The following is a 243,793-nucleotide window of genomic DNA, read 5'->3' as shown; positions in this document are numbered from 1 at the left end:
CCATGGACTAGGAGCCCCGACTCAGACTCGGCCCGGCCGGGCTCCGGGCCTCGCTCCGGAGGCGGTGAGGGTGGGAGCGGGGCGGGAGCGAGCCGGCGGGGCGCCGCGGCCGGCGCAGCCCCGAGGGCCCGCGTCGCTCTCCCGAGCCAAGGTTCTCGGGAGCGGGGCGCGGAAGAGACGTTAGCGGAGGCGCAGCGGCGTCCGGGACGCTTCACGGAGACAGCCCTCCCCAAGCCAGAGCCACCCGGGGCGGGGCCGCCTGCCTCCCTCCAGGCCCCGGCGCCGCCCTCCGGGGCGCAGTGCGCACAGCGACCGCCCACTAGGCGGGCCGGGCCGCGCCCGCCCGGGAGCCGGAGCCGCCGCCCCGCCCGGCCTTGAGCGCCCAGGGGCGGCCTGGCCTCGGAGCCAGCGGTGAGGCGCCCGGGGGGTGGCGGGCCGCGGCGGTTGGCGCGGAGGCGCCCGCGAGGCCCGGCGGCGCCGCTGATTGGCCGGTCAGCCGACGGGGCGGGGCGGCGCGGCGGTGAAGGCGAAGCCCACGGGCGCTGAGGGCCGGGCGGGCCCGGTGTGGGCGGCTCCGCCGGAACCCGGCTGCCCCTCGCCCCGCCCACCGCCCCCTCGGCGGCCCCGCCCCCAGGCCCCACTGCACTGGAGACGCACATGTCCGGCCGGGAGGAGCGGGGCCGCCGTGGGCCTCCTGTCCGGAGGTCGGAGGCAGGAGACCGTGTTCTGGCCGCGGTGCGGCGTCCTCGGTCTCTGCCGGCCGGGGGGCGGGGGTCAGCCGCAGCGGAGGCGGACCGGCCCGGTTAGACCCCCAGGAACCGGGAGCCCTGGCTCCCGGCTGGGAGGTGTCAGGAGCTCCCTCCTTCGGCCGCCCCAGGCCTGGGGGGAAAGCCTCAGCGGATGCCCGGCGCTGCCTCGGCCCAGAGCAGCTTTGACAGCTCACGCCGCGGCCCGCGCCCTCCCAGCCCTCACACCGCAGGGGCGGCCGTGGTCCCGGGGCTGCCTCGCGGAGGGCGCCGCGGCCCGGGAGCCCTGCCGGAGGCTGACTAGGGCCGTCTGTTTCCCCTCCCGAGGCAGCAGCCTGCGGACACCGCGGGGATGCAGCTCAGCAGCTCCCAGGGCAGAGTAGTCCTGGCTCCAGTGTCCCGAGGTTCTGATGTCCGTCCGAGGCCCAGGGCTCAGCCGGGCCAGGCTCCCCCGCAGAGGACAGTGCTCGGGGTGCTAACCGAGAACGGACAGCACCGGAAGCCCTGCGACCAGGTACTGACCGGGACGCGCCGGGGAAGGGCTCCCCTGGCACGGCGGGAGGTGGGCTCTCTCCTGCGGCTTTACTTACAAACTCTCCTTGAGTATTTCAGCCCTGGAACCTGGATTATTGGGACATTGGCTATTTTAAGATCATCCTATTGGGCCCTTTTTACACCTAGAAATAGAAAATAATTCTTTCCCTTCCAAAATCGAGGAAATAGGTCTAGGAACTATTTGGATTAAGTATATGTAAAGTCATTTACATGCTGGCTAAAAGGAAATGTGAATACCCCCAAAGAAATGATAGAACTGGGGTTACTCCGGGTCAGAGTGGTGTGCAGACTGATCTAGACGGTGCCTGAAGCAATCCTGGATAATCTTCGCCTTGTTCATTGGAGAGTGTTTAAAATTAGGATTGGATCAGGCTAGACTAGATTATTTCAAAAAGTGATTTGAAAGCAGACATCTCCCCAGTACTGATAAAGGGCAGTTGGCCATTAGATATTGCTTAACTGATTCCTTAGAATTAGATTGAAAACTAATTCAGACATTTAAATACAAATGAGGGGTTTGGATTCTTAAGAATGGATTTTCAGGCTTAAAAAACACACAAAAAAGCTTTCCCAAGTCTGTTATTAGGCAAAATCCTGATAACCGTGCTTTTGAAAGCCTGTTTGCACACTTGTAGTGGAATAGTGCTGGCATTAGTCAGTGAGGTAGGCAGGCTAGATATCATTTCCATTTTAAAAAATATATTTTTTTACTTACTGCTTTTAAAGAGAGAGAAAGGGGAAGAGAGAGGAGGGAGAGGGAGAACGAGAGAAAGAGAAAGAGACATTGACTTGTTCCGTTTATTTATATATTCATTGGTTGCTTCCTGTGTGTGCCCTGACTGGACATCAAACACACAACGTTGGCATATTGGGATGATGCGCTAACCCACTGAGCTATCAGGCCAGGGCTATCCTTTCCACGTTACAGGTGAAAAAATTTAGAAGGGAAGGAAAGGCCAAGGGTGAAGCAGTGGGAGAAGGCATAGTAGAGGAGACCAGATTAGAAACCTCTCATCTACTGACCTGACCATTCAAGCATTTTTGTGGCATCATATTAGTCAGAGAAAAATACCCAAAGTGATCTGTTTAAAGCTTTGGAAAAAATTCAGAAGTTGTTTTTAACAAACTTAATTTGTTTAGCAATGTTTGCTTCTTTAAACTTAAAGTCTAAAACCTGGTTATTATGAATTGGCAGTACGCCTTTGCTGACAGGTCTAACCTCTTACATTGCCTGATCAACCTCTACATGTCCCTGCTTGATTCTTCTATAACCTTCTTAGAAATCTATTTTACATATCTGCTTCTCTCTTTAATGCTTCACAACCTCCACCTCAGTTAATGGCTTTGTATACTATTTTCCTAAAAATATGAAAGTAACCAGAAGAGAATTTTCATATACTTTCATGTGCCATATACTCAGTCATCCAGATCCTGCTACATGACTCACGTCCCTGCTCATATGCAAGATGAACGCCTATTTGTGCAGTATACCTTACTCTTTTTTTTTTTCTTCTTTTCGGTTTTCTTTTCTCTACTGCATCAAATGTATAAGCAAATATAATTTTTCCATCTTAAATATCTTTCATCTACAAAGCTCTTTGCAGTGTCTGTCTCATTTATAGAAATATTTCTTAAGAGTTTGTTTATCCCATCCTCCATTAGGATGAGAATTTGGGATGTCAGGTTCACTGCTGTATTCTTGGTGGTTGGAACAGTGCCTAGCCAGGGTAGCATGCTAGTGTTTGTTAAATGAATGCTGTCTGTCTATATTTCTTCTCTTGTTCACTTTTCACTCAATTTTTAGTCCTTTACACTTAACTGATCATTCTTTATTTCTAGAAATAATTTTATTCTCACTCGGCCTAGAGAAGGCTACTCTATCCTGGATTTTCACCTAGCTCCTTGGCTACTCAGTATTCTGGTTCTTTCTTATCCTGTCTCTCAAAATTAGAGTGCTCCAGGACTTAGTATTTGATCTGAGTTTGCACTCAGTCCCTTACACTCTTTTTATTTATTTATTTTATTGTTTAAAGTATTACAAATAGTAGTACATACGTCTTCTTTTTTCCCCATTGACTTCCCCCCAGCCTCCCCCACTCCCCGGCACATGCCCTCACCGTGCCCCGCCCCCCCAAATGTCTTGCGTCCATTGGTTATGCTTATATGCATGCATGCAAGTCCTTCAGTTGATCTTTTAACTCCCCCCCCCCGCACCCCTCCCGAGCCTTCCACTGTAATTTGACAGTCTGTTCCATGCTTCTCTGCCTCTGTATCTATCTTTTTGTTCATCAGATTATAATGTTCTTTATTATCCATAAATGAGTGAGATCATGTGGTATTTATCTTTCACTGACTGGCTTATTTCACTTAGCATGAAGCTCTCCAGTTCCATCCACGCTGCTGCAAATGGTAAGAATTCCTTCTTTTTTATAGCAGCGTAGTATTCCATTGTGTAGATGTACCACAGGTTTTTAATCCACTCATCTGCTGATGGGCATTTAGGCTGTTTCCAAATCTTAGTGATGGTGAATTGTGCTGCTATGAACATAGGGGTGTATATATTGCTTCTGATTGGTGTTTCTGTTTTCTTGGGATATATTCCTACTAGTGGTATTACTGGGTCAAATAGCAGTTCCATTTTTAATTTTTTAAGGAAACACCATACTGTTTTACACAATGGCTGCACCAGTCTGCATTCCTACCAACAGTGAAGGAGGGTTCCTTTTTCTCCGCATCCTCTCCAGCACTTGTCATTTGTTGACTTGTTAAAGATAGCCATTCTAACAAGCGTGAGGTGTACCTCATTGTTGTTTTGATTTGCATCTCTCAGATGATTAGTGACTTTGAGCATGTTTTCATATGTCTCTTGGCTTTCTTAATGTCATCTTTCGAAAAGTGTCTATTTAGATCCTTTGCCAAATTTTTTTATTGAATTGTTTATCTTCCTTTTGTTAAGTTGTATAAGTTCCTTGTGAATGTTGGAGATTAAACCCTTATCGGAGATAACATTGGCAAATATGTTCTCCCATGCAGTGGGTTTTCTTGTTGTTTTGTTGATGGTTTCCTTTGCTGTGAAGAAGTTTTTTATGTAAATGTAATCCCATTTGTTTATTTTCTCCTTAGTCTCTCTTGCCCTAGGATCTGTGTCTGTAAAGATATTGCTATGACTTATGTCTGCAATTTTGCTGCCTATGGAGTCTTGTAGGGTTTTTATGGTTTCCCTTATTACAATAAAGTCCTTTAGCCATTTTGAGTTTGTTTTTGTGTATGGTGTAAGTTGGTAATCTAGTTTCATTTTTTTTTGCATGTATCTGACGAGTTTTTCCAGCACCATTTATTAAAGAGACTGTTTTGACTCCATTGTATGCTCTTACCTCCTTTGTCAAATATTACTTGAGTATAATGGCTTGGGGCAACTTCTGGGTTCTCTATTCTGTTCCATTGGTCTATATGTCTGTTCTTGTGCCAGTACCAGGCAGTTTTGAGAACTGTGGCTTGGTAATATAGCTTGATGTCTGGTATTGTGATCCCTCCAACTTTGTTCTTCTTTCTCAGGATAGCTGTGGCTATTCAGGGTCTGTCTTTTTATTCCTGATGAATTTTTGGAGAGTTTGTTTTAGATCTTTGAAATATGCCATTGATATTTTAATAGGTATTGCATTGAATCTATAGATTGCTTTAGGTAGTATGGACATTTTAATGATGTTGATTCTACCAATCCATGAACATGGTATTTTCTTCCATTTGTTTATGTCTTTTTCCTCTCTCTTTTTTTCCAATGTCCTGTAGTTTTCAGAGTACAGGTCTTTTACATCCTTAGTTAAGTTTATTCCTAGGTATCTTAATTTTTTTGGTGCAATGGTAAATGGGATTGTTTTTTTCTTTTCATTTTTCTGTGAGGTCATTATTGATGTATGAAAAGGCTGTAGATTTCTGGGTGTTAATTTTGTATCCTGCTACATTGCCAAATTCATTTATTAGGTATAGTAGTTTTTTGATGGAGTCTTTGCAGTTTTCTATGTATAGTATAATGTCATCTGCAAATAAGGACAGTTTTACTTCTTTTCCAATTTGGATGCCTTTTATTTCTTTTTCTTGTCTGATCACTATGGCTAGTACTTCAAGTACTATGTCGAACAGGAGTGGTGAAAGTGGGCATCCTTGTCTTGTTCCTGTTCTTAGGGGAAATGGGTTTAGTTTTTGCCCATTGAGTATGATGTTGGCTGTAGGTTTGTCATATAGGGCTTGTATTATGTTGAGGTATAATCCCTCTATTCCCACTTTGCTGAGAGTTTTTAGAAAGGGTGTTGGGCTTTGTAAATGCTTTTTCTGCATCAATTGATATGATTATGTGATTTTTGTCCCTCAGTTTGTTTATGTGATGTATCACATTTATTGATTTGCGAATATTGTACCATCCTTGCATCCCCAGAATAAATCCCACTTGGTCATGGTGTGTGATCTTTCTAATGTATTGCTGAATCCGATATGCTAGAGTTTTGTTGAGGATTTTAGCATCTATGTTCATCAAGAATATTGGCCTGTAGTTCTTTTTTTGTGTGTGTGGTGTCTTTATCTGCTTTTGGGATTAGGGTAATGTTGGCTTCATAGGAAGAGCTTGGAAGTATGCCTTTCTCTTGAAAAATTTGGGGTGGTCTGAGGATGACAGGTTTTAGTTCTTCTTTAAATGCTTGGTAGAACTCCCATGTAAAGCCATCCTGATAAGGGCTTTTGTTTTCTGGAAGATTTTTAATTGCTGCTTCAATTTCTTCAGTCATTATTGGCTATTCAGGTTTTTTGATTCTTCTTGGTTCAGTCTTGGGAGCTTGTATTTTTCTAACAATATGTCCATTTCCTCCAGGTTGTCCATTTTGTTGCAATAGAGTTGTTCATAGTATTTTTTCATAATCGTTTGTATTTCTGTGGGATTGGTTGTTACTTCACCTTTTCATTTCTGATTTTGCTTATTTGGGTCCTCACTCTTCGCTTCTTTGTGAGCCTGGCTAGAGGTTCATCAATCTTGTTTATCCTCTCAAAGAACCATCTCTTGGTTTTGTTGATCTTTTGTATTTTTTTTTTGGACTCTATGTTGTTTATCTCTGCTCTGATCTTTATTATTGCCTTCCTTCTGCTTATGCTGTTGCTTTCTTTCTAACTCTTTGAGTTGTGTGGTTAGATAATTTTTTACCATTGTTTCTTGTTTTTTTGAGGTAGACCTGTAGAGCTATGAACTTCCCTCTCTAGACTGCATTCTGAGATTCTGAAGATGGCGACTGGCAGGAAGGTAGGAATGAAGAGAGTGTGAGAGAGTGAGGGAGTGATAGAGGAGTGTTTGGACATGTGTGGTGTGTGTGTGTGTGTGTGTGTATGAGCTATGTACAGTTAGATCCTGCCCAGTTTGGCAGGTTTTCCTAGTGGCTGCCAAACTGGGCAGTCTTAGACAGCGGAGCCATGCTGCCACCGTGGACACTCCAGGGACGGCCAGCGCGGGCAGGGAGAACACGCCATCTTGAAAAACGGAGCTGCTTGAGACTAGGATCCTGACCTCAGCAACACAGTCTGATGCTCTGGGCAGGAGAGAGGCAGCACTGAGCTCCAGTGACTTGACTCTGTTTCTCATTGCAAGTGCCTGGGATCCCTGATTCCCAGTGCCTTCGTACTAAGAGCCAGTAACTCCAATTCTTGGTGCATGCACACACAGGGACCCTGATTCTTGGTGTGAGGACGCACCAACCAACAGAGACTGTGATACTCGATTCTTGGCACAGGCACTAAGGGACTCTGACTCCTGGCATGTGCTAGAGGACTCTGATTTTAGGCACCAGCCAGCAGGGTCTCTGTTTCTGCATGGCACAGGGGGGTCCCTGATTCTGTGTGCACGCATGAAGCCATAGTGACTGCCGGTGACTCTGATCTTGGGTGAGCATGGCTCCCACCAACCCATGGCAGCCACATGTCCAGGTGTTGGAGATCTGCAGGTACAGTCACGTGGTGAGAAACTCATACTGCACATGGCCCAGGTCCACACAACTCGACGTTTGAACCTTCTGGTGATAGTCAAAATGGGGAGACTATACAATCACCAGAGGAAAGAAAATGAGGAATCACCAAGAAAGAAAATTAGTGAAATAGAAGTATGCAACATGACAGAAAAAGAATTCAGAGTAACGGAGATACACCAGATGGATGAGAAAATCAACAACCTATGCAAAAATCAGGAAGAAATCAAAAGTGATATAGCTACAATCAAAAACACCATGGAAAGTTTCAACAGTAGACTAGAAGAAGCAGAGGACTGAATCAGTGAGTTAGAAGATAAGGTAGAGAAACAAGTTCAATCTGAACAACAACTGGAGAAAACTATTAAAAAGCAGGAGGAGACCTAAGGGAGCTTTGGGACAACATGAATGAAGTAACATACATATAATAGGGCTTCCAGAAGGACAAGAAGAGCAGCAAGGATTAGAAAATCTATTTGAAGAAATAATGACAGAAAACTTCCCGGATATGGGGAAGAAAAAAGTTACACAAGTACAGAGAGTCCCACGCAAGATGAATCCCAAAAGCCCCACACCAAGACACATCATAATTACAATGGCAAATGTTAACGACAAAGAGAGAATCTTTTTTTTTAATATATTTTATTGATTTTTTACAGAGAGGAAGAGAGAGGGATAGAGAGTTAGAAACATTGATGAGAGAGAATCATTGATCAGCTGCCTCTTGCACACCCCCTACTGGGGATGTACCCGCAACCAAGGTACATGCCCTTGACCGGAATTGAACCTGGGACCTTTCAGTCCACAGGCCGACGCTCTATCCACTGAGCCAAACCGGTTTTGGCAAGAGAGAATCTTAAAGGCTGCAAGAGAGAGACAGAGAGTTACCTACAAAGGATCCCCCATCAGATTATCAAATGATTTCTCAACAGAAACACATCAAGCTAGAAGGGAATGGAAGGAGGTATACAAAGTGATGCAAAGCAAAAGACTGAATCCCAGAACTCTATCCAGCAAGAGTATCAATTAATATTGAAGGGGAAATCAGGAGCTTTGCAGACAAAAAAAGGCTAAGGGGATTTATCTCTATGAAGCCAGCAATACAAGAAATGCTAACGGGAATGCTGTAAAAAGAAGAAATAGAAAGGGTGGGACACAGGCCTAAAGTACAGAAATGGCTACAAACAAGTACCTATCAATAATAACATTAAACTTAAATGGATTAAATACTCCAATCAAAAGACATCGAGTGAGTGAATGGATAAGAAAACATGACCCCTATATATGCTGTCTACAGGTGACCCACCTCAGAACAAGGGACTCACACAGACTGAAAGTGAAGCGATGGAAAAATATCTATCAGGCAAATGGAAACGAAAAAAAAAAAACACACAAAAAACTGGGGTAGCAATACTTATATCTGACAAAATAGATGTCAAAGTAAAGACCATAACAAGAGACAATAAAGGCCACATCATAATTCAAAAGGGATCGATACAACAAGAAGATATAACTCTGATAAACATTAATGCACCCAATGCAGGAGCACCAAAATACGTTAAAAAACAACAACAACACTTTTGGAACATATCAGGGAAGAGATTGACAGCAACACAATCGTAGTAGGAGACTTGAATACCCCATTAACATCACTGGATAAATCCTCTAGACAAAAAATTAGCAAAGAAACATCAATTATAAATGACTCACTAGATCAGATGTACTTAATAGACATCTTTAGAACATTCAACCCCAAAACTACAGAATATACATTCTTCTCAAGCACACATTGGACATTTTCAAAGATAGACCACATATTGGGACATGGCAAAGTTTCTCCAAATTCCAGAGGATTGAAATCATATCAAGCATATTCTCACATTACAATGGCATAAAATTAGAAATCAGTTACAGTAAAAACAATCACAAAAATTCAAACACTTGGAGGCTGAATAGCACATTATTAAACAATGAGTGGGTTACCAAAGAGATCAAAGAAGAAATAAAACACAACCTGGAACTAACAACAATGAAAACACAATATTCCAAAATTTTTGGAACACAGTGAAAGCAGTCCTGAGAGGGAAGTTTATAGCATTACAGGCCTACCTCAAAAAACAAAACAAAAACAAAACAAAAAAAAACAAGAAAAACTGGTAATAAACCATCTGACTCTGCAACTTGAAGAATTAGAAAGAGAGCAACAATAAAAGCCCAGTGTGAACAGAAGGGAGGAAATAATAAAGATCAAAGAGGAAATAAATGACCTAGAGACCAATACATAAGGTCAATGAAACCAAGAGATGGTTCTTTGAAAGGATAAACAGGATTGATGAACCTCTAGCCAGGCTCACCAAGAAGCAAAGAGAGAGGATCCAAATAAACAAAACAGAAACGAAAGAGGTGAAATAACAACAGACCCCACAGAAATATGAAGAAATGTAAAAAAAATACTATGAGCAACTCTACTCCAACAAACTGATAAACCTAGAAGAAATTGACATATTCCTAAAAAATACGACCTTCCAAAACTCAACCAGGAGGAATAAAAAAATCTGAATAGGCCAATGACTATGGAGGAAATTGAAGCATTAAAAAAAATAAAAACTTCCTACAAACAAAAGCCCTGGACCATACGGCTTCACAGGGGAGTTTTAGCAAACATTTAAAGAAGAAATAAAACCTATCTTCCTCAGACTATTCAAAAAAATTCAAGAGGAAGGAGCACTTCCAAGCTCTTTCTACAAAGCCAGCATTACCCTAATCCCAAAACCAGATAAAGACAATACAAAGAAAGAGAATACAGGCCAATGTCTCTCATGAACATAGATACCAAAATCCTCAACAAAGTTCTAGCAAAATGAATCTAGCATTACATTAGAAAGATTATACACCATGACCAAGTGAGATTTATCCTGGGGATGCAAGTATGGTACATCCGCAAATCAATAAATGTGATACATCACATAAACAGACTGAGAGAAAAAAACCATGTTATCATATCCATTGATGCAGAAAAAGCATTTGACAAAATCCAACACCCTTTCTTGATAAAAACTCTCAGTAAAGTGGGAATGAACGGATTATATCGCAACATAATAAAAGCCATAAATGACACATCCACAGTCAACATCATACTCAATGGGCAAAAACTAAAACCATTTCCCCTAATAACAGGAACACGACAGGGATGACCACTCTCACCACTCCTGTTCGACATAGTACTGGAAGTACTCGCCATTGCGAACAGACAAGAAGAAGAAATAAAAGGCATCCAAACTGGAAAAGAAGAAGTAAAACTGTCCTTATTCACAGATGACATGATATTGTACATAGAAAATCCCAAAGACACCATGTATAAACTACTAGACTTAATAAATGAATTCAGCAATGTAGCAGGATACAAAATTAACACCCGGAAGTCTATTGCTTTTCTGTACAGTAATAATGAACTCACAGAAAGAGAATTTAAAAAAGCAATCCCATTTATCATTGCAACTAAAAATTAAGATACCTAGGAATAAACTTAACCAAGGAAACAAAGGACCTGTCCTCAGAAATTTCAGGACGCTAAAAAAAAGAGATAGTGGAAGACATGAACAATTGGAAGATTATGCCATGTTCATGCATTGGTAGAATCAACATTAAAATGTCCATAGTACCCAAAGCAATCTATAAATTCAATGCAATCCCCATTAAAATACCAACGGCATACTTCAAAGACCTAGAACAAATTCTCCAAAAATTCATCTGGAATAAAAAAGACCCAGAATAGCTGTAGCAATCTTGAGAAATAAGAATAATGTTGGAGGGATCACAAAACTAGATATCAAGCTATACTACAAAGCAACTGTTCTCAAAACTGTCTGGTACTGGCACAAGAACAGAAATATAGACCAGTGGAAGAGACAGAAAACCCAGAGATAGACACAAACCAGTATGCTCAATTTATATTTGGCAAGGAGGCAAGAGCATACAATGGAGACATGACAGTCTCTTCAATAAATGGTGTTGGGAAAACTGGACAGATACTTGCAAAAAAATGAAACTAGACCACCAACTTACTCCATACACAACAATAAACTCAAAATGGCTAAAGGACTTAAACGTAAGATGGGAAACCAAAAAAATCTTAGAAGTAGCCATAGGCAACAAACTAGCAGACATATGTCATAGCAATATCTATACCAATACAGCTCCTAGAGCAATGGAAACTAAAGTGAAAATAAACAAATGGGACTACATCAAAATGCAATGCTTCTGCACAGCAAAAGAAACCATCAACAAAACAACAAGAAAGCTCACTGCATGGGAGAACATATTTGCCAATGTTATCTCCAATAAGGGTTTAATATCCAATATTTACAAGGAACTCATACAACTTAACAAAAGGAAGATAAACAACCCAATAAAAAAAATGGCAAAGGAACTAAATAGACACTTTTCAAAAGATGACATTCAAAAAGCCAAGAGACATATAAAAACATGCTCAAACTCACTAATGGTCTGAGAGATGCAAATCAAAACAACGATGAGGTACCATCTCACACCTGTCAAAATGGCTATCATCAACAAATCAACAAATGACAAGTGCTGGAGAGAATGTGGAGAAAAATTAGCTCTTCTTCACTGCTGGTGAGAATATAGACTGGTGCAGCCATTGTAGAAAACAATAGGGCGTTTCCTAAAAAAATTAAAAATGGAACTGCCATTTGACCTAGTAATACCACTAGTAGGAATATATCGCAAGAAAACAGAAACACCAATCAGAAAAGATATATGCAGCTTATGTTCATAGCAGAGGAGTTTACAATAGCTAAGATTTGGAAACAGCCTAAATGCCCATCAGCAGATGAATGAATTAGAAAACTGTGGTACATCTACACAATGGAATACTCTGCTGCTGTAAAAAAAGAAGGAATTCTTACCATTTGCAACTGCATGGATGTTATCTGGAGAGCATCATGCTAAGTGAAATAAGCCAGTCAGTGAAAGATAAATACCACATGGTCTCACTCATTTATGGATAACAAAGAACATTACAAACTGTTGAACAAAAATAGTCAGAGGCAAAGAAGCATTGAACAGACTGTCAAACTACAGTGGGAAGGTAGGGGAAGGTTTGGTGGGGGGGTGGTAAGAAATCAACCGAAGGACTTGTATGCTTGCATATAAGCACAACCAACAAACGCAAGAAACTGAGGGCGGGGGGACGTAGGCATGTGCTGGGGGTAGGGGAGATGTGGGGGGGAGGTCAGTGGGGAATAAAAAGAGATATATGTCTTTATATTTTTAATACCTTAAACAATAAAATTTTAAAAAATGTTACAAATAAAAGACTGCTTTCACTGTGTCCCATAAATTTTGGATTGTTGTGTCTTCATTGGTATTTGTTGCCATGATGCTTTTTATTTCATCTTTTATCTCTCTGGTAACCCAGTCCTTGTTTAATAGCATGCTCTTTAGCCTCCAGGTGTTTGATTTTTTCATTGTAATTGCTTTCTAGTTTTATGCCATTGTGATCTGAGAAGATGCTTGATATGAGTTCTATCTTCTTGAATTTGAAGAGACTTTGCCTGTGTCCCAATATATGTCTATCTTTGAAAATGAACCATGTGCACTTGAGAAGAATGTATATTCTGTGGCTTTGGGGTGAAATGTTCTGAAAATGTCAATTCCCTCTGGTCTAGTGTGTCATTTAGAATTGATGTTTCTTTGCTGATTTTTTTGTTTAGAGGATTTGTCCAATGGTGATAGTGGGGTATTAAAGTCTCCTACTATGATTGTATTGCTGTCAATCTCTCATTTGATATCTTCCAGAATTTTTTTATGTATTTGGCTGCTCCTGTATTGGGTGCGTATATGTTTACCAGAGTTATATCTTCTTGTTGATTGCTCCCTTTAGGATTATGAAGTGGCCTTCCTTATCTCTTATTATATCCTTCACTTTGAGATCTAATTTGACAATATAAGTATTGCTAACCTGTTTTGTGTTTTTTTTCATTTCCATTTGCCTGAAATACCTTTTTCCATCCTTTCACCATCAGTCTGTGTTAGTCCTTTTTTTCTGAGGTGGGTTTTCTGTAGAAAGCAGATACATGGGTCTTGTTTTCTTATCCACTCAGCTGGATTGAGGCATTTAATCCATTTACATTTAAAGTTATTGATAGTTACTTGTTTGTCACTATTTTATTTTTTATGCTTGTGTTCCTTCTTCACTTACTATTTCTTCTTTTTATAGCAGATGCTTTAGCATTTCTTGCATTGCTGATTTGGTGTTGATAAACTCTCTTAGTCCTTATTTGTCTGTGAAGCTCTGATTTCACCCTCAATTTTCATTGATAACCTTGTTGGGTACAGTATTCTTGGATTCAGACCCTTCCTTTGCATGACTTTGAATATTTTATTCCATTCCCTTCTGGCCTGATGTGTTTCTGTTGAGAAAACAGTCTCTAGTCTGATGGGGGATCCTTTGTAGGTAACTTTCTGTTTCTCTCTGGCCGCTTTTAAGATTCTTACTTTGTCGTTGGTGTTTGCCAATTTAATCATAATGTGCCTTGGCGTCGATCTTTTGGGGTTCATTTTGTTTGGGACTCGGTGAGCTTCTTGGGCTTGTGTGAGTTTTTTCTTCCTCATATCAGGGAAGTTTTCTGTCATTATTTCTTCAAACAGGTTTTCTATTCCTTGCTCAGTTTACTTTCCTTCTGGCACCCCTATTATGTGGATATTGTTTCGTTTCATGTTGTCCCAGAGTTCCCTTAGGCTCTTCTCTTGTTTTTTAAGGTTTTTTTTTCTAGATGCTGCTCTGCTTGGGTATTTTTCTTACCTTGTTTTTTAGCTCACTGATGCGGTCCTCTGCTTCTTCTGGATGCTTCTGTCTACTCTTGATGCTTTCTGTTGAGTTCTTTATTGCAGTGATGTAATTTTTCATTTTTTCTTGGTTCTTACACATATTGTTGAATTTGTCTTTCAACCTTTTCAGTGACCTTATAACCATTTCTCTGAATTCTTTCTCTCACATATTGCTTGCCTCCATTTCTTTTACTTCCTTTTCTGGTGATGCCTTTTTCCTTTAGTATGCGGGATGTTTCTTTGTCTCCCCGTGATCTCTACTCTCCGGGTGTCTGGTTATGTAGCTCTTTCTCTCCTGTGTTTAGTTAAAGGCACAAAATACAATACAACAAGGCCCAACACACAAGGCACTGAACATAAATGTATTCACAATACTAATAACCCCAAATAAAGGTGACCACCAGAGAAAAGAGAATTAGGGGATAAAAAAAGTCCAAAAATGATATTGAGAAAAGGAAAAAAGTAAGAGAGAAAAGAAAGAGAATAAAAAAGAAGGGGGAAAAACTATTTATATGGGGAGAAAACTCCAATAGAACAACAACTAATTCAAAAAAGTACAAACAACTAACACGCAGATATGAATGCAAACTACAAAAAAACAACTAACAACAAGCGAGGAGAGAAAAAACAAAAGAAAAAAAAAGGGAAACAATCACACAAACAAACAAACAAAACCCATCAATCTAATCAACAATCCAACTAACAACAACAATAGAACAGAGAGAAAGAAGGGCAAATCAAAACAAAATAAAACAAAAAACATTAATTTAAAAAACAACAAAAAACAAACAAAATAAAGGGAAGAGATAAAAAAATTAGATAGTGAAGAAAGAGGAGAGAGAAGTATGTATGAACTTCTAGCAGGGTATTGGAAATTAGATATATAAGTATGATCAATTTTTAACTGGGTAAAAGGAAGGAATAGGGAAAATCTAAATCAGGAATATGGTAAGAGAAACAGGACAACAAAAGGGAAAAGTGAGGAAGAGAGTGTTGGCATAAAGGTAAAGTTGAGATAGAGTAAAATGATGCTAAACGAAAAATGAAAATAGAATGTAGAACACTAATCCCAAAATAAAATAAAATAAAGAGAAAATAAAATGAAACTTTAGAAAAGGTAAAATAATAGTGGTAATAATACTGAATAAAAGTAAAAATATAATAATTAAAAAGGTAAAATCAGAGGAGACGGAGAAAATGGTGGCAGAATAGAGACGTGTTCTGAGCCTGGTCCCGGAACAGAAAGTAAGAAAACAGCTGAGGTTCGCACGGGGAGTGTTTGTTAGCAAGCTAAGGGACAGCTGAACTCCAGGAGAAGGTGGGGGAGTGCTAGGTAGGGTTCCTCTGACTGTGTAGCACCCATAGCGGCTGGGTCCCCTCCCGGAGCTGCAGGCTCAGAGGGGGAAACCTCGCCATCTTGCAAGGGAAAGAGGATTTTATTGGAAACCTGACTTTCCACAACAATGGCAAACACTGAACAGCTGTGAGCACCAGAACTCCAGTCCCCAATCAGCACAAACATGCGGATTCAAAGGAACTCTTCACTGCACCAAGGAAAGGTCAGATTTAGCCAGGATAGGAGAGAACTACATAACCAGACATCCAGAGAAGAGAGACCATGGGGAGACAAAGAAACAGTCCCCATAGGAAAGAAAAGCAGGCATCACCAGAAAAGGAAGTAAACGAATTAGAGGCAAGCAAGCTATCAGAGAAAGAATTCAGAGAAATGGTCATAAGGTGGCTAAAAAGAATGGAAGACAAATTTGACAATATGAGTAAGAACCAAGACGAAATGAAGAAGAACCAAGAAGAAATAAAAAATGACATTACTGCTGTAAAGAACTCAATAGAAAGCTTCAAGAGTAGACTAGAAGAAGCAGAAGACCGCATCAGTGAGCTAGAAGACAAGATGGAAAAAAATACCCAAGTAGAGCACCTTCTAGAAAAAAAAAATTAGAAAGCAGGAGGAGAGCCTAAGGGAACTTTGGGACAACACGATACAAAACAACATCCGAATAATAGGGGTTCCATAAGGAAAGGAAACTAAGCAAGGAATAGAAAACCTATTTGAAGAAATAATGACAGAAAACTTCCCTGATATAGGGAAGAAAAAACCCACACAAATCCAAGAAGCTCACAGAGTCCCAAGCAAAATGAACCCCAAAAGACCGACGCCAAGGAGGTATCGGATTCTTCCCAATTGAAGGTAAGGCTAGGCTTCAGATCACAGCCACTTTCCCCTTCAAGATGGTGTGGTGTCTGCGGCAGTGCCAGTCACTCCGAGAGAGATTTCAGCAGCAGTGGGAGCACGGTCTGGCAGTCCCCAACAGTCCCTTTGAATATAGCTGTCCCTCATTCACAAATAGACACTCCCCATACGTCCACACACTCACCTTTTGTTCTATCACTCACACACTATCTTGCAGCCTGCCTTCCCATCAGCAGCCATCTTCAATATCTTAGTCCCTTACACTCTTCAAGTCTTTTAACATTAAATGCCATGACTCATACTTTTTTCTTCTGTCTTGACCTCTCAGCTATGTTGCAGGTTCACATATTCAGCTGCCTACTTGACTGCTCCATTTGGATCCTTTTATCATACAATAGGCACCTCAAACATGTGCAAAACCAACCCTACCCCCAACCTGCTCTTCTCAAATCTTATCATCTCAGTAAATGCGATATCCATCCTTCCTGTTATTCAGCCTAAAAAACTTTGTCATCCTTGACTCTTGTTTTCCTCCTACCCCACATCTATTTTGCTGAAAAATACAATTGGCTTTACTTTTAAAAGTATCTATAATATCTTTATTTCTCATCTTTTACTAATACTACACTGGTTCAAAATCCTGTTGTATCTTACCTGGAATTTGCAAGTTTCACAGCTGGTCATCTTACTCACCTTACTTGCTCTCTATGCCTCTGCATAGCCAGGGTGAGCCTTTTAAAACATAAATCAGATCATCCTTTGCCCAAAACTCCTCAGTGGCTGTCCATCTCAGAATAGAAGATAATCCTTAAATGACCTTTTGTAAGGCCTACATGATCTGGCTTCTCTTTTCCTTCTAGTTTCTCTTTTCTCTCATGACCTACATACACTACTCTCTTTCTCACTCTGCCCCGTTTGTTTCTTAATGTGTGTCTGATGACACACTTCAACATCAGGGCATGTACATAGGCTGTTCCCTCTGCCCAGAATGCTTTTCTATTTTTTATCTGTGTAACTTACTCTTAGCTTGTTCATACCTTTGTCCACCTATTATCTTCATAGGGGATTTCCCGGCCACATTGTTTAAAATGGCAATGACTCTCTTTTCTCTCTGTTCTTCTTCTTCAAAGCACTTATCATTTGATCTACTATGTCTTTTCTTATTTGTCTTTCTCCTGTCCTCCCAACTAGATATAAACTCCATGAGGGCAGTTCATTTTGAACGTTTGATTCATTGCTAAATTCTGGGCACCTAGAACAATGTCTGGCACATAGTGGATGCTCAGTAAATGTGTAATGAATGTATGTCTTGATCCATTTACATATATATATGTAGCAAAAGTCAAACATGGTAGTAATTTGGAATTATGATTATCTGGTTATAGTAACTTGTGTTTTTGGTCCTTTATAGTTCATGTGATTTTACCAGAATTACCATAAATAATTTTTTTCTTGCCTTGGCCAGGTGGCTCAGTTAGTTGGAGAGTCATCCCATACACCTAAAAGGTTACAGGTACTGTACCTGGTCACAGTACATACCTAGATTGTGGGTTCAATTCTGTAGGGGAGGCAGCCGATTGATGTTTCTTCCTCTCTCTCTCTCCCTTCCACTTTCTCTCTGAAAACCAATAAACATATCCTCAAGTGAGGATTAAAAAATATTTTTTTCTTACTAGAGTAGACATAAACTACATATTTAATTTACTAGATGGAAGGGAAGTATGGAAACACATAAATTGAAAGGAGTCTCAACAGTAAACACCAAGATTAATTATCCTATATAATAAAGAGGTAATATGCAAATTGACCCTCACGCCCTTGCACAAGATGGCCACCCCATGTGGTCAGAGATGGCCGCCACAAGAAAGCCGGCAGGGGAGGGCATTGGGGGGGACCAGGCCTGCAGAGGAGGGCAGTTAGGGGCAACCAGGCCAGCAGGAGAGGGCAGTTGGGGGCAACCGGGCCATCAGTGGAGGGCAGTTGGGTCAACCGGGCCGGCGGGATAGGGCAGTTGGGGGTTAGCATGCCAGCAGGGGAGGGCAGTTGGGGGCAACCAGGCCTGCAGGGGAGGGCACTGGGGGGGACCAGGCCTGCAGAGGAGGGCAGTTAGGGGCAACCAGGCCTGCAGGGGAGGGCAGTTGGGGGGGACCAGGCCTGCAGAGGAGGGAAGTTGGGGGTGACCAGGCTGGCAGTGGAAGGCAGTTGGGGATTACCAGGCCTGCAAGGAAGGGCAGTTAGGGGCGACCAGGCTGGCAGGGGAGGGCAGTTGGGGATTACCAGGCCTGCAAGGAAGGGCAGTTAGGGGCGACCAGGCTGGCAGGGGAGGGCAGTTGGGGGTGACAGGGTCAGCAGGGGAGGGCTGTTGGGGGCAGTCAGGCCTGCAGGGGAGGGCACTTGGGGGCAATCGGGCTGGCAGGGGAGCAGTTAGGTATCAATCAGGCTGGCAGGGGAGTGGTTAGGGGGTGATCAGGCTGGCAGGCAGGCGAGCGGTTGGGAGCCAGCAGTCCCAGATTGTGAGAGGGATGTCCTACTGCTGGTTTAGGTCCGATCCCTGTGGGGATCCCAGAGTGGAGAGGGTGCAGGCTGGGCTGAGGGACACCCCCCGCATTGCATGAATTTCATGCACCAGGCCTCTAGTAAATGATAAAATGTTAATGCAGTAGCTAGACCTAGCATTTGTAAAAATATAACTTAGATTCATAAAGCTTGCCCACCTGTCCTGGTTCAGCTGACCTTCAGGTCATCCAGCATGACTCATCTTAATGTGCACTAATATGTAATGCATTACAGTTGTTTACAGAGGGGACACACACAGTTTTTTCCATCATTAATGTTATAGGAATAAAGAAAAGGGAGAAGCATTTGATTGACTATTAGATTTCTCTATCATGTCATACAAAAAGATTCTATGTTAAGAGAATTTAGTAGTATGTGTTTCTAATATCATCATATTTCTAATTAACTGGGTATAAAATGGGAACTTTATAGGGGCCTGCTGACTTAAAGTTAACTGTTTAAGGGGGAGGACTGTAGGAACTCAGAAACTATGCATCAAGAACTGTGCTGGGTACTTATAAAATCCTGTAATGCTATATAAGCATGAGAGCCAATGTACAATCCCCTCTTCCCCCTTTCAGTTTGAAGAAGAGTTTTAGTTTCATTTGAAGAAGTGTTATAGTTTCTTTTTTCTAGGATTTTTAATTCCCTTTGATAAATATGTGAGGAAGATGAAAAATTTTAGATAGCTCTTTTACCAAATGTCAAATGTAGAAAGAGATAAGGGAGAAGTCATACTTTGGAAGCTTCATTTTCTGAAATTATATTGCAGAAATAGATATTTCAATTTAAGATTCCTCTTATTTTCCCATCCTGCTGGCTTGAGTCACACAGGTTCACATCACCTATTAGTCTTTGGGGTGGCCTTTAACAAAAAATCCTTTTCTAGGGGATCACAACAGTTAGGTGTTTCTCTGGATCAGAAAATGTCTTCCCTCAAGCTGGAAAGAAAGCACTCTCTGACTGTGGGGTCAACGTGCCAGCCAAGCAAGGATTTGATATCTACATGGATGAACCTGAACAAGAGGACAAAAACAGCTGCAGTGGGAAAGAGGGGATGGCATTTGAGGATATGTATGAAGTAGACACTAGCACACTCAAGTCAGACCTTCACTTCCTGCTGGATTTTAGCACAGGTAATCTGACTTCCCTATGGTGGATGATAGGCACCCTGTATTCATAATCACCTGCAGTATTCAATAGCATGTTACTAGCAAGAGAAACCGTGGAGGGTTAGTGGATAGAATGACTTTTTAAATTAAATGTCTTACCTAATAATGTTGAATCACTGCAGTTTCCCCTATGCTGGTAGAGTCATCTCTTCATGCTCAGTCTGAAGATACATCAGATTTTGGTACAGACATGATAAATGTGACTGAATATGCTGAAGAAATTCATCAGTACCTTAGAGAAGCTGAAGTAAGTTTTCCCAAATTCTACTTCAATTGCCATCACCCAAAGCACTTAATATTAAGATAGTTATAAACTCTTGGCCATAACCATTAGTGAATGGCATTCTTATGACATCTAAATATAAGAATATCTATGAAAAACAATAGTTGCGAGGTGAGTAACAATTACTTGGACTATTCCTCTATGACACAAATGGTTTATATATTAAGCATTTCACTGTTAGAAATAGTCCATGTTGCCATTTCCCTCCCTCCTTTATTTGTTACCTAATTGCATTACAGAACCAGAATCTCACACTTTCTTTTGTGTCATAGTAAAGATTTATTTGTGTTTTGATCAGTTTCCTTCTAACCTTTGCTCATGAGATTTTTAAAATAGCAGCTATACTGTGGCATGATCTTTCTGATACAGCAAGTATTTAAATATCAAAACTGTTTCCCCAAACAGATGCGATACAGGCCCAAAGCCCACTACCTGAGGAAACAACCAGACATCACAGAAGGCATGCGAAGGATTCTGGTGGACTGGCTGGTTGAGGTTGGAGAAGAATATAAGCTTCGAGCTGAGACTCTCTACTTGGCTGTCAACTTCCTGGACAGGTTTCTTTCATGCATGTCTGTTTTGAGAGGGAAATTGCAGCTTGTAGGAACAGCAGCTATTCTTCTGGCTTCGTAAGTGTTCTTCAGCTTAAATAATGTGAAACTACAGTCTCTCAAAACACATGATTTATTCTTCATTTATTGAAGAAATGCAGTACTTAAAATTTATTCATGCCTTCTTTGATAAAATACCATAATTTTTATAGTATTTACTGAGAAACTGAACCTTACCACATGTTCACTCTTCAATTCAGATGTTTATGATACAGTTTCATGACCAAGGTGGCCATCAGCTCAAATTCAGGATGCATTTTAACTATTTTGTGGTATAATCTTTGGCTGTATTCTAGTACAAGTAAAAGTCCTATTTAAGGAGATTTTCTTTATATGGAAGTCATCTTCATGATCTGTTAAATGATCTGTAATACCACAATTTATGTGGTTACAGTGAATAAATTATTCACTGTTCCTGTTACTATCAACCATTGATAACAATATCTAATTATGTGGAGAAGAGCTGGGTTGTTGCTGCGTTTAATTAGGGTGAGTAGTAGTTTTCCTTTCCATTCTTCTAGTCTCAGATATTCTAGTTATTAATGCCTAAAAACTTGCCAAAATTTCCCTACATAAAAGAAAATAAAAGCAAAGAATTGACAGCAGTGAAACTATCATTATCATTCTCTTGGATATATAGCATCATTTGCTAATTCTATAGAGAAAGCTAAACATAATGTTTTTAAAAATCTAAGACTTAACACATTCTCTTTCTACTATGTGTTCAACATAACATTCTTTCCCACAAGAAGATTTTAATTAAGAGGAGTTTACATGTATGTCTGTCATTCAGAATCTTTCAGTATATCAGAGGCCAAAACTAAAATTCTTACTGGAAAATGTTTCTGTTACTACCTAGCAGTCAATACAACATGTTTTTGTAATATTCATGTTCTTGTTCTGGAAACAAATTACTATTATCTTCACAGCCCTATACCATTTAGTGATTTTTTTTTTTAAGTCTGCAAGGGTCATGTGAGAGGCAGGGTTTTGATAGCACAGGAAGGAGAGCCACAGGTTCCAAGCATTATTTCCAAAGATTCTTTACCTTTCATAGGAAATATGAAGAAATATACCCACCTGAAGTAGACGAGTTTGTCTATATAACTGATGATACTTATACAAAACGACAACTGTTAAGAATGGAACACCTACTCCTGAAAGTCCTAGCTTTTGATCTGACAGTGCCAACTACCAATCAGTTTCTCCTTCAGTACTTAAGGAGACAAGGAGTGTGCATCATAACTGAGAACCTGGCCAAGGTATGCCATGTAACTACCAAGAACTTTGGTGCCAAATTGGGTAAAAAGTAGCCTTTCCAATCATCCTTTAGTTCTTTCCTTTTTAGTTTATTGTTGTTTGTTTGTTTTGTTTGTTTGTTTTTGTCTTGGGCCCAGAAAAACTTTTAGCAATGGAAGAGAGCTAATTTTAAGAACCCAACTTCTGGTTAGGAGACATTACTGTTGATCATGTTTGGTAGGCATGGGTTGTCTAATGACTCAACTCTTAAAGAACTGTTTCCTTGTTGGATACAGACCACATGAAAGCAATATTCTTAGGTGTACAGAATAGGAACAAAGTAAATGTGATTTGATTTGACTCTAATCTCCTCCAAACATATTAAGTAATGAAGCATTATTTAGTCATTTGGAGTTAAAGAACTTAGTTGAAGGCACTAAAGTGCATATTGGTTTGGAAAACTTGGTTTCCAACCACTATGATTTAGTATATCTGGTATTTATGTGCTATGCAAACAGTGATAAGAAAATCTATGTAAATTTCCAAATATGTTTCTTCTAATCTGATAGATTCCCACTGGTTCTAGCTCTGAACTGCATGATTTTGCCTGATATAAATAGCTTTAATATGCTCATAGTTTGCCTTTGGCTTAAGTTCTACTCCAGTGGCCAGAGCAATGCTACTTTATCTGACCAGCATAAACCTATACTACTAGTATAAGATAAGTAACCCATCACATATACTGTGTGCATAGACCAAATACTTGTGTATTGAAATTTATTACAACATAAATATTATTCTGTTTGTGGACAGGCATGGTAGTTATTAACCTAGGTGCAATTGATGCAGGTTGAATAAAATTAAGACACAATTGTTTCCCCTGACTTTTTTTTGAGAGAGAGAGAGGAAGGGAGAGACAGAGAGAGAGAGAGAGAGAGAGAGAGAGAGAGAGAGAGAGAGAGAAAGGAAGAAACATCAGCTGCCTTCTGCAGGCCCCGTACCAGGAATTGAGCTCACAACCTGGGCATATGCCCTGACTGCATGAATGGAACTGGCAATATCTTGGTGCCAGGATGACCCCCGACCAACTGAGCCACCCCAGCCAGGGCAATTCCCCTAACATTTTTAACTTTACTTGTAACTTGAGTCGAATTCCTAATTCCAATGAGCTTTTTCTTTCTTGTTTTTAGTATGTAGCGGAACTGAGTCTACTTGAAGCTGACCCATTCTTGAAATATCTTCCTTCATTGATAGCTGCAGCAGCTTATTGCCTGGCAAACTATACCGTGAACAGGCATTTATGGGTAAGATTATAATTACTTTTTTTTTTAGATGAAATTCAAGGCCTCTCTAAAATTTGTTCAGCAACTCTTAAGGCTTAGAATAGGCTGGCCTCTTATGAGTCTTACCAGCAGACTATAACAGCCTTTGTGGCTTTGACTCAACGGCTTTGCTCTATGGAGACTAGAGATTGCAGGAAGTCAAGAAGATAGTGTTGACATGCTCATTTAACAGAAGCAGGCCTGGAAACCTCAATGCCTGCTCTTGTAGTATAGGCATTGACCACTTCAAGAAAAGTTGTTGACTTTTCCCCTAAAAGTCGTTCACAACCTGGGTCCAATTAAGATGGTCAAAAGGTTGGATCATGCTTTCAAGGGAACAGGGAATTTAATGTTGCCTCTTGGCCCAAGAAGGTAGTAAGAAAGGAAATGGGCCCCTAGGTTTGATTCTGAAGGCTCACTTGTGTGCTGAAAGAAGTGGGGTATCTACTTTTATTTTTTTGTCTGTGTTTGGCTAAGAATCTTTTATATTCTATATACACCGTGAGTTTAGTTAAGTACATTATAAATGTACAATATGAGCAAATTTAGAACTGGTTATTATTTCTAATATTTTTGTCTAAAGTCTCTAAAGAAGGATTATGTTGTCTTTTGAAGTAAATATCTATACCAAGTGATTAATTTCCTTTATTTCATAGCTTTAGCTTCAGATTTCTCATATCTTAAAAGGTTATCTGATGCAATTTTTATTTTGTCTTGATTAGCCAGAAACCCTTGCTGCATTTACAGGCTATTCATTAGGTGAAATTGTGCCTTGCCTGAGTGAGCTACATAAAGCATGCCTTGATATACCCCACCGACCTCAGCAAGCAATTAGGGAGAAGTACAAGACTTCAAAGTAAGTTCTTGAAATTTTCTTATCTAGACTTACTCTTTAAAGCTTCAATAAGTCATAGTAATGAACAAACTGTATATCTGGTGCTGGATTGGAAAAACAAGGTTGTATGTTGAATCAAGAAAATCAGTTGAAAACAAACAAAAGAAAACAAGCAAAAAAGAAAATCTATTCAGAGAGATATCCTAATATATAAAAACCCAGGTCCTTAATGACCGACTGAAGCCTTGACTGAACACCGGAAGTCAGTCCTGCAGTCAGTGCTGGGTTGCTGTGGCGACCCAGCACTGACTGCCACCAGTGCGGGCACAGCGACCCAGCACTGACTGCCAAGGGGACTGCGGATCAGGCCCGGAGAGAGAGGCAGGGTCTGATCCACAGCCTCCGTGGCAGCTGTTGATCAGCTGTTGCCTCTCTCTTTCTCGGCTTTGCCAGCAGCTGCGCCTGTTTCTCTCAGTGCCTCCGTGGGGGCTGCTGATCAGCCCTGCCTGTCTGATCAGGCCTGGAGACAGGCCCGGGGATGCTGACTGGCATAGAAACTGACCAATCAGAACCAAATCTGGGTGAACTGTGAGGAACCAATGGCTGCCTAGGAGGCGGAGCTTTTGATGCTGACTGGCATAGAAACTGACCAATCAGAACCAAATTGGCCTGCAGGGGAGGGCAGTTGGGGGCGAGATCAGGCCATCAGGGGAGGGCAGTTAGGGGCAATCAGGCAGGCAGAAGCAGTTAGGGGCAACCAGGCCGGCAAGGGAGGGCAGTTGGGGGCAATCAGGCTGGCAGGGGAGAGCAGTTAGGGGTGATCAGGCTGGCAGGCAGAGAGGTTAGGGGCAATCAGGCAGGCAGGCAGAGGGGTTAGGGGCAATCAGGCAGGCAGGCAGAGGCAGTTAGGGGCGATCAGGCAGGCAGGCAGGTGAGTGGTTAGGAGCCATTGGTCCCAGATTGTGAGAGGGATGTCTAACTGCTGGTTTAGGCCCGATCCCACAGAGATTGGGCCTAAACCGGCGGTTGGACATCCCCCATGGGGTCCCTGATTGGAAAGGGTGCAGGTTGGGTTGAGGGAACCCTCCCCTCTGTGCACGAATTTCATGCACTGGGCCACTAGTAGATTTATAATTAGCTTGTAGTACATAGAGTCACCTAGCTTCCTTCCTTTCTGCTAAAACTACTGGAGAGTTTTCTGTGGCCTGAGATTTTACAAAACTGAAGTCTTTGCCTTGTGCTGAACTTGCTTTGGGTCTCATTTCAGGTACATGCATGTGTCTCTCATGGAACCACCTGCAGTTCTTCCTCTGCAATAAGTTTCAGAACTGAAGCACTTTCAGAACTTAACCTCCAGATCAACAGGATTGATCCTAATTTTTATAGGTTTCTGCAGGTTGAATCAACTAGTGTTGGTACAATATAGATGACATATTTTTTTAAAAATATGAATGTATTTAGGTTCTCTTAGATTTAGTAGTTTGTAAAATAGTCTTAACATTTTAAAAGAATAAACAACTTGCCTTATGGCCATGTGTCAGGTTTATTTACTAATTATCGTGGCCAACACACTTGCCTGAATTTTAGATGAGAGTATTAAAAAATGTCATCTCAATTTTAAGAATTCTTCTAAGTTGGTTTTCTAGTAAAAATTTGGCATGTGTTAAGGTTTGGCCGATGACATGGGCTGTGAAAAAATTCACAATTGAGAGAAGAGATAGATGCAAGGAGGATATTTCGTTTACTTTCCAAGGGAGGAGAGAAAGAGTGGCTTGCTCATAATGGTTGCTGTTGCTAAGTGCCAAAGGAAGGGAGGGAGATTGTGTTGAAGTTGAGCAGATACCAGGGGAGTTGTCTTGAAAAGTTTCCATTTGTTTGCTTTCCAGCATATAGCCTAAGGAGGTGTCTTATCAGTATTTTTCCCAAGCCTGTGAAACAAACTTAGACCAAAAGTTACGAATAGCTCAAAAGAGGCTTGTTGGGGGGCAGAGCCGGGGAGGGAGAGAAGAAGAGACCTTTCTACTAACTAGAGACTTTGTGGTACAAATTATCCCTGAGGGAGGAGGTGGATGCAAAAATACAGCCTTGAGAGTGGTTTACCTTGTCTTGCACTTTGAATAGAGGGGTTGTTTAAATCAGAGGAGCTAACACTCTTGGGGTTTAATTACCAAGTGGTTCTCATAAGTTGCGGAAGGTTATAGCAAGGAAAAGGAAAGTCCTGTTTTCTATCCTTTCAACAGGCTATTAGGTTTGTGTTCTGAGGAACCCAGAGGTTTTCATGTTTGGTAAGCGGCTGTCCTGAGGTTTTATTCTCCTATCTCTTCATGTAACTCTCCATAAATTAGCAAAGGAAGGAACTCCAAGCTTAGTCAGATTAGTGAAGGGATGTAAACGAGCACTGTCTATTATAGCTTCCTCCTGGGACCCGAGGGAGGAAAGGCAATGGGCTGAGGACTAAATGTGCTCAGGTAGAAATGAGAGCTGACATACTTAATGTTAATCCAGGAGGTGATGCTCATTTGGTAAAGGGATACCATTATGGCAATGTTCTTTTTTCTTCTTTTTTTGTTTTGTTGTGTTGTATTTCTCTTTTATTTTATTTTTTAATGTTTTTGTTGATTTTAGCGAGAGAGGAAGGGATAGATAGAAAAATCAATGATGAGAGAGGATCATCAAGTGGCTGCTCCCTGCATGTCCCCGACTGGGGATAGAGCCAGCAACCCAGGCATGTGCCTTGACTGGGAATTGAACCAAGACCTCCTGGTTCATGGGTCGATGCTCAACCATTAAGCCACATCAGCCAGGCTTTTTTTTTTGAATCTTATTTTTTTTAGTGCTCATTTGTTTTCAATGATCAGTTTTGATTTAGTCACCCATCAAGCATTTTCAAGTATTTCACTCTTAGAATATGCTCAGAGAAGTAGAAAAAGCATATTTCACCATAGGATGGGACTTCAGAATAATTAAGCTAACCTTTTATGTTTATGTCTTGGGAGATAACCATGCTAAAGTTTGCTCTTGCTCACATTATTTATGATTCTACATTTCACCTCACTACATATTTATCTAAGGCTTCTGCCAACAGCACTTAAGTACAGTATAAGATGGGGAACATTCAAAAATTAAACACTTAATTTTCTTTTAAAGATTAGAAGGAAAATCAAGAGTAGACTTGGCCTTAAGGGAAGGTGTTGCTTAGTGGCGATATATAAATTTTGTTAATCTCAAGATCAGTAGTCCTGGACCAGTAAGCCTTGGAGGCACTGGGCCTCCTATGTGTATTCTGTCTCCAGGCCTGCCCAGGGCTCTGCGGAGATAAGAACAATAGGAAGTGTTTTCTAGGTTCCTTATCATTGAAAAAATTAAACCCAGGTAGGTTTTGGTAACATGGAAGTAGATGAACTCCAAATTTTATGTTAGTTACAAGCTCTAATGAAATTATAAATATAAAAATACAATCATATATTACATATTTTGTGAAGACTTTTTAAAAAGTACCCATAAGCTCTTACAAGGTTTTAGCATTGCCTTTTTTCCCCACCTTTCCGATTAATATTGTCACGGTGTCTCCATTTTGGTTCCATTGAATAAGTCAACATTTCACTAAGTGTTGTGTGTGCCATTACCCAAGTTTCACAAAGGAAATACAGGACCTGTATCAGTGTTATTATGTTATATAAAGCAATTTATAATCTAGCATTCTAACTTACGAGTGGTTTGTTTCTGTTCACTGCATGTATGTGATTACCTTTCCAACTATCCTTTTCACTTAGAAATGTAACAGACATACTATATATTCTCCATCAAATCACCCCCTCCTGAGGGGACGGAGGCAGAGGCCAGTTGTGGTTGAGACTTCAGTGGTAGAAGTGCTGGGTCTGTCCCTTTTGAGCTTCAAAGACTTGAGGGATTGGCTAGGGAAGCTTCCTCTCATTTTATGCCAGTTTACCCTGGCCGACCACCTTCCTGTGAAAAGTGCATGTCTCCAACAGTGGCAATTTGGATCTTGACACAGTAGAGTACATTTTCTTTCACTAGTAATATTCTTGTTTTATGATGTTTGCTTCAGTTAGAAGGGACCCTGTAGAAATCGGTACTTTATTGTGAGTTATTTTGCAAAGGAAGCACTTATCTCTAAATACCTATCCAAAATTTAACCTTGACATCAGGGCACGAACCCTCACTACAGTTGTCCCTTAGTATCTGCAGGAGGACCCCTGTGCATACTAAAGTCCTTGGATGCTCAAGTCCCTTATAGACAATGGTGGATGTATTTGCATATAACTTGTATTTGCACATAGGCCACACCAGGTCCTACACATCATTTCATTTGTATGAATTGAGCATAGTACTTGGCACATGGCAAATTCAAATTTTGATTTTTTGAGATTTCTGGGATTTTTTTTCAAATATTTTTGATCTACAGTTTGTTGAATTTGCCCATGTGAAACCTGTGGACATGGTGCCAACTGGACCAGGTACAGAGGTCCAAACTCATAACTCTTAAGTTCTTTGCTGCCAGTGATTTGCACACATCTCATTCCCACCCCCAAATACACCCCACCTGATTGTAAAGAACTGGGCTTCAGCTTTTATTTACTTTTCTTATTATATTTTTGTGTCCTTGTAATACTTAAAAGTAAAAATATAACTGTTACCTATGCATCTCCCACCAGTTTAAGAGAAACAGCCTTCAGTGTGTCCCTCCTTTTATCTCATTATTTTTCTTTCCTGTATTGGTGTTGATTGTGAGTGTGAGGACAGGAAAAGGGCCTATTTTTTCTTGCTGTAGCCTCCCACAATTTATGAGAAGCCCTAATAATTAAACTCCAAGATTGTTAGCTCCTTTTATTCAAACAACATCCCTGTTCAAACTGCAAGACAAGTTAAGCTACTTTCAAGGATACATTCTTGTATACCCCTCCTCCCTGCTATTTTCACAACTTGGGAATAATTTGCATCAAGAAATTTCTAGTTAGTAGAAAGTTCCCTTCCTCCCTCCTCTTCAAACAAGCCTCTTTGGAACATTTCATAACTTTTACTCTAAGTCTGTTTTACAGGCTTGGGAAAAATACTGATAAGACACCTCCCTAGGACATCTGACAGACTGTCTCAGCCCCATATCCCCCTCCCTTTCTTGTCACCTAGCAACAGCAGCTATTGTGGCTCCAGACACCCACTGAGCAACTGGTAAAAATAGCTTTCAGTGTTTTTAACAACCGAGGCAGGACAGAGAAAGAGCAAGAAAGCCATTCCATAGAAACAAGCAGTTCAGTTTAAAGCCATATGTCACCTCAAGGTTCTGTGTCCCCTCTATTGCAAGTTCAACCACTGGAAGAGGGACTGTCTCAGGGGCTGGAAGGTCCCAGGACCAGAACCTAACCACACAGTGGCCTTGAACTGACAGAGACCAATGCTCCAGTCAGCCCCAACTAAGAGCATCACCTATGAAGGGATGGAGCCAATGAGGGGCTACTTGCTCTGCTCTGGCTCTCTTACCAAGGCCTCTTTCTTCCATAACTGTTTGATCACCGGGGTGAATGGACATCCTCAATGTTACCCCTTCACTCTACCCCTTCAACTACAACCTTGGGAATCTCACTTTTAGTCACGTCCTTCAGAGGCTCTAGGGAGGAATACAGCCCCTCCCATTGTAAAGGAAAGAATGTGGCACTTTGAATTCAAGCAGCTGGAGGCCTGGGAGCTGCAATCCTGGGAACAAGCTGCAGGGCCTGGCCCCTCCTCCCTCAGCCTTTTCTCCAGTCTCCTAAAACTTGTCAAGGTCATGTTATCCCTGTTACAAAATTTATTAAGAAAATGACTTGAATAAGGATTGACTTTAAAATCTCACAGAATTTTTAAGATAATAAATAAATATAAATAAAATGAAGGGTTTTTGATAAAGCTTTTCAGTAATAATTATATATGCCTAAACATAGTTTTCCAAGGTCCTTAGTAACTTAAAAGTTTGAAGCATTGCTAGGTTAAATGGTACTGTAAGGGTTGCCAAAGGAGGAACACACAAGGCCAAAAGTGGTAAAGAATTATAAATTTATTAGGTCATCTGGAAAACCAGATGGATTGAGCCCCAAAATGGCATGGCACCCTGGGGAGTCAGAGATTTTAATATATATATATACATACACACACATACATATATATATATACATATATATATACACACACACACACATATATATATATATATACATATATATATATATACACACACACACATATATATATATATACACACATGTATATACATATGTGTGTATATATATATATATATATTTATATATATATATTTCAGAGAGGAAGGGAGAGGGAGAGAGAGAGATAGAAACATCAGAGATGAGAGAGAATCATTGATTGGCTGCCTCCTACATCCTCCACAATGGGGATCCAGCCCAAAACCCAGGCATATGCCCTGACCAAGAATTGAACCATGACTTCCTGGTTCATAGGTTGATGCACAACCACTGAGCCACACCAGTAGAGTGGGAGTCAGAATCCTAGGAAGGTCCAGAGGAGAAGAATAATGGTCTTAGCAAGTGAAACGTGGTCTTAAGTGAAAGAGAATGTCAGTTGTGAAGTGGTCTAAAGGTCAGTTGCCCGGGGAGGAGTGGTTGATTTAATTATTTGATCAAACCTAACAGATACAAGTTATTAAACTCTAGATATTTTTAAATAACATGAAATACTGAAACATTAATTGCTAGACAAGTTTTAAGTTTGCCTGCTTTTTAGCTTTTATTGCAGAAAGTCTATAAAGTGTACTTGGGACTATTAATATAATGTCTGGTGCTTTGTTGAAGGTGTGTTTTTTTAAAGTAAGGGTATGTTTAAAGTGCATTAAAACACTAAGGAATTCTGGTCATTTAATTTTGGATTATCATTGAAAAGTTGAAATTTCTAAGAGTTAAAAATTCAAATTAAATTGGAAAAATAATATGGTTGTGATAATAGAAGGCATAAAGTATAGAGATATATTTTTGCAGGACAAGGATTGAAATTGAATTATTTTAATGATGGTTATTTCTAAATAGCTTAAAAGGTTTGTGAAAATTGTAGAAAAGTTTGTAAAAGTTTTAAGTTTGTAGAAAAGAAAACAAACACAGGCTCCAGTCCCCTTCCTCCACCTAATTTCTCCCTAAGGACCTAGAAATGCTTTCATTATACTTTGTCATGCCTTTGTTGGTGTGGGGGAATCTACCTGTCAGCTGCTGTGGAGTAAGTCCTTTCTCAACGCAGGGCAATGCTGAGATGGAAGGATATGGAGTCACTTGCCCACACAACAGTCCCCAGGTGACACCTGTGAGTCAGGACCTGACCACCCCAGATGGCTGAAAGTACTCCTTCTCTCCTAGTATTTCTAACAACCCCACTTTTTTAAAGAGGCGATAAATTTATTTTTTTAATTAAATCTTTATTGTTGAAAATATTACATATATCCCATTTTCTTCCCCATTGACTCCTCATAGCAGGCCCTGCTCCCCACCCCAGGCCTTCACCACCCTATTGTCTGTGTCTGGGTTATGCATATATACATACAGGGTCTTTGGTTGATCACCTCCCACCCACCCACCCTCCTCTGCCTTCCCTCCACTATTCCCCACTCTGTTCCATGCTTCCATGTCTCTTGATCTACTCCATTCATCAGTTTATTTTGTTAATTAAATTCCACATAATGACAATCCCACTCTTGTCATGTCCCCGGGTTTCTAACTTTTCAGAGAGCCAAAGCAGCCCTGCCCAAGCTCTTTCCTGTTGCTTCAGTCCTTAGACTGGAGCCTAGACTTTCTTTGTTTCCACCACAGCCCTTAACACTTTCATTGAAAATCTCAACAGGTCTTCCTGCTTGGTATCTGGGAACTTCTCTTCCCTTTCCTAGCCTTCTTAAAAGTCATCAAAAGCAAATGAAAAATCTTATGTCCTCTCTTTAAAATTAGTAATTTGAATCATGTCTTTATGTATTTATCTATATATCATACTAGTATGTGGTGTATTTTCTGCCACTGGATGGCACTACTAGGATATATCTTGTTGGCCTATAATCCTATGGTCTAGACATAATATTTAATATTAAACCCAGTTTAATTAATATATTTTAAAAGTTATTACCATAAAACTATACATTTATTTTACCTAGATTTACAAAAGACTTATAATCTTTTGGTTAAGTATATTTCCCAAAGTTTACATTTCAAAAGACTTTTTTTAACAGAGAAATGACTGAGTTATTACAATGGGCCCTGAAATACCGCAAGGATTTATTTTTATAACCGGACAACCAAGGGGTCCTGGCTGCCTGTCACTACTTCAGCCAATTGGGCAGAGACAGGATTGAATCATATATGAGTGTTTATTCCAATAATGCCTGCGATATGGAGAGCAGCAGGTCATCCACAAAAATCTGCTCTGCACCCCACCATAAGCCAACTGCTTATATTGGGTAGAAGGATGAAGATTACATGGGGAAGTAGGAATTACAGGCATGGGAAAGTAGGCACGGGATAATTATTACAGGTTACAAGATATGCAGACTGGAGGAAAGGGGGGTCGCAGGAGGGTGGGAGCCTCTGGGACCAAATTGCAGGTAATAGGGGCTGGGGGTTGTAAAGAGCAGGTGCCTCCTGGACTAGATTATTTCGTCCACAAGGTTGTAAATCTTCCCATAATGAGAGGCAGTTCTCAGAAGGAGGATGGACTGCATTCCGATGTTAGCTCCCATGTCCCAGGGTGTACAACTCTTGGCGAGGTTAGAATGTGCTTTCTCTAATCAGAACAGAACCATCATGGTTAACAGAACATGATTAATATTTCTTATAGTTAGTTTCCAATGTTCTATTTCTATCCCAAACATTTCCAACTGCTTTTTCTATCATCTCATATCTATGAGATTAGTTTTAGATGAAAAAAATCTCATCCTGTTGGACTGCGTTTGCTTCTGCCTTGACAGCAGTTCCCAGGGATGGAATACTGGAATACAGTGAATGCAGGATCTTGGGAGATGGTTTCGCAAGTTTGTTGAATGTTGTTTTCTGTTAATTGAGAATTGTCAGAAAGATTACAACAGTACATTCCTTAAAATTCCTCACAACCATGGTTGTGCCACAACAACAAATAATCTATTGTTGCCCCATTCTGTAGAACTGTCTCCCTGACCTGATTTAGCTCTTGATTTATCCCATGTATAGCCTTGGAAGTGGCATTCAGGGCTTTTACCATGCTACAAGCCAGCCGGGCCATGGCTACATTAAGGGAGCCTACCATTGCCTGCATAACAAAAATGGTTAAAGGAATATATTCAGCAGGGCTCCACAGGCGATCATTGTTGCAGTCGGCATGAGAAGGTCTCCTTTGGTTCAGATCTTGTGATGTTTCTGAAGCATAAAGACAGTCAGTCATCCTAAGGAACAAGGCCCCCTGGTGCTGTTGGCAGGGATATATGAATATGCAGTTACCCCACATATCAGAAATCAACCAGCCGGCAGCTTAGTATGTCCATTACTATAAGGGAGGATAAAATTATCAGAACAATTCATATTATAGTTATTAGATACTGAAAGACAATATCTAGAACACCCAGTAAAAGACATTTGCTACAGGGAATGACTGCAGCAACCTTTAGAGAAAACATCCCTACATCCTTTTCCCAGACAGTGGGTCCCAACGTATAAAGGTCCCGGTATGTGACTTCCCAAAATGAATGGAATAATTCTATGTATTAGCAATAGGTGTCTCAGCTCCTGCTAGGCAAAATGTGAAGGTCCATTCTGCACAGGTTCCTCCACTGCCCGCTTCAGAGCAGTTGGAGTGGTGAGGGGCACGTCTCAGTCCCGTCCACTTCTCCTCCGGTTGGCCCATTGTCCTTGCTCTGCTCATGTCTGTCTAACTGCCTGCCACATTCCCCCTCAAGGATCTTGGCTCTAAACTCTTTCAGAGAAAAGGGGCATAGGGTCACTTCTGTAGTTGCTTCAAGCTGAAGAGGGTTGAAGATTTCTTTCAGAGCTAAGAGATCCTTGCTCTCTGTCAGAGGGACGATAGGCCCGAGTATGAAAAGTGTCTAGAGGGGGTATTCCCTGAAAACAAGGAATCTAGTAATCTGGTGGAGATAAACTGTGTTATAAATTTTAATATTATTGGGATAAGAGCTAGAGATAAATTCAGGATCCAGTTCATAGGTGAAAAAATATAAAATAAAGTTTTGTGTTATAGAGCCTACTAAAACACAATTTTCCCCCTAAAATCTCCCTCATCTTTATTAAGGATCCAAATTAAGACCAATTTACTTACTGTATTAAGTCTAGTTTCACTTTGTCCTGATTGTTTGCATGAATACAATAAGAATAGCATCATATAGGCTTTTTAAAAAAAAATCTGCTTTGCTGTAAGCTCATGATTGAGCTTTAATTGGCCCATCAGGGCAAAGAAGCTGAGCCACCTAGCTGCCACCAGGTTTGTCTGCAATACCTGTAGACTTGGGCGAATTCCCCACCTTCTTAAAGTTTCCAAAATGCCCTGAGGTTCTTTCCATGCCATCTTTCAGGAAAGCAACCTACATTCCTTACCTGGAAAGACTGCCATGAATCATGTGACCAAGCAAGGTACCAGGCTATTTCTCCAAGGCACTCACAATGGCTTCAAAATCAGTCTTCATTTCTTAAAGCTTTCTGGTGATATCCAGAGACTGGGCATAACCCTTTCAGACATGACCTTCCAGTCAAAGTCTTGGTTAATATAACCACAATTAGAAACTGGTTTTATTGAATTCATGCAAAGAATCCTGTTGCCATGCCTTACTTATTAAGAACTAGAGGCCCAGTGCATGAAATTAATGCACTTGGGGAAGTCCCTCAGCCCAGCCTGCACCCTCTCACAGTCCGGGAGCCCTTGAGGGATGTCTGACTGCTGGCTTAGGCCTATCAGTCGGACATCTCTAGCCCTGCCATGGAGGCAGGAAAGGCTTCCGCCACTGCCACTGCATTCGCCAGCTGTGAGCTCAGCTTCCTGCTGACCAGTGCTCTCCCTGTGGGAGGGCAATGACCATCAGGGGGCAGCTCCTGCATTGAGCCTCTGCGCCCTGGTGGTCAGTGCATATCATAGCAAGTGGTTGAGTGGCCTTAGCATATCATTAGCATATTATACTTTAATTGGTTGAATGGATGACCGGACACTTAGCATATTAGGCTTTTATTATATAGGACTGCCAAATTCTGGAGGGATCAGGTAGGGAGTAAAATATATATAATTTACCAAATTGCTTTAAGAAAAGAAACAAGTTTCCTTATGTCTGAAAAATAAAAGGATTAAAAATTACCAAATGCTTCCAAAAAAGGTTATAAAATCTATATAATTATTTTCAGTTCATTCAGTCCCACAATCAATTTTTTTTGTTTCTCCTGATTTTTCCTTCCAGTACTTCTATAAATTCAGATACTCTATAGAGTTCTAATAATTTTCATCCAGTTCAATGGAGATGATCTGAAAATGTCAGAGTCTTTTCCATGGATCCCTCAGAAGATGTAACATTTTTCTAAATGCATTATAATAAAACTTCTAAATGACAAGAAGAAATTTAAAATGACATGGTTATGAATTTGATTATAATGCAAATGACATGGAATCTTGTCCTTTCTGCAAAACACAATATTCCAGAATAACAATTAGAGTTATAAGTGAAAGTATATCAGAGTTATTATTTCTTTTATTTGACAAAGCTTCCCAGGTACCCTAAGTATAAAATTTTTCCTTCATAAGGAGAGAAAATAAATCCTTAAGGCATTCCAGGACCTATTGGAATAACCTAAAGCCAATTCTAGGTAAAAAAATGTTTCTTAAAATTCAAACCCTAGGAAGGTTGTCAAATTTATTTACCAAAAGATTATATATCATCCTTATTATTATGAAACAGTATTAGATTATTCATTCATTCAAAGTGACAAAAGGGTATTAAACACAAACATAGGCTAGCAAAACTTCAGTTCTTACATTTAAGATAACCTTTTTAAAACATGTACCTTATTAATATATAACAATTTCAATAATTTATAGAACTTTTGCTTCCTGGGCAAAATCAGGAAAGACTTTTTTCCCCTTTTAACAAACTAGAAAAGACTAAATAAAGTCTGCATTAGCTTGCTTTAGATTCATTTACTTAATTAAATCTATTATTCAGATTACCTATAATTTCCTTTTTAAGATTTCTCTTCACAACTCTTCCATAACTTTCACAAAGCTTTCTACAACATTCACAAACCGTCTTACTCATTTAGAAACAACCAGCTTGAAACTCACTTTTTTTTCCTTCAAAAATGCATCTCCATGCCTCATGTCTTCTATTACCAAAACTATATAATTTCTTTCCAATGAGTTAGAAATCTTAACTCTTAGGAACCTTAATTTTTAGGTGACCAACAAAAAGTCAGAAGTTAGCATTCTTTAGATTGGCAAATACATTCACTAACAGTATTAGGTGTATTTTCTAGCTTTTCTGTAATAAAAGGTCAAAAGTAGGCAAACAAATTAATATTTCAGTATCCATTTATTTCAAAAAATCTAATAATTTCTACTATTTAAATCAGAACTCCAAAGTTTTACGTTACCAAGGACTTTACTTTTTTTTCTTTACAGTGTGGGAGTGGCCCCTGCCAAAGGTCACTTCTATAGCTCAAGCCCTTCTAGGAGAAAAACTTGGGAGTTTTAAAAGGTTTACCTATATAATAAAAGCATAATATGTAAATTGACTAAATGGCCAAACAGCGGAATGACCATCTGGATGACCATCCGGGACCAAACTATGACACCCAATGGCACCAGGCCAGCCAAGGCGGGAGGGATGCAATTGTTCGGGGCCCGACCATTGCCCCATGATCGCCCCGCAGAGGGAGGCCCAGGCCACCAGCCAGCAGGGCTATCAATTGGGGGGCTCCATGATCGCCCCACAGAAGGAGGCCCAGGCCACCAGCAAGCTGTGGTGGGTGGGCGGGGCCTCCCTCTGCGAGGGAAGCCCAAGGCCCAGGTGCCGGAGGGAAGCCGGTACCAGCAGCCAGGGGAGGAAAGGCCTACTCTTGCACAACCCACACAAGAGCTTCACACCATGTGTTCCCTAACACTAATCTCCTCTTGTTCCCAGTTAAGAGGATATTTAATAGTGAGGCCAAGTAGTATTTCAGTAAAATACCCTTTTTCTTTTTCTTCATTGGCAGGTAAGTGTAAGTAGTCCAATACCCCAAGATCCATCCCAATAGAGTATTTTTGGGGGGATTGAGCCACCAGCACCCATCATTGAACAATTTAAGCAAGATTAGAGGCAAAGTTACACCAGGCAAAAACCACCCTAATATACAATATTTACAAGTGCACACAACCCACAGACAAGAACCTCACACCATACTCCTTGTCTTTCCAGCCACAGAAACCTCAGAATGCCCTGCATTCACACACACACACACACACACACACACACATACACACACACACACACGTAGAGCAATGTCTCTTGTCCCAGAGTGGATCAGATTGAGGGCTTGGAGACCAGGCAAGGACCACTGGAGGTCCCTTGCCACCCTGACCTGATCATGCTCACCCAGCAAATGCATATCTTTAACCCAGACGAGAGCAGCCAGTGCTTCTCATGCCATACAAACATGCTTGATTTCTCCTTCTGTCATATAGAAATGATAGATTCAACTTACATTTTAGGTGAGATGATGGGGATTGCTGAGGCTGTAACAGGGACTCAAAACAGGAAAATTCCTGGCAGTGTTGCAAATGTAAGAGTCCAGGCCTCAGCCCCAGGAATCTTCAGTCCAGGCAGCAAGTGGGATCCCTGGTACTCACCCCAGAGGAGTCCCTTGCTTATGTCTCACCAGAGTTGCCAGATTATGTAAATGGACAACCAAGGGGTCTGAGCTGCCTGTCACTACTTCAACCAATTATGCAGAGACAGGGTTGTATCATATACGAAGGTTTGTTCCAATACTGCCGGCAGTATGGGAGAGCAGAACGTCATCCACAAAAATCTGCTCTGCACCCCACCATAAGCCAGCTGCTTATATTGGGTATAAGGACAAAGATTACATGGGTAAGTAGGAATTATAGGCATGGGAAAGTAGACATGGGATAATCATTATGGGTTACAAGACATGCAGGCTGCAGGGGCGGGGGAGGAGGGGCGCAGGAGGGTGGGAGCCTCTGGGACCAAATTACAGGTAATAGGGGCTGGGAGTTGTAGATTATTTCGTCCACAAGGTTGTAAATCTTTCCATAATGATAGGCAGTTCTCAGAAGGAGGATGGACTGCATTCCGATGTTAGCTCCCATGTCCCAGGGTGTACAACTCTTGGTGAGGTTAGAATGTGCTTTTTCTCATCAGAACAGAACCATCAAGAGTTAACAGTATGATTAATATTTCTTATAATTAGTTCCCAATATTCTATTTCTGCCCCTAACATTTTCTCTTCTAAGTTTTAAAATTAATTAGGTGTGTTTATTATGCTTGAAAAATTACCGGGGAAGCTCTGCCAAATAAGAATTAATAATAATAACTATTTTTAATATATATATATATATATATATATATATATTTGTATTAAAATGGATAATCTGGAAATTTCAGTGTGCTCTAGAAAGGAACTTGCAAAGATTCAGAGTTGAGTTCAAATAGGAAATTCTTAAGGGTAGCAAGTGTCCTTCTGTGACACCAGGCAAGCCTAGGGTAATAGTTGCCTATGGGAATCCTCTGGCAATAGTACTCCAGATGTTTGTGATTCACACATTGGGACATTTATGAATTGTTTACAGTTCATAAATTGTTCTTTGGGCATTGTGATTTTTATTGAAACAGAATTTCTCTCCCTAGAAATCACCCATTGTTTTGAAGCCCATTGTTTCTAAGTTTGTTCTTTATATATTAAAACTATATTATGTACCCACTTCCACTCAGTACCCACTTCCAATGAGCTATGTGCATGAAAATCTTGCATATTGTTTGTTCTTTATATATTAAAACTATATTAAATCTAAGAATATAAACTTTTATGTCATTTCATAACAATTATTATTTGCCAAGAAATATTACCTTAGAATATTATATCTTACTTAAAAGTAAGGTTCTTTGTCATTTGTTTTATGGTCAAGTCTATAACCATGTCATTTTAAGTTTGTCATTTTTCATTCTTATGACTTTGTTCAAAATATTACTAATTTTTTAAATGTTTGTTTCTATTTTATTTGTGTATTTTAATTCTTTATTGTTTAAAGTGTTACATAAGTCTCCTTTTTCACCCATTGACCTCTCCCTGGTCGCCCCCACCTCCCTCAAAATATTACTAATTTTTAAGAAATCTCTCTGTTTTTCAGATATAAGGAAGCTTATTTTTATTTCCCTATAATGATTTGGTAAATTATATTTTTATAAGCAATATGGAAGCATTTATATTTTTCTCCCTACCTTATTCCTTCAGAATATGATAACCCTCAATGAGTATTACTTCATAGCAATATATTTATTTGAATAAAACCAATAAGAATCTATTTTCTTTATAAAACTAGGTTCCAATTATTAACTAAGACTTTTACTAGAATGTCATATCTGAGAGAGACATGCCAAGCCTCTAGATGTCACTAAAAGTCTTAAGGAATAAAAGTTGACTTTGCCGAAACCGGTTTGGCTCAGTGGATAGAGCGTCGGCCTGCGGACTGAAGGGTCCCAGGTTCGATTCCGGTCAAGGGCATGTACCTTGGTTGCGGGCACATTCCCAGTAGGGGGTGTGCAAGAGGCAGCTGCTGATCGATGTTTCTAACTCTCTATCCCTCTCTCTTCCTCTCTGTAAAAAATCAATAAAATATATTTTAAAAAAAAAAGTTGACTTTAAAGCCAGTAAGAATACCTTGAAGAAATGGCTTGGTTCCTTGCTTGTTCACTTGATTCACAGCAATCTTTTCAGATAAGGAATGAAGGTTGCTTTCCTGGGAGATGGCAGAGAGAATCTCAAGACATTTTGGGGACCTCAATAACTTGAGGAATCCACCCAAACCCTTGCAGGCAAAGCCAGATGGCAGCTGTGTGACTTGCCTTCTGTGCCCTGAGAGGCTGACTGAAACTCAATCTGAATATTCATCTTATAAGTAAAATTCCAGCAAAGTAAGTCTGGAAAAGCCTATATAATCAATTACTATTCTTATTGTGTTTATACAAATAATCAGCTCAAGTTAAAACCTAATACAGTGTCTTTAATAAAAATGAGGGTGATTTCTAGGGAGAGAAATTCTGTTTCAATAAAAATCACAATGCCCAATTATAGGCATTAAACCCCAGTGCAGTTAACTGTCTTCAAACCTCAGCACCTAACAACATCACCAGAGATATTCTACCTATAGACAGTCTGTCAAGTTGTCACTGCTTGCTTTCTTTCCAGCAAAAGCCTTACATTTAGAAATCTTCTCAACTGATTTATAATTTACTATATTGATTAATCTTAGTGTTCTTTCTGTTTTCATAGGATATATGCCTATGATCCTATTAAATACCTAATTACTTATTTATCTTGAATTAAATCTATTTTTTATAAGTCCCCACAAGAACCTCATCCTGATACTCTTATAAGTCCATTGAGGACCTCAAACTCTTCTTCAAGAAACAAAAACCAATTACGAATAAGTAATGTAATAAGTAAACATTAATATAATTGTCCTACACTCCTTATAGCATAGCCACCCTCACACCACCACACTAGCCTTCAGGACTGTCCATTACAAGCCCTTCTCTCTAGGTAACTCTCATTCAGATTCTCAGGTAGGGGCATTCTGATAACCTTGAAAGCCAGCCTGAAGCAATTATAGAAGATGTACCTTTGCCCATGTTCCACAGTTTCGAGTCCATTATTAAGAATAATATCATTGCCCAGCCAGCGTGGCTTAGTAGTTGAGCATCAATCTGTGAACCAGAAGATCATGGTTTGATTCCCGGTTGGGACACATGCCCAGGTTACGGGCTCTATCCCAGTGTGGGACATGCGGGAGGTGGCTGATCAATAATTCTCTCTCATCATTGATGTTTATGTCTCTCTTCCCCTTTCTGAAATCAATTAAAAAATATTTTTTAAAAATAATATCATTAAAAATTAGAAGGGGGAAGTTGAATATATCCAAAGTGTTCTGTTTTTCTTCACCACCAGGGCGTTAAAACATCTGGACCTGTTTACCCACTAGAACCTTGAAATTGAAGCCCATACTATTTGGCTGAAAGTGCCTTTGCCTATGCTACTGTCAGTCTTTCTGTTCCATGTGTCTAGATTGGGGTGGATGGGATGCACTCCTCAAGACTTATGAGTTTAAGGCAAAGCCCAGCATGCAAAACTCTAGGTCCACGATAATGTTTTTTTACCTCAGGGAGGACTTCTCTTTAATCTCATTGTGTGTATATGAACTTATTTTAGGCAGAAAATTGTTTATTTCTAATATACTTTTTGTTAGTGATTGCTGGACTTGATGGTATTCTTTAAACCCAGCGTCCTCAAACCACATGCGGGTGTTTTTGCCATTTTGTTTTTTTACTTCAAAACAAGATCTGTGCAGTGTGCATAGGAATTTGTTCATAGTTTTTTTTAAACTATAGTCCGGCCCTCCAACGGTCTGAGGGACAGTGAACTGGCCCCCTGTTTAAAAAGTTTGAAGACCCCTGCTAAACGGATGGCCATTGCTCAATTAGCTAGTGATGGGGAGGGAGGCACTAGTGGAAATGCACAAAGGAAAGGGCATATGGAAAAGAGGTCATGGGTAACCCAGACCAGTTACAGTGAGTCAAAGCAAGGTCTGCAGATGGACTGTATTATGAAATTTTCTGAGTCAAGTAAGTTGACTGACTGAGCCTGTAGGTCCCCTTCACCTTCCAGGGTGGGTACTTGCCTGGGCTGCGTGGTCTCAGTTCTCTCCTCCCCTTCACTCTGACTGGCTTTCCTGCTGAGCACCTCGATGTGTTTACTTACATCCATCAAGATATTTTTCACATAATTTATTTGTTACCTATAAACTTTATTGAATAGATACCTGGTAGAATGTTGCTGGTTATTAAGTAGTTTCAGCCACACACTGAAAATACATAAATATTCTCAACTGATTCATAATCATTAAATTTTTATCCTAAATGTCCTCTGGCCTCCCCCATGTTTGACCTTCACATTTGCTGCCTTTTCCTGCATCAACAAGAATTACCTATAGGAGTATTAGAGCCTTGTATTTACTGCTGACACCCCATCTTTATGCTCAGTGTATGGGCTGTCATATTCAAAGACAAACCAGTTTTTTTCTCCCAGGCTTGTAAGCAAAAGGTCAAAGAGGATACCAAAAGCCACAACCCCAGCAGGGTATCAGCTATTGGGCTGTGGTTGCTTATATAGATATATCTATGGAAATCTATTATATATCTCCCAGGTAATATCTCCCTGACTGTTAGAATCGAATAGAATTGCCAAATAGAATTCCTTTTAATTGCATGGACAATTGCTCAGTACATAAGACTAAGTAGACAGCGGATCCTAACTCTTTGTCAAGCTCAGACTCAGCTCATGGAGGCAGTGGGTCAGGACATGCTTGTTATGACATTCATATTCCACAGTGGAAGCCTGGATTCTGCAGCTACAAGCTACAGGAGCTGTACTTATGTACCCATACCCCCTTGTCTATACTAGTGCTGATGCTGGAGTTACAGACACAAGGATAAAAGGAAAGTACTATCAAGTTCCTGCTCTGCTGCCCCAGCCTCAAAATGAACTGGAGATGAGAGGTCCAGTACACATCTGGATCAGGTGCTAAGGGGAGGGAATGGAGTCAACTTGGGCTCATCTAAGCTCAACACTACTGAAAGTTATTCTTTCAATCTTCAAAGTACTGTTTCAAAAATGAATAATTAAAAATGTGCTTTCTGAAATTTTGATGACTCAGTTCATTTTTTATTGGAATTGAAACTAAGAGGCCAGTACTGACTTTCTCTTTGGCACAGGAATTTTTCATTAATAAAGACCATTAGGAAACCAGGTCCAAATTCCATTTGGCTATTAATAGAGTGAGACTCCTTTCATTCAAGGAAGCTAATGGCTTTAACCACCCCAAGTCTCTGTAGGTGTTCACATTAAAGATTTATGTCTCTTCAGAAAGGATATATGCACCCCTATGTTCATATCAGCACAATTTGCAATAGCTAAGATTTGGAAACAGCCTAAGTGCCCATCAGCAGATGAGTGGGCTAAAAAACATTGGTACATCTACACAATGGAATACTATGCTGCTATAAAAAAGAAGGAACTCTTACCATTTGCAGCAGCATGGATGGACCTGGAGAGAATTCTGCTGAAGCATGGTAGCAATCATCTTGGGTAAAAACTGCTGTTTAATTTTTCACCCTGCTGTTCTGGCTTCTGTAATTGTTTGCTTGCTAAAATAATAGAGAAGTTATTTTGATTTCCTGAACTTATATAAATCACCCTATTCAAGTATATACCCCATTGATTGTGGTTTTGCTGCTCTTTCAAAATCCATTCCTCTGCACCTGGAGACCAGGACAGCACAATTGCTTTAATTGCTTCAGTGGCTCCAGGGAATGTATTTTCTGTTGACTCAGTGACTCCAAGACCTAAAACTATAATTAATCCTTGTAAATAACTAACTGGCTCAATTTAGCTTCTGTAACTGCTTTTTGAAAACCAGGTTCCTCATTCCAAACCTAAAGATGTAATCTATACCTTTGTGATATTTGCCTATATAAGCCTGATGGTACTACCATTTGTGGCTGTGAGATTTGGAGTGCTATTGCACCCTTGTAGCTGCCGGCTTATGAAATAAATGTGGCTCCTTAATTCAACTTCTTGAGGCATCATTGTGTGATTCGCAGGGTACATTACAACAATGCTAAGTGAAATAAGCCAGTTGGAGAAAAATAAATATCACATGATCTCACTCATATGTGAAATATAATGAACAACATAAACTGATGAACCAAAATAGATCCAGAGACAAAGAAACACTGAACAGACCACCCAACCTCAGAGGGACGGCAGGGGAGGTGCGGGTGGGGGTTAGAGATCAACCAAAGGACTTGTATGCATGCATATTAGAATAACCAATGGACACAAACACTGGGGTGGTGGGGGCTTGTCCTAGAGGGTGGGAGTGGCTGGGGAGGGGTCAATTCGGGAAAAAGGAGATATATGTAATACTTTAAACAATAATTAAAAAAAGATTTATAGACAAAGGAGAGGTTCTACAAGATGGTGACTGGCAGGAAGGTAGGGAGGGAGAGAGTGTGAAAAAGTGAGGGAGTGATAGAGGAGTGTATGGATGTGTGTGGTGTGTGTGTGTATGAGCTAAAGATAGCTAAATCCTGCAGGTCGTGCAAGGGGCTGCAAACCGGGCTGTCTTAGACGGTGGAACCCTGCTGCCACCGTGGACACTCCGGGGGTGGCCAGCACGGGCACAGAGACCACGCCATCTTGAAAAACAGAGCTGCTTAAGACTAGGCTCCTGGCCTCAGCACCACCCAGGCTGATCTCAGACACAAACTGGGACCCTGCTGCCACTGGGGACAGAGATTTGTGACCACAGCTGCAGACCCACAGACACCAAGAATCCAGACATCCTGCCCGCAGATTCTGTGAGTCACAGAGCCCATCCCCTCCCCCACAGGCTTGTGACAGTGCCATAGGAACTGCTAGACCCACCCCTCGCACAGGGCCGCAGCGCAGCTATAGGAATTTGAGCCTGGGAGTGCTCTGACACTGGAAATCTATTCCCCACAACTCAATTGGGCGACCAAACCCCATGCCCACGCAGGGAGGCAGTGCCACCTGACTTCGATTCTGGGCAAGCACAAGAAGTCTGTTTTCACAGCACAGGAGTGGACCTCCTGCCAACACAGTGCTACTGTGCAACGTGGTCCCCCAAGCTGACCGGGACTCTGATTCTCCAGGCAAGAGGCAGCACTGGGCAGCAGTGACTTGACTCTGTTTCTCATCGCATGTGTCTGGGATCCCTGATTCCCAGTGCATTCACACTAAGAGCCAGTAACTCCAATTCTTGGTGCATGCACACACACGGACCCTGATTCTCAGCACGAGGCTACACCAAGCAACAGAGACTCTGACACTCAATTTTTGGTGTGGAAAAAGGGAATGCTGACTCCTGGCATGTGCTAGGGGACTTTGATTTTTGGCACACGCCAGCAGGGTCTCTGTTTCAGTGAGGCACAGGAGGGGTCCCTGTTTCACAAGGCCACACTGAGCGCTGGTGACTCTGATCCTGGGCGAGCACGGCTCTCACCAACCCATGGCAGCCACATGTCTTAGTGTCGGAGCTCTTCAATGACACTTGGGTGGTGTGAAGCTCCCACTGCAAATGGCCCAGGCCCATGCAACTTGACCTTTGAACCTTCTGGTGATAGTCAAAATGGAGAGACTACACAATCACCAGAGGAAAGAAAATGAGGAATCACCAAGAAAGAAAATTAGTGAAATGGAAGCATGCAACATGACAGAAAGAATTCAGAGTAACAGAGATACAGCAGATGGATGAGAAAATCAACAACCTATGCAAAAATCAGGAAGAAATCAAAAGTGATATAGCTATAATCAAAAACACCATGGAAAGTTTCAACAGTAGGCTAGAAGAAGCAGAGGACCAAATCAGTGAGTTAGAAGATAAGGTAGAGAAACAAGCTCAATCTGAACAGCAACTGGAGAAAAATATTAAAAAGCAGGAGGAGAGCCTAAGGGAAGCTTTGGGACAACACGAAATGAAGTAACATACATATAATAGGGCTTCCAGAAGGACAAGAAGAGCAGCAGGGATTAGAAAAACTATTTGAAGAAATAATGACAGAAAACTTCCTGGATATGGGGAAGAAAAAAGTTACACAAGTACAGAGAGTCCCAAGCAAGATGAATCCCAAAAGACCCACACCAAGACACATCATAATTACAATAGCAAATGTTAATGAGAAAGAGAGAATCTTAAAGGCTGCAAGAGAGAGACAGAGAGTTACCTACAAAGGATCCCCCATCAGATTATCAAATGATTTCTCAACAGAAACACATCAAGCTAGAAGAGAATGGAAGGTGGTATACAAAGTGATGCAAAGCAAAGGGCTGAATCCAAGAATTCTCTATCCAGCATGATTATCAATCAAAATTGAAGGGGAAATAAGGAGCTTTGCAGACAAAAAAGGCTAAGGGAGTTTATCACTATGAAGACAGCAATGCAAGAAATGCTAAAGGAATGCTGTAAAAAGAAGAAATAGAAAGGGAGGAAGGAACACGGGCATAAAGTACAGAAATAGCTACAAACAAGTACATATCAATAATAATATTAAACCTAAATGGATTAAATGCTCCAATCAAAAGACATCCAGTGAGTGAATGGATAAGAAAACATAACCCCTATATATATTGTCTACAGGAGACCCACCTCAGAACAAGGGACTCACACAGACTGAAAGTGAAGGGATGGAAAAATACCTACCAGGCAAATAGAAATGAAAAAAAAAAAAAAAAAAAAAAAGCTCGGGTAACAATACTTATATCTGACAAAATAGATGTCTAAATGAAGACCATAACAAGAGAAAATAAAGGCCACATCATAATTCTAAAGGGATCGATACAACAAGAGGATATAACTCTGGTAAATATTTATGCACCCAATGCAGGAGCACCAAAATACATAAAAAAACTTCTGGAACATATCAGGGAAGAGATTGACAGCAACACAATCATAGTAGGAGACTTGAATACCCCATTAACATCACTGGATAAATCCTCTAGACAATAAATTAGCAAAGAAACATCAATCATAAACGCCTCACTAGATCAGATGTACTTAATTGACATCTTTAGAACATTCGACCCCAAAACTACAGAATATACATTCTTCTCAAGCGCACATGGGACATTTTCAAAGACAGACCACATATTGGGACACAGGCAAAGTCTCTCCAAATTCAAAAGGATTGAAATCATATCAAGCATCTTCTCACATCACAATGGCATAAAATTAGAAATCAATTACAGTAAAAACAATCACAAAAATTCAAACACTTGGAGGCTGAATAACACATTATTAAACAATGAGTGGGTTACCAAAGAGATCAAAGAAGAAATAAAACACATCCTGGAAACAAACAACAATGAAAACACAACAATTCAAAATCTTTGGGACACAATGAAAGCAGTCCTGAGAGGGAAGTTCATAACATTACAGGCCTACCTCAAAAAAAACAAGAAAATTGGTAATAAACCATCTGACTCTGCAACTTGAAGAATTAGAAAGAGAGCAACAGTAAAAGTCCAGTGTGATCAGAAGAAAGGAAATAATAAAGATCAAAGAGGAAATAAATGACCTAGAGACCAATACATAAGATCAATGAAACCAAGAGATGGTTCTTTGAAAGGACAAACAAGATTGATGAACCTCTAGCCAGGCTCACCAAGAAGCAAAGAGAGAGGATCCAAGTAAACAAAACAGAAACAAAAGAGGTGAAATAACAACAGACCCCACAGAAATATGAAGAAACGTAAAAAAAAAAATACTATGAGCAACTCTACTCCAACAAACTGGTAAACCTAGAAGAAATTGACATATTCCTAAAAAATACGACCTTCCAGAACTCAACCAGGAGGAATTAAAAAATCTGAATATGCTGATAACTATGGAGGAAATTGAAGCATTAAAAAAAAAAAAAAAAACCTTCCTACAAACAAAAGTCCTGTACCAGATGGCTTCACAGGGGAGTTTTAGCAAACATTCAAAGAAGAAATAAAACCTATCTTCCTCAGACTATTCAAAAAAATTCAAGAGGAAGGAACACTTCCAAGCTCTTTCTACAAAGCCATTTGGGATTACCCTAATCCCAAAACCAGATAAAGACAATACAAAGAACGAGAATACAGGCCAATGTCTCTCATGAACATAGACGCCAAAATCCTCAACAAAATTCTAGCAAATCTAATACAGCATTACATTAGAAAGATTATACACCATGACCAAGTGGGATTTATCCTCGGGATGAAGGATGGTACAACATCCGCAAATCAATAAATGTGATACACCACATAAACAAACTGAGAGATAAAAACCATATTATCGTATCCATTGATGCAGAAAAAGCATTTGACAAAATCCAACACCCTTTCTTGATAAAAACTCTCAGCAAGGTGGGAATAGAAGGATTATATCTCAACATAATAAAAGCCATATATGACAAACCCACAGTCAACATCATACTCAATGGGCAAAAACTAAAACCATTTCCCCTAAGAACAGGAACAAGACAGGGATGACCACTCTCCCCACTCCTCTTTGACATAGTACTGGAAGTACTAGCCATTGCGATCAGACAAGAAGAAGAAATAAAAGGCATCCAAACTGGAAAAGAAGTAAAACTGTCCTTATTCACGGATGACATGATATTGTACATAGAAAATCCCAAAGACACCATGAATAAACTACTAGACTTAATAAATGAATTCAGCAATGTAGCAGGATACAAAATTAACACCCGGAAGTCTATGGCTTCTCTGTAAACCAATAATGAACTCCCAGAAAGAGAATTTTAAAAGCAATCCCATTTACCATTGCACCAAAAAAAAAATTAAGATACTTAGCAATCAACTAAGGTGGTAAAAGACCTGTGTGCTGCGCCAGCATGGCCAAGGGTGAACCTGAGGAGGGGCAGTGAAGGATTGAAGAAAAGACAGATAAGAGAATACATCTGGGGCTCGGTGGATCTCCTGTGCCTGGATGAGGACACAAAAGACCCAGCCTGCAAGCCAATGCTTCATTTTATAGTCTGATTAAAACAAGAGTAGATTAACATGTATACAAGTGTTCTTGTTTTGGCAACACTTGCTGCACCTCCCACAGTCCATTAGCTACTTAGGAGGAAATTAGGGAGGGCTACAAAGTCAGGCTTAATTATGCTGGGAGAGCTTTGCCCTCCCGGCTGGGATTTGTTTGTGGCCCTGCCACAGGTCAGCCTGAGGCTTGACCCTAGAGCCACTCCCTACAGACCTGTACTCAGAAAATAATGGGATGTTGAAAAAAGAGATAGAGAAAGATATAAACAAATGGAAGAACATACCATGTTCATTGATTGGTAGAATCAACATCATTAAAATATCCATACTGCTCAAAGCAATCTACAGATTCAATGCACTCCCCATTAAAATACCGACAGAATATTTCAGAGACCTAGAACAAACACTCCAAAAATTCATCTGAAATAAAAAAAAGACTCTGAATAGCCACAGCAATCCCAAGAAAGAAGAACAAAGTTGGAGGGATCACAATACCAGATATCAAGCTATATTACAAAGCCACAGTTCTCATATCTGCCTGGTACTTGCACAAGAACAGACATATAGACCAATGGGACAGAACAGAGAACCCAGAGATCAACACTAGCCACTATGCTCAATTAATATTTGACAAAGGAGGCAAGACAGTCTCTTCAATAAATGGTGCTGGGAAAACTGGTCAGATACATGCAAAAATATGAAACTAAATCGCCAGCTTACACCATACACAAAAACAAACTCAAAATGGCTAACTGTCTTAAACATAAGACGGGAAACAATGAAAATCCTACAAGACTCCATAGGCAACAAAATAGCAGACATATGACATAGCAATACCTTTACTGACACATTTCCTAGGGCAATGAAAACTAAAGAAAAAATAAACAAATGAAACTACATCAAAATAAAGAGCTTCTGCACAGCAAAAGAAACCATCCACAAAACAAGTAAGCCCACTGCATGGGAGAACATATTTGCCAATGATATTTCAGATAAGGGTTTAATCTCCAAAATTTACAGAGAACTCATACAACTTAACAAAAGGAAGATAAACAATCCAATCAAAAAATGGGCAAAGGATCTAAATAGACACTTTTTGAAAGAGGACATACAGAAGGCCTAGAAACATATGAAAACATGCTCAGTCACGAATCATCTGAGAGATGCAAATCAAAACAACAATGAGGTACCATCTCACACCTGTCAGAATGGCTATCATCAACAAGTAAGCAAATGACAAGTGCTGGCGAGGATGTGGAGAAAAAGGAACCCTTCTGTGCTGGGGGCTAATTCCAGCAAGTCATAAATGCAAGAAGTTCATCCAAAGGTTGGTGAACATTGAGGCTTCATAGGGCTGAGTCATATTACCTGCTTCTGGAAAAGCCGAAAACATTTCCCCAAACCTGAAGACACATATCATTGCCTGCTGCCAGACAGCTGAGGGCATTTCCCCAAATCCTGAAAATCTACATGTTATTACCTGCCACTGGCCAAACAGCTGAACAGCTGAAGGCAGTTCCCCAAACCTGATACTTTACTACTTACCAAACTTTACCTTTTATATGTGTGTTTGCTTTGCTTTAGGACAAAAATGTGTGAATAAAAAGCTCTGGGTCTGGAGATCCAAGGAGAATTTACTTACTAAAACTAAGCCTTCCCTGGCTCCCCCATGTATTCCAATTTTATCTTTCATGTATAGTCTCTTTATTAATTTACTCACAGCCATTCTCCAGATTCCTGAACCCTTCTAGATACTGAGAAACACCCTGGTACTCCTGCACTGCTGGTGGGAATGCAGCCTGGTGCAGCCACTGTGGAAAACAGTATGGAGTTTCCTCAAAATACTAAAAATGAAACTCCCACTTGACCCAGTGATCCCACTTCTAAGAATATATCCCAAGAAACTAGAAACACCAATCAGAAAGGATATATGTACCCCTATGTTCATAGCAGCACAATTTACCATAGCTAAGATTTGGAAACAGCCTAAGTGCCCATCAGAAGATGAGTGGATTAAAAAACTGTGGTACATCTACACAATGGAATACAATGCTGCTGTAAAAAAAGAAGTAATTCTTACCATTTGCAACAGCATGGACGGAACTGGAGAGCATTATGCTAAGTGAAATAAGCTAATCAGAGAAAGATAAATATCACATAATCTCACAGATTTGTGGAATATAATGAACAACTTACACTGATGAACAAAAACAGGTCCAGAGACAGAGAAGCATCGATCAGACCGTCAAACCTCAGAGGGAAGGTAGGGGGAGAGATGAACCAAAGGACTTGTATGCATGCATATAAGCCTAACCAATGGACACAGACAACATGGGGTGAGGGCATGAGGAGGGGCAATGGAGGGATAAGGACACATATGTAATACTTTATTCAATAAAGAAAAAATAAAAAGAAAAAATATTCAGTGCTTAAAGAATACCGTTTTTGTCTTAATTGCAGTTTAGGAAGCATGGTTTTTCTTCCCTATTTCTATTCCCAATTTAATTCCTAACTCTCAAATTCAACATAGAATCTACAGAGAGATGTTAACTGTTTCAGCACATGATATGTATTCATCTAACCATTTCTTTTCCCTGGCCAAAAAGTTAAGCTACTTTTCCTAGCCCATATGTAAGCAGAATTATGTGTATTTCCAGCCTGAGGAAGTTAAATTCCAGTTTGCTTTCTCCAGGTTCTCTTATCCATTAATACATCTGAAAACATAGATTTCTAAGTTGGCAGAGTTGAAAAATGTTAAGTAGCCTGGGGCCACTATTTAAAGGCAAGCTGGCCAACTTACTTTAAGCCGCTGGAATTTGGACCTTGTTACTGCAGCATAGTCTAGCCTAAGCTGACCAACATTACAATCCATACAATACAGGATCTATAAGATGTGAATTCTGCAAAGCTTGTTTCAGAATCCTAAAAGTTTAGCTCTATATTGTTATGATCAAAATGCCTCTTTTCATCTCCTTGAATTTAGGGAATAAAGAAATGTCTTCTATGCTCAATGAGCCCTAGAAGAGTGTTCTCTGCAATATTTCCTGCCCACCCCACCCTAAATCACTGTCCTTGCCACCATTGGCCCATGGACTGAGCTTATTCTGATTGCTTTGGCCTCTGCCATTTAACTGCTCCATAAGCACAAATAACTTTGCATTAGTCATTCTGTTGCTGGTGGACCTTGATGAAGGTATCTCCCTACCATTCTACCACAAAGGCAAAGATTTGGGCCTTTATGTCATCATGAGATGATATTTTTTAACAATCAAAGAATAAATCATTCAGTTAAAAAGCTTTTATTTATGCATTTGAAAAGCAAGAGTGATTTATGATACATCAGAGCTCATGCAAAAGAAAGTTGTTGTTGCTCATTAAATGACAGCTCAGGACTTCCTTTTTTTTTTCTTTTATTCTAACCCAAAACATGTTTTATTGATCTGGGTGTGTGTGTGTTTGTGTGTGTTGTGTGTGTGTGTGTGTGTGTGTGTGTGTGTGTGTAACATCCATGTGAGAAACAAACATTGATCGGTTGCCTCCCATTCATGCCCCAACTGGGCATCGAACCCACCACCTAGGTATGTGTCATAACTGGGACTCAAACCTATAGCCTATTGGTGTATGGGATGATGCTCCAACCAACTGAGCTACCTAGCCAGGGCTCTTCTCTTTTGAAGACAAATATCTTTCCTTTAAGGCAGATGGAGAAATGTAAAGGCCAAAAAGACAGCAAAATCCTGGATCTGTCTCTCAAAAACCCATTAATATTCCCAATTCCAATCTAAGAAATTCTATTATTTCAAAATTCTAATGAAAGTTTTCCCTTATCGCTAGCTTATTACTATAAATGTATGATTTATGAAGTGAATGAACTTTGTACAATACATAGATACTATATGCACTGACCTTAAAGTGTAAGTTTTCTTTTTAACTTCATTTTATCCAAATATGCTCTGTAAAGTTTATACTTCCCAGTGATATCACCTTATAATTGACTATATCCAGGGCCAAGATTGCCTATAAAAAGTATAATCCATTCATTTATTTAATAATTTTTTTAATTTAATAAATCTTTATTGTTCAGATTATTACAATTGTTTCTCCTTTTTCCCCCCATAGCTCCCTTCCACCCAGTTCCCACCCCACCCTCTGCCCTTACCTCCCCCCCCCCCACTGTCCTCATCCATAGGTGTATGATTTTTGTCCAGTCTCTTCTGGCATCCCCCATACCTCTTTCCCCCCGAGAATTGTCAGTCCACTCCCTTTCTATGCCTCTGATTCTATTATATTCACCAGTTTATTCTGTTCCTCAGATTTTTAATTAACTTGATTTTTAGGTTCACTTGTTGATAGGTATGTATTTGTTGTTCATAATTTTTATCTTTACTTTTTTCTTCTTCTTCCTCTTCTTAAAGAATACCTTTCAGCATTTCATATAATACTAGCTTGGTGGTGATGAACTCCTTTAGCTTTTTTCTTATCTGTGAAGCTCTTTATCTGACCTTCCATTCTGAATGATAACTTTGCTGGGTAGGGTAATCTTGGTTGTAGGTTCTTGCTATTCATCACTTTGAATATTTCTTGCCACTCCCATGTGGCCTGCATAGTTTCTGTTGAGAAATCAGCTGACAGTCGTATGGGTGCTCCCTTGTAGGTAATTAACTGTTTTTCTCTTGCTGCTTTTAATATTCTCTCTTTGTCTTTTGCCCTTGACATTTTAATTATGATGTGTCTTGGTGTGGTCCTCTTTGGATTCCTTTTGTTCGGGGTTCTCTGCGCTTCCTGGACTTGTAAGTCTATTTCTTTCACCAGGTGGGGGAAATTTTCAGTCATTATTTCTTCAAATAGGTTTTCAGTATCTTGCTCTCTCTCTTCTTCTGGCAACCCTATAATTCTGATGTTGTTATGCTTGAAGTTGTCCCAGAGGCTTCTTACACTATCTTCAACTTTTTTGATTCTTTTCTTTTTTCTTTTCCAGTTGAGTGTTTTTTGCTTCTTTGTATTTCAAATCTTTGACTTGATTCTTGCATTCCTCTAGTCTGCTGTTGGGTCTCTGTATAATATTTTTTATTTCAGTCAGTGTATGTTTAATTTCTAGTTGGTCCTTTTTCATATCCTTGAGGGTCTCATTAAATTTATCGGCCTTAAGGCCTAGGAAATTCTTGAAAAACCTTATAACCGTGGTTTTGAATTCTATATCCAGTCGTTTGTTCTCCTCCATTTCTTTCATTTGTGATCTGTTTCTTTGCCTCCGCATTTTCGCTGCTTCCCTGAGTTGGTAGGATAGCTTTGTGTGCTAGGTTTCCTATATGGCCTAGTGGGTTGGCCTCCCCAGTTACCTGAGGTGAACACTCTTGGTGCACCCCTTTGTGGACTGTTTGTACAGCCTTGTTGTAGTTAAGTCTTGATTGTTGTTAGTATCACTGCAAGGAATTGACCTCCAGGCCAATTGGCTGTGAGTGTCAGCTATGTCTACACCAGGAGACCTTTTGTGCTGGAGACAGCCTTATAGGACCAGACTTGCAAAATTGCAAAAGCCTCTGTGCTCAGCTTGGATGGGGCGGAGTCTCAGGGCTGAGCAGACAGTCTTGGCTTCTTGTCAGCCCTGCCCTTGTGCACGCACCTCCAGACCTCTGCCTCCCGTGGCTCCCCTGAGTTTCCACCTGACAGTCCAGATTCCCCCTGTAAGAGTGTGAGTCCCCCAGGGGCTCGCCTGGAACTGGGTTTCAGTGCAGTCGGAACTGGGGTTCAGCGCAGTCAGGAGCTTCTGACTCCCTTCCACTAGGGAAAGCCTGCAGCAATCTCCACAGTCAGTCTTCTCTGCGCAAATGGGCATGCACGCACACGCGCCTCCAGACCCCTGCCTGCTGTAGCTCCCCCGAGTCTCCGAGTCTCTGTGTGCCTTTCTCTCTACCTGACAGTCCAGACTCCCCCCTGTATGAGCCTGGGTCCACGGGGTTTCAGCCAGAACTGGGGTTCAGTGCAGTCGGAACTGGGGTTCAGTGCAGTCGGGGGCTTCCTTTCCCCTCCTGCCAGAGAAAGCCAGCCAGGCCTTCTTCCTTCCCTTCCTCTTTGCTCGTGTGTCTCCGTACCTCAGCCCTTTGCAGCTCCTCTGATTCTCCGTGAGCTTTTCTCTTTCCTTCTAATTGTAGAATTTCCACTCAGCCAGCTTTCTTGTGGTTCTGGATGATGTCCTCCTGTCTTTTAGTTGTTGTTTTGAAATTATTGTACGAGGCAGCAGTTTAGGTGCTTACCTATGCCACCATCTTTGTTTCTCCTTAATAAAATATTTTGAATCTCTAACATGAAGCCAGGTGTCAAAAGTACAGGAACAAAATGTGGACTCTGGGAGGGGAGCAGCAAGCAGCAGCCGGTTGTAGTGAGTGACACACCCTGAGGCTGATGGGGGATATGAAGCCAAAAGCAGGCCTGAAGAATCACCTCAGAGTTAGCCCAATGGTACAGGGAAGTGGGAACTGTTTTTCAAAGAAAGAGTAGTATGTAAGAGAGAATAAGGGAAGGGGCAAGGTCACTCAGGGAACTATGGGTAACTTGGCAAGGTAATTAAAGCAGGAGCTGTCAGTTAGGGGTAGGCAGACTCTGGCCAATGAAGGGTCTGCATACCCCCTATTTTCTCCCAGTGGTTATGAGATATTGAAGAATTAGATGCAGGAATGTGATATCATCAATTTTATTTCAGAAAACTTTGGAAACAAGGAAAAGAAAACAAGCACTACAGTGATTGTTGCATATGAGAAATGACAGGGGGCTAAGGCAGTGATAGCAGCAGCATGAGGACAGAGATGGATTCAGGCATCAGGCAAATAAACCCTATTATGTTTTATTTATGTGATAAATTCTAGTTTGATGTATCATTTCAACTTTAGGTACCTTTTCTAGCCATTTTTTGCCCTTTTGTAAGAACTGCCATATCAAATTGTCCATTCCAAACAAATATGCAAATTTTCCCACTTCCCTGGGTCTTCCTATTAGTGCTTGAGGAGGAGAGATAGAAGGGGAGGAGAAATAAGTCAGAAATGAGACTCTATATCATTATTTTAAATACCTAAATCCATATCACCCCTTCTCAATAGAGAATGCAATTCATGACTAACCTTCAAACTTCTTGTTAAGTACCCTCAAGTTTAGGACACATAAAAAAAGTGAATTCTTGCCCTAGCTGGTTTGGCTCAGTGGCTAGAGCGTCAGCCTGCGGACTGAAGGGTCCCAGGTTTGATTCTGGTCAAGGGCATGTGCCTTGGTTATGGGCACATCCCCAGTGGGGAGTGTGCAGGAGGCAGCTGATCGATGTTTCTCTCTCATCAATGTTTCTAACTCTCTATCTCTCTCCCTTCCTCTCTGTAAAAAATCAATAAAATATATATATTTTTTAAAAGTGAATTCTTGCCCTAGCCAGAGTGTTGGCCCAAGACTGCACTATCTTCTAATTCACTGATCCAATCATTGGCTTCCCCTAATCTGTGGTGTATTCCTTCCTCTGTGTTCTTTATTAATTCTGTCATTCTTCATAGTTACTATACCTTTTCTCATGCTATTGAGCATCTTTGCCATCATTATTCTGAACTCTATGTCTGATAAATTTCTTATCTCCATTTCATTTAGCTCTTCTTCTGGAGAATTCTCTTGTTCTTTTATTTGGGGGTTGTTTCTTTGTCACCCCATTTTGGCTGCCTGTTTGGGTTTGTGACTATGTATTAGGTAGATCTGCTATGACTCCCAATCTCTAGTGCAGCACATTGTCAAATGCTGTTACTGACTAATTAGATCAGGCAAAGACTCAAAGCCTCCAGAGACCCATCTCTGCCTGAAAACTGATTGAATTTGGTCATGAGTAGCCTCAAACAATCATCCACAGGTAGGGTGAGAGGTTTTCCAACAGGGTGGGGCAATTGCTTCTTCCTGGAGGCTAATTGTTATTCTCAGTCTCTTATTGGGCCTCAGAAACTCCACTGGGGGAGACAAAGGGTTTTTTATAGGGTGGGGCAACTGTCCTCCCCCAGGCAAAAACCATCTGGATAGTAAAGATCTGCCTGAGAAAGATATCATCCCAAGTATGAAGGAATGACTCAACAAGGAAACTGGGGTTTCTATCTTCTGAGCTCTAAACCCAGAACCCCCAACTCTGGCTTATGCTCACACAGCTCCAGTCCACTCTGCCCTCCCTCTGCAAGAGTCCAAGGTGAATGGCTGCACACAAAATTTTGTGTATTGAACCTTTAAGAGGGTGCCTGGACTTCCAGACATCTTTCCATGGCAGACAGCAACCCTGTTGTTGTTGTTTTTCACACCAGATGTTATGTGTGCACCTTTCTCAGTTCTGATGCTCTGGGATAGGGGGCCCAGCTTGAGGTTTAAACCCCAGAGTTCTCAGTGGCAACCCTCCACAGCTGAAATATCTCTCTGGAACTCCAGCAGCCGTCTGTGGTAACCTATCTATCCGCTTCACACCTCTGCCCTTCCCACCACTCTCTATGTGGTCTCCACTTTCTGTCCTTGGTTATCAGGGTTCTCTCTAGCTAGTCTTCAGTTGGTTATTCAGGATTGGGTTTTGTTTTTGTTTTTGTATTTTAATTGTAATTCCAGTTTTGTCCTGGAACATGTCTGTGTAGCATCCACTTACTCTGACACCATTTTTAATCTCCTTGGCTCCAGACTGAAGGGTCCCAGGTTTGATTCCAGTCAAGGGCACATTCCTTGGTTGCAGGCTCGATCCCTGGTCGGGGCAGAGAGGCAAACATCTTTCACATTGATGTTTCTCCCTCTCTGTCTCTCTTCCTCCATTCCACTCTCTATAAAAATTAATGGGAAAATATCCTTAGGTGAGGATTAACAACAACAGAAGTGAATTCTTGTAACCATTTACTTTTTGAAGCATTATAAATTGTCTACAGAATTGGAATGTGGTGTTTCCCAAGGGGTAACACACATACCCAATGGAGTACAGAATTTTAAGTGAGTCACATTCAGTAGTTATATATATTTAATGTGTATTAAAAATATGTAACTAGCATATCATATAATTATTAAAGGAATATTACTGTTCAGAAGAGGTTGGGTTTAAAAAATTAGCCATTTAAAGGAACTACCTAGATATGACAGAAATAGTAAAAAAAAATAAGTGACTTAAAATTGACAAACCCATAATTCATGATCAGATTGAAGTTCGGGACACTGAGATGCCCACTGGCAAAGTCTGTTTATCCACACTGAATCCCCCTCTCCTCCCAGGGCTTATAGCTAAATTACATTTCCCAGCCCCTTGCAGTAAAAATGGTTGTGCTTTTTCCATGTTATTTCTCTTTTCTCTACTGCTGACAATAAGAGTTCAGTGGGGTACTCCTACAAAAGGAAGTCATGTGGAAACAAAAGCTCCCTTTTTCTAACACAACTAGTGTCCCTGCACACGAATCCATGTGTGAGTTGAGTAGCTCGCTGCTGCTTGCCTCAGCTGGCCACCTGGCCCATAGCCTCTGTCGCACGTAGCTCGCTGCCCTGCTTTCCTGCTGATCGGTCGTTAAGTGATGGCATCCTGACCAATTTGCATATTACCCTATTATAGGTATAGATGGGGTGGGGCAACATGAGACATAAATCTTTTTTTTAAATTCACCATTGTATTCTCCTTTGTGTTTTTTGTTGGTTTATTTTTTAAATTTTACTGTTTAAGGTATTACAAATAGTAGTACATGTCTTTTTTTTTCTCCCACTGACCTCCCCCCAGCCTCTACTACCCCTCGGCACTTTCCCTCGTCCCCCTGCCCCCAGAGTCTTGAATCTGTTGGTTGTGCTTATATGCATGCATACAAGTACTTCGGTTTATCTCTTACCCCCCACAACAATCCCCTACCTTCCTGCTGTAGTTTGACAGTCTGTTCAATGTTTCTTTGCCTCTATTTTTGTTCAACAGTTTGTAATGTTCTTTATTATCCATAAATGAGTGAGATCATGTGGTATTTATCTTTCACTGACTGGCTTATTTCACTTAGCACAATTCTCTCCAGATCCATCCATGCTGTTGCAAATGGTAAGAATTCCTTCTTTTTTACAGCAGCATAGTATTCCACTGTGTAGATGTACCACAGTTTCCTAATCCATTCATCTGCTGATGGGCACTTAGACTGTTTCCAAATCTTAGCTATTGTAAGTTGTGCTGCTATGAACATAGGGGTGCATATGTCCTTTCTGATTGGTGTTTCTGTTTCTTGGGATATATTCCTACTAGTGGTATTACTGGGTCAAATAGCAGTTCCATTTTTAATTTTTTGAGGAAACTCCATACTGTTCTCCACAGTGGCTGCACCAGTCTGCATTCCCACCAGCAGTGAAGGAGGGTTCCTGTTTCTCCGCATCCTCACCAGCACTTGTCATTTGTTGATTTGTTGATGATAGCCGTTCTGACAGGTGTGAGGTGGTACCTCATTGTTGTTTTGATTTGCATCTCTCAGATGATTAGTGACTTTGAGCATGTTTTCATATGTCTCTTGGCTATCTGAATGTCCTCTTTCAAAAAGTGTCTATTTAGGTCCTTTGCCCATTTTTTCATTGGGTTATCTTCCTTTTGTTAAGTTGTATGAGTTCCTTGTTAATGTTGGAGATTAAACCCTTATCAGAGATAACATTGGCAAATATGTTCTCCCATGCATCGGGCTTTCTTGTTGTTTTGTTGATGGTTTCTTTTGCTGTGCAGAATCTCTTTATTTTTATGTAGAACCATTTGTTTATTTTCTCCTTAGTCTCCACTACCCAAGGAATTGTGTCAGTAAAGATATTGCTACAACATATGTCTGCTATTTTGCTGCCTATGGAGGCTTTTGTTTGCTGGAAGCTTTTTGATGACTGCTTCAATTTCCTCCATAGTTTCAACCTACTGAGATTTTTAGATTCTTCCTGATTGAGTTTTGGAAGGTTGTATTTTTCTAGGAATATGTCCATTTCCTCTAGGTTGTCTAGTTTGTTGGAATAGAGTTGTTCATAGTATTTTTTTTAACAATCCCTTGTATTTCTGTGGGGTCTGTTGTTATTTCACTTCTTTCATTTCTGATTTTGTTTATTTGGGTCCTCTCTCTTTGCTTCTTGGTGAGCCTGACTAGAGGTTCATCAATCTTGTTTATCCTTTCAAAGAACCATCTCTTGGTTTCATTGATCTTTTGTATTGTTTTTTTTTTTATCTCTATGTCATTTATTTCTGCTCTAATCATTATTATTTCCTTCCTTCTGCTCACTCTGGTCTTTTCTTGTTGCTTTCTTTCTAATTCTTTAAGTTGTAGAGTTAAATGATTTATTATCACTTTTTCTTGTTTTTTTGAGGTAGGCCTGTAATGCTATAAACTTCCCTCTCATGGATGCTTTCACTGTGTCCCATACATTTTCAATTGTTTTGTTTTCATTGTCATTCGTTTCCAAGATGTTTTTAACTTCTTCTTTCATCTCTTTGGTAACCCAATCATTATTTAATAGCATGCTATTCAGATTTCAAGTGCTTGAATTTTTTATTGTTTTTATTGTAGTTTATTTCTAATATTATGCCATTGTTGTCTGAGAGGATTGCTTAATATGATTCAGTCTTCTTGAATTTGGAGAGACTTTGCCTGTGACCCAATATGTGGTCTATATTTGAAAATGTCCCATGTGCACTTGAGAAAAATGTATATTCTGTAGCTTTGGGGTGAAATGTTCTGTAGATGTCAGTTAATTCATCTGATCTAGTGAGTCATTTAGGATTGCTGTTTCTTTGCTTATTTTTTGTCTAGAGCTGTGGTCGGCAAACTGCAGCTCATGAGCCACATGCGGCTCTTTGGCCCCTTGTGTGTGGCTCTTCCACAACATACCATGGCCTGGGCGAGTCTATTTTGAAGAAGTGGCGTTAGAAGAAGTTTAAGTTTAAAAATTTTGGCTCTCAAAAGAAATTTCAATCATTGTACTGTTGATATTTGGCTCTGTTGACTAATGAGTTTGCCAACCACTGGTCTAGAGGATTTATCCAGTGATGTCAATGTGGTATTAAAGTCCCCTACTATGATGGTATTGTTGTCGATCTCTCCCTTGATATCTTCCAGGAGTTTTTTAATGTATTTGGGTGCATATATGTTTAACAATGTTATATCCTCTTGTTGTATTGATCCCTTTAGTATTATGAAGTGGCCTTCCTTATCTCTTGTTATGGCCTTCACTTTGAGGTCTATTTTGTCAGATATAAGTATTGCTACCCCAGCTTGTTTTTTTTTTCATTTCCATTTGACTGAAAGATATTTTCCCAATCCCTTCACTTTCAATCTGTGTGAGTCCCTTGTTCTAAGGTGGGTCTCTTATAGACAGCATATACACTGAGTGGCCAGATTATTATGACCACCCCATCAGTACTTCGTTGGGCCACCTTTTGCCTTCAATATTGCGGCGATTCTTCTTGGCATTAACTCCACGAGATGTTGAAAGGTGATGCGAGGAATCTGACACCATGCCTGATGAATAGCACTGTCCATTTATGTGAGATTTGATGGTTGTGGAACCAGCTGTCTGATGGCTCTTTTAACTTCATCCCACAAATGCTCAATTGGATTGAGATCTGGTGATTGTGGGGGCCACCTAAGCAAGGTAAAGTCTCCCTCATGTTCTTGAAACCACTCCTGCACAATACGAGCACCGTGGCATGGCACATTGTCTTGTTGGAAGAAGCCATCTCCATTGGGATATGCCATCAACATGATAGGATGAACTTGATCAGCAATGATACTTAGGTATGTTGTGCTATTCAGACATTGTTCCACACAAATTAAAGAGCCCAAATCATGCCAGGAAAACATGCCCCAAACCATAACACTGCCCCCACCAGCTTGAAGGGTTGTACTAATGCATGTGGGGTGCATGCTTTCATGCTGTTTTTGCCAAATTCTCACTCTGCCATCTGCATGATGCAACTGGAAATGTGATTCATCAGACCACATGACTTTTTTCCAATGCTCAACTGTCCAATCCTTGTGTTCCTGTGTGAATTGGAGACGTTTTATCTTGGTAACTTCAGACAGCAAAGGTGTTCGAACAGGTCTTTGGCTTCCATATCCCATATGATGCAGTGTATGGCTAATTTGCCTACAAACATCAGGTGGTCATAATAATCTGGCCACTCAGTGTATATGGGTCATGTTTTTTTTGTTTTTTTTTTTTTATCCATTCAGCCACTTGGTGTCTTTTGATTGGAGCATTTAGTCCATTTACATTTAAACTTATTATTGATAAATACTTGTTTGTAGCCATTTTTATTTTTTGTGCCTATGTTCCTTCTTCCCTTTTTATTTCTTCTTTTTACACTAGTCCCTTTAGCATTTCTTGAATTGTTGGCTTGGTAGTGATAAACTCCCTTAGCCTTTTTTGTTTGTTTGTTTGTTTGTTTTTGTCTGTGAAGCTCCTTATTTCCCCTTCAATTTTGAATGATAGCCTTGCTGGATAGAGTATTCTTAATTCAATCCCTTGCTTTGCATCACTTTGTAAATTTCCTTCCATTCCTTTCTGTCCTGATGTGTTTCTGTTGAGAAGTCATTTGATAATCTATTGGGAGATCCCTTGTACGTAACTTTCTGTTTCTCTCTTGCAGCTTTTAAGATTCTCTCTTTGTCCTGAACATTTGCCATTGTAATTATGACATGTCTTGGTGTGGGTCTTTCAGGGTTCATTTTGTTTGGGACTCTCTGCAAGCACTGGATTTTGAACAATTGCAGACAGGGACGGCAGGCAAGAAAGTTAAAAGAATCAGAACAAGAAAGTAGTCACTACCCTGGTGCAGTGTTTCCCAGTCTGTGTTCTGAGGGACCTTAGTGCTACTGAAATGCTGAGAAATGCTCTATTGTGGAGGCTCTGGGTGGGAAACTTGTGTATGTGTATAGCGTGAGGCATTTTGTGGTCCAGTTAGCCTGGGTTAAACAGGTTAAATGATTTCTCTATTATTGGAATTCTTACTATCTAACAAGATGTGATGGCCATGATAATGCACCCTGCAGATGTTCTGGTGAGGAGAATATAAGTGACCCAGGGCCCAGCTGTTATGCTGTAAAATTTCTTCTGTGTTTGCATGGAGGAAGCTGTACTTCTTTCTGGCTGTTCCTAAGGACTTGGCACAGCAGTGAGGACCATTCCAAAGAAATGTGAGGTTCTTCTGACTGGTGACTTTGGTTGGAGGACTCCTGTGTAGTCATCTGAATACTTCTTAGCATTGTACCATAGTCTGAAATTTTTCATTTCCAACTGTCCTTGCTCGCTTCTCTCCTTCACAGAGTTCAGACCTGTATTGTGGTCTGAAGACTCCCTCTGCCTACTCCAGCTCCCTCCCCTTTTTATTGGAAGTTTCCCCAGCAAATCTCTTGCACATATACTCCTGTCTTGGTGTCTGATTTTGGCAGGCCACAAGCTAGCACAGAAGTCTTGTAAACCCTAAGAGAAGTGAATAAACAATGTTTTCCAAATGTACCCAACCTGAGAAAATCGTCTTTATACCATTCTGGCAATGTTTAAAAGGGCACTGATATTTCATGGAACACAGATTGGAAATAGTGCCCTAGGAAAAATGGATTAACTAATAATTACCTAAGCTGACCTATACTTTAATTTCTATGTTATTTATAATGTGACTAGAGGCCTGGTGCATGAAAATTCATGCACTGGAGAGGGGTCCCTCAGCCCGGCCTGCCCCCCTCACAGTCTGGGAGCCCTTAGGGGCAGGAGGCGACCCAGCAATGAGGGGAAGGCGATGCACCCATCACATCTCTGCTGCTGCCACTGCTGGCAGCACAAGCCTTGGCCATCCCTGGTTACCTGAGCCTCAGGTGGCCCTGGATGGCGGGGCAGCCACCATCCGAGGCTTGCCTGCACCTCGGGTCAGCCCTGGGCGACTGAGGGGACTGCAGAGGCAGGCACACGGAGTGGCCAGACCTGTTTGGGGGCAGGCCAAGCTGAGCCATGCCCCTGCTGCCCTAGCGGGGCTCAAGGGACTGGGCACCGCCATCTCGTGGCTGTGGGCGCTGCCATCTTTGAGGGCTTGGCAGTCAATTAGCATATTCCCTCCTTATTTGCTGTGGGTGCCTCCATCTTTGTGAGGGCATGATGGTTAATTAGCATATTCCCTCTTTATTAAATAGGATTTGTGCACATATGTTTAAACTCTTATGAAATGTTGTGTTAGTCTTTCATAGTCGGATCTAATTATTTCAGTGTTCTGGAATTAAAAGATTCTTTCAGATGTTATTAAGGACCCAACTGATGTAGTTATTGCCCAGATTCCCAGGGTTGGGGGAGGAGGCAATCTAGGAAAGCAGTAACCTTCTTCCTCATGTCTCTTGGGAGAAATCTGTTGAATACTGTTTATGGAAATCACCAAGTTAGTGACTGACTATATTAAATACTGATGCAAGAGGGATTTCTGAAATGCTTTAAAATGTCTAACATTTTATTAGGCATTTAGTGATGTTATTACATTGTCACACTTTGAAGAAACTGAAGTTTTGGTTCCTGACATCTGACAGTATGAAATGGTAAAAATTTATAACTCTAAGACATTGCTTTAGAAAAGAATTGAGCTCCCATGGCACACTAAGATTACATACAGGAGATTTGGGTGTTATGTTTTCAAAATTATTTAAGATTCTTAAAATTATCTGAAAAGATGCTTCCTGAAAAAAATATTTGTACATCCATGTTGATAATAGCATTAGTCATAATAGCTAAGAGATGGAAGCAATTCAAATGTCCATCAACAGATAAACAAAATGTGATGTATACATACAATGGAATATTATTCAGTCTTAAAAAGAATGAAAATTATTATGCATACTACATGGATTAAACTTGAGGACATTATGCTAAGTGAAAGAAATCAGTCACAAGAAAAAAAATACTGTATGATCACCAAAATCATAGAAACAAAAAATATAACAGGAGATGCCAGGTCCTGAGGGAAAGGGAAATGGGAAGTTGTTTAATGGATACAGAGTTTCAGTCTTATAAAATAAAAAGTTCCAGAGATTGGTTGCACAACAATGTGAATATACTTAACAGTACACTTAAAAATGATTAAGATTATGAACTTTATGTTATGTATAATTTTCCACAATATAAAGTTATATGAGAAACTTCACACTGGCACTTTTAACTAATATTATAAGACTAGAGGCCCAGTGCATGAAATTCGTACATGTGTGTGTTGTGGGGAGGTGACCCTCAGCCCGGCCTGCACCCTCTTGCAATCTGGGACCCTCAGGGGATGTCCCACTGCTGGTTTATTGCACCTAAACCAGCAGTCAGACATCCCTCTCACAATCCAGAACTGCTGGCTCCTAACCATTTGCCTGCCTGCCTACCTGATTTCCCCTAACCACTCACCTGCCTGCCTGGTTGCCCCTAACTGCTCACCTACCTGCCTGCCTGATCACCCCTAACTGCCTCTGCCTCAGCCCACGCCACAGTGGCATCATGTGGAAGGACATCTGGAATGATGTCTGGAAGGTCATTCAGCTGCCTAGTCTAATTAGCATATTACACTTTTATTATTATAGATGAACCCATTTTGTGACCAATTATAAACTTATTCAGAGCAGAAGTACTATTTTATTTATTTTTATATCCCCTATAGTTTTGGTGCTCAAAGTGTGGTCCATGGGTGAGCAATAGCAGTATTGTCTGGGAGTTCATTAGAAATATACAATCTTGGGCTCAATCCCAGATTTACTGAATCTTAACGTGCCTTTTAACACTTAACTCAGAAATGTCAGAGATAAATAAAGTTTAGCTATTGTTTGCAGACTAAAATCTTGAAGAATTGATAGCTGCATTCAACTTTCTTTCTCTAAAGATGGCTGTGAATGGTAGACTCCACCATTACATATCTGCTAGAAGTAAACAATGAGCCAAGATTTAAATAAATTTAAAGTGGGATTTTAAAAAGTAATATTCTATTTGAGTCTCCATTCTGTGTTTGGAATAAATATTGAACTTGAAGATGGAGCCATCTCTGTCATTCTCTCACTTTCTTTTGACCACTTAATTACTTCTATGTGGGAGGATAACTGAGAAATGTGCCAAAACCCAGCACTTAGTGTCTAGTTACCACTTTGTCTGATCAGAGATGTTGGTTCCACAATCACGTTGGGGGAAGACAACAAGGTGAGGTCTCTGCTTACAGTGAGGCCTTCAAGCTTTTCTTTCCTCCTTTCCTTCCTTTCCTGTTAAATTCAAGATCTGGCTATATCACAGTATTATATATTCAACTGCCCCTCTACTCAACTGCTCTTCTACCTCAACTATACTTACCTAGAAAGGTACCCTAGAGACTTTAGGTCAAGTTCAGCATGTATGAGAACTCATAGTTCCTCCTTCTAGAGCAGCACCTGGGACTAGTGGATGATCAGGCCTCAGATGAAATCCTCCAGTAAGGCTTCTCTATGAACAACACTCTCCAAGTATAAAAATATTTGCAGTCTTAAGTGTGGAGGATATAGAACACTGTGTGGGTGACATCAGTGGAATGGCACAGTGAGAGGGCATCTTTTCCTCTCCCCCTGATATTTCATAAAATTAACCAACCATAATTCAACAAAGAATTCCTGCTCAACACAGACACATGCCAGAGAAACCCATGCACTGAAACATTTGAAGGTGGGCAACTGGGAATAAGTAAGGAGATAAGAAGGGAGGAAAGTGCAGACAGCCCTCAGATGAAGCCCTGCACCCTGAAGAGGGAAGGAAACCAGTGGTAACAGGCACTTCCTTCAGGAGGAACAGAGAGCTGTGGGAACAGCACAGGAGGGCAAGCACCAAGAAGCAATAGAGTGAAAAGTGTCTGCATCAGGAGACGTCTTGCAGAGCATGGGATTCTGCCATATGGCTCCCCACTGTCAGGCCAAAAGGTGGTGTTTCAGACAAATAAATGGAACCACAGATCCCTGCCACTGCTTGGGCTCCCAAAACTCACCTCCCATTGCTCCTAGAGTCAGGTCCAGGCACATAATATCTGTAAACCAAAAGCTGTTGCAGTAGAACCTCTGTTCCTTCTGTGACTGATCCCCCAGGTCAGGTTCTTGGGGCAGGACCCCATTAAGGTCAGGGGTCGCCATTAGTGTGAGGAAAAAACAAACCCCACCCCCAAGCTGTATGGCTTTAATGTCTTAGGTAAGCCTAAGAGGTTCAAGACTGGGAGACCACAGAGGTAAAAATCTTCTGATTCAGCACCATCTACTGGAAAATAGTAGAAAAACCTTTACTGAGATAAATGTGTAAGCAAAGGAGGACAGCAAATACCATAAAGAACCACAGTAATGACAATGACCAGAAAGAAAATGAAAATTCCCCAGGAAGCAGACTGGATATAAATGACACAGATTTCAAGATTGAAGTTCTGAAAGTAACAAGGTGCAAGAAAAAACTGCCTGGAAATTCAGTACACTCAGAGAACAAATCAATGAACAAAATGAGTATTTTAACAAGGAGATTGAAACTTTAAAAAAGAACCTGCAGGAATTGAAGCTTGCAATTAAAGAGATTAAGAATAAACTACTGAGCATAGAAAATAGAACCAACCAGATAGAGGAAAGAATTAGTGATATAACAGATAGGAATCAAGAAATTATGCAAAGGGAAGTAGAGAGAGCATAAAGAAAAAATGAAAGAGTTCTATGAGATCTATCTGACTCCATCAGAAAAAAAGCAATATTAGAATTATAGGCATTGTGGAGGAGGAAGAGAGAGAGCATGGAATGAAGAATCTATTAAAACAAATAGTGGATGAGAACTTCCCAAATCTATGGAAAGAACTAGATTCTCAAATTTAAGATGCAAACAGAACACCTAGTTATCTCAATCAAAGAGGCCCTCTCCAATGCACTTGGTATTGAAGCTGTCAAAAATTAATGACAATGAAAAAATTCTCAAAGCATCTAGAGAAAAGAAGGGAGTGACCTACAAAGGAAAACCCATCAAAATTACATCTGACTTCTCAGCAGAAATTCTATAAGCCAGAAGAGAGTGGAAGCAAACATAAAAATATCTACAAGAGAGAAATTACCAGCCATGAATAATACATCCAGCAAAAATATACTTTAAACTAGAGGCCCGGTGCATGAAATTCGTGCACAGGGGGTCCCTCAGCCCAACCTGCACCCTCTACAATCCAGGAGCTCTCAGGGGATGTCCTACTGATGGCTTAGGCCCACTCCCCATGGTTCTCTGCTCTCTGCAGGGCCTGGAGGTTTCCCTGAAGCCATGGAGATGAAGCCCCCATGCCGTGCTGTCCACTCTCTGCCTGCTGCTGCCATGCGCCATGCGAAGGAAGCCCCAATGCCCTGCAGTGTGCTCTGTCTGCCAGGCCTGGGGGCTTCGCCGACAGGGACACACTAAGGAAGCCCCTATGCCCTGTTGTCCAGGCTCTGTCTGCAGGGTCTGGGGGTGTTCCCACCACCACCTTGCTAAGGAAGCCCCCAAGCCCTGCTGTCTGGGCTCTGTTTGCAGGGCCTGGGGTTTCCCCACTTCCGCAGAAGCCTCCATGCCCTGCTCTCTGGGCTCTGTTTGCAGGGCCTGGGGTTTCCCCAATGCCACGCTTAGGAAGCCAACATGCCCTGCTGTCCTGGCTCTGTTTTCAGGGCCTGGGGCTTCCCCGCTGCCGCACTGAGGAAGCCGCCATGCCCTGCTCTCTGGGCTCTGTTTGCAGGACCTGGGGCTTCCCCGCTGCCGTGCTGAGGAAGCCTCCATGCCCTGCTCTCTGGGCTCTGTAAAGCCGCTGCCCCACTGAGGAAGCTGCCATGCCCTGCTCTCCGGCCTCTGTCTGCAGGGCCTGGGGCTTCCCCGCTGCCACGCTGAGGAAGCCGCCATGCCCTGCTCTCCGGCCTCCGTTTGTTGGTTGGAGAGGCCAGACACTCCAGCAGCGGGGCTGAGGTGACTGGGCACCACCATCTTGTGGCTATGGGGGCCGCGGAGGTACGGTTAATTTGCATATTACTCTATTATTATATAGGATATGAAAGAGAAATAAAGATGTTCCCAGACAAACAAACACCAAGGGATTTTATCACTAGAAAATCTCCATTGCAGGAAAAATTTAAGGGAGTTATTCTACCTGAAACAAAGAACATAAGGTCACAACACTACGAGTAAGATCACCAAAAAACATACAGCATAAACAGGGATAATTTGTGACAACAAAAACAAAAAAGGGGAGGGGATAAAGTTCTGAACTGGCAAAGGAAGATGAAGATCAAATGCACTCAAAAGGAAAAAAAAACCCTACAGTATACTTACAACTTCATTTTTTATAAACCCAATGGTAAACACACAAAAATCCCCAAACTAGGACATATAGCTTACAAAAAGAAGAAATATGTATGGAATACCATCAAACAAAAAACAGCAGACAGAAAAATAAAGGAAAAGAACCAATAGAGGAACAGTTACCAAAAATATATGTATAAAATGGCTATAGTAAATCCTCAAACATCAATAATTTCCCTAAATGTAGATGATCTGAATTCACCAATAAAGAGGCACAGAGTAGCAGAGTGGATAAAAACAAACAAACCATATGCTGCCTGCAAGAGACACATCTATGCTGCAAAGACAAAGGTAGATTCAAAATGAAAGGGTGGAAAATGATTCTCCACACAATAACACCCACAGAAAAGCAGATGTAGCCATACTTATATTTGACAAAATAGATTTCAAGGTAACAAAGATAATAAGAGAAAAAGATAGACACTTTATAATGATAAAGGGAACACTACATCAAGAAAACATAACACTTCTTAATACTTATACATCCAACCAGGGAGCACCAAAATATATAAAACAACCACTCATAGAACTAAAAGGAGAAACAGATAAAAACATAATCATAGTTGGGGATCTTAATACTCCATTGACAGCTCTAGACAGATCAACCAAACAGAAAATCAATAAAGAAATATCATCCTTAAATGGAACACTAGACCAAATGGACATAATTGGCATTTACAGAACCTTTCATCCCAGAACATCAGATTATACATTCATCTCCAGTGCACATGGAACATTCTCAAGGATGATCCATATGTTGGGTCACAAAACTGGCATCAACAAATTCAAGAAGATTGAAATTATGCCAAGCATATTCTCTGACCATGATGCCTTGAAATTAGAAATCAACTGCAAAAAGGAAGTAAAGAAACCCACAAATATGTGGAGACTAGAGGCCCAGTGCACAGATTCGTGCACCAATGGGGTCCCTCAGCCTGGCCTGTGCCCTCTCACAATCTGGGACCCCTCAGGGATATTGGAGAGCCAGTTTTGGCCTGATCCCCGCAGGCCAGGCCCAGGGATGTGCACTGGGCCTAGTATGCATATAAGATCTTTGGTTAATCTCTTTCCACCCTGCCCTCTTCCCCCTTCCCTCTGAGATTTATCAGTCTGTTCCATGTTTCCATGCCTGTGCATTGAGCATCTGTCCCCTGGTGGTCATTGTGTGTCATAGCTACTGGCCAGTAGGCTGGTTGGCAGGTTGCTTAGGCTTTTATATATATATATAGATTAGACACACACTACTAAAAAATGATGGGGTAAAAGAAAAATAAAAGATGAGATCAAAAGATATATAGAGACAAATGAGAATGACAATACAACATATCAAAACCTCTGGGATGCAGCGAAATCAGTACTAAGAGGGAAGTTTATATTGTTAGAGGCCTATATTAAGAAATAAGAGAAATACCAAGTAAACAATCTCACATCACATTTTACAGTACTAGAAAAAGAAGAACAAAAGCAATCCAAAGTCAGCAAAAAGAAATCTACATATATAAAAGCCTAAGCAACCATTCCATCATTTGACTGGTAGCTATGATGTGCACTGACCACCAGGGGGAAGATGCTCAACACACAGGCATAGAAACATGGAACAGACTGATGAATCTCAGAGGGAGCAGGGGGAAGAGATTAACCCCTTGTGGGGACCAGGCCAAAACCGGCAGTCCAACATCCCCCGAGAGGTCCCAGATAGTGAGAGGGTGCAGGCCAGGTTGAGGGACCCCACCAGTGCACGAATCTGTGTACTGGGCCTCTAGTGAAATAATAAAAATTAGAGCAGAATCTATAATAATAAAAGCATAATATGCTAATTAGACTGGACGTCCTTCCGGATGCCCTTTCGTCCTTCTGGACGAAGCTGGGGATAAGAGGAAAGCTAAGCCCTGGGTGCCTGCTGGTGGCCAGAGGGAGGCCCGGGTCCTGGGTGCCTGCTGGTGGCCAGAGGGAGGCCCGGGTCCTGGGTGCCTGCTGGCAGCCGGAGGGAGGCCCAGGTCCTGGGTGCCAGAGGGAAGCTGGTGCCAGCAGCCGGGCGAAATTTATTGCACAAATTTTGTGCATTGGGCCTCTAGTTAAATAAAATAGAGAACAAAAGACTATACAAAGACTATTGCTGCCAAATTCAATAACCTGGGAGAAATGGATAAGTTCCTAGAAATATATAATCTTCCTAGACTAAATCATGAAGAGTTGGAAAATCTAAATAGACCAATCAGCAGTGAAGAAATTGAAACAACCATAAAAAACCTCCTAAAAAATAAAAGTCCAGGACCAGATGGCTTCACCAGTGAATTCTACCAAACATTCAAGGAAGAATTAAAGCCTACTCTTCCAAAAAATTGAAGAAGAGGCAATACTTCCTAACACATTCTATGAGGCCAATATAACCCTAATACCAAAACCTGGCAAAGATAACAGAAAAAAAGAAAACTACAGACCAATATCCCTAATGAATATAGATGCAAAAACCCTAACCAAAATACTAGCTAATCAAATACAACAGTACATCCAAAAAAATAATACATCACTATCAAGTGGTATTCATTCCAGGGGCACAGGGATGGTTCAACATTTGCAAATCAATTAACATAATACACCACATTAACAAAAGAAGGATAAAAATCATATGATCTTGTCAATAGATGCAGAAAAGGCATTTGATAAGATACAACATCCATTAATAATTAAAATGCTCAATAAAATAGGAATAGAAGGAAAGTAACTCAACTTAATAAAGGCCATATACGATAATCTCTCAGCCAATATCATATCTAATGGTGAAAAACTGAAAGCTTTCCCCCTAAGATCAGGAACAAGACAAGGATGTCCACAATCACCACTCTAATTCAACACTAGGGGCCCAGTGCACGAATTCGTGCACCTTGAAAGGAACTGTGGGCCATGAGGCTGCGGTGGGCACAGGGGCAGGTCTCGGCCCATCTTCTGTGCCCCTGCCTGGCCCCTCCTGCCATGGATCTGGTCCCCTGTCTTCCAGCAGCCCCACTCCTGCTGCTGCAACTCCCACGTGCTGACAGCTCCATCAGTGCCAGCAGCAGGTGCGAGCGGGGCCAGCACCGCCAGTGGATGTGAGTGGTGGCTGCTGTCCCGATTGACCCTCAGGAGCAGGGGAAGGTGGAGTAGCCCTGAGGGGTGATCAGGGCTGGCAGCCACCACTCGCACCCGCTGACAGCACCAAGTGATCGGGGCCGGTAACAGACGCTGGCAGCGGTTGCGAGCAGCGGCTCCAGCACTGGCAGCAGATGCAAGTGGGGCTGGAGCCAGCAGCAGGTGCAAGCACTGGGCAGAACTGCGGCACACAGGAGCAAAGAATATTCTGTAACCACCAGAGGCTCACCCCAATGACAGTGACCAGCGCCCCGCCTTGATCTGGCACTCCCGCTCACCTGCTCCACCATCCCACCACAGCTGATCCCTGCCATGTTCCATACTCTGCCACCTGCTGCCGATGCCTGCCATATTCCGCAAGCGCCCCCTGGTGGTCAGCACATGTCATAGAGACCAGTTGTTTGGTTGTTCTGTTGTTCGGTCTATTTGCATATTAGGGTTATATATATATAGATAGTACTGGAAGTACTAGCCAGAGCAACAGGCAAGAGAAAGAAATAAAAGGCATCCAAATAGGGAAGGAAGAAGTCAAATTGTCACTTTTTATGGATGACATGATGCTGTATATAGAAAATCCTAAAGACTCTACCAAAAAACTACTGGAAACAATAAACAAATACAGTCAAGGTTCAGGATAAAAAATCAATGTACAAAAATCCATTGCTTTCCTGTATACCAACAACAAAACTTCAGAAAAATAAATGGAGAAAACAATTCCTTTTGCAATCACAACCAAAAGAATAAAATACCTAGGAATAAACTTAACAAAGAATGTGAAAGATATATGTATTGAAAATTACAAAACATTATTAAAAGAGATTGAAAAAGACACAACGAGGGAATCCAAGGTGGCGGCCGACAGGATGGCAGTGAGAAAGAGTGTGAGTGAGAGAGCAAAAGGGGAGTGCATGGACGTGTGGGGCACGTATATGTGTGTCTGTGAGTGAGGGACAGTTATATTCCACAGGACTGTTGGGGACTGGCAGACCAGGCTCCCCTAGCCAGGCAGCCTCTACTATCATGAAATCTCTCCTGGGGCAGCTGGCTCTGCTGCAGAGACCCTGCCATCTTGAAGGGGAGAGTGGCTGTGACTGGCAACCCAGCCTCACCTCCACCTGGGGAAACCTCGGATGCCACACAGGACCCTACAGCCACACCAGCCAGGGACCAACTGCCCCGGCTGAAAACCCACAAACACCAAGACACCAGCCTCCTTGGCCACGGGCTCCTGAAAAGTTTGTCCAGGGGAAGACAAATAGGTAGCTGAATAGGTGGACGGGTCTGGCGCCTTCTTACAGAGCAGATAGAAGAAACAGCTGAATCAAATAACATCCACCCAGAATTAGTGAATTAAACACGGCTGGAGAGACAATTCATGGACAGAAAGGTCAGAGATAGCCGGGAGACTGGTGGGATCAGGGATCTGGGCTGGAGGGAGAAATGCGTGCAGCTGGGACTAGAATGTCAGAAGAAGACTGCGCTGCACCAAGTCCTCGTACATTGGAGACACATGTAGTGCTCGACTATGGAAGGGTGTCCACAGGGCTGCTGGCAGCAGGGGACTATAGATCTAAGCCCACAGCCATGGGAGGCTGTGCCTAGAAAGGCAGCCTGAATTTTGCACTGGCTGCGCAGTGCCGGGGGGTGGGAGAAAGATGCGCAGTGGCGCAGTTGCTCTGTCTTTCTAATTTTCTTGCTTTTACCCACTAAAGCCAGGATCTTTCAATCGCAAATACTCACCTAGGCCGCAGTGCAGGGGAAGGTGGTTTTGTGGAAGCTGGGGAACAAAATAGGGAGAGGCGACCAGGAAGCCAGCTCTGGGACAGTCTGATCCCTCCAACCCTGAACAGACATTTTCTCCTGAAGACCAGGCCCCTCCTAGCAGTGCAGGTGCACCCAGCCTTGAGCTCAGCAGGGAAACAAAGATTCAAAATACCCCCAGGGAGCCCTCGGGGGGGGGGACTGGGTGGAGGGGCCCTTTGGTCCTGGAAACTAATACAGAAACACTGTCACCTAGAGGCGTGTCAAAATAGACACTTGTGTAAATATGACTGAAAGCAGGCAAAAAACAAAGTGTTCAGATTGGTCCCGGCTGGCTGAAACCAAGGCAGTGGCATCTGACACAGAGGAGCAGTAGATCTCTGGGAGCTTCAACACGGTGCTGACTATATAACAGGAAGCTGAGATGTGGCAGACAGAAGAGTGGAGAGGGGTCTTAAACCAGCCCCATGGGACATTAAATACTCAGCTGAAGAAAATGAACTTCACTACTTGATTATCTTTTACTTAAGAAACTAAATTTTTTTTATTTTCTTTATTTTTTAAATTATTTTTATTTATTATTATTATTACTAGAGGCCCAGTGCACAGATTTGTACACCGGTGGGGTCCCTCGGTTTGGCCTGCAGGGATCAGGCCGAGGCCAGCAGTCTGACACCCCACAACAGGTCCCGGAGTGCGAGAGGGGCCTCTGCAAAGTTGCTGTCGCTCAGCAGCTCCTGCATTGAGTGTCTGCCCCCTGGTGGTTTGTGCATGTCATAACTACCGAATAGTCGGATGGTCAGATGGTTGGATGGTCTCTTAGGCTTTTATATATAGAGACTAGAGGCCCGGTGCATGAAATTTGTGCATGGGGGGGGGGGTGTCCCTCAGCCCAGCCTCCACCCTCTCCAATCTGGGACCCCTTGGGGGATGTCTGACTGCCAGTTTAGGCCTGATCCTGGGGATTGAGCCTAAACGGGCAGTCGGACATCTCTCTCACAATCCTGGACCACTGGCTCCTAATTGCTCACCTGCCTGCCTGCCTGCCTGCCTGGTCGCCTCTAACTGCCCCCACTGCTGGCCTGATCACCCCTCACTGCCTCTGTGTGCCGGCCTGGTCTCTCCTAACTGCCCCACTGCTGGCCTGGTCACCCCCAACTTCCCCTCTGCCAGCCTGGTCACCCTAATTTCTCCCCATACTGGCCTGGTCACCTCTTACTGCCCCCCCTGCTGGCCTGGTCTCCCCCAATTGCCCCCCTCTGTCAGCCTGGTTGCCCCTAACTGCTCCACCTTGCCACCAGTTCAGTTGTTTGGTTGTCCCTCACTGACCCCCCTGCTGGCCTGGTCGCACCACGCAGCCTGCTTGTTCAGTTGTTTGCTTATCCCTCACTAAACCCCTGCCAGCCTGGTCATAGGCAGCTATCTTTGTGAGGGCATGAGGGTCAATTTGCATATTACCTCTTTATTATATAGGAGGATTTGTTTTAAAGTCTATTCTGTCTGATATAAGTATTGCTATACCAGCTTTTTAAAATTTTTCATTTGCATGAAATATCTTTTTCCATCATTTTATTTTTAATCTATATGTCTTTTGTTCTGAGGAGTATCTTTTGCAGACAATATACAGCAAGTTTACAGTTGTGAGTACACTAAACACAGAGTTGATTCTTATGTATTAACTAGAGGCCCAGTGCATGAAATTCGTGCATGGGGATGTGTGTCCCTCTTCCCAGACTGCACCCTCTCCAATCTGGGACCCCCTCAGGGATGTCCGACTGCCCGTTTAGGCCCGATCCAGATAGGATCGGGCCTAAACGGGCAGTCAGACATCCCTCTCACAATCCAGGACTGCTGGCTCCCAACTGCTCACCTGCCTGCCTTCCTGATTGCCCCTAACCGCTTCTGCCTGCCAGCCTGATCACCCCTAAACACTCCCCTGCCAGCCCGATTGATGCCTAACTGCTCCCCTGCCAGCCTGATTGATGCCTAACTGCCCTCCCCTACAGGCCTGGTCACCCCTAACTGCCCTCCCCTGCAGGCCTGGGTCTGCCCCAACTGCCCTCCCCTGCAGGCCTGATCCCCCCCAACTGCTCTCCCCTGCAGGACTGGGTCCACCCCAACTGCCCTTCCCTGCAGGCCCAGTCGCCCCCAACTTCCCTCCTCTGCCAGCCTGGTCACCCCTAACTGCCCTCCCCTGCTGGCCTGATTGCCCACAACTGCCCTCCCTTGTAGGCCTGGTCCCTCCCAACTGCCCTCCCCTGCTGGCCATCTTGTGGCGGCCATCTTGTGTCCACATAGGGGCAGCCATCTTTGACCACATGGGGGCAGCCATCTTGTGTATTGGAGTGACTGTCAATTTGCATATTACTCTTTTATTAGAGAGGATTACTAGTGGCCCGGTGCATGAAATTCATGCACAGGGGGAAGGGGGTGTCCCTCAGCCCGGCCTGCACCCTCTCCAATCTGGGACCCCTCGAAGAATGTCCTACTGCCAGTTTACAGGGATCGGGCCTAAACTGGCAGTTGGACATCCCTCTTGCAATCTGGGACTGCTGGCTCCTAACCACTCATCTGCTTGCCTGATTGCCCCTAACCACTCTGCCTGCTGGCCTGCTCGCCCCCAAATGCCGCCCCCGCCAGCCTGATCACCCCCAACTGCCCCCTGTGCCAGTGTGCTCACCCCCAACTGCCCCCACTGCTGGCCTCTTTGCCCCCACCTGCCCTCCCCACTGCCTGCTTGCCCCCAACTGCTCCCCTGCTGGTCTGCTCACCCCCAACTGCCCCCTGTCGCTGGCCTGATCACCCCCAATGGCCCTCCCCACCAGCCTTATCACCCACAACTGCCATCCCATCCAGGCCTGATCACCCACAACTGCCTTCCCCTCTTGGCTTCTAACTGCCTCTACCTCGGCCCCACTACCATGGCTTTGTCCAGAAGAACATCCAGAAGGACTCCTGGAAAGCCTCCCGGTCTAATTATCATATTACCCTTTTCTTAGTATAGATAGAAGCCTGGTGCATGGGTGGGGGTTGGCTGGTTTGCCCTGAAGGGTGTCCTGGATCAGGGTGGGGGTTCCCTTGGGGCGTGAGGCACCCTGGTCAAGGGACTTGTGGTGGTTTTCAGGCTGGCCACACCCCCATGGGGTGAGGGTCCCCGCTGGGGGGCTTGGCCAGCCTGGGTGAGGGGCTGAGGGCTGTTTTCAAGCTGGCCACACCCCCTTCAGGGTGGGGGTTCCTGCTGGAGTGCCTGGCCAGCCTGAGTGAGGGGCTGATGGCTGTTTGCAGGCTGGCCAGGCCCCCCAGTGGGGACTCTTACTCCATGGGGGCGTGGCCAGCCTGGGTAAGGGGCCGAGGGCCGTTTTCAGGCTAGCCACACCCCCTTCAGGGTGGAGGGCTAAGGGCTGTTTTCAGGCTGGCCATGCCCCCCCGGCAATCCAGGTCCCCAGCCCCTCCTTGAGCGGAGGCCAGGAGGGGCAGGAAGCTTGGCTTCCTCCGTTGCCGGGGGCAATCCAAGCCTCCTGCTCACTTCAGCTCCATGGCCACCGCATCTTTGTTGGGTTAATTTGCATACTCACTCCTGATTGGCTGGTGGGCATAGTGGAGGGACGGTCAATTTGCATGTTTCTCTTTTATTAGTGTAGATTGTGTTATTTTCCATACAAACAACTATTTTGCTGCTTTTAAGAGTCTCTCTTTGTCTTCAACTTTGCCATTTTAGTTATGATGTGTCTTATTCTGGGCCTCTTTGAGTTTATCTTGTTTGGGACTCTGTGTCTTTTTTCTTCACCAGGTTAGGAAAGCTTTCAGTCATTATTTCTTTAAGTAGGTTCTCAATTCCTTGCTTTCCCTCTTCTTCTTCTGGTTACCCTATGATGCAGATATTGTTACAGTTCATGTTGTCCCAAAGATTCCATAAAGTATCCTCACTTTTTAATTCTTTTTTGTTATTGCTGCTCTGATTAGGTATTTTCTCCTACCTTGTCTTCCAAATCACTGATTTGATCTTCACTTCATTTAAACTACTGGTGATTTCTTCTAATGCAGCAATTTTCAACTGGTGTGCTACAATAATTTTTAAAACATGCAATATCTGATTATTTAGTCAGGGGCACTGACCTCTTTTTCCTTAGATTGTCAAATAAAAAAAAATGGCAACAGCCAACACAATAGCCATTCTGTGTGAATGAATAAAAATTATACATATTTTTGTCAGATCAGTAAACAATGTAATTTTTGGTGTGCCACAGAATTTTAGTAGTTTATGTGTGCAATGAGATGAAAAATGTTTGAAAATAGCTGTTTAGTGTATTTTTTATTACAGATATTGCATTCTTCATTGCTGACTGGCTTTTTTATGGCTTCACTGTCCTTTTTGATGTTCTTGAAGTTCTCACTAATTTCCTTAAGCATCCTTATAACCATAGTTTTGAACTCTATATCTGGTAGATTGCTTGCCTCTTTTTCATTTAGTTCTTTTTCTGAAGATTTTGCCTGCTCTTTCATTTGGGACATGTTTCTTTGTCTCTTCATATTGGCTGCCTCTCTCTGTTTGTTTCTATATATTAGATAGATCTGCTATGTCTCTCAGTCTTGATAGATAGCCTGCTGTAGTTAGTATCCTGTGGGACCCAGTAGCACATTCTTTCTGATAACCTGAGCTGGATGCTTCAGGATTTTCCTCTGTGTGGTTTATGTGAGCCCTCCTATTGTAGTTGAGTCTTGTTTGCTGTCAGCCCATCTGTGCATGGGTTGACTCTCAGGCTGGCTGACAGTGAGGAGTGACCCCAACCACACTGTACGAGCTGCTTTGCGGATGCTGGCCACACAAAGCAGAATTCTCCTCAGCAGATTCTGGTGTCTGCTGAGATCTCCATTTGAATGTGCTGCTTATGGACCTAATTGGATCTTATTCTGATGTTGGCCATTGTGTGTGTCTGTTCTGGGGAATTTTGGAAGGAACTCTGTTGCAGGTCAATATCAGATGATGCCTGTGACTAACCCTGGGCAACCTGTTTGGTGCTACAAAGCAATTCATTGTTTGTGGCTGCTTCTGCCAGGCCTAGGTGTGTATGAGGAGGTCCAAGCTGTGTATCAAGGCCATAGGCAGGTCACATAAAGGCCCAAGGCACCCTAAAATCCACCTCCATTGGCCCCCAGCTGACAAATGCCTTTTAGGCTCAGTTACTGAAAGAGCCTCTGGTGATACATGAGTTGGATGAGGTAGGTTCTCGTGAGTAGCCAGGTATGTATGAGTGGTGTGCACCAGATTAATAAAGGTTCAAACTTAGTGCCAGTGCTGGGTCTGAGGCCACTCAGCAAAAGTTCTATGGTACACCAAGGCCAGCTGCCACCTGCAGCTGTGTTTGAAGATCTTTGTGTCTCAGGAAGCCATTAGGGTATGGCCAGCAGAGTTTATCAGACTCAAACTAAACAAGGTTTGGCCATGTTAAGGGAGGTCTCTGCACAGGTATGATGTGTGAGGGAAAATGGTCTCTGCCCTAGAACTATACAACTCAGTCTGTCCCTGATTCTGGCCAGACCTCCCTGAGAGTCCTAGCTCAGCAGCATGGGGCCAGCCCTTTTAGTGTCTCTGCCCTTCCTACCAGTCTTGATGCAGCTTCCTCTGTAAATCCTTAGTGGTGAGACTTCTGTTCAGCTAGCTGTCAGTTCATTATTCAGGTTGATTGTTTCATATTTTAGTTGTAACTCCAGTCTTCCTCTAACTTTTTTTAGGATAATATTTTATTTTATTTTATTTTATTTTATTTTATTTTATTTTATTTTATTTTATTTTATTTTATATTTTTCCCATCACCATTTATCTCCTCTATACCCTCTCCCACCCCCAACCCCTCACCACAGTCACCACTGTTGTCCATGTCCATAAGTTCTTTCTCTTTTTTGCTCAATCCAAACACCCGCACCCACACCAGAGCTATCTGCCTGCTCTCTATCTATACTAATAATAGAAGAACATGCACATTGTCCAGTAACAGTAACAACTGAACAGCAGGCTGCGTAGGGTGATCAGGTCAGCAGGGGGGGTTAGTGAGGACAACCAAAAGACTGAACAACAGGCTGCATGGGGAAACCAAGCCAGCTGGCAGCGGGGGGAGTTGGGAGTGACCAGTCCAGCAGGGCAACCAGGCCAGCACAGGGCGCAGTTGGGGATGACCAGGCTGGTGGTGGTGGTGGTGGGGGGTAGTTGGGGGCGATCAGGCTTGCAGGGGGGGGCAGTTACAGGCAACCAGGCCAGCAAAGGGGAGGCAGTTGGGGGCAACCAGGCCGGCTGGGGGGTAGTAAGGGGCAACCAGGCTGGTGGGGGGGGGGGGGAGTAGAGGGCAACCAGGCCAGTTGGGAGGGCAGTTAGGGGCAACCAGGCCGGCAGAAGGGGGTAGTTGGGGGCGACCAGGCCAGCTGGGTAGGGGCAGTTGGGGGCAACCAGGCTGGCAGGGGAGGCAGTTAGGGGTGACCATGCCAGCAGGCAGAGGTGGTTAGGGGTGATCAGGCTGGTGGGGGGGGCAGTTAGGGGTGATCAGGCAGGCAGGCAGGCGAGCAGTTAGGAGCCAGCAGTCCCGGATTGCGAGAGGGATGTCCAATTGCTGGTTCAGGCTCTATCCCCAGGATTGGGCCTAAACCAGCAGTCAGACATCCCCTGAGGGGTCCTGGATTGGAGAGGGTGCAGGCTGGGCTGAGGGGATCCCCCCAATGCATGAATTTCATGCACCAGGCCTCTAGTCTATGAATATGTTTCTATTGTACTTGTTAGTTCAGTTTGTTTATTACATTCCAGAGTATTTTCCTTTCTCTAACTGGCTTATTTCACTTAGCATAATGTTCTCCAGGTCTATCCATGCTGTTGCAAATGGTAATTTATTTTTATTTTTTTAAATATATTTTTCTTGATTTCAGAGAGGAATAGAGAAGGAGAGAGAAATAGAACTAACAATGATGTTGAGGATAGAGCCTGCAATCCAGGCATGTACCCTAAGGATCAAACTGTGACTTCCTGGATCATAGGGTGACACTCAAGCACTGAGCCCCATTGGCCAGGCAGGATAATTATTTTTAAAGATCTAGTTAAAATTATGTAAATATTAACATGGAGGGTTTGCCCAAAGAGTGTAGATAACCTCCCTCTTCTTTTATTGTTTAAAATATTACATATGTCTCCTTTTTCCCTGATTGACTCCCTCATGCCCCCAGCCACTCTCATCCCCCAGGACAAGCCCCCACCACCCTAGTGTCTGTTTCCATTGGTTATGCTAATATTCATGCATACAAGTCCTTGGGTTGATCTCTAATCCTCTCTCCCCTGCCTTCTTTCTGAGGTTGGATGGTCTCATCAATGCTTCTCTGTCTCTGCATCTATTTTTGTTCATCAGTTTATGTTGTTCATTATATCCCACATATGAGTGAGATCATGTGATATTTATCTTTCTCTGACTGGCTTATTTCACTTAGCATAATGCTCTCCAGGTCCATCCATGCTGTTGCAAATGGTAAAAATTCCTTCTTTTTTATAGCACCATAGTATTCCATTGTGTAGATGTATCACAGTTTTATAATCCACTCATCTGCTGATGGGCACTTAGGCTGTTTCCAAATCTTAGCTATTGTAAATTGTGCTGCTATGAACATAGGGGTGCATATATCCTTTCTGATTGGTGTTTCTGTTTTCTTGGGATATATTCCTAGAAGTGGGATTATTGGATCAAATGTATTTATGCTCAATTAATATTTGACAAAGGAGGCAAGAGCATACAATGGAGTCAAGACAGTCTCTTCAATAAATGATATTGGGAAAATTGGACAGATACATGCAAAAAAATGAAACTAGACCACCAACTTACACCATACACAAAAATAAAATCAAAATGGATAAAGGACTTAAATGTAAGATGGGAAACCATAAAAATGTTAGAAGAATCCACAGGCAGCAAAATATCAGACATGTGTCCTAGCAATATCTTTACCGATACCGCTCCTAGGATAATGGAAACTAAGGAGAAAATGAACAAATGGGACTACATCAAAATAAAAAGCTTCTGCACAGCAAAAGAAACCATCAACAAAACAACAAGGAAGCCCACTGCATGGGAGAACATATTTGCCAATGTTATCTCCAATAAGGGTTGAATCTCCAACATTTACAGGGAACTCATACAACTTAACAAAAGGAAGATAAACAATCCAATAAAAAAATGGGCAACGGCCAAAACCGGTTTGGCTCAGTGGATAGAGCGTCGGCCTGTGGACTCAAGGGTCCCGGGTTCGATTCCGGTCAGGGGCATGTACCTTGGTTGCGGGCACATCCCCAGTAGGGGGTGTGCAAGAGGCAGCTGATCGATGTTTCTCTCTCAGGGATGTTTCTAACTCTCTATCCCTCTCTCTTCCTCTCTGTAAAAAATCAATAAAATATCTTAAAAAAAAAAAAATGAGCAACGGACCTAAATAGACACTTTTTAAAAAAGGACACACAGTGCGAGTACCCTATGTTGGGCTGCCAGTTGCAAGTGCCCCACGTTGGGCTGCCAGTTGTGAGTGTCCCTCCCATGTCCCACATGGTTCAGGGTTCAGGTTCAGGGTTTGGGCTCTGGAGGAGGCCGCACACAAATGAAAGAGACTAGACAAGAAAATATTAATTTGGGAATTGGGGGCCAGGCAGAAGCCTAGGAGAGGACTCCGCTTTGCTCTGGCCTTCGATCCCTTTCATTCAGGTTTGGGATCCTTAGGCAGGCAATTTCCAATAACAGGCAAACTAACTATCTTATCAGTAAGGATTTACATAAGACTAAAAGGTGAAAGTTGCTTCAGCTACCATTGTCTCGACTAAACAGTGGGTGTATGGCTCTGACCCTTGCCAGAGCCTCAAGGTTGACCAGCCTTCTGGGTTCCTTGTCCACCTCCTTCTGCTAGTGGAGGCAATGGGCAGCTTCCAACAACACAGAAGGCCGAGAGACATATGGAAACATGCTCAAAGTCAGTAATCATCTGAGAGATGCATATCAAAATGACAATGAGTTACCATGTCACACTGTCAGAATGGCTGTCATCAACAAATCAACAAACAACAAGTGCTGGAGAGGATGCAGAGAAACAGGAACCCTCCTGAACTGCTGGTGGGAATGCAGACTGGTGCAGCCACTGTGGAAAACAGTATGGAGTTTCCTCAAAAATTAAAAATGGAACTTCCATCTGACTAAGGTTCATAATTCCTAAACAACGGTGGCTCTATTCTTATTATGTGTCATTCCCCACTATCATAACGTTTTAGGGGGAGGGAACCCATTTGTGTCAGACTGGACCAGGGTTCAGCAACCTTGGTACTTGAATTTTGGCTAGGAAAGAATTAAGAGCCAAGACCAAATCTCTAAGAAAATATTTATTTGGCTAATCACAGAGGCAAAAAAGTAATTTCTAGAAGAAATGGGCTTAGGAAACAAGTTATAGAGGTAAAAGAAGCTTGGGAGTGAGGACGCTAGTAGTAAGGTGCCTGGGGGGAGGTTTAGGGAAGGGGAGGAGGAAATGAAGGCATAGGGGTGTTCCTGGGAGGGAGAGGTCACTGGGTCCTTCTTCCTAAGGGTTATTGAAGGGCGGAGCTTTTAGGGGAAGATCTAAATAGAATATTCAGCAGTTTTCCAGGTGAGCCCTTTCAGGGTTGTGGTCTCCACTGATTGATTGGCCAGCACCAGGGCAGGGGTCATTATTCAGTGCAGCTGGTACTTAAGTCAGCTGTGGCTGTTTTATTGCTTATGTGGGCCTACAGCTGAAAAAACTGAGGCCTAGATGTTACCTTTAGGGAGGAAAGGTCAGGGGTCCAAACCACAGTATCAGGGATACGTAGGGGTGGAAAGGTCACTCTGGGAGTGAGATCCCACCCTACAATTGCCCTTTGCTAGGCATCTGGGGCTTTCTGTCCTGGTGACCTTCTGTACCAGGCCCATTGTCTTTGCTCTGCTCATGTCTACCACAGTATTAACAATTAAAGAAATAAGTTCCAAGGGAGAAAAACAAATTTATCAAGAGTAAATCATTTAGCCCTAGCTGGTTTGGCTCAGTGGATAGAGCAGCATCAGACTGAAGGGTCCTGGGTTCAATTCCAGTCAATGGCATATACCTGGATTGCAGGCTCATCCCCAATAGGGGGCATGCAGGAGGCAGCAGATCAGTGATTCTCTCTCCTCATTGATGCTTCTCTCTCTCCCTCTCCCTTCCTCTCCGAAATCCATAAACATATGTTTTGTTTTGTTTTTAAAAAGGGGTAAATCATTTAGCCCTGGCCAGCTGCTGCGGCAGGGGAGCACATCCCCAGTGCCCAGTGGTTAGAGTGCAGGCCTGCACACCAAAGCTTCGGGGTTGGATTCCTGGTCAACAACGTGTATACTTTGGGTTGCAGGTTTGGTCCCTTGGCGTGAGGCAACCAATCATGTGTCTCTCCCACATCAATGCTGCCCTCCCCCCACCCTCTCACCTTCTTTCCTCTAAAACAGTGGTCGGGAAACCTCGGCTTGTGAGCCGCATGCGGCTCTTTGGCCCCTTGAGTGTGGCTCAGTGTTAGAACCACTTCTTCAAAATAGACTCGCCCAGGCCGAAAACCAACTTCTGCGCATGGGCCACGAAGTTTCAATCGCACTGTACGTGCGCGCCTGCACGTGGTATTTTGTGGAAGAGCCACACTCAGGGGCCAAAGAGCCGCATGTGGCTCTCGAGCTGCGGTTTGCCAACCACTGCTCTAAAATATCAATGGAAAAAACATCCTCTGGTGAAGACTAACAAGAGTATGCATGTAAGCTTAACCAATGGACACAGACAACAGGGGGGTGAGGGCATGAGGGGGGGGGTTGGGGGAGTAATGGGGAGATGAGGACACATATGTAATACCTTAATCAATAAAGAAGTTTAAAAAAAAGAGTAAACCATTTAGCTCCCAACACAAGTACAGCTTGGCCCCGGGTCTGGCCCACTCCCTCTCCACGATACCAGTTTCAGGTAGGTCGTCTCTGCCTTCACCCACGGCTGTCTGGTGGTGCCACTCAGCTTCACACCTCCACTTCAGGCCGCGTGCGCAGAGCATCTTTCACAATCAGCGTCCTAACGCCACAAATCATGAGGTTGCTCAGGATCAATCTTAATGGACTTAGGACAAAAGTTCTTTGAAACGTTTTAAACAGTGTGGGTTTCAGGTTTTTGTTTTTTTTTTTAAAAAAAAGCACTGAATTGCCTTCTGCCACCAGAATTCTGCACAGGCCACCCAAGAAGTAGCGGTGCTGGCCGCCTCCACAGGCCGCTGGACCAGCACCTGCGCAGTCGGTTCTGCCCGCAGCGCTCAGCCCCGCCCCTAAGAGACGCCCCGCCCCGTTCCCTGGTCAGCTCCAGGGAAAACGCCGTAACCATTGGTCTGCGCAGCCGCGCAGGCGCAGTTCGGGCACCACCGCGGGCCCGCCCCTTTTCCTGTCGCCGGCCTTCGGAGCGGGTTTGCGAGGTGACGTTGGGAGCCAGGTGCGGCGAGGCTGGGTGGTGCCCTCCCGCCAGGCCTCAGCACCACGGAGGGGCCGGGTGTCGCCGAGGGCGCGGGGCCGGCTGCCGCCTGTGGTGCGCTCCGCCCCGGGGCCCCAGCCGCTGTGCTGGGCCCGGCCCCGGCCCCGGCTCCCGCCCCAGGCCAGGCGGGGGCCTCGCGGCTCACCTTCCTGGTGATGCGTCCCTGCGGAAGGCCGGAGGCCGCCGCGGCCGAGGGCGCCCGGAGGCCGGCTCCTGCGCTGGGGGGCAGTGCCGGGGCGGGCCCGCCCATGAGGTGTCCTGGTGAAGGGGCGGGGGATGGAGAGGAGGAAGCGGGGGAGGACGAAGCCGACCTGCTGGACACGTCGGACCCTCCGGCGGGAGGCGAGAGCGCGGCTAGTTTGGAGGACCTGGAGGACGAAGAGACCCACTCCGGGGGCGAGGGCGGCGGCGGGGGCGCCCAGCGGCGGGCCGGCGGCGGGGGCAGCGTGTGCAAGACCTGCACTTACGAGGGCTGCAGCGAAACCACGAGCCAGGTGGCCAAGCAACGCAAGCCGTGGATGTGCAAGAAACACCGCAACAAGATGTACAAGGACAAGTACAAGAAGAAGAAAAGTGACCAGGCCCTGACCTGCGGCGGGGCCGCCCCGGCCGGCGGTGCGGGGAGCGTCAAACTGGAGGTATTGGACTTTAGCTAGGGTCCGGGGGCGGGGCGGGGGCGGGGGGAGCAACCCGCTCTTGTGCAGACCTCATTCCCTGCCCCTGCCCCTGCCCACTGGCCCGCTGTGGACCCTGTTGCTTGGCTGGACTGGAGGCTGGAGAGTGAGTGAGTGCTTGCCTTAAAGTTCATACAAACGTGTGCAAAGCCTTAATAGTTCTGTTGCATCCTTGTGATAGATGAATAAATTTCAATGACAGTGATGTTGCACTTCAGAAAAGATGTAATTTCTAAGGTCTGGGATATGAACTGGAAGGACAGATAGTAAATGACTGATCCGGTTCATCACCAAAGGAGCAGGCAAAGAGACAGGAGCCCAGAAGAATTGGTACTTTGGAGACGGTAATCTCACTGTTTTCACTACCCTGTCTGTTGTCAGCTTCCTGTCTTGAGTATCACGGTGCTTAGCACTCTGCTCCCTGTACCCCTGTACTTAATACCCTGTTCTCAGTGACCCAGGCTTAGTCCCCTGTTCTCACTACTACTTTTTTTTTAGTACCTCTGGAGAAAAGTAATTGAATAATAATGGGGTATGTGCCTCAGAAGGTTTTTAGATTGTTTGAATTGAACTGTGTTGGCAGTTAAAGTCATAGGCTGGTGTTGGACATCCCCCGAGGGGTCCTTAGCACTGACGTGGAGGCAGGAAAAGCTCCCTCCACTGCCGCTGCTCTCGCCAGCCATCAGCCTGGCTTCTGGCTGAGCCCAGCGCCCCCTGTGGGAGTGTACTGACCACCAGGGGGCAGCTCCTGTGTTCTGCATCTGCCCCCTGGTGGTGAGTGCGCATCATAGCAACTGGTCATTCCGCCGTTTGGTCGATTTGCATATTAAGGTTTTATTATATAGGATGATTAACCAATCTTTTCCCAATAAGTTTAATTTTAAAAAATTAGCCCCATAGATAAAGTTAACCCTTTAAGGAAAGAGGAAGGGAGAAATTACTTTGGCTTTTCCTGGGTATTAGAATACTCTTTATATAGTTGTTATATTTTTGTTTTTACATTTTGAAGCCTAAATTGTTTAGGGATTGAACATTTTTTTTTTAAATCCAAAATGTGTTTATTGGGGTGGTAACCCACTCATCTTGATTTGAGGTGCTTTTAGTGCTGCTTCCCTCTGAAGGAGCATCCTCCTGTCAGCCTTGCTTTTCTTATAATGAAAAAAGTAAAGGGATATTCTAATAGACAATTCAGAGGCCAGTAGAGTGAAGCCCAAGAGGAAAAAACAGTTTTGGTAATAACCAAAATGAAGAGCAAAGAGATGGGTAAACTCACAGTAGGCATGACTATAAAGTAAGACATTTCCAGTTTTATATTTGTTTAGTCAGAACTTTTGGATGTGGTCCATACTGTATCATGTATTGAGAATGTTGGAGCCAACTAGAACAACACACCGTGTTTTGTTAGGCCAGGAAATGTAACTGTTTAAGATTCTATCAGATAACTAGGGGGTACATATTTGGTAGGAAGTGCTACTGATTTTGTTTGGGTAATGATGTCATAATGTCATTTCAGGACTCACCTATTTTGTTTATGCTAGTGTTTTCCATTCTTTTTCAAAACCAGTTTGTCATTTTTCTCCTTAAAACTTTCAAATTTTGAAAGCTTTGTCTTGTCAGTTGTTGCCTTAAGCAATATTTTACTGCCTCCCCCCTTATTTTTTTGTTGTTATTTGGACAAAAAAGTGCCAGTTAGAACATCTAATATGTAAGTTGCCTTTGAGTTCATATATTCAACCAAAGGCAGGCAGACTTTGTTTTGGCCTGGATAGCTTTTATGAAGAGAATATTCAATTTCTACTAGGCGTTTTTTATAAGATTGACAATAGCTCACAAGTAACTCTTTGTACCCCTCCCCACCACTACTTCTGCCCCACTATTAATTTTAAGACCCTTAAAGATACTGAAGATCCCAGGTTTGAAATCCTAGAGCCGTGGTTGGCAAACTGCGGCTCGCGAGCCACATGCGGCTCTTTGGCCCCTTGAGTGTGGCTCTTCCACAAAATACCACTGCCTGAGCGAGTCTATTTTGAAGAAGTGGCGTTAGAAGAAGTTTAAGTTTAAAAAATTTGGCTCTCAAAAGAAATTTCAATTGTTGTACTGTTGATATTTGGCTCTGTGGACTAATGAGTTTGCCGACCACTGTCCTAGAGGGAGAGGGAGTGAGGAGTGTTACATCAACTTAATTGTCAACATTTTGCCTATTACTTGTCCAGGGACTGGACAAAAAGGAAGAGAATCAAAGACCTATTTACGTCATCATTGAAATGGCTGTAATCATGAATTACTTTGTTAAATGTTGATCCTATTTGCATTTTTATAATTTATTCCAGGAAAGCGCAGATAGCATTCTCTCAATTGTTAAACAAAGAACAGGAGCTTTGGGGGACCGTCCTGCAAGACCTACACTTTTAGAGCAAGTGTTAAATCAAAAAAGACTGGTAAGTATCTGTTTTTTAAGTAGTTACAAGTCTGTTAACAAAAGTTGTTTGTTATAAATGGAAAGTTTAGATTTAAAAAATTGTTAGACTGCTCATCAGAATTGTGCCTCTACCTGAATGCTCATAATGCTCTTCCCAAGAGTGTATGAGCAGGAATTTTTTTTAAAGTTTTTATATTTTTGTTTTTGTTTGTTTGTTTGTTTTAGAGAGAGACAGACAAAGGAAGGGAGCTGTGGGGGAGAGAGAAACATCAAAATATCGATTGGCCCACTCCTGCACACCCTCTACTGGGAATGGAGCCTGAAATCCAGTCATGTGCCCTGACTGGGAATGGAACCCATGACCTCTCAGTGCATGGCTGAGCAGGAATACTTTTAATCCTATATCTTCATTGCCTAAGCCTGGATATCTGAGCAAGCTGGGATTTTAAAATAGACTTCTTATACTGAATTCTGGAGTTTGTGGAATAGTGCTTTAATGGTGTTGAAATATAATTATACCAATATTTAATAAGGATCTCTATTATATATTTGATAGAAGATATCAGAACTCAGGAGAGATTACTCAATAAATACAGGAATAATTGGAAAATAACTTGAGGACAAAAAGAAAGGACACTATAAATGGAAATAAATTCCTGATAAAGATTTTTTTTTAATTAAAAAAATAGAATTAGGACTTTATCTCAAAAATCTGGAATGGAAGCCCTGGCCCTTGTGGGCATTGTCCCGTGCACAGAAAGATTGCCAGTTTGATTTCCTGTTAGGACACATGCCTGGGTTGTGGGCTCAATCCCCAGTATTCGGCATGCAGGAGGCAGCCTATCTATGTTCTGTTCTCACATAGATGTTTCTCTCTCCCTCTCCCTTCCTCTCTCAAAAAAGACTAGTAATGATTTGTTTTTAAATAGTTATAAAAATTAATAAAAATGTTTTTTAAAAATCTGGAATGGGAATTTTTTAGTTTAAAAGAGATAGACAAAATTTCAAAGAGAAGATTATGAATGTGACTACGTAAAAAATGCTAAAGTAAAAAATGGTGATAAAAATAACAATGCACTAAAGTAAAAAATGGTAAAAAGTAAAAACGCATACTTAAATAACAGGAAAAATATTTGTAGCAAATATTAAAAAACTATGGTTAACATTTTTGTTATGTAAAATATGAGTTGTTGAGGAAAAAATTTGGCTTTGGTACATTGCAAAAGATATAACAAGGAGGAAACAGCAGAATTTCTACCATTAAATTATATACAAAGGTATACAGTAATGCAATATTGATAATACAATAAACAATAACCATAAGTGGAAACAATTTAAATAACACAGTGATATTGAGGGTTCCATGAAATGGACACTCTAATTTTGTTCTGTTGGTGGCATCATATATTGGCATAATGCTTCTAGAAAGCACTTGAACACTTTCAAGCATCCCCTTTGACTCAGAAATCATATTTACTGTAAAGATGTTTACAGAAAATAAACCCTAAATATGAATAATGTTAAGCATAAAGATAGTGTCAGAAATGAATTTATCATAAATAGTAAAATAGTAGTATAAACAACCTAAACGCTCAACAGTTTCATAACAATTAAGAAGACTGTTATACATTTATTTAATAAAATGTTGGATAGTTTATACAACTAAATTTTATATAAAACTAATAAATAGAAAATGTACTGTGCTATAATGTTAAATTTTAAAATTAGTGTTTAATGATAGTATTTCTATTTCTTCTTTTCAGTTTATCTTTTTTAATTTATTGGAGACAGAGTTTTATTTTTCATCAATTTTATATCTATTTTATTATAGCAAAAACATATTAACCATAGTCTATTATATTTGTTATATGATTACAACTGTATTTTAAAATGAAACATGTACAAAAAGTATTGGCTATTTTAAAGCAGTTGTATTCTTTCTTTTCAGAAACTTTGGTAATGTACCTATCAATGCACACATACCTATGTTTAAACACACACACACACACCAAATAAACACACAATTTTTTATTTCTTCAGAAAGACTTAGTAGGTTCATGGAGAAATTTGAGTTCTAATACCAATCTTAAATGTATTTTCAAAGTGTCATTTAACTGCCATTTTCACATGTGGCCTCTTTTCATTTTCCTGCTCTAATCCTGGGTCAGTGCTATTGGCTATTTACTCTTATGTTTTATAGAGAATATATATGCTGGCATCTATAATAATAAAAGAGTAATATGCAAATCAACCCAACGGCCACCTGGATGACCATCCGGACGACCTTCCAGGCGACCTTCCAGACAAAGCCAGGGCTTCGAGAGCCTACTCTTGCACGAATTTCATGCATCGGGCCTCTATATCATATAAAACATTTCCTTTGTGTACGAAGTCACCAATAAGATCGGTTTTTACCCACTGTTTTTAGATTTTAGTATTTTGATGTATGACGTCAAATTTTATTACTTTACTTGAGGCCCGGTGCACGAAATTCATGCATGGGGGGGGAGGGTGTCCCTTAGCCCAGCCTGCACCCTCTCCAATCTGGGATCCCTCTCACAATCCAGGACTGCTGGCTCCCAACCGCTCGCCTGCCTGCCTTCCTGATTGCCCCTAACCGCTTCTGCCTGCCAGCCTGATTGATGCCTAACTGCTCCCCTGCCAGCCTGTTTGCCTCTAACTGCCCTCCCCTGCAGGCCTGGTCACCCCTAACTGCCCTCCCTGCAGGCCTGGTCACCCCTAACTGCCCTCCCCTGCAGGCCATCTTGTCACAGCCATCTTGTGTCCACATGGGGACAGCCATCTTTGACCACATGGGGATAGCCATCTTGTGTGTTGGAGTGATTGTCAATTTGCATATTATTCTTTTATTAGATAGGATAGAGGCCTGCTGCACGGATGGGGGCCGACTGTTTTGCCCTGAAGGGTGTCCCAGATCAGGGTGGGGGTTCCTTGGGGCATGGGGCAGCCTGGGTGAGGGGCCTGTGGTGGTTTGCAGGCTGGCCACGCCCCCCGGTGACCCAAGTGGAGGCCCTGGGATCTGGGATTTATTTATCTTCGATAATTGAAACTTTGTAGCCTTGAGCAGAGACCAAGGCAGGCCAGGGCTGTGGGAAGCTTGGCTTCCTCCATCGCCGGGGGCAACTCAATCCTCCTGCTCTCTCCAGCTTTGTGGCTGCTGCCATTTTTGTTGGGATTTATTTATCTTCTATAATTTAAACTTTGTAGCCTTGAGTGGAGGCCTGGGCCAACCAGGCAGGGTGTGTGGAAAGTTTGGCTTCCTCCATTGCCAGGGAAACCCAAGCCTCCTGCTCGCTCCATGGCCGCAGCCATCTTGGTTGGGTTAATTTGCATACTCGCTCCTCATTGGCTGGTGGGCATGGCTTGTGGGTGTAGCAGAGTGATGGTTAATTTGCATATCACTCTTTTATTAGATAGGATACATTCATTTTGGGAAGAAAGTCACATATGGGGACCTTTATGCATTGGGACCCACTGTCTGGGAAAAGGATGCAGGGATATTTTCTCTAAAGGTTGCTGAAGTAGCTCCCTGTTGCTAATGTCTGACTTTTACTGGGTGTTCTAGTTATTGTCTTCCAGTATCTAATAAATACATTATGAATTGTTCTGATAATTTCACTTCCCTTATATTAATGGAACATGCCAAGCTGCTGGCTGGTCGGTTCCCAATTCTGTAAGAATAATTACTAACAAACAGAAATAGGAGAGAAATGTTAGGACTACAGGGCATTTGTAAGCTTCCCACCACAGAACAAAGGCCAGGGGAAAAAAACTTGCGGGACACCAAGAAGCATACCATATAAAGAATTGAACAGTCAATTTGCATATTACTCTTTTATTAGATAGGACAGTTTAAATGCAGTGTATAAGATGAAAACAGTAATTTAGGCATGTTTTGTTTTCTAAGCATATTGTATCTTGTGTAGGGACATAGCAGTAATGTCGTATCAAGTTTACAATCTAATCCCATAAAAATAATGCTATTAATAAATATGTTTTTTTGTTTTTTCTTTTTAAGTCATTATTAAGAAGCCCAGAAGTGGTGCAGTTTTTACAGAAACAACAACAGCTATTAAATCAGCAAGTTTTGGAGCAAAAACAGCAGCAGTTTTCAGGAACATCAGTGTGAGGGAATTTATTAAGAAGGTCTACATGTTTTTTTATCTTATTGTAGTAGACAAAAATATTTTTATACTAAGATAGGTGGGATAAGATATGCCAGTAGAACATAAGGAGTTATTTTCCTGTAAATATATGTGTGCATTTGGGGATAAATAGGGATTGCACTTTATGTAACTGATCCTTTCAGATCATCATAAGTTTAAAGAAATCAGCTTATCTTTTTAAAATAACATTTAATTATAATGTGTTTTTAACAAAATGTTCTTCTGTCATTGTTACTGAAGATTCTGAAGCAGTTACTTTCTGTGAAAGTTATGAAATTACTTGACATTAATCTTGGGTCTAACTCAGTGGTTCTCATCCAAGGGGCAGTTGGAAATGTGGCATGTTTCACAGTGACTGTGAAACCTGCAGGCTTTTAGTGAATGAGCCAGGAATGCTACATGTTCTGCAGTATTTGGAATGGCCCCAAACAAGTAAGAATTTCTTATTCACAATGCTAGTCATATTCCTGTTAAGAAACACTGATAGCTACCTGTGATGAAAAAATGTGTTGGGAGACTTTTTACAATTCAGACTGGAGCTGTTAAAGAGGTAAGCATACTTTATATCTGTAGGGAAAGTTAAATTGTTAAATATCTGTGAAATTAGGGTATGTATCTGTTTTTAGGAATGTGCTAGTGAAACCCGAGAAGGATTAATAGTGCACTGGAATGAATGCACCTCCACAAGTTCGCTTCTCTTCTTCATGTTACCTGTTAGTGTTGATCTCTTTTAAAGCAGACACTGTTGTGTGTTGATTTTGTGAACAGTATAGATGTAAGTTCATCCCACCAGTGCCAGGACAAAATTATTTTTTTAATACTCATGTATTTTTCAATAAGAGATCCTGAAAATAAGAATAACATTCCAGCATTTTGTCAATGTTTTTAAAAATTGAGCTATACTTAAGACTGTGTTATCCCTAAATAATGTTTGAAGAATGATGCTAATATATATAGTTACTTTTTTCTTATATTTTTTTCCTAGGAAAACTTTTAAAAGGCAAACCTATCAATAAGAGTAACAAATTACAGTATGTCCAGTGTTAGAACAATAAATGTAGGTGTCTCAAGTTTAACTGCAAAACTGTGTCAGCTTCTTGTTTTTAAACTCTGAAATATGTAAGTTAAACTGAGTCATAGCTGTACTAAGAAGTACTTAAGGAGGGAAAGAATCTTTTTGTTCATTTTTATATGCTTTAGACTTGCATATCTGTGCAAAAACACTTTTACCAAAATTATTCATTAAAGTTCACTTGTTGACCTTTGAGTTGTCTGATTCACTTACTCTATTCTGTAGTTGCTTCAGACTGGATACAGAAGAATTGATTTGCATTTGTAATTAACTGTTACTTGTTCTCTAGCTTATGGTGTTGGGAGCTTTATTGAATCCCTATAGTGTAAGTTAAATTTTTATGTGGGAAAAAAGTCAACTGTGCTTTTACAAATAGAATAGGAAGAATAGGAAAGGATGGAACTAGGCCAGTGAGAGCTGAATTAAAACAAAAGGGATTTCATGTAATACTGAGAGGAGTGAGAAGCAGAATTAGGTAGATAGGGTACAGGGTGGAAGGAGGAGGAATCTTGGAGCTAGTTGAAACTACAAAATGTTTTGTAGAATAACAGGATAGCAGAAAAATAGGATGTTTTGAGGCAAGGATGTTTTTCTTACAAGTGCGAAATAAAATGTTGCAAAATGGCCAGGAACCAATCAGAGAGCGGCACAGATAGACAAAGAATGGGCCGTTAGCAAATACAAGGGGAAGAGCAGAATGTTTTGACATCAACCCACTTGGACTCCCACCCTGAGCAGGGAGCCTTTGTTTGCTTGCAATAAACTCCTGCCTTGTTTGAACTCCTCTCCTCCATGGCTTCATTCTTCGATTCTGTGAAACATGACCCTGGGAAGAATTCCTGCTCTCCGGTTCCGGTATCCATATCACATGATCTCATTTACACATAAAATCTAATGAACAGAATAAACTGACGAACAAAATAGGTCTAGAGACATGGATTCATGTAGCACACTGACAGATCTCAGAGGGAAGGGGGTAGGAAGAGATTAAATAAAGAATTATATGCATATATACATAGCCTATGAACACAGTAATGCAATGAGGACCTGAGTTGGAGTGGGCAGGGTTGGGTGGAGGAGGAGAGTTGGGGGACATCTTTAATACTGTCCACAATAAAGTTAAATTTAAAAATTTATATAGATTTCCATCTTAAAGGGATTGAACTTTTATAGGTCAATGAAACAATTAGGTTTTTATTTATTTGTGTTAGATTTATTGTATTATGCCCCCAATTTTTTAACCCTCCATGTTTTCATGACTTTTGCGATGTAATTTTGCTGCTTTTCCCACCAGGAGGTTGAGTTTCTTTACCTACCTCTTAAATATGGAGGACTGAACTTGTGGCTTGTTTTGGTTAATAGAATGCAGAGGAAATAATATGATGCCAGTCTGAGTAGACTTTCTTCCAAAGGTTTTGAAAACTTCTGCTTGTTCTTTTAGAACCCTACCCAACTACCATGGTAACAAGCCTAGCCCCGCCTAGCCTGCTGGATAATGAGACACATGGCCCAGTCACCTGTTTACCAGCCAATAACTGGTAAACAGCCAGATATGTGAGTGAAGCTATGCTAGATGAGCTATCCCCAGCCAGCCTGCCAGCTGACTGCAGGTACGTTGGCTACCAACTGAAATCAGCCAGGCCTACCCCAGATTGGCAGAACCACCCAGCTGACCTATAGACTTGTGAGCAATAATAAATGCTGATGATTATAAGCCACAGAGTTTTGGAGTGGTTTGTTATGCAGCATTCTGAGACAATAGATAACTGATACAAAATGTAGTGGCTTAAAACAATTTATTCTAACAGTTTTGAAAGTGACATATTATTGGTTCTGTAAATGCTTTCAAGTTTGGTGTGGTAGACTGCACTTTACAAAGATGGTCACAACAAAATCTCCTACCCCACATGCTCCTATGCAATGTGGTCCATTAAGAACTGGATTTTAGAGGACAGAGAAAATGGCGGCTGAATAGAGATGTGTTCTGAGCCTGGTCCTGGGGCGGAGAGTAAGAACAGCTGAGATTTGCATTGGGGAGTGTCTCTTGGCAAGCTAAGGGACAGCTAAACTCCAGGAGAAGGTGGGGGAGTGCTAGGCAGGGTTCCCCTGACCATGCAGCACCCACAGCGGCTGGGTCCCCTCCCAGGGCTGCGGGCTCAGAGGGGGAAACCTCGCCATCTTGCAAGGGAAGGAGGATTTTATCGGAGCCTGACTTTCCACAACAACGGCAAACATTGAACAGCTGTGAGCACCAGAGTACCTGCCCCCAATCGGCGCAAACACGCGGATTCAAAGGAACTCTTCACTGCACCAAGGAAAGGTCAGATTTCGCCTGGGATAAGGTGAGGTTTCTCGTCCCAGCGGCAGGAGAGGGAAACGCGGATCGATGGGAACTGCAGGACTGGGGAAGTCTGTGCCTAGAAAAATCCGCAGCTGTTGGAGCTGCCATGATCTGTGAATGTGGAAGGGGGTCCTCTGAGCTGCTAACAGAAGGGATCTCTAAAAAACAACTCATTTTGATCTGACGAGGAGAGTCAGACTAAGAATGTTCAAAGGAGTGCAGGCTGCTTAGTCTTGCGTGCAGACCCAATGTCCGCACACTTGGGCTTGTTCCGATTCTGATTGCTAAGCCCAATACATAGGAAAACCCAGTTGGGGACACCCTGAGAGACTGCAGGGGGAAGTTGTTTCTCCGGAACCTGGGGAGCGGAGCTGGGAGTGACCATCGGAGAGGCAGCTCTGAGGTGCACACCTCCACAAACCGGTAGTGAGTGCCATCGGGACAAAATAAAAAAGCTAGAGAGGCCTGGAAGTCAATCCAGAAACACTGCCACCCAGGGGCTGAAACACAAATTGTCTCTGGTGCAATAAAAAATAAATATAAGAAATTAAGACACTGCAGGCTTAAAAATCAGGACTGGCTTATAACACTGAGGAGCAGTGGAATGAAGGGAACTGCAATACTGTCCGGACTGGGAAACAGGCGTACCAAACAGAACAATAGAGGAAGTGAATGACCGCCACTACTGCACATTTTATTCTTCTTATTTTTTATTTTAATTTTTTATTTTAATGTTTTATTTTTTATTTTCATTTTTTGCATCTTTTACTTAAGAAACTAAATTTTTTCCTTTTTCCTCACTCGATTTTCACCTTTTTAATTATTACATTTTTATTTTCAATCGGCATTTTATTACTATTATTTTACTTTTTTTTTTAAGTGTCATTTGATTTTCTCTTTGTTTTATTTTGGGATTAGTGTTCTACATTCTATTTGCATCTTTCCTTTAGCTTCATTTTACCCTATCTCAGTGCTAACTTTATGCCATCACTCTCTTCCTAACCTTTCCCCTTTTGGTCTCCTGTTTATCTTAACCATTTCTGGCTTTAGATTTTCCCTACTCTTTCGGTCTACCCTCTACTAAAATTTCACCCTACTTATATATCTAATTTCCAAACCCCTGCTACAAGTCCATACACAACTCTCTCTACACTACCTTAATTTTTTTAAAAAATTGTTTTCCTCTCTGGCCTTTTGTTGTTGTTTGCTTGAATGTTGATTAGATTGAATTTTTATGCTTTTTTATGAGATTGTTTTGTTTATTCTTTTTGCTTGTTTGTTTGGTTCTTTGGTTTGCTTTGGTTTTGTTTGTTTTTTACTTCTGTTTTCCCTTGCTTCACTTGATATTAGTTGGTGTTGTAGTTTGTATTAATCTCCAGGTTCGTGTTGCTGGCATTTGCTGGGATTAGTAATTGTTCTATTGGAGTTTACTCCCCATATATATAGTTTGTTCCCCTTTTCTATCTTAGTATTATTCTTCTCTCTTACTTTTTTTCTTCCTCTTTTCTTTTTTCTTCTCTTTTCCCAAGTTCATTTTCATACTCCTTGTTTTGTTCTTTCTTTTTACTCTTCCTCTTCCTCTCCTATCCCCTAATTTGTCTTTCTCTGGTGGTCACCTTTATTGGAGGTTATTAACCTTTTGCACTCGGATGTCGAGTGTGACTCGACACGGTTAGCATCAGTAGCAGCTCGAGAAAAAAGCAAGCGAGTGCAAAGGGTTAATATCGTGAATACAATTCTGTTCAGTGCCTTGTGTGTTGTACCTGGTTGTGTTGTATTTTTTACCTTTAAATAAACGCAGGAGAGAGAGAACTATATAACCAGACATCTGGAAAAGATAGACCATGGGGAGACAAAGAAACAGCCCCCATAGGAGATAAAAGCAGGCATCACCAGAAAAGGAAGTAAATGAATTAGAGGCAAGCAACCTATCAGAGAAAGAATTCAGAGAAATGATCATAATGTGGCTGAAAAGTATGGAAGACAAATTTGACAATATGAGTAAGAACCAAGGGGAAATGAAAAATGACATTGCTGCTGTAAAAAACTCAATAGAAAGCATCAAGAGTAGACTAGAAGAAGCAGAGGACCGCATAAGTGAGCTAGAAGACAAGATGGAAAAAAAAATACCCAAATAGAACAGCTTCTAGAAAAAAAATTAGAAAGCATGAGGAGAGCCTAAGGGAACTTCAGGACAACACGAAACAAAACAACATCCGAATAATAGGGGTACCAGAAGGAAAGGAAACTGAGCAAGGAATAGAAAACCTGTTTGAAGAAATGATAACAGAAAACTTCCCTGATGTAGGGAAGAAAAAACCCACACAAATCCAAGAAAATCACAGAGTCCCAAGCAAAGTGAACCCCAAAAATCGACTCCAAGGCACATTACAATTAAATTGGCAAACACCAACAATAAAGTAAGAATCTTAAAAGTGGCCAGAGAGAAACAGAAAGTTATATACAAAGAACCCCCATCAGACTAGCAACTGATTTCTCAACAGAAACTCATCAGGCCAGAAGGGAATGGAATGAAATATACAAAATCATGCAAATGAAGGGTCTGAATCCAAGAATACTGTACCCAGCAAGGCTATCAATCAAAATTGAAGGTGAAATCAGGAGCTTCACAGACAAAAAAGGACTAAGGGAGTTTATCACCACCAAACCAGCAATGCAATAAATGCTAAAGGGTCTGCTGTAAAAAAAAGAAATAGGAAGCAGAGAAGGAGCACAGGGGTAAAGAATAAAAATGGTGACAAATAAGTACCTATCAATAATAACTTTAAATGTAAATGGATTTAATGCCCCAATCAAAAGACACAGGGTAACAAATTGGATAAGAAAACAAAACCCATATATCTGCTGTCTACAGGAAACCCACCTCAGAAAAAAAGATGCATACAGACTGAGAGTGAAGGGATGGAAAAAGGTTTTCCAAGAGAATGGAAATGAAAAAAAAGCTGGGGTAGCAATACTTACATCTGACAAATTAGATCTCAAAGTGAAGGACATAACAAGAGATAACGAAGGCCACTTCATAATACTAAAGGGAGCAATCCAACAAGAAGAAATAACTCTGGTAAACATATATGCACCCAATACAGGAGCACCAAAATACATAAAAAAAAAAAACTCCTGGAAGATATCAAAGGAGATATTAACAGCAATACAATCATAGTAGGAGACTTTAATACCCCACTATCACCACTGGACAAATCCTCTAAACAAAAAATCAGCAAAGAAACAGCAATCCTAAATGAATCACTAGACCAGATGGAATTAATTGACATCTTCAGAACATTTCACCCCAAAGCCACAGAATATACATTCTTCTCAAGTGCACATGGGTCATTTTCAAAGATAAACCATATGTTAGGATATAGGCAAAGTCTCTCCAAATTTAAGAAGATAGAAATCATATCAAGCATCTTCTCAGATCACAGTGGCATAAAACTGGAAATCAACTACAATAAAAACAATCCAAAGAAATCAAACACATGGAGACTAAACAGCATGCTATTAAACAATGACTGGGTTACCAGAGACATCAAGGAAGAAATAAAAAACATCATGGCAACAAATGACAATGAAAACACAACAATCCAAAATCTATGAGACACAGCGAAAGCAGTCTTGAGAGGGAAGTTTATAACTCTACAAGCCTACTGCAAAAAAACAAGAAACAATGGTAATAAATTACCTAACCCAACAACTCAAAGAGTTAGAGAGAGAGCAACAAGAAAAGCCCAGTGTAAGCAGAAGGAAAAGATCAGAGTGGAGATAAACGACATAGAGACCAAAGAAACAATACAAAAGATCAACAAAACCAAGAGCTGGTTCTTTGAAAGGATAAACAAGATTGATGAACCTGTAGCAAGGCTCACCAAGAAGCAAAGAGAGAGGACCCAAATAAACAAAATCAGAAATGAAAGAGGTGAAATAACAACAGAACCCGCCGAAATACAAAGGATTGTTACAAAATACTATGAACAACTCTATTCCAACAAACTGGACAACCTGCAGGAAATGGACATATTCCTATAAAAATATAACCTTCCAAAACTCAATCAGGAAGAATCTAAACAGCTCAACAGGCCAGTAACTATGGAAGAAATTGAAGCAGTCATCAAAAAGCTTCCAGCAAACAAAAGCCTGGAGCCAGATGGCTTCACAGGAGAGTTTTACCAATCATTCAAGGAAGAACTAAAACCTATCCTCCTCAGACTATTCCAAAAACTTTAAGAGGAAGGAACATTTCCAGGCTCCTTATATGAAGCCAGCATCACCCTAATACCAAAACCAGATAAAGACAACACAATGAAAGAGAATTACAGACCAATATCCCTCATGAACATAGATGCCAAAATCCTCAACAAAATTCTAGCAAATCGGCTCCAGCAGTACATCAGAAAGATCATACACCATGACCAAGTAGGATTTATCCCAGGAATGCAAGGATGGTACAATATCCGCAAATCAATAAATGTGATACATCACATAAACAAATTGAGAGATAAAAATCACAGTCATATCAATAGATGCAGAAAAAGCATTTGACAAAATCCAACAACCTTTCTTGATAAAAACTCACAAGAAGGTGGGAATAGAAGGATCATACCTCAACATAATAAAAGCTATATGTGATAAACCCACAGCAAACATCATACTCAATGGGCAAAAACTAAAACCATTTCCCCTAAGAACAGAAACAAGACAGGGATGCCCACTCTCACCACTCTTGTTTGACATAGTACTGGAAGTATTAGCTATTGCAATTAGACTAGAAGAAGAAATAAGTGGCATCCAAATTCAAAAAGAAGAAGTAAAGCTGTCCTTATTTGCAGATTACATGATATTGTACATAAAAAACCCAAAGACTCCATCAAAAAACTAATAGACTTAATAAATGAATTCGGCAATGTAGCAGGATACAAAATTAACGCCAAGAAATCTTTGGCATTTCTATACACCAATAGTGAACTTACAGAAAGAGAGACTAAAAAAGCAATCCCATTTACCATCACACCAAAAAAACTAAGGTACCTAGGAATAAACTTAACTAAGGAGGTAAAAGACCTATACACGGAAAACTACAGGACACTGAAAAAAGAGATAGAGGAAGATGTAAAGATATGGAAGAACATACCATGTTCATGGATTGGTAGAATCAACATCATTAAAATGTCCATACTACCCAAAGCAATCTACAGATTCAATGCACTCCCCATCAAAATACCAACAGCATATTTCACAGACCTAGAAAGAACTCTCCAAAAATTCATCTGGAATAAAAAAAGACCCTGAATAGCCACAGCAATCCTGAGAAAGAAGAATAAAGTAGGTGGAATCTCAATACCAGTTTTCAAGCTGTATTACAAAGCCACTGTTCTCAAAACAGCATCGTACTGGCACAAGAACAGAAATATAGACCAATGGAACAGAATAGAGAATCCAGATATCGACCCAAACCACTATGCTCAATTAATATTTGACAAAGGAGGCATGAACATACAATGGAGTCAAGACAGTCTTTTCAATAAATGGTGTTGGGAAAATTGGACAGATACATGCAAAAAATGAAACTAGATCACCAACTTACACCATACACAAAAATAAACTCAAAATGGATACAGGACTGAAACATAAGACGGGAAACCATAAAAATACTAGAGGAATCCACAGGCAACAAAATCTCAGACATATGCCAAAAGAACTTCTTCACTGACACTGCCCCTAGGGCAATGGAAGCTAAAGAGAAAATTAACAAAGGGGACTACATCAAAATAAAAAGCTTTTTTTCAGCAAAAGAAACCATCAACAAAACAACAAGAAAGCCCACTCTATGGGAGAACATATTTGCAAATGCTATCACTGATAAAGGTTTAATCTCCAACATCTACAGGCAGCTTATGCAACTTAATAAAAGGAAGATAAATCATCCAATAAAAAAATGGGCAACGGACCTAAATAGAATCTTTTCAAAAGAAGACAGAAGTAAGGCCAAGAGACACATGAAAACATGTTCAAAGTCATTAATTACCTGAGAGATGCAGTTTTAGACTATTGCAAAAACTTGCTAAAAATGATAATGAAAGGGAAAGGAAAGAAATAAAAGTATAAAAGATGTTATGCTATACAAGTAGTTCATCTAAACTACCAATGGAGAAAAAGGAGACAACCAACTAGTTGGTCCTCAAATGAAGTATCTGACAAAGGCATTTTGGCCAAAAATTATAACTATAGATTAAGACTTACTTTATGACTAGGCAAATACAGTTAAACCTCAGTTCTTAAATGTCTCCCATCTAGAATAATTCATTTCTCAACCAAGTTCATGCAACAATGTCAGTTGTCGAAAAAACTGATTCTCCAGCTGACAACCCTTTCATGCTGATACCTGTATGATCAGTCACATGTCTCTCAGGTGACAAAGGACAGAATGCATGAGTATGAGTCAGTTTACCACTACACCTCGTGTTGTTAACATCTGAGGAAATTGTGCTGTGAATATTTTCTGCTTTTGTTACCACTTATTATTAAATATGTACAGTGAGTCATCATGTGTCCTAAGAGGGTTAGTTATAGCAGCAAAGTGAAAAGGAAAGTTGTGCGAACAATGATAGAGTTTAAGAAGGAAATAATTGCAAAGTATGTTAGAGGTATTTGCGTGTCTGACCTGGCTACCCAATATGGCATGGTAAAATTGATGATTAGCACAATTTTAAAATATAAAAGGCCATCAAGAGTGTTCATGTTGCTAACAGTGTGAAAGTGCTCATGAAACAATAATCACAGGCAATTCAGAAAAGTTAAAATTTAATCATTTGGCGGTCTTGAATGAATTAATTCAATTTACATTTTTTCTAACTAGAGGCTTGGTGCACAAAATTTGTACACGGCAGGGGAGGGGTCCCTCAGCCCGGCCTGCACCCTGTCCAATCTGGGACCCCTCGGGGGATGTCTGACTGCTGGTTTAGGCCCCATCCCACAGGACCGCTGGCTCCTAACTGCTCATCTGCCTGCCTGCCTGATCGCCTCTAACTGCTCTCCCCTGCCGGCCTGATTGCCCCTAACCACCTTGGCCCCCGCCACCATGACTTTGTCCAGAAGAACTTCCAGAAGGATGTCTGGAAGACATCTGGTCTATCCAGTCTAATGAGCATATTAAACTTTTATTAGTATAGATGGGAAAAATGATTCCTTTTTCGAACAAATTGCTTCTCAAACAGACTTCTAGAACAAATTGTTAGAGGACCAAGGTTCCACTGTACAAAGAATCATAACTAATGTTACCAAAAATTATACATGAAGTACATACATGCACACATACAAAATTGGTAGTTGCTTCCATACAGGAAAATTGGGGCACTGGTGTTCTGGGTTAGGGGAATGGGGAGCTCAGTGGTTGGGAGACCATCTTTTGCAAAAATAATCCTTTGTATTCATTGAAGTTCTATCATGCATATATGATGTTTTCAAAAATGTTTGCTTATTACAAACTGAAATTTTGTTACAAATTGAGAAGTGTATACAGTTTATGCTTTTTCCTTTGCTTTCTATTTCATTTATGGGAAGAAATATGTTTTTACTAGTGAATCTTTCTTTCCATATACTGTATGTAGCACTTATTTATAGTGTTATTGCCTTCCTGCCATTTCTTACCATCTTTTCTAAGGCCCAAAATGTATACCCTACTGGAGGTGCATGAAAAAAAGCATAAGCTAAGACAACATGACAAAATTATACCAATTTTCTAGCCCTTTATAAATTACAAAATAGTTCTGCATACATACTTGTTCTTCACAACAATCCCATAGTGTATGCACAACAATTAATTATTATCTACTAGGGACCCAGTGCATGAAACTCGTGCACGGGGGAGGGGGGGTCTCTTAGCCAAGCCTGCCCCCTCTCACAGACTGGGAGCCCTCAGGGGATGTCCTAAGCTGCAGTCTGGCCTCCCGCTGCGGGAGGCGACCGGGCTGATCAGGGGAAGGCACCAGCCCCATCACCCCTGCTGCTGCAGCCACTGCCAGCCACCGCAGCCGCCAAGTTGTTTTCATCAACATGGACTCCAGTCCCTTCACCATGAAAAAAATGACAACTTTCTTTAGGCATTTTCAAAATGTGTCTTTCATAGGATATGACATTTCTTTCTTTTTTTTTTTATCCTCACCTAAGCATATGTTTCCATTAATTTTTAGAGAGTGTGGAAGAGAGAGAGAGAGACAGAGAGAAACATCAATGTGAGAGGGACACCTCGATTGGTTGCCTCCTGCATGAGCCCTGACCTGGGCCCTGGCCAGGGAGGAGCCTGTAACCTAGGTACATGCCCTTGATCAGATCAAACCCAGACCCTGCGGTCGGCAGGCCGAGGCTCTATCCACTGAGCCAAACCGGCTAGGGCAGGATATGACATTTCTTAGCCCCTCCAGCAGCAGACCTTCGTTTTTTTCCTCCAGGAGTGAGATGGAAAAACCCTAGATCACCTTCTTGGACTCTTATTACCCAAGTTACCAAGAACACTGCGAGTGGCAGCGTACAGGGAGTGTAGCAAATGAGTGGTCAAAAAGGTGTTTATGCTCGAACTGGTTTTGCTCAGTGGATAGAGCATTGGCCTGCAGACTGAAGGGTCCCAGGTTTGATTCCTGTTAAGGGCATGAACCTTGGTTGGGGGCACATCCCCAGTGGGGAGTGTGCAGGAGGCAGCTGATCGATGTTTCTCTCTCATTGATGTTTCTGACAGTCTATCCCTCTCCCCTCTTCTCTGTAAAAAATCAATAAAATATATTTTAAAAAAGAAAAGGTGTTTCCTCTGCAGCCCATGTGCAGAGGATCCGTGTGTTGTGTCCACTGGGCTAGGGACATGTCCCCAGCCGCCAGGGGCATGCCCCCAAGCCCAGCGTCCCCACGTTCGCTGTGTCCACTGGGCTGCAGGGCGTGGACCTGGGCCACTTGGCGCAGGCACACACACACAAGCGGCCATGGGGCAGGAACTCCTGCCATGTTGCCATGGTGACAGTTCCTGCCTCACCCCGCAGCCGCTTGCACTTGGCAGCCCTGGCCACTTGTCCCGGGACCCAGCCCACTTGGCATCCCCAGCTGCTTGTCCCGGGACCCAGCCCGCTTGGTGCCCCTGGCTGCTCCTCCCAGGACCCAGGCTGCTTGGTGCTGGCGCCTGTAGGCCACTCCTGGCCGGGGGCATTCTGGGACCCTGGCCGCTCAGGGCCTATGCACTGGCCTACAGGCTTGGAGCGGCCTGGGTCCTGAGGATGTTCCTGGGACCCAGGCTGCTTGGTGCCTGTGTATGCAAATTAACCCTCCATCTTTGTTGGGTTAATTTGCATACTCACTCCTGATTGGCTTGTTCACGTCACGGAGGTATGGTTGATTTGCATTTTTCTCTTTTGTTAGTGTAGATAATAATAAAAGTGTAATATGCTAATTAGACCAGACAGCTGAACAACATTCTGGATGTCATTCCAGATGTCCTTCCTGATGAAGCCGTGGCAGTGGGGGCCGAGGTAGAGGCGTTAGGGGTGATGAGGCAGGCAGGCAGAGGGATTAGGGGCGATGAGTCAGGCAGGCGAGTAGTTAGGGGTGATGAGGCAGGCTGGTGAGTGGTTAGGGGCCATTAGGCAGGCAGGCAGAAGCAGTTAGGGGCAATCAGACAGGCACGTGAGTGGTTAGGAGCTCTTAGGCAGGGGAGCATGGTTAGGGGTGATCAGGCAGGCAGGCAGAGGGTTAGGGGCGATCAGGCAGGCAGGCAGGTGAACAGTTAAGAGCCAGTAGTCACGGATTGTGAGAGGGATGTCCCGGAATGCGAGAGCATGCAGGCCGGGCTGAGGGACCTCTCCCCCCCATGCACGAATTTCATGCACCAGGCCTCTAGTATGTATAATATACAGGGTGTCCCAAAAATGTATATAAAAGTTGAATGATTATGAAGTCAGTGTTTATTAACATTTTCAACATTTAAAAGAATCTACAGAAATGAATAAATTTTTTGTCAATGTCTGTTTTCAAACTGGTAATCATTCTGGTCCAGGCACTGCTGATAACATGAAGCAATAGAATCGCAAACATCAAGAATCATTTAGTTTGGTATTTGTGCACCTTCAATTCATCAACTATTGTGTGTTTTGTACCATATACTTTCTTTTATGTATCTCCATAAAAAAAGTCTAGTCGCATTTTAGGATAAATTTTCTTTGTTCAAAGGTTAGTCTGGCTTCACATTTTTTCAAATCAGTTAAACCTTAGAAGGAGTGAAAATTGAGTTATCACCTGTAAATTGAGTATACATTTTTGGGGGACACCCTATAGCTGCAGATACAGTCTTGCAGAGGTTAAATTGCTTGCTCAAAGATCACACAGCTACTGAACTTAAATCCAGGCCTTCTGATATCAAATTACTTATTGCACATGGTTTTACGCAGTGTGATACATGTAGATAATTATGGTGAGGCCAGTACAATTTGAACAGGTACTTTGCATTTGATAGTAAATGCAACATCCTGGGGACATAAGAATAAAGCCTTTGTGTATTAATCCTTGAATTTTGGAATGTTTTTAAGGACAAATTTTATTTAAACCAACCATAATTATGTTACTTTAGAACCGTGGTCGGCAAACTGTGGCTCGCAAGCCACAGATGGCTCTTTGACCCCTTGAGTGTGGCTCTTCCACAAAATACCACGGCCTGGGCAAGTCTATTTTGAAGAAGTGGTGTTAGAAGAAGTTTAAGTTTAAAAAATTTGGCTCTCAAAAGAAATTTCAATTGTTGTACTGTTGATATTTGGTTCTGTTGACTGAGTTTGCCGACCACTGCTTTAGAAAGTACTTTTATATGTGCTAATTCATTTGAACCTCAAAATATGGCAAATATTGTCCTTAATTTGGGATTAGATGAAGAAAGGTTAAGTGACTTATAAAACAAGTGTTAACTGCTAGAGGCAGAGCCAAGATTTGAAACTAAATCTTCTATCTCCATAAATGATGCTTTTTCCACAGAAGAATGTTGTTGCCAAAGTAGGAGCTAACACTTTTAAAAGTATAGGTTTTGAGCACAGTAGGCACTTCAATAAATGCTAACTTTTTAAAAACTTTCTGTATGCACACATGTAAATAATTTTATATAAATATACCAATACTAGAGGCCCAGTGCACAAAATTTGTGCACGGGTAGAGTCCCTAGCAACTGTCAGCTACCGGCTGGGGCGCCTCCCTTCCCCGGGCCACCTGTTGCCACAACTGGCCCCGCCCCCTGGTCAAACTTCTGGTCGAACTCCCCGTCGAGGGGATAATTTACATATTAGGCTTTCATTATATAAGATAATCATATTATATATACTGAGGGTTATTTTATTTAGCTTCCCTCTTTTGTTCCTTTTTTTGTTTTTTTTTCCCATCTTTTCTCTTCTACATACTGTCCAACCTCCATGTTGTCAGCAATCCAACATGTATTCTTCCTTATTTTTCCATACTTATGTACTTTTATATAAACACAAACATATACACATTTTGCAACTGCCATTTTTATGTAAAAATGTGGGCATGTTATACCATATGTCAATATATTGCTTTTTTATACACCAGTACTGTATAGAAGCCCCTTAATCACATAACTAATTCATTCCTAAATGTGATTGCAAAGCCTCTTATGATGTGAATGCATCATCCTAGTCAGTATTCCACCATTGATGGACATTCATTTGGTGTCCAATTCTCAGCCACTTTGTACAATGCTACAGCAAACATGCTTGATCTATGTCCTTGTGTACCAGTGTGTACTGGTGGTTCTGTAGCCTTTTGATAGATTCTCAGAAATGAGGATTGCTGGGTGGAGGAGGATAATCCTATCTAAAAAGAGTAATATTCAAATTGACCATCACTCCAACACACAAGATGGCTGCCCCCATGTGGTCAAAGATGGCTGCCCCCATGTGAACACTAGATGGCCGTCACAAGATGGCCTGCAGGGGAGGTAAGTTGAGAGGGACCAGGCGTGCAGGGGAGGGCAGTTGGGATGACCAGGCCTGCAGGAGAGGACAGTTGGGGGAGACCAGGCCTGCAGGGGAGGACAGTTGGGGGTGACCAGGCTTGCAGGGGAGGACAGTTAGGGGTGACCAGGCCTGCAGGTGAAGGCAGTTGGGGGCATCCAGGCCAGCAGGGGAGGGCAGTTAGGGGCGACCAGGCTGGCAAGGGAGGGCAGTTAGGGGTTATGGGACCAGCAGGGGAGGGAAGTTGGGGGTGAACAGGCCTGCAGGGGAGGACAGTTAGGGGCGACCAGTCTAGCAGGGGAGGGCAGTTAGGGACAATCGGGCTGGCAGGGGAGCAGTTAGGCATCGATCAGGCTAGCAGGGGAATGGTTAGGGGGTGATCAGGCTGGCAGGCAGAAGTGGTTAGGGCCAATCAGGCAGGCAGGCAGGTGAGTGGTTGGGAGCCAGCAGTCCTGGATTGTGAGATGGATATGAGACTGCCTGTTTAGTCCCGATCCCAGTGGGACATCCATCAAGGGTGCACCCTGCCCCCCGTGCACGAATTTTGTGCACCATGCCTTTAGTAAATCATAAGAAATCAGAAACACTCATCAGAAAGGACATATGCACCCCTATGTTCATAGCAGGATTGAATAACTTATTTTCTAAGTGATGCAAGTCTGCTAAACAAATGACTGTTCAGCTCATTTTCAAAAAATTGCTATCTGAACACAGGTCCTAATGAATGTACAAATCAACAGCATCTGTTGTTATAATTACAATACTAATTTTTAAAGCTAAGGAAAGTTAGGAGGAGTAAATGATTTAAAAAAGAATATGATATTTATCATGTTGATTAGTTGCACAAAAGAAATTAAGACTATTTGACAATATTAGTATTATATTTTCAAATTTTGGGGGAAAATAGGAAATTATCCTATATAATAAAAGCCCAGCAACCATAATGGCTTAATGACCAGAACAGCCGCTCGACAAGCTGGATGGCAGGACTGGGGACTGGGAAGTGGGCACAAGATAGTCCTGATCGCAGGCTAGGCCTACGGACACTACCTGTGCATGATTTCATGTGCTGGGCCTCTAGTAAGTTAATAATCACTGGAAAGATCCCACATTGAGACCTTTTAACCAACACTGGAAACCCAGAAATCATAAAATAAATGTCAGATATTAAAATATACAAAAATTAAATACTTGTATGGCAAAAAATACCATGAAAAAAATAAGCAAATTTTTTATTTTTTTTTAATTTTTTTTTTCAATTTTTTTTATTAAGGTATTATATGTATACATATCTTACCATTGCCACCCCCACCCCACTCCCATATATGCCCTCACCCCCCAGAGTTTTGCATCCGTTGGTTATGCTTATATGCATGCATACAAGTCCTTTGATTGATCTCTTATCTCCCCCACCTCTCCCTAACTTTCCCCCTGTAATTTGACAGTCTGTTTGATGCTTTACTGTCTCTGTATCTATCTTTTTGTTCAAGTTTATAATGTTCTTTATTACCCATAAATGAGTGAGATCATGTGGTATTTTTCTTTCAATGACTGGCTTAAAATAAGCAAATTTTAGATTTGGAAAAAAATGAACACAAATAACATAGGGTTAATTTTTATAATATTCACCAGACTTTTGCACATTGCATAGCAATGGGAGCCTAATGAAAAAAATAAAAGACATAACAAGGCAATTCACAGAAGAGCAAATCTAAATAACCAACAAACACATAAAAAGGTGTTTGGATTTAGCAATATTCAGGGAAGTGTTAATAAATGTAACAATTAGCATTACATATCTAGCAAAAAGGCAAGAGTTTAAAAAGAACGATAACTCCTACTGCTGGAGAAGATGTGAGGAAAAGAAATTCTTCCTTAATGCTGATGGGCATGTGAAGTGGTGCAGCATTTGGGGAGAAAAGGAATATAACTGTCTATTTAAAGGAAACATATATCTATACTAGAGTCCCAGTGCATGAAATTCGTGCATTGGGGGGGGGGGTGTCCCTCAGCCCAGCCTGCACCCTCTCCAATCTGGGACCCCTTGACGGATGTCCGACTGCCTGTCTGTGGGATTGGGCCTAAACGGGCAGTCGGACATCCCTTTCACAATTCAGGACTGCTGGCTCACAACTGCTCACCTGCCTACCTGCCTGATTGTCCCTAACCGCATCTGCCTGCCAGCCTGATCACCCCCTAAACCACTCCACTGTCAGTCTGATCAACGCCTAACTGCTCTCCTGCCAGCCTGATTGCCCCTAACTGTCCTTGCCTGCCAGGCTGATCACCCCCAACTGTCTTCCTCTGCAGGCCTGGTCACCCCTAACTGGTCACCCCTAACTGCCCTCCCCTGCTGACCTGATTGCCCACAACAGCCCTCCCCTATAGGCCTGATACCCCCTCAACTGCCCTCCCTTGCAGGCCTGGGTCTCCCCCAACTGCCCTCCTCTGACAGCCTGGTCTCCCCCAACTGCCCTCCTCTGACAGCCTGGTCTCCCCCAACTGCCCTCCCAACTGCCCTCCTCTGACAGCCTGGTCTCCCCCAACTGCCCTCCTCTGACAGCCTGGTCTCCCCAACTGCCCTCCTCTACCAGCCTGGTCACCCCTAACTGCCCTCCTCTGCCGGCATGGTCTCCCCCAACTGCCCTCCTCTGACAGCCTGTTCCCCCCAACTGACCTACCCTGCCAGCCTGATCTCCCCAAACTGCCCTCATCTGCCAGTCTGGTTCCTCCCAACTGAACTACTCTGCCGGCCTGGTCCCCCCCAACTGCCCTCCTCTTCCAGCCTGGTCACCCCTAACTGCCTCTGCCAGCCTGGTCTCTCCCAACTGCCCTCCTCTGACAGCCTGGTCACCCCTAACTGCCCTCCTCTGACAGCCTGGTCTCCTCCAACTGACCTCCTCTGCCGGACTGGTCTCCCCCAACTGACCTCTTCTGCCAGCCTGGTCACCCCTAACTGCCCTCCTCTGCTGGCATGGTCTCCCCCAACTGCCCTCCTCTGACAGCCTGGTCTCCCCCAACTTCCCTCCTCTACAGGCCTGATCACCCCTAACTGCCCTCCTCTGCTCACCTGGTTGCCCCCAACTGACCTCCCCTCTAGGCCTGATCTCCCTCAACTGACCTCCCCTGCTGACCTGGTCTCCCCCAACTGCTCTCCTGTGCAGGCCTGATCTCCCCCAACTGCCTTCCTCTGCCAGCCTGTTCACCCCTAACTGCCCTCCCCTGATGGCCATCTTGTGGCAGCCTTCTTTGACCACATGGGGGTGGCCATCTTGTGTTGGAGTGACGGTCAATTTGTATATTACTATTTTATTAGATAGGATTTCTAGAAGTGGGATCACCGGTCAAATGGGAGTTCCATTTAAATTTTTTGAAGAAACTCCATACTGTTTTCTACAATGGCTGCACCAGTCTGCATTCCCATCAGCAGTGTAAAAGGGTTCCCTTTACTCCACATCCTCTCCAGCACTTGTTATTTGTTGATTTGTTGATGATAGCTATTCGGACATGTGTGAGGTGGTACCTCATTTTTCTTTTGAATTTCATTTCTTGGATAGTTAGTGACTTTGAAGACTTTTTCATATGACTCTTGGCCTTCTGTATGTCCCGTTGGAGAAGTGTCTATTTAGGTCATTTGCCCATTTTAATTAGATTGTTTACCTTCCTTTTGTTAGGTTGTATGAGTTCTCTATAAATTTTGGAGGTTAACCCCTTAATGGATGTATCATTGACAAATATGTTCTCCCATGCAGTGGGCTTTCTTGTTGTTTTGTTGATGGTTTCTTTTGCTGTGAAGAAGCTCTTTATTTTGATATAGTCCCTTTTGGTTATTTTCTTCTTAGTTTCCCTTGTCCTAGGAGATGTATCTATAAACATATTGCTACGAGAATGTCTAAGACTTTGCTGCCAATGATTTCTTCTAGGACTTTTATGGTTTCACGTCTTACATTTAAGTCTTTTATCCATTTTGAGTTTATTTTTTGTGTATGGTGTAAGTTGATGATCTAGTTTCATTTTTTTGCATGTAACATTCCAATTTTCCCAATACCATTTATTGAAGAGATTGTGTTGACTCCATTGTATGCTTTTGCCTCCTCTGTTAAATATTAATTGAGCATAATGGCTTGGGTTGATTTTTGGGTACTCTGGTCTGTTCCACTGGTATACATATCTGTTCTTGTGCCAGAACAAGGCTGTTTTGAGAACAGTGGCTTTGTACTATAACTTGTCCAGTTTGTTGGAATAGAGATGTTCATAGTAATTTTTAACAATCCTTTGTATTTTGGTGCGGTCTGTTGTTATTTCACCTCTTTCATTTCTGATTTTGTTTATTTGGGTCCTCTCTCTTTGCTTCTTGGTGAGCCTGGCTGGAAGTTCATCAATCTTGTTTATCCTTTCAAAGAACCAGCTCTTGGTTTTGTTGATCTTTTGTATTGTTTCTTTGGTCTCTATGTCGTTTATCTCCACTCTGATTTTATTATTTCCTTCCTTCTGCTTACATTTGGCTTCTCTTGTTGCTCTCTTTCTAACTCTTTGAGTTGTAGGGTTAGGTAATTTATTAGCATTGTTTCTTGTTTTTTGCAGTAGGCTTGTAGGGCTATGAACTTCCCTCTCAAGACTGCTTTTTTTTAAAATTTATTTTATTGATATTTTACAGAGAGGAAGAGAGAGGGATAGACAGTTAGAAACATCGATGATAGAGAAACATCAATCAGCTGCCTCCTGCACACCCCCTACTGGCGATGTGCCCGCAACCAAGGTACATGCCCTTGACCTGGAATCGAACCCGGGACCTTTCAGTCCACAGGCCGACGCTCTATCCACTGAGCCAAACCGGTTTCGGCTCAAGACTGCTTTTGCTGAGTCCCATAGATTTTGGATTGTTGTGTTTTCATTGTCATTTGTTGCCTTGATTTTTTTATTTCTTCCTTGATCTTGCTGGTAACCCATTCATTGTTTAATAGCATGCTGTTTAGTCTCCATGTGTTTGATTTTTTTGGATTGTTTTTATTGTAGTTGATTTCCAGTTTTATGCCACTGTGGTCTGAGAAGATACTTGGTATGATTTCTATCTTTTTCAATTTGAAGAGACTTTGCCTATGACCCAGCATATGGTCTATCTTTGAAAATGACCCATGTGCACTTGAGAAGAATGTATATGCTGTGGCTTTGGGGTGAAATGTTCTGAAGATGTCAATTAATTCCATCTGGTCTAGTGAGTCATTTAGGGTTGATGTTTCTTTGCTGATTTTTTGTTTAGAGGATTTGTCCAGTGGTGATAGTGGGGTATTAAAGTCTCCTACTATGATTGTATTGCTGTCAATATCTCCCTTGATATCCTCCAGTAGTTTTCTTATGTATTTTGGTGCTCCTGTATTGGGTGCATATATGTTTACCAGAGTTATTTCTTCTTGTTGGATTGCTCCCTTTAGTATTATGAAGTGGCCTTCCTTATCTCTTGGTATGTCCTTCTTTATGAGATCTAATTTGTCAGATATAAGTATTGCCACCCAAGCTTTTTTTTTTTCATTTCCATTCACCTGAAAAACCTTTTTCCATCCCTTCACCCTCAGTCTGTGTGCGTCTTTTTTTCTGAGGTGGGTTTCTTGTAGACAGAAGATATATGGGTCTTGTTTTCTTATCCAATCCATTACCCTATGTCTTTTGATTGGGGCATTTAATCCATTTACATTTAAAGTTATTATTGATAGTTACTTATTTGTCGCCATTTTTATTCTTTACCCCTGTGTTTCTTCTTCGTTTCCTATTTCTTTTTTTTTACAGCAGACCCTTTAGCATTTCTTGCATTACTGGTTTGGTGGTAATAAATTCCCTTAGTCTTTTTTTGTCAGTGAAGCTCCTGATTTCTCCTTCTATTTTGATTGATAGCTTTGCTGGGTACAGTATTCTTGGATTGAGACCCTTCCTTTGCATGACTTTGTATATTTCATTCCAGTCCCTTCTGGCCTGATGAGTTTCTGCTGAGAAATCAGTTGCTAGTCTGATGGGGGTTCCTTTGTATGTAACTTTCTGTCTCTCTCTGGCTGCTTTTAAGATTCTTACTTTATCGTTGGTGTTTGCCAATTTAATTATAATGTGCCTTGGTGTCTTTCTTTTGGGGTTCATTTTGCTTGGGACTCTGTGATTTTCTTGGATTTGTGTGGGTTTTTTCTTCCCTATATCAGAGAAGTTTTCTGTCATTATTTCTTCAAACAGGTTTTCTATTCCTTGCTCAGTTTCCTCTCCTTCTGGATCCCCTATTATGCGGATGTTGTTTTGTTTTGTGTTGTCCCAAAGTTCCCTTAGGCTCTCCTCCTGCTTTTTAATATTTTTTTTTCTAGAAGGTGCTCTACTTGGGTATTTTCCCCACCTTGTCTTCTAGCTAACTGATGCGGTCCTCTGCTTCTTCTAGTCTACTCTTGATGCTTTCTATTGAGTTCTTTACAGCAGCAATGTCATTTTTCATTTCTCCTTGGTTCTTCTTCATTTCTTCTTGGTTCTTACTCATATTGTTGAATTTGTCTTCCATTCTTTTCAGCCACCTTATGACCATTTCTATGAATTCTTTGTCTGACAGGTTGCTTGCCTCCATTTTGTTTACTTCCTTTTCTGGTGATGACTGCTTTTCTTTCATATGTGGGCTGTTTCTTTGTCTCCCCATGGTCTCTCTTCTCTGGATGTCTGGTTATGTAGTTCTCTCTCTCCTTATCCCAGGTGAAATATGACCTTTCCGTGGTGGAGTGTAGAGCACCTCTGAATCCGCGTGTTTGCGACAGTTGGGGACCGGTGTTCTGGGGTTCGCAGCTGTTTGGTGGGTGCCGCTGTTGGTCTGATCTGTGGGCATGGTCTTTTTGGTAAAATCTCTACAATACACCAGCTATGTGACCTTTGGTAAGTCATTTAACTGCCATTTCCCATGTTCTCTACAGCCCACCGGCATCCTCTGTATTTGGTTCTTGAATGTTGTCCCATTCATGGATGGAGTCTCCTCACAGTTTGTCTGAGTATGTGACTCACCCCCATCCTCATAGTGCAAGTTGTTGTGGATGTGCTCAGGGTCCTGGTTCCTGTGGCAAGGTGTGTCTGGGGACTCACTGATGTGGGAGTCACTGCACAATTCTTCCAGAGTGGCATGCTACTCCAGGACTCACTGCAGGGTCTAGAGTCCATGGCTGGGTGACACTTAACTCTGCGTCTCAATGCAGGGGTCCAGGGTGGTGTCCAAGTCCAGTCTGGGTGTTGGTAAGGCTGTCCTCCTAATCCCAGCTGCTCTTCCCTTCAAGATGGTGTGGTTCCCGTGTCAGAACCTTACAGTCTAGGGAATGCCCCCAGCAAAAGCAAGGGCTCCCCACCCAGGAGTGCCTGATATGCCAGCCCCTGGGACTCCTGTGAGATCTATCTCTCTCTCTCTCTCTCTCTCTCTCTCTCTCTGTCTCTGTCTCTCACCCCACATCCCCACACTCTCCTCTCACTTCCCTACTCATTCACTCTCTCCATCACTCCAATCCTGCCAGCTGCCATGTTCTTGTTTTTTCTTTACCAAATTATTTTAAAATATTTTAGTGAAAATATTTGGCATGCCTAATATTTAGGTTAGTTGATTTCATCTTCCAGTCAGGACATGGGCTACTTCCTCTATTATCTTTGACATACTAGTATATTACTCTACCCTCCTAATAATCATTTTTGTTATTCTAAAGCATTGGAAATGAACTTTGTTTATCATTTATTGCAGCAATATAAATAAATGTTTCCTCTTTATAGCTTTATCCCAGTAATATAGAAATGCATGAAGCCTGTCTTAAGCTGTATTAACTAAGCACAAGATACTGATTTTCATGAGCTATTTGTAGTTTGGGCTAAAGAGGACCAAAGAGTATATGCAGCAGGAAAACAAAAATAGAGGGCTGATGAAAATAACAGAAGGAGGTTATGACTAGTGATATTTTTCTGTCTGTTTTCCTCTCTAATATTTGCACCTTGTATCATTCACAGTCCTCATATTGGAGACCACTGTCAGCACTAATAAGATTTTATACCAGTTGCCTTTGAAAATCTAATAAGAATGAAGATATGTTATTAGTATTATATTAATTATTAAATATTTGCATGAATTTACTATTATAGTAATATAATGATATTATAATATACATACTTGCACTTCAACATCATGTTGATTAGAATTATCTGTGGGGTGGTTGAGGGTAACTGTGACAGAATTATTTCCTTTCACAAAATGAGTCTTAGATCAATATTTTCCTAAGATCACAAAGTGTTTTTGCTAGGATGGAAATTCCAGTGTGCTTTTAGCAGAATAGAGCTCAGAAACTCTTATTTTTAGTCTCTTACTATATTTTCAAAGTCTCATGACATGTATACCTGACTTCTGTGCTTAGTAAGTGGACTCGTATAGCCAGGGATATGGGGTCAGAGAAGAGCCAGTCATTTCTCTTACTGGCTACCATTTTCCTTATGTTATTTATTTTCCTCTGTCTTTCCTCTTTTTTTTAATGAATTTTATTTATTTTTTATTTTTTTAATATTATTATAATATATATATATATTTAATTTCTTTATTGATTAAGGTGTCACATATTTGTCCTCATCCCCCCATTCCCATCCCCCACCCCTCCCCACGGATGCCCCCACACCCCTGTTGTCCTTAACCATTGGTTAGGCTCGTATGCATGCACACAAGTCCCTTGGTTGATCTCTCCCCCCGACCCCCACCCTCTCCTACCCTCCCTCTGAGGCCCGACATGAGCGATATCATGTGTCACTAGGAATACACTTATAAGAACCGAATGTGAGACGAGCAATAATAGTTATGCTGACAGGCAAATGAATCAGTCTGTAGTAAGTTTCTTTCTGGACCAACAGTTCTTTTGAGACCCAATTTCAATGTCCACCAGTTCCTTATGTGTACATGTCAGCACTGACTTTTCAGCTCTGGATGGTGGACAAATGGTGGCAATGCAGGTCCGACTCCCTCTGGTTTGGTCTCGCCTGGATGCAGGGGCGCGGCTTCACCCGGACCTGGGACCCAGCATCACCCAGGCCCCGGGGCGCGTGGCCTCACCTGGACCCAGGTGTGTGCGGCCTCACCCAGTCCCGGGATCCAGCCTCACCCGGACCCAGGGGCGCGTGCCTCTCCCAGACCCAGGGGTGCGGCCTCGCCCAGACCTGGGACCCAGCCTCACCCAGATCCAGGGGCGCATGGCCTCACCCGGACCCTGGGATCCAGCTTCACCCAGACCCGGGACCAGCCTCATCCGGATCCAGGGGCGCACAGCCTCACCTGGACCCAGGACCCAGCCTCACCCGGATCCAGGGGCGCACGGCCTCACCCAGACCCAGGTGTGTGCAGCCTCACCCGGTCCCGGGATCCAACCTCACCCAGACCCAGGGGTGCATGGCCTCATCTGGACCCAGGGGCGCGGCCTCACCCAGACCCGGGACCCGGCCTCACCCTGATCCAGGGGCATTCGACCTTACCCGGATCCAGGGGCACACAGCCTCACCCGGACCCAGGATCTAGCTTCACCCGGACCCAGGGACGCGCGGCCTCGCTCGGACCCGGGATCCAGCTACACCTGGACCCAGGGACGCACGGCCTCACCCGGATCCAGGGGCACACGGCTTCACCCGGTCCCAGGATTCAGCCTCACTCGGACCCAGGGATGCGGCCTCACCCAGACCCGGGACCCGGCCTCACCCGGATCCAGGGGCATACGGCCTCACCCGAACCTGGGATCCAGCTACACCCGGACCCAGAGGCACGTGGCCTCTCCCTGACCCAGGGGTGCACGGCCTCACCCAGACCCGGGATCCAGCTTCGCCCGGACCCAGGGGCGCGCGGCCTCACCCGGACCCGGGGGCGTGCGGCCTCACCCGGACCCGGGACCCAGCCTCACCCAGATCCAGGGGCACACGGCCTCACCCGGACCCGGGATCCAGCTACACCCGGACCCAGGGGCACGTGGCCTCACCTGGACCCAGGGGCGTGCGGCCTCACCCGGACCCGGGACCCAGCCTCACCTGGATCCAGGGGCACACGGCCTCACCCAGACCCGGGATCCAGCTACAACCGGACCCAGGGGCGCGTGGCCTCACCCGGACCCAGGGGCGCGGCCTCACCTGGACCCGGGACCCAGCCTCACCCGGATCCAGGGGTGCACGGCCTCACCCAGACCCGGGATCCAGCTACAACCGGACCCAGGGGCGCGGCCTCACCCGGACCCGGGACCCAACCTCACCCGGATCCAGGGGTGCACGGCCTCACCCGGACCCGGGATCCAGCTTCACCCGGACCCAGGGGTGTGTGGCCTCACCTGGACCCGGGACCCGGCTTCACCTGAACCCAGGGGCATGTGGCCTTGCCCGGACCCGGGATCCAGCTTCACCTGAACCCAGGGGCGTGTGGCCTCACCCGGACCCAGGGGCGCACGGCCTCACCCGGACCCGGGATCCAGCCACACCCTGACCCAGGGGCGTGTGGCCTCACCCGGACCCAGGGGCGCATGGCCTCGCCCGGACCCAGGAGTGCAGCCTCACCCAGACCCGGGACCCAGCGGGGCCTCGTCTTCCCGATCCCAATTCCGGTCGGTCAATTCCCCCTCAGCAATTTCCTCGGCCATTTTCTCAAAGCTCCAGGGCGGCTGCCTCGGAACTTGCTGGGCGGAGGGCTCGGCGAAGCTCCAGTGTGCCCGGTGTGCGGCGGCAGGCTGGTCCAAGGTCACTGCGGCGGCACTCGGGTCTGCAGCAGCGACCAGTCGCCGGGTGAGCGCACCTGGATCCGGGACCCAGTGGGGCCTCGTCTTCCCGATCCCAACCCCCATCGGCCAGCTTCTTCCCAGCAATTCCTCCGGCCATTGTTCTGGATGGTGTCTGCTCTGCTTTCCAGCTGTAGCCTCAAAATTGTTGTGGTAGGCAACAATCAGGTATCTGCCCTATGCCGCCATCCTGGTCCTCCAGTAGATTCTCAAGTAACCTTATAAATGTGGTTCTGAACACTGTGTCGTCCATTAGTTTACCTTCCTTCATCCCTTCTATTCGTGACCTGCTTCGGTGTCTTCACCTTTTGGCTGCCTCCCTATCGCTCAGCTTCCCCAATCTCCCTAGGTAGTCGCTCTTGATACCCCCCTTTGTGGGCTGAGTGCAAAGTCTTGGTGTTGTTAAGCCTTGATTGCTGTTGGTACACTGGGAGGATTTGACCTCCAGTCCAATTGGCTGTGAGGATCAGGTGTGTCTATGCCAGGAGACAGCCTTATTCAACTAGACTTGTAAAATTGTAAAAGCCTCTGTGCTCAGCTTGGATGGGGCGGAGTTACAGGGTGGAGCCTACAGCCTTGGCTTCCCATCAGCCCCGCCCTATGAGGTTCCTGTGTCTCAGTGTCCCTCTGTACTCCCTGCAAACACCTCTGAGAGAAAAGCACCCTGGAGTTTCGCCCGTTGCCAAACAGTCTAGTCTCTCCCCTAATGAATCTGGATTCCCAGATTCTCGCCCGGAACTGGGTTTCAGTGTAGTCGGAACTGGGTCTCAGAGCAGTCTGGTGCTTTTGTCTCCTTCCCACCAGGGCAATTCAGCGGCACAGGCAACAGTCCCTCCTCTGCGTGCATTCCCGTGCGCGCCTCTGGAGCTCTGCCTTTCGCCACTCCTCTGTGCCTCCGTCCCACAGCCCAGATTCATTCCCCCAGCATGCGCCTGGCTTCCCAGGGTTTCGCCCGGAACTGGGGTTCAGTGTAGTCGGAACTGGGGCTCAGTGTAGTATGGTGCTTTTGTCTCCTTCCCACCAGGGCAATTCAGCGGCACAGGCAACAGTCCCTCCTCTGCGCACCTTCCCGTGCGCGCCTCTGGAGCTCTGCCTTTCGCCACTCCTCTGTGCCTCCGCCCCACAGCCCAGATTCATTTCCCCAGCTTGCGCCTGGCTTCCCAGGGTTTCACCTGGAACTGGGGTTCAGTGCAGTCAGCTGGGGTTCAGCGCAATCTGGAGCTTTTATCTCCTTCCTGCTAGAGAACGCCGGCCAGGCCGACAGCCACCCCTTCCTCTCTGGCTCTGTCCTCCCCGCATGCGCGCGTGCTCGTGTCTCCGCCCGTGTCTCCATACCTCAGGCTTTTACGGCTCCTCTGATTTTCCTTGTGGTTTTCTCTTTCCTTCTAGTTGTGGGCATTTCAGTCCGCCAGCTTTCCTGTGGTTCTGGATGATGTCCGTTTTGACTTTTAGTTGTATTTTTGAAATTGTTGTGCCAGGCTGTAGGTTAGGTGTTTAACCTATGCCGCCATCTTGGTTTCTCTGTCTTTCCTATTTTTTATTCACTTCTTTAATGCCCTATTCTCATTGGTCTGCAACATTTGCTACCTTTAAATGAGGCATAAAGTACATCTAACATTTCACTTTCTTGAACACTTCCTGCTTTGTTAGCCATTGGAAAGTGACTACAGCCCCTGCACATTCTGAAGGCAATGAGAACTTAAAACTGAGACACACAGGGAAACTCTCAGATGCTCAGTTTGGAGGGGAGGACTGACTAGGTGCCTTCTGACCAGCAGAGTACCAGGTCCTGAACTATTCTCTAGCTGAAAGCTGAAGGTCAGATGCTAGGATCACTTCAGTGATGGTGCCAGGAGCAGCAGTGGCTGGTCTTGGCATATCCCTCAGAGACCTTATTGCTTTACTGCCTCCACTATAACCTTGCTGGGAAATGTAAAAATAATAGGAGGTGGTAATTGATTGTTTTATTTCTAGCAATTAAAATGGCAAGCCTTTCTACATAGTCTGGGAGAGGCAAGTACGTATGTTGTACAGAGATCTCTTAAATAGCTGACATACTGGCAAATTAAATTGAGTCAGGATACTAATAAAAACCAGAGTAGCAACCATATAATAAGTTGTAAGTGCTTTTTCATCGATGTTCATGAACTTTGTGACAAGAAGCTACATGCACCAGAGGCCTCTTGATGAAAGAAAGGCAAAGTTTCATCAACATTCCAAACATGGGAATGAGGTTATGACTACTGTTTCAGTTATCTAACACCGTACCCCAAAACATAGTGGCTTAAAAAGACAAACTTTTTTTTTTTTCTTTTCTTTTTTTTTACTCACAATCTTGTGGTTGGCTGAGCTGTTCAGGTGTTCAGGCTTGGGGTATTTCATGAGGAGCATGGCTGAGATTAGAATATTCAAGATGGCCTCTCTGCCCCTAGAGTTAGGACTTTGAAAGCAAGCTCTAACACCACTCCCCAGGCCAGATGCCAAAGGCTAAGAATCATTTTACATTTTTAGATAGTTGGGAGGAAAAAAGCAAAAAAATTACATATATATATATAATTTCATGTCACACACAAACTTGTGTGTGACATGAAACTTATAGGAAATTCAAGTTTTGATGTCCAAAAACTTTTATTAGCACACAGCTATGCTCATATGCTTACATACTGTGTGTGGCGGCTTTTGCACCACAGTGGCATAGCTGAGTAGTCACAACAGTCCATAGCGACCACAGAGCTTGCAAAGATGAAAATATTTACTATCTGGCCCTTCATAGAAAATGTCTTCTGACCCCTGCTCCTGAGCCTCTCTACACAGATATCTCTTCATTAAATATCAGTGGGTTATTTTTAGAATTCTTAGGGTTTTATTTCTTTCTAACTGATGAGACTAGAGATAAGTTAACTTGTCATTTGCAAGCATTGTATGCAAATAACATTGCAGTTGTGAATAATTTTTGGCTTAAAAGTCAAACTGAATGTAATTTTCATTATGTTTACTCTATTTAATATCATTTTTTAGCCCACTCGAGTAATTCTGAGGCCATGCCTAACATTTTTATCAGATACATGCAAATAATTGCGCCGCGCCAGCACAGCCAAGGGTTCGGCGAGCCTGAGGGAGGGCCGGTGAAGAATGAAGAAAAGACAGACAGAGAATAAGCTTGGCTGAGGCCACAGACAGATCCAGACTGCAAAGCTGAGGCTTTATTTATAGTCAGGGGCAAACAAGGTAATTTACAATGTTCTTGTAAGTTTCTCTTGTTTTGGCAGCACTTGCTGCCCCTCCCACAGCCCATTAGCTACACAGGAAAGATCTAGGGAGCAGTCACAAGATCAAGCTTAATTATGCTTAGAGGGCTGTGCCCTCCAAGCTGGGACTTGTTTGCGACTTTGCCAGCAGGTCGTTCCGAGGCTTACCCCTATAACTGCTCCCTACAAATAATGGAATCATTAATGATCATACAGAGATAAAGGTGCAGAATTGGTGAGTTTTTTAAATACTCTTTGTTAACTTGGTGTTGCAACATCATAATTCCTTATCCTTCTTGTCTTTACTAAAATACATATTTTGAAAATAACTAAGTGCTTAAAATAAAACAATTTTAACTGTTTAACTATCAAAGCTACATTTACTACTGCTGTGCAACTGAATATGTACTATTGACCCTTCAATAACATAGGTTTGAATTGTGTGGATCCACTTACATGTGGATTTTTCCCCAATACATATATATATATATATATATATATATGATTTCAGAGAGGAAGGGAGATGGAAAGAGAGATAGAAACATCAATGATGAGAGAGAATCATAGATTGACTGCCTCCTGCATGCCTCCTACTGGGGATCAAGCCCACAACCCTAGCTTGTGACTTTGACTGGTATCAAACCCAGGACCCTTAAGTCTACAGGCCGACAGTCTATTCACTGAGCCAAACCAGCTAGGGCTATATAGGACTTTAAATGTATTTTCTCTTACGGTTTTTTCTTTTTTGCTAGAAATTAAAAAAAAATATTGGTATAACATTGGTTAATAACGTTATATAAATTTCACGGGTATACTTTTTATAATACAACATCTGTATACTCTATTGTATACTCATCACTCAAAGTCTAATCTCCTTCTGTCACCATGTATTTGACTGTTTTCTCTCTATTCCCCTTCCCTTTGGTGAGCATAATTCTGTTGTTTGTATCTATGAGTTTATTTTTGTTGTCATTTAGCTTGTTAGTTTGTTACTTTCTGTTTATATATCCCATATATAAATAAAATAAAACAGTTCTGTCATTTTGTGTGTGACTTATTTCATTTAGCATGATTCTCTCAAGATGTATTCATGTTGGAAATATTTCATCTTTTTTATGGCCAAGCAATATTCCATTGTATAGTATGTTCCACATCTTCTTTATCCAATCAACCTGTCAAAGGACACTTGGATTGTTTCCATGTCTTGAGCTGTTTAAATAATGCTCCAATGAACACAAGGTACATATATCTTTACAAATAAATGTTTTCAAAATTTTCAGGTAGATACCCAGAAGAGAGATTGATGGTTCTAGTCTTAATTTTTTGAGGCACCTCCATACTGTTTTCCAATTTGTATTCCCACCAGAAGTGTACTGGGGATCACTTTTCTCCACATCCTCTCCATTTGCTATTTTTGTCTTATTGATAACTAGAGGCCTGGTGCACAAAATTCGTGCAAGGGGAGGGGGGTGTCCCTCAGCCCAGCCTGCACCCTCTCCAATCTGGGATCCCTCTCACAATCCAGGACTACTGGCTCCCAACTGCTCGCCTGCCTGCCTTCCTGATTGCCCCTAACCGCTTCTGCCTGCCAGCCTGATCACCCCCTAACCACTCTCCTGCCAGCCTGATTGATACCTAACGGCTCCCCTGCCAGCCTGTTTGCCCCTAACTGCCCTTCCTTGTAGGCCTGGTCACCCCTAACTGCCCTTCCCTGCAGGCCTGGTCCCCCCCAACTGCTCTCCCCTGCAGGCCTGGGTCCCCCCCCCCCCAACTGCCCTTCCTTGCAGGCCCAGTAGCCCCCAACTTCCCTCCTATGCTGGCCTGGTCACCCCTAACTGCCCTCCTCTGCAGGCTTGATCACCCCCAACTGCTCTCCCTTGCAGGCCTGGTCCCTCCCAACTGCCCTCCCCTGCTGTCCTGATCACCCACAACTGCCCTCCCTTGAAGACCTGGTCCCTCCCAACTGCCCTCCCCTGTTGGCCATCTTGTGGTGGCCATCTTGTGTCCACATGGGTTCAGTCATCTTTGACCACATGTAGGCAGCCATCTTGTGTGTTGGAGTGATGGTAAATTTGCATAGTATTCTTTTATTAGATAGGAGGATTAGATAGGATAGAGGCCTGGTGCACGGGTGGGGGCTGGCTGGTTTGCCCTGAAGGGTGTCCCAGATCAGGGTGGGGGTTCCCTTGGGGCATAGGGTGGCCTGGGTGAGGTGGCTGTGGTGGTTTGCAGGCCGGCCACGCCCCCCAGCGACCCAAGCAGAGGCCCTGGTATCTGGGATTTATTTTATTTCTATAATTGAAACTTTGTAGCCTTGAGCGGAGCCAAGCCTCCTGCTCGCTATGTGGCTGCAGCCATTTTTGTTGGGATTTATTTATCTTCTATAATTGAAACTTTGTAGCCTTAAGTGGAGGCCAAGGCAGGCCAGGGCTGCGGAAACTTGACTTCCTCCATTGCTGGGGGCAACCGAAGCCTCCTGCTCTCTCAGTGGCTGCCGCCATTTTTGTTGGGATTTATTTATCTTCTATAATTAAAACTTTGTAGCCTTAACCTTTTGCACTCGGATGTCGAGTGTGACTCAACACGGTTAGCATCGGTAGCAGCTCTTTTTATACTCTTTGAATGTATCAATAATTTGAAATATAAAAAAATCCAAATAAATAAGTTTGTATGAAAAGAAACTCCAGTTTTTTATTCTATTGCCGCACTTTGTAAAATCTGGGGTATTTAAAAAATTAAATCCTGAGTAGAATAAAGGAATCAAGAAAAAAGCAAGCGAGTGCAAAGGGTTAAGTGGGGGCCAAGGCAGGCCAGGGCAGGCGGGAAGCTTGGTTTCCTCCATTGCCGGGGAAACCCAAGCCTGCTCTCTCCGTGGCTGCAGCCATCTTGGTTGGGTTAATTTGCATACTTCATCCTGATTGGCTGGTGGGCGTGGCTTGTGAGTGTAGCGGAGGTATGGTCAATTTGCGTATTACTCCTTTATTAGATAGGATAGCCATTCTAGCAGTTGTGAGGTGGTATCTTATTGTAGTTTTGATATGCATTTCCCTTATAACTTGTGATATTGAGCATCTTCTCATATGTCTTTGACCATCTCTAGCTTTGTTAGAAAAGTGTGTATTCATGTACTCTGTTCATTTTTAATTGGATTGTTGTTTAGTTGTATGAGCTGTATTATAATACAAATAAATAATATAAAAATAAAATAATAAAAAATGTTGAGTTGTATAGATAATAGTTGTATTATCTAGTTTGGATAATAGTCCCTTCTCAGAGGTTTCATTTGCAAATATCTTCTCCCATTTGGTTGGTTGTCGTTTTGTTTTCTTAATGGTTTCTCTTTGCTGTGCATATGCTTTTTAGTTTACTGTAATCCCATTCATTTATTTTTTATTTTAATTCTCTTGCCTTTACTGTCAATTTCACAAAAAAACCCTCTGAGACCGAGGTTCTTAAGTTTAATGCCTGTTTTCTTCTATATATCTTATTGTTTCCAGGCTTATATTCAAGTCTTTAATACATTTTGAGTTAATTTTTGTATATGCCGTCAGACAGCAGTCTAGTTTCATTCTTTTGAATGAGGCTTTCCAGTTTTCCGAGCACCATTTATTAGTTTTTCCTTTCTCAGTTTCTATTCTTGATTCCTTCATTGAAAATTATTTGCCCGTGTGTGTGGGTTTATTTCCGGGCTCTCAATTCTGTTCCATTGGTCTTATGTCTGTTTTTCTGCCAATACCATTCTGGTTTTATTACTGTAGCTTTGAAATATAGTTTGACCTCAGCTTTGTTCTTTTGTCTCAGAATTGCTTTGGCTATTCCAAGTCTTTTGTGGTTCCATACAAATTGGAGGATTCTTTTGTTTGTTCTATTTCTGTAAGAAATGCTACTGATATTTTGATGTGGGTTGTATTAAATCTGTATATAGCTAGGTAATATGGAAATTTTAACAATGTGAATTCTTCCAATCCATGAACAGTGAATATCTTTCCATTTCTTTGTCTTCTTCATATCTTTCAACGTTTTGTAGTTTTCAGTGTATAGGTCCTTCACTTCCTTTGTTAAGTCTATTCCTAGTTATTTTATTCTTTTAATTTAAAAAAAATATGTTTTTATTGATTTTAGAGAGAAAGGAAGGGAGATACATCAATGAATCTATTGGCTGCCTCCTGCACACCCCCTACTGGGAATTGAGCCTGCAACCTGGGCATGCCCCCTGACCATCAATCCAATTGGTGATCTCTCGGTGTGTGGACTGAGCCACCAACCAGGGCTGGTATTTTATTCTTTTTATTTGATTGTAAATGAGATTGTTTCCTTCATTTCTCTTTCTGATATTTGGTTGTTAGTATATAGAAATGTATCTGATTTTTATATTTATTGTTTTTAATATTTTTGTGGGATCTTTTTTAGGGTTTTCTCTATATAGAATAATTTCATCTGAAAATAATAACAGTTTATTTCTTCATTCCCAATTTGGATGTGGGACATTGGGTCCCCTACTATAAGTATTTTTTATTAGCTTCTACCTTTAGGTCTATTAGTATTTCCTTTATATATGTTGGGGCTCTCAGGTTGGGTGCATATATATTGATATCTTCTTGATGCATTATCCCCATCATCATTATAAAATGTCCATCTTTGTTTCTTGTTAGCCTTGTTATCTTGAAATGTATTTTTTCAGATGTAAGTACTGCTACATTTCCTTGGAGTATCATCTTCCATCCCTTCACTTTGAGCTTACGTTGTCTTTGCAGCTGAGATGAGTCTGCATTGATTTTTAGAGAGAGTGGAAGGGCAGGGGAGAGACAGAGAGACACATTGATTGGTTGTTTCCCACTGTTGCCCTGACTAGGGTTGGGGATCAAGCTTGCAACCTAGGTATGGCCCTTGACCAGAATCGAACCTGGGACTCTTCAATCTGTGGGCCAATGCTCTATCCACTGAGCCAAACTGGCTAGGGCTCCATTGTTTCTTTTCCCCTATGTTTATGCCTGCTATTTTAATTTGGTGGTTTTCTATAAAGTTTATTTTCATTTTCTCTTTTTATATGTTTCATGTCTCAGGTCTGGGTTTTTGTTTTGTGGTTACCATTAGGTAACAATAATAGTCCTTTATCTTCTGATTGCCTCTTATGTACAATTATCTGTACACATTCAGTCTTTTTACTCCTCCCATTTTATGTTTTTGTTGTCACAAATTATCCCTTTTTATGTTGTTTTTTTTTTTTTTACAAAGTTGCAGTAGTTACAGTTGTTTTTTTAAATATATTTTTATTGATTTCAGAGAGAAAGGGAGAGAGAGAGAGAAACATCAATGATGAGATAGAATCATTGTTTGGCTGCCTCCTGCATGCACTACACTGGGGATTAAGTCGACATCCAGGCATGTGTCCTGACTGGAAGTGGAACCGTGACCTCCTGGTTCATATGTCGACGCTCAACCACTGAGCCATGCTGGACAGCCTATAGTTATTTTAAATGTATTTTCCTCCCTTTAACTTTTGTTATAATTAACCTTTTGCACTCGGATGTCGAGTGTGACTCGACACGGTTAGCATTAGAATAAAGGAATCGAGAAAAAAGCAAGCGAGTGCAAAGGGTTAAGTGTTTAACATCCTCTTATGAAGTACAGTTGCAATAATTACTTCTGTCTGTTAGTCATCGTAAAGGTTTTAAATTTTTGTCTTTTTGTTTATGTTAAAAGACCTCCCTCCACTTTCTTGTAATGCAGATCTTGTGGTGGTAAATTATTTCAGCATTTGTTTTTTGGGAAAAGCCTTTATTTTTCCTTCATATCTAATAGATAGTTTTGCTGGATATATTAGCCTTCTTTAGCATCTTTCTTATAGGTTATGCATAGCAATATACAGATATTTACAACTAGAGGCCTGGTGCATGAAATTCATGCACTGGGGGGGTGTCCCTCAGCCCATCCTGTACCCTCTACAATCTGGGACCCCTTGGGGGATGTCCGACTGCCAGTTTAAACCGGCAGTCGGACATCCCTCTCACAATCTGGGACTGCTGGCTCCCTACTGCTTACCTGCCTGCCTGCCTGATAGCTCCTAGCCACTCTGCCTGCTAGCAGGGGAGGGCAGTTGGGGGTGGCCAGGCCCACAGGGGAGGGCAGTTAGGGGCAACCAGGCTGGCAGGGGAGGGCAGTTGCAGGGGGACAAGGCCTGCAGGGGAGGGCAGTTGGGGGCTACCAGGTCAGCAGGGGAGGGCTGTTAGGGGTGACTGGGCTGGCAGGGGAGGGCAGTTGGGGGTGACCGGCTGTTAGGGGAGGGCAGTTGGGGGTGATCAGGCCGGCAGGGGAGGAGTTAGGCATCGATTAGGCTACAGGGGAATGGTTAGGGGGTGATCAGGCTGGCAGGCAGGAGAGCAGTTGGGAGCCAGCAGTCCCAGATATCCGACTGCCTGTGAGATCAGGCCTAAACCAGCAGTCAGACATCCCCCGAGGGGTCCCAGATTGGAGATGGTGCAGGCTGGGCTGAGGGACACCCCCCACCCCGAGTGCATGAATTTTGTGAACTGGGCCTCTAGTTCTTTATTATAAACAATAAAATCAATACAGCTGTGCATTTGAAGGATAGTTGAAACCTAGATATTATAATTAAAAACATGACTTAAACAGAAGTAGTTTTTTTGTTGTGTTTTTCATTAATTTGAGCTCATCCTTAACATACGCCAGGATCATCTAATCTTGAATGCTGTTAAATCATAACAGGGAAATACAAAATTTGGAATGCATGTTATATTTTGCTGTAATTACTAAATATACATAACAAATATTAAAGGCCTATTAAAAATTAAGCAGGAGCTTAAAGTCTAGCAAGTGATATTTATAAAATGCTTGTGTTTTTGTTATGGGGTATTCAGTTCCTTAGAAGACGATGTAAAGGGAATTTAAATGTTACAGTGTATCCCAACTTTTCCTGACTTATACAGAATGTGAAAAAAATAAAACATACAGTCAATGTGTTGAACAGTGACATTGTTATAGTTCCAAAGCACAGGCAGATATTATTATTTTTTTAGTTATCTTCTTTATCATTACAACTGAAGGTAAAGCACACTTATTTGGTATAGGTCTTCAATGTTTTAAATGGGTTGAATTCTTCACTCTGCATGCTTTTATGGTTGCAATGTACCCCTCAATAAAACAAGTGAAGTAGGCATGACTTCTGGTACTCTGACATTTTGAATCTAGTTTAATATCTATTAAAATATCACCTAACTAACACTTTTTGTCAGGGCCAGCCTGATGGTTGAACCGGGCTGAGGTAGGGAGGTGGGAATTGAGAAAAAAAGAAAGACAGGACAGCGGGATCGGGAGGACTACGAGTGACTGTAGTGAGTTTATTAACCGCGTAATGCCTTTTATACACAAATACTGAGTAGGAGGTCTGTGAAGAGGAATGTACTCTTTGTTCCTCTTAATCTCTATGGGAGAGACAGAGCAGAAGGACAAATTCTCGGTACAGTAAATCAGGCAGATTCTCAGTAAATAGTTACAGACTTCTTGGCAAGCCATGAAAGGGTTGCTCTCATTCTACTGATAACCGCCATCCAAACAAGCCTGGGAAAACTGTGTGGGTAGGGGGCCAGCCTTGCTAGCCCATTCAGGTGCAAGGACTGTGTCAGCTTACACCCGTTCTCCAACAGCTTTTCACATCTCAATTTTTTTTTAAAATATATTTTTATTGATTTCAGAGAGGAAGGAAGAGGGAGAGAGAGATAGAAACATCAATGATGAGAGAGAATCATTGATCGACTGCCTCCTGCATGCACCCCACTGGGGAGATCGAGCCTGCAACCAGGCTTGTGCCCTTTACCGGAATCAAACCTGGGACCCTTCAGTCCACAGGCCGACATTCCATCCACTGAGCCAAACCGGCTAGGGCCACATATCAGTTTTTTTAATAAGAAAAAAAAATACCAAAAAACAAAACAGGCTTAAACACATGATAAAATTCTGTGTCTTGTGACATAGAGAATGTTATTCTTTATGTATAACCCTTGTCCATGGCAATGTTGAACATGTTTAGCATCCCTGATGCATTTACTGGCTTAGCATGTCCACTTTGCTACTTAACCTATAAAAGAAAACTATTACTTTTTTTGTATTGTCTACTTCAAGAAATGAATGCAATGAACACATTTGTAATCCTACATAATAAAAGCCTAATATGCTAAGTGTCCAGTCAACCGGTTGGCTGTTCAACCAATCAAAGCGTAATATGTTAATGATATGCTAAGGCTGCTCAACTGCTCGCTATGATATGCACTGACCACCAGGGGGCAGATGCTCCGACCGGTAGGTTAGCTTGCTGCTGGGGTCTGGCTGATTGGGACTGAGCTAGATGGGCCCCAATTGTGCACCTGAGGGGTCTCTTGACCTGGCCTGCACCCTCTTGCAATCTGGGCCCCCTCAGAGGATACCAGAGAGCTGGTTTGAGCCCTATCCGACAGGCCAGGCCGAAGGACCCCACTGGTGCACAAATTTGGGCACTGGGCTTCTAATTCTAAAATAAACTACATTATAGCTTTGGGTAACTTTTCCAGCAAAAATTTTTAAAGACTGATTAAAATGTGACTATGTTACAATAACAGAAGGGTTCACCTCTCATCAATTCTAAATACTCTGAATTTCACACATATCCAAATAAAGGCTTTTAATAAGACATGACTGATGATGTTTATGTACCATTTTAATTATTTATTTTCAAATAAATAATTCTGGAATATTTTGTCCTGGTTTCTAAAAGTTGTATACAAATCCAAGTTTTTTAAATGTCATTTACAAATAATCAGTTTTGACTAATTCTGTAAAGGTATAAGATTATCAGAGGATAATTTTTAAATATATTTTTATTGATTTCAGAAAGGAAGGGAGAGGGAGAGATAGAAACATCAATGATGAGAGAACCATTGATTGGTTGCCTCCTGCACGCCCCCTACTGGGGATCGAGCCTATAACCAGGGCATGTGCCCTTGACTGGAATCGAACATGGGACCCTTCAGTCTGAAGGCTGACACTCTATCCACTGACCAAACCGGTTAGGGCTCAGAGGATAATTTTGATCGAGAAAGTTATGTTTGATCTCTGGATCAAAAACCACGTGGTGTACTTGCTGTTCTCTCATGGAATGATACTTGTATGAGAAAGATTCACCATATTAATGCCCTTTCCAGGGAAAAGGGGAGTTGGAAAATTATTAGAAAATAGAAGGAACAGGAGGAGAAAACCTACATTTTTAGACAGAAGAAAAGTAGCATTTACCCAAGGAAGCCTTCATCCATTACCTAAATGCTCAGAAGAGAAGGCAAATGATTTAAAGGAGATAATTAAGAAACCAATACATTTTTTTAACTCAAGAAAGATGGTATGTTCTGTTTTGTTTTGCAAGTTTTGAAATATAAGGATGTCTACACAAACATATATAGTATTAGACTCTCAGCCCAAGGGCTGGGCTGTCTCTTGTTTACATTTGATTCTACATCACCTAACATTGTACCTGGAACATACAGGTGCACAATACGTAGTTGATGAACCAATGAACTACAGGGTTTTCTAAACACTAAATGGGTTATCTAGTCTTCATGTAAAATGTAATATTTACTTTCTATTGTACATATGAAAGTTTCTATTATATAACACTAGTCATAAGAGGTGACAGTAGTAACTCACTCATCTTTTTCACATCATCATTTCTACCTTGAATACAATTTAATGAGAAATAACTACTGTGTTCACTAAGCTACAAAGAGTTGAGATAGAATGTATAAATGAAGAAACCTCTTGGATTACTGAAGTACAAGCATAATTGCCTCCTTAAATTATACATTTTTAAGAGGGTGTGATATACTTTTTCAAGCAACGCAGTGTTTAGTGGGTGGGACTTATATATACATATATAAGAGTACCTAGAAATTTGGGGGATTTTCCTCTTTATTATCCAAGGGTAAATAAGAACAGGTTTTTTTAAATATTGTGGTTTTTTTTAATGTCCTATTATTCGATACTACTGTTCCCCAGAAAATGAAATTATTATCACTTTACTTGGGAAGTTATTTCCAGGTGTGAGAATTTAGCTTTATAAGAGCCTACCAGATTTGACCAGTAGATAATTTATTCAATAGAGACACTAAGTTAAATAACTCATAAATTGATCTCAGTAATGTGTCTTGATTTTCTCAAAAGTCTTCACCATTGTTTTAGTAACCTATAAATAGTTAATATTTGCCAACAGGTGAGGAAAATAAGGCAAAAGAAGGGCCGTCGCCCAGAGACTTTTAATGTAGGAATGTGAGAAGGTGTAAGTAAACATACAATGCTTTTGTCCAACCCTCCTGTTATTACCTGCTTCTTCTTCATACAGGACCTACACACATGGTCTTAGAGCTCCCTGTGCAGATTCAAAAGTCTGAAGGATTGTCTGTATGAACAGCCAGCAAAACAGGAGCCTCATTTCCTATTTGGAAAGCAGGAATCTCCTTGGGTGATTCTGGAACTAAGTTCTGGTCTTACAATTTGGGAATATAGCTCATTTCATGCTATTTTCATATTTATCTTGCCATATTAGACTCATTTTTTTTTACAGTAGTAGATTATGAGGGAACATGACTTCAGCTTCACAGTTTCTTTTCCAATCACAGTTTAAATTTGTTTAAAATGAACCATTAATATGAGCACAACTGTCCAGGTATAAGTATTTCAACTTCAGAAATAAAGTTTATGTGTCTTATCTTACATAATTGATTGTATAAGCTTGATTTTTTTTCTTGCCAATAGCACTAAAAGTGAAATCATTTAAATTAAATGAGTTTGATTGCTACATTTTGTCTAAAAGTGTTATTTACTCTAGTGCTGCTAGTACCCGACTTTTGCTATATAAACAGTTTTAGTATTTTTCTGGTAGGCCACCAACCTGCCTTATATTGACATGGCTGACTAAAGCTGCCTTTTGTTATGCCAAAAACCTTTAGATACTATTGACAGAGTTGTCTTTCTTTGTTTCCTCCCACAAATGGAGCTGCTGCTTCTTACATCATAGGTGCAAAAAACCTGCTTTTCCATGGCATCAGCTTAACTAGAAAGCAGAAAACAAATGGTGATAAAACAGATGAACAGTATATATTATATGTATTTACACATATACTTAGACACTTTAGTTGCAAATCTGAAATGATATAAGCCACTGCCTGCAACAGCATCTGCTCTTTAGAAATGGGGATTAAGACTTAACTATTAAGACACGGAAGAAATCGGGCTATGTGGAGAGCCCATTTGAGTCAGAACTTTGTCCAACCACTGCAGTGGCCCGTGAAGATGAATCTCAATCCAGCAGGGGGTGCTCGTGACATCCTGGCGATGGTACTCAGCTCCCCAACCCTGGAAAGCAAGAGTGGAGCCAAGAGTGATTGTGTCAGACTTTGCAGTCAGCCTCCAGAGGCACACGACAGAGCTCAGTGGACACCTAACCAAGGCAACAGAGTAGCTCTCAAGAATATAAACTACACCTTCCTGTGAGTACAGGATAAGTTTTGCATCAACCAGACATCCTAAGACGAGTCCAAATCAATGCTTTTCTTTGGGTCACAACTAAATGCATGAAACTAGACATGGTTGGGCTCTAGTCATGTCAGAAACACTGGCAAATCATTTTCTCTCCCACAAGGGAAGAAACTTGAACTTATGTTCACCCCCTTCAGGCTGAAGACAGTGTTTTGCAAAAAATGGTAACTGTAGACCAAAGATAGATCTGAAACTTATAAAGAAAGCACTAGAGGATGCTCTTGATTTTTCAGGGTTGATTAACAAAGCTTATTCCTCCTGTTTCTCTGGCTCACTTTTGGCAATTTCCTATTTATTACCTTCATAGGAGAGACAGCAAATAACTAACTAAATAAATAAGTCTGTATATTTTTCTCTGTATAAAAAGTTATTTTTAAAACGAGGACAGATCCAGTTAAGCAAATTAGTTTTGTTATTGGGAAAATTGATTCTCTGTAAAGTTATTTAAAAGTTGGATTTCAGGAGTTGGGAATTGAGGTCCGAGTCCAAGCATATAGAATTTAAACCTTCTCTCGAAGTGTGTAGTAGAGCTAAAGAAGACAACCAACCAGGGGTCATCCATCTGAAATTGTAATTGGCTCACTAATCGAGGACAAAGTTAGAGATCACAACTCAAGCATAAGTCCCTTTTCCTAACACTGCTACAAAGATGTTTGACATAAAGGCTTGGGCTGAGTATGTTGTGGAATGGGCTATTTTGGCCCTTACTCCATTGTTTCTAGCAAGCGCTGTACTGTCCTGGAAATTGGCCAAGAAGATTGAGACCAGGGAAAAGGAGCAAAAGAAAAAACAAAAACACCAAGAAAATATTGCAAAAGCTAAAAGACTGAGAAATGACTGTGGGAATGAACAGGCTCCGTAACCAGAGGAAACTCATTTGGGAAATTATGCAGCTTTGGAAGGACCCTGTAAGGTTTCTTTTCTGGATTTATGACAGTATATCATAAACAAAGCCTGAGCATATGGAAGAATCATGTTATTTCTGACCACTATTGTAGCAACTTTTAGGCTTCTGTATAGAAGTCTATTGACAGTTATTGTAAATTGACATTTATTATGCTAAAAATGCTTTATAACTGACTTAGTCATTTGCCATTTTGCAACTTAAAACATACTGTGGAGTACAATTAATTTTTCTAGAATATTCGCTTGTTTCAACTAGCCAATTTAAATTTGCCTGAAAACTTGACTACTATTTTACTGTCAAATTTATTACTCTAACAACAATCTTATTTCACCCTGTAAATATTAGTGGAAGGGATTATTTGCCTTCTTGCGTAGGTCCTGAGCATTCCTGGTGATAGGCTGGATTTAGATATCGTAAACCCACTTCCCCACACCATGGGTACAAGACAGCTCAAACAATTCTTGTTGGAGTAAGAGGGCAGCTGCTGTCGGCCAAGTCTCTGTCGGTCACCTGGGTCCAGATCTGAGCTGGGCATGGGAAGCACGAAGCAGCCATGGGGGCAGGAGACCTCCCTCAGAAAGGGCTAGTGTTTCAGGCCCCTGCAATGTTGGGGGGGTGTTCCTAAAGTGTTAACTAAAATTTTTATTGGTACTTCATCTCATGATAAAATTGTGCACCATGTAATGAACCTAAAACAGTAATATTATAGTGCAAAAAAATAAAATTTAAAAGCCATCAAGACTACATTATAAAATTTTCAAAAGCCTCCTAACATTTAAATCGAAAAAGGAGGGGATAGTAGAAGAATATCATGTAAGGAAAAATATCCTGTAAGTAAATTACATCTAGAAAATTAATACTTTAGAAAATTAATTGTAAGGCTAAAAGCAAGACACCCATGAAAAACACACAAGGTGTCAAAACAAGCCAGAGGAAAATCATTTGGGCAAAAAATGAAATAGGATCCCAAGTCAAATTTATAGAAAATATTCCTTTATTAAGTTTTGGTCGAGAATATGTTTGTTTATTTTTAGAAAACAACTCTGAGACCATGTGGATTCCAGCAACAGAGAGGAATCGACAGGACTACTCCAGCCATGAAGACAGAAGAGAAGCAGTCCAGAGATGGAAGACACTGATGTGGCCTTCCCATACTAGCAGTTAGCAGCTGTGCATCACTGCAGGTTTCCCAGGACCAAACCAGAGAGAGTCGGACCAGCATTACCACCATTTGTCCATCATCCAGAACTGTAATATCAGTGCTGACATGTACACATAAGGAACTGTTTGACATTGAAATTGGGTCTCAAAAGAACTGCTGGCCCAGAAAGAAACTCACTACAGACTGATTCATTTGCCTGTCAGCATAACCATTATTGCTTGTCTCATTTTCGGTTCTTATAAGTGTATTTCTAATAGCACATGATCTCACTCATCTAGGGGAAATAATGAACAACATAGACTGATGAACAAGAACAGACCCAGAAACAAGGAGGCATGGATCAGACTGTCGGGCCTCAGAGGGAGTGTAGGGGAGGGTGGGGGTAAAGAGGAGAGATCAACCAAAGGACTTGTGTGCAAGCATATGAGCCTAACCAGCAGTTAAGGACAACAGGGGGCATGTGTGGGGAGGGGTGTGGGATGGGAGGATGAGGACAAATATGTGATACCTTAATCAATAAAGAAATTAAAAAAAAAAGAAGTTAAAAAAAAATCCTGTGGCGCCAATACCGGTTTGGCTCAGTGGATAGAGCATCGGCCTGCGGACTCAAGGGTCCCAGGTTCGATTCTGGTCAAGGGCATGTACCTTGGTTGCGGGCACATTCCCAGTAGGGGGTGTGCAAGAGGCAGCTGATCGATGTTTCTCTCTCATCGATGTTTCTAACTCTCTATCTCTCTCTCTTCCTCTCTGTAGAAAATCAATAAAATATATTTAAAAAAAAAATCCTGTGGAGAAAAAATGACTTTCGATTATGAACTCTATTCAAATACTGACTCAAAAAAAGTTCCTGTTCTGGACAAAAGAGACTAAGAATGTAAAAATGAGAACTGTCCTGAGGTGAAAAGTATTCTTTGGCTTAAAAAGAGATACAGCATATTAATTACATCTTTTATCATTATTGCTTATGTCTTAGAATCATTTCTGGCTTTCTCAAAGCAAAATATTATTAATCAGTGAGTATTTCATTTTCTACATTTTTCTCATTCTAGCCTTTGAGAAACTGATAATTATCAGACATTCTGCCTTTTTTTAAAATCTAATTTTATTGAAAGTTCTCTCATCTTGATTGTATAGAGTACCACCTACCAACAATTTGTACTTATGAACACCGCCATGTACTTAGAGATGCTTTATTGAGTAGTGTAACACTGTGATTTAAAGCTTGCAGTAAAAATGCCAACCCTCGTAGAACTTTGGAACCAGTTTATTCTTACTCGTGCTAAGAAGAAATGTGAAGTAGTTAAAATGTCTTATCTGATAATTTGCTGATGATATAGATACCACTTTTAATTTTTATTCCATTTTTTGAACTCATGTAGTTGATGTCCTATAATTTTTGATCCAACAAGTTCACAGTGAAAATTAAAATTTCAATTTTTTTCCTAAGGAACTCTAAAAGAGTAAATCATATTTCATAAATGGTAAAGAAAGGCTTAACATTTGGAAAATTTTGTTTGATATAATTGGTTGAAAAAGATAAATTATGTCAAAATAAGAATGTGTTGTAATCCTATATAATAAAAGCCTAATATGCTAAGTGTCTGTTCAACCAATCAAAATGTAATATGCTAATGCTAATAAGGCCACTCAACTGCTTGCTATGATATGCACTGACCACCAGGGTCAGGTGCTTCAACAGGTAGGTTAGCTTGCTGCTGGAGTCTGGCCAATCGAAATTGAGAGAGGAGTGGGCCTAAGCCATCAGTTGGACATCCCCTGAGGACTCCTGGACTGCGAGAGGGTGCAAGGCTGGGCTGAGGGACCCCTCCACACACACACCACCACCACCCCCACCGCCGAGTGCATGTATTTTGTGCACCAGGCCTCTAGTTAGAAATAAAAAGCTAAAAGGTATTTCCTTCAGTTAAATATAATTGGAACTTTTTACTATGTAACATGGCTTTTATAAATGCATGGTCCAATAATTTTACTCACGGTCAGTATTTAATAGCTCATTAATATTTTCCTCATCTCTGGCAATTAATTCTAAATTACAGAAATTATCCAACAGCTTTAATTTAAAAATGAAAGTAGATATTGATATAAAATTGGTGCTTTTTTATTTTAACAAAGTTGGATTTCAAGCACCATGCTGCCCGATCACACTTTACATTTGTGACTAGAAATTTCAAGTGGACTTTTGATGCCATAGCATTCTCTCCCAGCCCACTCACTCATTTCTCCTACCCCTCCACCTACTCCTCCAGCCTGCTTACAACAGATTTTTTTCCCCTATTTTAATGAGAGAAATGAAGCAATCAGAAGAGAATTTTCACAGCACTGCACCCACCGACTTGACCTTTCTACCTTTTACTATAGATTATCTGTGTTTCCAAATAAGCTATCCACTTGTGCATAAGACTCACTCACCTCTGGGAACAGCATTCCAGAAACTCTCCCCATTCTCTCCTTTTTCTTTCCATCAGATCATTCCCATAAATGTATAAACATGCTGAAATGTCTTCCATCTTCAAAATACTTCTCTTGGCACTACAACCACCACAGATTACCGTCCTATGTCTTTGACTCCCTTTGTAGCAAAACGCCTCAAAAACAGGCATCTACACTGGCTGTCTCAATTCCTCTTCATCCATTCTCTCTTAAATCCATTCTAATCAACATTTCACCCCAGCCTTCAACAATATTGTTCTTATCAAGATCAAAAAGACCTTCATATTGCTCAAATTAATGATCAGCTTTCAGTCTTTGTGTCACATGGGCAGTATTTGCTTTAGTTCATCCCCTCTCCTCCACAATGTATTTTCTTTTTTGACTTAGAAAGGACCTTCCTTTCTTGGTTTTACTACTATTTTGGTGGTGGCACATTCTCAGTTTTCTTTGCTGGTTCTTTCTCTTCTCCACTATCTTTTCTTTTTAAAAAAAATCTTTATTGTTTGTCTCCATAGGTAATGCATATTCTATATAATAAAGAGATAATATGCAAAAGGACTATCACGCCCTCGCACAAGATGGCCGCCCCCATGTGGTCACAAGATGGCCGTCACAAGATGGCCGGCAGGGGAGGGCAGTTGGGGGCAACCAAGCTGGAAGGGGAGGGCAGTTGGAGGTAATCAAGCCGGCAGGGAGGGCAGTTATGGGGGGACCAGGCCTGCAGGGGAGGGCAGTTGGGGGCAATTAGGCTGGCAGGGGAGCAGTTAAGTGTGGATCAGGCTAGCAGGGTAGTGGTTAGGGGTGATCAGGCTGGCAGGCAGAAGCAGTTAAGAGCAATCAGGCAGGCAGGCAGGCGAGCAGTCGGGAGCCAGCAGTCCTGGATTGTAAGAGGGATGTCCAACTGCCAGTTTAGGCCCGATCCCTGTGGGTCCCAGATTGGAGAGGGTGCAGGTTGGGCTGAGGCAACCCCCCTCCCCCAGTGCATGAATTTCATGCACCGGGCCTCTAGTATGCATATAAGATCTTTGTTTAATCTCTTCCCACCGCTTCCCTCTGAAAATTGTCAGTTTATTCCATTTCCATGCCTCTGACTATATTTTATTCACCAGTTTATTTTATTCATTTAATTTCTTATTCGTTTATTTTTACTTTTGTTGTTAGGTATGTATTTGTTGCCATTTTGTTGTTCATATTTTTTATCTTTTTCTTTTTCTTCTTCTTCCTCTTCTTAAAGAATGCCCTTCAACATTTCATATAATACTGGTTTGGTGGTGATGAACTCCTTTAGCTTCTTCTTATCTGTGAAGCTCTCTCTGACCTTCAATTCTAAATGATAGTTTTTCTGGGTAGAGTAATCTTGGTTGTAGTCCTTGCTATTCATCACTTTCAATATTTCTTGCCTGCCACTCTCATCTGGCTTGCATAGTTTCTGTTGAGAAATCAGCTGACAGTCATATGGGCATTCCCATGTAGGTAACTAACTGCTTTTCTCTTGCTGCTTTTAAGATTCTCTCTTTGTCTTTAGCCCTTGGCATTTTAATTATTATGTGTCTTGGTGTGGTCCTCTTTGGGTTCCTCTTGTTTGGGACTTTCTGTGCTTCCTGGGCTTGTGTGTCTATTTCTTTCACCAGATAGGAGAAGTTTTCTGTCATTATTTCTTTAAGTAGGTTTTTAATATCTTGCTCTCCCTCTTCATCTGGCACTTCCATAATGTGAATGTTGGTACACTTGAAGTTGTCTTAGAGGCTCCTTACACTATATTTTTGGATTCTTTTTTTCTTTTTGCTCTTCTGATTGGGTGGTTTTGTTTCCTCATATTTCAAATCATTGATTTGATTTTCAGAATCCTCTACTCTACTGTTGAATCCATGTATATTATTCTTTATTTCAGTTAGTGTATGCTTAATTTCTGAATGGTCCTTTTCCATTTTTTGCAGGTTTCTAGAAGATTCTTGAGTAACCTTATAACCATGGTTTTGAACTCTATATCCAGTAGTTTGCTTTCTTTCATTTCTTTTATTTGTGACATGTTTCTTTGTCTCTGCATTTTGGTTGCTTCCCTATGTTTGTTTCTATGTATTGGGTAGAGCTGCTATGTCTCCTTGAGTTGGTAGAGTGCCCTTGTGTAGTAAGTATTCTATAAGATCCAGTGGCTCAGCCTCCCCAGTCACCTGATCTGGGAACTCTAGGTGCACCCCTTTGTGGGCTGTGAGCACAGTCTTGTTGTAGCTGAGACTTGATTGCTATTGGTGTCACTGGCAGGAATTGACTTCCAAGCCAATTAGCTGTGATAACCAGCAGTGACTACAGTGGGAGAGCTGCTATGTAGGAGACACCCCTCTGGAGCAGGACTTTGGTGCTCACTGAGTCTTCCCCTTGAGTGTGTTGCTTACGGATGAGTATAATTGTAATCTGGATGGTCTCACACTGACCACTGGGTACACTGGTCTTGGGTCTCCAAGAAAATGTGAAGTCAGCCACTGCCTGGGCTACCCAGCAGGAGCTACAAAGAGATCTGCAGATTCCTCCTCTTTGTATCAGGTTTGGAAGTTCCCAGATGAGGCCCAGCTATGAAGCAAGGCAGGCTGGTGCTGGTGCCAGGTCTTGAGCCTTTTATTGATAAGTTTGGGGCTCCCTGACCCAGCTGCAGCTTGTTTGAGACACTTTAGCCTGAGCAAGGGCAGGCCATTCATATGCAAAATACACTGCACACAGCTTGGGTGGAGTTGTAAATTGGATGAGGCGGTGTCTTAGAGAATCACCAGGGCAGAGCAAACAGAAATGGTTGCCAGTCAGCCCTGTGACCTAGGAGGTCCCATCATAGGAACAATGATCCCTGTGAGCACCTCTGTCTGGGAGAAAGCCGCCTTGAGTTTCTGTCATGATGCCAGACAATCCAGTTTCTCCTCGTATGTGTCTGTGTCCCCCAGAGCCTTGCCCTGTGCTGGAGCTTAGAGGAATCAGGATCATGTAAGTTCAGTTTGTGGTGCTGGCCTTTTAAGAGGAACAGATGGGTCTCCAGCAGCCTCTGTGTCACTGAGCCCCAATCCACACTGGTTTTTACAGCCTGTATTTCTTATTGCCCATAGGGATTTCTTTTCCCAGCTCTGGGGCCCTGGGCTGGTTATCTGGTGTGGGTCTGGGACCCCTTGCTCCTTCTGGCAGCCTCCACAGAGATGATCTCCCTCCCGATTAAAAAAGCAGCACACATGGGTGCTGGACCAGCCCATTCCATGCCTCTGCACCTCCTACCAGTCTCAGTGTGCTTCCTTCTTTACTTCTTTAGTTAAAGGACTTCCATGCAGCCAGCTTTCCAACAGTTCTGGATGAAGGTTGCTCTGTGTTTTAGTTGTAATTTTGATGTGGTTGTGGGAGGTGGCGAGTACAGGCATTTACCTATGCCACCATCTTCCCCCTGTCTCCCTTCTCCACTACCTTTTAAAGTTGAAACATCCCAGGACTCCATCCTGGAACCCCTTCTCTGTTGGTCATCTCATCCAGGCTCATGGAGTTCAATGCTGTCCATAACCTGACAATTTCTAAATTTACATTCCCAACCCAGCTTTCTCTCTCCAAGTGCAAACTAACTTGTACATCCAACTGCCTACTCAGTACTTCACTGGATGTATGACAAACACCTCCAAGTTATTCTCACTAAAACTGAACTCTCTGTCTTGTATCCAAACCTGAGCCATCTGCATCTTCTCCATCTTGATTGAAGGAAAATTCGTCTAACTCCTCTCTTTTTCTCATACCCCACATCAAATTAACCTTCCCATTCAGATCCTTCCACTTCTCACAACTTCTATTAGAACTCTCCTACTGGGAGCACCCATCATCTCTCATCTGAATATTGCTGTAGCCTCCTAACTGGTCCCCCTACTTTCAACCCTGCCTGCATCCACACAACAGCCAGAGTGATCCTTTAAAAGCCTAAGTCAGATCATGAAAGTCTTCTGCTCAAATCCCTGCCATGGCTCCCCTTCTCTTTAGAGTAAAAGCCAAAACCCTTGCCCTGGCGTATCAAACACTGATCTGATTCCCTGTCACAGTTCTGATCTCCATCACCCTCACTCATTATGCTCCCGTCACACCAGCCTCCTGGCTACTACAAATGCCCAGCCGTGCTCTTGCTTCTTGCGGTAGTGCTTGCCCTTCCCTGTGTGTCGACTGCTCTTCCCCCAGACATCCTCATGGCTATCTTTCTTGTGTCATTCAAGTCTTTGCTTGTGTTCTGCCTCTTCAATGCGGCTTCCCCTGACCACCTCATTCAAACCTGTATCTACCTCTTCCCCAGCACTCCAATTTCCTTTACTCTGCTCTACATTTTTTTCTTTACATTCAAATTCTTTATTATAGCTGTTGTTTATTGTGTCTCTCTTTCCTATTATATTGATTTTATGAGAGCAGAGATCTTTGCGTAATCATTGATGTATTCCAGTTCCTAGAATGGTGCCTGGCCTGGCACATGATAGGTGCTCAAAAATATTTGTTGACTGATGAAATGAGCCCTAGAATTAGTAAAAATTAGAGCTGAAAGAGTCTTTAAAGATGATCTAGTTTATCATCCCCCAATAATAGCCACTAGTGTTTAGTCATCTGTAATTTATTTCATTTTTATTTTTTTAATCTAATAATGTTTTTCTCAATCCAATATATCCAAAATATTATCATATCAATATATAATCAGTATGAAATTATTAATGAAATATTTTATGTTCTTTTAATTTGTACTGTCTCCCTCCCCTCCATTTTCATTGAGATATACTTGATACATATATTGCAAAATGATTACTGTAAGTTTAGTTAAGATCCATCCCCTCCCATAGTTACACATTTCTTCAATGTGATGAGAGCTTTTAAATTTCTTTTAAACTGATCATCTGTAGTTATATTTGCTAAGGATTTTTTTTAAGTCCCTGAAATATTAGTAATAGATTGTTTTCTGTGAATTGTGCAACTTTATGATTTAAATGTTGTATGTCTATTAAATACATCTAGTTGATTTTAGGAAAATCAGATTTCTATGCAAGTATATTTTATAGTGAAATAATTACCTCTGAGATATTGGTATTTCATCCTAATTTTAAAAACAAAAACCTGTAAAAATAACCATACAATTCAAATAATTGTTCATTAATGGCAATTTAATTCCCTCTGCTGAATCTAAAGCATCAGAAATTGGAAAAAATTTCCAGGAATTAGTGAATTGTTTTACAATGTAAAAATGCCTTTTACAGCTTACCAGTAAAACTGAATAAAACTGCTTTGTCATCACAAAACAGAAATAGTTTCAAGAAGTCATTTTTAAAATTGTATTTGTATTCTTGATTTTTTTAAATTACTAAAATTAAAAATATAATAAAAACATATGAGTACAGAAAAACAGGACAATTATTTCTCATGGTAATTTTAAAAGACTAATAAATTTTATTTGAAAAACACCTAGAACAAGACATACTGATTCTTTGGATGGATATGTGACAATGTGAAAATTGTGTCAATACACGTAGGTAGTTTGATAAATAAGCTGAGACTTTGAAATATGAAAATTATTTGCAATCGCTTTGCAAGAGATGAAACAGCAGATGTTGAAACTGAGGCCTTTAACTTCAATGTGCAAATCCAGTTGTAACTTCCTCAGTTTTCCAACCTTCACATCAACTTTAATAAGATCTAATTTGATAAATTTCATAAATATTCATACTCAGAACATTATTACTCTCTCAAAATTAATCATACTAACCATAATGTTTCTATCTCCATTTGTTTATGCTTTTATGAATGCACTTAATTTACAATATCTTGTATTATAGTCACTTCTGTTTTGTAGCTTATATATAAACTAGGGGCCCAATGCATGAATTTGTGCACCTTGAAAGGAACTGTGGGCCACGAGGCTGTGGTGGGCACAGGGGCAGGTCTCAGCCCATCCTCCCTGCCCCCGCCCAGCCCCTCCCACCATGACCTCCTGGTCCCCTGTCTGCTGGAAGCCCCATTCCTGCTGCCGCTCCCACCCACTGATGGCACCGGCTCTGCTCACACCTGCTGACGGTGTGGAGCCATTGGAGCCGGCGCCAGCAGCAGGTGAGAGCAGGGCCGGCGCCGTCAGTGGGTGTGAGCAGTGGCTGATGCCCCGATGACCCCTCAGGAGCAGGGGAGGTGGAGAAGCCCTGAGAGGTGGAGAAGCAATCAGGGCTGGCAGTTACTGCTTGCACCCACTGACTGTGCCGAGTGATCGGGGCTAGCACTGGGCACTGGCAGCGGGTGTGAGTGTGGCTCTGGCGCCAGCAGCAGGTATGAGCAGGGCCAATGCTGGCAGCAGGTGCGAGGCTGGGTGGGACTACAGCGTGTGGGAGCAAAGAATTTTCAGTAACCACCAGAGGCTCAACCCAATGTCAGCTACCAACGCCGCCCCGCCTTGGTCTGGCACCCCCACTCACCTGCTCCACCATCCCGCTGCTGCCAATGCCCACCATGTTCCATGCTCTGCCACCTGCTGCCAACCCCCGCCATGGTCCATGAGTGCCCCCTGGTGGTCAGCACACGTCATAGCGATGGTTGTTTGGTTGTTCGGTTGTTCCGCCATTCAGTCTATTTGCATATTAGTGTTTTTTATATATAGACTAGAGGCCTGTTGCATGGAAATTCATGCACTCGGGGGAGGGGGGTCTCCCTCAGCCCGGCTTGCACCCTCTCACAATCCGGGACCCCTGGGTAGGGTCCCTCGAGTCCCTAAGCCTAGCCTGAGATCAGGGCCTATTGGGGCTTTCCTTCCCGCAGCTGCAGACAGCTGGCCTCACCCCCGCTGATGCCCCTGCTTGCCATGTGTGCAGCGCTGTCCCCCCTCCCCAGTAGCCTCCCTCTGCAGGCGACAGGCTGGGGTGATGGCTTGGTTGGCCTGGGCCTCCCTCTTTCTTTGCTAGGGGGTGGGGCCAGCCCTGCGAGGAGCCGTCTGACTACCTGATCGCCCCTCACCACTGGCCTGCCTACCTGATCGTCCCTAATCATTTGCCTGCCTACCTAATCGCCCCTAACCGCTGGTCTGCCTACCTGATCACACCAAAACACTCTGCCTGCCTGCCTGATTGCCCCTAACCACTTGCTTGGGGGTGGGGCCAGCTCGCGAGGGGCCATTGTGGTCTGGTCTCTGGTCGTTTCAGTCGTGATGCCTCTGGCCTTTTATTATATAGAATATTACCTCCTCTATTTGCCTGTATGCTAAGAGTTAGAGGAGTCTCTAATTTCATTCAGGAAAATTCATCAACATTTATTAAGTTATAATCATGCTTGGCAATTTGAGAGTTGGAAAAATCTCTATAGCCTTGCGTCTTATAAAAATATTACTGTCACTTTATCTTCTGCATTAAACATCAGATAACTACTGTAAGTTGTTTCTCCTTCAAAAGTGTTATGCTTAAGAATTTTCTTATAATTGCTAAACAAGAGAGATCATAATCATAGAAGAGATCTTCCTACAAACAATGGAATAAACTTCAAAAAAACCACCTTGCTATCTACTAGAACTGACTGTGTAAGTGCCACATCAACCAAAGAATGCCTTTTTTGTTTTTCAGTTTCCATCTTCAATGTGGAAGCAAGCACTCCTTACCTTAACGAAACTCATCCGGATAGTGCACATCTTAGTTAACTCATAGACGACTTCAAATCCATGGTGAACTGACTGAGCAAGCAGCTGAGCAAAGAGCTGGTTGTTGAAGATCTTGAGGCTACAACCACTGGGGATCTTGCAGACAGAGGCTGGGTGGAAACCGTGCTGATAGTTGCAGTTTCGACTCTGGACAAAGATGCTGCTGTCGCTCACACACTCAGCATAGACCTCTCCCCCGACGTAATATAAATGCACACCTATGAGGCAAAAACAGTCTTCAAATACCTGCACCACCTTTAGCTTAGCTGTACCACCATTCTCTTCTCACTGACATTTGTAACCTGAAGAAATGTGACTATCTACTGTGAAATTAATTTTCATATCACCAATTACAGATTAGTAAGATATGTGACCTAAATGCCAACTTGTTTTAATTCTAATTTGTGCTTTTTCCATGAGTCCATTTAAAATAAAAGTGGATTGCAACCCATGTTTACCATTACTTTACAGAACAGGTAAATCAGCTCCTTCCATCATTTTCTCAATCTCACATTCATTCACTCTAAGAGTAAGATCACCCAGCAGGTATGGCTCAGAGGTTGAGTGTTGACCCTTGAATCAGGAGGTCACAGTTTGATTTCTGGTCAGGGCACATGCCCGAGTTGCAGGCCTGATTCCCCCCTAGGGGGCGTGCAGGAGGCAGCTGATCAATAATGTTTCTCTCTTATCGATGTTTCCATCTCTCTATCCCACTCCCTTCCTCTCTCTCTAAAAATCAATAAAAACATATTTAAAAGAATAAATAAAAGTAAGCTCATAATATTTAATACAAAAAGAAAACTTAATGCATAAAATATCAAATAGCCCTTCTGGTACATATATAAGTAAAAAAATTAAAACTGGACACAGTAATATGAAAAATATTACTTAAGTGTATACACTAAACCCACTTCAGAGGAAACAATAAATGAAGTTTAAATTTTATTTTACCAACAATTATAAATCCATTTCTCTTCATAAATATCTAAAAGAGACCTAATTCATTTTAAAGCTTATCAACTTATAATATAGAACATAGAAATAATGCCTATTTTTTACTTATAAACAAAGAAATGCCACATTTTCAGATATAGACAATCAAAACATAGTTTATGTTACTTTCTCCCACATTATTGGAATTAAAAGGCACTGCTCACATTAATTTTTACTCCAAATTAAATGTGCGTTATTTCCCTTCAAATTTCTGGTTTTGGAATTCAACATAAATTTATAGCAAGTTCCTGGGGTTAGATAAAATGAAGAATGTCTAGTCTGTAGATATTAAATACCAGAACAAATTTTCTCCAACCTTTTAACGGAAATAAAATTCTCTACCACTACTACATGATTGTAAATTCAATCATCCTGCAGTTATAGGATATTCCTAGAAATGAACTAGAATATACTTACAGTGCTATATTTTAGATTGCCTCAAAATAAAGAAAATTTTTAAATAGAATTTATAGCCCATCAGGGGTTCTCAGATCCAAATTTGCATAACTTTGCATTTAGGAAACTTTACTGAGACAGTTGCTGAATTTCTTTGTCAGGTTCTAAGTAGCACTTGAGGGCATTTGTATGTGAATACCTCCCAACATATCTATTGTCTCCTTTTCCCATCTTCTTTCCCTTAATACAATTTTAGAAAATAATGGTTTTCAGGATTATGTATTCCAACCATATCACTCAGAAGAAACTGATCCAGGGTCACACAGATAAAGCACAGCTGTTGATATTCAGGCTAAGGTTCCCCTCTCCCTACACAGATCAAACCGCTCCTCTCTTCTCTCAGCCTTCCTCTCCCTTTTCTTTCTCATATCCATTATTCATTCTCCCTGAATGGCTTGGGGTCTGACACCCATGGCCCAGCCCTGAGGTGTAGGCAGAAGTATGTTCCTAATTGGCTAGGATATAGTTACTTGGTTGGACTGACATGTTGGAGATTATGGAAAGGCACCTCCAAACCCTGACTTCCTTGAACAACTCTGAACTCCAGGTGGCAGGCCTGCCTCTGGGGTGCTTGTGGTGTTTCATAAAAAAAAGAAAGAAAGTAAGTTAGTGAGAGAGGTGTTAGGTAGGAGTTAGACATGAGCAGCTGGGGTGGGGCCTGCCCTGGGGTCCTGAACAGGGGTCAGACTAACATTGCCTTCAGATCATTTCTCTATGGACAGCCAGCATCCAGTAGAACACCAGCGGGTAGGTTTGGAACCAGTGGGTTTTTGGCGCAAGCTCAGAAGAAAATGACATGACCTCAATGTGACCTTACTAGGGTCCTGGACCAATTATAATAAAATTGGCATTGTGGTTTTGGACACACACACACCTCTTAATACATTTTTCTGTATGCATTATGGGTAAGAGAATGTGTGGGAAAAATATAGTTATATAACTCTTTTTTGTCAATCATCCCTGAATGCAAATGAAAGTCTCCACCCAGAAAATCCCTCATTTAAACCATATAACCCAGGAGTTCAAGGTCATTGTCTCTCTTGACTGGCCCACTACTCATTTATCTTCAATAAGCCCCACTTTGCTTTACTTTCATTTTCGTTGACCTTAAAATATTTTCTGCATTGACAAGAAGAACCGGACTCCCAACCAATAACCCTAATTGGTAATATCTTTTTGGCACCACAACTTGGATTTCACAAACTGTAAGTCCTCTGGCCACGAGGCTGGAGAAAAGACTACTCTTCCTTCTTGTCCAGGATTGGGAGGTCAAGGCAGTAATTCTAGTTAAAAAGGGATAACTGCCTGCCAGTGGAAAACTAAAATAACTATGAGCACCTGGAGATGAATTGACACCAAAGATATGAGGCACATCTTCCTTCCAGTCTGTGTAAGCAGACACTCTCAGTGACTGAGGGTCCTTGTGGAGGTGTCAGAGGATCTCCCTGGTGACATGCAGGAGCCTCAAAGGGACTCAACAATACAATTGTAATTAAACTTTGACCCATATGAGCAGTGCATATAAGGTTTGGTCACCCAGCACTCCAAGTCCTCATGGTGGTTTTAGACAGCCGTGAGAGAAACTGAGACACGTAAAAGGAGAGAGGATGACCATCAGGCTTTACTGCCTCTTGGAGCCACCTCCAAAAGCACCACACCCTGACCCACCACATTGATACCCAAGAATTCTGCTCGCAGTCATGACTCCAACTCATCTACATTCTTGGCATATAATTCTCATCATTCATGCATTGTTAGAATTTAATACACCTCTCCTGCCCAACCAGACTCTCTTTACCTACACTCTAGCTTGCCTCTTGGCTACTACTGTTTCTAGGAAATCTATCTGTCCTCTTCCAGGTAGGCCTATGGGTAAATCTTTCTGTCTATCACCTAGAAAATCTCTCAGGGTTTAACAGGGTCAAGTCTCTATAGCATTTGGCGGGAAGTGCCATGGTAAATTTCTACAGTATCATGGGTTATGACAGGCACAGAGTTCTCACAATTTGGACAATGTAAGAACTCTCAGAGTATGGTGTAGACATCATCAAAGGAATAGGAGAGACACAGACTATAAGATATGATGCAGAAGTCCAAGGTACAAAACAAGTAAAAGGTAAAGGACACCATAAATTTACCTCAAACTGTTAGGTAGAAAGTTAGACATGAGCAGCTAGGGTGGGGCCTGCCCTGGATCCTGTAAAGGGGTCAGACCAACATTGCCTTCAGCTCATTTCTCTATGGGCAGCCCAGCATCCAGTAGAACACCAGTGGGCAGATTCAGAACCAGCGGGTTCTTGGCGCAAGCTCAGAAGAAAATGACATGACCTCATTGCAACCTTACTAGGGTCCTGGACTAATTATAATAAAATTTGCACTGTGGTTTTGACTCTCCTCGCCCCCCCGCCCCTGCCACCTAGGGTCTTTCTGTGTGCATTATGGTAAGGACATGTGCAGAAAAATATAATTATATAAACCTTTTCTGTCAATCATCCCTGAATGCAAATTAAAGTTTCCACCCAGAAAATCCCTCATTTAAACCATATAATCCAGCAGTTCAGGTCCATTCTCTCTCTCTCTCTCTCTCTCTCTCTCTCTCTCTCTCTCTCTCTCTCTGAACAACATGATGAACAAGCCAGTTTGGGTCCAACCGAGCTACATGGAATGCCCCACTTTGCCACTCACAACTCAGTGACTCTTGCCTGGCTGGGCTGCATGCAAAGCTTCTCTCTCACCACGGCTGCTGGGATCCTGGCACGCCCTCACACACTTCCTCCCAGCCCATTCTCACCTGAACAAGAAAGCCCACTAGAGAAAATTTAGAAAATGCAGAGACACCGAAAATAAAAATCAGCCACAAATCTACAGCCCAGAAATAACAAAAGCTAAATATGTATTATATATCTTTCAGTCTTTTACGTGCATTTTAAAAGCAAAATTAGAATCATACTCTATAGGATTTTTCTAACTTTTTTCATTTATTAGTATATTGTGAACACTTTCTTATGATATTAAGTATTTTGCAACATCAAGTTTAATAACTGCAATAGTATGACATTCTATGTTAATTTTTATTTTATTTTTAGGATTTGCTTTTGAATGAGAAGTCTTACCCATGTTCAAAGGCAGAATGGAAAGGGCATTTTAAGAAAGGAAAAAAAAGTCTTTTGGAAAAGGAAGCAATCCAAAAATCACCTTGAAGTGCAAATCCTCTTTCTAAAGAATTGAGAAACCAAAATCTGGTCCCAGGATAATTCCTTTCATAAAACAGGAAGAATTACTGGAATTCTACAGAACTTGAGCTAGAAGGTAAAAAACTAGCTCTAAGAACAATTCACTGATTTGGTACACATGATGATTTTCAGGAAAGTTTTGATTTGCCCCAAAAGTTCAAGAATTGGGGTTAATGCCTCAAGAATTATCATAACTACCGACTCCTTCCCCCCACTAACTAGGGGAAGAACAAACATCTGACAGGACAAATGCAACATGTCTATACATGCAAAAGTGAAATGTGCTTGTCTTGTTCAAGTGTCATTTTCATGCCAAGAACCTAGTACAGGCTCATTATGAAGAGTTAACTTCAGTTTAGCACAAATCCTAAGTGCTCATAGATGACTGTACTATTGATTATGATTATCTTAAGTCATGCTTTCTCAGTATATATAACCCTACCTCAATTATCTTAAGAGCATATCTCTGCTCATGCAGTTAATTCAAAATGTGGTTTTCCTAATTATTTGGAAATAGGGGTCATCCTAAAAGCCACTGTAAAAAAGCAGGCAAGTATTATACTCCAATGACCTAGACTGGCTATTCATTCCATCATTACCAAATTGCAGGAAATGGCCTTTGCTTTATTTTGGGCAGTCACATATAGGTATTGTATGTCAGTAGTTCTTTTTTCTATAAAGATCCTTATTATTCTCCCATGGGCCTCTGTGTAACCCTCCGTGCAGTACTCCTTTTCTAGAATATTTTTTGAAGGAAAACATAAAATCTTCTCTAATTAACATTTTAAAAGTAAATCACTATGAAATGCAAGTGTTTATTGTTAGTAGAGCCTTATTTCAATATCTCTGACTTGACTATGAGGTACCACTGCTGTGGCATATACTACGTATTTGCATTACATATTGAAAGGCTCAGTTCATCAAACAATGCATTATGAGGGGTATCAAGATAAAAAAGCAGGAGGGGTCCCTCCCTTCCAGAGTGGGGAGCAACTGGGCCTGGAAAAGAGAGCCAGGGGTGCAAATCTCTGGCATCACTCGTGTGACATGTGTAAGCTACTGAACTCTGAGCTTCAGTTGTCTCATCTGTGAAATGGGACTAAGAAAATCTAATGTGCAGGGTTACTATAAAAATAATACACGCAAGTATTAGTAATCAGTGGGGGTAGGTATTAGTCATTTGAAAGAGTTCAAGTGGTTTGCCTAGTTTTCAGGGAAGAATATGGATAGACTTTATACTAGAATACATTGTTCCAGGTTCTTTTTTTTTTTTTTAACATGTTTTATTGCCTTTTTACAGAGAGGAAGGGAGAGAGATAGAGTTAGAAACATCGATGAGAGAGAAACATTGATCAGCTGCCTCCTGCATACCCCCTACTGGGGATGTGCCCGCAACCAAGGTACATGCCCTTGACCAGAATTGAACCTGGGACCCTTGAGTCCGCAGGCCGACGCTCTATCCACTGAGCCAAACCGGTTAGGGCTGTTCCAGGTTCTTCAGGGTATTGCCTCTGATATTTAATTGGTAGTCTCTGGTATGCTAGCACCAATTTGCTAATGACAATTTAAATCGTTTTGCTAGCAAGGTCAGAGTAATAGGTTCTATTCTTTTTGCACCAGCTAACTGTTGCAAGGCCATAAATAAATAGTTGGTACTTGTCCTACCATCTAACAGACTTGTCCTACTGTCTCACAGTGTGTTCTATTAGACAGAAAGCAGGGTGAAAGAGCATGGGTGAGTGAATCAGCATAGTGGTGATGGCCACCAGAGAGAACAACTTGAAGTACATGCTCTGCTGAGAGGGTGGTAGCATTAACGTCCTTAGGAGGGTCAGCCATCTGAGCTAACTTAAGTGGCAAGGAACACAGCCCGGAAGTGGTCTCTAAGCTAACTGATAACTATTGAGGGAAGAAATGGCTGGGGTAGAAACCTTCCACCTTGCCCCTCTTCTACAGTTTAACATTACCATAGCACTCATGTGATCCTTTTAAAGTGAAAACTAAGATCAGTGAACTCAATTTAAATCTATTTTCCCATTTCTCACAGAGTCACAGAAGAAACATTCAAAGCAGACAGGATCTGGTTCTGCTTCTTCTATGACTTCCCCACCTGCTTACTCACTCTGTTCCACTCACCCTGGCTTCCCACCTGTTTCGATAGTATGCCAGGGCCTTTGCAACTGCTGTTCCCTTTGCTTGGAAAGCATTCCCCAGATATTCACACTGCTAATTTCCTCTTTAGCTCCCTGCCCCAATGTCACCTTCTTAGGAAGGACTTCCCTGGCTACCCTGTTGTAAATTATAACATGCTCTCCCCTACTCACTTCCCCTCCTTTGTTTAACTCTAAACACTTATCATTGGACATATTATATATGTTACTAGTAGCTCTGTGCATGAATCCGTGTGCCAGTAGCTCTCTGCAGGGCCTGGCTGCACCGTGCCCACTGCCCAGAGGCTCTCTGCGGCCCAGAGGCCCATCCGTTTTATCTGTTATACAGTCTTGGTTCTGGCATTTGCATGCTTGGTGTAGCAGGAATGGGAAGAAAACACCCCATTCATTTGTGAAGTGCCCAGAGCCATGTCTTTCAGATTTCCCCAAGTGGAATTCTGCACATCTCCTTGGGCCTCCAGCACTGCTAGCTTGCACACCTCTTTCCCTCCAATTAAAATGAGTAAGTCACAGGGATGACATGCTCCTGTCAGCACTCACTCAGGTAAATTGAGTGAGTTCTGACAGGGGCCCATCCATGGCTGGGCACAGAACGCTTGCCTCATCGCCATGGCGACGAAGCAAGCATTCCGCCAGGCCACTCACACTGCCTGTTCTCAGTGACCACCCCCTGGGACTGGGGGACGCCGGCGCGGCTGAGAGGATTGGGTGCCACCATCTTTGTGATGGAGTGACAGTTAATTTGCATATTACCCTTTTATTAGATAGGATTTCTTGTCTGTCTTTCCTTAGTAATACGTGATTCACAAGGCAGGAATTTTTCATCCTTTTTGTTTGTTAGGTTTTGGTTTGTTTCCCACTGATGCATCCCTAGGAGCAGAATAATCTGGCTAAGAGCAGATGCTCAATAAATTTTGGGGAGATGAATGAGTATCTCTGAAATCTAAGTGTCTCTATTAATTAACTCATAGAACAAGTTGATTTATTCTCTAATTAAGGAGTGCATTGTATTGCAAATTTATTCAGGCTGGTTCTCCAGGAAGCCCTGATACTCTGAACCAAATAATCCACAAGAGTACCTAAAAAAAATCCCCTGACCTCATAGAAGACTGGTAACTCTTGCTTTAAAAATATTCCAAGCCAGACCTGGCCTGTGTGGCTCAGTTGGTTGGGTGTCATCCATGCACCATGTGAGGGTGGACTGCCCTTCCATCCAAGTAAGCACTTAGTTAAGCTTTCTAAAGCTCTCCCTCCTATGGTTCCTTATCCCTATGGATCAGGTCTCAGCCAACAACACAGAACACCAACTCTTCATGTCCATATCAGCAGCACTTTGAACAAGCTGCTTACAGAAAGATTCCCAGAATGCACTCAATACTTCTTCAATATTTTAACTCTATCTTTGGATCAAGTGGCATCAAGTAGAAGTCTAATATGTAGACCAATCTGAAAAGTCCCTCAGCAAACAGCTCTACAATATTACATTTTAATGTTCTGCCTTTAGATTTCACTTGCAGATTCCTATAAAAAACATTTGAAAGTAAAACCATACCTGAGAAATTTGTTTAAAAATTCAGTCAAAAGAAAAGTATTATTTCCTTTGAGGAGCTGTTATGTTTCCCCCTTTGTAATAAAAATTACATTATAGGAGAAGAACCAAGATGGCGGCATAGGTAAACACCTGAATTTGCTGTCTCGCACAACCACATCCAAACTACAACTAAAAGGAAAAACGGATTTCATCCAGAACCACGGGAAGGCTGGCTGAGAGGAAGTTCTACAACAAGAGGGAAAGAGAAAAGTGCATCTAGACTGGTAGGTGCAGAGGTGTGGAAGAGCGAAGGTACGAAGGCGTGTGTGGAAATAGGCTGGCAACTGAGTACGCTGTGTTCTTTTTCAATTGGGAGGGAGATACAAACTCCTGACTGCTCTGCACTCCAGTACCGGGTGAGACTCTGGAGACCCAGACTCATATGGGGAGAAACTGGGCTGTCTGGCATTGGGCTGGAACACAAGGGTGGCTTTCTCTCAGAGGTGGTCTCAGTGTTCATTGTTCCTGCATGGGGCCATGGGACACAGAGACCCAGGGACCTATTGGGGCAGGGCCATTGGGCAACCATTGCTGTTTGCACTGCCCCATGATTCCCTGAGGCCACCCCCACCCAATTTACAACCCCACCCAAGCTGTGCACAGAGGCGTTTGCATATGAATGACCTGGCCTTTTGCAACCTAACCTAACAAACTGCAGCTGAGTCAAAGAACCCCAGAGCTTCCAAAAGAAGGCCTAAGGCTCGTCAGCAGCCTGCAATGCTTCACAGCTGTGCCTCATTTGGGCATCTCCAAACCTCAAACTAAGAGGAGGAATCTGCAGATCTCTCTGTAGCTCCTATTGGGTGGCCTCAGACAGTGGTTGATTTTGCACCTCCTTGGAGATCGAAGAGCCAGTGCACCCAGTGGTCAAAGTGAGACCATCCAGATTACAACTCTTCAGATCCATAAGCGACACACTCAGCGGGGAGACTCAGTGAACACCAAAGCCCCACTGAAGCAAGTCCTGCCCCATAAGGGTATTTCCAGCTCAGCAGTTCTCCCATTGTAGACACAACTGGTCCTCACAGCCAATTGGTCTGGAAGTCAATTCCACCCAGTGATACCAACAGCAATCAAGGCTTATCTACAACAAGACTGTGCACACAGCCCACAAAGGGGTGCACCAAGAGCGTCCACCTCAGGTAACTGGGGAGGCTGAGCCACTGGGCCCTATAGAACACCTAGCACACAAAGCCACTCTATCAACAGAGGGAAGCAGCCAAAATGCGAAAACAAAGAAACAGGTCACAAATGAAAGAAATGAAGGAAATCAAACTACTGGATATAGAGTTCAAAAGCACAGTTATAAGGTTACTCAATAATCTTCTAGAAACCTCTGAGAAATATAGTGAGACCCTCAAGGATATGAAAAAGGACCAACTAGAAATTAAGCATACACTGACTGAAATAAAGAATAATATACAGAGACCCAAAAGCAGACTAGAGAATCCCAAGAATCAAGTCAAAGATTTGAAATATGAAGAAGCAACAAACACCCAACTGGAAAAGCAAAAAGAAAAATAATCCAAAAATATGAAGATAATGTAAGGAGCCTCTGGAACAACTTAAAGCATACCAACATCTGAATTATGGGGGTGCCAGAAGAAGAGAGAGAGTAAGATACTGAAAACCTATTTGAAGAAATGACGACAGAAAACTTCCCCACCTGGTGAAAGAAATAGACTTACAAGTCCAGGAAGTGCACAGAATCCCAAACAAAAGGAATCTAAAGAGGATCACACCAAGACATATCATAATTAAAATGCCAAGAGCAAAAGACAGAGAGAGAATCTTACAAGCAGCAAGAGAAAAACAGTTAGTTACTTACAAGGGAGTACCCATACGATTGTCAGCTGATTTCTCAACAGAAACTATGCAGGCCAGATGGGAGTGGCAAGAAATATTCAAAGTGATGAATAGCAAGAACCTACAACCAAGACTGCTCTACCCAGCAAAGTTATCATTCAGAATTGAAGGTCAGGTAAAGAGCTTCACAGATAAGAAAAAGCTAAAGGAGTTCATCATCACCAAACCAGTATTATATGAAATGCTGAAAGGTATTCTTTAAGAAGAGGAAGAAGAAGAAAAAAGGTAAAGATAAAAATTATAAACAACAAATACATATTATCAACAAGTGAATCTAAAAATGAAGCTAATAAAAAATATGATGAACAGAATAAACTGGTGAATATAATAGAATCAGGGGCATAGAAAGGGAGTGGACTGACAATTCTCGAAGGGAAAAGGGTGTGGGGGGTGAGGGAAGAGACTGGACAAAAATCGAACACCTATGATCCCCAGTAGGTGGCATGCAGGAAGCAGCTTATCCATGTTTCTCTCTCATCATTTATGTTTCTATCTCTCTCCCTTCCTCTCTCTGAAATTAATAAAAACTCTTTTAAACATTATATTATAGATTGAGGTCCCTTTTCTGATCTCCCTGTCAAGAAACCTATAGTGAAATTTTAATTATAATCACAATGCTAACCCTAAGGATGACATGCTTGTATTTTTCTCTGTCTCCTTTACCCCCAGTTTCTGATTTTCTAATTTTCAGTTATCATTTCATTGCAAAGGTTTCTTGGAAGCCACTTCAAAACTACATGGGAAAATACAGAATATGAATAAAAATAAAGTAATTGTCACCATTAAGAGTCAACATCAATGAATGAATTAAATGAATGCTTTTAATCAATGGCTTGTACATTTCCTACAACAGGAGGCACTCAGGAGGCATGTTAGGAAGAATATTAGAATGCATCGCCACATGAAATAATGAAAGAAAAGGCTCCTGTGGCTCCTTTCCAAAGGTGGTCTGAGTGCTGGATGGGAAGAGAAAAGATCAATTGGCTCTCAAGTTTCTTTACACCTGTGATTCCAGAACAGTCTGACATGATAGTGGACAGGGAGGTATCACTGAGACACTACCAACTATTCTAAAATAAAAGAAAATGATTTAAAGATCCTCAACCAGGCCTGCCACTTAACCATTGACTCTGCCAATAAAGGAAGCTTCAAAAACATCATTGGCCAGACCCCATAGAGGCTTGTGCCATGGGCTGTTGTAACAATGCCTGGACACAGGAGAGCCCCAGTCATTCCCAAAAATAAATAACTCAGGATGTTTAACTCCCTAGCTTCTAAGTCTCCAAAGGTAACTTTACCTGATATAAATAATCAGCCAGCCAGAATTATTCTTCTTCAGAAGTTATCTAGCCTCTTTGGGCAACTCAAAAATAATCCACAATCCTTTTATTTAATAACTAGAGGCTTGGTGCATGAAAATTCATGCACTAAAAGGGAGGGGGGTCCCTCAGCCCAGCCTGCCCCCTCTCACAGTCTGGGAGTCCTCAGGGGCAAGAGGCGACCTGGCAATCAAGGGAAGGTGACGCCCACATCACACCTCTACTGCTGCCACTGCCAACAGTGCAAGCCTCAACCGGCCCTGGTTACCTGAGCCTTGGGTGGCCCTGGGCGGCTGGGCAGCCGCCATCCAAGGCTTGCCTGTGCCTCAGGCCGGCCCTGGGCAGCTGGGAGACTGAGGGTGGGTCTGGCCACACCACGTGCCTGGCCCCCTGCCCCCCAAGCGGGGCTGAAAGGACTGGGGGACTCTGGCAGGGCTGAGGGAACTGAGTGCCTCCATCTTTGTGATGGTGTGATGGTCAATTTGCATATTCACTCTTAATTAGATAGGATTTCATCCTGTATTCCCATTTATCATCTTGTTTGTTTTCATAATATGCACACTATGCCACCCCGCAAAAGATGTCATGCCCACTTTATAGGCAGAGAAACCCAGCCCTGTGCCATCCCAATAGGTTACATGGCCAATGAACCGCTTGTTTCTGTTTCCATGTTTTAGCTCAGAAGAACAGAAAAAGAAATTACATATTTCTTTTACCCTTTCCTATGTGTCTCCTGGTATTTTCTATTGTTGAGTTTCTGTTTACATTAGAAAGAAGTCCAAGACAGAATCTGTTCCTGTTATTTGAAGGGTCTGTGAATCCATCTATAAGTACACTTCGGGAGGAAGCCTGGAACGTCTCACCAATTCGGTGGTTCAGTTCATAGTAGGCAACTGAGCACCAGTGCTGGGGCTCCTCATAGCAAACTGGCCGAAAGTCTGAAAGAAAGCAAACCAGATAGCACATTACTACCATAGTGCTTGGGCTTCCCATGTCCTGATTTCATCAGGAGATTTACATTAATGCTGCTAAGCAGAAAGTTGGCTGCAAGACCAAGTAAGCTGCCTTACAATCATTTCAAATCTATCACTTTAATGAAAACTGTGGTGAGCTTATCTGATTAATGTATCTATGGCCAAGGTCACTGACCTAGTGACTCTCCCATACTTACAGTATTTGTACACATATCTATGAGTATTGAGGGGGCCAAGCAAACAAGAATATGAGTGGATCCATGTAAAGTTCATCACCTCTAGAAGAAACACAGATCAAAGGAAACTGGCAGGTCACTTCATTTCCGCATGAGAAAGATAGCGTATTACTCTTACTGTATGCCACACTGAGTCCCTGTGGCAAAGAGTACCATTTCCTAACAAATGACAGATGAAATATAATAGTTTGGATATGACAAAACCAAATCAGAAACATTGGATAGCACTTTAAATTATTTAAGAAAGAAAATAAAATTCTATCTAAATAAACTCACATTCTCTTTAATGTACAAATGGAATACTTAATTACTTATGACATAAAGATATTTTAAAGAGAGCTATATATTTCATTAGGAAATCCATGAATGTTATATTTTCACCCCAAATTTTTCAGTTAAGTGACCAATAAAAGTTCAGAGTTCTTGGTCACCGACACTTTTTCTCTACCCTTCTATGGATTGTATAACCTTTCTTTTCTTTGAATATCCTTGTAATTCTTGTACCTAAAGTGTGTTCCATTATGCACTAAATATATATTTTTAAAACAGATAAATTAGGGGGTTACCTGATTTACAAAAGGTCCTTAACTTATAAAAGAATTGGGATACTTTAAGTAGTACACTCCTTTGGACCCTCCCCACTCAGTGTGGTTCATGGAACTGCAGGCCTGCATCACCTGGGAACTTGTTAGGTATGCAGATTCTTTCCCCAACTCATATCCAGGGTATCAAAATGGTATTTATACAAAATCACTACATGCTCTATATGAACACTGAAGTAGACCAACATTTTTCTAGTCTATTGTAAGACACAACATTTTGTAAAAATGCTATTTACATCTATTTCTAAGAGCACCTCTCTAAGCCTCAATGAAAGACACCATTCTAAATCTATAGTAAAAACAGAAATGGGAAAAAATTGTTAACTTCTTAAATATCCAATTCCATAGTAAACATCAAGAACTACAAATGTTAAGTTAAAATAAAAGGTTAAAGTATTCTAGTAAACAGGATGCTAAACAAATGTCCACTCTATGGTACTGAGAAAGCCAAAGTTAAAATGCAAAGAAAGCCATACTACCTGCCCCTTAAAACACTTGGGAAATAGAAGGCAAGAACATTTGGTTTTGTTTGGATTTTTATTTGTTTTATTTGGGGGTAACAGAAAACACTTCTGCAAAATAGATACATTTAGCTGTTCATCTGCAAATTTATCTCCATTAGGCATTGATAGCACTAAATGACTATCAGTTGTGGCATCTACAGGTCAGCCATTCTGGTTCTCTGGGGTTTCTGTGGCATAATAAAACAGAGGTGGTGTGTTGAATATAAGAAAGAAGTAAAACAAAGGAATGTCAAACTGATAAACTACACAAAGACAACCTGACCCAACCTTTTTGGCTGTTAAACTCCTTGGTGGACAGTGTTTTTGCTAGAAACCAGTAACATAATAAGTGATACTGTGAGTGTCCTACAGGGGAAGTGGGTTGTCCTAAGCTCCTCACTAAAGGGTTGAATAGTTTTCCCTCTGACTTATGACTTATCATTGAGTTTAAATGCTTTCATAAGACTTTCAAACTGAGGAGCTATTCTCCTAGCTTTTCTCAGTAACAGAAGAGCCTGTTATCTGGCTTTTATAACAGAGAAAGCTAACCCTTTGAAATTAGCTTAATTTTCAGCTCCTCTGTTGTCATGGTCTGTACAATGGCCACAGCAATGTTCTGTCTCTGAGATAGTTCAAATATGCCCCCAAATACAGGATAGCTGAAACCTGATTATAACCTTGAGCCCAAGGCACACTGAGAAGGGTTCTTCTCCCCAAATACCAGTCCTACTAGAGGCCTGGTGCATGAATTCGTGCACAGGTGGGGTCCAGCCAGCCCACCCCAATGGGGCCCCATTGGGCCAGGCCAGTGGGGGGAGGGGCCATGGCAGTTGGCCAGCCAGTCCCGCCCCTGATCGGGGTATTGGGGGCCAATCAGGGCCCAGATCAGGCTGGTTGGCTGCTGCAGTGCGCATCATAGCCACTGGTCATTCTGGTCATTCCGCCATTCCGGTCGCTGGGCTTTTATATATATAGATGATTGGAAAGTGAACATGGTTAAGAAAATGATGTGCAATCAAGTAGATACTATCTTATCAGAAATTAATTCATTACACAATAAAAAATCCTGAGGCAGAAGAAAAACTCTTTAAAGAGAACCTCAGAATAACTGATTCCTTCTGTATGCATTCCTAATGTCAGTTTGTTATATAAATGTTAGAGTTCAACAGCTTAAAAGTTTGAATCAGTCTGCCTTTGTTGAATTGTCCATTCAAGTAGTTCTCACACTTAAGTGTGCATGAAAATCACCAGTGAAACTTGTTAAAAATGCAGAGTCTGGCCTGGCCTATGTGGCTCAGGTCATAAGGGTTGGTCCATGCACCATAAGGTCACTGGCTTGATTCTAGGTCAGGGCACATGCCCAGGGATTGAGTTCAATCCTCAGTCAGAGCATTTACAGGAGACAGCTGATCAATGTTTCTCTCTCAGATCAATGTTTCTCTGTCTCTCTCTCCCTCCCTCACTTCTTCTCAAAAATTAATAAAAACATCCTATATAATAAATAGGCAATATGCAAATTGACCATCACTCCAACACACAAGATGGTCACCCCCATGTGGTCAAATATGGCAGCCACAAGATGGCCAGCAGGGAAGGGCAGTTGGCGGGGGCCCAGGCCAGCAGGGGAGGGCAGTTGGGGGGGACCCAGGCCTGCAGGGCATGGAAGTTGGGGGTACCAGGCCAGCAGGGGAGGGCAGTGGGGGGACCAGGCCAGTAGGGGAGGCAGTCAGGGGCAATTGGGCTGGCAGGGGAGGGCAGTTAGGATCAATCAGACTGGCAAGGCAGGGAAGTTAGGGGTGACTGGGCCAGCAGGGGAGGGCATTTAGGGGTGACCAGGCCTGCAGGGGAGGTAAGTTAGGGGAGACCAGGCCTGCAGGGGAGGGCAGTTAGGGGAGACCAGGCCTGCAGGGGAGGTTAGTTGGGTGCGACCAGGTTGGCAGGGGAGGGCAGTTAGGGATGACAAGGCTTGCAGAGGAGGGCAGTTAGGGGCAAATGGGCCAGCAGGGGAGCAGTTAGGCATTGAACAGGCTGGCAGGGGAGTAGTTAGGGGGTGATCAGGCTGGTAGGCAGAAGCGGTTAGGGGCAATCAGGCATGCAGGCAGGTGAGAGGTTGGGAGCCAGCAGTCCTGGATTGTGAATGGGATGTCCGACTGTCTGGATCGGGACTAAAAGGGCAGTCGGACATCCCTTGAGGAAGTCCCAGTTTGGAGAGGGTGTAGGCTGGGCTGAGGGACACACACACACACACACACACACACACACACACACACACACGCCGTGCAAGAAATTCATGCACTGGGCCTCTAGTATTTAAATAAAAGTAATAAATGAATGAATGAATGGGTAAATAAATGCAGGTTCCTGGCCAAACCCCCAGAAATTCTGAGTCTATAGATCAGTGGTTGAATGCAGCCATGTATGCTTTAACAGGCACTGCAGGTGGTCATCTGACCATACCGAATAACCATGAATAAGGTATTTCCCTTTGAGAAAATGAACTGTAACACTGGTGAAAAAGTTATAAAACAAGATGGCCCTTCAGCAGGTCCTGGAGTAAATCTGTCTATAAAATTAAGGGGCTTAATATAAAGAGTTACTGTATGACCCAGCTGTTGTACTCCTCAGTATATTCCCACAGGAATTAAAAGCAGTGACTCAAACAGATACTTGCACATCAATGTTCATATCAGCATTAGTCACAATAGCCTAAAGATGGAAAAAAACACACAAATATCCATAGACAAATAAATGAATTTTTTTAAATGTGATATACCTATATAATGGAATATTGTAGATGTGATGAATTTAAATAGTAGATGTACTGCTTGAGGGGGTACATCTACTAAAAGGAAGAAAGGAATAACTCTAAGGGGAAGAGGCAACTTCTTTACCTTCCCACATTTCATGAATTTTTTGAGGATGGGGATAATTTTTATTAATCTTTTAATTTTACTTTTGGCACCCTAAGGCAATGCTTGCATATAGTATGAGTTCCATAAATATCTGTTAAATAAATGAATATATGAAGAAATGAATGAGGCAGATCACAACATCTGGCACCAAATGCATTTATGCATGCTTATAGGAACTTGTTAGCTCAGGATATTTTCTCACACTCCTGAGGTACATAAAATCTTTTTTTCATTGTCTAAGTTAAAACTACTTTATAGGTATGATAGTACATGCAATTATCGCTATGGGCTTGGTTCTCCCTCTCCCTTCTACATGTTTTTTAAATTCAGCAAATATCGATTGACTAGGTCAGTGCTTCAGATGCTGTGCTTACTTCCCATAGCAAAAAGGGAGAATGCACTGCCTGGAACTGGGCCTCCTTCTGCCCTACACATCTTTTGTAGGAGAGTCTCCCTTTGATTGCTGAAAGAGGCACTCATTGCTTGCCCTCCGGTCAGCTCTTTTTGCTCAGCTTAGAAAACCTTATTATAAGCTTATTGCTACTGGCTTTAGAAAACAAAAACCAACCAAACAAAAAAACACCTCAAAATTCCAAAGGATGCTATTCAAGTCCATTTAATTTCTGAGAGCTTCCAAAGGATTGGGACCAAAAACCAGAGCAAAGGCATGTTGTAGCTCCAGGATAACTGCTCCAAAATGGATATAGTACTGATCATCTTAGAGGCTGGGCAGGGTCCAAGAGCACAAAAGAGATGGCCATGTGAACTGTAAAGCTCCACATGAACATGAGTTACAGTGATTAAAAATTATGAAGTTCACACCATAATTGGGTTGCATTGTATACCACATAGACCAGCAGCTTTTACTGACCTGAGTGTTGATAGGGGCTTTCTGGCTCTGAAGGGCTTCCTGGGGAGTGAGAGTGGCTGGCTGTGCACAGGGACTGTGAGAATGCTTGCCCTGACGAGGGAGGGAATGCAGAGCATGGAGGCTGCTGGAAAGAGTCAGGATAGGTGGCGTTGTGCGGCAAGAGTGGCTCACTGTGGAGGGAGGCGCTGCAGAACTTGGCCAGAAGGCTCAGCTGGGGGTTATATTCACTGTGTCTCGGCACCAATACAGGCGGCAGCACTAGCATGAGAAAGAAACCAGTGGGTTAGAATTGACATTGGCTCATCGGCACAAAACAGAGTTTACACTTGCTGTTTTTGTCCATTCTTTTTTATGATAAAGCTGTTTTTCCTTTGGGAAGTACTGTTTCACCGTTCTTAGTGTTCATTGTGAATTGTCAATTGTAGTCCCATCTTTTCCCAAAAAGTGAGCTTGTGAATAAAGCTAAACCAATGGTTTCTCTCCTTAAAGCATGAATCTGTTTAAGAATGTAACAATTTGCCGAAACCGGTTTGGCTCAGTGGATAGAGCGTTGGCCTGCGGACTCAAGGGTCCCAGGTTCGGTTCCGGTCAAGGGCATGTGCCTTGGTTGCGGGCACATCCCCAGTGGGGGGTGTGCAGGAGGCAGCTGATCGATGTTTCTCTCTCATCGATGTTTCTAGCTCTCTATCCCTCTCTCTTCCTCTCTGTAAAAAATCAATAAAATATATTAAAAAAAAAAAGAATGTAACAATTAACAAAAAGTGTAGAGGAGAATCATTGTGAGGTCAGCATTCTAAATAGAAACTGCCTATTTATTCCTACCAGAGAAATTAGCAAACCTGTCCTACTACTTGGTCTTCTGAAGATTTAATTGTTCATGTCTTCTTTTTATTCTGCCAATAAAGTTTTGTTTGTTTGTTTGTCTGTTTAAGGCAAAATAGGTTTTCATTGCTTGCTATAAAATAATAAGTGACGTACAAAGTATTTTTCCCTCAGAGACCATGCTGAATTATTTAGATGACCAACCTAAATTTTAGCTCAGTAGTGCTGCTAAAGTAAAAACATTCTACCTGGTCTTACCAGAAAGATATAAAGGCAACTAAAAGTTATTTTGTAAAAGATAAACAGTGAGTAATAATAATACAAGTGAATAAGTAAAAGGTAATAGAGAACTTATAAATAAAGCCTGTTCATTTAGCATTTCCCTTCTGGGTTACACACTTTAAGAAGAACATGAGTTTTCTTGATCCTGATTCTGTACAAAAACTTAGGAAATGATACAATTCTCTAGGGCAAGCACTGTCCAGGCATTCATGACTCCTATTGACTTCTAAAGTGTCACAATGCCCAACAGAAAGAAGATATTCCATAAGTGTTATTGAGCTACAACCTATGACCAATGTAAATGCAGACAGAGAAGCAGAGAAAATAGAAAAAAAAAAGATTCAAGAAATAGCCAAAGAAAAATTTTCAGAACTATAGAAGAATCCATGTCATCAGATTGAAGAGAACCAGAGTGCACATCCCAATGAATAAAAACAGATCCAAATCTAGTCATACCATATTGAATTTCAAACATCTAGACAAGTGGAATATTCTAAAAGCTCCCAGAGGATCACCTCAAAGTCACCTACAAAGAAATGAAACTAAGACTGACTTATGACTTCCCATCACCAATGCTGGATGGTAGAAGGCAATGGACCAGGCTTTTCTAAGGAAAACTAATTCTTTTTTTTTCTTTTTGCTATCTAAACTTTGATTTTAATGCAAAATGTATTAGCAACAGACACAACTCCAGAGCACTTTCATCACAAAACAACATAATTATTGGGTTCCCCCAGATTGCCCTCTCAGATAGGGGATATCATCTGCTTAATCTTTACATCTATTGGCCTAGGAACTTATGAGGAGAATACTTATTTATAACAAGAGGCCCAGTGCATGAAATTTGTGCATGGGGGTGGGGGGTTCCCTCAGCCTAGCATGCACCCTCTCCAATCTGGGACCTCTTGAGGGATGTCCAACTGCCGGTTTAGGGCCAATCCCCTAAACTGGCAGTCGGACATCCCTCTCACAATCCGGGACTGCTGACTCCTAAACACTCGCCTGCCTGCCTGCCTGCCTGATTGCCCTAACCGCTTCTGCCTGCCAGCCTGATCGCCCCCACTGCCCTACCCTGCTGGCCCAATCGCCCCAGCTGCCCTCCCCTGCAGGCCTGGTCCCCCCCACCAACTGCCCTCCCCAGCAGGTCTGGCCCCCCAAACTGCCCTCCCCTGCAGGCCCAGTCGCCCCCAACTGCCCTCCCCTGCCAGCCTGATCGCCCACAACTGCCCTACCCTGCCAGCCTGATTGCCCACAACTGCCCTATCCTGCTGGCCATCTTGTAGTGGCCATCTTGTGATGCCATGGGGGCAGCTATCTTATGACAATGTGGGGGTGGCCATCTTGTGATGACGTGAGGGCATCATGGAAGGGCGCAAGGGCCACTTAGGCTTTTATTAGTATAGACTAGTGCCCTGGTGCATGAAATTTGTGTATGGAGGGGGGGTTCCCTTAACCCAACCTGCACCCTCTCTAATCAGGGACCCCTTAGGGGATGTCTGACTGCTGGTTTAGGCCCAATCCCTGTGGGCAGTCAGACATCCCTCTTGCTATCTGGGACCACTGGCTCCTAACTGCTCACCTGCTTGCCTGCCTGATCACCCCTAACTGCCTCTGCCTGCCTCTCTGATCACCCCTAACAGCCCTCCCTTGCTGGCCTGATCTCGCCCCCAACTGCCCTTCCCTGCCAGCCTGATTGCCCCTAACTGCCTCTGCCTGCCTGATCTCACCCCCAACTGCCCTCCCCTGCAGGCCTGATCTTGCCCCTAACTGCCCTCCTCTGCCATCCAATTTGGTTCTGATTGGTCGGTTTCTATGCCAGTCAGCATCAAAAGCTCTGCCTCCTAGGCAGCCATTGGCTCCTCACACTTCACCCAGATTTGGTTCTGATTGGTCGGTTTTTATGACAGTGTCTCTGGGCCTATCAATGGGGCCTGATCAGAAAGGAGGGGCTGATAAGCAGCCCCAGTGTAGGTCTGGAGAGAAATGGAGGCATGGCTGCTGACTCCACCCAGAGGGAAAGAGACAGGCAAGTGCTGATCAACAGCTGCCACACAGGCTATGGATCAGACCCTGCTTCTCTCTTTAGGCCTCTCTCTGGGCCTGATTCGCAGCCCCATCAGCAGTCAGTGCTGGGTCACCACACCTGCAGCCCCAGCAGTCAGTGCTGGCTTGCCATGGCAACCCAGCGTTAACTGCAGGACTAACTTCTGGTTGGCCGAGCCTCCAGTCATGATGGACCCAGAGATTTTATATATTAGAGTAACAGTGGGCTGAAGCAAGCAAAACACACTGTCTTCACCACTATGATGAAACTGTCCATTAATAATGGTTTTCCTCCAAGGTACAAGTCAGCTTTTCTATTTGGAATTGTTATCAACATCAGCAATAATTCTTTGGAATAGCTCATTAGTTTAGGGAGTTACAATGCCACACTGAGTATGTGGCTGTTTTGAAGAAGAATGGATAGTGAGGATGCTCTGTGAATTTCAAATATAAGTCATCAGGCTTCTGGCAGCTTCTATTGTTTAATTCCATATTATAAAGGTGCCATGATGGACTATGATTGGTTAAAATCCTCTGTTTACTGTCTGACTTTAGAGTGGTATCTTTTTTTTTTTTACTAGAGTCAATTTGGTTATCTATACAGGAAACATGCCCATGTACTGGGAAGACTTGCTTCATGTTGTGATTATCAACATCAGTTTTGCAAAAGCATCCAACAAAAGGCTCCATGCATATAATATCAGATACTAGAAACTATAACTAAAAAACAAAATAAAAAATCTGGTAAATTTATCAACCTATGTGCATCCGACTTCCGATTTCTCTCTCTCTCTCTCTCTCTCTCTCTCTCTCTCTCTCTCTCTCTCTCTCTCTCTCTCTCTCACACACACACACACACACACACACACACACACACACACACACTGGCATAACCTTCAATAAAAATAAAAGGGATGAGATCCAGTTAGAGATCTTCCTTGAGAGAAAACACAACAAATGCATGTTCTGGATAAAGCCTCAGCAAGATCAGGTGGAAACTCAAGCATCTTGGCTTCTCCTGAGTTCTGGAGAAGCCTATCCAGGCAAACCAAGCCACTGAGGTTAGCTGGGGGTTCACAGCTCTTACCAAGCTTGAGATCAGATCTGGCCACCAGCCTTACTCCAGACAACAAGACACCAAAATTATCCCTATTCTACTGATGCTTGGTTTTGTGGGCCTTTCCAGATAAAACTGGCAGCCACATTTAGATAAGGAATCTCTATTTAGAAGCTTTGGGAGAAGTGTGGGGGTTCTTTGTGGCCTCACTAAGACTTAGTTTTATGGAGACTTGTGAAAATAATTCTGATCCCCAAATCCCACAATGGAAACCAATAGGATTGCCAAAAAAATAACATAACTATAAACTAAAATATAAATATTGAGAATCAAGAAGAGGGAGAAAGAAAGAAGGTAATGTAAATTAACTAAATTCTCATCTTTCATATTAAAATCAATGAAATTATCTTAAGGTGATAAATTTTGGAAACCAATGTATAAGCACATTATATAGAGTTATCTCTATAATTTTTAGTAATAATACATGGAAGTAGAATAGGAACTAAGCAAGAATGATTAAAAGAGGTTGTTCCTGGAGATGGATGGGGTAGCTCTTGTTTTTAATCACACTATCAATTTCTTACCACCTGCAAGTATTGATACAAACTTTCATGAAAAGCAAATATTTGCAAGTAAACAGACAACAATAATATCAATTACAAAATCTACAGATTACCTACAATAATACATTTATCTCTTTCTTAACAAATAATAATTCTCACTTCTACATGTAGAATACAAACTCAAACAGGTGAATGAAAAGTTGGAAACTAAATCACAACAGGTAAGAGTATCAGAGAAACAAATGATTCCTTCCCCTTTTAAAAGCCATATTTGTATATACTATCTATGACATTAAAAAATAAACACTCAACATCACCATGAAAAAGTGACCTGCACAATAAGCCTCTGAATTTCCCTTTATGTATTCTATGACTATGCAGGAATAAAAAGATGACTTGCCTCATGAATAGTCTGAAAGTGAGGGGCTGCAAAGTAGTAAATGACATATGGCTTATTTTCAATGATGCTTCTTCATCACAATGTTAACAAATTTCAAATAAACACGCATTTTCCTTTTTTAATGAAGAGAAATTTGAATAATTTCTGTGACTTCAGTTTTCATGTGAGATATCTACAGTGTATTCCTACCATTAATAAACAAAATGACTCGTAGACTCCTGAATGGATATACTTCTATTCTTCTTGGCATGTAGATCGAGGCATCAAAAGAAAAGAAAGAATATGTTTTTCTTTACTGAGACAAATATCTTGATAATAAACTTTTACTATCTGGGTAAAACCAAAAGCAGTGAATATTGGTATAGAAAACTGATAGTATAACCCTGGTTATTTGGTCAGAGGGGCTCAGTTACCTTAAGTCTGCACTGATCATATTTTTAAATACTTTTATTAAAAACTTAGCTGTCTTAGTCCATTTGGGTTGCCATAACAGAAATACCACAGACCAGGTGGCTTATAAACAACAGAAATTTATTTCTCACAGTTCTGGGAGCTCGGAAGTCTGAGATCAGGGTGCAGCATGGTTGGGTCCTGGTGAGAGCCCTCTTCCTGGCTGCAGAGGGCCATCTTCTCACTGTGTCCATACATGGTAGAAGGGGCCAGGGACCTCTCTCAAGCCTCTTTATAAGGACGCTAATCCTATACATTAGGCTCTGCCCCCATTACCTAATCACCTCCAAGAGGCCCTTCCTGTTAATACCATCACCTCATGCATTAGGCATTAGGTTTTCAACATAAGTATTTTGAGGGAACACAAACATTCAATCCATAGCAATAGCTATTCCTAAATAGCAAATTCCATTTCCACATTTCAACTGCTACTTGCAAATATGACATAGTGAATTTTCAGACATTTGTTTCAATATTATGCCACCCTTTAAATACCACACTATCTTAATATTTAAGTGTTACACAAAGGAAAATAGTGGAAGGAGTTACTGTATATATGGGGGTTAAATACGGAGATGAAAACAGCTTTTGTATCTTTTTCAGAAATCATGTGGTTTTGAAACAGGATGAGTATTTTATGTAAAGGAGAAATTACAGGATAGATTCCAAGATGGCTGCAGAGTAGCTGGAAGCTGTGCCCACTTGCTCCCAGCCCCAAATCAGATTTACAACTAAATTACAGAGCAACCAACCTGAAAAACCAATTGAAATATTATAACTAAGGATTTATAAGAGAAGCCACGTAGAGACAGATAAGAAGGGTGGAGAAGTGAAAAGGGAATAAAATATAATAAAATCAGAGGCATGGAAATGGAATAGATTGATGATTTTCAGAGGAAAGAGGGTGGGGGAGTGGGAAGAGATTAAACAAAGATTTTATATGCATACTAGAGGCCCGATGCACGAAGATTAATGCAAGAATGGGCCTTCCTTCCCCTGGCTGCCAGCACTGCCTTCGCTCCAGCTGGAGCCACCTTTCTGCCTTCCCACGCTGCCCAGAGGACTGGAGCGGCTGAGGTGGAGTGGAACGCCTGCATTGTTGTCCCACCCCTGGCCGCTCAGCACCTGCATATGCAAATTAACCTGCAATCTTTGTTGGGTTAATTTGCATACTCACTCCTGATTGGCTGGTGGGTGTCATGAAGGTACAGTCAATTTACATCTTCCTCTTTTATTAGTGTAGATATACATTACCTCTAGACTCAGACAATAGGGTGGCGAAGGCCTGGGGTGGGGCAGGAACCGGGTGGAGGGGGGCAAATGAGGGGGAAAAAGAGGGACATTTGCAATACTCTCAACAATAAAGTTTTTTTTTAAATATAAAAAGAAGCAGTCAGAAATAAAGAATACATCTGATATCAAGAATACACTAGAAGGAATAAAATAAAAAGTAGGCTGGCCATGGCCTGTGTTGCTCAGTGATTAGGGAATTGGACTGTGCACCAAAGGGTTGAGGGTTCGACTCCCAGTTAAGGGCACTATGTGGGTTGTGTGATCACTCCCCATCCCCAGTCAGGGGGGAGGGCAGGAGGCAGCCAATCAATGTGTCTCTCCCAACTTGATGTTTCTCTCTCGCTCTCTTCCCTTCCTTCCCACCCTCCCACTCCTTCTAAACAGCAAAGGAAAACGTATCCTCAGGTGAAGATTAACAACAACAACAACAACAAAGTAGGTTGAATGAAGCAGAGAATTGAATCAGTGATTTGGAAGACAACGTAGAAAAAAACACAAGCAATCAGAGCAGCTAAATTTAGAAGAATGTGCATCTTCTTTTAGCTGCTCTGATTGCTTGTTTTTTTAAGGGAACTTTGGGACAATGTGAATCATAACAACATCCAAATCATAGTAATATCAGAAAGTGAGCAAGGAAGGGATAGAGAAACTGTTTGAAGAAATAATGGCAGGAAACTGCTGAAGGAAAAACAAGATGAACCCAAAGAGGCCCACACCAAGACACATTGTAATTAAAAAGGCAAAGTTTACAGAGAGAATCTTAAAAGCAGCAAGAGGGGCACAGTTAGTTACTTACAAGGGAGTTCCAAAAGGCTGTCAGCTGATTTCTCAACAGAAATACTTCGGCCAGAGGAATTGGATGAAGTAATGAAAAACAAGAACGTGAAACCAAGACCACTCTATCCAGCAATCCTATCATTTAAAATTGAAGGAAAATTAAAGAACTTCCCAGACCAAAAAAAAAAAAGGCTAAAGGAGCTCATTATCACCAAATCAGTATTGAACCAATATTGCAAATAATGTTCAAGGGACTGTTTTATGAAGAAGAAGAAATATACATAGAGAGAGGAACATAGGTATATAGGGGAAAAAAAGGCAATAACCTTAAATGTAAATTGATTAAATGCTCCAATTAAAAGACATAGAGTATGGACCTGGGAGTATTATGCTAAATGAAATAAGCCAGTCAGAGAAATAAGTATGACATAATATCACTTATATGTGAAATCTCATGAACAAAATAAACTGATAAAAAAATAGGTCCAGAGACATAGAAGCATAGGAAGGCAGTGTGTGTGTGTGTGTGGGGGGGAGGGGGCAGTGATTAGCCGGGGAATTTATAGGCATATATGCATAACCCATGGACAGAGACAATAGTGTGGTGAAGGCCTGGGAGGGGTGGGTGTGGGGTGGAGGGGGTCAATGGGGAAGAAAAAACACGAAGGGGATAGCTGTAATACTTTCAACAATAAATATTTTAAAAACATAAAAATAAAATAAAAGACATAGGGTAGGTAATGGATAAGAAAACATGACTATATATATGCTCTCTACAAGAGACTCCCCTCAGAACAAAAGATTCACACAGAATGAAAGTGAATGGATGAAAAAAATATATATATAAAATGGAAATGAAAAACAAAAACGGGGATAGCAATATTTATATCTGACAAAATAGACTTAAAACAAAGGACATAAGAAGAGAAAAAGAAGATCACTTCATAATACTAAAGGGATCAATCCAACAAGAAAATTTAACCCCTGTAAACATATATGTACCCAATAGAGGAGCACCTAAATAAATTAATAAAATATCAGTGGATTTTAAGGGAGAGATCAACAGCATTACAATCATAGTAGGGGTTATTAATTCCCTATTGTCATCAATGGATACATCTTCCAGATTTAAAAAAATTAACAAGGAAACAGTGACCTTAATAGCTAATATCTGAAAACAGCCGAAGTGCCCATCAGTAGATGAGTGGATAAAAAAAAAAAAAGTTGTGGTATATTTACACAATAGAATACTGGTACAATGGGGCAATAAAAAAATGAGGAAATCTTACCTTTAGCAACAGCATGGATGGATCTGGTAATTATTATACTAAGTGAAATAAGCCAGCCAGAGAAAGACAAATAGCATGTATGAGTTCTTTGTATGAGTTCTTTGTATATTTTGGAAGTTGACTTCTTATCAAAATAAACTAACGAACAGACTGACAGCTGTCAGAGGGGAAGGAAATGGGAGGGACTGGATGCAAGAAGGTGTGGGGTGGAAGGGGTCAATGGGGTGTGGGGTGGAGGGGGTCAATGGGGAAGAAAAAACATGAAGGGGATAGCTGTAAGAGATTAGCCAAAGATAACCCATAGACACAGCGAACGGTTAGGTGATGGCCAGGGGGAAGGGGAGAGCAGGGGCTTGGTGGAGGTGGGAAAAGGGGGGGAAATGGGGACATCTGTAATATTGTCAACAATAAAAATAAAGTGGGGGAAAAAGAAATCAGAAATTGATAGAGAATATCATTAAAAAAAAAAAGAAATTACACTCCTGAAATAACCTCAGTCATATAGAATAAAACCATTGTGTGCCACAAAAACATTTTGCACATTTTCTCCCAGATATGAGCAACACATAGTGGCCTGAAGACAGGTGGCACCTCACCAACTGTTGGGTGCCATCCATAAAGGCAGAAGTATTGATAATGAAAATTAATGGTTAGAAACTTTAATAGCTATTCAACAGAATAATGTTGTTATTGGTGGGGTGCCCTCCGCATTCCCACCTGTTACTGGTGGAGGTGGAGTTCTTTCCCAAGGCCTCCACAGGAGGATGGGGTTTCGTGGAAAGCTTTATTGATCACATAAAAGTAAGGGAATTCCCTTCCAAGGTCCCAGCTCCCTCTGTCTTACCATGGAAAAGGTCCAATCTTGTCTTCAGCAGGGTTTAGGATTAAGTCCACTGCCCAGAGTCTCTGCTCAGTATTAAAGAACAGCCCAGTCTAGCATCTGGCTAACTTAGCTTATGTTTCAAGCTGCAGGCCATTGAGGGTGGGAACCACATGGCAGGCGAGTATGAGTCACAGAATAAGAGAATGCAAGAGAGAAAACTCTTTGGGGATTATAATGAGGAGTTTAACCAATTAACCCTTCAAGATTTCATATGCTTACAGTTGCTCTATCCCCCTAGCCAATTATCTTTTTCCCAGGTTAGACTGACACACAAGCACCTTACCTATATCACCCAAAAGTCACTACACATGTGCACATCTCCCCTTTTGCTGGACCCCCTTCTCCCAGTGATTTGCATAGAATGGACTGAGGAGTGTAAAGTTGCAGCTTCCTGGTGAAGCTGCCCAGATGACCATGCTTATAATGTCTGACTTACCCTTTGCTGTCTATTACTAATATTAATAATTAGCTAAATATGATAACAATTTTATAACTTTGAAAACGAATAATACAAAATGGGCTTGTATTTTGTAAGTCTTTTCAAAATTTCATTTGCCTAGTAAATGTATCATTTTTGAAGGATGGAAGATATAAAAAAGAAAAATTGGTTCTTCAATACAGATAATATGAGAAACATTGAAATAGAGTACTTAAGTGGCTGTGTGAGTAAAAAGTAAAGCAAAATTTTAGCTTCCTAAAAGGAGAGGTCAAAAAATGAGAGATTTCAAAGGGAAAACATAAGCTTTGTAATAATTAAGAGTCCCAGAAAACTTGCTTAACATTAGTATCTTTATTGTTCTCAAAATATTAACATTAAATATGGCCAGAAATTTAGATATAAAATATCCTTTTTATATTAAAAAATCAAGTTAGGAAAGTTAAAAACCTTAAAATTTAATACAATCTTTACCCATCTTTCATTTTGGAAACTCAAACCTAAAATATGATTATGAAATCTACCTGTCATATGTGAAAACATTCACACTACCATTCCTAAAAGAACCTTACATAATATGAAAAACTAAAATATGAAACAATCCTCTAAAATTAGGTTTTTGAGTATGTAAAACAGGTACATTTTACAAGATATTTTTTCCACTCTATTACTCAAAAAAAAGATGATTTCTTAATGAACATTTTTTTCCATTGGGTATATTTTGAATGCTTAATACAACTCAAATATATATAATTGATTTCAGAGAGGAAAGGAGAAGGAGAGAGAGATAGAAATATCAATGATGAGAGAGAATCGTTGATTGGCTTGGGATTGAGCCCACAACCTGGGCATATGCCCTGACCTGGAATAAAACTGTGACCTCCTGATTCATAGGTCGACGCTTAACCACTGAGTTACTCAGGCTGGGCATAACTCAAATCTTTGAAACAAAAAAGAATCGAGTTCTTTCTGTCATGCACTCAGACACTAATGACTTTTTAAGTATGCAAAGAAAGCCCAGAGGGAAACAAGAAAGAAGGGAAGAAAGCAAAAACCTATATGAATTAGGGAAAACGCATTAGATTCACCAGGAGAGTGGGACTTTCTCATCACAGTTTCATACAGGGACTGAATCCTGGGATGAAGTGACTGTGAGAAGTATTCACACCCAGACAGGTGACTTTCTTGACTAATGTTTTACAACATCATGGCATGATTTAGGAGTCTGAGAGGTTGCCTAGCTAAGCCTGTGTAGGCTGGGCACAAAGCATTTTATCATTTCTGCTGTAAGGTTAACTAAACCCTTTACCAACAGACAGGCTGCACTCCAACCATGGCCTGTCTACCTCAACAGAACTTTCTCCTCAGGGACATGGTCATTTCCCTGAGCTCATGTGCCAGTCCTTAGGTCTCCTGGAAAGAGGCAGATGGTCAATCAGGGACAGGAAGCTCTCATAAAAACGTATCCCCATAGCCACAGGAACATGCAATCCAGAGGGGGAAAAAACAGTCAAACGGTTATAGCCAGTGTGAAGGAACAAAGATCAACACTAGACTTCTCCAAAAGGGAGGTGAACTGTATATACACATACAAACACATCCAGATGTGTAAAGAATTTAGGGCAATATTTTCCTATATTTAAAGCCATATTAAGAACAACTCCCAAACTCCCCAACCCTCCCCCCCCCCCTTTTTTTTCAGTCCTAGAAGGATTCCAAAAAACTTTCATTGGCTGTTTTCAGACCCAAAAACTGAGATACCTACACTTACCTGAGCCTGGGGAAAGTGACAGTGAAGAGACTTCTTTAGTTTACTTTAGTTCACTTCAGTTGAGGGAGAGGGGTTGGAGAGGAGGATGTTTATTTTTTAGTTAATCATATAAAATCCATATTAAGACCCTCAAATGCCCCAAGAGTGGGAAGAACATGATGATGATGACTCCAAAACACATAAAACTGCATTTTCAAAATCACAGAGTTTACATATATGCTGAAATGGAAATTCTAGGTTTTTCTGACTACAAAATTGTGGATTATTTCCTCAAAGTTGAACCTCCCCCATCTCTCTTTTTTGGTGATTGTGGTGGTCCTTGTATTGCTTATGCCCCAGAACTCTCCATCAACTGGGACATACCTCTTTAACTTTTAAAATACACCATGATATCGTGAAGAAAACTGACCTGATGTCTCCACACGGCAGTAGTGATAGGGGTTAATGCACACCTCTTTCTGCTTGGAGCCAAATGGGAACTCACAGCATTCCAGGGGCTTCAGCTCATGGTGAGATTGCAGATCAGGCCATCGCCACACTCGGCAATAAATAACGTGAGGCAACCCCTTGCGATGGGACACCTGCAGCCGCCCGTCCAAGGATCGAGGAATCGTCACACATTTGCTGGGCTGCCCTGGACAGCTCAGAGCCCTCTCCAGCTCATCCATGGCTCCTTTCTTCTTCTTTAGCTTCTTCACTAAAGAGTCTACTGCCTTCTCTGCCCACTTTTCCTCTTCATCGCCTTGCTTCCAGCCTAGCAGTCTCTTCACTGCTGGGCTGGTGAACGAGAAGAGAGAGCTGATGGGGGTGCTGGAGTGCATAAGAGGTTGACTGCAGGTGTCCAGTGAAAACAGGAACTGGCCAGATAGCCCTTCACTGCCTGCAGGGCTTAAGAAAAGTAAGCAGCAAGTAACTCTCCAGAGATGTCATAGATCTTCCTTTTCTTCTGGTAGTCACTGTGACAGATACAGGTTGGGAAGCATGTTGACATTCTCCTAGCCCTAGAATGGACTGACAAACTCTGAAAAATAAGACAAGACTTCAGTTAACTTAATAAGAATAATTTTCAGAAAAGGTTAAAGTTGAAAATAAGGGAGAAATTCTTCAAATGTTTTAGACTTGGAAACTCTTAGTCATCTTAACTCCCTCCTCTCCTTTATTCCCTACTAGAGGCCTGGTGCACAAAATTTGTACATAGGTAGGGTCCCTAGGCCTGGCCAGTGATCAGGGCTGATCGGGGCCTTCCGGCTGCTGGCCAGGGCCTTCCTTCCCCAGCTGCTGGCTGCTGGCTGGGGCCTGCGCCAGGTGCTGGCAGTGGGTATGAGCGGTGGCTTTGGCGCCGGCAGCAGGTGCAAGTGGCGGCTCTGGCGCTGGCAGTGGGTGTGAGTGGGGCCAGCACCGGCAGCAGGTGTGAGCGCCTGGCAGGACCGCAGTGCATGGGAGCAAAGAGTTTTCAGTAACCACTAGAGGCTTGCCCCGATGACAGTGACCAGCGCTCCGTCTTGGTCTGGCGCCCCCACTCACCTGCTCCACCATCCCACCAAGGCCTATGCCCGACATGTTCTGCGCTCTGCTGCCTGCTGCTGATGCATGCCATTTCCGCGCGCATCCCCTGGTGGTCAGCGCACGTCATAGCAACCGGTTGTTTGGTTGTTCCACCGTTCGGTCTATTTGCATATTAGGGTTTTATATAGAGAGAGGCCCGGTGCACGAAATTCGTGAATGGGGGCGGGGGGTGTCCCTCAGCCCAGCCTGCACCCTCTCCAATCTGGGACCCAACTGCTGACTCCCAACTGCTTGCCTGCCTGCCTTCCTGATTGCCCCTAACCGCTTCTGCCTGCCAGCCTGATCACCCCCTAACCACTCCGCTGCCAGCCTGATTGATGTCTAACTGCTCCCCTGCCAGCCTGTTTGCCCCCAACTTCCCTCCTCTGCCGGTCTGGTCACCTCTAACTGCCCTCCCCTGCAGGATTGATCACCTCCAACTGCCCTCCCTTGCAGGCCTGGTCCCTCTCAACTGCCCTCCCTTGCAGGCTTGGTGCCTCCCAACTGCCCTCCCCTGCTGGCCATCTTGTGGTGGCCATCTTGTGTCCACATGGGGGCAGGATCTTTGACCACATGGGGGCAGCTATATTGTGTGTTGCAGTGATGGTCAATCTGTATATTACTCTTTTATTAGATAGGATAGAGGCCTGGTGCACGGGTGGGGGCAGGCTGGTTTGCCCTGAAGGGTGTCCCGGATCAGGGTGGGGGTTCTCTTGGGGCGTGGGGTGGCCTGAGCGAGGGGCCTGTGGTGGTTTGCAGGCCAGCCACGCCCCCTGGCAACCCAAACGCAGGCCCTGGTATCTGGAATTTATTTACCTTCTGCAATTGAAACTTTGTAGCCTGGAGCAGAGCCAAGCCTCCTGCTCGCTCTGTGGCCAGCAGACATTTCTGTTGGGGTTTGTGTATATCTTCTATAATTGAAACTTTGTAGTCTTAAGCGAAGGCCTGGGCCGGCCAGGGTGTTCGGAAAGCTTTGCTTCTTCCATTGCTGGGGGAAACCCCTTCCGCTCTTTCCAGCTCTGTGGCTGCCGCCATTTCTGTTTGGATTTGTTTACCTTCTATGATTGAAACTTTGTAGCCTTGAGTGGAGGCTTAGGCCGCCAAGGGCAGGTGGAAAGCTTGGCTTCCTCTGTTGCCTGGGAAACCCAAGCCTCCCTCCTTCTCTCTGTGGCTCTAGCCATCTTGGTTGGGTTTATTTGCATACTCGCTCTGATTGGCTGGTGGGTGTGGCTGGTGGGTGTAGCGGAGTGATGGTTAATTTGCATATTACTATTTTATTAGGTAGGATACCCAAGTTTTGGTATTTCTGCATTAAAAATTTCTATGAAAATTTTTTTTGTGGCATTGTACATTTTATTAATTCTTTTTTCCCCATTTAGTATTCTATTTATTATTTTTTCTTTATTGATTAAGGTATTACATATGTGTCTTTATCCCCCCAATGCCCCTCCCCAACCCCTCGCTCATGGCCTCACGCCCCTAGTATCTGTGTCTATTGGTTATGCTTATATGCATGCACACAAGTCCTTTGGTGGATCTCTCCCCCTTACCCCCACCCTCCCCTGCTTTCCCTCTGAAGTTTGATGGTCTGATAGATGCTTCTCTGTCTCTGGATCAGTTTTTGCAAATTTTGAAAAATTATCTCCATTTCCACCAATATCTGAGGCATAGTCCACCTCATTATTCACCTATATTACTGAGACAACTATAAAGTAGCTTCTCTCTTCTAATTCCAGCCATTTTTTCCCAAATACAATTTTTAATCCTCACCTGAGGATATGTTTATTGATTTTTAGAGAGAGGAAGGGAAAGAGAGGGAAACACATACACACACATCAATGTAAGAGAGAAAGAAACATGGATTGGCTGCCTCCCGTATGTGCCCCGGCCAGGGATTGAACCTAACCTGGAATGGAACTTGCAATCTTTTGGTGTACAGGACAATGCTCCAAGAACTGAGCCACCCAGCCAGGGCTAAATACAATTTTAATAGGTCATTTGCCTGCTTAAAAAATTACAGTTGCTCTTTGGTTTCCAAAATATAAACTATTCTGCCTTGATCTCTAGAGCCTCCAAAATCTTTCATCAACATACTCATGCTTCTTCCTTTCTCATTTATAATTTGAACAAGTAATCCATCTCTGTTGTGGAATATATAAATGAAAAAGGTAACAAGTAGGATCACTAATAATCTCACCACTCATATGTTCTTCCAAACTACTTTATAGGAAAGTGGTTCTCAAAGTGTGACCCAAGAACCCCTGGAGTCCCAGAGAACCTTTCATGGGAGTTATAAGTTCCTCTCTTTTTCAACTACATATCTGAGTCATTAGATTTTTCTCATGTACTTCAACTCAAACAACATATCACAACAGACTGTATGCAAAAGTGAGTATGAGAATCCAAGTGTTATCCATCAAATCAGCCATTAAAGAGATTTTCAAAGATAGAAAACAATAACATTTTTCTCACTATTTTTTTCAAAAAACATCATTTTTTGACAAAAAAAATATGTTGATGTTACTATATGATATGATATGAAAATAAAATTCAAAAGATACTATATGAAATGGGTATGTTGTTGGCTGCTCAGTGACCATGCCTAAGCACTGGACAGTTAGAACCTTTGAATGATCGATGAGTACTGCTTCTTGGTCAATGTGGCTAAGAAAAGCATACATCACCTATCAAACTGTACACAACCATTAGTCCAGGGGCCAGGTAGCACTCATCCACTCTGGAAGGTCCCATTCCAGAAACATTCACCTTGACAGAACATAATTGTTTCATTATTGTTTTGTTTTTAAATTTTCAACTTTATCAGTTTTGACCCTCTAATCCATGAGCAGCATAAATATACCTTGTTGTCCCTTCTTTACGAGTTTACTAACCAAATTTAGAACTTAAACACACTTGCCAATGGAATACTTAATTTCCTTAAAAGAATACTGCTTTCTTGATGACTTTTATAAAAAGAGATAGACAAAATTTCAAAGAGAAGATTATAAATGTGACTACGTAAAAAATGCTAAAGTAAAAAATGGTGATAAAAATAACAATGCACTAAAGTAAAAAATGGTAAAAAGTAAAAACGCATACTTAAATAACAGGAAAGTATTTGTAGCAAATATTTAAAAACTATGGTTAACATTTTTGTTATGTAAAATATGAGTTGCTGAGGAAAAATTTGGCTTCGGTACATTGCAAAAGATATAACAAGGAGGAAACAGCAGAATTTCTACTATTAAATTATATACAAAGGTATACAGTAATGCAATATTGATAATACAATAAACAATAACCATAAGTGGAAACAATTTAAATAACACAGTGATATTGAGGGTTCCATGAAATGGACACTCTAATTTTGTTCTGTTGGTGGCATCATATATTGGCATAATGCTTCTAGAAAGCACTTGAACACTTTCAAGCATCCCCTTTGACTCAGAAATCATATTTACTGTAAAGATGTTTGCAGAAAATAAACCCTAAATATGAATAATGTTAAGCATAAAGATATTGTCAGAAATGAATTTATCATAAATAGTAAAATAGTAGTATAAACAACCTAAATGCTCAACAGTTTCATAACAACTAAGAAGACTGTTATACATTTATTTAATAAAATGTTGGATAGTTTATACAACTAAATTTTAAATAAAACTAATAAATAGAAAATGTACTGTGCTATAATGTTAAATTTTTAAATTAGTGTTTAATGATAGTATTTCTATTTCATCTTTTCAGTTTATCTTTTTTAATTTATTGGAGCCAGAGTTTTATTTTTCATCAATTTTATATCTATTTTATTATAGCAAAAACATATTAACCATAGTCTATTATATTTGTTATATGATTACAACTGTATTTTAAAATGAAACATGTACAAAAAGTATTGGCTATTTTAAAGCAGTTGTATTCTTTCTTTTCAGAAATTTTGGTAATGTACCTATCAATGCACAGATACCTATGTTTAAACACACACACACCAAATAAACACACAATTTTTTATTTCTTCAGAAAGACTTAGTAGGTTCATGGAGAAATTTGAGTTCTAATACCAATCTTAAATGTATTTTCTTTTTTTTTTCTTTTTTTTTTTAAATATATTTTATTGATTTTTACAGGGAGGAAGGGAGAGGGATAGAGAGCTAGAAACGTCGATGAGAGAGAAACATCGACCAGCTGCCTCCTGCACACCCCCCACTGGGGATGTGCCTGCAACCAAGGTATATGCCCTTGACCGGAATCGAACCCGGGACCTTCCAGTCCGCAGGCCGACGCTCTATCCACTGAGCCAAACCGGTTTCGGCTTAAATGTATTTTCAAAGTGTCATTTAACTGCCATTTTCACATGTGGCCTCTTTTCATTTTCCTTGCTCTAATCCTGGGTCAGTGCTATTGGCTATTTACTCTTATGTTTTATAGAGAATATATATGCTGGCATCTATAATAATAAAAGAGTAATATGCAAATCAACTTAACGGCTGCCTGGATGACCATCCGGTCAAACTTCTAGGCGACCTTCCAAACAAAGCCAGGGCTTCGAGAGCCTACTCTTGCACGAATTTCATGCATCGGGCCTCTATATCATATAAAACATTTCCTTTGTGTACGAAGTCTCCAATAAGATCAGTTTTTACCCACTGTTTTTAGATTTTAGTATTTTGATGTATGACATCAAATTTTATTACTTTATTTGAGGCCCGGTGCACGAAATTCGTGCATGGGGGTGTGTGTCCCTCAGCCCAGCCTGCACCCTCTCCAATCTGGGATCCCTCTCACAATCCAGGACTGCTGGCTCCCAACCGCTCGCCTGCCTGCCTTCCTGATTGCCCCTAACCGCTTCTGCCTGCCAGCCTGTTTGCCTCTAACTGCCCTCCCCTGCCAGCCTGTTTGCCTCTAACTGCCCTCCCCTGCAGGCCTGGTCACCCCTAATTGCCCTCCCCTGCAGGCCTGGTCACCCCTAACTGCCCTCCCCTGCAGGCCTGGTCACCCCTAACTGCCCTCCCCTGCAGGCCATCTTGTCGCAGCCATCTTGTGTCCACATGGGGACAGCCATCTTTGACCACATGGGGATAGCCATCTTGTGTGTTGGAGTGATGGTCAATTTGCATATTATTCTTTTATTAGATAGGATAGAGGCCTGCTGCACGGATGGGGGCCGACTGTTTTGCCCTGAAGGGTGTCCCAGATCAGGGTGGAGGTTCCCTTGGGGTGTGGGGCAGCCTGGGTGAGGGGCCTGTGGTGGTTTGCAGGCTGGCCATGCCCCCCGGTGACCCAAGTGGAGACCCTGGGATCTGGGATTTATTTATCTTCTATAATTGAAACTGTAGCCTTGAGCAGAGACCAAGGCAGGCCAGGGCTGTGGGAAGCTTGGCTTCCTCCATCGCCGGGGGCAACTCAATCCTCCTGCTCTCTCCAGCTCCGTGGCTGCTGCCATTTTTGTTGGGATTTATTTATCTTCTATAATTAAAACTTTGTAGCCTTGAGTGGAGGCCTGGGCCAACCAGGCAGGGTGTGTGGAAAGTTTGGCTTCCTCCATTGCCAGGGAAACCCAAGCCTCCTGCTCGCTCCATGGCCGTAGCCATCTTGGTTGGGTTAATTTGCATACTCACTCCTCATTGGCTGGTGGGCATGGCTTGTGGTGTAGCAGAGTGATGGTTAATTTGCATATCACTCTTTTATTAGATAGGATACATTCATTTTGGGAAGAAAGTCACATATGGGGACCTTTATGCATTGGGACCCACTGTCTGGGAAAAGGATGCAGGGATATTTTCTCTAAAGGTTGCTGAAGTAGCTCCCTGTTGCTAATGTCTGACTTTTACTGGGTGTTCTAGTTATTGTCTTCCAGTATCTAATAAATACATTATGAATTGTTCTGATAATTTCACCTTCCCTTATATTAATGGAACATGTCAAGCTGCTGGCTGGTCAGTTTCCAATTCTGTAAGAATAATTACTAACAAACAGAAAGAGGAGAGAAATGTTAGGACTAAAGGGCATTTGTAAGCTTCCCACCACAGAACAAAGGCCAGGGGGAAAAAACTTGCAGGACACCAAGAAGCATACCATATAAAGAACTGAAACTATCCTAAAGACTCCTGATTGCATACCTGCATTCCAAGACCACTACCTCAGCCCCCAGACCCATTGACAACCAGAGCTTCCTATCAGTGAGTACCTACAAGGATGAAACTCAAGATTCTGGGTGCTGCCATCATCAACTCAATGTCCCCTTGACTCGGTGCTATGCAGCCCTTCCCTTTGGATATCCCATACTCCATTCCCTTTCCTTAAATAAATTCAATTTTCTTTAGCCACAGTTTGAGATGGCTATTTAGCCTGCTTGGGTATCACCATGTTAATCTTTCATGAAGTATATAAACTGTCACTAAAATTGCATTGCTCTGGGGTTTGCCAGGTGCTAATCACTGTACTCAAGCCTCAGGAAAATGTACTATTGTGCCGAGCAGTCATTTCAGGTTTATTTATAATTTGGGAGTTTTATTCCCTGGGCAGAGGAGACAGCCTGGAGAGAGCTTTGCCTCAATTTGGTCTTCAACTCAGCCACTAAAAGACCATGGGCAATTCACCAACTCAAATGAAAAATCCACTCCAGGAGGCAAACTGCTATTCATCCTTCAAATCCAGCTCAGGTATCACAGGTCTCTGTGACTTCCTCAGATGAAATTCTCTTCTCAATCAGTACCTTATATACATTATTATTTTCATTTTGGTTCACAATTAATTTGTTCATATGTCTCTCCTCTTTAAGGACAATGACTCTTATTCATCTATGTAGCTTTAATCCCTCACATAAAATAGGCATTTAATACATATTTATTATTATTTACTAGAGGCCCAGTGCATGAAATTCATGCACTCCGGAGGGTCCCTTAGCCCGGCCTGTGCCCTCTCACAGTCCAGGAGCCCTCGGGGGATATCTGACTGCCGTGAAGGCGGGAGAGGTTCCCACCACCACCACTGCGCTCGCCAGCCGTGAGCCGGCTTCTGGCTGAATGACGCTCCCCCTGCAGGAGCGCACTGACCACCAGGGGGCAGATCCTGCTTTGAGCATCTGCCCCCTGGTGGTCAGTGTGCGTCATAGTGACCAGTCGTTCCACCATTCGGTTGATTTGCATATTAGCCTTTTATTATATAGGATTTTAAATGACTATGTCACCTCGTGCTGGTGCCTTGGAAACATAGATGCCTAATAAATATTATCAGAAACTTTATTCCTTTCTTTTACTCAAAACTTCACTTGTTTGCATCTTTTTATCACCATTCTTCTGTTAGAGTTCAGCTCAGCCTCTTATCAGCCTAGACCAGTGGGTCTCAGTGAGGAAAGAGGGAGTGATTTTGCCCCACCCCTGACAGGTCCTTTGGCAATGTTTAAAGACATTTTTGGCTGCCACAAATGGGTTGGAGGGAGTGTGCGTCACTGGCATCTAGTGGGTAGAGGCCAAGGATGCTACTAAATATCTTATAACACAGAGGAGGACCCCATGACAAAGAATTATCTGGCCCCCAATGCCAGCAGAGTTGAGGTTTAGAAACCCAGACCTAGATTTTCATTTCTTAAAACAGAAGAATGAACTCCTGTTCATTCTACTCTATTCCTACTCTTACTCTCCTCTACTTTTCTTTCAAAAAATATTTTTGTAGGTATAATAGACATATAACATTATATTACTTTCAGGTGTACAACATAATGATTCAATATCCTATACAATAAAAGCGTAATATGCTAAGTGTCTGGTCATCCAGTTATCCATTCAACCAATCAAAGCATAATCCTATATAATAAAGAGGTAATATGCAAATTGACCCTCACGCCCTTGCACAAGATGGCCACCCCCATGTGGTCAAAGATGGCCACCACAAGATGGCTGGCAGGGGAGGGTAGTTTTGGGGGACCAGGCCTGCAGGAGAGAGAGGGCAGTTGGGGGGGGACCAGCCTGCAGGGGAGGGAGGGCAGTTAGGGGTGACCAGGCCTTTAGGTGAGGGCAGTTGGGGGCAACCGGGCCTACAGGGGAGGGCAGTTGGGGGGGACCAGGCCAGCAAGGGAGGGCAGTTGGGGGCTATCAGGGCAGCAGGGGAGGGCAGTTGGGGGTAATCGGGCCAGAAGGGGAGCAGTTAGGCATTGATCAGGCTGGCAGGGAAGTGGTTAGGGGGTGATCAGGAAGGCAGGCAGGCGAGCAGTTGGGAGCCAGCAGTCCCAGATTGTGAGAGGGATGTCCAGCAGTCGGACATCCCCTGAGGGGTTCCCAGATTGGAGAGGGTGCAGGCTGGGCTGAAGGACACCCCCCCCCTCCGTGCACAAATTTAGTGCACTGGGCCTCTACTATGCTAATGATATGCTAATATGCTAAGGTTGCTCAACCGCTCTCTATGATGTGCACTGACCACCAGGGGGCAGACAGTCAACCAGTTGACCAGTCGCTATGACATGCACTGACCAACAGGGGGTAGACAGGTCGGTTAGCTTGCTGCTGGGGTCTAGCCGATAGGGACTGAGCGAGATGGGCCAGACATGCCCTCCCGTGGTTCCTCCCCAGCTGGCCAACTTCCCATGTCCCTCCCCAGCCCCAATCATGCACCAGTGGGGTCCCTCAGCACCCTCTCGCAATCCAGGACCCCTGGAGGGATGTTGGAGAGCTGGTTTGGGCCCGATCCCGCAGGCCAGGCCAAGGAACTCCACTGGTGCACGAATTCATGCACTAGACCTCTAGTTCGTATATATTGGGAAATGGTCACCACAATAAGTCTAGTTAAACATCTGTCACCCTGCATAGCTACAACATTTTTTTTCTTGTGATGAGAACTTTTAAATATGTAGCAACTTTCAAAAATGAAATATAGGATTAGTAACTATAATTGCTATGACTTATTTATTTCTTAACTAGAAGTTTGTATCTTTTGACCCCCTTCATCCATTTTGCCTACATGCCACCCCTCTCCACCACCAATCTGTTCTCTGTATGTATGAGTGTGTGTTTTTTGTTGCCCTCCTAAGATACCACATATAAATGAAACTAAACATCTTTATCATCCTTCTTCTGTTCAAAACACATTTTAAAGAATATCTGCTGCTGAATTTTTAATAACACTATCAATATATAAACATGTCAAGAGCAAAACTGGAACAAAATAATCTTTTTTATTTATAATCTACCTGCTTTATCACTCTCAGCTCAAAGGAAAGCTTTTAAATGAGGAGGACACTGAGGGGCAAAAATAGACACTGGGGAATGAGAGCAAATTTTCTTCAATGATTCAAATTTGTAGAACTATGAAAGACAAATGGACCTTCTAATTTCATTTGCAGAATAAAAGCTGTGTCACTGAGTGTTATATCACCCAGTGGACTAGTATCTCTTATGCTAGCTAGTTAGCCTCTAATATAAACATGATTATTTAAAATTAATGTGACCTAAGATTGGTGCTTTTAGAAACAAGGAATTTTTAAAAATATTTTTATTTCTTTTATTTACATGATCATATGATATGTAACAAAATTAATTCTTAGATGTAAAAAGCCATATAAACAAATAGGCAGAAAATATATAAAATAGTTTTTAGAAACTTTCTATTAAAAATTACACTCCATGCAAATCATATATCTGTTAAGAGATTCAAATTCAGAATATATAAAGAACTCCTACAATTCAACAATAAGACAAACAACCGAATTCAAAAGTGGGCAAAGCACTTCAATAGACATTTCTCCAAAGAAGATATGCAAATGGCCAATAAGTACATGATAAGATGCTAACCAACCTTGGTCATTAGGAAAATGCAAATAAAACCACAGTGAGATACCACTTCACATCCATTAGGATGGTTATTATCAATAAAACAGAAACTAATAAGAGTTGGCAAAGATGTGAAAAAATTAAAACCTTTGTGCGCTGTTGGTAGGAACGTAAAATAGCTGAATTTGGCAACTCCTCAAAAATTAAATGTAGAATTACTATAGGACCCAGTAATTGCACTTCTGGGTATAGATACTAAGGAACTAAAAACTCAGATACCTGTACACCAATATTCATAGCATTATTCACAACAGCCAAAAAGTGGAAACAACTTAAGCATCCATCAACAGATAAATGTATAAACAAAATGTCATATGTAAAAACTATAGAATATTCATCCTCTAAAAGGAAGGAACTTCTGCCTGGTTGGGGTGGCTCATTGACCTATGAACCAGGCAGGAGGTCATGGTTTGATGCCCAGACAGCTGATCAATGATTCTCATCATTGATGTTTATATCTATCTCCCTCTCCCTTCTTCTCTGAAATTAATAAAAATATATTTAAAAATAAAAATAAAAGGAACTTCTGACACATGCTACAACATGGATAAAACTTGAAGACATTAAGTTAATGAAATAACCTAGACACAAGCAAATTTTATGTGATTCCACTTATATGAGGTAACTAGAATAAGCAAATTCATAAAGACAGAAAGAATAAAGATTACCAGGGTCTGGAAGAAAGTTGAATAGGGAGTTTTTGTTTAATGGGTACAGAGGTACAGTTTGAAAGGATAAAAAAGTTCTGGAGATGGATAGAGGGTTATGGCTGCACAACAATGTGAAGATGCAACTAAATTATACACTTTAAAAGGATTAAAATGGTAAATTTTATGTATGTTTTACAACAATAAAGAAATATCTCACCTGGCTTGTGTCGCTCAGTGGTTCGAGTGTTGGCTCTAGGCCCACAGGATCGCTGGTTTGATTCCCAGTCAAGGGCATGTGCACGAGGCAACCAATCAATATGTCTCTCTCACGGCGATGTTTCTCTCTCCCCCACCCCCCGCACCCACCACCACCACTTCCCTCCCTTCCATTCTCTCTAAAAAAGAATCAGTGGAAAAAATACCTTCAGATGAGGACTAAGCAAAAAAACACATACAAATAAAAATATCTCATACTAATGTTATCATAATTTTCTTTATCACCACAGTCCAGGGATTTTACAAATAAAGTCTGCCTTTGACAAAAGTAGAGGCTTTTCTAAAATTCTAATTTAGAGATGTAAAATAATGGGCCATTGGTACCTAGAAGGTTTGAAAGAAATTAGAATCCCTGATAACAAAATGCTGCTAAATCTTCACATACACCCCATTCCAAGCCCTATTTTATAGGTCATCGATTTTCAACCTTTTTCACCTCATGGAACACATAAACTCATTACAAAAATTCTGTGGCACATCAAAAAATATATTTTTTGCCAACCTGACCAAAAAAAATTGGTATAATTTGATTCATTCACATTGGATGGCTAGTATTGGCTGCTGTCATTTTTTTTATTTATTTGACAATCTAAAGGAAAAGAGGTCAGTGCCACACCAGTAGGTGGCAGCACATGGGTTGAAAATCGCTGATACAGGTTAATCTCTTCTTAACACCCACACTCACTGAAGGACAGCTTAAGCAGGCTTTGTGCAATTTCTAGCATCCTGAAGATCTTCTCAGATTGCTTCTTCCACTTAATTCTGACTCATGGAAACATATCAATTTTCTCTAACAGTGGTAGTTTGGTGGGAGTAGGGAAGTACTTTTTTTAAAATAACACTTCTACACTAAGGAAAAGAGAAAATATGAAACTATCTCTAGATTATTTATAATAAGACCTATTTTCTATTTCAGAACCAAGAGCAATTTTACATACCATTAGTCACTATTATTGAGCTTTATTTTCTTGGAATCAATTATTCTTAAAATAGAAATTACAAAACTCCTTCAAAGCAAATAATTCAATTCAGCAAACATCCATAGGTTCAGCAACTGTGAGCATTCTGAAAGAAGAAATACAAATTTCTTTTCATGCACTAACACAGTTGATATTTAAAGTTTTGTGAAAACCTACTGAATACTCCAGAATCTCTATGACTTCAAATCCATTGGAAGGTACACACAACTTAAAATTCATTCTTTCATAAAATTAATTTTACAGTCCCTCCCTGGAATAGGGATACAATAGAATCGACTGCATAAAAATAGTATCAAGTTAAATAAATTTACCTTATAACACAACTAAATATAAGAATATTTGAAGTTCATTTTAAAATATAGTTTTTTGTCATAATTCCTGGATTTGTATACACTGTGGCCCAGAGTAAGTGCCATAATAATTGCTTAATTCTGGTCTGATAAATGCCACAAATATATCAAAACCCTCACAGTGCATAAAGCACACAACCTCACTTTAAAATAGAACTCCTCCAATAAACAACCCAATCAAAAAATGGGCAACAGACCTAAATAGATACTTTTCGAAAGAAGATAGAAGGAAGGCCAAGAGAAATATGAAAACATGCTCAAAATCACTAATCATCCAAGAGATGCAAATCAAAACGACAATGTAATACCATCTCATACCTGTCAGAATGGCTATCATCAACAAATCAACAAACAACAAGTGCTGGCAAAGATGCAGAGAAAAAGGAACCCTCGTGCACTGCTGATGGGAATGCAGACTGGTGCAGCCACTGTGGAGAACAGTATGGAGTTTCCTCAAAAAATTAAAAATGGAACTCCCATTTGACCCAGTGATCCCACTTCTAGTAATATATCCCAAGAAACTAGAAACACCAATCAGAAAGGATATATGTACCCCTATGTTCATAGTAGCACAATTTACCACAGCTAAGATCTGGAAACAGCCTAAGTGCCCATCAGCAGATGAGTGGATTAAAAACCTGTGGTACCTCTACACAATGGACTACTACGCTGCTATAAGAAAGAATGAACTTTTACCATTTGCAGCAGCATGGATGGAACTGGAGAGCATTATGCTAAGTGAAATAAGTCAGTCAGTGAAAGAAAAATACCACATGATGTCACTCATTTATTGATAATAAAGAACATTACAACCTGATCAACAAAAACAGATCCAGAGACAGAGAAACATTGATCAGACCGTCAAACCTCAGAGGGAAGGTAGGGGAGGGTGAGGGTAAGGGGGAGAGATCAACCAAAGGACTTGTATGCATGCATATAAGCCTAACCAATGGACACAGACAACAGGGGGGTAAGGGTATGAGTGGGGGGTTGGGGGAGAAATGGGGGGATAAGGATACAAATGTAATACCTAAATCAATAAAGAAAATAAAATACTTTTTCTGTTCTCAAAAAAAAAAAAAATAGAACTCCTCCAACAACAACTTAATTTGTTTTATATATTAACTAGAGGCCCGGTACATGAAATTCGTGCACAGGGGGGGTCCCTCAGCCTGACCTGCACCTTCTCCAATCCAGGAGCCCTCAGGGGATGTCCTACTGACGGCTTAGGCCCACACTCTTAAGCCACAGTCTGGCCTCCCTCTGCAGGAGGCAACCAGGCTGATCAGATGAAGGTGCCGCCCTCATCACCCTGCCGCTGCTGCCACTGCCGGCCGCTGTAGCTGCCAAGGTGTTTTCATCAACACAGACTTCAATCCCTTCACCACAAAAAAATGACAACTTTCTTTAGGCATTTTCAAGATGTCTCTTTAATAGGATATGACCTTTCTTCCTTCCTTCCTCCCTCCCTTCATTCCTTCCTTCCTTTTATATCCTCACCTGAGGATATTTTTCCACTGATTTTTAGAGAGCGTGGAAGATAGAGGGTAAGACAGAGAGAAACATCAGTGTGAGAGGGACACTTTGATTGGTTGCCTCCTGCATGAGTCCTGATGTAGGCCCCGGCCAGGGAGGAGCCTGCAACCTAAGTACATGCCCTTGATCAGAATGGAATCTGGACCCTGCAGTCAGCAGGCTGAGGCTCTATCCACTGAGCCAAACCGGCCAGGGCAGGATATGACATTTCTTAGCCCCTCCAGCAGCGGCCCTTCATTTTTTCCTCCAGGAGTGAGGTGCAAAAACCCTAGATCACCTTCTTGGATTCTTATAACCCAAGTTACCAAGAACACTGCGTGTGACGCACCAGGATCTTAGCCAATGAGTGGTCAGGAAAGGTGTTTCCTCTGCAGCTCACGCGCAGAGGCGGGACTGCTGGTGCGCCCTGGCTGGCAGGCCCTGTTCTCTGCGGGCAGGCCCTGTTCTGTGCTCTCTGCAGGCCTGTCTTCTCGCTGCCGCCATGGCTGGCAGGCAGGTCTAGCGCCCTGCTCTCTGCTCTCTGCGGGCCTGCTCGCTGCTGGCCTGCTCACCACCACAGTGGCTGGCAGGCTCTGCTCTCTGCAGGCCTGCATCATCTGTGGCTTGCCTCACCAAGCAGCAGTACCCTCCCACCCACCTGTGCACGCAGCCTCCTCCTGAGCTGTCGTGAATGTTACAGCGTCCTGGCTAATTTACATATTACCTCTTTATATATATATATATATATAGATACTGAATTTCACATAAGACAAAAGGCCCTGAACAAAAGTGATATATTTTGCCCAATCCAAGACTTAGACTAGGCAGCTAGTGCTCATAACATACAGTGCTAAGGTAAGCTCATGTCACTGGAATGTATTCTTAACTAGTGGCCCTGCACATGAATCCGTGAGTGAGTAGCTCGCTGCCTCTTGCCTCAGCTGGCTGGCCCGCCCACCACCACTAGTAGCTCTCTGCCGCTCATAGCTCGCTGCCCCGCCCTCCTGTAGCTCTCCACTGCTTGTAGCTCGCTGCCCCGCCCTCCTGCTGATCGGTTGTTCTGCACCACAGCATAACGACCATTTGCATATTACCTCTTTATTATATAGGATATATAGGATAAACCTTTGGGGAGTCCTGATCTGTGTTAACTTAAATCCCTGAGATATAGTTCCTTGGCCACTCTTACAATTTGAGTTTGATTTTTTTCAGCTAGAATGCCAATGTTGATTAGACATCATTTTTTAAGTTTCAGTGGAAATCTAGAATTATTTTCTTAAATAAAGAGATGAGATATATATTTTTATTTCTACTCAGTGCTACTTCTTTTGGAGACAGAATTGCCATTCCATTGCCTGTTTGATACTTTATTTATGCCAAATGTAGTAGTGAAAGGGAAGTAGAATAGGCATTAGAGCAGTGAAGATGGAACCTAAAGAATATGCCTCATTATTTGGGTCTTGTTTAAAATAGACTAAGAATGCTATATTTTTCCATATAGTATTCTGAATATTAACAGCATGACTGAACATTTTAAGGATAAGCAACTTATAATACTGTTATAAGAGAATGCCTTTGAGCATTTTTTCATATGTCTCTTGGCTTTCTGTATGAAAAAATGCTCAAAGTCACTAATCATCCAAGAGATGCAAATAAAAATGATAAGATTTCACCTCACATTTGTCAGAATGGCTATCATCAACAAACAAGTGTTGGTGAGGATGTAGAGAAAAGCGGACCCTAGTACATAACTAGGTGGGAATGCAAACTGGTGCAGTCATATAGAAAGCAGTATGGAGTTTTCTCAAAAAATTAAAAATGGAACTCTCATTTAACCCAGTCATCCCACTTCTAGGCACATATAAGAAACCTGAAACACTCATCAGAAAGAATATATGCAGCCCTATGATCATAGCAGCGCAATTTACAATAGCTAAGTCTTGGAAATAGCCTAAGTACCCATCAGCAGATAATTGGATAAAAAAACTATGGTTCAATTAGACAATGGAATACTACGTGGCAATAAAAAAGAAAGAACTCTGTCCAGCCAGCACAGCTCAGTAGTTGAGTATTGACTTATGAACCAGGAGGTCAGGGTTTGGTTTCCAGTCAGGGCACATGCCCAGGTTGCAGGTTTGATCCCCAGTGTTAGGAGGTAGCTGATCAATGACTGTCTCTCATCACTGATGTTTCTATCTCTCTCTCCCTCTCCGTTCCTCTCTGAAATCAATAAAAATATATTATAAAAAGAGAAAGAAAAAAAAAGATCTTACCATTTGCATGTCAATCTCAAAGGCTAACATGGGCCAAATAAACAAGGTTTAAGTTTATGTGGGCAGCAAAAAAACAAAAGCTTAAATTTTCATAGAAAAGTAGGTTTATTTCAATAGAGACATGCTGAATACAAAGGGCTGAAATAAATGAGTAATCTTTAACATAAAATAATAGAACGTTTTAATAAAAATTAACATTTTTTCTTGAACATTAACTTACCAGATACTGAATAACTGCACAAATTAATAAGCGTAACACAATAAACCTATTTTTCTTGTTCTCCAAAAGTGAAATATTTCCTGTTGCGCACACCAAACAACTCAGTCCAAGACTAATGACATGGCAATGGGCTGCTAAAATATTCACTGCTATTATTAGTGGAGAGAAATGGTGCGCCTGCGCATAAGGCGTGTAAGGGAAATGAATGCAACAATATTATAGTAATTAATCATTAGTGAATGTTGTAGTCCGTTATTAATAATCATGTATAACAGGATATTGTAAAAATTAAGTGAAACTAAATGCCAGGTTAAAACAGATGGTGTGCTCTGGCAGGCTAAATAGCCATCTCAGACGGTGGATAAAGGAAAAACTGAATTTATTTAAGGAAAGGGGATGGAGGATGGGATATCCAAAGGGAAGGACTGCACCACACTGAGCCAAGGGGACATTGGGTTGATGATGTCAGGACCCAGGAGCTGGAGTTTCATCCCTATATGCAGTCACTGGCGGGGAAATTTTAATGTCAGTGGGTTTGGGGGCTGAGGTGGTAGGCTTGGAATGCGGATGGAATAGAGGTGTGTGGACGAAAATGTGGCCACATGCTAACCTGACTATCTCAGGGAAGGCCTGCATGGTGGCCTTGAAAACTCATAGACCTAAAGTAACCACAAAGGATGGTCTGAAATTAAAGCCTTTTCATTGAAAAGCAGTTTATAATAGGCAGTCATGTCCTACACCAGTATCTTTTCCCTGACAAAAATCAATTTTCAACCTTTACTAAGCCTATTGTCTTTTTGCATCTAAGATAACATACCTGTGGAATGTCTGGATAACTTGTAACTTCCCTACTTCCGGACTCCTCAGAGCACAACAAATGGTGCCAGGGTGCAGACCACAAATTCCCTCATTGTTATTGTTATCATGTTAATTGTTAACTATCCTGTATCCACCTATATAAAAGAAGTATGTGTCTATTATTTTACTTTATATCCAATCCCAGAGGACTTCCTGCTTTGCTTTATCCCAACTCCCTAATCTATCCCCAATGGATTTCATATAACGCTCTTAGGTCTCCTCCTTTGATTGTAATGTATAAAACAAGGTGAAAGACAGCCATTTTCTGGAGCATTACTCCAGTATGTTGAGATTCTGCTTCCCAGCAACTGTCGACAGTTTGACTCAAACTCACAAAAATTCTTTACAAGTTTAAATGTTTCTTATTGACAATAGTTGGTGTAGTCAGCAGGATTCCAAAGAAGCTCACCCAGGACCATCCCTATAACCCTGACCTGGTGATAGGATCAAGCAAAGGGCCCACTGATCCTGCCACTTCACCACTTATTGGGTGAACTTGGGTGAGTTATCAGCAGGATTCCAAAGAAGTTCACCCAGGACCTTCTCTTGCTTTTTGGTAGAGTGTCTGACTTTATATGGACTATATATATATTTTTTAAATATGTTTTATTGATTTTTCACAGAGAGGAAGGGAGAGGGACAGAGAGCTAGAAACATCGATGAGAGAGAAACATCGACCAGCTGCCTCCCGCACACCCCCCATGGGGGATGTGCCTGCAACCAATGTACATGCCCTTGACTGGAATCGAACCTGGGACCCTCCAGTCCACAGACCGACGCTCTATTCACTGAGCCAAACCGGTCTCGGCAATATGGACTATATTTTATTATTTTTTAAAATCTGTATTGTTGAGAGTATTACAGATGTCCCTCTTTTTTCTCCCATTATCACCCTCCACCTGGTTCCTATCCCATACCAGGCCTTCGCCACCCTATTGTCTGTGTCCATAGGTAATGCATATCCTATATAATAAAAGGCTAATATGCAAATTGACCGAACGGCAAAACAATTGGTTGCTATGACAGGGGGGCATATGCTCAATGCAGGAAATGCCCCCTGTGGTCAGGGTGCTCCCACAGGGGGAGTGCTGCTCAGCCAGAAGCTCTGAACTGGACTCACGGCTGGTGAGTGCAGCGGCAGTGGCTGGATCCTCTCCCGCCTCCATGGCAGTGCTAAGGATGTCCAACTGCCGGCCATCCCCTGAGGGCTCCCAGACTGTGAGAGGGTGCAGGCCAGGCTTAGGACGCCCCCTCACCCCTCCAGTGCACAAATTTTGTGCACCAGGCCTCTAGTATACATATAAGATCTTTGTTTAATCTCTTCCCACCACCTCTTCCTCCTTGAGAATCATCAATCTGTTCCATTTCCATGCCTCTAATTCTTTTTTTTTTCATCAGTTTATTCTGTTCATTAGATTTCTTATTCATTTATTTTGATTTTTAGATTCAATTTATAGATATGTATTTATTGCCTTTTTATTATTCATATTTTTTATCCTTTTCTTTTTCTTCTTCTTCTTTCTCTTCTTAAAGAATACTCTTCAACATTTCATATGATACTGATTTGGTGGTGATGAACTCCTTTAGCTCTTTCTTGTCTGTGAAGCTCTTTATCTGACCTTCAATTCTAAATGATAGCTTTGCTGGGTAGAGTAATCTTGATTGTAGGTCCTTGCTATTCATCACTTTCAATATTTCTGCCACTCCCTTCTGGACTGCATAGTTTCTGTTGAGAAATCAGCTGTCAGCTGTATGGGCACTCCCTTGTAGGTAACGAACTGCTTTTCTCTTGCTGCTTTTAAGATTCTCTCTTTGTCTTTAGTCCTTAGCATTTTAATTATTATGTGTCTTGGTGTAATCCTCTTTGGGTTCCTCTTGTTTGGTACTCTCTGTGCTTCTTGGACTTGTAAATTTTTTTCTTTCACCAGGTAGGGCAAGTTTGCTGTCATTATTTCTTCAAATAGGTGTTCAATATCTTGCTCTCCTCTTCACCTGGCACCCCTATTATATGAATTTCAGCATGCTTGAAGTTGTCTCAGAAGCTCCTTACATTATCTTCATATGTTTGGATTCTTTTTTCTTTTTGCTCTTCTGATTGTGTGTGTTTTGCTTCCTCATATTTCAAATTGTTGACTTGAGTATCAGAATCCTCTACTATACTGTTGAATCCTTGAATATTATTCTTTATTTCAGTCAGTATATGCTTAATTTCTGACTGGTCCTTTTCCAATTTTTTCTAATTTTTTATTTTATTTTATTTTTTGGCATTCTTGCTAAGATTCTTGAAAGTCTCAACAAGTCCCTTGGAGGTCTCATGAAGATTCTTGATTAACCTTATAACAATGGTTTTGAACTCTATATCCAGTAGTTTGCTTTCTTCCATTTCTTTCAATTGTGACATGTTTCTTTGTTTCCACATTTGACTGCTTCCCTGTGTTTGTTTCTATGTATTGGGTAGAGCTGCTATGTCTTCTTGAGTTGGTAGGGTGGTCTTGTGTAGTAGGTGTCCAATAGGGCCCAGTGGCTTAGCCTCCCCAATTACCTAAGCTAGGTACTCTAGGTGCACCCTTTATGGGCTGTGTTGTAGTCGAGACATGACATTGCTGTTGGTGTCACTGGGAGGAAATAACCTCAGGGCCAATTGGCTGTGAGGACCAGCTGCAACTACAGTGGGAAATGTGCTGTGCAGGACTTGCTTCAGTGGGGCTTTGGTGCTCACTGAGTCTTCTCCTTGAGTTTGTTGCTTATGGATGTGTAGAGTTGTAATCTGGTATGGTCTGATGCTGACCACTGGGTGCAATGGCTGTTGGGTCTCCAGGGAGATGCAAAGTTAGCTACTGACTTGGGCCACTTAGCAGGAGCTACAGAGAGATATGCAGATTCCTCCTATTTGTCTTGGCTTTGGAAGTACCCAGATGAGGCCCAGCTGTGAAGCAAGACAGGTTGGTGCTAATGGCATGTCTTTGGACTTTTATTGACAAGTTTGGGAATTCCTGACCCAGCTGCAGCTTGTTTGAGAGATTTTTGCAAAGTCTGAAGCCTAAGGAAGGACAGGCCATTCACATGCAAAATATGCTACACACAGGTTGGGTGGGACTATAAATTGGATGGGGTGGGGGCTCAGGGAATCAACAGGGTAGAGCAAACAGAAATGGCTGCCAGTCAGCCCTGCCACCAGGGAGATCCCAACATTGAGCCCCAATCCACGCTGATTTTTACAGCCCGTGGTTGTGGAGACTTCTCTCCACAGCTCTGAGCACCTGGGCCGAGGCTCTGGTCTGGGACTGGAACCCCTTGCACTTCAAAGGGTCCTCCGCAGAGATGAGCTCCCTCCCAATTAAAAAAGCAGTACACTGGGGTGCCTTATTGGCAGACAGAAGAGTGGATCCTAAGATAGCTCCCATGGATATTAAAACTTAGCTGAAGTGAATGAGACTTCAGTTTTTTTAAGTACTATTTTTACACCCTTTTCTTCCTCTTTTCTTTTTTCCTCCCATTTTTCTTCTTTTTCCTTTTTAGTTTTTCACTTTCCCTTTTCCCCTTTTTAAAAAATTGATCTTTATCTATCTGCTTTATTCATTTGTTATTATTCTAGTATCTGTTCATATTATCTAATTTCCACTTCTTTGGTCCTAATCAATTTTCATTTCTCTTTTTTTTTTCACTACTCAACTTTTTCCCTCCCTCTCTTCTATTTCTCATTTGGTCTCCTCCTAATTTCTTAACTTGTTTCACTTCCTAAATTTAGGCCTATCTGCTCTGTCTCCTATTCTCCTTTTGCAAATTTTTGTTCCTTGCTTTCTCATCTTTTTTGTCCCTACTTTATTCTAAACTGTGGTCCTTCTCCAATTCCTCTAACTCTTTAACCTTATTTTCTTTATTTAAGCTCTGCATCTACAGATTCTGCCCCCACCCCATTTCTGGGTGTTTCTGTTTGTACTTTTTGGTTTATTTGTTTGTTTTGTTGTGTTTTCTCCGCATATTTTTTCTTTCTTTTTTTTTCCATCATTCTTTCTCTCTTTTCTCTCTCCTAATTCTCTTTTTCTCTGGTTGCCACTTTTGTTGTGGCTATAGGTGTCTTGTGTACATTCTTTTTCCATTCCTTCTGTGTCATGATTTTTTGTGTGTATTTTCTGCTGTTCAGTCAGCACCTCCATAATGACTAGCACAATGTGGTAGAGAGTGAGCCACATAATCAGACACCCTGAGAGCAGACTCCATCCATTAATTGGACAATAACATTCAAGACCCAACTACAACAGGAGAACCCAAATATCTCAAGTAGGAGCCCATCCTAGAACACCAAGCCCAGAATACCTGAGAGACTGCAGCACTGATTCCTACAAGACATCTACTATATTAGACCAACCTAAAAATTCTGGGTGGCATAGCAGTTTGATCTCATACATATAAACAAATACATAGGAAAGCAAAAATGGGTAGAAAAAAACACACAACAATTGAAATAAAGGAGGAGTCACCAGAAAAGAGCTAAATGAGATGGAGGCAAGTAATCTGTCAGAGAAAGAATTCAGAGCAATGGTTATAAGGATTCTCAAACATCTGAATGAAAATTACAAGCAACTCAATGAGAATTATAAGAACTGGAATGAGAAATACACCAACTTGAGTAAGAATCAAGAAGAGATGAAGATTGATGTAGCTGCAATAAAAAACACCATGGACAGTTTCAACAGTAAACTAGAAGCTGAGGACCAAATCAGTGAATTAGAAGACAAGATGGAAAAAAAACATCCAAGCTGAGTAGCAACCAAAAAAAAATTTAAAAAGCAGGAGGAGAGTTTAAGGGAGATTTAGGACAACATGAAACAATATCTGCATAATGGGAATGCCAGAAGAAGAGGAAGCTCAGCAAGGAATAGAAAAACTGCTTGAAGAAATAATATCAGAAAACTTCCCTGACTTTGGGAAGAAAAAAGTATCACAAGTTCAGAAAGCACAGAGAGTACCAAACAAGATGAACCAAAAAAGACTGACATCAAGAAACATTGTAATAAAACTAGAGGCCCAGTGCACAAATTCATGCACGGGAGGGGTCTGGGTGGCCCAGCACCAATCAGGGCAGATCAGGGCTGGGCCTGTCAGAAGGAAGAGATGGTGGGAGGTTGGCCAGCCAGCCCACTCCAATCAGGACCTAATCAGGGCCTGGCTGATTGTGGGGAGGGGCTGTGGGCGATTGGCTAGGGAGCCCCGCCCCTGATTGGGATGGAGGGGGCCGATTGGGGGTGGGGCCAGCCATGGGGAGGGGCTGTGGTCAGTGGGCCAGCCAGCCCCACCCCCAATTGGTGTGGAGGGGTGATTGGGGGTGGAGCTAGCTTGGGGGAGGGGGCACAGGCCAAATTGGGTGTGGTGGCTGATTGGGGGTGGGGCCGACTCTGGGGAGGGGGTGTGGGCAGTGGGCCAGCCAGCCCTGCCCCTGAATGGGGAGGCCGATTAGGGGCCAGCAGCCTGGGGGAGGGGCTATGGGTGGTTGGCCAGCCGGGGGGGCCCTACTCAGAGTGGGGGAGCCAAACAGGGGTGGAGCAGGCTGGGGAGAGGGGCTGTGGGCCTACCAGGGTGGTGGGGGCCCACAGAGGGTGGGGCTGGCTGAGGGAAGTGGCCTCAGGCAATTGGCCAGCTGGCCCTGCCCCTGATCAGGAGGGGGTGCCAATCTGGGGTGGGGCCTGGCACGGGGAGGGGCTGCATGAGGTTGGCCAGCTGGTCCAACCCCCTACTGGGGTGTGGGGGGTAATCAGGACGGGGTCAGCCAGGGGGAGGGGCTGTGTACTGATCAGGATGGTGGGGGCCCATCAGGGGTGGGGCCGGCCAGGGGGAAGGGCCTCGGGGGGGTGTTGGCCAGCCAGCCCCACCCCCAGATCCAGCCGATTCACTGGCCACAGTGGGCATCATAGCGTCCAGTCGTTACGGCATTATGGTTGCTGGCTTTTTATACATATAGGCTAGTGGCCCAGTGCACAAAATTTGTGCACATTAAAAGGGAATTAATTGGAGGAAATACTTTAATTTGCTATTTGCCCTTTCTCTATAATAGAAGTGTCAGAGATGAAAGAAAATTAGTAAAATGTATATGAAAATCTTCCTCCTGTCAGAGTCTGGGGCATGCTGCGGGACCCAGAGTCAAGTCCCCACCCACCCGCACCTCGAAATCAAGCGAGACCCAGACCCAGCCAGCCCTACCTCCGTCAAGCCCCATCAGGCGAAGGCACAGCCTCAGGTCCCCCGGCCTGGTGCTGGGCAGGGGGTGCAGCCTCAGGGCCCCTGTCAAGCCCCACCAGGCAGGGGGTGCAGCCTCAGGTCCCCAGGCCTGGTGCCAGGTGGGGGGCGCAGCCTGAGGTCCCCCAGTGCACTCCAGGTGGGGAGCATGGCCTGAGGTCCCCTGGTCCAACACCAGGGTTAGGGGGCACGGCCTGAGGTCCCCCAGCCCAGTGCCAGGGCAGAGGGCACAGCCTGAGGTCCCCAAGCCCAGACTGGGTTGGGGGCCGTGCCTTGAGGTCTCCCATCAAGCCCCGATGGGCAGGGGGTAGGGCCTGAGGTCCCCCATCAAGCCCCACTGGGCAGGGGGCACAGCCTCAGGTCCCCTGCCCCAGCGCCACACAGCCTCAGGTCCCTCCTGATCACTTGTTACAGGAACCCCACCTCCACTGTGGGCACAGCCATCTTGTGTTATGGGAACCCTGCCTCAGCTGTGGGCACAGTCATCTTGTGACGGCATGAGGGTTAATCTGCATATTACCTCGTTATTATATAGGATTGGCAAACATCAATGATGAAGAAAAAAATCTTAAAGGCTGCAACAGAGAGACAGAAAGTTACCTACAAGGGATCTCCCATTAGACTATCAACTGATTTCTCTCAACAGTAGCATATCAGGTCAGAAGGAAATGGCATGAAGTAAACACAGTGATGAAAAACAAGGGATTGGATCCAAGAATACTCTATCCAGCAAGGTTGTCATTCAAAATTGAAGGTCAAATCAGGAACTTCGAAGACAAAAAAAAAAAACAAACAAACAAACAAACAAACAAAAAACAGGTTAATGGAGTTTATTACCACCAAACCAGCAATGCAAGAAATCCTAAAGGGACTGGTATAAGAAAAAGGAATAGAAAGAGAGGAAGGAACACAGGCAAAAAAGAATAAAAATGGCAAAAAAGCAAGTACCTATCAATAATAACCTTAAATATAAATGGATTATATGCTCCCAACAAAAGATATAGGGTAGCTTATTGATAAGAAAACATGACTCTCTCTATATGCAGTCTACAAGAGACCCACATCAAAACAAAGAACTCACACAAACTGAAAGTGAAGGGATGGGGAAAAATTCTTCTGTCAAAGTGAAATGAAAAATAAAGCTGGGATAGCAGTACTTATATCTGACAAAATAGACGTCAAAGTGAAGGCCATAACAAGAGATAAGGAAGACCACTACATAATACTAAAGGAGTCAATACAACAAGAAGACATAATTCTAGCAAATATACATGCACCCAATCCAGGAGCATCTAAATATATAAAAACAACTTCTGGAGGATATCAAGGGAGCGATCCACAATAATACCATCATAGTAGGGGCCTTTAAAAACCCATTGATATCACTGGATAAATCTCCTAAACAAAAAATCAACAAGGAAACAACAATCCTAAATGACACTCTAGAACAGATGGAACTAATTGACATCTTCAGAACATTCCACCCCAAAGCTACGGGATATACATTCTTCTCAAAGCTATGGAATATACATATCTTCAAAGATAGACCACATGTTAGGACACTATAAATTCAAGAAGATCAAAATCATATCAATCATCTTCTTAGACCACAATGGCATGAAAATAGAATTCAACCACAATAAAAACACTCAAAAACAGTCAAATACATGGAAGCTAAACATCTGAAGAGATTAAAGAAGAAGAAAAAGCATCCTGGAAACAAATGAAAATGAACACATAACAATCCAAAATCTATGGGACACAGTGAAAGCAGTCCCTAGAGGGAAGTTCATAGCACTGAGGTACAGGCCTACCTCAGAAAACAAGAAAAACAGGTACTAAGTTTTCTAACCCTACAAATTAAAGGATTAGAAAGATAACAACAAGAAAAACCCAGAGTAAGTAGAAGGAAAGAAATAATAAAGATCAGAGTGGAAATAAATGACATAGAGACCAAAAAGTGATACAAAAGATTAATAGATCCAAGAGATGGTTCTTTGAAAGGATAAACAAAATTGATGAACCTCTAGTGAGACTCACCAGAAAACAAAGAGAGAGGACTCAAATTTAAAAAATCAGAAATGAAACAGGCAGAATAACAACTGATACCACAGAAATACAAAGGACAGGTAAAAAAAAAAATACTATGAACAATTTCATTCCAACAAGCTTGACAATCTGGATGATATGGACATATTCCTAGAAAAATACAACCTTCCAAAACTCAATGAGGAAGAATCAGAAAACCTGAATAGGCCAATCACTACTGATGAAATTGAAGCAGTAATAAAAATACTCCCAGCAAACAAAAGCACTGGTCCAAATGGATTCACAGGGGAGTTTTACCAAATATTAAAAGAACACCTATTATCCTCAAACTATTCCAAAAAATTCAAGAGGAAGGGACACTTGCAAACTCTTTCTATGATGCCTGCATTATCCTAATTCCAAAACAGATAAAGCCATGACAAAGCAAGAGAACTATAGGCCACTATCCCTGATGAACACAGACACTAAAATCCTCAATAAAATTTTAGCAAATCAGATCCAACAATACATTAAAAAGATCATACAACACAATTAAGTGGGATTTATTCTGGGGATGCAAGGCTGGTACAATATTCGCAAATCAATAAATGTGATACAGCACATAAACATATTGCAAGACAAAAACCACATGATCACATCAATAGATGCAGAAAAAGCATTCAACAAAATCCAGCACCCTTTTTTGATAGAAACTCTCTGCAGAGAGAGAATAAGGGATAATACCTCAACATAATAAAGGCCATATATGACAAATCTACGGCCAATATTGTACTCAATAGGCAAAAACTAAAACCATTTCCCCTAAGAACAGGAACAAGAGAGGGGTGCCCACTTTCACCACTCTTGTTAAACATAGTTCTGGAAGTGCTGGCCATAGCGATCAGACGAGAAGAAGAAACAAAAAGGCATCAAAATTGGAACAGGGGGAGTAAAACTGTCATTATTCACAGATGACATAATACTGTACATAGCAAACACTAAAATCTCCATCAAAAGACTACTAGTTTTAATAAATGAATTCGGAAACGTAGCAGAGTACAAAATTAACACCCAAAAATCCACAGCATTTTTATACACTAATACTGAACTCTCAGACAGAAAAACTAAAATAAATATCCCATTTACCATTGCAACAAAAAAATTAAGATATTTAGGAATAAATTTAACCAAGGAGGTAAAAGACCTATACTCTGAAAACTACAGGATGTTGAAAAGAGTGATAGAGTAAAATATAAACAAGTAGAAGAATGTACCATGTTCATGGATTGGTAGAGTCAACATCATTAAAATGTCCATATTACCAAAGCCATCTGCAGATGCAATACAATCCCTATTAAAATATCAACAGCATATCTCACAGACCTAGAACAAACACTCCAAAAATTTATATGGGAAGACCTCGAAAAAAGACCTCGAATAGCCGCAGCAATCTTGAGAAAGAGGAACAAAGTTGGAGAAATCACAATACCAGATATCAAGTTATACTACAAATCCACTGTGCTCAAAACAGCCTGGTACTGGCACAAGAGCAGGCATATAGATCAATGGAACAGAACCCAGAACCTAGAAATCGACCCAAGCCACTATGCTCAATTAATGTATGCCAAGAGCATACATTGGAGCAGAGACAGTCTCTTCAATAAATGGTGTCAGGAAAATTGGACAGACATATGCAAAAAAAATGAAACTAGACCACCAATTTACACCATACACAAGAATAAACTCAAAACAGATAAGAGACTTAAATGTAAGATGTGAATCCTTAAAAGTCCTAGAAGAAACCGTAGGCTTCAAAATCTCAGACATCTCTAGTAGCAATATGTTTTCAGATACATCTCCTAGGACAATGGAAACTAAGGAGAAAATAAACTAATGGGACTACATTAAAATAAAAAGCTTTTGAAATGCAAATGAAACCCATCAACAAAATAACAGGAGAGACCACTACATGGGAGAACATGTTTGCCAATGATACATCTGATAGGGGTTAATCTCCAAAATATATAGGGAACTCATACAACTTAACAAAAGGAAGACAGACAATCTGATTTAAAAATAGGCAAAGGAGCTAAATCGAAACTTCTCCAAAGTGGATATACAGAAAGCCAAGAGGCATGTGAAAAAATGCACAAAGTCAGTCATTAATCATTCAAGAGAGGCAAATCCAAATGACAATGAGATATCACCTCACACCTGTCAGAATGACTATCATCAACAAATCAGCAAACAAGTGTTGGTAAGATTGTGGAGAAAAGGGAATCCTAGTATACTGCTGGTGGGAATGTAGACTGGTGCAGCCACTGTAGAGAACAGTATGGATTTTCCTCAAAAAATTATAAATGGAACTGTCATTTGACCCAGTGATCTTACTTCTAGGAATATATCATAAGAAACTGGAAGCACTCATCAGAAAGAATATATGCACCCTATATTCATAGCAGAGCAATTCACAATAGCTAAGAGTTGGAAACAGCCCAAGTGCCCATCAGCAAATGAGTAGATAAAATAGCTGTGGTACATTTACACAGTGGAAAGAAGTCTTACCATTTGCAACAACATTGATGGACCTGGAGAGTGTTATGCTAAAGTGAAATAACCCAGTCAGTAAAAGATAAGTTATCACATGATCTTACTCATATGTGAAATATAATAAATAAAATAAACTAACGAACAAAATAGATCCAGAGACATAGGAACATGGGAATACTGATGAATTTCAGATGGAAGGCTGAGGTGAGGGTGGCTGGGGAGTGATTAACTGGGGAACTTATCCTATACAATAAAGAGCTAATATGCAAATCGTTGTCACACCCTCATGCCTCGTGCCCCCCGCCTGGCAGGGCTTGTCGGGGGACCTGAGGCTGTGCCCCCCCACCCTGTGGGGCTTGATGGGGGTGGGGCCGGCCAGGTCTGGTTCTCGAGTGATTTTGAAGTGTGCAAGGGTGGGCAAGGACTTAACTCTGGGTTCCGCGGCACGCCACAGGCTCTGCCAGGAGGGAGATTTTCATATACGTTTTACTAATTTTCTTTCATCTCTGACACTTCTATTATAGAGAAAGGGCAAATAGCAATATTAAAATATTTCCTCTAATTAATTCCCTTTTAATGTGCACGAATTTCATGCACCAGGCCACTAGTATGCATATATGTATAGCCAATGGACACAGACAGTGGAGTGGTGAAGGCCTGAGAGGGGCAGATGGTGGGTAAAGAGGGTCAATTGAAAAAACAAACAAAGGGGACATCTGTAATACTTTCAACAATAAAGATAAACTTAAAAAGAAATTAGGCCTAGCTGGTTTGGACTGAAGGCTCCTGGGTACAATCCCAGGCAAAGAGCACATGCCCAGGTTTCCAACTTGATCCCAAGTAGGGCACATGCAGGAGACAGTCAATCAATGATTCTCTCTCATCACTGATGTTTCTATCTCTTTCTCCCTCTCCCTTCCTCTCTGAAATCAATCATATATATATATATATATATATATATATATATATATATGCACACACACTAGTGGCCTGGTGCACAACATTCGTGCACTGGAGGGGGGGTGTGCCCCTCAGCCTGGCCTGCGCCCTTTCGCAGTCCAGGAGCCCTCAGGGAATGTCTGACTGACGGCCACCACTGCTGTGCTCTGACCACCAGGGGGAAGCTCCTGCATTGAGCATCTGCCCCCTGGTGGTCAGTGTGTGTCATAGCTACCAGTCATTCCGCCATTCGGTTGATTTGCCATTTACCCTTTTATTATGTTGGATATATATATATATATATATATTTGTTTAAAAAACACACAACTATATATATAATTAGACACCTGGTGCACAAAATTTGTGCACTGGAGGGGTGTCCCTCAGACCAGCCTGCACCCTCTCCAATCTGGGATCCGTTGGGGGATGTCAGACTGCCAGTTTAGGCGCGACCCCTGTGGGATTGGGCCTAAACTGGCAGTTGGACATACCTCTCAACTTAATAAATTTTCAACTTACTAGCAACAGTAACCAATAAAATATACAACTATTAAAAGAGATTTATGCAGAGAAACCAAGATGGCGGCATAGGTAAACACCTGAACTTGCCGCCTCACACAACAATTCGGGACTGCTAGCTCCTAACACTTGCCTGCCTGGCTCCCTGAATGCCCCTAACCACTCTGTCTGCCAGCCTGATAGCCCCCTAACTGCTCCCCTGCTGGCCTGTTTGACACCTAACTGCTCCCCTGCCAGCATGATTGACACCTAACTGCTCCCCTGCCAGCATGATAACCCCCAACTGCCATCCCCTGCAGGCCTGGTTACCCCCAATTGTCCTTCCCTGCCGGCCATCATGTGACAATGTGGGAGTGGCCATCTTGTGATGACTTGGGGGCGGCCATCTTGTGATGATGTGGGGGTGGCCATCTTGTGATGACGTGGGGTGGCCATCTTGTGATGATGTGGGGACAGCCATCTTGTGGTGGCCATCTTGTGATAACGTGGGGGCAGCCATCTTATGACAACGTGGGGCGGCCATCTTGTGACATGAGGGCATTAGGGTCAATTTGCATATTACCTCTTTATTATATAGGATACTAGTAGCCCATTTGCACGAAGATTCGTGCAATAGACCTTCATTCACCTGGCTGCCTGCACCAGTTTTCTGCCGGCACCAGGGACCCAGGCCTTGGCTATGGCCACCGCCTTCTACCTTCTCTCAGGGTCCCGGCTTGGCCCTGGGCGGTGGCCTTGGGCTCCGCCGCACCCCAGCTTCCCTGCAACGGTTTCCTGGTGGGCGTGGTTGATGGGCGTGGCTTGGTTGGTGGGCGTGGCTTGGGCGTAGCGAAGGTGCGGTCAATTTGCATATTTGTCTATTATAAGGTAAGATAGTTTGTTTAAAAAAAAAAAGAAATTAGCCTGCTATATTTGGTCAAACATTTAATTAACGCACCTCTAATTCCTCAGCAGGGCCAGACCAAATGATTTTGAAGGCCTCATACGGCCCTGGCCAGATGTTCCCCACTCCTAATTTATAGGAATACTTATTTTAAAAGGTTACTTTATTGCCAAATGATATTTGTTTTTATTGTTGTTAAGTCCCTACTCATGATTTGGATATTCACTAGGTTAACAGAAAAAAAATCATTAATTTACTTATAATTTACTGTTCGCTTTGAGTTAGAATAAGTTTTCAACTTACTAGCAACAGTAACCAATAAAATATACAACTATTAAAAGAGATTTATGTGGAGAAACCAAGATGGCAGCATAGGTAAACACCTGAACTTGCCGCCTCACACAACAATTTCAAAACCACAACTAAAAGACAAAATGGACATCATCCAGAACCACAGGAAGACTGCCTGAGTGGAAATTCTACAACTAGAAGGAAAAACAAAAGCACACTGAGACTCCGAGGAGCTGCGGAAGTGTAGAGGTAAGGAGGCGTGCGCTGAGAGGGCTGGCAACTGAGTATGTGGCTGGCTTTCTCAATTGGGAGGGAAACAAAAGCTCCAGGCTGCTCTGAACTCAAGTTCTGGGTGAGACTCTGGGGACCCAGACTCATACGGGGAGAAACTGGACTGTCTGGCAGAGAGCGGAACACGAGGGCGGCTTTCTCTCAGAGGTGCTTACAGCAATTACCAAGGGACACTGAGACCCAGGTGCCTCTTAGGGCAGGGCTGATGGGAAGCCAGAGCTATTTGCTCTGCCCTGAGACTCAGCCCCATCCAAGCTGAGCGCAGAGGCTTTTGCATATGAATGGCCTGGTCCTTTGAAATCTAAACTTACCTAACAAACTGCAGCTGAGTCAGTGAGACTAAGAACATCCAAAAGAAGGCCCAAGGCCCCACAGCAGCTTGCATTGCTTCACAGCTGGGTCTCATCTGGGCACCTCCAAAACCCAAACAAAGAAGAGGAATCTGCAGATCTCTCCATAGCTCCTGCTGGGTGGCCTCAGGCAGAGGCTAAATTAGCACTTCCTTGGAGATCCAAGAGCCAGTGTACCCAGGGGTCAGAGTAGGACAATCCAGATTACAACTCCTCAGATCCATAAGGGACATACTCAGGGGGCAGACTCAGTGAGCACCAAAGCCACACTGAAGCAAGTCTTGCCTCATAAGGGTGTCTCTAGCACAGAAGTTCTCCCATCGTATACACAGCTGATCCTCACAGCCGATTGGCCTGGAGGTCAATTCCTCCCAGTGATACCAACAACAATCAAGACTTAACTACAACAAGACTGTGCACACAGCCCACAAAGGGGTGCACCAAGAGTGTCCACCTCAGGTGACTGGGAGGCTGAGCCACTGGGCCCTATAGGACACCTAGCACACAAAGCCACTCTATCAACTCAAGGAAGCAGCCAAAATGCGGAGACAAAGAAACAGTTGACAAATGAAAGAAATGGAGGAAAGCAAACGACTGGATATAGAGTTCAAACTCATGGTTATAAGGTTTTTCAAGTATTTTCTAGAAAAGGCAGATAAATTTAGTGAGACCCTCGAGGATATGAAAAAGGACCAACTAGAAATTAAGTATACATTGACTGAAATAAAAAATAATATACAGAGAGTCAACAGCAGACTAGAGGATCACATGAATCAAGTCAAAGATTTGCAATACAAAGAAGCAAAAAACACCCAACTGGAAAAGAAAAGAAAAAAGAATCCAAAAATATGAAGTTAGTGTAAGGAGCCTCTGGGACAACTTCAAGCGTACCAACATCTGAATTATGGGGGTGCCAGCAGAAGAGAGAGAGCAAGATACTGAAAACCTATTTGAAGAAATAATGACAGAAAACTTTCCCCACCTGGAGAAAGAAATAGACTTACAAGTCCAGGAAGGGCACAGAACCCCAAACAAAAGAAATCCAAAGAGGACCACACCAAGACACATCATAATTAAAATGCTAAGAGCAAAGACAAAGAGAGACTATTAAAAGCAGCAAGAGAAAAACAGTTAGTTACCTACCAGGGAGTACCCATACAATTGTCAGCTGATTTCTCAACAGAAACTATGCTGGCCTGATGGGAGTGGCAAGAAATATTCAAAGTGATGAATAGCAAGAACCTACAACCAAGACTGCTCTACCCAGCAAAGCTATAATTTAGAATTGAAGCACAGATAAAGAACTTCACAGATAAGAAAAAGCTAAAGGAGTTCATCACCACCAAAACAGGATTACATGAAATGCTGAAAGGTATTCTTTAAGAAGAGGAAGAAGAAGAAAAAGGTAAAGATAAAAATTATGAACAACAAATACATATCTATCAACAAGTGAATCTAAAAATCAAGTGAGTAAAAAATCTGATAAACAGAATAAACTGGTGAATATAATAGAATCAGGGGCACAGAAAGGGAGTGGACTGACAATTCTCGAAGGGAAAAGGGTGTGGCGGGTGAGGGAAGAGACTGGACAATGATCGTACACCTATGGATGAAGACAGTTGGGGGTAAGGGCAGAGGGTGGGGTGGGAACTGGGTGGAGGGGAGCTATGGGGGGAAAAAAGAGGTACAATTGTAATAATTTGAACAATAAAGATTTATTAAAACTAAAAAAGTAACTAAATAAAAATAAAATATTTATGCTTTCACTGTAGTACTATATTTACTGTTTTACTCTGGACACTTCCCTGTTTCTGAATTCCTTTCTAGATGTTATGAAAATCTGCTCTAAGCTTCATTAGAGCTTTATAATTTAATATAGTATGCTTTTCAAATTTAAATAAACACCTTATTTTCCATAACCTTCACCTTCCCTTAAATCAGAATACATTCTGTGGATCAATATTATTTCGAACATATTAGGCAGAATATAATGAAATTGTTATTCTGTTTTTCTGCAGAAGGAATGTCAGATAGAAACGAGTTAGTTACCTAAGTGTTATAGTGACCACTTATTAAACAACTAGCGTTCCCGTTGCAGGAAAAATCCTGCAAATTAGCCGCCATCTTTGCTGGGTAATTTGCATACTCATCCTGATTGGTTGGTGGGCGTGGCTTGGGTGTAGCGAAGATGCGGTCAATTTGCATATTTGTCTATTATTAGATAGGATATCTCTCTACTTTGGTGAAGAAATGTATACTCTCATTAATCAGAATTAAAACTATTTGTAAAACTGAAGTTAAATATTTTAATATTTATAGAATAATTTCTTGACAGACTTTTTTCTCCAACTGATCGCACAATTAGAAAGGATAAAGAAATTTACCAGTTATTACTTAAAGATATTTTTGGTAATGTTTCATTAAAAAGGAAATCTCTTCTTTGCCATTCCTTGTCTTAGGCAATTAGAGATGCATAGTTGACATCTATGAATAATATCTGATTACTCATTAACTGGAGATATAAAAATAAAAGAAAAAGATTTTAAGAAGAGTCAAATAGCTCATGCCGACTTTAAAATATTGATGACAAAAGTGTGAGAATTGTAAAATACTTAGGGTTTAACCTAAAACTTGTTTTTATCTTTGAATTTTAGTAAGCACTGTGCTGATAAAAAATGAGTTTGCTCAGATCAAGACTATATTGGCACTCTCTTAAACACAGCCTGAAACTAAGAATGGGGAAGGACATGTAATGAGAATAGAGCCACAGTTGTCTAATAATTATTCACCTCACTAACTATAGATAAGAAGTTTTCTTACAGACCCTAGGAAACTGGAGGATGAAAGAGGCCTGTAAAAAATAAGACACCTCCATGGGTCCATCACTCAGAAAAGAAATAACATTTTGAGAACAGACCAAGGATAGAGCATGCTTTGATTTGGTTGCTGCACCTGGACCCTGACCGCCTCTGGGAGTTTTTCCTTGGAATGTTGACCATGCTCCATTCCCAGAAACAGGCTGAGCGGTTTGTAACATCGTAGATTAGCCACCTGGTTATCAGACTTTGAGCTCCTGAAGGCGGGACTGCAGACTCCACCCTCCCCTTTCCATGGTACATTTGTAGGTCCCAGCTGCATGTAGCTATCTTCTCCCTGGTGTGTATATAACCAGCCAACTGGCAAGGGGGGTCAGAGCAGATTTTTATGGATGACCTGCTGCTCTCCCATACTGCCAGCATTATTGGAATAAACGCTCATATGTGATTCAACCCTGTCTCTGCTAAATTGGCTCAAGTAGTGACAGGCAACCCAGACCCCTTGGTTGTCCAGTTACACAACCAGGGAGCTGAAGCACAAAACATTTCTGACAAAGATAGCCAGTCAAGCATAGAAAAGGGAATTGGTTGTGTCAGAATAGTTGACTTGGCATGGATGAAGGCAATTATTATCACTAAAAGTTGTTTTTATTATTTGAAACTTATGTCATATTATGTTTAAAGTGCTCCTTATTTGTAAACTATTACATCATTTCCATATATGCAGTGTCATTCTCGGATAACCACAAACTTGAAAGTGGTCCAAAATCTTGTTCGTGGTTTTCTACAAGCACAGGGAAACTCACGTGTTGAATTGTCTATCTGGAGTTAGGAGAATGTGTTTGGGTTTTACTTTTACTTCCTTTTTAAATATAGATCACTATTTTAAAATGTAAACATCCAATGGCATTCCCTTAGAACAACAGGCATCCTGAGGCAGAAACCTATAGTATTAACATTTCACTCACCCAGAAGGACGCCCCAAATGCTTAAGGCCAAGGAGGTAACATTATTAAATGCCTATGACTTTACAGTTATCCTCTATTATTCTTGCTAACCCACATTTCCAAAAGATCACTGGATAAATTAGGCAGGGCACTGAAACAATATTTGTAAATTGAACTAATTAAAAGCAATCCACATTGCTCTGAGGGTGTGTGTCTGTGAATTCCTGGGTAAAGAATTTACATGCAAGTTTATTCCAAACTAGACTTACATCATTTGTAGGTTATTTTTTAGGAGTACCAGTTCTAGCCCAGAAACATGTCAACAGTGTTTCTAAACTATCATTTCAAATTACCACTGCAGAGGTGGGAGGAGGAAGGAATAGTCACGGAAGACTTGTCAGCTCCTAACAATGTTTCCCCTTGCTCTTCCTTCCCCTCACAATGCTGGCGTCACTTAGTCTCTGGTATCTGCTCCCCACTTCGCCACCCTCCTCTCCGCAGAGAGCCGGCACCCAACGGCAGGCAGGGGAAAGACAGGCACCCCAGTTCTGGACACGAGCTAGGCGCCAGCCCGGAGACACTTGCAGAACGGTCCCAGCTTTCCCGCGCGCAAAGGTAAGCAGAGCAAAATACCTCGGAGACAGCAAGTCCGAGAGGCCCGGAGAGTCCCACCTCCATCTCTGCCCTGCCCCACCCACCACACCCCCAGCCGCAGCAAGCGGGCGCTCAGCGCCCAGGCCAGGCCCTCGGGGCCCGCCCCGCGCGGGGCCGGCCGCAGGGCGGAGAGCCAGCCCGCACTCCTGCCCACGCCCCTGGCCGCAGCCTTGCCCAGCGGGCATCCGCCGAGACAGCAGCGTCCTGACGGGTCCCCGGAGCCAGCAGCGGGGCGGCTGCGGCCTCGAGGGGAGAGAAGGGCGCTGTCAGTTCCCAGGAGCTGCCCCTCCGGCTCCCGGACCCCGTCCCCCAGCCCACCCCAAACGGCCCCACCCCCGCACACCGCAGCCCCTAGGCTTCCCCGCAGCGGGAAAAGCTACCCACGCGCACGCGCTCTCCCGTGTTACCTGCGCCCACGTCGGCATTCAGTCCTCTCCCCACCCCAAGTCTGGCTGTTCCCAGCCCCGCGGGGGTCCCCGGCGCCGCTCCGAGCACCCCAGCACTCACGGCCTGGCTGCGCGCGCCCCGCGGCTGCCGTCCCGACGCTGGAGGTGGGGCCCAAATCTGTGTGTCTGCAGCGGCGCAGCGGCCCCGGCCCGGCCGGCGTCAGTCAGGCTGGAGCCTCCCGGGCTCAGCGCCCCTGTGAGTGCGCCGACCTGGAAAGCTGCCAGCCGCCTGGCCCCCGCCCCGCCGCCGCCGCCCGGGCAGCTGAGGGGCCTGCGCCGAGCTGCAGCGCGGCCCGCCACGCGGTCACTTTTGCGGAAATTTGCTGCGGGCACCTCGCCGCCAGAGCCCGATGGCCCTGACCTGCTGTCTTCTCCGTCTTCCTGCGAGACCGCCGGCTCGCCTCCGTCCGAGACCAAGCCCCGCTCGGGGCCGCGGTGCAGGGTCTACCAGCGGTGGTACTTCACTGCTCCTGCCAGTCCCCCTCCTCGCAACACCCCTCACCCCTCACCGCTCACCCCAGAGACTTTTCCTTTCTACACGGAGCCTAAGACCAAGGAGGATTGTTACCAGCAGAGAGATAAGACCAACAAATCTTATGTCCACTCTGATGGTTACTGTTACTTGCCCGTTGTTCCTTATCAGCTTTTCAGAGTAAAGAGGATAATTTCGCCCATGGACTGCACCAGAGCAACTGGTTTGCGCTGGTGTCGGCAGAAGAAAATCTATTCACTCTTGAGTAGTAAATGGTACTTAAAACTAGTTATATAATTATGTGGATTGTCATTTTCTTACACATATTTATTTGCTTAACAGCCATAAAGACTTAATACTATCTAATCTAGCAGAGATACAATTTTATGGGCACTGAGCAACATTAATGTAGAACCTTGCCTCAAGGCCTGACTACACCCTAGGTAGCATGGCTTTTGAGGTCATTATGGACTCCTACTAATACTTTTAAGAAATGCCAGCAACGTACTGATAACCTTTGATTCTCCATCAGCCAGGAGCTCTTCATAGAAAAGGCATTTACTGCAGAGGTGAAAATAGAAGAAAGCCACATAGGACTTACTCAGTTTGCTCCTGTGCATAAGAAAATCAGTCATCCAAAAGGTCCAGGTACCCCAGAAATGGACTAGTAAATGCAAGGCCTTGTACTTAACTGCTTTGTCAGGTTCTCAAAGCACTGCATTTTCCTTCTATGGTAGATGTCATTTTTGCATTATCATACTGTTGTAGTTAAGCAACGACCTTGTTTAAAACAGCATTTGTAGAAGAACCTTAAACTCGAATTTAAATCAACTTTCTATAGCTGACCCATTTGCCTCTGCTCTAGGCTAGATGTTAAGCTTGAGATTGCTCTGAGTGTGAAACACCAGGAAACATTTGGAAAAGACACAGATTGTATTTGATATGTTTATTGCAAGTAAACTAATTAGGTCCTCAGAATTGATACCACTCAGAAGTGGCTCACTTTTTTCTTAGTGTTATTAAACCTCACTGGAGGATATTTTTCCATTGATTTTTTAGAGATAATGAAAGGGAGGGGGAGAGACACAAAAAGAGAAACAACATCGATTGCCTTCCCGATTGAGCCCTGAATGATCCTGCTGGAGACTGAGCCTGCAACCAAGGGCCCAAGATCCTTCAGTCCCCGGGCCAACTCTCCAACAACTGAGCAGAAGTGGCCCACTCTTTAAAAAATATTCTATATAATAAAAGCCTAATATGCTAAGTGTCTGGTCCTCCGTTCAACCAATCAAAGTGTAATATGCTAATGATAAGCTAAGGCCACTCAACCACTCACTATAATGCGCAATAACCACCAGGGGGCAGATGCTCCGACTGGTAGGTTAGCTTGCTGCTTTGGTCTGGCAAATCAGGACTGAGTGAGACAGGCTGGACATGCCCTGGAACCCTCCTGCAGTCCCTCCCCAGCTGGCCAACCTCCCGTGTCCCTCTCCAGCCCTGCTCATGCACCGGTGGGTCCCTCAGCCTGGCCTGTGCCCTCTCCCAATCCAGGACCCCTCAGGGGATGTTCGAGAGCCAGTTTTGGCCCGATCCTGCAGGCCAGGCCAAGGGACCCCACTGGTGCATGAATTCTAGTTATTAAGAAAAGAAATGGCCCAGTCACAATCTCAGTGTTCTCTTATGTGGATTAGACAATGCAGAAGACACATATGAATAGCAAGGAGTTTATAATCTCTGCCTTGCTGTCTCCTGCTTCTGGCACTGATTTTTTTTTTAATCTTTATTGATTAAAGTATTACACAAGTCCTCCTCCGCCACACCCCATTAACCTCTTCTAGCCCACTCCCGTCTATCCCCCTGCCCCCAGGTCCTCACCACCCCATTGTCTGTGTCCACAGGTTCTGCATATATGAATACAAGTTCATTGGTTGGTCTCTTCCTACCAACCCTCCCCTGCCTTCCCTCTGAGTTTCAACAGTCTATTCATGCTTCTATGACTCTGAGACTTTTTTTTTTTATTGTTTAAAGAATTACAAATAGTAGTAGATGTGTCTCCCTTTTTTCCCCATTGACCTTCCCCCAGCCTACGCTACCCTCCCCCCGGCACATGCCCTCACCCGCCCCCCAGTGTCTTGTGTTCATTGGTTATGCTTATATGCATGCATACAAGTCCTTCGACTGATCTCTTACCCCACCCCCAACACACCCCAGCCTTCCCACTTTAATTTGACAGTCTGTTCGATGCTTCTCTGCCTCTGTATCTATCTTTTGGTTCATCAGGTTATAATGTTCTTTATTATCCATAAATGAGTGAGATCATGAGGTATTTTTCTTTCATTGACTGGCTTATTTCACTTAGCATAATGCTCTCCAGTTCCATCCATGCTGCTGCAAATGGTAAGAATTCCTTCTTTTTTATAGCAGCGTAGTACTCCATTGTGTAGATGTACCACAGTTTTCTAATCCATTCATCTGCTGATGGGCATTTAGGCTGTTTTCAAATCTTACCTATTGTAAATTGTGCTGCTATGAACATAGGGGTGCAATATCCTTTCTGATTGGTTCCTGTTTTCTTGGGATATATTCCTAGAAGTGGTATTAGGGGGTCAAATGACAGTTCCACTTTTAAATATTTGAGGAAACGCCATACTGTTTCCCACAATGGCTACACCAGTCTGCATTCCCACCAGCAGTGCAGGAGGGTTCCTTTTTCACCACATCCTCGCCAACACTTGACATTTGTTGATTTGTTGATGACAGCCATTCTGACATGTGTGAGGTGGTACCTCATTGTTGTTTTGATTTGCATTTCTTGGATGATTAGTGACTTTAAGCATATTTTCATGTTTCTTGGCTTTCTGAATGTCCTCTTTTGAAAAGCGTCTATTTAGGTCCTTTGCCCATTTTTTGATTGGATCATTTATCTTCATTTTGTTAAGTTGTATGAGGACTCTGTAACTGTTGGAGATTAAACTTTTATTGGAGATAACATTGGCAAATACGTTCTCCCATTCAGTAAGCTTTCTTGTTTTGTTGATGTTTCTTTTGCTGTGCAGAAGCTTTTTATTTTGATGTAGTCTCATTTGTTTACTTTTCCTTAGTATCTCTTGCCCTAGGAACTGTGTCTGTAAAGATATTGCTACGACAAATGTCTGCAATTTTGCTGCCTATGGAGTCTTGTAGGATTTTTATGGTTTCCCATCTTACATTCAAGTACTTTAGCCATTTTGAGTTTCTTTTTGTGTATGGTGTAAGTTGGTGATGTAGTTTCATTTTTTTTTGCATGTATCTGACCAAATTTCCAAGCACCATTTATTAAAGAGACTGTTTGACTCCATTGTATGCTCTTACCTCCTTTGTCAAATATTAATTGAGTATAATGGCTTGGGTCAATTTCTGGGTTCTCTATTCTGTTCCATTGGTCTATATATCTGATCCTGTGCTAGTACCAAGCAGTTTTGAGAACAGTGGCTTTGTAATATAGCTTGATATCTGGTATTGTGATCCCTCCAACTTTGTTCTTCTTTCTGAGAATAGCTGTGGCTATTCAGGATCTTTTTTTATTCCAGGTGAATTTTTGGAGAGTTTGTTCTAGGTCTTTGAAGTATGCCGTTGGTAGTTTAATGGTGATTGCATTGAATTTATAGATTGCTTTGGGTAGTATGGACATTTTAATGATGTTAATTCTACCAATCCATGAACACAGTATGTTCTTCCATTTGTTTATGTCTTCCTCTATCTCTTTTTTCAATGTCCTGTAGTTTTCTGAGTACAGGTCTTTTATGTCCTTAGTTAAGTTTATTCCTAGGTATCTTTTTTTTTTTTTGGTTCAATGGTAAATGTAATTGTTTTTTTCCCATTTCTCTTTCTGTGAGTTCGTTATTGGTGTATAAAAAGGCCATAGATTTCTGGGTGTTAATTCTGTATCCTGCTACATTGCCTAATTCATTTATTAGGTCTAGTAGCTTTTTGATGGAGTCTTTGGGGTTTTCTATGTATAGTATCAAGTCATTGGCAAATAAGGACAGTTTTACGTCTTTCTTTTCCAATTTGGTTGCCTTTTATTTCTTCTTCTTGTCTGATAGCAATGGCTAGTACTTCTGGTACTATGTCAAATAGGAGTGGTGAAAGTGGGCATCTTTATCTTGTTCCTGTTAGGAGAAATGGGTTCAGGTTTTGCCCATTGAGTATGATGTTTGCTGTGGGTTTGTCATATATGGCTTTTATTATGTTGAGGTACGATCCCTCTATTCCCACTTTGCTGAGAGGTTTTATCAGGAAAGGGTGTTGGATTTTGTCAAATGCTTTTTCTGCATCAATTGATATGATTATGTGATTTTTGTCTCTCAGTTTGTTTATGTGATATATCACATTTATTGATTTGCAGATATTTTACCATCCTTGTATCCCCAAAATAAATCCCACTTGGTCATGATGTATGATCTTTCTAATGTATTGTTGAATCCGATTTGCTAGAATTTTGTTGAAGATTTTAGCTTCTATGTTCATCAAGGATATTGGCCTGTAGTTTGCTTTTTTTGTGGTGTCTTTATCAGGTTTTGGGATTAGGGTAATGCTGGCTTCACAGAAAGAGCTTGGAAGTGTTCCTTCCTCTTGAATTTTTTGGAATAGTTTGAGGAGGATAGGTTTTAGTTCTTCATTGAATGCTTGGTAGAACTCCCCTGTAAAGCTGTCTGGACTAGGACTTTTGTTTGCTGGGAGATTTTTGATCACTGTTTCAATTTCTTCAATAGTTATTGGCTTATTCAGGTTTTTATTCTTCTTGGTTGAGTTTTGGGATCTTGTATTTTTCTAAGAATATGTCCATTTCATCTAGGTTGTCCATTTTGTTGGAATAGAGTTGTTCATAGTATTTTTCAGAATCTTTGTATTTCTGTAGAATTGGTTGTTACTTCACCTCTTTCATTTCTGATTTTGTTTATTTGGGTCCTCTGTCTTTGCTTTTTGGTGAGCCTGGCTAGAGGTTGTTTATCCTTTCAAAGAATTAGCTCTTGGTTTTGTTGATCTTTTGTATTATTATTTTTTTTGGTCTCTATGTCGTTTATCTCCACTCTGATCTTTATTATTTCATTCCTTCTGCTTAAGCTGGTCTTTTCTTGTTGCTCTCTTTCTAACTCTTTGAGTTGTGTGGTTAGATAATTTATTACCATTGTTTCTTGTTTTTTGAGGTAGACCAGTAGAGCTATGACCTTCCCTCTCAAGACTGCTTTCACTGTGTCCCATAGATTTTGGATTGTTGTGTTTTCATTGTCATTTGTTGCCATGATGCTTTTTATTTCTTCTTTGATCTCTTTGGTAATCCAGTCATTGTTTAATAGCCTGCTATTTAGCCTCAAGGTGTTTGGATTTTATTGTAATTGATTTCTAGTTTTATGCCATTGTGATCTGAGAAGATGCTTTATATGGTTTCTATCTTCTTGAATTTGAAGAGACTTTGCCTGTGTCCCAGTATATGGTCTATCTTTGAAAATGTCCCATGTGCACTTTAGAAGAATGTATATTCTTTGAATTTTGGGTGTAATGTTCTGAAGATGTTAATTAATTCCATCTGATCTAGTGTGTCATTTAGGATTGTTGTTTCTTTGTTGATTTTGTTTAGAGGATTTGTCCAGTGGTGTTAGTTGGGTATTAAAGTCCCCTACTATGATTGTATTGCTGTCAATCTCTCCCTTGATATCCTCCAGAAGTTTTTTATGTATTTAGGTGCTCCAATACAGGATGTGTATATGTTTACCAGGGTTATATCTTCTTGTTGGATTGCTCCTTTTAGTATTATCAAGTGCCTTCCTTCTTTCCTGTTATGTCCTTGACTTTGAGATCTAATTTGTCAGATAAAAGTATTGCTACCCCAGCTTTTTTTAAATTTCCATTTGCCTCAAAAACCATTTTTTACCCCTTCACCATCAGTCTGTGTGAGTCCTTTATTCTGAGGTGGGTCTCTTGTAGACAGCAGATATATGGGTCTTGTTTTTTTATCCACTCAGCAACACTATGTCTTTTGATTGGGACATTTAATCCATTTACATTTAAAGTTATTATTGATGGGAGAAACCAAGATGGTGGCATAGGTTAACACCTCAAATTGCTGCCTCACACAACAACTTCAAAACTACAACTAAAAGACAAAATGGACATCATCCAGAACCACAGGAAGGCTGGCTAAGTGGAAATTCTACAACTAGAAGGGAAGAAAAAAGCACACTGAGACTGAGTTGACTGCAGAAGTAAAAGCAGAGGTATGGAGGTGCGTGCGGAGAGGGCTGGCAACTGAGTACAGGGCTCTCTTTTTCAAGTGGGAGGGAGACAAAAGCTCCCAACTGTTCTGAACAGTTTCGAGCGAGACTCTGGGGAACCAGACTCATACGGGGAGAAATTGGCCTGTCTGGCAGCGAGCGGAACACGGGGGCAGCTTTCTCTCAGAGGTGCTTGCAGCAATTACCAAGGGACACTGAGACCCAGGGGCCTCTTAGGGCAGGGCTGATGGGAAGCCATTGCTGTTTGCTCCACCCTGAGACTCCACCACATCCAACTGTGTGCAGAGGCTTTTGCATATGAATGGCCTTGTCCTCTGAAATCTAAACTTACTAACAAACTGCAGCTGAGTCAGTGAGACCAAGAACATCCAAAAGAAGGCCCAAGGCCCCGCAGCAGCTTGCATTGCTTCACAGCTGGGTCTCATCTGGGCACTTCCAAAACCCAAACAAAGAAGAGGAATCTGCAGATCTCTCCATAGCTCCTGCTGGGTGGCCTTAGTCAGAGGCTAAATTAGCACCTCCTTGGAGATCCAAGAGCCAGTGTACCCAGGGGTCAGAGTAGGACAATCCAGATTACAACTCCTCAGATCCATAAGGGACACACTCAGGGGGCAGACTCAGTGAGCACCAAAGCCCCACTGAAGCAAGTCTTGCCTCATAAGGGTGTCTCCAGCACAGAAGTTCTCCCATTATATACACAGCTGATCCTCACCAATTCCTCCCAGTGATACCAACAACAATCAAGGCTTAACTATAACAAGACTGTGCACACATCCCACAAAGGGGTGCACCAAGAGTGTCCACCTCAGGTGACTGGGGAGGCTGAGCCACTGGGCCCTATAGGAAACCTAGCACACAAAGCCACTCTATCAACTCAAGGAATCAGCCAAAATGCGGAGACAAAGAAACAGTTGACAAATGAAAGAAATGGAGGAAAGCAAACTACTGGATATAGAGTTCAAAATCATGGTTATAAGGTTTTTCAAGTATTTTCTAGAAAAGGCCGATAAATTTAGTGAGACCATCAAGAATATGAAAAAGGACCAACTAGAAATTAAGCATACACTGACTGAAATAAAAAATAATATACACAAATCCAACAGCAGACTAGAGAATACCAAGAATCAAGTCAAAGATTTGAAATACAAAGAAGCATAAAACACCCAACCGGAAAAGCAAAAAGAAAAAAGAATCCAAAAATATGAAGATAGTGTAAGGAGCCTCTGGGACAACTTCAAGCGTACCAACATCAGAATTATAGGGGTGCCAGAAGAAGAGAGAGAGCAAGACACTGAAAACCTATTTGAAGAAATAATGATGGAAAACTTCCCCCACCTGGTGAAAGAAATAGACTTACAAGTCCAGGAAGGGCAGAGAACCCCAAACAAAAGGAATCCAAAGAGGACCACACCAAGACACATCATAATTAAAATGCCAAGAGCAAAAGACAAAGAGAGAATATTAAAAGCAGCAAGAGAAAAACAGTTAGTTACCTACAAGGGAGTACCCATACAATTGTCAGCTGATTTCTCAACAGAAACTATGCAGGCCTGATGGGAGTGGCAAGAAATATTCAAAGTGATGAATAGCAAGAACCTACAACCAAGATTACTCTACCCACTAAAGCTATCATTCAGAATTGAAGGTCAGATAAAGAGCTTCACAGATAAGAAAAAGCTAAAGGAGTTCATCACCACCAAACCAGTATTATATGAAATGCTGAAAGGTATTCTTTAAGAAGAGGAAGAAGAAGAAAAAGATATAAAGATAAAAGTTATGAACAACAAAGTGACAACAAATACATATCTATCAACACATGAATCTAAAAATCAAGTGAATAAAAAATCTGATGAACAGAATAAACTGGTGAATATAATAGAATCAGGGGCATAGAAAGGGAGTGGACCTATAATTCTTGGGGGAAAGGGGTGTGGGGTGCTGGAAGAGACTGGACAAAAATTGTACACCTATATATGAGGACAGTGGAGGTGGGGTAAGGTCAGAGGGTGGGGTGGGAACTAGGTGGAAGGGAGCTATAGTGGAAAAAAAGAGGAACAATTGTAATAATTTGAACAATAAAGATTTATTTAAAAAACAATTTACATGATAACAATAAAAAAAGTTATTATTGATAGGTACTTTTTTGTTGCCATGTTTATTCTTTTTGCATGTGTTCCTTCTTCCCTTCCCATTTCTTCTTTTTGCAGCAGACCCTTTAGCATTTCTTGCATTGCTGGTTTGGTGGTGATAAACTCCCTTAGTCCTTTTTTGTCTGTGAAGCTCCTGATTTCACCCTCAATTTTGATCGATAGCCTTGCTGGGTACAGTATTGTTGGATTCAGACCCTTCCTTTGCATGACTTTGTATATTTCTTTCCATTCCCTTCTGGCATGATGTGTTTCTGTTGAGAAATCAGTTCCTAGTCTGTTGGGGGATCCTTTGTAGGTAACTGTCTTTCTCTGGCCACTTTTTAAATATATATATATTCACTATATATATTATTGATTTTTTATAGAGAGGAAGGGAGAGGGATAGAGAGATGGAAACATCGATGAGAGAGAAACATCGATCAGCTGCCTCCTGCACACCCCCTACTGTGGATGTGCCCACAACCAACGTACATGCCCTTGACGAGAATCAAACCTGGGACCCTTCAGTCCACAGGCCGATATTCTATCCACTGAGCCAAATCAGTTAAGGCAACTCTGGCTGCTTTTAAGATTCTTACTTTGTCGTTGGTGTTTGCCAATTTAATTATAATGTGCCTTGGCATCGGTATTTTGGGGTTCCTTTTATTTCGGAATCTGTGAGCTTCTTGGGCTTGTGTGTGTTTTTTCTTCCCAATATCAGGGAAATTTTCTGTCAATATTTCTTCAAACATGTTTTCTATTCCTTGCTCAGTTTCCTCTCCTTCTGGCACCCCTATTATGTGGATGTTGTTTTGTTTCATGTTGTCCCAAAATTTCCTTAGGCTCTCCTCCAGTTTTTTAAGTTTTTTTTTTTTTTCTAGATGCTGCTCTGCTTGGGTATTTTTTCCTACCTTTTCTTCTAGCTCACTGATGTGGTCCTCCACTTCTTCTAGTCCACTGTTGATGCTTTCTATTGAGTTCTTTATTGCAGTGATGTCAATTTTCATTTCTTCTTGGTTCTTCTTCATTTCCTCTTGGTTCTTACACATATTGCTGAATTTGTCTTCCAACCTTTTCAGTGACCTTATGACCATTTCTCTGAATTCTTTCTCTGACACATTTACTTGCCTCCATTTCGTTTACTTCCTTTTCTGGTGATCCCTCCTTTTCTTTCGTATGCAGGCTGTTTCTTTGTCTCCCCATGATCTCTCCTTTCCGGGTGTCTGGTTATGTAGTGCTCTCTCTCTCTCCTGTGTTGACTTCAAGGACAAAATACAACACAACAAGGCACAACGCACAAAGCACTGAACACAAATGTCCACGATACTAATAACCCCAAATAAAGGGGAAAAAAGAATTAGGGGATAGCCGAAACCGGTTTGGCTCAGTGGATAGAGCGTCGGTCTGCGGACTGAGGGGTCCTAGGTTCGATTCCGGTCAAGGGCATGTGCATTGGTTGCGGGCACATCCCTGGTGGGGGGTGTACAAGAGGCAGCTGGTCGATGTTTCTCTCTCATCGATGTTTCTAGCTCTCTATCCCTCTCCCTTCCTCTCTGTGGAAAATCAATAAAAATATTAAAAAAAAGAATTAGGGGATAAAAAAGAGTGCAAAAATGATATTGAGGAAAAGAAAAAAAAAGGGGAGGGCAGTTGGGAGGGATCAGGTCTACAAGGGAGGGCAGTTGTGAGCAATCAGGCCAGCAGGAGAGGGCAGTTGGGAGGGACCAGGCCTGCAAGGGAGGGCAGTTGGGGGCGATCAAGTCTGCAGGGGAGGGCAGTTAGGGGTGACCTGGCCGGCAGAGGAGGGAAGTTGGGGGCGACTGAGCCTGCAGGGAAGGGCAGTTGGGGGGGACCCAGGCCTGCAGGGGAGGGCAGTTAGGGGCAAACAGGCTAGCAGGGGAGCAGTTAGGCATCAATCAGGCTGGCAGAGGAGTGGTTAGGGGGTGATTAGGCTGGCAGGCAGAAGCAATCAGGAAGGCAGGCAGGTGAGCAGTTGGGAGCCAGTAGTCCTGGATTGTGAGAGGAATATCCCAGATTGGAGAGGGTGCAGGCTGGGCTGAGGGACACACACACCCCCGTGCACGAATTTCATGCACCGGGCCTCTAGTAATAGTAATAATAAAACTGATTAAAAATATAATAATTAAAAAAGTAAAATCAAGTGAGAAAAAAAGAAAAAAATTAGTTTCTTAATTAAAAAATAAAAATGTGCAGTAGTGAAGGTCATTCACTTCCTCTACTGTTCTGTTTGGCACGCCTGTTTCCTGTCAGGTAGTGAGGACAGTATTGAAGTTCCGTGTTCCACCGCTCCTCCGTGTCATAAACCACAATCCTGTTTTCAAGCAGGCAGTATTTCTTTGTTTCTCAGCCTGCCTTTAGTTGTATTTACACAAGAGTAAATTTGTGATTCAACCCGTGGGTGGCAGTGTTTCTGTATTGACATCCGGGGCTATAAGTCCTCTCTACCCAGTATTTAGATTTTTTTTTCCCTGCCACACTTAATACTGGTTTGGGGGAATGGACTGCCCCAGAGCTGGTTTTCTGATGGTTTCCCCCCTCTCTGATACCCAGGTTTCACAAAAACAACTTTCCCCTGCAGTCTCTGAGAGTGTTTTTAATTGGGTGATCCTATGTACTGGGCTTCATAATCAAAAGCAAGGATTTAAAGAGAAAAAAGAGCCAGAGTAAGCGTTCGAACTCGACTTTTTTTACCCCAGCACTGCACGCGACTCTGTGCCCATTTCTGCATGTCTTTTTCCCCTGGCACAGCGCAGCCGGTATACTGGTAAAACTTCAGGCTGCCTTTTTGTGCCCTGCCCAGCTACGGGTTGATTTCGTGGACTACACTGGCCCCAACAGCCATGGATTTTGTGGGGCGCAGACTTCCTCTGTACCTCTAGATCCCACTGCACACATTTTTCCCTCCAGCCTGGATCGCAGACCTCACCTTTCTCTGGGTGAAATCTGACCTTTCTGTGAGAAGGTGCAGAGCTAGTCCGAGTCCCTATATTTGTGCTGCTTGAGACCCAGTGTTTGTAGGTTCTCAGCTGGTCCCTGGGTGTTGTGATTGTAGAATCCTGGCAGGTATCCAATTCTTCCCGTTTGAAGGTAAGGCTAGGCTTCCGATCACAGCCACTCTCCCCTTCAAGATGACGGGGTCTCTCTGAGACTATTTTTGATCATCAGTTTATTTGGTTCATTAGATTCCACATATTAGTGAGATCATGTGATACCTATCTTACTCTGACCTGCTTATTTCACTGAGCATAATACTCTCCAGGTCCATCCATGCTATTGAAAATGGTAAGAGTTCTTTGTTTCTTATTTCCTCACTAGAGGCCCAGTGCATGATTGAATCATGCATGTGTAGGGTCCCCTACATGCTTTTGCTTTTCGTGGGGGAGCTGGGTGCCTGTCCTCTGGTGCACCAGGCACCCAGCTCCCACACTTTTGATGGTCCGCAGCCGCTGAGGGGGCTACCCTGCCGTTGAGAGGGGCTGACACGGACACCTAGCTACCCTGCCGTTGAGAGGCGCAGCTGGGTGTCCGCGGCAGGCCCCCTCAGCGGCCGCAGATCTGTGCCTCTCAACAGCAGGGTACCCCTGTGCCTCTCAACAGCAGGGTATCCCCCCTCAGTGGCAGCGGATCCGTGCCTCTCAATGGCCGGATAGGCCACCCCGAGTCCCGCCCCCCAGTCTCCCGCCGCCCAATCGTGGGCGTAGCAGAGTGATGGTAATTTACATGTTACTCTATTATTAGATAGGATAGTATTCCATTGTGTAAATGTATCATAGTTTTTTTTATCCACTCATCTGCTGATGGGCACTTAGGCTGTTTCCAAGTCTTAGCTATGGTAAGTTGTGCTATGAACTTAAGGTGCATATATCCTTTCTGATGAGTGTTTCAGGGTTCATAGGATATATTCCTAGAAGTGGGATCACTGGGTCAATGGCAGTTCCATTCTTAATTTTTTGAGGAATCTCCAAAATGTTTTCCATAGTGGTTACACCAGTCTGCATTTTTCTCAACAACCTCACCAACACTTGTCATTGGTTGATTTGCTGATGATAATCATTCTGACAGGTGTGAGGTGATATCTCATTGTCATTTGAATTTGGATTGCTCGAATGATTAGTGACTTTGAGCATTTTTTCATATGTCTCTTGGCGATCTGTATGTCCATGTTGGAGAAGTTTCAATTTAGCTCCTTTGCCCATTTTTTAATTGGATTGTTTGACTTCCTTTTTTAGGTTGTATGGGCTCCCTGTATATATTGGAGATTAACCCCTATCAGATGTATCATTGGTAAACATGTTCTCCCATGTAGTGGTCTCTCTTGTTGTTTTGTTGGTTTCATTTGCATTGCAAAAGCTTATTTTAATGTAGTCCCGTTAATTTATTTTCTCCTTACTTTACATTGTCCTAGGAGATGTATCTGAAAACATATTGCTACTAGAGATGTCTGAGATTTTGGAGCCTACGGTTTCTTCTAGGACTTTTAAGGATTCCATGTCTTACATTTAAGTCTTTTATCCATTTTGAGTTTATTCTTGTGTATGGTGTAAGTTGGTGGTCCAGTTTCTTCTTCTTCTTCTTCTTCTTCTTCTTCTTCTTCTTCTTCTTCTTCTTCTTCTTCTTCTTCTTCTTCTTTTCATATACCTGTCCAATTTTCCTGACACCATTTATTGAAGAGACTGTCTCTGCTCCAATGTATGCTCTTGGCATACATTAATTGAGCATAGTGGCTTGGGTCGATTTCTGGGTTCTGGGTTCTGTTCCATTGATCTATATGCCTGCTCTTGTGCCAGTACCAGGCTGTTTTGTGTACAGTGGCTTTGTAGTATAACTTGATATCTGGTATTGTGATTCCTCCAATTTTGTTCCTTTTTCTCAAGATTGCTGTAGCTATTTGGGGTCCTTTTTTGTTCCATATAAATTTTTGGAGTTTTTGTTCTAGTTCAGTGAAATCTACTGTTGGTATTTTAATGGGGATTGCATTGGATCTATAGATGGCTTTGGGTATTATGTTCATTTTAATGATATTAATTCTACCAATGCATGAACACAGTATATTCTTCCACTTATTAATGTCTTCCTCTATCTCTTTTTTCAATGTCTTGTAGTTTTTAGAGTACAGGTCTTTTACCTTCTTGGTTATGTTTATTCCTAAGTATCTTGATTGTTTTGTTGTTGTTGCAATGGTATATGGGATTTTTTATTTTTATTTTAGTTTCTCTTTCTGACAGTTCATTAATGGTGTATAAAAATGCTATGGATTTTTGGGTGTTAATTTTGTATGCTACTACATTTCTGAATTCATTTATTAAAATTAGTAGTCTTCAGGATGGACAAAATGGTGGCAGAATAGGAAGATGTGTCCTGATCCTTGTCCAGGAGGAAATAGAGGGAGCAGCTGAAACAAGAGGAATCCAGCCCGAATTGGCAAAGGAGAAGCGGCTGGTGAGACAGTTTGCAGATGGGAAGGGCAGAGATCTCCTGGAAAAAGGTAAAACAAGGATCTGGGCAATAGAATCTGCCGGATCTCTAAGCCCAGAAGGTCAGGGGAAAACTACACAGCGCCAAGCCACGTCCCTGAGGACAGGCAAAGCGTCTGACTGTGAGAAAAAGGGTCCATGGGACTGCGGAAGGTAGTAGATTTTAGACCTTGGAGTCTGATTTGGGATCTGAGCTCAAAGGCAGCCCTGAAGAGCTAACTGCCCAACCACACAGTGAGGCAAGAGAGGAGCTTGTAAAGACGTGGTCCCTCTTCGCGCTGGGGCCTGTGCCTTTCTCCACTGAACCTAGTTCGTAGGACCTTTCAGATACAGACACTTACCCATGGCTGAGGTGCAGGAGAAGGGGAGGAGTTGTGGAATCTAGGGAGAGTAGGCAGCGAACAGGTCCAGGAGAAGTGGAAGCGTGTCTGGTGCTGAATCACATCTGATCCCCGGTTGCCCATTTTCTTCTGAGAGATAGCCCCTCCCTCCAGTCTCCAGGCAACCAATATAGCCACACCCAGATTCCACCCTGATTAACACCATAGAATCTGAATACTCCCTGAGGCCTTAGGAACTGTCCAAAAGAAAAACCTTTAGCAGCTAGGCACCTCAATTACGCAGTTACACTGCCAGGGCTCTTCAGAGTGCTTCAGTGTGCCTCGCTGGCAAACTTACAGCGGGTGCTCCTGTGCCTCGCTGGCAAACTTACAGCGGGTGCCGTATTGGGAATAAGCACCTATCCACCACAGGTACAACAGCAAAAGCTGAGTTTGCCCACCCCACAACTACAGAATTCTGGGCAACACAGTCATGCCTTTCCAGAGTGCAGGCCCCCTGAGCCACATCACCCCAACAGATGGTTCCTTGGAGCCACTGTGAGTCCCCACTGGGCAAGCATAATTTCAATATAGGGTGAAAGACAGAAAAAATTGGGATACTACCCTCCACGACTGCTGACCTCTAGACACCACAGCTGTGCCTCTCAAACTCGCAGGCCTACATCAAGAGAACCCAAATAGTTCAAGTAGGGAAATACACTAGATTACCAAGCCCGGGAGAACTGAGAGACTACACTAGTAGCACCATCACCAAAAGAACCTGGGTAGTAAAGCAATTGGATCTACAATTAAAACATTACAGGAGGAGGACCAAGATGGCGGCATAGGGCAGATGCCTGATTGTTGCCTACCACAACAATTTTGAAACTACAACTGGAAAACAGAGCAGACACCATCCAGAACCACTGGAGGGCTGGCTAAGCGGATGCTCTACAACTAGAATAAAAGAGAGGGGTACGCGGGATGATGCTGATGCCGGTGAGCCAAAGATCACACTTTAAGAACTACAGCTCTGGCGACACAATGGCAGCCTGGAATGTGCTAGGCGCGGTTCCCCCGGCAGTCTCCGGGTGAGGGGATGGCGCCGCTTGCTGCCGAGCACAGACAGACGAGCCCCTGGGGGACATGGGGTGGGAGACTCCGCACTTGCTGACCTCCAAGTCCTTCGAGAATCTCTGCGCCCCAGAAGCGGCCAGGTGCGCACGCCCGGCGACCGGTAGCCGCTGCAGAACCAAACGCTGTCGCAGCGACCTTGGACCAGCCTGCCACCACGCACCGGGCGCACCAGAGCTTTGCCGAGCCCGCTGCCCAGCGAGTTCCACAGCAGCCGCCCCGGAGCTTTGAGAAAATGGCCGGAGGAATTGCTGAGAAGTTATTGACCAATGGGAGTTGGGATTGGGAAGACAAGGCCCCGCTGGGTCCTGGATCCAGGTGCGCTCGCCCGGCGACTGGTAGCCACTGCAGACCCGAGTGCTGCCGCAGCGACCTCGGACCAGCCTGCCGCTGCGCACCGGGTGCACCGGAGCTTTGCCGAGCCCGCCGCCCAGTGAGTTCCGCGGCAGCCGCCCCGGAGCTTTGAGAAAATGGCTGAAGGAATTGCTGAGAGGGAATTGACCAACAGGAATTGGGAACAAGAAGACGAAGCCCCGCTGGGTCCCGGGTCCGAGTGAGGCTGGATCCCAGGTCCGGGAAGAGGCCACACGCGCACCTGGGTCCGGGTGAGGCCACTTGCCCTGGGGCCCGGGTGATACTGGGCCCGGGTCCGGGTGAGGCCGCGCCGCTGGTTCCGGGCAAGACCAAACCAGAGGGAGTCGGACCTGCATTACCACCATTTGTCCACCATCCAGAACTGAAAAGTCAGTGCTGACATGTACACATAAGGAACTGGTGGACATTGAAATTGGGACTCAAAAGAACTGTTGGTCCAGAAAGAAACTCACTACAGACTGATTCATTTGCCTGTCAGTATAACTATTATTGCTCGTCTCACATTCGGTTCTTATAAGTATATTTCTAGTAACACATGATCTCACTCATCTAGGGAAAATGATGAACAACATGGACTGATGAACAAGAACAGACCCAGGAACAAGGAGGCATCGATCTGACTGTCGGTCCTCAGAGGGAGGATAGGGGAGGGTGGGGGTAAGGGGGAGAGATCAACTAAAGGACTTGTGTGCACGTATACGAGCCTAACCAATGGTTAAGGACAACAGGGGGGTGGGGGCATCCGTGGGGAGGGGTGTGGGATGGGAATTGGGGGGATGAGGACAAATATGTGATACCTTAATCAATAAAGAAATTAAAAAAAAAAACAGTGGACAAAAAAAAACATTACAGGAAAAAATGAGGAGACTAAAAGGAAATCCCAAAAGGAAATAAAAAGAGAAATCACCAGAAAGGGAGTTAAATGGACTTGAGGCTAGCAGCTTAACTGAGAAAGAATTCAGAGTATTCATTATAAGGATGTTTAAACGGATGGATGCCAAATACACACAACTCAGTAAGAACTATAAGGAGCTGAATGAAAATGTCACCAACATGAAAAGAAACCAAGAGGAGATGAAGAATGACATAGCTGCAATAAAGAACACAATGGAAGGCTTAAAGTGTAGAGTAGAAGAGGCTGAGGACCGCATCAGCGAATTAGAAGACAAAGTAGGAAAAAACACACAAACACAGCAGCAACTGGAAAGAAGATCTTAGTCGTTAGGTTGTTGGCCATTGGAGTAAATGGCCATGGGTTTGATTTCAGTAAGGGCACATATGTAGGTTGCAGGCTTGATCCATGGCCCAGGTTGGGGTTGTGTAGGATGCAACCAGTCAATGTGTCACTCTCACATCAATGTTTCTCTATTTCTATCTCTATCCATCCCTTACACTCTCTCTGAAAATCAATGGAAAAAATATCCTCAGGTGAGGATTAACATCACCACCAAAAACCTCTCATAGTTTCCGTTTTCTCTGTTCACTCCTTATTGTTTTCTATGTTCTTTCATTCATTGTTTTTTTTTTCTGTTCTGACTTCTCCATTTTGTTCTTGCTGTTTTCTCTGTTCACTCTTTTTGTTCTCTGTTTTTCTCTATTCTTACTGTTCCATCCTTATTCATTTTGTTTTCTGTTTATTCTTTATTTTTTTTCTGTTGTCTATATTTTGTTCTCTGTTCTCTTTTTTGTTTCACCATTTCTTTCCCTTTCCTATTCATATTCTTTGTGTTCTTTGTTCTACACATTTTCTGTTGTGTGTGTGCTCTTTATTCTTTTGATTTTGGGGTTCTCTCAACTATTTTGTTCTCAGTTGTGTTTCATTTCTGTTTCCTTTTTACTCTTTGTTTTCTTGATTTTCTTGTTGTCTCTCGATTTTCTTTGTCTCTTTTTTTTTGCTTTTTGTTTTCCCCTCTATACTATCTTTTATCTTTGTTCTCTCTTTCTTTTCTATTCTTTTTATTTTCTTTTTGCTTTCTTTTCTTTTGTTCTCTTTCCTTGTTCTATTTTTCTCCTTGTTGTCTGTTCTCTTGTTTGTCTTTTTCTGTTTATCTTTGCTTTCTGTTCTTTCTCTTCGATCTTTGTTCTCTTTGTCTTTTTTATATTTTTGTTCCCTTTGTTGTCCATGTTTTTCACACTCTATTCTCTCCATTCCCATTTTTCTCTTTATCTGTCTCCCTTTTCTTTATAGACTCCTTTGTCTTTCCATTTTTCTATTATTTTCTCTGCTTAGTTTTCTATGTATTCTTTGATTGCTATGTTCCCTCAGTTTCCTTTATTCTTACTGTTACACCCTTGTTCTTTATCTTTTCTGTTTGCTCTTTTTTGTTTCCTGTTGTATACATTTTCTGTTCTGTCTTTTTCTTAATTTTCTTTTCACTTATGTATTCCTTTTTTCATTTTCTTTGTCCTTTCTTACTTCTGTTCCCTGTGTTCTTTGTTCTCCTGTTATGATTGTTCTCTTTTTTTTCCTCTCTTTTTTCTCTCTTCATGGTATTTTATTTTTATTTCCTACTTTAATTTTGTTCTTGCCTTTACCCCTTTCTTCTCACCATTTTCTGTTTTTCTCTTTGTCCTCTTTATTCTTTTCTCCCTTTGTCTTCTCTGACTTCTTTCTTTCCATTCTCTCTGTTCTTTGTGTCTGTTTTCTTTGTTCACACTTTGTAATCTCCATTTTATCTGTTCTCTTGATTTTGTTTTCTCTGTGTCCCTTCTATGTTAACTTTGTTCTTTTTTTAACCTGTTCTTTGTTTTCTTTGCTATTTCTGTTCTCTAGTCATTTCATTTCATCTGTTCTGTTTTCTCTTTATTCACTTTTCTGTTTCATTTTTGTTTTCTTGTTTTTTCTGTTTATTGTTTTCATTTTTCCATTTTTATCTTTATTTTCTTTTTTTGTTATCTCTTTGTACTCTGTTCTTCTTTCTCCTTATTATCTTTCTTTGCTGTGTTTCTTCTTTATCTTAACATTTCCTCTTTTTTTCTTTTTGCTTGGTCTCACTTTGTATTTTTCTGTACTCTCAGTTTTATTTTGTTCAATCCACTTTCTAGGTTCTCTTATATCTTTGTTCTCTTTTTCAGTTCATCCTCTTTGATTTCTCCATTTCTCTTTTTGTTCTCCCAGTTTTCTTTGTTCTGTGTGATTTATACATATTTTATAGTTTTCTCTGTTTTTCTTTTTTGTGCAGGATTTCTCTTCACTCTTTTTTCCTCTTCTGTTCTCTTTTTGTCTTTGTTCTCTTTGGTTACTATATTATTTTTTTGTTTGTTTTCTCTGTTTTCTATTTTTCTGTTCTTTCTTGTCTTATTTTTTTTGTTCTATTATACTGTTCTTGAAATGTATTTTGTTACTTCCATTGTCTCCATTCTGTTTCTGTTCTTGTTTTCTCTTTGTTCTCTAGATATTGTTCTTTGATTTTTTTCTCTCCTTTTTTCATTTCCTCTCAATTTTCTTTTTGTTCCTTGTATTTCACCTGTTTTCTCTTCATTCTCATTATTTTCACTATACTTTCTTTTTTCTACTTGTTCTCAGCACCTTCTATTTACTATTCTTTCTCTTGTGGTCTCTGTCTTTTTATTCCCTCCATTTCATCTGTTTCTTTTGGTTTCTCTATTTACTCAGTTCAATCTTTGTTGTTAGTTTTATTTTCATTTTCTGTTATGTTTTCACTTTGTTCTTTTTTAATGTTCTGTCTGTACCCATCTATTATTATTTTTCTTTGTTGTTGCTATTATCATTTTTTCTCTCCTTTTTCTGTTTCTCCTATTCCTTTTTGTTCTTGATGTTATGTTATGCCTGTTCTCATTCTCTCTCTCTTGCTCTCGCTCTCTCTCTCTTCCTGTTTTTATTTGTTTGTTTGTTTTGTTAATCCTCACCCAAGGATATTGTTTCCATTGATTTTCTAGAGAATGGAAGGGAGGATAGAGAAACATCAATATGAGAGAAAAACATCAATTGGTTGACTACTCCTCAACCTTAATTGGGCTGGGGACTGAGCCTGAAATTAAGGTATGTGCCCTTGACTGAAATAAACCCAGGATCCTTAATTCTGTAGGCCAATGCTCTAACCAATGAGCCAAAGCAGCTTGGGCCATTTATCTTTATTCCTTGTTTCTTCTGTAATTGATTTTCCTTTTCTCCATTCATTTTATGCTATCTCTTTTTACTCTTTATTTTTGTTTTCTCCCTACTTGTTTTATTTTGTGCTCTCATTTTTTTCTCTTTCCCATTTTTATTTTTTTGACCTTTTTTCTGTTTTGTCTTTCTCTTTGTTCAAATGTTCTCACCATTCTGATTTTTTCTTCTCTTTTTTTTCTGTTCTTATATCTTCTTGGTATCTTTATTCTCTCTTCTGTTCTCTCTCTTGTTGCTTTATTCTCAAAGTATTCTCTCCTCTTTTTTATTTTGTTTTATTTTTAGTTCTCCATTTGTTCAGTTTCAGTTTCCGTTTTATTCATTTTCTCCTTATTCTGTTGATTTTTCTCTGTTCTGACTGTTACTTTTGTTATATCTCTTCACTCTGTACTTTTTAAAATCATTTTTTGTTTGCTCTTCACTCTGTTTAGTATGTTCTTTTCATTTTGCACTGTTATTTAGTTTTCTCTGTAACACTTTTTTTTTGCTCCCTCCATTTTATGTTTTTCCTTTCTCTTTGGTGTCTTTCTTTTTTTCCCTTTTGCCTTTGATCTGTTGATTTATTTATTTACTGTTTCTTTGATCTTTTCATTTTTTCTTTTTTCTGTTTCCTTTTTGTCTTTATCCCCTTTGTTCTCATTTTATGTTTGCTTTCTTCTCTTTCTGTTCTGTCCATTTTCCATGTTCTTTACATTTTGTCTCTTGTCTTTGTTCTGTACATTTTTTCTGTTCACTCTTTCTTTGTTCATATCAATTTCTAAGTTTTCTCTTTTCTCCGTTTTTTCTTTGTTCTTTGAATTTTCTCATCTCTGTTTTTTTAAAAAAGATTATTTATAGTGAGATAGGAAGGGAGAATAATATATGTAGAGAAAAAGTGATGTAAGAGTTAAACAAGAATAAGATTCCTCCTGCATGCCCTCTATGAGGCATGGAACACACAAGGGCAAGTGCCCTGACTGGAAATCAAAGTGGTAACTTTTTAGCACATCGTACTATCCTAACCAACTAAGCTACATAGACCAGGCGATACTCTCCATTTATTATGTTCTCTCCATTTTCGTTTTGTTTGCTTTTCTTTTTGTTCTCTCATTCCTCTCTGTTCTCTATTATACTTTTCGTAATTTTTGTTCTCTCCTTTTACTATATTTTACTTATTTCTTTGTATTTTCATTCTATTTAAATCTTTGTTGTTCTCCTTTTTTCTTAGTTCTTTTTGTATTCTTAGTTGTTTTAATTCTGCTTTCGCTTTTCTATCTGTTCTTTGTTTTTCTTCTTCATTCTGTTCTCACTTTGATCACTTTATTTTGTTCTTGTTTACTTTCATTTTTCAATCCATTACCTTTTCATACGTATGCCATCCCTTCTGCTATTTATCTGATTGTTCTCTCTCCTTTTTCTCTCCATTATCTCTTCATTCAGTTTTGTCTTCTTGTTCTCCACCACTATTTTCTCTGTTCTCTATTTTCCTTCACAGTCCCTGGAATATTAGTCTTGTTTCCTTTGTCCAACATGAGTGCCACTTCTGTTTTGCTGAAACATGAGTCGAGAATCCTGTCCTGGGATGTGGGGAAGGGAGGCCCCCATCAGGGGACTTAGAGGCAGTGTTCCTGTTATCTGCTCAGATCCCAAGACTGTAAGAATACTTGTTTACTGAAATGGTATAAGTACAGATGTTTGTTTGATATTTTGTTTGTCTGCCTGGGTATAATTATTTGTTCATGTGTGGAAGTCTGTGAGAAGAAAAAAGAAACATTTAATTTATTTAAGGCTGAGTGCTCTGACAGATAGCAAACCCCCGAGTGGCCACTGGGATTCCTTTTTCCCAGGGGTGCTTGCTCTCTGTCAGAGGGGAATTGGCCCGCCTAACAACATTTCTGTCTATGTTTATTAATTTGAAGGTATAAAGTTGTAACAATTGTGGTCCAAAGAGGTTAAAAGCAAGGACCAAAATTTTAAAGTTAACTATTTACAAGAAGGAAGCCGGAGCTGGCAAAGTCACCAAGTCTGCCCAGCAAGCTCAGAAAACTAAGTGAATCTTATTTCTGACACCTGCCACCACCCAATCTTAACCAGTGGTGGAGAAATGGTCTCAGAAGTGTTTGTCTCAATTGGCCATTTAAGTTTGATGTGATTAATGATTACAGTACATTGTAAAACCTTTAGAAGGAAAGAAAAATATTTTGTGGGCCACTTGGTCCTTGTGTGTGTGTGGCAACTCTTAAGTTATAGTTTTAAAATCAGTAATTTTAATGGCAACACACTCAAGCAGAGGGGCTTTTCAGAAAGGTCAGGGAGTCTGATTGCAGTGTAAGGGTCACCGGTTCCCCCCACACCACCTTCGTTGGCAGGAGGCAAGTGCTTTTCCCAGTGAGAACAGAGAGTGGACTGCCAGATGAAAACGCCTCGGTGGGAGCCCTCCTTAGCCACCTGGGACCCGCGCCGTGCTCCCTGCCTCTGCCCACCCGGCGTCCATCCCCTCCAGGGGTTGTTTTGAGTAGCTGGCAGCAGCTACGAGGAGGGAAATAACCTTGTGACCCCCTGCGTCCCAATGAGACCAAAGAACCCCCAGTGACTCCTTGGACACTTTTCACCATGTTCTGTTAGGGGGCTTAAAGAAGGCACAGCTAGTAATTCCCCCATTATCCTTTTCAGGCTTATCAAAATCTGAGATCCTTATCTGTAGGGAAAATGTGGCATTTTGAATTTCAAGCGGCTGGAGGCCTGGGAACAGGGTGATGGGCCTGCTCCCTCCTCCCTCTGCCTTTTTCTAAATATTTTAAAATAATAGAAGATTTGAAAGTTAATTTGAAATTGTGAAGGTTTTTGTGAAGGTTGTACATGTGATCAGAAAGGGGAACAGAGAAAGGGTTAAAAGAAAGAAAAGGCCAGCAGCAAATAGGAATAAATTAGTATGCCTATTGTAGAAAACAGGGGCACTGGAAGAGAGAATGTCCTGGCAGGTTACCTAGAGAAGCAAAAGGGGAGACTCAGACTCCAAGGAACTTTAACTTAGAGGAAGAGGACTGACAGGACCAGGGCTCCTTTCCATTAAGCCCCCAGGGTAACCTTATAAGTGGGGGGTAAACCTGGTGGACACTGGGGCAGCCTATTCAGTCTTGACAGAGCCGATGGGACCTGTAACCTTTAAGAAGACATCAGTCCAGGGAGCCACCGGACAAACTGCCTGTTTTCCTTGGACATCAAAAAGGACTGTAGACCTTGGAAGGACACGGTAACGCATTCATTTCTGATCATGCCAGAATGTCCATACCCCCTGTGTAGATGTGACCTCCTACAGAAACTATTTGGACTGCCATCATATCCTTTGAGGGGAATGGAGCAGGAATTCCTAGGGGCAGTTGGATACTGCAACCTGTGGATACCGGGGTTCACGGAGATTGCTAAACCTCTGTACTCAAGTACTAGGGGAACGCAGCTGCTGAACTGGACCGAAGTGGAATAACGGGCCTTTGAGAAGCTAAAGAAGGCTCTCATCTCAGCACCTGCCCTAGCCTTGCCAGACGTCATTGATGGTGAAGGAGGCAGATAAGCACACTCTGGGCCAGGAACTAGCCCTGACAACACCCCATGGTGTGGAGGCCCTCCTTCGAGGTGCTCCAGAGAGATGGATGTCAAACACCAGGATCACTCAGTGCCAAGCTCTTCTCCTGGACCAGCCCCGCGTCCGGTTCCAAAAGACACTGGCCATCAACCCTGCCAGCCTGCTTCCAGATGATGACCCAGAGGAACCCATTCATGACTGCACAGAGGTAACAGACGCAGTACAAACGGCTCACCCAGACCTGACAAATGTCCTGCTATCATCACCAGACAAGGTACTGTTTACGGATGAGAGCAGTTATGTTCAGGGTGGCATTCGACATGCAGGAGCAGCGGTAGTCACCCTGGACCGCACCATTTGGGCGCAGTCCCTGAATAGGAGAACCACAGCACAAAAAGCTGAACTTTTGGCCTTAATCCAGGCCCTTCGATGGGAACACAGTACCATCCCCCAGGAAAGAGGGTTACCAACTTCAACTGGAAAGGACATTAAGAGATGTTAGTCTTATTAGAGGTCATCTGGCTCCCAAGGGCAGTTGCAATAGTGCACTACAAAGGACATCAGAAAGGGGAGACAATTGAAGCCAGAGGAAATAGAGCTGCAGACCAAACTGCCAAGGAAGCCGCCCAAAAACCAGTGGGGCCTTTACAAGTTTTAGTAATCCTGCCGGACCTGGACCTTTGGCAGACCCCCTCTTACACCAAACAAGAGGAGGAATTGGCAGAACAGAAACAAGCCATCAAAAGACCAGATGACAGACTGTTGGTCCCAGAGGCTCTAGGTCGGACGTTAGTTGCCCAGTTACACCAGGCTACCCACATAGGCGTAGATAAGGTAATTAATTAGAAGCATAGTCACTAGAAGTACTGTCTGTACACAGGTAAATACTAAGCAAGGTAAAAAAGTCCCCCTGGGAATTCGGGCCCCAGGGAAATTCCCCAGGAGAGCATTGGGAGGTAGATTTCACAGAGATTAAGCCACCAGCATCAGAGTACAAGTACCTGCTAGTTCTCATAGACACCTTCTTGGGTTGGGTTGAAGCATACCCCACTAGGACAGAAACTGCCTCTATAGTTGTCAAGAAATTACTCCAGGAGATTATACCTAGATTCAGGCTGCCAGTAGTCATAGGATCAGATAACAGCCCCACCTTTGTAGCCAAGGTATTTCAAAGTATAGCTCAAGCCTTAGGACAGGCATAAGCAGGACTCTAAAAAGTACTTTAACTAAATTTGTCCTAGAAACCGGTGAAAACTGGACCAACCTCCTGCCCTTCGCCATCTTATGGGCCAGGTGTACCCCCTACCGGAAGGGGTTCCCCCTTCGTTTGTGATCATGTATAGTAGACCTTCCCCTCATCCTTCCCAAGGTCAGGGAGAAACTGAAAGCTGGAATTCATAATCATTCCCTTACTCAAGTCCTTACAGGCTCTGCAGTATACCCAGAGAGCCACCCATAAGCTTGTTTGAGATGTACTTCCAGTGCCCACCGCGGACCCTGTACATCCCTTCCAGCCCGGGGACTCGGTGTGGGTAAAGAAGTTCACTGCCCAAGGACTCACCCCAACCTGAAAGGGACGCTACACTGTTATCCTGAGCATGCCCACGGCTGTTGAAGTAGATGGCACCCAGACCTGGCTACACCACTCCCAGCTCCTGCACCAGGAAACAGCCTGGATCCTGGCAACCAGCGGCCTCACCCGTGAGATCCCTAGCCTGGGCTCCACGCAGGCCAGGAGGAGACTCGACGCCTGCAGGAGGGGAACTGGACTTCAGTGAGGACAGTACTGATGGGGACTGTGGTACTAGGGGCCTTGGTAACTGTAAGAACATTTTTGCTAGGCAGTGAGAAAGTCCAGGGCTAAGTAAGGCTAGATGTGCTAGGGGATGGGAGAGCAGGAACAGAACAGAGAATGCCCTTAAAGGAAGTAAGATGAGTCCATGATTTGACTCATGCACATAAAACCAGTGGGGAATGAAGTATGGTAGCAACCATACTTAGGTAAAAACTGCTGTTTGAATTTTAACCCTGCTATTCTGGCTTGCTTGGACAATCAATCAGCAGCCTCCTGTGGTCTTATTCTGACTCCAGGGTTCGAACCCACAACACTATGATTCCCTTTTGTCCACATCCTCACCAGCACATGTGATTTGTTGATTTATTGGTGATAGCCATTCTGACAGGTGTGAGGTGGTACCTCATTGTTGTTTTGACTTGCATTTCTCTAACGATCAGTTACTTTGAGCATTATTTCATAGGTCTCCTGGACATTTGTATGTCCACTTTGGAGAAGTGTTTATTTAGATCCTTTCCCTATTTTTCAATTGGATTGTTTCTGTTCCTTCTGTTAAGTTTTATAAGTTCCTTGTATATTTTGGATATTAACCCTTTTTCGAATGTATCATAACCAAATACATTCTTCCGTACTGTGGGCTCCCTTTTTGTTTTGTTGATGATTACTTTGGCTGTGCGGAAGATTTTATTTGGATGTAATCTGATTTGTTTATTTTAACCTTAGTTTTCTTTGCCCGAATGGATGTATCCGTAACCATAATGTTATGAGAGATGTCTGAGATTTAGCTGCCAATGATTTCTTCTAGGATTTTTATGGTTTCCCAACTTACATTGAGGCCTTTTATCCATTTTGAGTTTATTTTTGTGTATGAAGTAAGTTGGTGGTCCAGTTTCATTTTTTCTCATGTATGAGTCCAATTTTCCCAACACAATTTATTTATTTACATATTTACATTTTTATTTTAATAATTCTTTATTGTTGAAAGTATTACATATGTCCCCCCCTTTTTTTTTACCCATTGATCCCCTTCAGCCCATGCCTGCCAATAGCCCAGGACTCACAGCCCCATTATCTGTGGCCATAGGCCATGCATATATGCATACAAGGTTTACTAGTATGGTTGATTACTTCCCACCCTCCCTCCCAGTCCTGCCTTCCCCCTGAGATTCTGCACTCTATGCTTCCATGTCCATCAGCCAGACCTGCACCCTCTCCAATCTGGGAGTCCTCAGGGGATATCCTACTGACAGTTTAGACCCGCTCCTCACAGGGAGCGGGCCTAAGCTGCAATCTGGCCTCCCTCTGCAGGAAGTGACCGGGCTGATCAGGGGATGGTGCCGCCCCCATCACCCCGCTGCTGCTGCCACTGCCAGCCACCACAGCCACCAAGGTGTTTTCAACTTGGACTCCAGTCGCTTCACCACAAAAAAATGACAACTTTCTTTAGACATTATCAAGATGTCTATTTCATAGGATATAACATTTATTTATTTATTTATTTATTTATTTTTTTAATCCTCACCTGAGGATATTTTCCCATTGATTTTTAGAGAGCATAGAAGAGAGAGGGAAAGACAGAGAAACGTCATTGTGAGATTCCCTACTGCTCTCCACAATGGCTACACCTGTCTGCATTCTCAACAGTACCCGAAGGTTTCCCTTTCTCCGCATCCTTGCCAGCACTTGTCTGTTGATTTGTTAATGATAGGCATTTTGACAGGTGTGAGATGGTAATGCATTGTCCTTTTGATTTGCATCTCTCGGATAATTAGAAACTTCGAACATGTTTTCATATGTCTCTTGGCCTTCCTTCTGTCTTCTTTCCAAAAGTACCTATGTAGGTCTGTTGCCCATTTTTTGATTGGGTTGTATGAGTACCCTGTAAATGTTGGAGATTAAAACCTTATCAGTGATAACATTAGTAAATATGTTCTCCCATGCAGTGGGCTTTCTTGTTGTTTTGTTGATGGTTTCATTTGCTGTGCAAAAGCTTTTTATTTTGATGTAGTCCTATTTGTTTATTTTATCATTAGTTTCCATTGCCCTAGGAGTGGTATTGGTGAAGAAATTGCTTTAGCATATGGCATATGTCTGAGATTTTGCTGCCTGTGGATTCCTCTAAGATTTTTATGGTTTCCCGTCTTAAGTTTAAGACCTTTATCAATTTTGAGTTTATTTTTGTGTATGGCGTAAGTTGGTTGTCTATTTTCTTTTTCTTTTTTTGCATGTATCTGTCTAATTTTCCCAACACCATTTATTGAAGAAACTGTCTTGACTCCATTGTATATTCATGCCTCTTTTGTCAAATATTAATTGAGCATAGTGGTTTGGGTCAATTTCTGGGTTTTCTGGTCCATTCCATTCCATTCCAATGATCTCTATGTCTGTTCTTGTGTCAGTACCAGGTTGTTTTGAGAACAGTGGCTTTGAAGTACAGCTTGATATTTGGTATTGAGATCCCATTTATTTTGTTCTTCTTTCTCAGTATTGCTGCAGCTATTCAAGGTCTTTTTTTATTCCAGATGAATTTTTGGAAAGTTCGTTCTAGGTCAGTGAAATATGCCATTGGTGTTATACTGGGGAGTGCATTGAATCTATAGATTGCTTTGGGTAGTATGGACATTTTAATGATGTTGATTCTATCAATCCATGAACACGGTATGTTCTTCCATCTGTTTATGTCTTCCTCTATCTCTTTATTCAGTGTCCTGTGGTTTCCCATGTATAGGTCTTTTACCTTCTTAGTTAAGTTTATTCCTAAGTATCTTAAATTTTTTTTGATGCGATAGTAAATGGGATTGCTTTTTTAGTCTCTCTTTCTGTAACTTCACTATTGGTGTATAGAAATGCCATAGATTTCTTGGCATTAATTTTGTATCCTACTACATTGCCAAATTCATTTATCTAATGATTCATTAAGTCTAATAATTTTTGATGGAATTTTTACAATTTTCTATGTATAGTATCATGTCACCTGCGAATAAGGACAGTGTTACTTTTTTTCAATTTGAATGCCTTTTATTTCTTCTTCTTGTCAAATCAGAATGGCTAGTACTTCCAGTACTATGTCAAACAGGAGTGGTGAGAGTAGGCATCCCTGTCTTGTTCCTATTCTTAGGGGAAATGGTTTTAGTTTTTGCCCATTGAGTATGATGTTGGCTGTGGGTTTATCATATATAGCTTTTATTATGTTGAGGTATGATCCTTCTATTACACGTTACTGAGAGTTTTTATAAAGATAGGGTGTTGGATTTTGTCATAGCTTTTCCTGCATCAATTGATATGACTATGTGATTTTTATCTCTTAATTAGTTTATGTATTGTACCACATTTATTGATTTGCGGATATTGTACCATCCTTGCATCCCCAGGATAAATCCTACTTGCTCATGGTGTATGATATTTCTGATGTACTGCTGGAGCCGATTTGCTAGAATTTTGTTGAGGATTTTGGCATCTATGTTCATGAGGGATATTGGCCTGTAATTCTCTTTCATTGTGTTGTCTTTATCTGGTTTTGGTATTAGGGTGATTCTGGCTTCATAGAATGAGCTTGGAAGTGTTCCTTCATCTTGAATTTTTTGGAATAGTCTGAGGAGGAGAGGTTTTAGTTCTTCCTTGAATGTTTGGTAAAACTCCCCTGTGAAGCCGTCTGGCCCCTGGCATTTGCATGCTGGAAGATTTTTTATGACTGCTTCAATTTCTTCCATAGTTATCGGCCTATTGAGATTTCCAGATTCTTTCTGATTGAATTTTGGAAGGTTGTATATTCCTAAGAATATGTCCATTTCCTCCATGTTGTCTAGTTTGTTGGAGTAAAGGTGTTAATAGTATTTAACAATCCTTTGTATTTCTGTAGGGTCTGTTGTAATTTTGCCTCTTTCATTTCTGATTTTGTTTATTTGGGTCCTCTCTCTTTGCTTCTTGGTGAGCCTAGATAGAGGTTCATCAATCTTGTTTATCCTTTCAAAGAACGAGCTTTTGGTTTCATTGATCGTTTGTGTATATATTTTTTTGTGGTCTCTATGCCATTCATTTCTGCTTTGATCTTTATTATCTCCTTCCTTCTGCTCACTCTGGGCTTTTCTTGTTGCTGTTTAATTCTTAAAGTTGTAGAATTAGATGATTTACTATCATTTTTTAGGTAGGTCTGTAGAGCTATAAACTTCCCTCTCAGTTCTGATTTCACTGTGTCCCATAGATTTTGGATTGTTGAATTTTTATTGTCATTAGTTTTCCGGATGTTTTTAATTTATTCTTTGATCTCTTTGGTAACTGAATCGTTTAATAGCATGCAATTCAGCTTCCAGGTGTTTAATTTTTAAAATTGTTTTTATTGTAGTTTATTTCTAGTATTATGCCATTATGGTCTGAGAAGATGCTGGATATGATTTCAATCTTCTAGAATTTGAGGAGACTTTGTTTGTGACCC

At 42.1% G+C, this 243,793-nt stretch overlaps 4 protein-coding genes and 2 long non-coding RNA genes across 7 annotated transcripts; 3 read left to right on the top strand and 3 right to left on the bottom strand.

Moving 5' to 3' along the window:
* The first annotated feature begins 395 nt into the window (after positions 1 to 395).
* On the top strand, positions 396 to 25,908 carry CCNA1 (cyclin A1). Its single transcript, XM_054720369.1, has 9 exons — positions 396 to 411; positions 1,078 to 1,260; positions 19,807 to 20,053; positions 20,212 to 20,336; positions 20,778 to 21,001; positions 22,041 to 22,245; positions 23,413 to 23,526; positions 24,267 to 24,400; positions 25,647 to 25,908. The coding sequence occupies exons 2-9, from the start codon at positions 1,099 to 1,101 to the stop codon at positions 25,696 to 25,698; spliced, it is 1,263 nt and encodes a 420-aa protein (XP_054576344.1). The 5' UTR covers positions 396 to 411; positions 1,078 to 1,098; the 3' UTR covers positions 25,699 to 25,908.
* A 7,336-nt stretch (positions 25,909 to 33,244) lies between these two features.
* LOC129150027 (uncharacterized) lies at positions 33,245 to 85,494 on the bottom strand. The gene is made up of 3 exons (XR_008556811.1): positions 85,420 to 85,494; positions 43,695 to 43,817; positions 33,245 to 33,423 (listed from the first exon to the last, which is right to left on the bottom strand). It is a non-coding gene; the product is annotated as an uncharacterized LOC129150027 (long non-coding RNA).
* A 432-nt stretch (positions 85,495 to 85,926) lies between these two features.
* On the top strand, positions 85,927 to 146,554 carry RFXAP (regulatory factor X associated protein). 2 transcript variants are annotated; one of them, XM_054720368.1, is made up of 4 exons: positions 86,074 to 86,615; positions 88,982 to 89,089; positions 93,110 to 93,216; positions 146,370 to 146,554. In XM_054720368.1, exons 1-4 carry the CDS (start codon positions 86,133 to 86,135, stop codon positions 146,407 to 146,409), a joined length of 738 nt encoding a protein of 245 aa, XP_054576343.1. In that variant the 5' UTR covers positions 86,074 to 86,132; the 3' UTR covers positions 146,410 to 146,554. The 2 variants fall into 2 exon arrangements, with proteins under 2 accessions (XP_027993265.1, XP_054576343.1); XM_028137464.2 differs by lacking the exon at positions 146,370 to 146,554 and having other exon boundaries at positions 85,927 to 86,615; positions 93,110 to 94,312.
* On the bottom strand, positions 133,946 to 177,151 carry SMAD9 (SMAD family member 9). Its single transcript, XM_008160304.3, has 5 exons — positions 176,646 to 177,151; positions 164,171 to 164,428; positions 158,789 to 159,010; positions 146,405 to 146,661; positions 133,946 to 134,089 (listed from the first exon to the last, which is right to left on the bottom strand). The coding sequence occupies exons 1-5, from the start codon at positions 177,055 to 177,057 to the stop codon at positions 133,946 to 133,948; spliced, it is 1,293 nt and encodes a 430-aa protein (XP_008158526.1). The 5' UTR covers positions 177,058 to 177,151.
* LOC103303302 (small integral membrane protein 15-like) lies at positions 134,817 to 137,397 on the top strand. Its single transcript, XM_054720258.1, has 2 exons — positions 134,817 to 135,130; positions 137,391 to 137,397. The coding sequence occupies exons 1-2, from the start codon at positions 134,922 to 134,924 to the stop codon at positions 137,395 to 137,397; spliced, it is 216 nt and encodes a 71-aa protein (XP_054576233.1). The 5' UTR covers positions 134,817 to 134,921.
* A 50,705-nt stretch (positions 177,152 to 227,856) lies between the features above and the next one.
* LOC129150128 (uncharacterized) lies at positions 227,857 to 228,519 on the bottom strand. The gene is made up of 2 exons (XR_008556859.1): positions 228,388 to 228,519; positions 227,857 to 228,047 (listed from the first exon to the last, which is right to left on the bottom strand). It is a non-coding gene; the product is annotated as an uncharacterized LOC129150128 (long non-coding RNA).
* Positions 228,520 to 243,793: the final 15,274 nt, after the last annotated feature.

The sequence above is a fragment of the Eptesicus fuscus genome, chromosome 8, assembly GCF_027574615.1.
Source record: "Eptesicus fuscus isolate TK198812 chromosome 8, DD_ASM_mEF_20220401, whole genome shotgun sequence".
NCBI lineage: Eukaryota > Metazoa > Chordata > Mammalia > Chiroptera > Vespertilionidae > Eptesicus > Eptesicus fuscus.
This window is presented reverse-complemented; position numbering and strand designations above follow the sequence as displayed.

Coding starts and splice junctions, on each gene's coding strand:
- SMAD9 (XM_008160304.3), bottom strand. CDS start 177,057: ATGCACTCCAGCACCCCCATCAGCTCTCTCTTCTCGTTCACCAGCCCA. Junction 159,011..164,170: donor AAGCCCCTATCAACACTCAG/GTCAGTAAAAGC, acceptor GCTTTCTTTCAG/ACTTTCGGCCAGTTTGCTAT. Junction 146,662..158,788: donor CAGGAGACACATAGGAAAGG/GTAAAAGAAATA, acceptor TTTGCCTCATAG/GTGTGCATTTATATTACGTC.
- RFXAP (XM_054720368.1), top strand. CDS start 86,133: ATGCGTCCCTGCGGAAGGCCGGAGGCCGCCGCGGCCGAGGGCGCCCGG. Junction 86,616..88,981: donor CGGGGAGCGTCAAACTGGAG/GTATTGGACTTT, acceptor AATTTATTCCAG/GAAAGCGCAGATAGCATTCT. Junction 89,090..93,109: donor TGTTAAATCAAAAAAGACTG/GTAAGTATCTGT, acceptor TTTCTTTTTAAG/TCATTATTAAGAAGCCCAGA.
- CCNA1 (XM_054720369.1), top strand. CDS start 1,099: ATGCAGCTCAGCAGCTCCCAGGGCAGAGTAGTCCTGGCTCCAGTGTCC. Junction 1,261..19,806: donor ACCGGAAGCCCTGCGACCAG/GTACTGACCGGG, acceptor ATCCTTTTCTAG/GGGATCACAACAGTTAGGTG. Junction 22,246..23,412: donor TAACTGAGAACCTGGCCAAG/GTATGCCATGTA, acceptor TCTTGTTTTTAG/TATGTAGCGGAACTGAGTCT.
- LOC103303302 (XM_054720258.1), top strand. CDS start 134,922: ATGTTTGACATAAAGGCTTGGGCTGAGTATGTTGTGGAATGGGCTATT.